At 46.4% G+C, this 288,358-nt stretch overlaps 5 protein-coding genes across 9 annotated transcripts in view; 4 read left to right on the forward strand and 1 right to left on the reverse strand.

Moving 5' to 3' along the window:
• Positions 1-6,156: 6,156 nt before the first annotated feature.
• GYS1 (glycogen synthase 1) lies at positions 6,157-59,608 on the forward strand. The gene is made up of 16 exons (XM_088455850.1): positions 6,157-6,477; positions 29,114-29,295; positions 39,403-39,594; positions 39,947-40,135; positions 42,247-42,391; positions 46,323-46,440; positions 46,820-46,940; positions 47,051-47,157; positions 49,059-49,118; positions 49,505-49,583; positions 49,718-49,831; positions 53,008-53,134; positions 54,511-54,606; positions 54,698-54,861; positions 56,837-56,917; positions 57,676-59,608. Exons 1-16 carry the CDS (start codon positions 6,360-6,362, stop codon positions 57,994-57,996), a joined length of 2,214 nt encoding a protein of 737 aa, XP_088311976.1. The 5' UTR covers positions 6,157-6,359; the 3' UTR covers positions 57,997-59,608.
• A 10,171-nt stretch (positions 59,609-69,779) lies between these two features.
• Positions 69,780-222,218, forward strand: LOC148478169 (circularly permutated Ras protein 1-like). Of its 4 annotated transcripts, XM_088455840.1 has the most exons (28): positions 69,795-69,837; positions 93,329-93,434; positions 105,219-105,328; positions 108,498-108,575; positions 109,072-109,227; positions 110,234-110,386; positions 117,364-117,441; positions 119,318-119,389; positions 122,044-122,115; positions 123,382-123,492; positions 134,710-134,850; positions 138,994-139,134; positions 142,366-142,440; positions 149,411-149,493; positions 154,204-154,389; positions 155,968-156,021; positions 160,480-160,569; positions 162,729-162,880; positions 163,130-163,211; positions 171,213-171,340; positions 172,222-172,306; positions 175,408-175,514; positions 177,048-177,160; positions 179,561-179,672; positions 182,161-182,301; positions 217,455-217,545; positions 218,092-218,148; positions 220,537-222,218. In XM_088455840.1, exons 3-28 carry the CDS (start codon positions 105,229-105,231, stop codon positions 220,627-220,629), a joined length of 2,751 nt encoding a protein of 916 aa, XP_088311966.1. In that variant the 5' UTR covers positions 69,795-69,837; positions 93,329-93,434; positions 105,219-105,228; the 3' UTR covers positions 220,630-222,218. The 4 variants fall into 4 exon arrangements, with proteins under 4 accessions (XP_088311967.1, XP_088311966.1, XP_088311969.1 ...); XM_088455841.1 differs by lacking the exon at positions 93,329-93,434 and having other exon boundaries at positions 69,780-69,837; XM_088455843.1 differs by lacking the exon at positions 123,382-123,492 and having other exon boundaries at positions 220,537-222,217.
• A 13,041-nt stretch (positions 222,219-235,259) lies between these two features.
• Positions 235,260-239,010, reverse strand: LOC148478170 (ferritin light chain, oocyte isoform-like). The gene is made up of 4 exons (XM_088455829.1): positions 238,731-239,010; positions 237,654-237,800; positions 236,742-236,867; positions 235,260-235,534 (listed from the first exon to the last, which is right to left on the reverse strand). Exons 1-4 carry the CDS (start codon positions 238,830-238,832, stop codon positions 235,376-235,378), a joined length of 534 nt encoding a protein of 177 aa, XP_088311955.1. The 5' UTR covers positions 238,833-239,010; the 3' UTR covers positions 235,260-235,375.
• Positions 239,011-268,463: 29,453 nt separating this feature from the next.
• On the forward strand, positions 268,464-273,418 carry LOC148478171 (ferritin heavy chain B-like). 2 transcript variants are annotated; one of them, XM_088455838.1, is made up of 4 exons: positions 268,464-268,729; positions 271,648-271,794; positions 272,435-272,560; positions 273,084-273,418. In XM_088455838.1, exons 1-4 carry the CDS (start codon positions 268,628-268,630, stop codon positions 273,237-273,239), a joined length of 531 nt encoding a protein of 176 aa, XP_088311964.1. In that variant the 5' UTR covers positions 268,464-268,627; the 3' UTR covers positions 273,240-273,418. The 2 variants fall into 2 exon arrangements, with proteins under 2 accessions (XP_088311964.1, XP_088311965.1); XM_088455839.1 differs by having other exon boundaries at positions 268,710-268,793.
• Positions 273,419-287,378: 13,960 nt separating this feature from the next.
• LOC148478172 (ferritin heavy chain B) overlaps positions 287,379-288,358 on the forward strand; it is a 4,642-nt gene continuing 3,662 nt past the window's right edge. The window contains exon 1 of the mRNA XM_088455836.1: positions 287,379-287,639. Coding sequence (XP_088311962.1) covers positions 287,538-287,639 — 102 coding nt within the window. The 5' untranslated portion in view covers positions 287,379-287,537. The remainder of the gene's footprint in view (positions 287,640-288,358) is intronic.

Genomic DNA, 288,358 nt, shown 5'->3' on the forward strand with positions numbered 1-288,358 from the left:
TTAATAACACAATATTAAAATGCTGAACACCACGGATACCACCTATATATATAATATGGAGGTTATTAGAGGCGTCCCTCTTTTCCGATCTGGGAGAGTACATATGGTACTAAATATTTTCCTGATATAGATACAGGTATAGAGTGGTGTACTTATATGCCCAGGATCTGCTGTTGCCTGTCTTAGATATTAGAGGACAGGGAATGAGAGTCCCAGGAACTGGCACCAGAAATTAGACAGCTGCTTCTGCTGTTACAGCCCAGTCTCACCTGTATCCCTGTTGCCGTACAGCAGCGCAGGGAATCCAGGCAGCTGGCTATAATGAGAGAGCAGGAGAAAGTAGAAGGAAGTACCTGCCAATATTGTCTCCCTTCTGTATGATCGTCCGTGGTGCAGGGGTCCAGAGTGCGCACTGTGGAGCCCACCAGCAGGCTGTCTGACACGTGTTTCGCCGGGACTTTATCAAAGGAAGCACAGAGTGTGTCCAGCACGGTGTGTCAGTACAGAGACTGATTAGTGTACAGAAGCTGCATAGATATGGCTGCAAGAAACATGCACACATGAGCTACACCCATGATGGGGTTTATCAAATTGCAAGGTGCAGAAAATTATACAATCTGGAAATTTGCTATGGAAATGTAATTAAAGCGTGAAAGGTTGAAGATTACAGTAGACCCAGGTGCAGATCCAAGCCCAGATTATATAAGGAACCATAAGCTTAAGTATAAAACAACATGTGTACTCTATTATAAGACACAAGCAAATGACATGTGGACAGCACTGCAGACAGTGCACAAAGATGGAGGCCTCATGAGAATTAATTTAAAACATGTATAGTACAACACAAAGTTTTGTGAATGCAGCAGTATGAGTGATTACATTGATAGATTTATGTTTATATCAGCAACTATTGTCTGTCGAAGTGAACGAAGATGATTAAGAGATTGCTACAGCAATGCTACAGAAATTGACACCAGAGTTTGACTTCCTAGTTGTGACATTAGAGGCAAACACAGAAAAGTTAACCACAGACACAGTCATAGCAAAGTTAGACTACAGTTCTAGGAATGTATATCATGTGAGTCAAGCTCTGAGACTATTGCATCACACACAAATAGTGAAAAAAATAAAATAAATTTGGCCGCCAGATTATTGCTTTAAAGTGTCTGCGGCTATAGTGATCCAATACGGCTGTATCCAATTGAAAAAAAAAAAGGTTGCAGTAATTTTTGTAGAATAGCCTATACCCCGAGAAAATAAAAACAAATATCAGGTAACAGTAATAATGTTTATTACTGTCCCAAAGTAAAACATTTTCATATTTTAAAAATGCTGAAAATGGCTGATTTCTGTATTTTTTTTTAAATAAGTTTAAAAAAATTATATAAAAACAAACTTTTTTGTTTATTTACACATGAATAAATTAAAAATGCATACAAAGGTAGAAAAAAAATAATTATAGCCTAATTTACCAAAACAAAAATGTCAACAAATAAGAAAAAAAGCAATTATTTTTCATTTGAATAAATTTTGTAATTAAATTTGGGTTGCAAAAATTTATGAAAAAGTTGATTTTGGGGTAATTTGATGCTATTTTGTTTTTAACAACCAATAATGACGAAATTATTGGACTAATTAAGCTAGATGGAAACTTCCAGTTGCCTAATTAGTCATTAGGGGAGTGGTGTCCATGGGGTTCTGAAGCAATGCCCAACATTTTCAACTTAAAACAGGGAGTTTCCCTGACTGCACCTTCTCTGGGGCTGCGAGAAATAAGACGCAGTAATTCCTATAGAAATTACAGCAACTGATTTTCTTCTTGACAATTGAATACGAAAAACCTTGCGCTTGCGGGAAAACCCCCTGTGCCACAGGTTTTTCAAAATTGCGCTCACAATTGAATTTGCCCATAAGGGTTATAATGGTCACAAGCTAGGTCACAAAGCATTTGACTACAAACAAAATAATCTGAATCCTATGCCAAGCAAGAACTGCAATGGCAAAGATGAGTCAGCCCTGAGTGTTACAGATAACCACAGAAGGGATTGTTGGTACATTGATTCAGGTGCAACAAGGCATTTCAGCTGCAATGAGGAATGGTTCTCCAAGTTAGTCACATGTAACCCTATCACAATCAAATAGATTGTCAATCAGGTGCTTACAGTTTCAAAAGTAGGAATAATTAAGCCCACCTGAAAGTTGGGACAAGAATTAAAGTCACAGAAAACTGAGACATGTTTTATGTACCAAAAATGGGAACACATCATATAGCCATCAGTGTCCTAGAACAGAGAGATCACAGATCTCACTTCGCTAAGGAAAGTGCAATGTGCAAAATAGTAAAGGGACAGTAATAGCTATAGACGCAAGATGTCAGCAATTGTACGTTTTTGATAAATAGCACTGTTACACAATGATGACACTGAGTCACAGTCATTGGAACTCTTGCACAGAATATTTGGTCACCTTGGATAAGGCAGTGTTTAAAAGCAACAGAACGGGATGGTCACAGGAATCTCAGTGACTAATACTTAAGTCAGCAAACAGAGCTAAAGTACCACTTGAGATAGTACATTCAGATGTATGTGGTCCAATAGAAGTAAAGTCAGACTTTTGTGACTCATAAACGACCCCACAAGGATGACATGTATACTTACAGGGAAACCTGCAGTAGCAAAGAAAATTGCAGACTACAAGAAACTTGTAGAAAATCAAACCAGTCACAGACTCAAGATACTGAAATCTGATAATGGTGGAGAATACCTAAACAAAGAGGTGGAGTATTTCCTAAGAAAATATGATATATCATTTGACCATTGCCTATACTTCTGAGCAAAATAGTATGTGAACGAGCAAACCAAACACTAGTGGAGAAAGCAAGATGTATGGTAAAGTAAGTAGGCCAAGGAGTGGAAGCCATATTCACAGTAGTTTATCTCAAAAATTGTTCTCCCACAGTTGCCCTAAAGAACGTAACCCCTTTTGAAGCCTGGTCAAAGAGAAAACCAAGTGTAAGGCATCTCAGAACTTTTGAAAGTACTGCCTGCATACATATAGCAAAAGAGAGAAGACTCCAGCTGGATCCAAGTCAGTAAGGTGCATCATGCTTGGCAATTGCCATAAAAGTAAAGGCTACAGATTATGGAATCTAACTACCCAGAAGCTTGTCAAGTAAAGAAATGTTATATTCAACAAACAGCACAAGTTGGAGAAAAGCTGGAAGCTGATATGCAGAACAGGTATGTATCACTAGATACAAGATCAAATATCGGCAACCACATAGGAGAAATGATGAGGAATTTGCAAATATTGTATTCGGTGACCCTCTAGATAGTCTAAAGCAAAGTCAAAATCCGATTGGTGTGAGTGGAAATGAAAGATAGGAAAAGAGACTTTGCAAGATGAAAAAAACACAAGTGTGAAAGACATCTAGAATCGTGACAGCAACTCTGAGTTTGTGATTCAAGAGACTTTTGTTAGGTACCATGCTGTATTTACCAAAAAGGCCAAACTAAAGTCACATGATATGTTAATAACTTTTTATGTGTTTTTGTTCCGGTTTACCTTTTGGGTTTCTACAGAGAAGCTGAAATTAAGTGTCTGTGTAACATGGAGAAGCTTGTAGCGAGATGGGGGGCATTGATAAGGGAGTGTGCAACTGCGCAGACTCTATTAAGTTCCTCCAGGAAGGCTTCACTCCCTTTTCCAAGATGGCCACTAAGGTTAGTACTGCACATGCGCAGCGCTATCTTGCCACTGTGTAAGAGTGACACAGTGGGTGACAACGTCTCCATCTCGGCTCCAATAAAGACCTGCGACATCCATGGTATTATCGCTGCTCCAGCATTTCCACTCGTTAGAGCTATACACAGTGACTGGCAGATGAGCTGTATCACACCCCACTCCATATCAACCAGTGTATCACAGGGAGTATGGCTGTTCAGGTTGGGTACGGGATGCCGGTGTTCAGGATCCAGGCGGTCACAATCCTGAGGCAGGCATCCCGACTAGGTTAGCATACTGACCGCTTAAGGTAAGTATATCTAACCCTCCCTCCCCGGTGCCTAAACCTAACCCCCCCCCCCTAGTGCCTAACCCTCCCAACCCCGCTACTTACCTTCGTGGTTCCGGCTGTCTGCATGCAGGCGCCAGTATACCGATAAGTGTCGGGATTACGGCGTCGGCATAGTGACCGCCGGATCCCCGCAATCGGGATATTAAATGTATCCCTGGCTGTACATGACATATCTCCAGATAAACCATGCAACGGCTTAAGCAACTGGGCTGTCTGTAGTGATAAGGCTGGTGTGTACATAATTCTGCCATAACACAGCACCTGTACACACATATTTCCAAAACATCCAATAAATCAGACAGTAGCAAAGGATTGCATTGTTGCATGCAAGTTGTTTGCATAGAGGCGATTCATTTTTTTCAGGCGCCCGACAGAGCAATTCAATTGTTGATGCGTCTGAGTGCGTTAACAGCCGGCAACTACATTTCTGCTCGCACCTTCAGGAGGGTGTGAGCAAAAATGTGCAATGCTCGTGCATAGGGCGCCCTAACCAGGACTTTAGATGCGTTTAGCCGTTTTACATAGCTAAATCCGGTCCAATAGGGCATGTAGACGTGATAATTAATGGGCGCTAATAACAATTGAATTGCAACAATGGGTGCACATTAATTATCGCTGCAGTGCTCACACAATTGAATCGCCCCCCCATGGTGTCTGTGGTCCAATTTAGTGGAATTTTTAAATGTGTGTAGACTCTAGGGGACGACTGCACCTCCTCTGGTCCAGTGATCTGGCTCAATGGCTGAACAACCGGATCTGTCAGTGGACCACGGTTATAGCAATCGGATCGGCCAATCAGATTTGTCCACGGATGGTCAGCTTTAAGCTGAGTACACACTTGTTTATACATTGTTTATTTGGTCTATGAGCGCTATATCTGCGGGGGGCCGAGAGCGGCACCCGATTTTCGGGAGGCTCCCGGCAGTCCCGGGAGAGTATGGATATATTGGTACGCCTGGCTGTGTGTACGGGTGACATGCAGTTCACCCACCCGCACAACTGGGCGGGAAAAATTTTAATGTCTGCCCAGTTGAGGTGTCGGGCCAGACATATCGAGCGGCCGATTGGCAAGTGTGTGTGGTTTACAAAATCGTCCGCTCAGTCGGCGCGATGGCCACTGGGTTGCTCAGCTGCTTACCCAGCATTACACTGAGGGTTAGCTTAAAACAGGGGTCAAGGAACTTTTTTACCTTTTACCCCAAAATATATTTAGCTACGCCGACGTTACCCCCTTGATTTAAAAGGAAGGAAATCATATAGTAGTGCCCCCATATAATGCCCCTGTAGTAGTGCCCCATATAATGTCCCTGTAGTAGTGCCCCCACATAATGCCCCTGTAGTAGTGCCCCCACAGGTATGAACCCTGTAGTAGTGCCGCTTGTACAAAAAAAACCCACCTACCTTAATGCCTGCTCCTGCATCCGCCGCCGTCCTGTCCGCCCGGCTGCTCCTCGTAACTATGGGAGAGACGTCATGACGTCTCTCCCATAGTGCGCATGGAGAGAGCCGGAAGCTGGAGTTCAGAAGAGAACTCCAGCCTCCAGCTAACGCAGCGCCGCAGGGAAGGAGCCGGGCGCCCGCTGGTAATAACAGCGGGCGTCCGGCTTAGAGCCTCCCTGCGGCACATCTGGGCATGCATATGAATCATTCTATATTATCGAATGATTCATATGCATGCCCGGCTGTCCGTCCATTACCCCCAGGAATTTCATTTTTACCCAATGTGGGGTAATTTACCCCTGTTCCCTGACCACTGGCTTAAATGATGCAGCCGTCACGGGTAGCCAGGGCAAGTTACACATTTATGCATTATTACACGCCGTCCCCGGGTTGACGTATCTGACATCGGAATTGCGCAATCCCATCCCGGCTGCACGTACACCACGCGCCGCAGCCACCTGCCACTCATAGTGACTGACAGGGAGATCACCCAATCCCTCCTCCCCGCCGCTGTCACTGGCCGAGTTGCCCTACTCCAATCACATGGCGTCTCTTCAACACACGTGTCCGTATTACCCAACCAGTCACTGACCAGAGAAATGTACCCAGCAGGGCGAGTACACCCGGCTCCATTTTAACTAGGGGCAGTGGGGGGGCGTGCCCCCTGAGTGAGGGCGGGTGAGTAGTTACGCTGGAGGTGTTGCTGGCTGTCAGTGTTGCAGGGGGGCAGCAGCAGTTACTGAGACGGTCAATGTGGTTTGTGGTGGATGCAGCAGGAGGTGACAGTTCAAGGACGGACCACCCTTGGCACCACTGACCGACCCTGCTACCAGCCCCCTGCAAGATGCCCCTGGCCCGCAGCCTGTCCGTCACCTCCCTCACTGGGCTAGAGGACTGGGACGATGACCTGGACCTGGACAACACTGTTCTGTTCGAGGTGGCCTGGGAAGTGGCCAACAAAGGTAACATTGCTGTGCCCTGTACATCATTGGGGGGGGCTAATGTCAGTGTGTCTTCTATAGGAAGCCACTATATGCTGCAACCAACAGGAGATTGCACTGCAGTGCCATGGTAAGGGAGACTTCTCTGCCCAGCACAGGGCAGCCCTCTGCAGGCACTATACAGATAGTATACAATATAATGCATACAGGTATAAAACCATATACCTCCATTGTGTCAGTGTATATATGTATACTACTGTGTATGTGTTTTTTTTAATATATATATATATATATATATATATATATATATATATATATATATATATATATATATTATACACCGTATTTGTCTGTATAGCCAGTTACGTATTGCACAGGTAGCTACTTCAGACAGTCCGGTTCTATCACATATATTTTTTAATTACAATAATGTGAGTTGCCTTAAATGAGATATATCCAATACTATATCTTACTGTGTTATATTGGAGCCAACATTCACCAGGTGTCACGGGTTCCCTAATCCCCTCCCTTCTCCCACTCTACACTGACCGGACTCCCACCGTTTCTTCACCCCATATCCCACCCCCAATCCATATGCCAATTGTGGGGTGCGCACTTCTATTACGAGCCAGACATGCTCCACTATATATATATATATAAATATATATATATATATATATATATATATATATATATATATATAATTATATATATATATATATACACACACACACACACCTCAATGTTTCAACAGCAAGAGTGACAAGTGACCGCATAATGGAGGTATGTAGAACCAGTTATCGTGTCCATGGCTGTACATACCTTCATTGGGCTCAGTTCAATTCAGTGCGCTGTTAAGCCTGGCTAAGGATTAATTTTCGCACCCCTCCTGGGGTGTGAGTAGAAATCCGACAAAACTCCTGGCCCGATGCTGTTTTCTGCCCTTAGCGCAGCAGAAACAGAATTGTGCCAAGCAGTTAAGTCGGAGAATTCAGGTTCTCGCGACTAAACACCATGTTTAATGCGTGAGAACGAGCATTCTCCGACGGAACAGTGTGCTCAATTGAATAGCTCCGGAAGCTCCTTCCCGGCGCTATTCAGTTTGCGTTGAATTGAATCGAGCCCATTGACTTCCATGACACCTGCTAGTCACAAGGGAACCCCTTTTCGGCTCTTACACAATATGCTGCCACTCCTACTGTGGGAACATGTAATATGCATTGTACCGTGTATTGTTCTTACAATGCAACATTTGTCTCTGGAATATACATTTTAGCATTTTTCTATATGGTCTCGGATGTGCTGGCTTTTCGATTTGTTTCTAAATGTCAAATGTTTATGAGCCCTGCACTCCCTATTTGCACCCTAATGTGTGTGCTGCCTTGCCAAGGATATATTTTTATTATATACATATTTCTGTTGCATATTCATAATGTACATCAGCCCACAACATAACTAGAAACCAGAAGCAGTCCTTTGTGTGTCTAGGGGAATTCCTGTGGGAAGGTAGAGAGGGGTCGTATTCATCAGAGATTGCAGCCTGCAGTGAGCAGATGGCACAGGTGATTATCTGCCCTCCTATATAGCCCGTGGTAATACATAGTGGTGTAACTACTTTGGGGGCCCATCCGCATATACAGTCACCAGCTTGTGCTCATTGAAGGCCTGTTGGAGGCATCATTTTTACAACCAGAGTTTATTCTAGTTAAAAATGTAGCAAATACTTGCTTGTAACTCTTGTGATAGGCAAATTGTATGAAGGTGTATGCCTATCATACCGACAGACCAATTATCATCAGATATCGTGCCCATAAACTGTCAGATATTTCTTCACATTCAAGCACTTTTTGTATCCAAAAAATCGTCAGGGCTCTGTCATATAATCGTTACTTCACAGGGAAAAAGAGAATTTTTCAGACAGTTGTCGGTCGGCCGTGGCAGCACATACATACAGTGACCGATGCGTCCGATTTATTAACTTACAAATCATCGAATCTTTTGGACATGCTGGACGATTTTGCATGTCCGACAGACCGATAACTACTGGTCTGTCGCGGCAATACACTGTACAATTATCTGGCCGATCCACCGATAATCTATCAGATATTCCTACAGTGTATGCCGGGCATTACGTATGACTTTGTAAACTGGACTTTTACATATGAAATGAAAACATTTGGAAATGTCTGAGATTCACTCCCCAGCACATTTCCGTGTCTCTGCAATGAGGAAACATCGGGAAACCTACCTACAGCCTGTGCTGAGTGCTGATGTCCGTGATGCTTGGGAGTACATGCCTTTCCTTCCTATGGCACCAACAAAGGCTATGATCCAGGTGTGGGCCTGAATACTGGGATTGCACCTTCTTCCTGCCAGGGTTACGCCATACTTTCCAGGGCAGGGTATACTGGTTGTAGCATGTTCTGCTACTACAGTAGTAGATTAGTATATTTGTCTATGCTCCATGCTGGCACATGTGCAAATCATACGTACAGCATCCCTCATCCATGGTTTAAAAGGCTTCAGGGCCTGATTCAGACCCGCTCGCGAGCGCTGAGCGCTCGCAAGCGGGTCGATGTTGCCCAAGTCCGCATGCGCACGACGGAGGCTGCTCCGTCGTGCGCATGCGCGAGACCCGGTTTGCGATGGGGAAGCCGGGGGCGTGGCTGGCCAGACGGAGGTACCGTCTGGGTCCGGCCCCACTGACATCACTAGTGATGTCAGTGGGAGTGTTTTTGGCTCTGATAGAGCCAAAAGCACTCCGGGCTTGCGGCCAACGAGACTCTACCACAAGGGTCTCGTCGCAAGCCCGATGGTCTTGACCATCGCGACCATCATTTTGGCCACTCGCATAAGCTGTTGGTGGTCACACACAGCTATGCGAGCGGCCAGGAGGCCGCTCCAATTTTAGATAGGACGGCCCTGATTCAGAGCGAGCGCTCTTGTCAGAGCGTCCGGCTCTGAATCAGGTCCTCAGTCTATAGGAATGAGCCATCAGCCCTAGGTGCACTCATTTTAAAGAAAATAAAAAGGTCTTTTGCTTTTAAATATAGAGCATATTAAAATTATAGCATTAATGTGTACTTTTCCATATGATTTTTATTGACTGTGTGATCTCTCACGAATATATATATATATATATATATATATATTTTATTATTGTTATTATTTCGTGTTCCCTTTGAGCCTGGTTTATGCTGGCCAGACATTATCGGTTAATTCCTGCCCTCTGAGTGCAGCATAGTGAATAGAGGGCCTGATAGCATACGCGGTTGCAATTGCAATCTGTGATGAGATTGGTCAATGGTGCGTACTGAGTGTGCAATGCAGTGCGTGTGCGCAGGACAGCATTGCGATCACACACGCAGATTGAAAGCCATCGCAGAGTGAGTGATGGGATGTCGGCGTTGGCAGTGGTGACAGGGGGGAGCGGTCGGAGGAACGCAGGCGTGCCTGTCCGTTTGAACGCCATTGCATGAGCGTGCATAAATTAACCACTGCGACAGCATACGCAGCTTGTGTACTCACTGCTTGCGACAAGACTTTTCCTGAGACAGGTCAGAGCTGCTGTAATTCTGCGTGAGGGTCCGATGTATACGCAGGACTGCGAGGTCTTACAGATATGAGAAAGCGGTAGTGGGCGTCTCTATGCTGGCTGAGCGGTTGCAAACATGAGCATATTTTTGCAGCAGAACTGCGACCGTAATAGCGATTCATGCTGAATCAGGCCCGGCGGCAGGGCAACGAGACAGAGAGAGGATTGGCTGCAGCCTCAGGAATAAAACCGTATACCGTATTATAATCCCTTTGCAAAATTGTATCCACATAAAAAAGCTCTGAATTTTGTTTAAGGAACAATAGGAATTGCAGTGTTGATGATCTAGACCTGTATAATGTGCAAAGCGTACAGGCAGCCAGCTACTGCGTAATGGCTGCAAAATCAATGGAGAATGAACAGAGGGATATCACCACTTGAATTGATTGTGCCTCCAGGGTTCAGACGTTTTTCCAAATTCCTTATTGCGGTGAGACACCGACGTGTTCATGATGTGCTGAGCAAGGAGGCAGATGAATGGCCACTAATGTGGAATAATCAGTTACTGATCCTAATATTTTATGCTTATCAAAAGATGAGACTTTCCTTATCTGTATAGGGACAATTGGGAGCTGTAATAGTCTGAGCTCATTGGGCTTACAAATTGGAGACTAGTATAATGTATTTGCTTTGTGATGAATTGTGATTTTAGGGTTGTTGTATTGATTTTTTTTTTTTTTAATTGTCTTATTTTTGATCTTTAATTTATTTTGCCAACAATAAGGTATAAAAGCACCATCAAAAATACTGGACACCTGTAAATAATAATAGGTTATATTGCATTATGTGCTGCTTATGGTAATTAATGGGGATGGTATATTCTAATGCTGGGTACACACTGGCCGACATATTGGCCGTTTAATTAATATATATCATCGGCCACTGTGTACAGACAATATGTCTGTGAATGACATCACTCACAGACATATCGCGTCGGCTGTGCAGCACAGCCGTGGGCAGATATATCTACATATCGTTCTGTGTGAATGGGGGTCACGACGCGACCCGCGGCCAGAGGCAGTGATGGTTGGTCAGTGTATATGAACATCCATCATCTGGTGATATATATCTTTCCTCTGTGTACCCACCTTAAGGAATGATTTTCTTTAGATTTTACCCCACTGTCACTAATTCACCCTCATTCAACTGTCGCTCCTCTTGACCTTGACCTTCTTCCATTGGATTGTAAGCTCTTTGATCAGGTCCCTCGCAGCCCTTTGATTTATCTTTCTGCAGTTCTGTTTATCATGCGTGTCCCTATTCTATGTATGCCCTCCACCGTTCAGTCCTGAATGAAAGGCTCCCACAGATCTAGCCATTCTCTGTTCAGGCTGCAAGACCAGATCACAAGAGTCTCCATCTGGTATCGTCAGACATTGATCACACTCTAGCTAATAGGATTTACCAGTATATCAAAAAAGTGGTGTTTTTATTTCCAGGTGAACTTATTTTGGGCAAATTGATTTGGTATGGCTACTTAATAAAAAACGTGATGTAGTTAGGAAGCAGACGGTCGAAACGTCGACCGCCGGCTTCCCGACTGTCAAATCCCGGCAGGGGTCTAATGATAGGCGTCAAAATCCCGACGCCTATCGTTATTCCTACGCCGGGAGCCCGACAACCGGCATACCGAACGAAGGTAAGCCGGGCGGTGGGCGCGGACTGCCACACGGGGGGGGAGAGGGGAGAGGGGGCGTCGGGGGAGAAGGGTTAGGTAAGGGGCTCCCGGGGGGACTTGGGGTTAGGCACCCCCCTCCCCCGGGAGGGTTAGGGTTAGGCTAGGGGAAGGGAGGGTTAGGGTTAGGCACTTACAGGGGGGGGAGGTTAGGGTTAGGCACTAGAGGAGGGAGTTTAGGCACCCCTAAAGGAGGGTTGGGGGCGGGGGGGAGAGGGTTAGAAATAGTTAATTTACTTACCTTGTCAGGATCTTCACTACCGGTCTTCCTGCGCCGGACTTAAGTAAATCATACTGATCCCTGAAGCAATCAACTTGTCAAACCTGATCACTTTGTCTGTGATAGGGATAAGTGAGCAAATGGATGTAGTAGATCTATATCTGTGCTATATTAAAGTGAAACAATTGTGAAGTCCGATCAGCTTACTTGGAGTTCCAAAGTCCAAAATATTTATTCGCTCAAAGAGTACCGCCCATACAATGCATATGTGCGGTTGGCACCAACACAAGGCTTCAGTTATGAATGCATTCCCTTGCAGGGTCAGTGTGGTACAATTTATACACTGCAAACAATACAGGAGTAACCTTAGAAACACACAGTATAGTTTAGATAAACTGGTCACTACACAAATGGGTTACAGGTAAAAACAATGCAACTGGTCAAGTTCACACCGGAGCCAGGTCTGCAGTGACCCGGGTCTTCCAGTGTTGCAGTGGACGCTTGGAGATGATTCTATCTCCAAGCGCCATTGGCCAGATTCAATCAGGTAGCATGAGGCACGGCCCGGATCATAGTGACCCAGGTTGCGCCGTTTACACTGCAGGGTGAGACGGTGAACGAACAAACCGTGCCCAACCCTGCAAGCTGCCCGTGTTGGATCCCCTGGTCACTGGACCCGGGTTGAGCCATTTCCACTGACAAAAATCCCGGGTGGATGCGCGTTCACATGCAAAAACCCAGGATTTTCATGTCTCCATTACCCATTCTACAAGCTGCATAGTCTAACTAGTGCTTTGCAATCACTCAGGTCAGCTGTTTGGATTTTAAAAAGTATGTTACCCATTCCCATCTAGCAAGCAACATATTGCTCTTACATTTCTGCATAATGGAATTTATTTCTGTTAGCAAAGATTTAGATGTAATGACTTGATTGTATTTTGTATTACCTGGGTGGGGGATGTTGTTCAGTGATGCTTAGTTTATGGTAGGATACTGCTTGTGTTTACACAAACCCAGTGCCAAATTTCTTCATTGATTAGTTAGCATTTGTGGTGAGCTGTAGCATGTCTCAATCAGACTTTCTTTAAGTTTAGAATCAGTATAGAGGCAGCCGTGGATGTCGATGGCAGCCGTGTATTATAAGCACAAAGTGTAATTATATAACAGTTAAAAAAAACAGTTGAACAAACAATGAACAACATCTACAACAAGGTAATTACAATATCATTCCTTACCAGTAGTTTGTGTGTTGTGCATTATTGAATGTATTGCAAAAATGTATCAAAAACTTCTATTAATGATCTCAACCCATGGAATCATCTCTAAGACTACTACATCCTTTACTCTCCCTGCAGCTCATCCTTTTGTACATATTGCTGCCTCAGTACTTTCCTCTTCTCTTACAAACACATATGAGCTTTTAACTTATCTAAACACATTGACAATAACATCCACAACCTCTCGCCACAACAAACATTCTGTCAAATCCCACAAATATATTTATATCTCGCTCCTGTTGCTTCTATTAGCTGGTGACATATCTCCAAATCCAGGCCCAACCCACATGCCACACCCACAACGAACTATAAATCCAGCTAACCTCATAAATATTGCATGCCTCCCTTCACCATCCAAGTCACTAAAATGTGCATTATGGAATGCACGCTCTGTCTGCAACAAACTAACATCCATCCATGACCTCTTTATTTCAGCCAACCTCAACCTTCTGGCAATAACAGAAACATGGCTAACACAATCAGACACTGTCTCCCCTGCTGCACTTTCACATGGTAACCTACACTTCTCACACACCGCCAGGCCTGGCAATTGTAAAGGAGGTGGGGTAGGAATATTACTCTCCCAATCTTTCACATTCACAGTTCTCCCACAGGTACCTTCACTCACATTTACATCATTTGAAGTACATTCTATCAGGACTTTCACCCCTTTCTCTCTGCGAGTTGCTGTTATCTATCGCCCGCCTGGGCCACCGCACCAATTTCTGGAACATTTTTCAGCCTGGCTCCCTCACTTCCTATCCTCAGACATCTCCACCATCATTATGGGTGATTTCAATATCCCCATTGACAGTCCACAATCTCCTCATGCCTCCAAACTATTCTCTCTAACCTCCTCTCTTGGCCTCTCCCAATGGACTGACTCCTCTACTCATAAGGAGGGCCACTGCCTTGATCTTGTATTTACCAGACTATGCTCAGTTTCTGATTTCACTAATGCTCCTTTCCCTCTCTCAGATCACAATCTTATCACCTGCACACTTTCCTCCATTACATCAACCTCAATGTCAGTGAAATCAACCAAACCTCCTAAAACCCGCAGAAATATTAATGTGATTAACTTTCAACAACTATCTACCTCTCTACAACAACAACTCTCACCAATTTCTGCACTCACTTCTCCTGAGACTGCTGCATCACAGCTAAACCAGATTTTAGTAAAAGCCCTCGATGAAGTAGCTCCAGCTACCCATCACACTCCGCGTAGACTCAGACGTCAACCGTGGCATTCTAACTTAACAAGGCATCTACAAAAACTCTCACGTAAAGTAGAACGTCAGTGGCGAAAGTCTCGCACTCCAAGTGACTTCCTCACATATAAGTCTATCTACAACTCTTATCGTACTGCTCTGGACACTGCCAAGCAAATATATTTCCAATCTCTAATCTCTGCTCAAGCCTCTAACCCCAAGCGACTTTTTAATACATTTAAACTGCTTCTTACCCCTCCCTCACCCAAGCCACCTGCTACTATCTGTGCACAAGATCTTGCTTCCTATTTCAAGGACAAGATTGATAATATCCGAAATGAAATGTTATTCTCTTCCTCAGCTAGTGACCTACTCAATTCCCTACCTGAACCCTCTGGCACATTCTCTTCATTTGACCCCACAAATGAAGATGAAGTATCTACACTCTTCTCATCCTCCTACTCTATTACCTCTCCTCTAGATCCTATACCCTCACAAATTAGTAAAGCTCTGTCTCCTGTGCTCATCCCAACCCTAACTAAAATCTGTAATCTCTCTCTTTCTACTGGCATCTTTCCATCACTGTTCAAGCATGCAGTGATTACTCCCATTCTGAAAAAACAAATTTCTGACCCTAACACTCTCTCTAATTACCGTCCTATCTCCCAGCTCCCATGCCCCTCCAAGCTACTGGAGAGAATTGTCTACACCCGCCTCACACACTTTCTTAACACCCACAACTTATTGGACCCACTTCAGTCTGGCTTCCGTTCCCAGCACTCCACAGAGACAGCACTGACTAAGGTAGTAAATGATTTGGTCACTGCCAAGGCTAAAGGCCATTACTCACTTCTAATTCTTCTAGATCTCTCTGCTGCTTTTGACACTGTTGACCACTCTCTTCTCGTACAAACATTACAATCCCTAGGTCTTAAGGACACAGCCCTTTCTTGGTTCTCTTCCTACCTATCTGATCGCTCTTTTTCTGTTCGTTTTTCTGATTCTGCCTCCTCTTCGCTACCTCTATCAGTTGGAGTACCGCAAGGCTCTGTCTTAGGTCCTTTGCTATTCTCAATCTATACCACCTCTCTTGGCAAACTAATCCGCTCTTTTGGATTTCAGTACCATCTGTATGCGGATGATACTCAAATCTACCTATCCTCTCCAGATTTATCACCATCTGTATTGGTCCGTGTCACTGAATGTATTTCTGCCATTTCATCTTGGATGTCATCTCGCTACCTGAAACTTAATATTTCTAAAACAGAATTAATTATATTTCCACCGGCCAATAACAGTTACCAATCTGATCTCTTTATCACTGTTGATAACTCAACAATCCACCCCACCCCACAAGCTCACTGCCTTGGTGTCATCCTTGATTCTGAATTGTCCTTTGTTCCCCACATTCAATCTGTCTCAAAATCATGTTACATACATCTAAAAAACATATACAAAATTCGACCATATCTCACACAAGACACTGCAAAAACTCTAATCCATGCACTCATTATTTCCTGCATTGACTATTGCAATAGTCTCCTTACTGGTCTTCCCAAAAACAGGCTATCGCCATTACAATCCATTATGAATGCAGCTGCGAGGCTTATCTTCCTTGCCAAACGTTCATCGTCTGCTGCCCCGCTCTGTCAGTCCCTCCATTGGTTGCCAGTTTTCTACCGTATTCAATACAAAATACTGTTACTTACACATAAGGCCATTAACCGAATTACACCAACATACATCTCTTCACTCATCTCAAAATATCTCCCAACCCGACCTCTCCGCTCAGCACAAGAACTGCGTCTCTCATCCCCACGCATTACTTGCTCCCATTTACGGTTACAGGACTTTCTTCGGGCTGCACCCACTCTATGGAATGCCTTACCACACACAAAAAGACTTACCTCTACTCTTCAATCCTTCAAGCGTTCCCTGAAAACTCACCTCTTCAGACAAGCTTATCAGATTCCAGAACCGACCACATAACCTTCATAGCTTCCATGTCTTATCACATCCCCTCTCACAGTCCACACATAACCTCACATATTGTCTTTCTTTCACATACTCCTGACATTTTGCCGACATTCCTGTGTGACTGGATCATGCAGCCCACCAAGAAACTCTGCATTCTGGCCAGACCAAATTGCAATATATATAGCACCTATCCTTGTGTATCAATGCCTGTTTCCCTATAGATTGTAAGCTTGCAAGCAGGGCCCTCTTACCTCTATATCTGTCTGTTATTACCCTGTTTTGTTCTATCAATGTTTCCAATTGTAAAGCGCAACGGAATATGCTGCGCTATATAAGAAACTGTTAATAAATAAATAAATAAAATAAATGTCTCTGTAAAAGGGGTATAACTAATGCCGGGCATACATTGCCAGATAAAATGCCTGTCAGCCTGCAGATATCGCGGGCATACACTGTTAGATGTCTCGCAGTGTATTGGCCCCGATATCTGCGCTCCGTCGTTGGAGGGATGAAGAAATTTCCCCATTCCTCCCATGGGAAGGAACAGGGGAACTGTCTGTCGGCCACGTGTGGGCCTACACTGCCCAACCGGCCGACATTTTACCTTACAGATATTGCATCAGACGAGCATGCTGGACAATCCGGCATGCCCAACCGATCGATATTTAACTCTCAGTCGGCCACACACACTACAGTTATCGGGGTGTTCCGCCGATATTGGGAGGATCGGCCCGATAATTGTAGAGTGTATGCCCAGCGTTAGATAGTCGAGTGCATTCCATTACTTGTCATGTTCTGTTTTTGAAAGCTACATTAAATTGCTATATAAATTAACTGTTTTGTTAATGCTATAAAGAGACTTCTGGGAAGGGTGAGTGGAGAGATGGGAAGAGGTGGACAAGGGGTAAAACTGATTCCAGAAGAGACTTTGGGCCTGATTCAGACCCACTCGCAAGCGGCTGTCCGCTCGCAAGTGGATCGATGTTGTGCACTGCGCATGCGCACGACGGCGGGAGCTCCGTCGTGCGCATGCGCCAGACGCGACGAGCGAAGGACTTTCCTTCGCTCTTTGTGTCTGATCAAAGGGGGCGTGCTGTCGATGTTGATTGACAGCACACCCCCTTTGGTGGGCGTGCCTCCCTGACGGGGGCGTTTCCAAGGGAACGCCTACCGCCAGAAGCCGGCCCACTGACATCACTAGTGATGTCAGTGGGAGTGATTTTGGCTCTGATAGAGCCAAAATCACTCCGGGCCTTGCGGTTGAAAAACTCAACCGCAGGCTCCGGCTCGCAGTGGCGATGGTCAAGACCATCGCGGCCATCAAACTGCACGCTCGTATATGCTGTGGGTGGTGACCCACAGCTATACGAGCGTCCCGGAGGACGCTCCATAATTATGGAGGACGGCCCTCATTCAGAGCGTGCGCTCTGCTCAGAGCGTACGGCTCTGAATGAGGGCCTTTGAATGTTCAAGGACAGAGTGATGTGTGGAAAAATGATAGTAAATGCATTAGGAGCTAACATGGAACATACAGGTGACTGGTAATGCAATCAATGGGATATATACGAAAGCGTTCAATACTGTTCCATATATTAGTCTTGTTCATAAGCTGAGTGTACTATGTCTAAGGGAAAAGGTATATGTACATCGGTAGAGAATAGGTTGATTCATAAATGGAACATATTCTGTAGCTATTAGTGGTTTCCTACTAGAGCCAGTACTGGGGTAGGTCCATTTTTCATCATGAGCTTGTAGATGGCCTAGGATGTGATTTGACCGGATACTTACTGATGACACTAAGTATTGTTTCTTCTAGGGGTGCAGGGTGGCTCTCAGTTAGGGGGGAATGGGATTGAAATACCGGCGGTTCTAAACCTCGACAGTGACAGGCCAACAGGTGAAGATCCCGACACCTGGTGGTAAGTATTCTAACCCTCTCCTTCCCTCGCTCCCTCCCCTAACCATCCCTTAGGGGTGCCTAACCCTAACCTTCCCCCCCCAATGGATGCCTAAACCTAACCCCCTCTCCCCGTACCCAAAACCTAACCCTCCTGGGGATTACCCATGCGGCGACCGGTCTCATAACTACGTCCCGTTAGGAGCACTTTGCTGTGTGCTCCCGAAAAAAGGAGCGTGGCCACTAGAAAAGCAGCGTGTCCATGAGACACGCCCCCTTTTCATCACTGTATGGCGTGTGTCCAGCACTCCCGGAGGTGCTGGGCTCTCCCACAGTGTGAATAGAAAGCTATTCACTTACCAGGGGAGCCACGCCATGCAGCTGGGGAGAGCCGACAGCCGGAGTGAGCTGAGACAGCTCTGCAAACTGTCAGCGCGGCTATCCCAGCAGGGCGCAGGGAAAGGGGCGGGGTACAGGTTAATTTTTTAAAAAGGGGGCATGGCGCAGCGCCTCCCGAAAGAAGCCTAGCAACTAAGCTACATAGGTTTACTAACACAGGACACGGTAATAAGTTGCTGCAGAACGGATTTAATGGCTAACTGGGCTGTGCAATGATGAATGAAATATAATGCAGATTAATATAGGGCTGTGCATTCTTACCTATGCTAAACATGTACAGATGTGTCCTCATACATCTATCCTCAATACGCCATGCAGCGCGACTTGCCTGGCGTGAGTGTGCCTCCAGGTCCTGTGCAACTCTGCTAGCGTTGGCTGTCTTTCTGAAAACGCGTCTAAGTTGTAATGCGATGCGACTAGGACACACCAGCAGACTGCGCTGGTTAATGTGATATGTGACACTTGTATACCTGTGAGCACCTGGGTCTGTATATGAGCCACAACGGAACTTGGAATGAAAAACAGCTGCTGCCGCTACATTGTAGCACTTCATATACAGATTTAGACACTCAGGTGCACACAGACACACAAGTGTCACACATCAAAATAATGGGCACAGTCTGCTGGTGTGTCCTAGTTGCACCACATTGCGACTTAGATGCATTTTCGGCAAAAAAAACCGCCCGGCGCTAGCAGAGTCTAACGGGACCTGGCGCGCCCAGAGGGGCTTTTTGGCGCTGTTGCAGCGCCAAATTGAATACATTTGGGGAAAACTAGGATTTAAAAAGGACCTAGGAATACTAGTGGCCAGAAAGCTGAGAGGCTGCACACACACCGTGCCAGCCAGCGCCTGCAAAGGCAAATACAATCCTGGCATGCATGAAAAAGAAATAAATGTATGTGATGCCAACATAGTACTCCCATTGTGTAAGTCATTTGGGACAGGGCAGAAACACCTGGCCCGTGCTCTATTCCTTATGGCGCTGGAAGTTCCACAGTCTACATAGAGTAAGTTAGTCCCATGGCTTACAGTTAGGTGTCCCTGTTGTAAAGATCTGGGGAGAGGGGGGGCGGGGGGCAACAGAGGGTGTGCTCACTAACCCACTTAAGGTGCCCACACAGTAATCGACTCGCAAACGATGCAGTGTCGTTGACTATTTCCTTTGAACTCCCCTGCAGTCCTGGACAAACAATATCGTGCATAAAGTGTTCATTTTGACAAACGATCTACTAATGACCTATCGTTCGTCCTTAACGATTTCCAGTGCATGGTTAAAGAGCATGCCAGATCTTACCTGCAGTAGGTAAGATCTGAAGATACGGTTAACGACTCGTGGAACCGCGCATCGTATCGTTATCGCTCAGTGGAAACTGCACGATCGGCACAAATTTGAACGCTTTAGCGTTACGATGCATCGAAATCGTGCAGATAATCGTCTAGAGTGTGGGCACCTTTATACAGCCCCTAAACCTGTATCATTGTGACGATCCAGAACTAATACAATGAAGTTGAGCTCTCGCAGAAGAGCATGTTCCTTTATCCTATTGCTGTGATTTCCTTGTCCTAGTATAACCATGAGATACTATGGAGAAGATGCATCACGCCTTAGAGAGAGATAAAGCACTGACCGATCAGCTTCTAACTTCATTTACCAATTATACACACTTGCAAATCAGCCGCTCGGTATGTCTGGCCTGACATCACAACTGGGCCGGCATTTAAATTTGCCCACCAGGTTGTGATATCAGTGTCGGCGGTCCCTGCAGCCCATGTACGGGCAGTCGGCTGGTCACCCGTACACACATGCAAATGCACCAATATATACTTGATATATATCGGCATCAGCTGTGCTGCAGGGCCAACCTGATGTGTCTCTGAACAACGTCGTTCACAGACCTATTAGGTGTACACACCCGCCAATCCGCTACCGATTATATTATTCTTCGTTCGATATATCTAAGAGGGTGTACCCAGCTTAAGTCATTGGTTAGAACACAACCTATGGGGCACAGGTTAGGGGACCGCCATGTAAAAAAGGCATAGAAGAATGTGCAACGGTCTAGAGAGGGGCAGCCTCCTTAATAAACTGATCAGAAGGTTACATTTATAATAAAAGGTTAGATTGACGTTAAAAAACAAAACAAAAAAAACAACGCAGTTTATGAAAGGGTGAACTCGATGAACCTCTGTCTATTTAATCCTTCCTAACCATTGTACCGTCCCACACATGGATTTGTTGCATAATAGCAGGGTTGCCTACCCTCCCGATTCGGGCGGGAGCCTCCCGATAAACGGATGCAGCTCCCACCCCCCCGGAAAGGCAGGCAAGCCGCCTGCCTGCCGCCGATCCCCCGTCTCCCCCCCGCCAGTACCTGTTAAACCCCCGCAGTGGGGGGGCCGCTGACGCGATTCGCATCATTTTGGCCCCGCCCCCTGCTTCACAATGCCTGTTTTTTCGCCATTGTCATACCCGCAAACTGCCCTCAGCCCGCCCACGCCCCCTTTTGCCAGCCACGCCCCCTGTGCTGCAGATCTGGCTGCTCCCTCCCGGAAGGAGCAGCCAGATAGTTGGCAAGTATGTAATAGTTGTTGTTTTTGTCTATTCGAGTGCTATTTAATTATTTTATAGTGTGCCTTAGCTAATGGGCCCCACGGGTAGACACATTTCTGCTCGCCGCCTAAAAAGCAGTACTTTAGACAGGTTTGGCCGCTTTGCGCAGCTAAACCCGGTGCTGTCGGGCCCGTACACATGGTACGGGTGCCTGACCGAAGCAACAATTGAATTGCTCCGTCGGGCGCCCGTTAGTTAAGGCGCCCAATAAAAGGATTGAATAGCCTCCTTCATGTCTTTAGTCACCATTTTCAGTGTATATTGCTTCATATTTACACTAGGCTGTATGTGCCGTGATGTGTTCACAAAGGCAACGTGGTCTGATTTAGCCGCAAAATAACTACAATGTGTTATCGCTTTGTGATGATGTGGAAGTGAAAACAACACGATAAAGCAGAAACATTACGAACAATATATGATTTGAATTAAAAAAATAAAAATAAAATCTTGGCGGATCACCGGCTGGGTGTTGCTGGAGAGATTAAAGCTGGGCGTGAATATTACAAATAATTACTTAGAAAACCTGGAATAATCTTTGGAGCATTTGTGTAATTAATTGGTGATCTGGCAACACTGGGGAAGCCTCTACCACGCTGAAAGTGGCTTCTGATTAAAGGGAAATGATTAAGCTTGCTAACTAATTAGAAAGGTGACAGAAGGCAGCTGGGAGTGACGGAGAGATGGGCTGAATATAGCCTATGGGTACTGATGCAGGTAACAGCACCGTGGCTGGGCCTTAATGCCACCAAGTCCTGTATATACAAAAGCAATCGCTAACACCTGAATCATAGTGTAGACCTGTATAAGAAAGATGGAGTCTGGCACACCTGTCCGAAATGCCACCGTGATCCCACCAACTGATGTAGTGCTTTACAGCAAGTGGAGTGGCCGCTTGTCATAGAATTGTATGAAGAGCCGGAGTCTGGGTGAGTGCCCTATACTGCTATAGAACCCCCTAGTGCACAGGTTCTCAAACTCGGTCCTCAGGACTCCAAACAGTGCATGTTTTCCTTGTCTCCACATGGAATCAAGTGAAATAATGAGCTCCACCTGTGGACCTTTTAAAATGTGTCAGTGAGTAATGAATACACCTGTGCACCTGCTGGGTGACCTGCAAAACGTGAACTGCGTGGGGTCCTGAGGACAGAGTTTGAGAACCACTGCCCTAGTGCATTCTTTGCTTACAGAGAGGGTAATGAGCCATATAATGTCTTGTATACAATATGCTTAATATATGGTATGTTTCTTACTGATTGAAGCATGTACCTGATTCATTAAGGATGGCTATCACAAGTCTGCTGCGAATGAATGCTATCGCAATGCCGTGGCACTGCCAGCATAGAGACGCCCACTACCGCAATCTCACATCCGTAATACCTTGCAAACCTCCACAAACATCGGTAACATCGAGTACCATCGGCCCCTCACTCAGAATTACAGCAGCTCCGACCTTACTCAGAAATTGCTAACCTCGTTGCACGCATGAAGTACTCAAGCTGCGTATGCATCCGCAATGGCTAATTTATGCACGCCCACGCAATAGCGTTCAAACGGAGAGGCTAATCTGTGTTTTACCGACCGCCCCCGAATGCTCAGGCTCTGTCAATCACTCCGTGCTTGCTCTGCGTGGTCTGCTTGATCACAGTGGTGCCTTTGCGCACTGCGATGCATGTGCAATACGCAACAATCAGCCGACTGCGAGCGCTGTTGCAGTTGCGATCCTTAATGAATCAGGCCCTATGTGCAAAGTCTACTTGATAGGCCTAAGTGCACATGTACAGCTCATGACTAGTAAGCTGTGCTTACTGAGCCACGGGGTATTCATTTAAATAGATGTGTGTTAATTATAATGTATATTATGCTACCTAAGAGAGACAGTCAGAATACATTTTTGATGTAAAGTCCAATCTGAGTTACCATTAATCATAGTATAGATGATTATCCAGTGAATATTGTAAGAACACTATAGGAACGCTGCTTAGGATAAGGAATAATGTATACCCTATTGTACATTCTGGATATTAGACGTCCCTTCTGGCCTATATTATACCTCCCAACCTGTGACTTTTTTGCATAATACATGATATCAGCAGAGATGGCTATCCTGTGAAACTACAAGTCCCAGCATACCCTCCCACTGATCGTCTTGTAAAGCATGCTGGGACTTGTAGTTTCACAACTTGGGTAGGCCAGGCCTGCTCTTCAACCTGCGTCACCGCCCTGCTCATTACAGTACCCGGATAGTCTCTTCCATGGTTCTAGTGCTGGCCATATACAGTGCAATATTGGGCCATTGGACCTGAAAATGGTCCAATTCTCTACAATGGTCCTATTAAAATTGATAGACTTATTACCAAACAAAATGTGGTAGAAGAACAATGTAATTCTGTCTGCCTGCGTAATTATCCTCCCACAGCGCTAACTGGCCCTAATAAGTCCTGAATGTGTTGCAGAAAATAGAAGCCAATAATTGAATTATATGTACTTGGAATAAAAGGTTATCAGGGTAATATGGGGATGTAATTTCTCTCACCCATAGACAGATCTGTTTGATTTTAAGGAAAGCTCTGCAGAATACACTATTCAATATCATCGCATTAGCTGCAGCCGGATTTCCTGGTGTAACTGAACCACAGGTGGTGCTGGTTCTCATGGGGCAGATCTCATCACGATAACAGCTTTGTTGGAAACGGTGCTGGTTCTCTGGGCTGCGTCCCAACGTCTGAATTGGTCATTGGGGGTAAACAGTTGCACTTAGGCTTAAATTCCATCTATACAGACAGTAAATCAAAAAGCTGGAGCCAGAATGACATTCAGTTTGGTCGGCTATATAAATGCTGCTAAAACTGGGCCAAGGTGATTTGTATAAAAGCTGGCTGATCTCTACTTGATAATGGTCTCTGATCTCTTGGTTTAAATTTGTGCCCTCTTTAGGTTTTTGTCTCTGATAGTAATTTGTTCCACTATACCTAGCAATTTCCCTGTGACGGGATAAAGGGCTCATGGGTATAACCTGTCCCTAAGCGTCACTCCATTCACTTAACAGTCACAAATTGGAAATAACTTAAAATAACTTATTTATGCCGATATGCTGAAGCCTCTGCGTCACAACTGTGCACAGGTCAACACCAGTAGCATTTGCACCCAATCAGTGCCGTAACAGGGCTCTATGCTGCTCTGTGCTGGCCCCGCCCTCTAAACTTGTGACATCACACCCAGAGGGATGGGACCGCTGGCTCCGGTAAGTAGAGCACTCCCCAGTGCAGCAGGAAGAAGCTCCAGGCAGCTCCACAGGCCTCAGGGACACTCTGGGCAGCTCTTTCATGTGGCTGCAGAGTACCCTGCAAGCCACATGTAACTGTGCCTCCTACAAGGCCCTGCGCTGTGTGTGGCTGCACCGCTCGCACACCTCTAGTTATGGCCCTGCACCCAGTTTATACCACAGGCATACGTACATATAGTTATGCTGAAGGGAATCTGTAAGAAAAGCCGGTTGTCGAGATGCCTCCTGTCAAAATACCGACAGCGGCATCCCGATGGTTGGTATCACGACAGGGGTCGGGTAAGTATACATTCCTCCTCCCCATAACCCTCCCTTCTTGTAGCCTAACCCAAACCGCACCCAAACGTTAACCCTCCCCCCTGCGTGCCGAAACCTAACCCTCCCCCCCGCGTGCCGAAACCTAACCCTCCCCCCTGAGTGCCTAAACCTAACCCTCTCCCCTGCGTGCCTAAACCTAACCCCCCTCCCCCAGTGGTACCTAACCCTCCCCACTATGAGTGCCTAACCCTAACCTCCCCCCCAAAACCTAACGCTAACCCTGCTATGCTGCCTAAACCTAACCCCCCGCCTCCCCCTCACGGCTAACACGAAGGGCGCCTTGGACTTACCTCGTTCAGGCTGGCGTCCTTCTGTGTTCCGGTGTCAGGATTAAGATAGGCATCGGTATTTCAATGCCTATCTTAAGTACCTTGTCGGACTTTCAGCATCGGGATTGAGACTGACGGCATCGCGGCCGCTGGTCTCCTAACTAGATCCCATGCTGAAGCCTTTAACCATTTGTTTTGATGGTGAACTATGCATTCCGTATTTGGCAGCAATAGTGCTCTCTCTCTCATTCATCTATGTATCTGTGGGCCTGATGCAGAGGTGGGCGCTAATGCATGCACTGTTGCATATTTTTCCAGAGTCGCAGCGGCAGTATTATGCAAATGCTAGTTTCAGTCTCCCCCTTGTGTACTAGCATACGACGGACTGTGCAAGCTCTGAGACGCCCACTTTCCCTGCTCATGGACAGTGCAGCTCCACAAGCGGTTGTAAACGCTCTACCATCAGCACGCCATCTGGCCGGCGCAGTATCCCCTCCTAAAAAAATTTCCGAAACACTGTCTCTGTGGTTGTGTATCTGCGATTGAGAAGGCTGCCGCGATCGCTGACGCTCCCATAACACAGCCATGAGAAGGCCTTTTTTTTTTTTTTAACCTCCCAGGAACGTACATGACTTTCTGCCACCAGCACAAATGGGAGCGAACCCATACGTAACAGCGGCCTATGCGTACATTGGGTGGTGCGCATGTGTCGTAGGGGTTTCCAGGACCTTCCACACATGCTCAGTAGCAAATAATCGCCCGACATTGCGTCCACCTCTGAGTCCTGTCCTTTGCACCAGTTTTCATCTCTTCGTCCTGCGTGAACATGTCCTTGCTGTTTTCGGGCGCCGGGAGACCGCACCTCCAGAGTCCTGTCTTTCCAGGCACTGCCTATGTAAATGTCAGAATCGCACACCTCTCACTAGGTGGATATCCATACATATACTTCCTGGGCATACGCAGAGCGAGTTCAGTCCAGATACGTTGCACAAACTGGTGCAGAACTCTGTATCGGGCACAGGGCGCTTGCTATAAGAATCATTAGTGCTCACAGGGTTTTATAGGACAAGCAGGATGGATGTATATAGTTACTATTGCGGCACTACTGAATAGTAAATATTGTTTTGTTTCGTGCTACAGTAGCAAAATAAAGCATAACAACATTTCCTTTTATTGAAACCACATGTAGGATGAGCTATGAAAGGTCGACACCAGAATGTCAGAATGGCGGCATGGACTTAAGGTCGACAATCAATATGTTGACATTCATAAAATTTGACACCAGAATGTCTATCTACAGTTTGTTAGGTTTAGAGTTAACCTAAAATAAAAACAAACAAAAAATGGTATGTCGACATTCTAGCCATGTCAACATTTTTGAATTCTGACATATTATTTGTCGACCTAAGGTCCATGACTCCATGCTGCCTGGATGCCGGTGGGTAAGTAAGCTAGACTAGTTTTAAGGGGCCTATCCACTAGGCGTCTAGCGTTCAGCCCTTCAGATAGCCGAGGTGCGGTGCCCACACTGAACGGGGTTCACTGAACGTCATTCAGTGCAGGAGCCCGACCTCCTATCTCTGAACATGCCGAACCTCACGAGCGTCGTCGGGTTGACGGCTATCCATTACCCGACTTTGTGAACAATGCGACCAAAACTTCCTGGTTTAGTAGACTACCAGTGGTTACTTTATACATTATTTAATTTGAAACCGGAATTAAAACCTCTATAATATTCTATACTAGTTACTGTTACGTTATTATATTACGTCATATTATATTGTGATGTAGCACTTCCTGCTCTTTCCTGTCTATGCTGCAAGCAGGCCACATATAGATTCTGCTCTCATTTCTGGTCTTTCTGTTCTCTGCTACGTTACCTGCCGTTTAGGCTGATCTGAAATACGCCTTACACTTCGGTCTACTTCTGCTTCGTGTGGTCCCGCCTCCCTGCTCTGTCTCGCCCCTTCCCAGCAGCCTTTGGCTAGGGTCTGTCCTGTCGCTTGCTGCAGTGGTAACGGTTGGACGTCGGCGCGCACCCAGGATCCCACTGCATATGCACATGCGGGACATGTAGGAGATTAACATATACTGTAGATGAACATTACAGAGCACAGATGGAGGAGCAATGGGAGGAAATAGTTTTTCTCTATGCAGCCCTTCTATGCAGTGTTTAATACTCGTCTCCCTTATCTTTCGTGTCTGTGATCTCACTAGTAGGAATGCTTATTGTACAGTTTTATTTTATCGATGACCTATTACAATATTATGGCGCCGGTGTAGTATTTTATGGCATCTGATGTTGCTTTGTTGCCTTACGTATTGGTCAGGCAGGCAAAGGTCTGTTAGCACGCTATGAATAGTGACGGCAGCTCTCGTTGTGACAGATGCCTGGCATTTCCTCTGGGTCAGTCATATGTTCTTGGCTTAGGGTCCCCTGCAATGTACCGCACATGATACAGGCTAATCAGGGGTAGGAGCTTTATACCTCGTGCTCTGACAACGTGGCTCTCAGGCACCAAACACCCTTCCATAAACCTAGAATATTCCCTACTGATTACTGTTAAGATCATTATGTTCAAATACTTCCTGCGCTTTTCTATGTTGGCTGCAAGAAGGCCGCTTGATAATAATTCAGAATATTTTCGATGACCCATTTGAAAGCCGGTGTCGAGGAATCTGATTGCGCTGCCCATAGAAACCAATCTGGTATCTGTCATTTTAGTCATGCGGTTTAGAAAATGAAAATGCTCCAATTGCTATGAGCTTCCCCAGCTGTCTCCTTCCCACCTGATAATCAATGTGCAGTGAAATGCGTCGTCGTGGCCCCTTACTTCACACAGCGCCACTGTCTACTGCAAAATGCTAAAGCCTCCAATTATAGTGTCCTGTAATAAAGTGCAACATGCATACAGCACCACAGTATTATACTTAAGCCTCTGTATACTACACTATAGTGCTGATCCTTAAGGCACACATCCACTAGCAGACCTAAAACCAACTGCACGATTACTACATTGTAATCGTGCAGGCGTTTGACAGTATGTGCTGTGCCTACAATGACCGAGCAGTCGTTCAGTGCAGGCTCATCAATCATCCCCTAACATGCTCAACCTGACGTTATCGTCAGGTTGTTCAGCATGTTTGCCCGATGATAGATGTCTAACACGACCAAAGGGAGCGCGCATCGCTGGTCGTTTTAGACATTTTAACGAACGATTTGCGAACAATTAATGAACGATTGAATATCGTTAAATCGCTCATTTTAGTCGTGTAGTAGATGTGTGCCTTTAGTCTGATGTACGCGGCTGAGGCAGCTTGCTCACTAGTTTTTGCTAATGTTTGAATCCGATCCTATATGCCACATATCCACGTGTCTGCGTGTGGAAGCCCATTCCGCCTGCTGTTTTTACTTCCGTATTCTTAACCCATAACTAGTATCATGTCGACATGAGCATGCCGACATGGACGAAATGTTGACGTTTAGCACATTGACACGCTGGCCCACCGTTCACTTACCTGGTCCCGACGACCGCAGCGGCTCCGGCACGGCTTCCGGGACCTAAACCTAACTTAAACCTAAGAACTGTAAGTGCCAAATGTTAATTTCCAAAGTCTGTTGTGTCAGCGGTGCAGTTATTAATACTACGGGCCACCTTTAGGTTCAGGTGTCGCTGCTTTGTGGGTGTTAGGATTGCATATGCAGCAGTAGCTATATAGCTTTATATCCCAGGTTATGCAATGTTTTGTACTGTCAATTTTTTGTCCTTGTTTTGTTAGCACTGTTCCTGTGTATGTACTATGTACGGCGCTGCGGAATCCTTGTGGCACCATATTAAGAAAATAAAATAATTATAATAATGTAATGTTGTAATTATTACTGGCTTTATGTTAATAGCGGTTCTTTGTTCCTTATTTCCCCAGTGGGAGGAATTTATACGGTTATCCAGACCAAAGCCAAGATTACCACCGACGAGTGGGGGGAAAACTACTTCCTCATCGGCCCCTACTTTGAGCACAATGTGCGGACTCAGGTTGAGTTGATTGAACCTCCGAATCCCGCTATCAAGCGCGCGCTGGATTCCATGAACTCAAAGGGCTGCAAGGTGAGTAGAAGCCACGATATACATTCAGCCGGGTTCTCCGCAGACATGCATCTAAACGCCTGACTCTCCACTAAGCTAGACGTCTCTTTATGCATCCTGTTTATACAAGGAGCTGATCATAAGTAACCTTCATTTAAATGTTATTTGGCATAAATATTTAATAAACGATATGGACTTAAGACTACACTTATTGCTATAGACGGCTTTTAAATAAATGCATTAAAACCAAAGAATAAACACAGCAGAGATAAAATCCATGTACTGTGTAGATCGCTTGTCACGCTGTGTATTTCTCATAGGGTGTATGAATAAGGTAAGAATGCAGGGGCGTATCTATAATGGGTGCAGGGTGTGCGGGGAACACGGGCCCCTGGGTCCAGGGGGGCCCCGCACCACACACCCTGCACCCATAATATTACTTACCTCTCCGGAGTCCCACGTCGGCGGAGGGGTCCGGCGCTGTAAAACGACTGGAAAATGGCAGCGGCGGCCGTTTTCCCGGTGCCCTGTGCATACACTATAGACTCTGGGCACACTGTAGTGCCCAGAGTCTATAACTCCGGCGCTGGCCGCGCACAGCTCTGCTGGGCGGGGAGGAGGGGGCCCGTGTCGGAGACTGCACACGGGCTCCCTCCTCTCTAGAAACGCCCCTGTAAGAATGAGACAGACATTTTTGTAAATTATGGCAGCTGAGATGAATATTATTCAATGAATAAACGTTCGCTAGGGTGAAGGGGAATTCACAGGGGAAATTAGACCGAGTTGGCGTCATCTGTGTCTGAACCTATGGATTGTAAGCTTGCGAGCAGGGCCCTCTTACCTGTCTGTTATTATCCAGCCTCATTTTCTCACTGTTGTGTTCCCAATTGTAAGGCATAAAGGAATATGTTAGCACTATATAATTAAATCCTAATTAATAAATGATACCAGTTCTTAGAACATTTTCCCCTGGCGAAAAGGTATTAGAGATGATCCAGTCTGTTGCCAAGTGGGGACACTTGGAGATTTCCATTTTAATTTTATTTTTGTAATTATCCTGGAATATCTCATTTAAGAGCGTTTGGAACTGGAAAAAAATGTTGAGAGACAGTAGGGAACATAAGATCTGCTGTCAAACGCCCAGAATTATTAGTAAACCCCACATAAAATTATGCAGGGATACCGTGGCATCTGTTGGCAATATAATTCCTCGGTTATGTGCTGCATGGGTGCTGCCATGTTGGACTAATCAGCTGACTATGGTTTCTCCTAATCACAGAGAGGTTAGCTTCCACCTGACCAGAGTCACCAATGACTGATCAGAACGTCCTGTTTAGACCCCTCAGTTGCATCTGCTCATTGCCAGTACATCTTGTACCTTACAAGTTCCTGGCTCCAATATCATAAGCTCCTCTTCCAATTTCCTGGGTGATTGCTCAATTTGCCGTCTGGTGCACACTCAAGTCCTGAGCTCATCGCTTCCAGCTTCAGCTTCTCCTAGCTTCTTTCAGCTTGCTAAGCCTGTACAGCAGTGATTTTCAACCTTTTCAACTCGAGGCACACTACACAAGATTTGAAAATTGCCAAGGCATGCTATCTGGCTATGTGGTGTGCGTGACCAATGAAAAGACATAAACATTGGCTTCCACATAAAAAAATACACACACATTGGCCTCCACAGGAATAAAATACACTACATTGGCCTCCAAAGGCATAAAACACACTACATTGGGCTCCTCCGGAATTACACCCACTACATTGGCCTCCTCAGGAATAACACTCACTACATTGGTCTCCTCGGGAATAACACCCACTACATTGGTCTCCTCGGGAATAACACCCACTACATTGGTCTCCTCGGGAATAACACCCACTACATTGGTCTCCTCGGGAATAACACCCACTACATTGGTCTCCTCAGGAATAACACCCACTACATTGGTCTCCTCAGGAATAACACCCACTACATTGGTCTCCTCAGGAATAACACCCACTACATTGGTCTCCTCAGGAATAACACCCACTACATTGGTCTCCTCAGGAATAACACCCACTACATTGGTCTCCTGAGGAATAACACCCACTACATTGGTCTCCTGAGGAATAACACCCACTACATTGGTCTCCTGAGGAATAACACCCACTACATTGGTCTCCTGAGGAATAACACCCACTACATTGGTCTCCTGAGGAATAACACCCACTACATTGGTCTCCTGAGGAATAACACCCACTACATTGGTCTCCTGAGGAATAACACCCACTACATTGGTCTCCTGAGGAATAAGTGGAGAGGGGCCCTAGACTGCACACCCTGAAAATATATATATATTATTATATATATTATTATATATTATTATATATATTATTATATACCTGTGGAGACTATTGTTGTAAACACACAAAAAAGAATTACAGATGCAACTCCAACATTGCTCATTATATATAGTAATACATATTGCAATAGAAATTAGCAAATAATAAAATAGAGGTTTTGGCATAATCATGGTTATGGGCCTACCCACTGCGCCCAGGTAACCTCTGAGGGTAGGTCCCTAACATACTGGGGTTGAAATCCAGAGCGCAGGACACCCCCCAATTCTGCCAAGCTGAGCCACCCCAGGGCATCCCTCTAATGAGGAAAGGTGAAGTGTAAAATGGTGTTAGATAGATAAGAGCAGCTGCTGCTGCATATAGTAAGGTGAAAAATAAAGATATATATTAAACAAACAATAAAAGTGCGAGAAAGGAAAAATGTGTTTATAATGCGATGCCCTGAAGCAGCCCAACCAAAGCAATCCAGAGGACCCACGCCCCAAAAATCAACCCATGGCTGCACTACAGTATATAAATATTTGTAGGACTTACCTAGATTGTGCCTCTAACTAAAGTGCAGTCAAAATACCAGATCCCTGCTTTAAAACCAATAAGGGACAGGTGGGAAGGAATAACACACATTACAGTATAAGAGCACTGAGCTGACCACCATGGCACACTAGTGTGCCGTGGCACAGTGGTTGAAAAAACGCTGCTGTACAGTTAACCACTGCTGTCCTGTACATTCTTCACACTGCTAATTATCTCAAGCCTGCTAACCTGTACAGTTATTCACTGCTGCCCTGAGCAGTTCCCAGCCTGCTGACCTGTACAGTCATTCACTGCTCCCCTGAGCAGTTCCCAGCCTGCTAACCTGTACACTCATTCATTGCTGCCCTGAGCAGTTCCCAGCCTGCTAACCTGTACAGTCATTCGCTGCTGCCCTGAGCAGTTCCCAGCCTGCTAACCTGTACAGTCATTCACTGCTCCCCTGAGCAGTTCCCAGCCTGCTAACCTGTACACTCATTCATTGCTGCCCTGAGCAGTTCCCAGCCTGCTAACCTGTACAGTCATTCACTGCTCCCTGAGCAGTTCCCAGCCTGCTAACCTGTACAGTCATTCACTGCTGCCCTGAGCAGTTCCCAGCCTGCTAACCTGTACAGTCATTCACTGCTGCCCTGAGCAGTTCCCAATCTGTACAGTTTTTGAAGGAAAGTATGTGTATATAGCATGTCCCAACATCTATGATAGTGGGTGTGGCAATGAAAGAGGCAGTGGGATTGCTAGCAGGGCACTTACCATGTGTGCTCAGGCAAATTAGGATATACTAGTTAGCAGTTAGCAGCCCGTCAAAATGATGGGACATTGTCACACCCGCGAAAAGTCCTGTTTGAGCGCTCTAATGGGTCACTTCTGCTCGGCAGCTCGGGGGAGAGCCGCTATCAGAAATGTCAAAGCTGGCGGCTGTGTGCGCCTGAACGGAGCAGCAATTTAATTGCGCTGCCCCCTGTATGGTGCTGCCCACCTAATAGACCTTTCCTCTATGTAGTGCTGTTCCTTGTATAGCATTGCCTCCCCGTGTAGTGCCATCCCCTGTATTGTGCTGTCCACCTAATAAACTTGTCTGCGTGCGTCTGAACGGAGCAACAATTGAATTGATCCATCGGGCGCCATCCAGTGGCTGCTGGCATGTAACACACTTGAATTCCCCCATAGAGGTGAGGAGCAGCGTTAGCCTGAACATTGTTGCGGCCACGAAAAGTCCCCTTTGAGCGCTCAAACGGGTCACTTCTGCTATCCAGCTTGGGGGGGTTCCGTGTAAAAATGTCAGCGTCTACGGCTGTGTGCGTCCGAACGGAGCAACAATTGCTCTGTCGGGCGTCATCTAGTGCCCGCTGGCGCACAACACACTTGAATCCCCCCCCCCCTATTCATAGAGGTAAGGAGCAGTGTTAGCCTTTTATTAAAGACAAAACACATCAGGTTCTGCCTTTTAATAACTAGTCACTTATCTCTGAGAAGACCAGTTCCTTCTCTGATCCCAATCTCACTGCTGGTGGTCTTACAGACCGCTAATTGACAGCTGCACCCTTACGTCCATGCCGTACCGGAGCAGTGCTGCATGGCAATATGCTTTATAATACGCTGGTTCCATCCCCTCTTACCTCTGACAATTCCATGTAATTATGTGGACTTGATGCCGATCTTCGGAATATTACAGGTAAAGATCAGGTTTATATTTGTCTACGTGAATGAGATAAGAATCAGTGGCGTGACACGGGGGGGGGGGGGCGCTCCCGGGTGTCACCCGCCGAGGGGAGACACCAAAGTGCCGACTCCTCCTCAGTGACAGGAGCCGGGGCTGTACTGTAACATTACGTGCAGCACTCTGCTCCTGATACTGTGAGGGTTCCGGTACTGCTCACAGGCTTGTCGCCGGGGCACTCCGCACCTCCGGGACCTCTGGAGTGACAAAACGGGGGTTCAGCCGGCGAGGCCCTGCCCCCTTTTTTTGCCCGGCGCACTAACAGTCTCCACGCATCGGGTGTGAAAACAGTTAAGGACGCCACTGATAAGAATGCTCTTTATTTGGTTATCTTGATAGTTTTGTTGACTCTGTCAGTGGGAATATTACTTCAAATATTTGCTTTCGTCTATCTTAGAACACCGATTAATGTTACTGTGAGAATGGGGTCCTCATGGAATAAGCTGTAATGATTCCCATACTATGGAGCAGACTTGTTACTAATAAAATGAGTATCCGCTCTCAGGAAGTGTATCCACTCCGAGGTCAAGGTGTAGTCTGCTTGTGTGATACAATATGGCAGCCACAAGCAATTGCCAAAGTAGGTTTTGTTTTCTTGTGCAGACCTAATTTATCAATGTGTAAATATGCACTGTTCAGAACCTCATGCGCACAGCATCTAATCACCCGGCGGAGATCGGACAATGCAGCCCGCGGGGGGGGGGGGGGAGGCATAGTGTAGTAGGTGTCACCGGTTCAAATCCTGACAGCGGAAGCCCGGCAGGGGTGAAGATCCCGATCACTAATTATGGTAAGTACCGCTAACCTAATTTCCTATCCTAACCTCCCCCCACCCCCTAATCCCCTCCTTCCCCGCAGCCTAAACCTAAGTCTCGCCGGGGGGGGTTGCCTAACCCTGACCACCTCCCGGGGGTGCCTAACTCTAACCCCTTCCCCCTAGCCTAAACCTAACCCTCCTGGCGGGGTGCCTAACCCCAAGTCCCCCCGGGAGCCCTAAAATCTAAATCGCGTCTGTCCGCGCCCGGCTTACCTTCGTTCAGTATGCCGGGTGTCGGGCTCCCGGCGTAGGTCTAATGACAGGCGTCGGGATTTCGACGCCTGTCATTAGTACTTTGTCGGAATTAGACAGTCGGAAAGCTGGCGGTCTGCATTTAGACCGTCGGCTTCCTGACCACATCCCGTGTATTTTGCCCCTTTAAAATTTTGCAGGGAGCAACGCCCCAGCTAAAACAGTCTAGCGGGAACACTATCCCAGATTAGTAATATCCGCAGCCACAGAGGACGGACACTGTCACAGCCGTCTGACAACAAGAGTTCATTTTTTTTAAACCTAAATTCCCTTTTACTATGGAGCACAGCACACTTGTCTGCAGGCCTTAGGTAAGAGTTAAGCAACAAATTTGGTGAACATGCAATAAATATTAAGTAATAATTTAGACACTAAATTACTGGAATGTTGTTTTGCAAAAGAAAGGACTTTGGTTGCAGTGTAAAGGTTAACAAGTTTCTTTTTAAAACTTTTTTTCTTATTATTAATGTGTTACCTGTTGAGTGCATACAGCAAAGGTAGCTATGTTGGGGACTGGCCCAATATTTAGCTTGTGAAAGAATTAGGGACTAGGACATCACTTAGTCATGAAACAGAAAGGGCCTCAGTGGGAAGTAAGAAACTGCATTCTCATGTATATTGTTCCAGCCCGAAAATGTCCGTAATAAAACTCTGCCAGCTCACCCTATGAGCTCATGACATTGCACGGCGGGGGGGCCCAGCACCGGGAAGCACAGCACTGCCCGGACGCTGCAGGGTGCCTCTCCGGCACCCAATTAGCCAGACGCAGGGGCCAGGATGGTGTCGCTCCCAAGCCTCTGCGCCCTAGGCAACAGCATTGCTTGCACCCCCCAGATAGACTTTATGGAGCCAATGCAGAATTGAATATACGTGCATTTGCTTAGTGTATCTAGCATGTTATTGCACTGTGCATGTTCGGGAGCCAAACACAAGCAAGCACCGGCCATGCAGAATTGTACGTCATTCAGTCGTATCTCCACTTGTAGATGAAGGGGCATAACTGGGTGGTCTCACGCAGCCAAGCGTTCACTGAGGGTCTGTCAGCGGACCATGCAGCGTTGGACACAAGCGTAAATACGCCTTTTTTCTTAGTGATCGTTTGTACCTAGTATAGGACTGGTGCAAGTGTGCCCTGATAGTGATAATGATGACCTGTATCCAACCAAGTGTGCCCTGATAGTGATAATGATGACCTGTATCCAACCAAGTGTGCCCTGATAGTGATAATGATGACCTGTATCCAACCAAGTGTGTACGGAGAGGGGCAGCCCAGCCACAGAGACACATAGTATTCTGCGCAAATATACGCATTTAGCTCCGTGTACGCTATACTGGTGCAATTACGTCAAACTTGCATTCAACTCTGCGTTGTCTGCTATATTGCTAACAGTGGTCCTAGCATATCATAGGTGACACACAACTTTACTCCTCCTTGCTTCTTAAAGAATATAGAATTCACTTTAGGGGTCTATTTACTAAGCAGTGTTAGGAGACAGAGTGAAAAGTGATAAGGTGCCAGCCAATCAGCTCCCAAATGTCAGTTTTCAAATACAGCCTGTGAGATGGCAGAGCTAATTGGCTGGCACCTTATCACTTTTCACTCTTCTCTTTTCACTTCACCTAACACTGCTTAGTAAATAGACCCCCTAAGTACTGACGAAATCACTGAGACAATGCTCTGGCCACATATTATACCTAAACACTGCACCTGACTGGGCTTTAGCACAACATGTTGGTGTATACGGAATGGGTATGAAATTCCAGCGGCTGAATAGCCGTCGGTTCATATCCCAACGCCGGCAGCCCGAAGGGAGAAGATCCTGACAGGGTAGGTAAGTACCCTATCCTTACCCCTCCCCCTCCCCCCCCCCCCACCCCTAACCCTCCCTTAGTGGTGCCTAACCCTATCCTCCCCCCGGGGTTGCCTAAGCCTAACCCCCCCTTACTGCACCCTAACCCTCCCGGGGGGGGTGCCTAACCCTCCCCCCTAGGGGTGCCTAACCTCCTCTGCCCCCCCCCCCCCCCCACATCTTAGTGCTAAGACGTCCGGACTTACCTTGATCGGTCCGGTGTCCATCTGTATTCCGGCATCGGGATTAAGATAGGTGTTGATATACCGATGCCTATCTTAAGTCCCCTGTCGGGCTTTCATTGTCGGGATATAGACCGGCGACATGTAGTCCGCCGGTCTGTTAACTACATTCTGTGTATACCGTGGTATGTTTTTTCTTTTAATGATTTTGCTCCAACTGAACAGAAATTATCTTACTTGCGTAAGTAACAACTGCTTTATGGGCTTAACCAATATTCATGAAAGTGCAATATATTCGTATAGTAGGGAGCAGTGATAGATCTTAGACATTAGGCACTTTGTAGCACAGAGTGGTCCCTAGTTCCTGGTAGACTGATAGGATGGATGTTTGTTTATCCCACACATTTGCTGTCTCCACTGTAGCTACCTGTAAGTGATGGTCACACTTTAACGCTGATAGTACCATAGTAGAAATAAGGACTTGGTTAGAGCTTCGCCCATAAATAGCGGCTTGACCTAGGTCACTGCCGTGTCTTACTATATATTGTGTTTTCCTTGCCCTTCAGCGTAAAATATCCCATCTTGTGACATTGCTTAAAATTCTGGCTTGTCTATATTCCTCCCCCTTCTGTCTGTGAGCTCAGGAACACATGTTCATGCACTAAATATAGCGTTCCTCCGCAATGACCTGCTGTTATACAGGGATTCGGTTACTGCCCATCGGAAAAGGTCAAGGCTAAAAATTGTTGACCACGTTTGCGTTAGGCCTCAAGTTCCAGGACGAGATCACCGCGTTCCTTTTGTCTCGATGGCTGTGCCGGTGAGAAGGTGACCCTTTGGAGGTCAGGAAGTCATGATGGTAATAAAATGTCTTTCATAATGGTAACTTTAAATAAAAGCTGAATTACAGGTAGATAAAGTATGACCGTAACATGTGAAATTTATAAACTGTACAGTATTTGGTGCGGAAACATTGACCTACTGGAAAAAGTTTGCACATGTTGTCTTTGTGTGCTCAGTGTGTTAGGTCCATGGGTGCAGGTGGACAGTGTCCTCCATTCCCAGGACTGGCCCATTGTCTATGCTGGCAGTTCAGTGGGTATGAGATTTGTTATCGCAGATCGATGGTAGCGGGTGAGAGCAGAGCCATAGGTCAGTGATCTGCATACGGACACCTCTCTATGGCAGAACATCTCCTGATTGTGGGAGGTAAAAGTAAAAAAATATTAGACATGTTTTTTTTTTTTAGAAATGTTTGTATTGCACATAATAAAACAACCCATGTAAAAGTGCCTGAGAGGTCCACTTTAAGATGGTTTTAAATCACAGGTTTTCAAACTCTGTCCTCATGACCCCAAACAGTGCATGTTTTCCATGTCTCCTCACAGACTCGCAAGTGAAATAATTAGCTCCACCTGTGGATCATGTAAAATGTGTCAGTGAGTAATGAATACACCTGTGCACCTGCTGGGCGTCCTGGAACACGTGACCTGTGGTGGGGTCCTGAGGCATTTTCTCTTCTGGTTTACAATATTGCCGTCACACGTGCAGGCTTGCTGGTCTGGCAGGAATGGTGCATGGTAGAAAAAGGGTTCATTTGTATCACCCCGTTTTTACTTTTAACATTTTTTTTATAAATAAACTTTTTTTTATTTTTATTAAGCTTACTCTTGTCGTTAATTTCTTGTGAGCGGTAGGAAACATTCTATTGTCTTTAATTTTTTATTTATTATCGGTTACTTCTACAGCGCCAGCATACTCCTTTTGCGTTTTACAATTGGGAACCAACAGTAATAAAACAAGACCGGGTTATAACTGGCAGATGTAGAGGTTAGGACGCCCTACTGGTGCACTTCAGTAGAGCAATGTTCTCTGTGACCAATGAGTGAGTATGTAGTTGTACTTTATAAAGTAAAGTTATGAAAACGGCGGACAAGGTCATATTGTCACTACCAGGCTTCTGCATGTTACAACAACACTTTGTCATTCCACCCAATGCTCGGAGAGGAGTATAAATGTAGTAGCCAGTCCTAGCGGTAGCCCCTTTAGTGTATGGGGTTTGCCTATCATTCATTTAAGCTGGGTACACATTTCGATATGTTGAATGTGCCCGATTCCGACAGATCGGAACGATAAACCGTACTAATTGTCTATTGTGTACCCACTATGTCGGCCGTTGCGCGCTCCCGTTTGGTCATCCGCCACATCGTCAGGTCATCCCTACATGCAGCTCAGTCTGACGATGCAATTCATCGGGGAGGAGGGGGGGGGGGGGGCGGGTTTGTCAATTGGATTACTGGGTACACCTATCGTATAATGTGTACCCAGCATTAGTCCACTGACTATAGTCAGTCTGCTTCTGATCCAGCTGTTCTGATAGTTGGAGGGATCAGGCTGTACCCGGGATATATATTATATTTTAATACCCTTTTGTCCTCTGCGCAGGTTTACTTTGGTCGCTGGCTGATAGAAGGGAGCCCGTATGTCATCCTCATTGACATTGCAGCCACAGCCTGGAGCCTTGACCGCTGGAAGACCGAGCTGTGGGATGGCTGTACCATCGGGATCCCGTGGTACGACCGAGAGGCCAATGATGCAGTCTTGTTCGGGTTCTTAACCGCGTGGTTCCTGGGTGAGGTACGTGTGCCAAGCAAATCCTCTTGTCAGATTTGTTCTTTATACTAAGCAGATTTAAGATCTGTTTATGAAAAAAATGGCCCCTACATATATATGTAGCATTTTTTCTTGACAAAGAACTAAACAAGTAATAAGCACATGTAAGTACATATAAGCATACTATGTATGCAGGTGTGTGGAATATTGCTGAATACAGTGCCCAAGGATCCTTACTTACATGTGAGCTTCCACAGTACAAAAGCACATAGCATCCAATAAGCAAGTTGCTTTCATCAGCCTAGTGCTACGGAGATTGTACAGTGTGTGTGATTGGTTGCCATGAGTGTCCCTCCCTGTCCCTTTTCTCCCACAGTTTGCAGCACAGTGCGGGGAGGAGAAGCCCTTTATACTCGCCCACTTCCATGAGTGGCTCGCCGGTGTTGGCTTATGTATGTGCCGAGTTCGCAAGCTACCAGTGGCTACGATCTTCACCACACATGCCACTCTTCTGGGCCGGTACCTGTGCGCTGGAAGCGTGGACTTCTACAACAACCTGCAAACGGTGAGGCTAGCGCCACAAAGTAGCTGTGGTTAGGGGGTCAGAATATAGCTGAATTAGTGAGAGAGTAGATGTAGGTATTACACTTGGCGCTATGTTATATGTCACCTTTTATATGTCACTCATCTGCGTAATATCCAGTTTTATGTGATAGTGCGACTCTATCGCTGATCGTCCTTTCATGCAACTTTTTCCCGTACAGTGCATCTTACTCGTGTGGATATGACACACAAGCAGCTTCTGCTGATTAAAATGACATGCGGCGTGCCTATGTTATGTGTGTGACTGCGGGGGTATCTGCATGCAAAATGCTACGTTACAATGTCAGCGGCTGTTACACTGTAGCGTAGCATTTTGCATGCAGATACAGCCGCAGTCACACACAGAATATATGCACGCCGCATGTCATTTTAATCAGCAGAAGCTGCTTGCGCGTCCTATTCACTTCATTTTTGGCAAAGGACGCACTGTAAGGGAAAGAGTCGCACAAAAAGAGGCTCAGCGCGACTAGAAGGGTTGTTTAATGTGCAAGGAGACTAGATGTATGTGGACACATCTGTACATAGACACACGTTGGAAGCGAAGCCAGAGAGCTCGGTGCTATGAGGCAGCAATACTAACCATTACATCAACCGTGTTGCTCACTAAAAACAGCAACCCATCATTCCACCCTGCCCTCAGAAAGGAGTATAAATGTAGTAATTAGTCCTAGCGGTTCCTACGTATATTCTGACGGTAAAGCTATAGGTTTTTTTTTTTAAGGTTAGAAATAGTATAATTTTTTTTCCCCTTTTAATGTTACAAATCCAGAAGCCTCTGGAAAGACGGCTTGTTCTGTGATTACCGTGTCTGTAAATATGCTACTTAGTAGATCACTGAGGCTCAAAACCGTTTCAGAAATTGTGTTAACGATCAGCTCCTTATGGGGCACTATGGAAACTTGGATGTTTATTTGTATTCCACTATGTCTGCAGTTATCAATATTTTGATATATTTAATACGCCACCATTGTTTTTAAAGTAATGTCTCCAATTGAAATGTAGATTGTTATTTTTTTTTTTCTGCCGCCTTCTGGTTGAAATACAGCACTTACATAGGTGTGTGTTCTTGTGTTCTATAATGTATGCTGGACTGACACAGAATCTGACCAACCGGTATGAAGTGAATTTGCATATGGCCTTAGATTCAGTGGCTATGCGCCCCTTGGTGCATTTCATCCTGGCTGAGCTGTATATTGATTTCTTTAAGTCATTACTCGGTATAAAAGAACGTAGAAAGCTTTGTGATTTGTTGCAGAGTATTCTAAGATTATTTGGCTTAAGGAAATGTTGGAGCTTTCTATAGGGCCAGATAATGTCTGTGATGGGTCTTAGCTCAGCTTGACAGGTGCGTGTCAATGACGAGGCAACAAAATACATGGGAATTATGGTTTACGTGTCATTTTACTCATTTAGGGAGATGCATTTGCAAATAATGGGGTTTTGTATAAAAGATGGACAATGTCTAGATATACAACAGATGTTACAGGCAATAGGTCGACAGGGACAAAAGGTTGACACAAAAATGATTGACACTTTTTTTTTTTTTCTAACTTTCCCCTTGGTACCTAAACCTAACCATTGGGGTAAGTGCCTAAACCTACAAAAAAAAAAAAAGGACCAACCATTTTTGTTACAACCTTTTACCGTTTGTACCTGTCGACATTCATCCATATCAACATTTTCTGTGTCGACCTATTGCCTGTCTAATATCTGACTATTTGGAACCCCAAATAACGTTTGGTAGATTTCCTTTAGCAATGGTAATCTCTACCTACCTTCAAGAAACATAATACCTTTGTACAGTATAAGTTGCCATACATTGCTTTATTTATTGAAGGGTTCTGAGTGTCCCTTCTGCTAAATACTCACACTACAGGTTGATAAAAGATTTTCCAGCTTCTGTAATTACTGCACATTTGCAATGGACGCTATTGCAGTATTTGTAGCCAAGGATTGCCAACTGTCCAACTGCTTGTGTTTGCAGGGGGGGACATAGCAATGGGAAAAGCTGTAAGAGAGCTGCTAGTTTATGTAACCATTAAGTAAACTAACCAAAGTGGATTTGTTTGACAGTTTAACGTAGACAAGGAAGCTGGCGATCGTCAGATCTACCACCGATACTGTATGGAGCGAGCAGCCGTCCAGTGCAGCCATGTCTTCACCACGGTCTCTCAGATCACCGCCATAGAAGCTGAACATCTACTGAAACGCAAACCTGGTAAGCACCACGATCTAGGTATCTGGGGCTTTTGTCCTTGAGAACAGCGCCATCTACTGCGTGTTATCTGTCATGGTTGTTGGGGAGTGTTGCTGATTTGCACTGATTTCTTATTAAAACAAAAGATAATGAACAAGCAGGTTGCATATAATGTGTAACAGTGACCTGGAATATTTATTAATCTTTCTTTTTATTTATATTTCATTTTTTATTCTTTATTTTCTTGAGTTCAATAAAGAAACACGGGGCCTGCTCGGAAAGTAGAGCATATTTTAGCGGCTGCACTGTTAGGAGCACAATCGTGGTGCAATCAAATACAACCTCTGTAACACCAACCACAGACAATACATACATACATGGCGGATGTAACAGAACATGTTTTACTAAGGTTACCCTAAATCACGGGAAGAAAATAAAAGCGTTACAAGGCAGAGACACTTGTGATTCCATGAACCCCTGAGAAAGAAGCCATATAGCCTTTAAAGTGCATTATCTGGTTTGTCCTAAAGCGGTCTCATATAATTGTATTAATAAACTCCTTGTGACGTCTGCCCTCCGGACAAGTGCCAGAGATATGCATAGAAGAGTGGGGCGGGGTAGGACTTGCTACCGGTCTCTACCAGATACGCTGCCACTGGTCATGTACAATGGCAAGTCTCCCTCCATCTAATGTTTGATCTGTAATTGGTCTGGGGGGGGGGGGGCTGATTCCGCCCCGGACGCCGTACCAATTTTGTCACAATCGACCAATGTTTTCAGGACTGCGTATGCGCGATGGCGCTGCTGGTCCGGTCGCAGTGCCCTGTTAGCTGCTGCTGGACTGACAGGCTGCTGGCGTTTCAGGGCGGTGCCAGGGAGCGTTCCAGAAAATGAGGGCGTGTCAGCCCTGTTTTGTAGGTGTACCGAAGCCAGTGGCCAGGCCCAGATTCACTGGCTCCGCAGGGTAGTTTTACTGGATAACCTGAGTAACCTGAGGGTTAAGTAAGAAGACTGGGAAAGAAAGGCAGTATTGTGGTTCACCAATCGAGAAAAAATAATTAAAAAAATTAACCTTTATTAGGTATTCATTAAAATTATATCCCTTTAATAATAAAATAATATAATAGACTTGGCAAAATATTTAAACAAATTGTTGGAAAAAATATATAGAAAATGTTATTTGAATAAGATGCACTTGGGGTCTCACCTGTATTAAATGGACTTTCTACAAATGTCACTTAATGATAAGATTATTAATCAGATTTTTATTCGGTATTTATCTCATATTATTACTTATTGATGATAATAAGCAGGGCTTCTTGTTAAGTTAGTGTTGCACTGAATTGTTACAACTTAATATTTGTTTGTTGACAGATACATAAATCTTCTAATCAAAATAACAAGGGTTTTACCCTCCTTAAGTTGCTTATATAAAGAGTATCTGAGATCAGACTGTATGAAATAAATACATGAGATCCATTAACTGTGCTAATGTATTAAGTGTCTATATTACGCGGCTACCTTTTAATCGTATAAATCCTCGCTGAGAGGCTGGTTAAGTGTTACAGCTACTGCAGTGAGGTTTCACACAATACACACACACATCAGCGTCTGCCCTCCAGCGCTTACGTTATCACTGCCCGGCTAGTAATATATTACATTCGTTACAATCACTGGCAGGGTTTAGCATCGGAGGGAAGCAGGTGAACTCTTAATATAGAGTTTCATGAAATAAATATATAGGCTCCATTTATAATGGCTTTTGGCTGTGTTAATGTGTTTAAATAGAACAGCGAGTAAGTGTCTCCCGGCAGTCATTATAATATAATTCAGCTGTATTGTACAGTAATTTCACATTCACTCTATTAGTTGGTTAAATCCTTCTTATTCTCAGAATAAATTGATGTAATCTGAGATTAAAGGTGACTGCCCATTCACAGATTATGTGACTGTCTTGAATCATGTAGATCCTCGCTGACAGGCTGGTTAGATGTTACAGCTACTGTCGTGAGGTGTCACATAGTACACAGACATTAACGTCTGCCGTCCGGCGCTTTGCTTTGTCACTGCCCGGCTAACGAGGTAATTCAGCCGTTACAATCACTGGCAGAATTTGGCGTCGGAGGGAAGCAGGTGTTTTTCTCCGAATAGTGTGGCCCCCCCCTCATCCCCCCCACACTCCCACCCCCCCGTACACCCTGAGCTATTTCTAGCTCAGTGTGTATGACCATTTGCAGGAGCGTTTTTAAGCCATTTATCGCTGCTGCGTACACACCTATACACTGATGGGGCCAATTAGCCTATATTGTGTGATTGGCCCGATGAGTGTATAGGTGTGTGCCCAGCTTTACTCAGAGGTCTGATGCTGCGACCGACTGAGGCGATGTTCATCCGATCCTGCTTCTTGGGGCGCAGCCAGCGGATCAGAAAAGCCGGCAGTGAGTGTATTTTTATTTTGTTTTGCGGCTCTTGCATATTTTCGCACAGCCGCTGCGTACGAAGACTCAGCCGCGTTAGCATTTGTGTCTATCTCTGAACCAGGTCCTGAATGTGAGAGCCATTCTCTTGCTCCTCTTACTGCAGCGTGAGCCAGGCGATGAGCTAAACATGGCAAAGTAGAGTTTGCAGTGCGGGTATTCTGCGTACTGGGAGTCTGGAGGTGGGAGCCGCTATTGCTTTGGAGGTTACCAATCTCTTAATAAACAAGCAAGAAACAATGACCGTAATTTAGGCATGCGCTCACCTGGTTGAATTGGATGAAATATGCAGGACGTGTTATATTAGCTAATTGTAATAAAATGTGAAAAAAAAAAGGTCCAATTTATTGAAATACTTGTATATTGCTGTGCACAGTATGGATGTTAGGTACGGCGGTGACTGTGATGGGGATAGACAGACATGGGTAACACAAACAATGGTATAGGGGGTGGGAATGGCGTAGGGTAGGGGTATAAAAATCCTGGGGATGGAGTAAAAGAGATTCATTAGGTCAGGGATGGGGAACCTCAGGCCCGAGGGCTGTATAATTCCCTCGGAATCATTTGATGTGGCCCTCTGAGCTTTTTTCTGCTAGCCTCATCTGGCTATCAGCGTGCCTAGAATGGCACCCTGCAGCCAGAATCTATGCAGCAGTGCCACCTGGAGCGTCCTTAGGACGATTCAGACAGTGACACCGCTGCCCTTACAGCTACCCGGAGCTTCCTCAGGATGCTCCAGGCATTGCTGTAATCACCGGTGATTGTGGCCCCGCCCCTGTGACATCACATGGAGGGGGCGTGGCCTGCACCAAGCCTGCGAATAATGTTATATATATCAAAATGGCCCTCAGCAAAAAAAAAAAAGGTTCCCCACCCCTGCCTTAGGTTAAGGTAAAACAAATAAATTAAGTTGTATATACAGGTCTTTAGTATGAAGTGATATGGTTCAATATCACAAATGGTGACAGTGAACTATATAGTTTAAGTTTCTCCTTAGAAATACCGGAGTATGTTAGATGTCCATAAAAGGTAGGACGCTCATTAGCCTTGCAGCAGCTAAGGGTTCCCAACAAGTGCAGTGCTTGCTAACAGGTAAGCATATCAGGATTCCGCTCTTCAGCTGCAGTATTAATGACTGCTTCACAGTGATCCATTCCAGAGGCAGATGCAGGGGGGGGTCAGGCTGTTACCTGGGCAAGCCGTACAGTCCACACGCACAGCGGAAGCGCTGCCGTCAGTGTGTACGATCGGTACACGTGATAAGAACTGACTCTCTTCTATTTATTTTCCAACCTTTATCCAAAGCCACATAGAGAACCAGCGGGATCAACCCAGTGACTGGAAGTTTGCTAATATAGCCGCTTTTGCTGTGGCAAGGAAGAGTCAGTATTGCAAACTCTGCAGTTCTCATGGCACTTGTAGATCTAGGGCTATGCTGGAAGCTGTAACCCTATCGTGCTGCTATTTACTTACAGATGTAGTGACCCCGAACGGTTTGAATGTGAAGAAGTTCTCGGCTATGCACGAGTTTCAGAACCTCCACGCTCAGAGCAAGAATCGCATCCAGGAGTTTATCCGGGGTCATTTCTATGGGTAAGAGATCTGTGCCAGCTAATCTTACCCGCCTGAACGTCCCAGGCCTGCCCAGCAGATGTTCCGACACACGAGTTACCATCAGTCTGTAACATCTCCTGCCATATGTGGTGGAAGTGTTGAGTGTAACTGTATCTGAAATTACAGGCTGATTTGTATTCGCAAGGCCTTGACCTACCCAGACAATTACTTGCTTCTTAACAAGTACAGAACAAGCTCATTTGTAGTCACTTAGCCTATGAAATGTAATACGGGCACCGTGACTGTTTTATGATCTGTTTATCCAAGAGCCTTATAAACACGGACAAGCGAGGTATCAGGAGTTTACATTGCAGCCGTGCGACGATAAATATACCAAACCTCCTCTCCTCTCCCTCAGGCACCTGGACTTTAATTTGGACAAGACCCTGTTTTTCTTCATTGCCGGTCGCTATGAGTTCTCCAACAAAGGAGCTGACATTTTTCTGGAGGCCCTGGCTAGACTCAACTACCTTCTGAGGGTGAGAATAAAGGACCCTTGTAGATGGTGCACAGTAATCATTATACACAGATATTGCAGGTCATTGATCATCATAATCAGCAAGACCTCTCTCCTCCCCCCCCCCCCCAGGTGAATCAGAGCGATACCACCATCGTGGCGTTTTTCATCATGCCCGCACGGACCAATAATTTTAACGTGGAAACCCTGAAGGGTCAGGCGGTACGGAAGCAGCTGTGGTGAGTACACAAGGATTTCGGGTCTGTAGGCTGAAGGTACTTGTTAGACTGCTGTCCCACAGGTGTATCCGAATCCAGCCAGATTTAGGGGGAGTAGCAGTTAGCTGCGGTAATTTGCCGTGGGCTATTCAATTAGCCACACTTAACGAGGATTTCTTTTGGGGTCTCTTGATACCCAAAAGGAAATACTGCTGTTATCGGTTGTTAACAGCAACTTAACGCACAATTCCATAAACTTTTCACGGATCCAGTGTGTTAACGCCCATAACCAGTGTTAACTCCCGTTAACACGTTCATATAACGGGTGATAACACAGGAATCGGGGGGGAAAAGAGAGCCTAATTGAATAGCCTCAGGCGATAAGGCCAGAGGCTACCTCCCTTTTTTACCCCCGATAATTTATTAGGGCTAATTGAATCTCCCCCTTAGTGCGGTGTACCAGATCTTCCATGGTGAGACCTGTTAGTGGATGGGAACAACTGTTGCCCTGCCACATAAATATGGCCTCGGAGAACATTTCTATAGTTTAACAGCTTACCATTCTATATCTGAATATTACTGCGGTTGTGATGTGAATTTCCAGCAGTCCGAAATGACAATTCAACTCATAATATACTTCCAAGAAGGGATCGTGTTTCAATGAGAACCTTACTTCAGGTTCCACTTTGGCATTTTGTATTGTTAATACATAGTTCCTCGTACATCCATGCTGTAAGCCAAAAAGGGGATGAGGTTTCCTCTCTGTTCCCGTTTATGGGTCGTATTCCATTAGAAGCGAGAAGTCAGTTTCGGGGATACTTTTCGCCGATTACGTCATTTTCGCCGGTTTTAACCTATCCCCGTATTCAATTGTAGCGTGTTTTCCCCGGTGCGAAAACGCAATGTAATAGGCGAAAAAGTTTTTCCTATGAATACCTGGCGGAAAAAAGTGCAAAATTGGGGTTTGGGGGTACAAGTAAAAAAAATAAAACAAACACCCAGCACCATGGGACAACCTTCCTAAGGATAACTGCGTCAACAAATTAAAAAAAAAATAAAATACTTCTGGACACCCCAAAAAAGTTCTTTCCTTTTGGGGGCGAAAAATCCAAAGTTGGGGTGCAAAGTTAAAAACTAGTGAAATAGACTCCGGGGGGGTCCCCAAGTATTCCCCAGGTGTTTTTATGATTGCAGGTGCTTGCGGCAGGTGGATTTTTCACGTTTTTAAAATTTGCAACTTCAAAATATGCTAGTACCCATTTTCATGTACCCCAAATTTGATGGGACTAGTTTATTTTCACACAAAAAACCCTCCAAAATACTATTCTTCAACACTTTTTTAAAGATGCAAAATAGCACCTATTGAGACCATTTAAAGTGGCTAAATACCTTCTGTATGGCTATTCAGGGGTACTCATAGTGATCCCCCATGTCAGTGCATCTTTTGGGGGGTGTCGGGCTGATTTTCCCAAAACTGACAGAACTTTTCGCAGAGTTAAGTTTCACCGGGTCATGTTTTCGCTGATTTGGATTCGAATACGGGGATAAGAGCGATGTTTTTTCGCACCTAAAACCAGCAATGATGGTGAAAAGTTCGCTTCTAATCGAATACGGGCCTATGTATGGGCACAGGGCATTATGTAAGTGAATGGTTCTCTTTATGGAAATGATGTTGTAGTGCTGGGATGTGACCACTAGTTGCCAATGTTCAAGTTTTCAGTTGTGGCTACTTTGTAGGAGAGCCTGTATGATGGTAACCAGTTCTGTGGGACGTTCTATATGTTTACAGACAGATTGTGTGTGTGTCATGTAGACTGCCATAAAAAATTTAAATGTATATATACAAATATGATGAAATGTGTTTTCATGCCATATTACACAGTCACGTTGGTTACCCCATTTCTGCTATGGTCTCTCCACAGGGATACGGCTAATGCAGTAAAAGAGAAGTTTGGGAAGAAGCTGTACGAGTCATTACTAGTGTGAGTGGAAACCTGTGTCATGCAGTGAGGCCCTGTCATTGCCCACCCTGCCTCAGATACACAGACCAACTGATACGGGCCAATCCCCTCAGTGATTAGATAATATGGGCGATCGCACAGTGATCAGACTTTTATCATTATGGCTGAGAATGATAATGATGTGATCAGTTATTCGCACCCCCCCCATTCACCCTCTAATGACCTGGTATCTCCAGTTTGGCCATCAGAATTTGTGGTGACATTGCCCACCAATCAGATTGTCTGACAATCAGGCCAAAGTCTAGATAATCAGGTACATGTGCAATGTCGTGTTGAGAAAGGGACATGGAATTGCAGGACTGAAGTCACTGGACAATACACTTTATCCGGACAATTTTATGTTGCAGAGGGAATTTACCTGACATGAATAAGATGCTTGATAAAGAAGATTTCACTATGATGAAGAGGGCAATATTTGCTACACAGGTACTGTATGGGAAGCTGCACTGGTGCATACATGTTATCATGGTACATCCCATAAGGATAGTCCTGGGGACCCCTCTGCAGGTGCTTTGTTGTGTGGCTAAACGATCCGTTGAAATGCGGTTTTCTCTCCACAGAGACAATCATTCCCTCCGGTCTGCACCCATAACATGCTGGATGACTCCACCGACTCCATTTTAAACAGCATTCGAAGGATTGGTCTCTTCAACAGCAGTTCTGACCGAGTGAAGGTGAGATGGGCTGAGCGTGTGTCGCGCACTGATTCTTATATGGCACTGCCAAGCATAGTCCCATTCGTCCCGTTTAGCCGCACAGTTCCTTCTCTGTTACTGTATGTCTGATGACGCACAAGCCTCATTGTCTCCTGTCTTCCGCTGTGTGTGGATCGCTGTACAGTCTGGCACTCGAGCCGGTCGGCTGGGTCACTGCCGGGGGTCACTGTGATGTTCGTGTGATTGGAGGGCCGATAGCAGTATTGCTCCTCTCGCCTCATTCATCAACATGCTCCACTATGGTCCTGTTGGTTTTCATTAGGATCACAGTCCAATGTTGTGTTCTTGGGGCTACGGCCTCTGCGGCTTTGCTGTGTGTGTGGCCCGTACAAGAGTTAAACTACTCAAATGGGAACTGATCTGGTGTCCCTGTTATACAGTGTTTCTCTAGACTGGCCTTGTGATCATCTAATGTAATCTAGAGAGCATGGCTGGCCAGTAAGTCCCATAAGGGGCGTCAATGGGGAAGGGGGAGCGAGAGCTAGTTGCCGCTGTCCGCAGCCCCTTTTCTTACCGCCTCCATGAGCAGCAGCAGCCTCCTCTGCCTGCATGATGTGCGAGGGGCACGGCGCCCCCTATAAGGGGCATGGTCACACCTCCACAATTAGGCCATGCATCCTACAATACTCATGCTTGACGCTGCCCTGTACGGCCTTTAGTCCCATTCGGGTGTATGGGCCATTGGGTGATCAGGAGTTTAGATGATTTGGTGGGTCCTGTCTATTACTGAATGACTACGTCCGTTCATCCTGGCCCTTTTATGGCCAAAAGAGTTGATTGTTCTTCAGCAGGCATAAAAGACCAGGTCTGTCCTTGTGTGGGCACAATTACTAACAAATTAACTCGCCCAATACTGCTTTTCCTATGTCTTTGTGTGCTTTGTCTGCTCTTTTCTGCATTACTGCTCAACATTGGCGGTACCTGGTTACATCTCCTCTGTGCCGAAGAAAAATAAATGGGTGAATTCTGGAAACCGGTTCACAAATAACTGTGTAAAAGCTACTCTAGCCCATGGCGTCCATTGAGATATTTATGTTTGTCTTTTATTTTGTAAAGTTTGTTCAAAGTAAAAAACAAAACAAAATCCAAACAAACCCGATTGGGTCTCAGTCATTTATAGGGCTGCTCAGTAATATGTGAACCAGTTTCCATGTAACTACCCCAGTAACTAAACCATTCACAGAAAATAATTTTTTCCTTCATGATAACTACTAAAATAATATGGCAGGCACCACCAATAGCCACAGATGTGCACATTCAGAACAATTAGGTTCTTTGTAAATAGAAACCTATTTTGGGCGCATATGCTGAGGTGTCCTTTGCCGCAGTCGCGCCAAACAGCCCCTCCTGGCGCACCTGCTAGCGCCGGGTGTCTTTTTTTTTTTTTTTGCAGAAAATGAGTCTGTCATAATACGATGCAACTAGGACGCACCAGGAGATTGCGCTGATTACTTTGATATGTACGTCTTAAACTGTATGACACTGTTTTCTTGTTCTGTTCAACTGTTTATGTACTATGTTTCTGTACTATGTAAGGCGCTGCGGAACCCTTGTGGCGCCATATAAATAAAGGATAATAATAATAATAATAATATGTGACACTTGTATATCTGTGTGCGACTTAGTCTCTCAGTCAGCATGCGAAGTGCTACAATGAATCAGCCGCGGCTTTTTTCCACACCAAGTTCCGGTTACAGATTCAATCTCTCACATATATGTCTATCGCATATCCCATAAATCAGCACAGTCTCCTGGTACATCCTAGCCGGCATTTTCGGCAAAAACAGACTCCTGACGCTAGCAGAGTTACACGGGAGCTAGCGGCTCGCTCACGCCAGGCATATCGCACTGCATGGCGTATTGAGGCTAGATGGGCAAGGTCACATCTGTAGATCAATCCTACGGTTTATTCCATCCGCAGAGTGATGTGTTTGTTTCTAAATCAGGACGGGGGGCTGCTACTGCTGCGGCCCCTTCCCCCATTATCTTCCAGCTGTGATTGCGGACAAGCCCAGTAATTCTGCTATATCCCATTAGTTTCCTGCATATTTGGGGCAACAGAATCTGTGATATTGGGTTTATAATATGAAGTTTGCTAAGTGTTTATAGACTTGTGGGAATGTAAATATCCATTCCAGTGTATGCCCATTAATACTGCTTTTATACCTAAACTCCGTGTCTGACCCGGAGGTTGGAACACTGTTTCAAAACAGATCAGACACGGAATTTAGCCGGCGCCGACCCAGGATATTCCCGAGTAGGCGCCGTTCACACCGGTGCCGGTTCTGCAGTGACCCGGCTCTTCCGGCGTGGAAGTGGACGCTTGGAGATGATGTAATCTCCAAGCTCCACTGCGGCGCGCTACAGGTCATCGTGACCCGGATCGCGCCGTTTACACTGCAGGCTTTCACTGGTCATTCACGTGTTAAACAAGTTACCTGGGTTGAATTGCTGGGTCACCCGACCCAAGAATCCAACCCTGTCCCCTTTTACACCAAGTTGCTACCCGGGTTAACCCTGCAGTAACCCGGGTTTTAGCTCTGGTGTAAAAGGGGTATAATTGGGCTGAACAGGTTTTCAACAACTGGGGAGAACTGGTGTAGCCAGAATCAATTAGCTCTTGTCAAATGAAGTCACAGATACATTATGCCTGCATAGGGGACCTGAAGGTGGGGTGGACGGGCTTAGGGAAAGGATCTTCAAACTTAAGTGACCTTTTTAAAGCCTTTTTTCCAAACATTTAGCTTTTTAAAATTTTTGGGAAATTACATTTATAGCTCATAGTTTAAACTGTAACACACTCACATTTATGTAGAAAAACCATATTAAGATATTTTTTGCAACGCGTAAATTACTTTCATTGATATTACATCGCTAGTACTATATAAAGAAATAAGGAAAAGAAGTCCATTAATCACAAATAGGTGGCGCTGTTGGCTGCAGAGTTTCTGTGGCCACCACTGATCGCGATATTGTTTGTAGTCCCATAAGTGACATAAACCAGGAGACCCCGGTGTGACAACACTTTGCTTCCCCCCTCCCCTTTTGTTTTGTGTAATTATTAACCCTCTCCCACCCGCTCTCTCTTACCCCTACTCTTCTGTTTTCTTTCCTCTCCCTTCTCTCCCTCACAGGTCATTTTCCACCCAGAGTTTCTCTCCTCTACAAGCCCACTTCTACCAGTGGATTATGAGGAGTTTGTACGTGGATGCCACCTGGGGGTCTTCCCTTCTTACTATGAGCCTTGGGGCTACACTCCCGGTAAGCCATGACTGGCCAGCGTTTCACTGGCTGCTTCGTCCCTGGAGCCCAACCAGCGGGCATCTTCGCCCTGCTGTTTTCTGTCATTGACGTAATCATCGGTAATAATGAACCGATTGCAGAGAAACACGGAACCTGACAGCAGAAAAGCACCGATGGGTTAAAGGTCACTTACACACAGTGCAGGCAGCCATTTTGTGCGTTGATTATTCAGGCGATGAATTCACTGAGAACTAGTGACAAGAGACTTACTTATGTTTGTAACAAACAGGCAATGGGGACAGCTACACCTACCACCTAATGTGTGGGGGTTATTGTTCTTTATAAGAGAGCGACTATAATTATAGATAAAAATGTTTAAGGTGCTTATAAGAATAAAACATTGGAGACGGTTGTATAACAAAAATTCAATTATGTACAAAGTCTTAGACAGCGTCAACAATTTTTCACACTTATTAATAAAAAAAATTTAAAAAGTATTTAACACAAATCCTGAGTCGACACAGTACAGCCGGCACCTAGTACACTAGCCCGAGTGTACATACCGATATGTCTGGCGATGTGTGTGACGTGCAGACAGTGAGTGAGGGGTGGTGTCATGTGACGACTCCCAGCATCCTGTTCTCTCCATCTTTATGCTGTGTGGTAATGTTTGTAGGTTTTAGAAACCAAACCACAGCATTCAATAAGATGGATGACTGATCTTTCTCTATCGGTCGGAGCAACCATTCTATTATAGTGTAGGTGGAGTTGAGTTACATTCAGTAAAAAATAAAGCCACTAGTCCACTATATTCAGGCCACAGGACATCTTGAGATCAGGGTGTTGCCTTCTCTACGCCATATTGTACTGAGCGTTTCAGCACCTAGAATGTTTCTCTATATAGGACAATGGCTCGCACACCAGTAGGCAAAGGGCTTACTGCATACAGTGTCAAAGGGTTTTACCCTCAGTAATGGTTGCAAGTCACCTGGAACGCATATATTTTATATTTAGTGGCCGTTTTGAATGAGCATTTGTTCAGTAGATGCTTAAACATAGGTTGTTTCTGATCAGAAGCTATATAGACCCATCAGATGGTCCAGTTGTACATTAATTGCTGTGGAAAGTCTTAGTCATTGGTAAGATCATGTTTTCCTCCTAAACTGCATCCATTTTCCTAAGTGGAGGCAGCCATTTTGTGGGCAGAGCCAGTATTTGACCAATTCATTCACACAGAACAAGTGACATCACTGAGGCATAAAACAATAGATAAGCTGCATCCTCATTGGTTGATCGCACAAATGGCCGCCTCTTGTCTGAGGAGCCGACCGGTTTACTACAATCTTTGTGTCACCTTTATTGTGCCTGGATGCTATTAATCCTTCTCATTGCAGCTGAATGTACTGTAATGGGGATCCCCAGCATTTCCACCAACTTGTCAGGGTTCGGGTGTTTCATGGAGGAGCATATAGCGGATCCATCCGCCTATGGTAAGCAGCTCTGCTCTTCATGGACGCCCCTTGTAATGTATATATGCAAAGGTTCCGTCACCGTATGTACTCGTCGCTGTCCTTCCTGCAGGTATTTACATCTTAGACCGCCGCTTCCGCTCAGTGGACGACTCCTGCACGCAGCTCACCTCCTTCTTGTACAGCTTCTGTCAGCAAACACGACGCCAGCGCATCATACAGAGGAACCGCACAGAGCGCCTGTCTGACCTGCTAGACTGGAAGTACCTGGGCAGGGTGAGGACTTGTACAGTACATAGTACATAACATGAACAGGTCTAACTGACTGGTTATATCTAGCGTTAGATCATACCCTGGGTCCAGTGTGACTATGCGTCATCCGGAATTACTATAGCATGTGTCTCTAAGGGGGTAATGTAATAGCCCATAATATAGATGGGTCCACAAACACCTATCATAAAAACGTGCTAATTACCCGTTTAGTGCGCCACATACTTTGCAGTTTAACTGCGCCAAAACACTAATCCGGAGTCCCTAGTACATTATAAGCGAACTAAAACGCAAAAGTGAAGAGAGAGTGTACAGTCTGTGTAAAAAGACGGGTCCGATACGAGTGACCTGCGCCATGCACTGTTACGCTTTATCTGCGGATTTGTACTGTCTTTTGCAGCCCCCCAAAAAAAGGGATCCTAAATGCTTAGTACACTATAGGCCGTATTCAATTAGCCGCGATAAGCCGTTTTCGGCGAAAAGTTTCCGCCGATGATGTCATTTCGCTAGGCGAGAACTTATCCCCGTATTGAATTCCAAAGACATTTCGCCGGTGCGAAAAGTCTGCGCCTTTGTAACCAGCGGAAAAGATTCGCCTCTAAATGGAAGCGAAATAAAGTGCAGAATTGGGGGTTTGGGGTGCAAAGTTGCGGGAACACACCAGCAGCCTTGGGACAGTCCCCCGAAGGTAAACTGTGTAAAAAAAAAAGTTTAAAAAATACTTTAGATCACCCCAAAAAAGTACTTTCTATTTGGGGGCGAAAAAGTTCAAAGTTGGGGGACAAACTTAAAAACTAGAGAAATAGACTCCAGGGGGTCCCCAAAGTATGCCCCAGGTGTTTTATCGATTGCAGGTGATTGCTGAAGGTGCGTTTTTTAAAACATCACTTTAGCAATTTATAACCATGCTTGCACCCATTTTCATGTACCCCAAATTTGCTGGGACTACTTGCTAAATGCTATTCTTCACCACTTGTGCAAAGACGCTAAATAGCAGCAATTGAGAGCATTTCAGCACCCAAATACCTTCAGCAGGACTATTCGGGGGTATCCATAGTGATCCCCCATGTCCGAGCATCTTTTGGGGGGTGTCGGGCTGATTTCCCCAAACCTGATAGCACTTTTCACCTGTTTGACTTTCGCCGGGACGCGTTTCCGCGTCCTTGGTGTTAAATAGGGCAAAAAGCAGCCGCGCGCACGAAAACTGTTTTCTCCAAAACATGAAATGTAGGCGGAAAGTCCAGCAGGTGAAAAGGACGGGACTATTCGCGGCTAATTGAATATGGCCCTATGAAAGATGCAAAATCAAGGAAAAAGTGCATAGCGCGGGAATCGCGTCAGGCTTCTCGCGCCAAATGGAAAGATGTAGGAAGACACATCTGTACATTGCACAGAGTTATTACTTGCAGCAGACCTGCAGCTTTTTGCCCTCCATATGTAAAATCTAAACTGCAGGCAATGTGCGGTGGGTTCAAAGCTCACAGATTGCCGCAGCTATATAATTATAGCGAAAGCAAACATGACCCCCTCCCTCTCTATATATAATGGGTTATGTGCTGTTCAGCATGGAGTCCGTCCCTCAAAGGATGGAATCCAACAAACTTGCCCCCCAACCCCTTCCCTACCTAGAGATAACCAGCCCTATGCTGAATAGCATTGAGTTTGTCCTGGTGCCCCCCCCCCCCCCCCCTCCCCCTTCCCCTTCCCTGTGCTGTTAGTACCAGGATAATTGAAAAAAATAATAATTATATCGCCTTTTACAAAAACCATAATTGAAGCGATCTCACTTGTCACAGTCGAGCACTATATTATAAAATACTCCCCAATCATCACTTGCCTCTGACGGAGTCATTTCTTAGTAGCTCTCAAGGATTATTGTCATCTTATTATATTTTATTTAATGATCTGCCTATGAGTATTATAAAGGAATTGTGTCTTTTAAACTTTGTATTTTAACTTCTATGTTTTTTCAATCTCTCAGTATTACATGTATGCCCGGCACATGTCCCTGGCCAAAGCGTTCCCAGACCACTTTACATATGAGCCGCATGAACCAACAGCAGTAAGTACATCTGACAGCGCTTCATTTCCTTATATTCTGTCCGTGTCCGTTTTTATAGGGCCTGATTAAGCAGCGATCGCAAATGTAACTACGTACGCCGATCGAGCGATTGTTAGCCATCGCGCATGCGGTATATGATGCACTGCGATTATGTACGCACAAAGGAATGCATCGCAGAGTGAGTGACAGGCTGTGAGTGTTTGGGGGTGGTGACGGGGGAGTGGTCGAAAAAACGTAGGCGTGCCTGTCCGTTTGAACGCCGTTGCTTGGGCGTGCATAAATTGGCCACTGTGATTGCATACGCAGCTTTAGGGCCCACCGTATGCGCACAGAGACTTGCAATGTCTGCTGCAGGTCAGACCTGGTGTCAATGTGCGTCAGTGGTTCCGACGTTTACGCAGGATAGGGACAGTGGGCGTCTTAATGTCGGCTGTTCTTTTGCGAGCACTACAATATTTTTGTAGCTGCGTTCTGCGCGGATTCGCAGCTGCGAACGCAATAGCGATCCGTACTTTACCAGGGTGCAGGACAGATTGCACATTGGGTGATCCCTGTAGAACAATGTATGCTAATGACTGCTGTGAATTCCAGAGCTAGTCAACTATATATATATATATATATATATATATATATATATATATATAGATATATATATAGATATATATATAGATATAATCTATTTTATAGCAATTATTGAGAGCTGGAATTTCACCTATCAGTAATCGTGTACATTCACATTTCTTTCCTCTTGCTCTTAGGCAACTGGTTTCCGTTACCCGCGTCCAGCGTCTGTGCCGCCCTCTCCTTCCCTGTCCCGCCACTCGAGTCCACATCACAGCGAAACCGAGGATGACGAGAGGTATGACGAAGAGGAGGAGGCGGAGAAAGACCGCCAGAACATTAAGCCGCCATCCATGTCCACGGTGGGACCGGTCCCCGAGTGGCGGAAGCGCTCCAAGAAAGGTTCCGTCGACGCCGGCAACTCCAGCAACGCTAGCGACGCCAGCACCCCCACCAACCCCAGCAGCCCTAGTGACCTCAGCAGTCCCACCAACTCGCTCATCGAGGAGAGGAACTAAACGTTTCTCTTACGTCTTGTTTTTTTTTTTTTTAAACCCTGAAGACGGAAGTTGTTGATTGTTGCCAGTAGAAGATGACACAAGCATTGCAAGGGGAACTGATGTGTATTGCATTCATAGGTCTGTAGACTTACCTAGGCCCCACCAGGTCAATAGGACACCAGCGTTTCACTCCTGCTGGATCCCAAACTCACGTGCTGCTGGGTGGGGACTGTGTAGCTGCAAAATAACATGCAAGGGGCTTGGACCACCCTGAGTCATTGGAATACACAACAATTTTTCATGATACTATTCTGAAAAATAGGTAACTTTTTGCTGTGGGGCTTTGTGATTTTTGGTAATAGCGAAGTCTCTTTAGAGAGATGTCGGTAGACGTTTGGTTAGTTGAAGGGACTGTAATGACCAAGGGCAAACCCGTAGAGTTCAGCCGAGCACAGCCAATGTGTTCGGTGATGGCACTTGTACTTCCAGGCTCTCGATGGTCACTCACAGGCCATCAAGCATTTGTCATTTCTTGGGAACACACAACAGTGTAATAAGGCTATACGTAAATACACGAGTCCTGTATTGTGTACACCAAGGGCAGCGAGTTATGACCGTCAGTAATTACATTTTCCATCCATTTAGTCAGTATACTTTACCAACAGTGCAACACTATTTAGATCCAACCGCTCTCTTTCGTCTGGTTCATAGTATTGGCCAATTCTTTCTATTGCAACGTTGGTCTGTGCCTGATGTCTGTGCCATGTACCTGATACATGTGCCCCTGTAGGATGTCTTCCAGCCACATATACCGTTACTGTTAAGCTGCTAAAGGTTGAATGATCTCAGGGTATTGGTTCAATGTCCTGCATTGATAGAACGTTGATTATTAGCACTCGTCTGAGACCATTTATCATCATTGCACTTGGGTGCAAAATTTGCACTCAACCGCAGCAACCAATCGGATGCTTGTTTTCATCGTCTATTGTGCTCTGTGCAGCTAAAAGCTCATTGGCGGCTTCGGTTCAGCGTATATTTTGCACCTGAATGGGGGTATTGATAAATGAGCCCTGTAGGGCCTTATTAAATAACATTGTAACTGTCTGTGCAGAAACCTGCTGCAACCCACAGCCAAGCGGTGTCCGGCTGTCATTTGTGTAGCACAGATTACACAATGAAGCCAGCTGATTGGTTGCAGCCGTTTGCAGCTCAGTGTAATTAAATAAGCTCTAGTTTAAGTCTATGCTGTAAAACGGTTTCAGAGCAGAGTGATTTGAACTATTATGTTAGGAACATACGATGATAAAGCTATGGAGATCTAGGAAGGCTGCACAGGAACCTTCGCCGGCTCCTGTGCTAGATTCCCCCGATGTGCGAGATGTGGCCATTGCCACCTATGGCAGAGATCAGCGGCGCTGCCTTCCTCTTACTCGCAATATGAATCCAGATGAATGTTTCACGCTCGGTGGAAAGTTCTGAACTCTTGGTTTTCTTTTTTACACTTCACCCGTCTCTGGTTTTACAGCCTTACTGTGATCATGCCCTGGTTCCTCCTTTTATATCTGTGACCGATCACTGAGCCTCGGAGACTGAATTCTCACAAACCAATATATAGTATTTAAAAATAAACTTTTAAATCTGATTAAATGATGTCATCCATTATTTTACTGCGCTCCAACTATTTTGCTGGAAGCTATTATGACCCAAGAATTGTTTGTTTTATTTTAAAGAGATTAATGAGGATTTCGGGGAGAGGGACGGTAGACACCAGATTTGACAGACCAGCCTCAATTGTCAAAATGGCCTAATTAGGCATGTAAAGTTTTTGATTTTCATTGGTAAGAGGTTGGCTTCACACCGTACTGTACATGTCTCCTTTATACACATTGATGTAAATAATGAGGGTGCAACAAACAGAGATAGATATATATATATACAGTACCAGTCAAAAATTGGACACACCTTCTCATTCAATGGTTTGTTTGTTTAAATTATTTTCAACATAGTAGATTAATACTGAAGACATCAAAACTATGAAAGAACACACATGGAATTATGTTGTAGACAAAAAAGTGTTAATCAAATCAAAATATGTTTTAAATTTTAGATTCCTCGAAGTAGCCCCCTTTTGCTTTGATGACAGCTTTGCACACTCTTGGCATTCTCTCAGTCAGCTTCATGAGGTAGTCTCCTGGAATGGTTTAGAAGTAACAGGTGTGCCTTGTCAAGAGTCAATCTGTGGAATTACTTGCATTCTTAATGTGTTTGAGACCATCAGTTGTGTTGTGCAGAGGTAGGGTTAGTACACAGTGGACACCACTATTTGACTGTTGTAATCCATATTATGGCACCAACCACTCAACTCAGCTTAGAGAAAGGACAGTCCATCATTACTTTAAAGACATGAAGGTCAGTTGATACGGAAAATTTCAAGAACTTTGAATGTATCCTCAAATGCAGTTGCAAAATCCATCAAACGCTATGATGAAACTGGCTCTCATGAGGACCGCCCCAGGAAAGGAAGACCAAGAGTTACCTCTGCTGCAGAGGATAAATTCATTAGAGCTACCAGCCTCAAGGCCCCCATACATCAGAGATGGATTGCAGCAATCGTGCAATTTGCAATCGATTGTGTATAAAAATCTGCAATGTATGGGCTTCACAGATCGCAGATTGCAACCAAAAAGTGATTGGAATTGTTTAATCAGATTGTCCAACATGTTGGATTTTACAGATCGATTGGGGCTGTAGATTGCTAGTGTATGGACATGATCGGCAGATTTGCAGACCGTTTCTAGCAAAATGATGGGCCTTTCAAGATTGCCAGATCTGTGTTTGCTGCAATCGATCTGCAAATCACTGAAAAAGATCTGTAGTGTATGGGCGCAGATTGCTCGATTGGGACATCCTTAGATCGGGCAATAAATCTTCAAATTGTTCAATTGTGGTTTTCAGATTGCTGATGTATGGGGGCCTTTAGAAACCGCTACTTAACAGCACCCCAGGTTAGAGACCACATAAAGTCTTCACAGAGTTCAAGTAGCAGACAAATCTCAACATCAACTGTTCAGAGGAGACTGCGTGAATCAGGCCTTCATGGTCGTATTGCTGTCACTAATGAGGATGAACAACAAGAAGAAGAGAAATGTTTGGGCCAAGAAACACAAGGAATGGACATTAGACCAGTGGAAATCTGTACTTCGGTCTGATGAGTCCAAATTTGAGATTTTCGGTTCCAACCGCCGTGTCTTTGTGAGACGCAGAGAAGGTGAGCGGATGGTTTCTGCATGTGTGGTTCCCACTGTGAAGCATGGAGGAGGAGGTGTGATGGGGTGGGGGTGCTTTGCTGGTGACACTGTTGGTGATTTATTCAAAATTCAAGGCTCACTTAACCAGCATGGCTACCACAGCATTCTGCAGCGCCATGCCATCCCATTAACACCTAGACAGAGCTAGTTAGCATTATAACCACTGAAGGTTGATGATAAGGAACAGAGCAATGCACGTCTAACTTTCTCGATCAGTACAAACCCAGCCCAGCACTGTGTCAATGTCCCAATATTTATGCACCTGACTGTATATCTTTCTAATTACCATCAATCCACACTCTGGAATTGTTACTAACACCTTGCCTCACATAAAATAAAGTGAGGAACTCAGGTTTATAAAATTAAAGACACCAATACTGGCACACAGTGTATTTTAAAACACTTTCACATATCTGCACCTTTATTTTGTAATAATTACTTTTGTCACATATTTTGCTCTTTTACTATGTCTATTTTAACAGACTTAATAAAAGTTAGATTTTAATTTAGTGCACCCTATACAGATTCTTTTTCCTCTCATTCTAAGGGCGACTTGACCAAGAAGGAAAGCGATGGAGTGCTGCGTCAGATGACCTGGCCTCCACGATCACCCGACCTAAACTCAATTGAGTTGGTTTGGGATGAGCTGGACTGTTGGAAAACCATTCCAGGAGACACCTCATGGTGCTGATTGAGAGAATGCCAAGAGTGTGCAAAGCTGTTATCCAAGCAAAAGGGGGCTACTTTGAGGAATCTAAAATGTAAAACATATTTTGATTTATTTAACCCTTTTTTGTTTACAACATAATTCCATATGTGATCTTTCACAGTTTTGATGTCTTCAGTATTAATCTACTATGTTGGAAAAACTTGAAAATAATTTACATAAACAAAAAACATTGATTGAGAAGGTGTCCAAACTTTTGACTGGTACTGTGTGTGTATGTATGTATGTATGTATGTGTGTGTGTGTGTGTGTGTGTGTGTGTGTGTGTGTATATATATATATGTATATGTACACACACACACACACACACACACAGAGTCAAGTGCATAAATATTTTGACATTGATAGAATTTTCATATTTTGGCCTCTATTCACCACCACAATGGCTTTGAAATGAAACAAACAAGATGTGCTTTAGCTGCAGACTTTCAGATTTAATTTGAGGGTAATTACATCCAAATCAGGTGAACGGTGTAGGAATTATATCGGTTTCTATATGTGCCTCCCACTTTTTAAGGGGCCAAAAGTAATGGGACTATCAACTCAAAAGCTATTTCATGGACAGGTGTGGGCTATTCCCTCATTATTTCATTATCAATTAAGCAGGTAAAAGGTCTGGAGTTGATTCTAGGTGTGACATTTGCATTTGGAATCAGTTGCTGTCGACTCTCAATATGAGATCCAAAGAGCTGTCACTATCAGTGAAGCAAGCCATCATTAGGCTGAAAAATCAAAACAAAACCCATCAGAGAGATAGCAAAAACATTAGGTGTGACCAAATCAACTGTTTGGAACATTCTTAAAAAGAAAGAACGCACCGTTCTTTGAGAGCTCAGCAACACCAAAAGACCCGGAAGACCACGGACAACAACTGTGGTGGATGACAGAAGAATTATTTCCCTGGTGAAGAAAAACCCCTTCACAACAGTTGGCCAAATCAAGAACACTCTCCAGGAGGTAGGTGTATATGTGTCAAAGTCAACAATCAAGAGAAGACTTCTCAAGAGTGAATATAGAGGGTTCACCACAAGATGTAAACCATTGGTGAGCCACAAAAACAGGAAGACCAGATTAGAGTTTGCCAAACAACATCTAAAAAAGCCATTACAGTTCTGGAACAACATCCTATGGACAGATGAGACAAAGATCAACTTGTACCAGAGTGGAGAAGGAAAGGAACTGCTCATGATCCAAAACATACCACCTCATCAGTGAAGCATGGTGGTGGTAGTGTCATGGCGTGGGCATGTATGGCTGCCAATGGAACTGGTCCCCTTGTATTTATTGATGATGTGACTGCTGACAAAAGCAGCAGAATGAATTCTGAAGTGTTTTGGGCAATATATGCTCATATTCAGTCAAATGCTTCAGAACTCATTGGACGGTGCTTCACAGTCCAGATGGACAATGACCCGAAGCATACTGCAAAAGCAACCAAAGAGTTTTTTAAGGCTAAAAAGTGGAATGTTATGCAATGGCCAAGTCAATACCCTGACCTGAATCCGATTGAGCATGTATTTCACTTGATGAAGACAAAACTGAAGGGAAAATGCCCCAAGAACAAGCAGGAACTGAAGACATTTGCAGTAGAGGCCTGGCAGAGCATCACCAGGGATGAAACACAGCGTCTGGTGATGTCTATGCGTTCCAGATTTCAGGCTGTAATTGCCTGCAAAGGTTTTGCAACAAAGTATTAAAAAGTGAAAGTTAGATTTAGGATTGTTTAGTTTGTCCCATTACTTTTGGCCCCTTAAAAAGTGGGAGGCACATATAGAAACCGTTGTAATTCCTACACCGTTCACCTGATTTAGATGTAATTACCCTCAAATTAAATCTGAAAGTCTGCAGCTAAAGCACATCTTGTTTGTTTCATTTCAAAGCCATTGTGGTGGTGAATAGAGGCCAAAATATGAAAATTCTGTCAATGTCCCAATATTTATGGACCTGACTGTGTGTATGTGTATGTATATATATATATATATATATATATATATCCAAGATGATTGACATACAACTGAGTATAATTTATAATGATATACCCCAAACTACTGTATGTATGGTCTGTCCCTTCTCTGTCATGCGCAGTGGGAGCTACGCAGCGTGCTAACCTTCCCCAATAGCTCTCATTGCGCACTCCTGGCCTGATGCCCGCAATATGGATTGTTATGCAGTTGAGCGATTCTGTGCTTGTCGCACTGCGCACGCATCAGGTTTCATTACCGTTGGCGGTCGCAGCACGGATTTGGCTGCAGAGTGACTCGGTCAAGGAGCATTTGGGAGAGGTAACGGGGGACGACACATTTCTATTATCCTGTGCACCCTCTCTGCTCTATGTAGAGCTGCCTCCTGGTTAAAGGTTTCATTACTACCTGCTATCCCGTCTGATGCCCTTTATGGTCTCCACTCTTTCCTACTGTAGCAGGTGCGTCAAGCTGAGGGGCAATGGGTATGGATTACCCGGGCCACTGTATTGCGGGAGAGGCGTAACCATGCACCCTTATGATACCATGTCCACACCCCTTGGCCATGCACCACCACAAAGCAAACAGACACCATGTTGCCCAAAATCCTGGCCCTGCCTATACGTGCCATAATTGTCTGAGGTCCTAGCTGAAGACTTACTTTCTATACGACATACAGCCCTTTACCTGAAATGCTTTAAAATAGCCCTTAGGGGGTCAATCCAATTCCATAATGCAGGTCCATAGCGGGTGTGAGTCAGCACGGCAACAGCCACACTTTACCGCAGCCTGACTTTGCACAAAACTGCTTGCAGGCCCGTAGGTAACAGCAACTTGCACCTTTCATGGCTAATTGAATTGACCCCTAGGAATTCAATCTAGTGTATCAGAATATTTTCCGTAACACCATTTGGATCAGGGGTTCCCAGTGTTTTGAACATGGAGGCTGCAAATCACTGTAATGGGGTAGAGGGGTGCAAACTAGGAATGGACATCTATGCTTTGCATGCAATGATTAATGGGGAATCCATCTCCCCCTCCTCAATTAATGATTGTGTTTTTCTTCAGCTGAATGCAAAATTAGACTTGTCAGCACAGAAAGGCCTCCTGCAAACATCAGCCAAGTCTCAGAAGCTGATGTTTTCTTATTGCATCGATTGTCCTGTATTGATGGTTAGCTGTCGATGATCTATCCATAATGTGAACTTCCAGGCCTTGTGTAAACTTGGAAACAAGTTCAAAAACTGCAGGACCCAATAAAAGGAGTGTGGGCCGTGCAACAATTTAGGTTTGGCTATACTATAGAATATTCCATCAATTCACTGGTGTTCACAAGTAGGAGAACTCATTGCCCCAGTCTGTGGGTCACAGTGAGATCACCCCCTCTATATACAAGGGATGCAGTCAGGAAGCCGACTATAGAAATGCCGACCGCCGGCTTCCCGACTATCTAATCCCGGCAAGGTACTAATGACAGGCGTCAAAATCCGCCTGTCAGACCTACGCCGGGAGCCTGACACCCGGCATACCGAACGAAGGTGCGGCGGGCCCGGACAGCCGTGGAGGGGGAGGGTTAGGTTAGGGGCTCCCGGGGGGGACTTAGGGTTAGGTGTAGGCTAGGGGAAGGGGGGGTTAGGGTTAGGTACCCCTAAGGGAGGGTTAGGGTAGGGAGTAAGGTTAGCGATACTTACCCAAATTAGAGATCGGGATCTTCACCCCTGCCGGGCTGCCGCTGTCAAGTTTAGAACCGCCAGTGGTATTACATACTGATTCCATATACAGCCAGGAAGGCAGCTATATCTGCCAGGAATCCCATGCTGTCTGTCACAGGAGCCGTGGTTTCCTTCCTTCTCATACTGACGTTTCTGCTCAGTCTTGCACTGTGGGCTACTAAGGCACAGTGCAACCCATCTCCGAGTCCAAACCAACGAATACTACCTAACGTGAACACCACACCGACATTTCATTGGTCAGTAGACTGATTGTAGGAAGTACGCTCCACTATACAATTTTCTGTCGGATATCTGTCTAATCTGGCTGGTTGGAATGGAAACCTGGTAATGTATGGGAGCAAGTGACAATCGATCATTTGCTCAGAAACACTGGAAAACAGCCAAAAAAAATTGTTCAAACAAATTGGTTAAAACACACGAATTTAACCAATTTGAAAAAAAAATTTTTGTCCTTTTTTCAGTGTTTAAAACCATATGATTGACTGACATTTGCTCCCATACATTACCAGGTTTTCATTCCAACCAGCCAGATTGGACAGATATCTGACAGATAATTGTATAGTGGACGGCCAGCTTTAGAGTGACCGTACGAGCTGGGCTATAGGAATAGGAATCAAAACTGCACTGGCTGCACTTTCAGCGGCATCAGGGGCGCCGAGAGGGGGGGGGGGGAGCGGGTACAATTTACCCGGGCCCGGTCTTCCAGAGGGGCCCGGCGCCGTCCCTTCCACCCTCCTTCGCAGCAGCCCAGCACACAGCCCCTGAGCGCCCCTTGAATGCAAGCTCTTTGGGACATGGAACTTCCATTTCTTCTTGGTGCAGTGTCATGCGTTTCCCCATTGCTTCTGCACTTTCCCCGCGTGTCATTTGTGTTTATGTAAAGCTCAGCATACTATGCTATATGAACTATCTATATTGGACATACAGGTGTATACATAGATGGTTGATGAGAAGGTCCTGACATGGCTTCTCCCATGTACACGAATCGTCCCTGCTCAGCAAACACTTGCCCCAGCCCAAATCCCTTTGTGGTTGGATTCTCCGTATACCAGTGGTTCCCAAACTTTTTTGAATCACGGCGCCCTAGAGTATCAGCATTATTTTCACGGCACCCCTAAGCCAAAAGTTTGTTATTGAGAAATTCAGAAAAACATGTAGTAAAGTAGATTGTGCTTATATGTCATCTTTAGGCTCAGTAATGTGATGGGGACAGGTTTGTGCTTCTGTTTGTCCACATATTTACATTACATTGACCATAAATAATTTTAGTTTGTGCTAGACCACCAACCTGAGGCACCCCTGCAAGTGTCCCGAGGCACCCAGTATGGGAACCACTGCCCTATACCATACTGTACTAGACAGAACCTGTAATATTTCTGAAGATTTTCCCCTTTGGAGGGAGGGAGTGCACCTAGCCCTAATACCTCCTACCTTACAATTAAGCTCAAAAGCTGGAGAAGGCATAAGGACAGTGGTACAGGATACACCTATACAACCATTTACAGCATTAGACTGCCAAGGAGCTACTGGTAACGCCTGACATTGCTTCCTGAAACCATAAGAAGGACTTACAGTAGATGGTCTTATTTGGCCAAGAGGTTCTGTACACATACAGTATGTACAGTAGACGATGTTCCGTGGAACGGAACTTCAGCAAATGAGGGATCATTTCTACTGTGAACCAGGACTGGTTTACATAGGCATCGAGACATGCTTATAATGTGGGCAAATCTCAAAGACCCAAAACACCATACAGACCCCACCCTGGGGTCCGTTTGTGACTTTACAGATTGATTATTGTATGATTGAGAATATGCTGTGACTTTGTAGTGGAAAATGTTTCTATGTCCGCAGGATGTACTGAGGCCTAGCCATTTGGAAATGCTGATTTTCTATGTGCTACCCATACGTTTCACATAGATTTGATAAACATATGTTCTAACAACCAAATTGTCCAAAACGTGAGCTTACACTAACATGGAACAGATGCCTTACCTGTGGCTCTCATGAGTATAGGATCGCATCACATACGAAAACTGGACAAAGGGCCTGATTCAGACCCACTCGCGAGCGGCTGTCCGCTCGCAAGTGGGTCGATGTTATGGACTGAGCATGCGCACGACGGAGGGAGCTCCGTCGTGCGCATGCGCCAGACGCGACGAGCGAAGGAAAGTCCTTCGCTCGTTGTGTCCGATCAAAGGGGGCGTGCTGTCAATGTTGATTGACAGCACGCCCCCTTTGGTGGGCGTGCCGGGGGCGTGCCTCCCTGACGGGGGCGTTCCCACGGGAACGCCTCCCGTCAGAAGCCGGCCCACTGACATCACTAGTGATGTCAGTGGGAGTGATTTTGGCTCTGATAGAGCCAAAATCACTCCGGAGCTTGTGGTTGAAAACCTCAACCGCAGGCTCCGACTCGCAATTTCGATGGTCGCGATGGTCTCGACCATCGCGACCATCACAATGCACGCTCGTATAGCCTGTGGGTGGTGACCCACAGCTATACGAGCGTCCAGGAGGACGCTCCATGAAAATGGAGCCCGGCCCTCATTCAGAGCGTGCGCTCTGCTCAGAGCGTCCGGCTCTGAATGAGGGCCAAAGTCCACATGAACTGTTATCATTTTTATTGCCAAGTTAAGAGTTCAAACGGCACTTTAAAAGTTTGGTTACAATTCCTTTGGCCAGTAAGAACCACATAAACTGAACAAAGTTCAAGCTATGCTCAATGGGAAATTGTTCAAAGAATCTTTCACACGATAGCAAATGTTTGTTAAGGTCACTATACATCTGTTTATAATGTAAAAGGAATGGAATCATCTGTAACACGTTTTTAAAATTATTTTTCCAAAATTTTAAAATGTTCTGTTTTTGAGTTCTTAAACGTTAATAACGTTCTGCGTGATTCAGGTGTCAGATAATTTTGTAATACTGCATTTCTGCACAGAACTGTATTTACAGTAACTGACTAAATTAAGATGTGGTTTTGTTTTGGGGTAAATCAAGAAGTAACTTAGCGTTCCCGCTAGGCTGTTTCAGCGGGGTGCCGCGCCCTTCCATATTTTTCAAGGGCAGAAAGCACCCTGCCCTCCGGCGTGGCGCCCCGCTGAAACAGCCTGCGGGTTCTGACCCCTCCCGTAGGCCGCAGTGTCCAGTGAGTGGGGAAAACGGCGGTGCAGCCGTCACAGCCAGTGAATGGATTCACAGTGACTGCAGCACTTGGGGGCTGCCCGGCATGTCTGTAATTACCGGGCACGGCCCCAATAGTGACAAAAAGGGGATGCATCATAAAGACACTCCCTCTTTCCATTGGTCACGTCCCCTTTCCATTGGCCATGTCCCCTTTTCGATGTTTACCCCTCTGGCCAGGCTGCAGACCCTGGCCTCGTGCCTCCCAGAAAACAGGGATGACGCCCCCATTTCCAGGGAAGCCACTCAGGAACACCCCTGCTCCGCCTCCCGCCGGCTGCTGCACCTGTTGAGACAATTTCTATACTCCTGGTGATTTCTTCTCGCCGTATAATATAAATAGAATGGTTTGTTAGTCTTACTGAGTTTATAGAGTTGACACAAGTTATTTTTTGGCCAAACCACTGTTATAGGCTACATCTCTTGCCCACTCTCCCGTAACGCCCAGGAGACTCCTGAATTTGCGGAGAGTCTCCCGGCAAAGTGGGCAACCCTCCCGCAACCTTTGATCATTATAAATATCGTTCCTGCAAAGCCCTCCCAAGTTTCTACCTATGGGGGCTGCAGGAATCTGACAGGAGAAAAGATAAAGGCAAAGAAATCTGTGATTTCTCCATGACTTTCACTAGAAGGAATATGTAGAGCTGATATTTTCCTCCAGGAAAAAATGCTGTAGAACAACTTTTTTAATTTTTTTTTTTAAGTTTACTAAATAGTCCCATGACATTTACTGATAGCAATGCTTTCCTGTCCAGGTCTGCCCTCTAGAGGCAATTAGTGTCATTACACACACATGCTGCAGTACTGGAGTTTGTAATGTAGACCTATGCTGTCACCTTATCAGGTCAGGTGCTACCACGCCTCTCCTGTAAGTTTCTTTTACTCCGTAACACACACACACACACACACACTAAGTAATATCTGTGTGTCAGGAGGACAGAAGACAGGTAGGAAAATGGACATAAATATATTAGGCTAGTTTATTGCATCTAATCCGTGAGTTCAGCTTTATGCTTGTCAGATTGTGTAGTTTATGGTAAAAGCATTGTATAGGAGCCGGCTATGTGGGTGCTGGGGGTTCTGCAGTTACCCCTATTATTTATGCTGTCACTATCCAGGTCTATGTACATTGTACAGGTATAGGGAGGAGCATCCCAGACGTTTTGAAAAGTTCCGATGTAAAGGGCTGTTGCTGTTCTAAAGTTTTATTGTTAAAGGAAAATGTACCCAGAAAAGCTTTGGACTAGTTACTTTTTTTCTAGTAGCAGTGTGGGGTATCTGTAAGTTATCTTGCTGTAGGGGGCAGATTTATATATTACAGGAACTGGCAATGGGCATGATTCATTACGGATCGCAACTACGATTTACGCATGCAGTCGGCTGATTGCTGCATTCTGTGCATGTGTATTCATCGCGGTGCGCGAACAGCCACTGCGATCGGGACTGCGGTGACTACTCTGACCCATTGCAGAGTGATTGACAGGCAGTGGCGCTTGTGGGAGGTGACAGGGGTGGTCTGCGAAACACAGGCGTGCCATTGCGTTTGTACGCCATTGCATGGGCGTGAATAAATTATCCACTGTGATGCCGTACGCAGACTGAGGACTCATAGCGTACGATGAGGTTAGCAATTCCTGAGTAAGGTCAGAGCTTGTGCACGTGTGCGTGAGGCTGCGATGGTACCGATGGTTTTGCAGTCTTGCTAAACATTACGGTTGTGTGTAAGGTAATGTGGGCTTATGTTGTGCTGCAATGGCATAGCGATCACAATGGATTAGCATACTATCATCGTGAGACTGCATGTGTAATCACTATTGCAATTGCGATTGGTAGTGAATCAGGCCCTGGGGTCTTTGGAGGGTGTCCCAGCGAGTGTTACCTCCCCCCAAATGACATTTCATAATGCGTAGGTTTGACATACCATCCCTTTAATTCCGGACACGTGAATTACACAGGTTCTGTTCAAGTGTGTGTGAGGCTGGGATGGTACTCGATGTGTGTACGGTAAAGCGGGCGCCCTTATGTTGTGCTGCGACGGCATAGCGATAACAGTTGATTAGCATATCATTGCAGTGAGAATGCGTGCGTAATCGCTATTGCAATCGCAGTTGCGATCCATAGTGTATCAGACCCAATGTCTGGTAGCGGAGGTGGGCAACATGGAGCATTCCGGCTGTTGTGGAGCTACTGCTCCCAGCATGCCCAGCTTCCGGCTGTTCCTGGTAGTTTCACAGCAGCAGACAGCCGCAGATTACTCTAAGCTAGGTACACACTAAAACGCTCCGATCTAAAGAAGCGATTATCGGATCTGTGGGCACCCGTACACGATGAGCAAATTCTTGCTCAGTGTTTAATTTCCTTTGATCTCTTTTAACGGGATTGGGTGTGCAGACCATAAGATGCGACCTCCTGATGCGACTATTTATAGGCTAACGCTCCTGCGCACACACTATACAATCATCGGCTGATCGGCCAGATAACAGCTATATAGTGTGTACCCGGTTTAAGTAAGAACATAAAACTTTTCATAAACCAGTTGTTTGCATGAAGTGACCGTTGTATCGAAGGATATTTTGTACTAATCAAGATATAAACTGTTGAGCATTTTGTGTTCCTATAAAACCCTATTTGTTGTGTTAGAAGCCATAGGAAACCTGGTTAATGGCAGGTCAGACAAGGCTGACGGAAATGGTTTCCCTGGGAAAAAGCATCAGAGTTTACTACTTTGATTTACTATGTTGTGTTTTTTTTTGTGTGTTCATTTTGTGAATGAGAAGTAAACTATAATATAGAACAACATACATACAGCAAGTCCTCAGTGACTTAACTATGTAATCATATTCTCCAGATATTTTCCAGCGTGTAAAGGAGCGTACACACTAGCCGATATGCTCCCTGAGCGATATCGTCTAGTGTGTCCCCGGCAGGGTGTGCTCAATGTCGTTCATGACATTGAGCACAGCCGCTGAACGATATCATTAACGATATCGTTCAGCGCCGGGCTCTCTCCCCCATTCCCCAACATGCAGCAACCTGACGACATCGTCAGGTTGGCCTGCATGTTTGCTCGATGAACGACAATGACTAATGACCCGCGGGAACACGCATCGTCATTATCGTTCATATGTTAAAAGTGGACGACATAACGATATCGTTATCGTTCAGTCGTCCACTTTAATCGCCCAGTGTGTACGCACCTTAAAAGCAAAACCTAACTTCTTTATCACATAACAGCCGGGATGTACTAAATGAAAAATGCGGTAAAAACCCCGTTTTCGGGGGTTTTACCGCATTTCCATATGCACTAAGCCCCAGCCGCTCTTTTTTTGGTGCAGAAGGTAACGCCAGAAAAATCTGGTTACATACTGAGATGACGAATTGGTCAGCAGAACGATCCGCTGATAGAGCGGCCAATTGGTAAGTTATACATACTTTACCAATCGGCCACGCGAGATTTCTGGGCTGACATCCCAAATTTTCCCGCCCGGTTGTGATGTCGGTGTCGGCGGTCCCTGCGACCAGTGGGTGGACGATCGGCGGGTCGCCCGTACACACATGCAGATGCACCAATATATCTTACAGATATATTGGCATGGGCTGTGCTGCAGGGGCGACCTGATATGTCTGTGAACAACGTCATTCACAGACTTATCGTGTAAACACACCCAGCGATGCGCTGTGCGATATATTGCTACAGCCCCTAGGTAAAATTTGCCAATGGCAGTAATACTACGGGTGGACAGTTATTGACCATAAATTCTGCTTATGTCTATGTTAATATAATAAAATGTTCTACATACCTTGGTGGAAACCACTGCTAGATGCAGCCAGAGCCAGATTAGGGCTTGTGGCGGCCCCTTAAAAAAAATAAAAAATTGACACCCCGCCGCCACCTTTCACCAGAGTGCCCCCTCTATATGCCCACAGTGCCTCCCCCTCAAATATACCCCACAGTGGCCCCCTGTTTGCTATACATTGCCATAATAAACACCTCCCCCCACCCTTGTGCCACCAAGTACTCGCCGTCCGTGGTTTGCATTAGGGATGGACATCAGAAGCCGATGGTTAGCAACCATCGATGTTTCCGATTCGATGGAGGCACTTTTTCGAATACCGGAAATTCGATGGTAGCCAGCCATCAGATGCAGCTTTCCGATGCCTATCCGATGGCTGACTGTGGAGGGGTAGCACACACCCCTGCTATTCATAGCAGAGCAGCGGGTGTGCAGCAGGAGAATAGATGCGCACTGCATTTATTCTCAGTGTAGGGTAAGCCTGGGGGCGGCCCAGCATCCCGGTGAGTGCTGGGTACACCCCCACAGTGACGTGGGCAGGGGTGTCACAAGGCTCCGCCCCCACAGGCCCACTAACTTTTCGGTCGGTACTATAACCATCGCGATAGTTATAGTATCAAATTGTTGGGATGCGATGGCTAGTTGCCATCGCATCGCATAATTTGATGTTGGAAGCCTGGCAATTATTTGAGGTCGGGCTTCCGATTTCCATCCCTAGCTTGCATACAGTGCAGCAGAGAGGCTCCGGAGTGAGTCATGGATGTGATGTATCACGTGATGCCGATGAGGGGTCTCGGGAGCCGCTGTGCGTTGTATGTGCGTGACTGTGCATGCTTCAGCAGAACACAGAGCCGCAGCAAACCCCCATCAGGGAACAGATTCTCTGCTATTGCAGGGTCAGACAACCCTCTGTGTATGGGAGCCCCGGGGCTGCCGCCCCCCTCCCCTTAATCCGGCCCTGGCCGCGGAACACCTCAGTCTGTTGATTGGTGATTGCGCACCATTCTGCCAAATATCTCTATGGGTTTGCAGGACCCAGCAAATGCTGTTGTGTAATGTAATGCTTCTCATGGGCCTTAATCATTAACAGTGTTTCTCGAATCTATTTATACCTCAGGATCTGTGTTTTTCATTGTGTGACGTTATATTATCAGTTAATACAATTACAATGCTATGTGGCAACTTCTTACTTATCAGCATTCATCAATGAAGAAGCCAGACACAGACTTTTTCAACTGTGGAAATATCAGGAAAAAACTTTAGCAGCAGACAATGACAAAATATTAGCCTGACACCCAGGGGCGGAAGCTCAGTGCCGTAACTAGGGGGGTGTGGGTAGTGCTCACCCACGGCCTCTGCATCTGGCTATTAGGTCTACCGGAACGGCACCCTGCAACCACAGATCGCTTCTTCAGTGCCTCTGGACGCTCCAGACAGGCACCCTGCAGCTCTTGGCACCTGTTTCCCCCTTCTCCAGAGCATCCTGAGGATGCTTTGGTCACAGCTGTAATTGCCTGAGCTGCCAGCCCCGCCCCCCTCCATATAACGCCATGCTGAAAAGCCCTGTTACGGCCCTGCATAAGCTCATACCAGGCATCATAAAGACGCTCCCTCTTTCCATTGGTCACGTCCACTTTCCATATAACGCCATGGCGTCATGCTCTCGGCTGGGAATGGCCAGCATGGGGCGCTGTAACGGCCCTGCATAAGCTCATACCAGGCACCGGAGGCTAAATAGATGGTGGTGCTCCATCCCCGGCTCCAACTTGTGCATGCACTGGTCTGTTGCATGCACAGCTGAGGGAGCAAAGGTGTAAGTTATGCGCCAGTAATCCTGCCAGTTTGGATAGTCTCCAGCCGCTTACGCCCAGTTCTCTTTAACCTCATCTCCCCTTGTGTCTCTCCAGCCTCATTTCCCTGTGTTTCTGCAGCTCTAGCCCTGCCGTGTCTCTTCAGCAAGCCCCCTTCTGTGTCTCCAGCCCTGCAGTGTCTCTCCAGACTCCTAATGTCACTCCAGCCAGCCCTGCAGTGTCTCTCCAGCTCCAGCCTCTGCATCCCTCTGGCTCTAGAGTCCACAGACACTTACCTTCTTCTGGGTCTTCCAGCTGCTCCTCTTTGCACTTCGGCTCATCTACCTTTCAGCTGTGCGGCATGATGTCATGCACGCCGTTTCAAAATAAAATAAAAAGTTATTGCACCAGCCGCTGGCGGTGCCTGAAGATCAAGAGACAGCAGATCCCCGGACCCCAAAGATAGATCCATCTATAACCGCTGGCTGCCCAGCTGCAGTGATCCGCAACGGAGATAGATGGATTTATCTGTGGACCCCGGTACAACTGTGCCCCCTCACCAAGGCTTCTCTTCAGTACCCCACTGACAGCTAGTGCCCGGAGGCCAATGCTTCCATTGCCTCCTGGAGTTCCACCACTGCTGGCACCAAAGATCTTAAAAATCAACAAACATAAATTATCTTTAAACTCCTGTGTCAACCATTTAAAAAAAATAAAAATATATATATATATATACCACACCAGGTGCCTTCCGCAATAAACATAATAAAGAGCAGTCTGAATGGCGGATTTATACAAGAAGAATGGGTCAAGAGCCCAGTCTTTAGATTCTTTGGGGGTCTATTTACTAAGCAGTGTTAGAAGACAGAGTGAAAAGTGATAAGGTACCAGCCAATCAGCTCCTAACTGGCATCTCAAAGGCTGTGTTTGCACTCTGTCTCCTAACACTGCTTAGTAAATAGACCCCTAGGTTTCAGTTTTTACACTTTTGTCAGGAAATACAGATTCTTTATTCTTTCTTTAGAAAAAACTTGAAAAATAGCTCATCTAAATAGTTAAGCATATCTTAAATGTCTCTTTAAACGCCAACAAACTTGATCATGTAGCCGAAATCACAGGGAAACTATACAGTGCCGCCATAGCTATTTCATCTATCTATGCCCTCAAAACAGTCCTCAATAGAGGGCGGTAAGGATTGCCTCTAATGTACCAAATAAAGTAGCATATTTACCTGGGGTGTTTTATATGTTATATAATTGCCCTTGTAAATGCCGTGGCTAGAATCATCAACAAGAGGAGGCTTTGAAAAGTTTATCAAACATACTCCCTCATACATGCCAGCCCTCCCGCATCTCGCGGGAGGCTCCCGTTTTTTTAACAAGCCCCCCGCTGCCCCGCAAAACTAATGAAATCTCCCGGATCCCCACAGCCCCATCTGAAATACGGACTTCGCATGCGCAAGACCGGATGTGGCAGGAGCGGGACTTGACAGAAGCATGTAATATAGGCTGGCCAAGCACCGCGGGGTTGTGCGTCGGCCGTCTCGCCCAGCAAGCAGCAGTGCAGAGCTTCCTGTGTGAGTGACTTGTCACTAACACTCTGCACAGGCAGAGACGAGAGTTCTCTCCTGCTACAGCGGGGAAAGCAGCAGCTACAGCAGTGGAGTTTACTCCTTCTCCCCCCTGCCTAAGCAAGGTAAGGAAGTAATAGTAAAGCTGCATACACACACAACAATTTTGTTACCAACGATTTTATGAACGATTTTCTGTCAGATTTTTTAAAGTGAACTTCAAACGATTTTTGCATATTAACTTAATGAAAATCGTTGAGTTGACAAGTGTCTGACTGAACTACAAACTACAAACGTGAATGCGCACGAGCGATCATCAATCATCGTTTGACTCAGAAAGTGAACGATTTTTTCAAACGATATAGTTTAACGATAATCGTTAAAAAAAATCGTTGTGTGTGTATGCAGCTTAAGTAGTAGTGCTCAGGGGGGGGGGGTGTGTGTGCCCTGGGTGAGGAATATAGCGATATGGCACATAGGCCCTCATTCAGAGCCGTACGCTCTGAACAGAGCGCACGCTCTGCATGAGGGCCGGGCTCCTTTTTCATGGAGCGTCCTCCTGGACGCTCGTATAGCTGTGGGTCACCACCCACAGGCTATACGAGCGTGCATTTTGATGGCCGCGATGGTCGTGACCATCGCGACCATCGAAACTGCGAGCCGGAGCCTGCGGTTGAGGTTTTCAACCGCAAGCTCCGGAGTGATTTTGGCTCTATCAGAGCCAAAATCACTCCCACTGACATCACTAATGATGTCAGTGGGCCGGCTTCTGACGGGAGGCGTTCCCGTGGGAACGCCCCCGTCAGGGAGGCACGCCCCCGGCACGCCCACCAAAGGGGGCGTGCTGTCAATCAACATTGACAGCACGCCCCCTTTGATCGGACACAACGAGCGAAGGAAAGTCCTTCGCTCGTTGTGTCTGGCGCATGCGCACGACGGAGCTCCCTCCGTCGTGCGCATGCTCAGTGCAGACCATCGACCCACTTGCGAGCGTACAGCCGCTCGCGAGTGGGTCTGAATCAGGCCCATAGTGCGAATTATAGTTTTAATGTCCTTACAGATTGGTAATTAAAAGCCATAGAATAACTGGTTTTCTAACTGTGAGGGCAGAAGAGCGGACTGTCCTTATTAGGTCATGTATCCTGTGAGTCCTGTTAAAGGTTAATGAAAGGCAGGAAAGATAGAAAACTAACCATGTGACATGCAAATAGCACCTAGCTCTGTATGTTCCTGAAAGGGCCTAATTTCACATTTCGGAGCCACAGCTTAATTTTAAGAATTGTTAAATGTCATAGGACTCACATGATAATTATTCTTGGAAGTGTACAAGGCAGGAAGCCTTTTGGTTAGAGTCTTGCCCAGGTAATGAAATTAACAGGTTCCCACTAGCCTGTTAATTAAGTAAGGAAATACTACACAGATTTGTCTAGCTCAGAGCTCATCTGTGTGTCCACTCAGTTATGGTAAAATTGTCACCAGGGGAATTGGTATGAAAAACCGCCGCTTTGATTCCCAGCAGCGGCAGCCAACAGCGCTGGAAATCCCGATCGTCCTCCAGTAAGTAATAACTAACCTAACCACCCTAACCCTCCTTAGGGGTGCCTAACCCTAACCTCCCCCCCAAGTGCCTAACCCTAATCCCCCCTGTAAGTGCCTAACCCTAATCCCCCCTGTAAGTGCCTAACCCTAACCACCCCCCTTTCCCCGCTGCCTAACCCTAAGTCCCCCCGGGGGTGCCTAACCCTAACCCTCCCTCCCCCTAGCCTAACCCTCCTGGGGGGTGCCTAACCCTAAGTCCCCCCCCGGGTGCGCTAAACCTAACCCTCCCCCTCCCGTGGCTGTCCGCTCGCGGCGCCCGGCATCCCTTCGATCGGGATGCCGGGCGCCTGTCTCCTGGCGTCGGGAAAATGACAGGCGTCTAGATATAGACACCTGTCATTTAACCCACGCCGGGAAAAAGCAGTCGGGAAGCCAGCTGTCGGGATCACGTCATCCGGTTTCCCGAAAGCATCCCGTCACCAGGGCCTGTGTATTGCTCAGCCCTTTGTGTTTGCATCTATAGACAATCAGCACCATAGGGGGTAAAGCAAATAGTAACCAGGCTGACATTCAGGTGTGATGAGAGATGGCCAGATCAAACAAAGTCATATTTGGATGGTTTATGTGACAACATTGATGTATCAGTGATAGCTGGAAGCTTGGAAAATTAACAGGACTCCATATCCAGGTTGGGTGCGATTCCCAGATATACAGTTTTGAAGATATGAGAAATCCCAAGAAGGCACCATCACAAACTACTCCTATTTATACTTTTATAACAGATAAAATAAGGACCAGTACGATGAACACCCCATATTGTGGGTAATAAATCCGCAGGGGAAGTTATTAGGCTTATGCTGTGCTAAATTTAAAGGGATTTAAATTTAGCTGGGAGGTTCCTGTCCTCTAATTATCTAATCCCCCAATCAGAGCGGACGGGTATGACATCACCCTAGGTGTGAGGCTCTTCTGATAAAAGGGATTGAAGTCCTGGGTTCTGTGTTCAGCCTGAGTGGTCAATGCTACATTGAGGTTTTAACCTGCAGTCCTTGCATTTCTTCCTGTCCCTTCCAGGCAAATTAACTGAGTGTTTATTTGTAAGTATTCCGTTTTTATTTAATATTGCTTGCTATACATGTATGTACCTTTGTAACCATTCTTTTCTTTGTAGCATTCTTTTTAAGCATTGTACTCCTTTTTCTGTAAATAAACTATTCTTTATTAGATTATGTCATATATGCTCCAAAACCTCGTCTTTGAAGAGATTATTAGTCCGCTAGGGTGACGCTACACCTATTAAGTACAGGAATCAGAGGGCTGGTCTCACTGAACTGTGTGGTCGTCTGGGACGCCGAGTCTGCACAGTGGTGAAGAGGTTAAGCAAAAGATTAACTGTGTGGGAATTTTGTTGCTGAGCCTGTGCAATTATTGGGACAATAGAGGACCGGTGATCTCTTTTAAGTCGTTTCCATCGGTGGTGGCAGTTTTGTAAGTAAGGTATTTGTATTACGGCACTCTGTCTATAGCAGAGGTGCATCCCCCAACGTCAGGGATACTGGGTACGGCATACATGCCTACCCTCCCGGTTTTCGCGGGAGGCTCCCGATTTTTCGGGTAACCCCCGCACCCCCGGAAGGGTAGGCATTTCTCCCGAATGAGGAGAATACCTGCGGCGATCGCGGGTCTCCGTGAAGGGGGCGGGGCTTAAGATGTGATTCTGCATGAATCACAGCATTTGGCCCCGCCCCCTATGTAAATTTTATCCAATCGCGGCAGTTTTGATGTGAGGGGGCGGGGCTTAATGACGCGACTCGTTAGGCTTCGCCCCCATCGGCCCCCTGCTGCTTCTCTTACCCGGGCTTCTCCCGGGAAGAGATTATTAAAGGTAGGTAAGTAGGTAAGTATGGGGTATGGGTCCCTGACACCCTGTGATGGAGCTGTGCTGCGGGCAGAGGGATAACCGGGCGGGGTAGGGATGGGCAGGAGAGCAGCCGGATTAAGGAGGTGGTAAGTGCCCCAGGCCACCCGCTATCGGGCCCCCCACTCCCCAGCCTTTGATTTTACAGTTTAGAAGCTAAACAGTGACGAGAGGGAGAACTCCGAGCAGAGGGCGGGGCTACATGGCAGGGGGCGGGGCTACATGGCACCGTACAATCAGCATGAGGGACTGTGGAGAGGATCTCTGCAGACTGTACACTGTAAAGTAGTAACAGGGAGGGGGGACACTGTGTATAACAGACCCTCCAACTTGACCCGTTCCATTAGGTACAAAATGCTCTGCTCCTGGACTTCCCTCGTAATGTATGATTGCAGTCACCAGTGGTGAAACATCTGTCTCATCAATTACCTAGTTCAACACAGGTGACTGCAATCATACATTAGGTGGGAAGTCCAGGAGCAGAGTGTTTTGTACCTAATGGAACGGGTCATGTTGGAGGGTAGGGTATAAGTGTGATTATATGTGAATATGGGTGACAGTATGTATATATATGTATATATGTGTGTGACTGTACAGTACATATGTATGTATAAAAGTGTAACAGTATGTAGTATGTGTGTGACTGTGTGTATAGGTGTGTGACTGCCTCTCCTCCCCCCTAATGCCAGGGATCACCTCACCCAGCAGGAGGCAGTGTTGGCAGCGACTATTATCCTGCTTGTGCCCATGTTACACTTTTACAGCAAAATATACTGGGAACAGCTGCCAGCTCCCTCCTGCAACCCCTATGCCCCCCTTCCCACCAATGCTAGGGGTCACCTTACCTTGCAGAAGGCATTGCTGGTACTGTAATCACCCTACTGGTGCCCCCTTTTACACTCTTACACCAAAATACTACTAAGATCAGCTATCAGCATTCTACTGCCCCTTCCTGTACCTTGCCCATGCTGCTCTTAGTAATACTCATACTTGCCAACTCTAACTGATTGTCAGGGAGATTCCCTGAAATAGTAGAAGTCTCCCTGTCTCCCTGAAGAGGCTAGTAATCTCCCTGATTGCACCTTACCCCCATTATTTGGGGCCCGTTTACATTTCGATGTAAACCAATTTTATGACACGCCCCTCAGATGTAGCAGGACACGCCCACTTTACCTCCGCGCTTATAGGTGTTACTTTCACAATCTCCCTGAAATACTTTTTCAAAAGTAGGCAAGTATGCCTTAGATTTATGCTGCAACAGGAGATGCTGACTGATCCTGGTTTCTGACTCCTGACCCCCTGCCATATTCCAGTCGCTAAAGTGCGTGTATGTGTGTAGCAGGGAATATACGTCTAAAAAGTTTGTGAATGGTCTGATATATCTGTATTCAACGCTTGCAACAAGGTCGCTCATGCGCGCTGACATGTCTGGACCTGCCCCCAGTCGGGGTTTGCCCGAGGCCGCCCCCGCACTGCCATTGCATTCATTTTAACAGAGTGTCCCGAGCAGTGTGCGTCGAACAGCAATGGTGCTCGTCTTCCACCGATTCCTTGCCACTGCGAAAGCGTGCAAACCAATCGTACACACATTTTCTACTCACAGTATCCTGCCCGTACACTTTCACCAACATTTCGTGAATCTCCATCGCCGATTTACCCAATTTGAAGCAGAACTCAGGGGTCAATTTACTAAGCAGTGTTAGGAGAAGTGAAGAGTGAAAAGTGATAAGGTGCCAGCCAATCAGATCCCAACTGTCATTTTTCAAACACAGCCTGTGAGATGGCAGTTAGGAGCTGATTGGCTGGCACCTTATCACTTTTCACTCTTCACTTTTCACTTCTCCTAACACTGCTTAGTAAATAGACCCCTTAATGTTGTGTCGGTGCTCCATTGCTGTTGGACGCACACTGCACGGGACACTCTGTTGAAATGAATGTAATGGCAGTGCGGTGGCGGCCTCGGGCAAACCCAGACTGGGGGCAGGTCCAGACATGTCTATGCATGTCAGCGCGCATGAGCGACCTTGTTGCAAGCGTTGCATAAAGATATATCAAACCATTCACCAAACTTTTTATAGCTTGTCAGCTCCTCTGAGGCAGGGACTGATGTGAATGATTATTCTCTGTAAAGTGCTAGGATATATGGTTCTGATTCAGAGGAGGGCCTGTCAGGCAGTAATGCTAACCATTACACTATCTGTGCTGCACAAATACATACAGTCAGGTGCATAAATATTGGGACATTGACAGAATTTTCAGATTTTGGCCTCTATTAACCACCACAATGGTTTTGAAATGAAACAAATAAGATGTGCTTTACCTGCAGACTTTCAGATTTAATTTGAGGGTAATTACATCCAAATCGGGTGAACGGTGTAGGAATTACAACGGTTTCTATATGTGACTCCCACTTTTTAAGGGGCCAAAAGTAATGGGACTATCAACTCAAAAGCTATTTCATGGACGGGTGTGGGCTATTCCCCCGTTATTTCATTATCAATTAAGCAGGTAAAAGGTCTGGAGTTGATTCTAGGTGTGACATTTGCATTTGGAATCAGTTGCGGTTGACTCTCAATGTGAGATCCAAAGAGCTGTCACTATCAGTGAAGCAAGCCATCATTAGGCTGAAAAATCAAAACAAACCCATCAGAGAGATAGCAAAAACATTAGGTGTGGCCAAATCAACTGTTTGGAATATTCTTAAAAAGAAAGAACGCACCGGAGAGCTCAGCAACACCAAAAGACCCGGAAGACCACGGAAAACAACTGTGGTGGATGACAAAAGAGTTATTTCCCTGGTGAAGAAAAACCCCTTCACAACAGTTGGCCAAATCAAGAACACTCTCCAGGAGGTAGATGTATATGTGTCAAAGTCAACAATCAAGAGAAGAATTCACAAGAGTGAATATAGAGGGTTCACCACAAGATGCAAACCATTGGTGAGCCACAAAAACAGGAAGACCAGATTAGAGTTTGCCAAACAACATCTAAAAAAGCCATTACAATTCTGGAACAACATCCTATTGACAGATGAGACAAAGATCAATTTGTACCAGAGTGATGGAAAGAGAAGAGAAGGAAATGAACTGCTCATGATCCAAAACATACCACCTCATCAGTGAAGCATGGTGGTGTAGTGTCATGGCATGTATGGCTGCCAATGGAACTGGTTCCCTTGTATTTATTGATGATGTGACTGCTGACAAAAGCAGCAGAATGAATTCAGAAGTGTTTCGGGCAATATTATATGCTCATATTCAGTCAAATGCTTCAGAACTCATTGAACAGCGCTTCACAGTGCAGATGGACAATGACCCGAAGCATACTGCAAAAGCAACCAAAGAGTTTTTTAAGGCTAAAAAGTGGAATGTTATGCAATGGCCAAGTCAATCCCCTGACCTGTATCCGATTGAACATGCATTTCACTTGATGAAGACAAAACTGAAGGAAAAATACCCCAAGAACAAGCAGGAACTGAAGACATTTGCAATAGAGGCCTGGCAGAGCATCACCAGGGATGAATCCCAGCGTCTGGTGATGTCTATGCATTCCAGACTTCAGGCTGTAATTGCCTGCAAAGGATTTGCAACAAAGTATTAAAAAGTGAAAGTTAGATTTAGAATTGTTTAGTTTGTCCCATTACTTTTGGCCCCTTAAAAAGTGGGAGGCACATATAGAAACCGTTGTAATTCCTACACCGTTCACCTGATTTGGATGTAATTACCCTCAAATTAAATCTGAAAGTCTGCAGTTAAATCACATCTTGTTGGTTTCATTTCAAATCCATTGTGGTGGTGAATAGAGGACAAAATATGAAAATTCTGTCAATGTCCCAATATTTATGCACCTGACTGTATATACACAGATATATATATATTCAAATTAGATCATTAGTATAATTCCCCTGCATTGGTTATAAGGCACAATGATCCATATGGCTACATGTATTTTCTGAAAAGATTTAGAGGTCTATATACTAAGCCTTGGATGAAAATAAAGGCAACAGAGATAAGGTACCAGCCAATCAGCTCCTAACTGCCATGTCACAGGCTGTGTTTGAAAAAATGACAGTTAGGAGCTGGTTGGCTGGCACTTTATCTCCGTCGACTCTATCTCCATCCAAGGCTTAGTAAATAGACCCCTCAGTGTGTTTCCATCACCAAGTAGATCTTACTAACTGCTTTGGGACCCACTTACATTTGGATGTAAATCAATTTTATGACACGCCTCTCAGATGTAGCAGCACACGTCCAGTTCATCACCGCTCTCATAGGTGTTACTTTCACAATCTCCCTGAAAACCTTTTTCAAAAGTAGGCAAGTATGACCTGGTCCAGCCGGCCTTGACGTACGTCCCCCTGGGTAGCTTTGGGGTAAACCTCCTTGGGAGGGATCTTCTGGTGTGCTTGCTGTGTCTCCTTCTAAGGAATTGGTATGAAATACCGCTGGGCGCATGGCCGGCGGTTCGATTCCTGGCAGCGGCAGCCCGGCAGCGGAAGTCCGACAGCGCTGGAAATCCCGATCGTGGATAGGTAAGTATTGTCTAACCTAACCCCCCTAACCCTCCTTAGGGGTGCCTAACCCTAACCACCCCCCCAAGTGCCTAACCCTAACCACCCCCTTCCCCGCTGCCTAACCCTAAGTCCCCCGGGGGGGTGCCTAACCCTAAGTCCCCCCCCTCCCCCCGGGGTGCCTAACCCTCCCTCCCCCTAGCCTAGCCCTAACCCTCCCGGGGCGGTGCCTAACCCTAAGAGCCCCCCGGGAGCCCTAAACCTAACCCCCCCACCCCCCGCGGCTGTCCGCTACATCTAGACGCCCGGCATTTCACCCTTGCCGGGATATGACAGTCGGGAAGCCGGCTGCCGGTATTTAGGCAGTCGGCTTCCCGATTGCATACCCCTTCTAAATAGTGCCAACTACATGATCCCCCATTCAGACAGTAAGCATAGGAGAAGTCTGACAGTACAAATACTGTATAGAAAAAGAAGTCATATTAAGAATCACAACAAACAACACTGAGCATATGACTTAGTACTATACAAAAGGTTACTATGTACAAAGACGCATTAATCATCATTCATTCATCATTTTAATCAAGAGTCCATAAACCAATGTTGTAAAGTGCACACCAGCAAATTTGATCTTTATAGAGAACCTGTCTCTCTTAGGTAATAAGATAATTGTGCCCTGTGCAGAGCGGTGTTCTGTGCACGTCAAGGTCTAACACGCGTGCGACACTTGTACACAACATTATGTGTGTAACCCTCTGTTACATGCTATATAACAGTGCCTCCACCCAGGTTATATTGTATATATTTTATAGACTCACCTGGGAAAGCTTAATGATATTATGAACTATATGAATATTCTATTGGATAGTGTGTGTGGTGATGGTGCTTTACATTAAACAATACTTCACATTTATGGCCTCATGGGGAAGGACCAGGGAAGAGATAGGGGAGGCCAGGAGATGCTGGGGATAAAAGAAGAGGAAGCTACAAGTGAGAATGATAATAAACAGGAAAATTCACATGCCCAAACAGCGCCCCCTGCCCTACGGTGCCCTGTGCGATGGCACTGGTCGCACTACCCTAGTTACGGCTCTGTATATATATATATATATATATATATATATATGTTTCAAAGTCTAGTACTGTAGGAGTCCTTAGTGTCCAGTAAAGTTTGTGCCACTTTCAGTAGTTCTGATAGGGAAAGATTACTGCTAAGCCTTTGGCTGCAGTGTTACTCATGCTGGCACAGTTCCAAGTATATAAATAAAACTGATATAGGCCCTGATTCAGAGCCGGACGCTCTGACCAGAGCGCTCGCTCTGAATCAGGGCCCACCTCCATTAATATGGAGCGTCCTAGTGATGTCAGTGGGGCCGGCTTTAGACGGTAGGCGTTCCCTTGGGAACGCCTCCGTCTGGCAGGCACGCCCCTGGCACGCCCGCCAAAGGGGGGCGTGCTGTCAGTCAACATCGACAGCACGCCCCCTTTGATGAGACACTCCGAGCGAAGGAAAGCCCTTCGCTCGTCGTGTCTCGCGCATGCGCACCATCGACCCACTTGCGAGCGGACAGCCGCTCGCGAGTGGGTCTGAATGAGGGCCATAGTCTCCAAGTAAGATGCTTAGAGTTGATACATCGATAATATTACAGTAGATGGCAGATGTTAGTACAGAAGTTTGTGTCCTGTATTATAGCTTTAACTATTCCAAATTACAACAGTAACTATAGTTAGTTACAATTGTTTCCCTAACCCTTGAATTAAATTTATCTCTTACAAATTGAAACTCAGTAATAATACTGTGTCAGCTTAAGGGGGGTATCCACTAGGCGATTTTAGCAAGCGATTGCACAATAACGACGTCGGTATTGTGCAATCGCTTGCAAATCGCGCATGCATCTGGCATGTTTTGGTCGGGAGCAACCAGCGATGCGCGTGCACGCTGGTCGCTTCCGACATCTATCATCGCCCGTACATGCTGGTCAACCTGACGATCCAGCATGTGCGGAGATGAGGGATGTGCCTGGACTGAACTAGTGAACGTTCAGTGTAGGCACATCACTAGATATACAAACGAGAGCACGACAGCAATGTCGTCATCGTGCTCTCCTTTGTATATCTAGTAGTGGATACCCGCCTTTACAGTGGGTACATACCTGACAGATATATCTGCAGATGATGGTCGTTCATACACACTGAACGGCCATCATCTGCTTGTGCCCTCGGGTCCCGGCGGCCGGGGGGGCGGGTCGGGGGCGTGTCCCGCCCCCCCCTCCTCGAGGCTGCCGCTGTGTGTGTATGGGCGGTCTGCAGACATATCTGTCCATCGGCTGTGCAGCACAGCCAATGCGATATGTCGGTGAACGCCGCCGTTCACCGACATATCGCGGGGACACACTGGCCGACGGGCAGCAGATACATTGGCCGATCAGTCAGTGTGTACCCAGCTTAGAGTCTCATGACAGCTTGTTATCTTCGCAGCAAAACGGAGATAACCTGTAGCTTACTCTTTGCTCCTGCTCTCCTCCTCCTCAGCATTACTATACATGCTTGGAATGATAATTCCCTCTACCCTATAGGTTAATGTTCCAGACTTCTTAGCTGCTGCCTAACTCTTATAACTTTGAAGCATAGCAGCAATGACAGCATATGGATGGAAACTTTCAGTACTGTAGCTGCGATATAGGAGGCCTAATGGTGCATACACACGGTCAGATTTTCTGTCAGATCTGAACGATAACGATTTTAAAAATCGTTCGTATCTGAAAGAAAAATCTGACATGTGAGCCTGCAGCGATGAAAGATGGACGTTCCCGATGGTCAGATAACGATATCTGACATCTGATGTGTTTGTGGTCAGATTTGGTCGATTTCTTTAATTTTAATACTGTCTGAAATCATTCAAATCGTATGTAAAATCGTTCAAACCGTTGGTAAATAATCGTTCATCTGACAGATCTGGCCATGTGTATGCATAATTAAGCACAGTCAATAAGCCTCGTCTCTACTAAATATGGATCCGGCAATCTTGTCCCTGAATGACTGGCTAGGAAGCATCTAAGTGAGTGTGGTATGGTGAATGGGTTTTACTCACTTATAACAGCTGAGGCTCTGCCTCCCCTCGTGCTGCACAGACACTGCACTGTCAGGCTGAAAGCTGGCCTCCCACAGGGGTATCAGGAAGGGATACTGGCAGCTATTGCATATCTGTTCTGCTGCTGCTGGTGACTTACTCAGCTAACAACAGCTAGCAGTTCCCGGCTTCCTCTGCTTGCGGTCTTTCTCACCACCACCATTGTCCTCGATCGCTGCTAAACACCAATCACCATGGGCTGCCCCACACTGGCCTCTGCCTCTCAGACTCCCGGACGCCGCTAATACTATAGCTCTTTAAGCAGCTCCGGTAAGTCTGAGGGACAAGCACTGGAGGGGGCACCGGCAGACCGACGTTAGTGCCGCAGCTCTCCCTTTTTATACCCCCCTGCCAGCTGCGCAGTCTACTCCCTTCCCGCCTGGGTCTCGAGCTCCCTCAGAGCCATCTCGTGCCACTTCTGGCACTTTCCTCAGCCCCTCGAGACCTTTCCCATACTAAAAAAAACACCCGCCCCTACCCTGGATGCTTGGCCTCCTGCACTAACTTCCTCACAATTTACACATTAATCATACAAATACAATAATACTTTATATAATATATTTGTTAATCAATAAGGTTTATACAGTACATATATACATATCATGGAAACCTAATTATTTATACATTCTTTATGTACAATTACTGCCCTAATAGGGGGTGAGGATGGGTACTATATCATCCGTAACTATTTATTTTTAAAGGAGCTAATACTCTAATGTCCTTAGTAACTGGTGGGCAGGGCTGTCTTAACAGCAGTGTGGGCCCTGGGCAAAGCAATGCACTGGGGCCCCTACCCACCCATTCACGGGAACAAAATGTAAATGGTCATATATGCTGCCCAGAACAATGATATGACACAGCCACCATATAATACACAAGAGAGCCTGCTGCCCGTATTGGGGATCAGTATGAATGACCGCCGGCCCTATGGCCGGTGATTCAAATCCTGACATCGGAAGACCGTCACCGCTGGGTCCCTTATTATCAATGTGGATGATGGAGTCCACCTGAGCAGTGTCCTATCCCCCTGGGCCCCACTCCCAATATATAGTATCTCCCCCTTTCCACCAAAGCAGTGTCATAAACACCCTGAGCCCCCACTCCCCATGTGTTTCTGCCTTCTGCCCTCCCCCAATAGCAGTGTCCTCAGCCGTGAGTTCCCACACACCCTTGTCTCTGCATCCCCCCATAACAGGTCATCAGCCCCCACATATATCTGCCTCCAACTCCCCCCATAGCAGTATCATCAGCTTCCTGAGTCCCTACTTCCCATGTCTTTGTCTCACTCTCCCATAGCAGTGCCATCAGCCCCCACTTCCCATATGTATCTGCCTCCCCCTCCCCTATAGCAGTATCTTCAGCTCCCTGAGACCCTACTCCCCATATGTCTTTGTCTCACCCTCCCACAGCAGTGCCATCAGCCCCCACTCCCCAAATGTATCTGCCTCCCCTCATCCAGCTCTTACCTTTATCCTGTGTGGTGGAGCCGGGTCTGTCAGCAGCTCCGCAAGTGTTGCCTGGCTTCTCCTCTGCACTCTGCAGTAGCTCGCGTCAGCCTCGGAAAAGACTAGTTCCCCTTCAGATACTGTACCTGGAAGTGACGTGACCTGAGGGCGGAAGTGCAGTTTCCTGCCCACACAATCCAGCAAAAAAAGACAGTTGTCCCCTCGTGGGCTCGCTTCGCTCGCCACGCTTCAGGCTTGGTGGCTCACTGCGCTCGCCACATGATTATATGGCCCCCTCTATGCCCACTTAGGTGGTAGGGAATGACGTTTGCCTTTAATACCTATGCCTAGGGCCGGCCCTGTTGGCGGGCCCCTTGAAGCTTGGGGCCCTTGGGCAACTGCCCAACAAACCCAATGGAAGAGACGGCCCTGCTGGTGGGTTAATTAGGCCTTCATGTGCATATATTATGGACCATACATTCAGGATATATCTGTGCAAAGTATAGTTCGTTTTTCTCTACCCATTAGTGGAAATAACTGCTGGTCACAGTACACCTCAGGTAAATCTTCCTTCCAAATATCTAAGGGTTTGCAGAACCCAGCAATTACTGTTGCGTAATGTAGTGCTTGTCTGACTTAATTAATTATTAACAGTATTTCTCAGCTAAATGTTTACTTCAGATTCTGCATTGCATGATGTTATATATTACAGGGTGATAGTTTTACTATCCTATTTGGCCATTCTTTATCCTTAAATCAATAATATGAAAAAAATGAGGTGTGTTCTCCTTACCATAAATTACTGTGGCAGGCTATAACAAGACTCCTGGACTTTTCCAATTTTCATATGTTCTGCACATTCTCACGGACTACCATGGCAACCACAGTCACATAGCATATGATGTAAGTAGCTGAGAGGTTTTAGGGATTTTAGCACACATGCAGTAGCAAAACATTGCTCAACTCTGTAAGCATCAGAATAAGGCCCGGTGTGTGTGTGTGTTACTGGCGGCCATTTTGTTTTGAAACCTCCACAGAGATTTTGAAAAGGAAATAATGATTTCTAGAAGCACAGCTAATAAAATGATCTGATCAGACAAATCATATACATGGCTAAGCCTCGCTTGCTATTTAATAAAACAAATAATACACACAAAACCTATGTGGGATAGCCTCCTCTGCATCATTCAGCCTTTTGTTCACCAATGGAAAAGCCACACACTGACTTTTTGAACTTTGGAAATGTCAGGCAAACAAGATAACAATATTATTAGCCTAACACCCCTGAGTGTTATTTGAAGGCTACAAAGATAAACTATCTTTTAGTCTCCAGCGTCACCCATTTATGTCCTCATTCTTCCTACACCAGGGATTTACCTCACGTGAGATCGTATTCTCACTAGCTGACTGTGAAGACTCACCATTATAAGTAATGGTATGTTGCCAGGCAGGTAGCGCGGCATACGATGATTGCCACCGTTATTGAAGGTCATCCTCGTCATATTATCATTAATGTTGACTGTAATCCAAGTCGTGTAGTGAAAGTTTTGTATTTGTGAACTGGTATTAATAGCTCAAAGGTCGCCGTGAAAATTGTGCAATCTCTCTCTCTCTCTCTCTCTCTCTCTCTCTCTCTCTCTCTCTCTCTCTCTCTCTCTCTCGGGCCTATTCATCAACACTAAAATAACAGTTTTAAGGACATTTTCCTTAATTACTCTTTTTTTAGTATTCATTAACACAGGAGATATCACTGATATCTCCTGGTTGAGTCCGCCTGCGTTAATTTCCACACTCCCCATACATTAGTACATTAGTATTCGGACACTGATTACAGCTGAAGGTAATGGCGCATGCGCAGCACTGATTACAGCTGCGGTAAGTTAGTGTATAGAGGGAAAAGTATCTATTTCCTGAAGAGCTGTTATGGCAAAATGACAGCTTTTTGTAATAGAAAATGTAATGACTGGCACTAAGGGCTAATTGATAATACAATTAATACAATATATAGTAGAATGAGTAGGAAGCGGATGTCTAAAATAACAATATTATGCACATTTATTGACAGTTAATACATATAAATACCAATGAAAATATAAGAATAAAAATAAAATCACTGATTAGGAGTATCGATGGTGAGTCAGATAGTTAATCTCTATCTATGGACATCCTGGGTGGGAATGTTAGAGTTAATGTCCAGATGAAAAGTCAATGAAGACAATATTAAGGTTCGATTACAGTAGATAGTTACCAGTTTGAGATCCTTTGAGATGGCAGTCCAATTAGCAGATAACTGCAAAAGTGATATCGGTGGTAAATTAAATTGAAGAAATCCCAATGTCCATAGAGAGACTGTAGAAATGGCTTAACGCGTTTCGCTGGATATTAGAACTCCAGCTTCTGATGAAGCTGGAGTTCTAATATCAAGCGAAACGCGTTAAGCCATTTCTAGTCTCTCTATGGACATTGGGATTTCTTCAATTTGTGGATCCAGTGAGCCCTGCAGTATTTCCTATTTATAAGGTTCAATCCTTTTTGACAGCTATCCAACACCTCTACTAATGACTAATATTGCAGTGATCTGCCAAACGGACCTAAATCCTGAGGGACCATCCCTGAAGATTCAATACCAGTCATTTACCACCGATATCACTTTTGCAGTTATCTGCTAATTGGACTGCCATCTCAAAGGATCTCAAACTGGTAGCTACCTGCTGTAATCGAACCTTAATATTGTCTTATCAATTAGCCCTTAGCGCCAGTCATTACATTTTCTATATATATTGGGTTAGAGGCTGACTACCTCTGTCTGGCTGCTTAAGTGACAGCGCACCTAAATACTTTTCTATTAGCTTTTCGTAATAGATAGTTATGGAGAGGAGGAATGATGAATTCCTCCGGTAATTAGGTAGAACACCATGCGAGTTCTTTTAGTTATGATGAATAGGCCCCTCTCTCATAAATTATACAGTGAAGTTTAATAATGTTTATAGACTGGGGAATATGAATTTTGAAAAAGAATATTCCCCAAAACCCTTTCATAATTCATATCGATTTGAGCGCTGTTGCACAAGGGGTTTGTTTAAGGGTCTGGCAAGCATAAAAGTAAGCATGATTAGATTATACAGGTACAATATAAGGGACTTAGGCACCCATTTACCTTATTACCAGCGAAATATTTTTTTAGTAACGCAGTGATACTAACGAATATGCCACTGGCATTTAGTATTACTTACCCCTCCAGCGAGGACCAGCGACTATCCCCTTCCTATCGCTGAGAGTTCTTTCACCTGGCGGGAACCCGGCAGTGCCTGGAAGGCTTCGCTAAAGCCAGAAAGACTGTTGCCGAGTTCCCATTGCCGGCAAATGGGGACCATATCGCTCTGTTGGTTAATTATTGAAAGATGGACATAACCCCTTTGACAAAAGGGGCCCTTATGCTGGGTACACACTAGACAATTACTCGGATGCAGTGACGTGCGGTGAGGTCAATGGCTGGGGAGGCACACATGGAGATAAGTCTGAGTGCTGGGAGTCTGTCTCTCCCCCTACTTACTGTAACTCTCCCCTTGCTACACTAAGCATCAGTGTCCATTGATTCTCCTACCTGCATCACTGTGTCGTCTCTTGCTGCTGCTGACTGAGCTCTGATCTCTAAACACTGCATTGCACTTCCTGGTCACATGACACATTCAAGGTGTCCATCAGTGCTCAAGGCACGAACCCCCTACTCAGAGGCATGTCTCTATTAGCTCTCTTTCTGTGCAGCTTACTGCCCGTGGTGTGGCCCTGCCCTAGCTCTGCAAGCAGTGTCTGACTATGCAGAAGTGAGACTGAGCTGTTCCTGCCTCACTTCTCGTCTCCCTGCAGTCCGCACGACAGATGGAGTGACCCAGCTGCAGACGCCGGGAAGGTAAATGGTGCAAGTGAACAATGTATCGGGCGGCCGGACACAGGATCGTACAGTGGGCCTGATTCAGAGGCGCTCGCAAAAAGCGAGCGCTTGCTCTGAATCAGGGCGGCCGCTTTTTTTTTTTGTCCCAGCCTCCTGGCTGCTCGCTAAGCTGTGGATGACGACCCACAGCTTCTGCGAGTGGCCAGGTGATGGTCACGATGGTCGCGACCATCGGGCTTGCAACGAGACCCTTGCGGTAGGGTCTCGTTCCCACAAGCCCCAGTGAGCTTCCTGCTCTAATAGATGTCAGTAGGGCCGCCCACAAACGGCAGGCGTTCCTTCAGGAACGCCTCCATTTGTCCAGCCACCTCCCCCTCCCCGCCTACAAAATGGGGCAAGCTGTCGATCAACATCGACAGCCGCCCCGTTTGTAGCGAGCCCCAGAGCGAGTGAATTTCTCACTCGCTCCGGGGCTCGGGCATGCGCCACGCCCAACCATCGACCCGCTTGTGAGCGCATAGCGTTTGCGAGCGGGTCTGAATCAGGCCCTGTGTGTGCCACCCGCTCTATATATCTTTCCATCGGATGGTCAGGCGTCGGTTTGGCAGATCAGGTAATGTGTACACAGCTTTTGAGTATATTGGACGGAATGCGACAGTAACGCCCAAATGATGCCAAATTCTTAACCGAGTCTGACACAAGATTACTGACTCATTACTTGATGAGGAAGTAAAGAAAATCGTCACTACACAAATATTTAGGGATGGCAATAACAGATAAAAAGGATTTCAACTTTTTTTTTAATTGAATCTATTTTAAAATGTTATTTTTTGTTTGTTTTCCACTTTAGTGAAAACCCCAATCTAAGGAATAAATCCTACCAATCACTGGGAGCAGGAAACGATTGATGAATTAACCCCTAAAAATCAGAACTGTAGGAGGACAAGACCACGTAGGTAAGAGGCAGAGATGTATTACAGGCTGGGGGCCATGTGCACCAACCTCACCCCACTCCTCTATACCGTCTGCTGGCGGCCATCTTTAGAGCCATATTTTCATAAAGATGGCGCAGTGCAAGAGTCTTTGGGTCTGATTCTGGGTCGGGCGAATCTCTGTTCACAGACAGAAACTGCGAGTTTTGGTATACAGCGCATGTGGAGACGCACATTTATGCCGTGTCGCGTATGTCTACCCTACTCAGAGGCCAACAGAACTTGGCCGGATCTGTCTCTCTGTGAAATTGGGCGTATCGGGCCGGCGATAATATGGTAACCATGCCGAGTCGACATCATAACTGTCGACATTCTGGTGTCAACATTATGAATGTCCACTTCCTGACTGCATAACAGTCAGGAAGAGTGTATAACAGTGGCCAGGTCACCTCACTCTGCCAGCCCGCTGCTGGCTCGCTCTGCCCCCACCCTCGCTATATAGTGCAGTAACCCAGCCTATGCATAGGCCGGGTCACCGCTGAATGCCCGTTCCACCCACGGCCGACTTGTTCTGCTCCCCCCCCGCCAAGACCGACCCCATCGCCGCAACCCGTAAGGCAAACTGGCGCATGCACAGAAAGGACCTGCTTTCCACTTGCCGGTTACACAGGACCGCAGGAGAACACCGGATCGCCGGAGCCCTCGTTTTTGGATTGCTTCGCTGTAAAGATAATTTTGCATGAATTGCTATTTAACAAAGCTGTATATCTCATCGAACGGGTGTGATATATATAGTAAAAAGTAACAATTCTCTTATCGCTTTCTTAATAGATCCCAGTATCACATTGATAAAGGTACTTACCATGGGTTGGGGACGGGATGCCAGTGGTCAGAATCCTGACAGGGCGTCCCGACATGGTTGTGATACCAACACCTGTCATTCGGTATCCTCGCCCCCTAACCCTCTGTCCCCAGTCCCTGTGCTGGGACATGGAGGATAGCTTCGCCCCCCACCCCTGCCAACACGAGCTGCGATGCCCCGCCTCCACTCCCTAATTGGTTTCTGCCCAGAAAGTATCAAAGCAGGAATAACCATCAGTGAATGAAACTATCGATAGTTCACAGCTGAGGTTAACCACCAATGGCACTACCGATGGAACACAAACCGATGGAATACCCACCAATGGCCATCCCTAATCTATAATGGGTGCAGGGTGTGGTGCACACGGGCTCCTGGGTCCAGGAGGACCCACACCCTACACCCATTGAATGACATTGCCTTGCAGCCGCTACTGAAGAAATCTCTGGGAAAATGGCAGATATGCGCATGAGTCCCTTCCGCTTAGAAGATGCCACTGAGCACTGGGATCCCTACACCCCCCAGCTGCAGCCCAGGTATCAGAGGGAGAGTACCATGGCCTCTTCTATTTCTGTTACAGCATTCAAGGGGGAGGGGAAATGGGGTGACACAAACAGGGTCACACCATGTGACTGGGAGGACCAATCACCAGCTGCAATCTGTTGATACCTTACAACACCACCGTTTACTACATGGTCGTGCAGACTTAAACCAAAGCTAATAAACAGGCAATAGTGAATTTTGTAAGTGTTCTATATAACAAAATACATGTATTTTGCTGGAGCCGTTAAACACAGGCCCTCATTCAGAGCCGCTCGTTAGCCGCCGTTCGCTCGTTCCGAGCGATGTTCGCACATCTGCGCATGCGTACGGTTTGTAATACACATGCGCGAACCAGTCAGTGCGGCCGAAAATCGTTTCTTCGCTATATAGCGAATGCCTGCAGTTTTGAGTGACAGAATGAGGCGCATGTGGGTGGTAACGGGAAGGTGCTTGAAAACGGGGAGTGGAGATCAGAACGCAGGCGTGCTTAAAGGTCAAAACGGGCGTTTTAAGGGTGTGCATAATTAATACAGCAGCGTCATTGACCACGTCACTTGGTTATTTTATAGTCAGAACTGCTCGCAAGATTGCGGTAGGAAAAACCAACCACAAGAATAGCGAGCAGTTCATGCGCTGTTCGATGTACTCGATTAATCTATTAAATAGCGGACATGACGTATGGTGCGAGCGGCCAGGGGGCGTCTTTTTCAAAATTACGACCGCAAGTTTTGTTCACTCGTTCAGACTTAAAGGCGTGAACAGACCGCAAAGAGCGAACGGTTCATTTGAATAGCCAGCCCTTTTTTGAGAACCAACGACCGCAAATAGCGTCCGGCTCTGAATCAGGGCCACAGTCCTTAAGTAGAAATTGTTTTCTGAAAATTTGCTGAAGTACAAAAATAGAGATAGTTATCTCTAATATTTACTTATCACTCTCATAGATTGTACTCTTCTCCTTTCCTACCCTTATCTTCCCCAATGTCCCCCCCCTCCTGTCTTGTCTTGTCAAACATTCTTTACTACTAATTTATTTTATTTTTGTTAATTGATTTATTTTATACGAATAAATGAGTGGTGGTTTGTTTAATGTCTTCTTGTGACTCTGAGAAGTTGTGATATTAATATTGTGTTGTTCACGTGTTTCATACAAGATCGGTTCTATAACCCCTCATTGTAATTTATGCAGTTTTCTCACTGCTCGTATTGTCAATATGTAAATTCTTTTATTCAGTGAACATGCTATGTTTATTTTTGTAATTTTCTTTAATTGTTTTGAAAAACCAATAAAATACAGTTTCAAAAAAACACAGGGCCTGATTCAGAGCCGCTCGTAAGCGGCCGCTCGTTCGCACTGAGCGATGTTCGCACAACTGCGCATGCGTACGGATTGTAATACGCATGCGCGAACCAGTCAGTGCGGCCGAAAATCGTTTGTTCGCTATATAGCGAATGCCTGCTACTTTGAGTGACAGGAGGAGGCGTATGTGGGTGGTAACAGGGGAAGGTGCTTGAAAACGGGGAGTGGAATTCAGAACACAGGCGTGCTTAAAGGTCAAAACGGGCGTTTTATGGGTGTGCATAATTAATACAGCAGCGTCAGCGACCATGTCACTTGGTTGTTTTATAGTCAGAACTGCTCGCAAAATAGCGGTTGAAAAAACCAACCACAAGAATAGCGAGCAGTTCATACGCTGTTCGATGTACTCGATTAATCAAATAAATAGCGGACATGACGTATGGTGCGAGCGGCAAGGGGCGTATTTTTCAAAATTTCGACCGCAAGTTTTGCTCGCTCGTTCAGACTTAGAGGCGTGAACAGACCGCAAAGTGCGAACGGTTCATTTGAATAGCCACCCCTTTTTTTTAAACGAACGACCGCAAATAGTGAGCGGCTCTGAATGAGGTCCACAGTCCTTAAGTCTTTAAAATTGCAGCTTACAGAATATGTTTCGAAAATGATTTGTTTTTCGTATGTATTGAAAATAAACTTGCGCAGCACATCATAAACCTTATCTATATAATAAGCGAGAAAGCATGTCTGTCTGTCTTTCCGTCTTTTTGTCCTTTATGCACGGCCAGAGTTTTGCACCTAGCTCCAATTTGGCATGGTGATGTAGTTTGACCAGGTTTAGGTTTTTGCCTAGGTTTGAACTTTGTCAGGGCCACACACTGTCACACAATCGCTAAAAATAGGGACACTCTTAAATTGCATAGGTTCCAGGGCTGGCTCCAGTGGAAATTGAGCAAACTTGATGACTCATGCAAGTTCATATTAAATCCATAGCCTCTGTGTTTGCATGCAAGGGCTTAACTATAACTTTGTGGGCCACATAGCAAGATCTTAAAAAGGTCCCCCCAGAGGTAAAAAAACCCCCACATACATTTGCCCACACACAGAGCCCATTCATGTTATGCCACACAGAGCCCATTCAAGCTATGCCACACAGTGGTACCCCTTATACACATTATGCCATGCAGTAGTAGTGCCCCTATTACATAATGCCACACAGTAATGTCCCTTACTCTATACAGTAATACCCCATATACATTATACCACACAGTAATGCCCTTTACAGATTATGCCACATAGTAGTAGTGCTCCATATAACACATTAGCCCACACAATAGTAGTGCCCCACCCCCCAGCACCTCCCCTCCCCATGTCCCTCCAGCAGCCTCTTGCCTCCCCCTGTATGTCAGCTGGTGGGGATTTGGGGCCGAGCCGCCAGCTAATTACAGTTGGCGCACCGGCAGACATGCAGAGACAGCACCGGCGCAATTTGAATTTGGTGCCGGTTACGAGCCAATCAGAGCTCACCGGCAGTCAATCAGGAGCCGCCACTGCTGATTGGCTGCCAGTTCGCAAGCTCTGATTTCTTAACGACCGTGGGCTCCATGACTGCCTGCCAGTGTACCAGCTGTAATCAGCTGGTGGGCACACACCAAATCAACATTGCTGACACCCGGGCCCCCTCTACGGTCCTAACTGGACTGATCCACTTTGTGTGCGTAACTGGGTGCAGGGGAAGCGGCGTGCCACAGAGGCAGCTCAGGCACCATAGCAGCCGCACCCCTTACACTCACGGTAGGTACGCCACTGTTTGCATGCATGTTAGCAAACAGTGGGTTCCTTTTCAGGATCAATGGAATGGGGTTATAGGCGAGGACAATGTAAATATAAAGGCTGCAGGTGTAATTCAGGGTCATTCTTCAACCCGGGCAATGCCGGGTATCCCAGCTAGTATTCCAATAACGAGACACTTGTTATTTATTACACAGCCAGCTAATGCATTTTATACTGTAAACACTCAACAGCACCTTGTCTCAAGGCACTCCATTAGAAATTATAGCAAGTAGGTTAAAGTCATTTGATCTGTTTTAAAGAGACAAGCTTTTCCATTCTTCCTAATGAATAAAAGTATAAACTTCTTATTAACCCTTTCAGCTTTGATATTTCCCACCTTTCCTAGAACATGATATGTGCTGGCTAGTGCTGGCCCCCATATGCTAGGATTAGTACTGGCCCCCATATGCTAGGGCTAGTGCTGGCCCCATATGCTAGGGCTAGTGCTGGCCCCATATGCTAGGGCTAGTGCTGGCCCCATATGCTAGGGCTAGTGCTGGCCCCATATGCTAGGGCTAGTGCTGGCCCCCATATGCTAGGGCTAGTGCTGGCCCCATATGCTAGGGCTAGTGCTGGCCCCATATGCTAGGGCTAGTGCTGGCCTCCATATGCTAGGGCTAGTGCTGGCCTCCATATGCTAGGGCTAGTGCTGGCCTCCATATGCTAGGGCTAGTACTGGCCTCCACATGCTAGGGCTAGTGCTGGCCTCCATATGCTAGGACTAGTACTGGCCTCCATATGCTAGGGCTAGTGCTGGCCTCCATATGCTAGGGCTAGTGCTGGCCTCCACATGCTAGGGCTAGTGCTGGCCTCCATATGCTAGGGCTAGTACTGGCCTCCATATGCTAGGGCTAGTGCTGGCCTCCATATGCTAGGGCTGGCCTCCATATGCTAGGGCTAGTGCTGGCCTCCATATGCTAGGGCTAGTGCTGGCCTCCATACTCCAGGGCTAATGCTGGCCCCCATATGCCAGGTCTAATGCTGGCCCCTGTATGCCAGGGCTAGTGCTGGCCCCCATATGCTAGCACCCCCTAGGAAACAAAAGAGCTTCAGTAGCTCCTTAATGACATTGAAGTCACCAGCACTGTTGTTAAATATTACCTGCAGTTAGTTTCTTAAAGGCAAAGTGTAAATTGGTCGTACAACCCTTCTTGCACCACTGGATATTTTTCTCACCCCGATCTCTGTAGCTCAGCTCTGCACACTTGTGTCTTCCTGCACCTTCCTCCTATTTCCTACTGGGTGAGTTTGGGCCACTGTGATTTCACAGAGTTTTCCTGGTGGGTTTTCCTTGCATGCTCCTCTGTCTCTCTGCTGTCTCTCCTCTGTCTCTCAGTTTTGTTAGGATTAGGTGAGCACGGACTCTGCTTCACCATACATGTATGTACTTTTTTGGTGAGTTTGAGCTTGACCTGAGCTTCTGCCAACTGCTTTGCTGATACCATTCACAAATACAGGAAATATTGGCCCTCATTCAGACCCACTCGCGAGCGGCTGTCCGCTCGCAAGTGGGTCGATGGTCTGCACTGCACATGCGCACGACGGAGAGAGCTGCGTCGTGCGCATGCGCGAGATGCGACGAGCGAAGGACTTTCCTTCGCTCGTAGTGTCTCATCAAAGGGGGCGTGCTGTCGATGTTGACTGACAGCACGCCCCCTTTGGTGGGCGTGCCGGGGGCATGCCTGCCAGACGGAGGCGTTCCCAAGGGGAAGCCTACCGTCAGAAGCTGGCCCCACTGACATCACTAGTGATGTCAGTGGGAGTGATTTTGGCTTCTGCTCGCAGTGGCGATGGTCGCGATGGTCAAGACCATCGCGACCATCATCCTGCACGCTCGTATATGCTGTGGGTGGTGACCCACAGCTATACGAGCGTCCAGGAGGACGCTCCATATTTATGGAGGTGGGCCCTGATTCAGAGCAAGTGCTCTGGTCAGAGCGTCCGGCTCTGAATCAGGGCCATTATTCATCTTGTCCAGACATCAGGCTTCTTTCTGGGTTCCACTTCCATCCCACACTCCTATGAGAGCAGTTCTTTTACCAGCACCAGGAAGAAAGCACTGCCAGGAGCATCCTGGGCAGCTCTACAGTGTGCCTGCAGGTGGCGTAGGGGAGCACTGCTCACACACCCCTAGTTACACCCCAGCCTACCTACACACACACTCTGCTGCCAATAAAAGTCCTTGATAGGTGGTCTCCCTTTCAGCTGTCAACAATGGATGCCATTTTGTAACTCAAAGTTTTTGCTTAGATGCTTTGTTGGGACATTGCTCCTGCATGAGAACTTTGGAAGAGATGCGCGTCCACAGATGGTCAGACATGGTGCCCCATAGCTGTTTGCATGAGGTGACTAAAGTTCCATGCTTTTGTGTTTTTGAGCCAGTAAACCCACCTTAGAGAGCTCATAGTCCCGCGAAATAGAGTATGATAGGAGAGGGAGTAGTGCCTACCCTGACAGCACATCCCTGGGTTACACTTTATATTCTCACCCACTGACTGTAGTTGCTCTACTCATTCGAGCATTCCATTTATATGATTATGAAAGTCCTTTCCTATGTCATGTCTTATATAATATAGTTTCCTCAGCAGAACCTACTTACTATTTAAATTGGATCATTCTTGTAGCTTCTGTAATGCATCCCACATGGCTTTTGCAGTAATCTCGCAACCTATGTGTATTTGCTGGTCATCCTAAACTAGTAAGCTTATGGTTGATTGTACCTGTCTTTCTTAACTTATTATTAGTTATTAACCTCTAGTTTGTCTGTAGTAATAAACTTCCACAATTCAACTGTATATAGCAATATCTCAACCTTAAATTTCCACAGCTTCTAATTGTCAATATTCAGTTTAGCCACTGATAGAATAAGAACTAATCTGGCCAACATTTTTTCTTCTTCTTTATTTCCCTTTGAAATGCAGTTTTTAATTACTCACATACAATTAGCAAATTTGAAAGTTTGCTTGTAATTTTTTTATTGTATCAAGATTGGGCCTGTAAACCCTTGTAGTACATGCTTCTTTGTTCAAGCATCAACAAACAGAAAAATTGCATTCCAAACTTTACTGTGCCAGTTCATGTCAGAGATGGTGCTGCAAATTTGGGATCCTTGTCCTAACAGCAGGGGATCGAGAGTCTCCCTACCATTTGGGCCAGTGCGTGATCAGTGAAGTATGAACTGGGGGCCTGATTCACTAACGATCACAACTGCAATTACGCATGCAATTGGCCGATTGTTGTGTTCTGCATCTGCGTATGCATCGCAGTGCACAAACTGGCCACTGCGATCGGGAATGTGATGGCAGTTGCTATGCAGAACCATTGCAGAGTGATTGAAAGGTAGTGCCATTTGTGGGTAGTGATGAGGGGTGGTCAGCGAAACGCAGGCGTTCCAGCGCGTTTGAACGCCATTGCAGAGTTGTGCATAAATTAGCCACTACGTTGCCATACGCAGCCTGAGGACTCATAGTTAGCAATTTCTGAGTAAGGTCAGAGCTTGTACAAGTGTGCGTGAGGCTGCGATGGTACCGATGGTTTCGCAGTCTTGCTAAACATTACGGATGTGTGTAAGGTAAAGCGGGCGTCCTTATGTTGTGTTGCAATGGCATAGCGATCGCAATGGATTAGCATATTATCACAGTGAGACTGCATGTGTAATCGCTACTGCAATCGCAGTTACGATCAGTGGTGAATCAGGCCCTGGGGTCTTTGGAGTGTGTCCGAGCGAGTGTTACCCCCCGCCCCAAATTACATTTCATAATGCACAGATTTGACATACATCCCTTTAATTCTGGACACATGTGAATTACACAGTTTCTGTGGCTGAAAACCAGGTGAAATGGAGATTTGAAGTCAGCCAGCTGCAAAATCTGTTTAATTCATATGTGTCCTGAATTAAAGAAAGCTATAGCAAGCCTAATAATGCATAGAATGGTAACTGGACTTTATCCAACCATTGTATCTGCTTTACATGAGGCTCTATAGTATACACGTTGTGGTTATGCTCTGTGCCAAGAATTTACAGCTAATTATATTTGTGAGTAAAGGTGGGTACACACCTGACAGATATATCTGCAGCTGATGGTCGTTCATACACACTGAACGACCATCACCTGCATGCTGCAGCGGGTCCCAGTGGCCGGAGGGCCGGGTAGGGGGTGTGGCCTAATCGCGGCAGACATGGCAACGCCCCCTTCGAGAAAAAAAACATTTGCTGTGCTGGGGATGGGGGCATTTTGGCATAGGAAGCTGCTCGGGCTGCTGTTTTAGCAGCCTTGGACAGTCTCTCAGTGCAGCCCAGCACACAGCAGCATGTGCTGGGCTGCTGTGGATGGGGAGCTGTGCCGGACCCGGGTAAGTAGTACCCGCTCGCGGCTCCCCCCCCTCTCTCTGCACCCCTGTGTACGGGCGATCAGCTGATCGCCTGTACACACTTGCCGATGGAAAGATATGTCTGCAGACATATCTGTTCATTGGCTGTGCAGCACAGCCAATGCGATATGTCTGTGAACGACGTTGTTCACAGACATATCGTCTGCACACACTGGCCGACGGGGGCACGATATATTGGCCGATCAATTGATCGGCCAATATATTGGCCAGTGTGTACACAGCATAACAAGAGCTTACCACACACTGTGGGATCCGGCAGTGTTCCCGTTATTCTAAATACAATCACGTCGCTGCTAGGAAACACAGCAAACTGTGTACAGTTGTGCGTTTTGTGCCTTGTGACTTCCTGGGCAGGTCAGCGTGGGGCTTATCAGCTGTACGGGCTATTTCACACACAACGTTTTTTGTCCGTCTGGCAAAAAAACCAGATGGATTTTTACCGTTGTTTAACTTCAGTGGATGTTAAAATTATATTAGGGCTTCCACACTGCACGAACACGGCACGGTCGCCGTGTTACAGCCGTGATAACCACTGACTAGGACGGCTGCCGTCCATAGTTTCAGTGTTAAAGAAAAAAAGAGACTTTTTACACACGGCAAAAACATCACACACGGCACAAAACCGTTGTGTGTGAATGGGACTGATCCACAGGAAAAAAAACGACAGTTTTTTTTCTGTCTGGGTAAAAACATTGTGTGTGAAATAGCCCTAATAGGTAAATAGGGGCTTCTCCTAGCAACTCTGGGCCTGATTCAGACCCGCTCGCAAGCGGGTCGATGGCCGGGCAGTGCGCACGCGCCTCGTGCGCAAGCCCCGGAGCGAGCAAGAAATCACTCGCTCCGGGCTCGCAACAAAACGGGGAGGCTGTCGATGTTGATCGACAGCTCGCCCCATTTTGTAGGCGGGGAGGGGGGGTGGCTGGCCAAACGGAGGCGTTACCGAATTGAACGCCTGCTGTTTGAAGGCGGCCCTACTGACATCACACGTGATGTCAGTAGTGAGCTTCCTGCTCTATTAGAGCAGGAAGCTCACTGGGGCTTGCGGCAACGAGACCCTACTTAAAGGGTCTTGTTGCAAGCCCGATGATCGTGACCATCACCTGGCCGCTCACAAAAGCTGTGGATGGTCACCAACAGCTTAGCGAGCAGCCAGGAGGCCGTGTTTTTTTTTTAAAAAGCGGCCGCCCTGATTCAGACCGAGCGTTCGCATTTTGCGAGCGGCTCTGAATCAGGGCCTCTGTTGGTGAGGGTGCTAATGTAATGTGACCCTCAGGAGGATGACACCTATGTATGTATGTTTTTCAAGAATTATTACTCCAGAAAAGCAGCCTGTTAGACTGGTTTGGGGAGGCATTGTATGAAACATTTGGAGCAGATAGCAATGCAGCAGTGTTTGTATGTCTGCATTCCTCTTGTGCTGTAGCATGTCACATTTCTGCTATGAGTTGGGAGATCTTACTGTTTTTTAAAGTCTCTGGGATATATTTACTAAGGTGCGGGTTTTTAGAAGTGGTTTTGTTGCCCATAGCAACCAATCAGATTCTACTTAACATTTACCTAGCACCTTCTAGAAGGTAATAGCTAGAATCTGATTGGTTGCTATGGGCAACAAAACCACTTCTAAAAACCCGCACCTTAGTAAATATACCCCTTTGTATATGTTTCTTTTGCTCATTCCTTTTATTATTATCTTTTATTTATATGGCACCACGAGGTTTCCGCAGCACTGGGACATATTAAGAGAGGAGGGGGGCCGGTGCAGTTTCCGCGCCGGACCCCTCCTCTCTAGCCGGCGACGCAGGAAAAATCGCTGGGAAAATGGCCACCATACAATTTTCCCGGTGATTTGTGCAGCGCCAACGTGGGACTCTGGAGAGGTATTAAACATGGGTGCAGGGTGCACACGAGGAAAGAGGGTCCAACTCGTGTGAGCTTAAGCTGGGCATCCACTATACAAGTATCTGTCAGATATCTGTCCAGGAATGAAAACCTGGTAATGTATGGGAGCAAATGACAGTCGATCATTTGCTCACAAACATTGGAAAACAGACAAAAATGGTTGTTCAGACAAATTGGTTAAACTTAAAAGTTAAAACACACAAATGTAACCAATTTGAATAATTTTTTTTTGTAAGAGACCACTTAAATATCATACTGGGGCAAAGTGACTGTTTTTGCGGGAAGCCACAAAAGCCAAATATACTACCTTATACAAATGCAAGTTTCCATATTATTATCCTTTATTTATATGGCGCCACAAGGGTTCTGCAGCGCCTTACAAAGTGCATAAACAAATGAGCAAACTCATAAAACAGCGACTTACAGTACAAGACAATACAGAATAAGAACATGGTTTATAAACTTTGCTACAGCGATAATAACACTCAAAAAAGCAGCAGGGCGTCAGCTACCAAGTGTTAAGTGCCCTTGTGGAGAGTTTTGAGTAAATGATCGTATGAGTGAGGGAAGGAAAAGCACATAAGGGAAGAGGGCCCTGCTCGTGAGAGCTTACATTCTATAGGGCTAATATGAGGATCTATATGGCTTCAAGCTGATCTGCCCACTGTTTTTTACTGACTCGTAATCCACTGGAAACTACAGGTCATTTATCCTATTTTCACCATAAAATGCCTTGTTGAGTCAACCTCTTGCCATATTTGCATACATTGCCGCTGGCATTTGACCGCATACCAGGAACAAAGTCTATAGCTAAGCTGGGATATAGTATAACTGAACGGTATGACCAGCACAACATATATGACATGTGGGAGTGGTGTCATATTTTTTTTCATCTGCCTGAATCCTTATTCTGCCATAGAATGTAACGTGCAGTAGCTGCTGGTATGATATTACTCCATTCAGCCTCCTCTGAAGCTCTGCTTGCTTTCAGGTGGACTATCATGGAGTTTGGCTGCAGATACATTTATGTAGATCAGTCCAGTGATAGCGCTGAACTAAGCAGCCATCTGAAGCCGGTGAAGGCCATTGAGTCCCAGATTGGTAAGTAGTGAATACACAGAATGTACATTAATACTACTCACTGACTTGTTTTGTGAAGTATGTACTGTATGTGCCCCTTGATGGCTTGTGGTCATTAGTAGTGACTATTCCCAGGGCCGTAACTAGGGTAGTGCGCCCTGTGCCATGGCACAGGGCACCGCAGGGCCGGGGGCACTATTTGGGCCTGTCAATGTTCTGTTTATCATCATTCTCACTTGTAGCCAGTGTCGGACTGGAGCATGAAGGGCCCACCGGAGGAATGCAATGGTAGGGGCCCAATGCATTAGGGTGTGGTCAGTTATCACAGGGATGAGGCCAGCCCCCACAGAGCTTGGACAGAAATTAGAGACCATGTAACTGACCCTCAAAAAGAGTAACAATGTATAATTCAAGTGCACAGCCTGGAACCTGACATTAGAGCAAGTGGTGGGGCCCTCAGGCAGTGGGGCCCACCGCAATTTTCCCCTGTACCCCTGTGGGCTAGTCCAATCCTGCTTGTAGCTTCCTCTTCTTTTACCCCAACCATGTCCTGGCCTCCCCTATCTCTTCCCTGGCTCTTCCCCATGAGGCCATGGCCCTTTTTTTGAGTGTTTCGTCTTATGTCCCTATTTGAAAAATAGAGGTGGGGGCACCAATGCTCTTCCTGGCACAGGGCACCAAAAAGTCTAGTTATGGCTCTGACTATTCCTGCTCATGTCTATATGCATAGGACCTACCCGTATATAAAAATGTCACACGGGGTACAGGTGCTTTTATTCAAGTGAGCCCATGCTCTGACAATAGGGAACAATTATAACTTATCCTACTTGGCAGTCAGTGCACATTGATCCTGTTGTTGCTGTAACACAAGAAGAGAATGTGCACTGATGAAATCAGCAAACACATGAAGTGTTTACAGCAGAGAGGAATATGATTGTCTTATCCCTAGTGACCGTGAGTCCTGGCCATGCCTGACACGTGACCAGACTAGCTGATCTCTGGTCTTACTCTATAGTTAGGTCCGGAAGATAGTAGGCCTATGGGCCTGTATCAGAGCTGGGCGCTATTGCTACCGTAGTTGCAAATTTGTACGCAGCGGATAATATGCACATGTCACAGCCGGGATTTGTATTGAGACGCACCCACAGGCGACTTCGCAAATCCAGGCAACTGCGTACAGAGGCGCAGCATCGGTGCAGATCAGTCGATTATCGGACTTACTTATAGTCGCGCAGAATGGGCCCGTGAACTCAAACGCCAGAGCCGTATTTACTGCTTATGGTATTATCGATTATCGCTCAAAATAGCGTCCAACTCTGACTGTGGGTGTTTGAGCAGCCCAATATTTGCGCTGCCACTAATTGCTAAACGTGTCTATTTTTTAGTCATGTGTGGGATGGGGTAGCGTGATCACCCCAAGTCATTTAAAGAGCTAGGTAAGGTCATACTCGCCGACATTCTGGCTGCCTCCCTCCAGGGGGGGGCAGGCAGGTCGGCACAGCGGGGGGGTCGTGGCAGGGTAGTGGGGACTTGAGAGAGTATCTTCAGATCCCACCACGGCAGCTGGACAGTGCACATGTGCAGTAGCTTCTCCAGGGCATCTAGGAAGTGAAGACTTCACAATGTACAATGGGGAAAGTGTCCCGGCAAACTGGTATGATAAATAGCTCTGATGTGCTCTGAGCTGTGAGTTCAGTTGTTACTTATTGATTGTACAACCCAATAAAATAAATAATAAATCTGTAGAGAAGCTGTAGTGCAGAACTGGCCGACCAAGTCCCAGAATGCTTTACCAGCTGATCTTTGGGAGGGCATGCTGGGGCTTGTAGTTTCACAACAGCTGGAGAGCCACGGGTTGGCCAGGCCTGATGTACAGCGTCCTTGACAATGAAATTGCTCTGTTTATTTGCCAGACATGGACGGGACAGAACTTTCTGGATGTAATTCTGGGCAGACAAAATAGTTTTATGCACAAATGAGATTTAATTTAGCGGGCACGTTTGTGATGAACTTAAAGGGTGGAGACCAGGTACTTCTGGAGGCCTACCGGAGATAAAGGAGCACAAAATGGGCAGATAATTTATACCTCCTCAGAGCTGGCAGTAAGTGGCACTCGGGTCATACATTTTATGGTGCACTGTTGGCGAAGTCTAGGTGCGAAGGGAGCACTGTAAGGGCCAGATTCGGAGTCTGGCGCAAATCCGAAAATCCAATTGCGGACGCGTCTCACGGATGTATGCGAACCACGCATGGACCTCAGTGAGCAGTCGCCAACTGCGCATGCTGTTGGAGTTGGAGAGCGCTACTGCGCTTACTCCGTACTTAGGTTCCTGCAGCTCTGCTTCAAATCCCTAACCAAGATGTCCGCCGACCCCATTACTGCGCATGCACTGCGCCATGGTGTCACTGAGTTAGAGCACCACAGTGGAAGACTCCAGAGAGACCTGCAACTACCACCATTTCACACCGCCAGAGAGCTGCTACCAACGTTAGAGAGCCTGGTACCGCTTGCGTCCTGTACCGCTACCCATGTTCAAATGGAAATGTGCGCTATGGGTGATTCAGAGTTGTACGCAAACCTGATGGTTTGCTACAACTACAATGGTGGGTGGACTGTGCATGAGTATGACCCGTTCTGCGCATATACAGAACGAGTCCTGCGAGACTGCACGCAATGTACCCAAACCTCAGCATAATTGACATGCTAAGGCCTTTTCGGGGGCGGGGACAGGGCAGCGCCTCCTCCGTTTCCAGAAAAAGGGGGCATGTCTTCCCTGTTTTCTGGGTGTGCTGAGGCCAGTATCTGTGTCTTCAGATGCCAAGGCCAGTATCTGGCCTTTGCTAGCAGACAGGAAGCTTAGGCTTACTCAGAAGGTCGATGCTGGCATCGGATCTGAGATGCAGGCAGGAGGCATCTTTTCTAAAGACCCAGCTGATGTGCATAAGCGTACAACCCTGTGTGGGTCAGCAGAGCACAGGCTACTGTATATACACGTCTTGCCAATATTTTTTTCTGCTTAGAAATGACCTGTCAGCAAACTGTTACATGGATTCTCTCCCTTTGTGATGACCGGGTACAGCAAGCCCATTGCTGATAGGTCAGATTAAGTGGGGTACTATTTTCATGCTTTATATTTGGTTAGTTTGTTATGGGAATAAATGTATTTGCACTTTTTCAATGTGACTCCAGGTGCTGTTGAGAATGACCCAGCTTTCTATGACCATGTCAGCTCTGAAGAGGGACCCAAAACAGAAGCCCGAGTTCATGGTGAGTTAGAGACTAAGATGAAAACATTGCTGTTTGTCTATATTTTTCTGGGGGGAAGGGGTGTTTAGCAGTCTAGAGACAAAAAGTGCTTCCTGGAACTTTAAGGGGAGGGGATGTACCATGCATGGTGTGTGTCGTATTTACATACTGTATATATCATTTTAGCATACCTCCCAACATGACCCTCTCCAGGAGGGACACGATGCTCTGGTCCTGGACTTCCCTGGTAATGTATGATTGGTGGAGGCTCCAGAGGCGGGGCTGCAGTACAGTCCAAAATTCAAATAGGGGAGTCACACCAACTGCCAGTGAGTCCCAGCCAGTGATGTTTGGCAGTGTGTGAAATGACAGTTGGTGTGACTCCCCTATTTGAATTTTGAACTGCGCTGCAGCCCCACCTCTTACCAGGGAAGTCCAGGACCGGAGCATTGTGTCCCTCCTGGAGAGGGTCATGTTGGGAGGTATGATCTAGTAATTAGACTAATACTTCTTTCAGAGCTGCCTCAGAAGTCAGTGGCTAACAGACTGTCTCCAGGTCCTCCTAATCTATACCACGTACAGTCAGTAGCCTCCACCAACTTGGACCAGAGCATACCACCTCCCATTCCAGATCGCAAGAAGAAGCCCTTACTATGTGGTCGACCTGGAGTTGGTATGAAGCTTTCCTTATATATACATAGTTACATACACTTCAGTTTTGAAATTGTGAACAATTTAATAATCCTCTTTATATACATAGCTGTTTTGCGTGTAGTAGTGAGTAGTGTTACTGTTATCAAAGCACCTGGGGGTAAATTTGCTAAGGGTTGATTTTCAGTTCCTTTCTATTTTGTGGTGATTTTGAGGTGACCTGAGGTCACGCATGTGCAAAGCCGCCGGGGAGTCAGTGAGGAGGCGGCGGTGGGATGCTGTGATCCCTCTTCACTTCCCCGGAACTCCTTCCCATTGGAAAGAGCGGGGTTACGAGAACAAGCGGACACCTGATGATGAATGGCCTGGTAGCTTAAATATGCCGAAATGAGCGTTTCCACGTGGTTAACGTTTCAGCCCGAGAACTGGATGGTGACAGTGCGATCACTCTGACTTGTGGGAATGTCATGGGAGTGTGGCATACAGGGAAGGGAAGCCTGTCTTTGGCAGATCTATTGCACCTAGCGTGGGTCTGGTGCACATGTGGATACTAATGATGACGGGGCATATTAACGGCTGAGGGGGCCTGTGTGCAGTGGGCCCCCTCCTCAGAGCAGCGAGTCTAACCCCCCAGCCACCCAAGCTTGGCATCTTACTTCCTCCGCAGAGCCATTTTTCTAGTGATGTTCTGGAAGCTGGTACATGTGCACAAGAGAACAAGCACAGTGCCAGAAACTTTGCTTTTACTGCACAGCGCCACGACCTGAAGACGTCACTGGGAAGATGGAGCAGCAGAGGACGGACCTACCTGCCAGCACAAGATAGGTATACTATGGGTGCAGGGTGTGCGGTGCAGGGTTCTTCCCTGGACTCAGGGGCTCATGTGCTGGGGGGGGGCACTGGGTGCTCATATCTATGGTGCGCGTATAGTGAAGGCATTACCGTTCAACTTCCCTTCATCTGTTACCGTATTATGATAATACCCCTATTGTTGCATAACTAGCTTACTAACTCTGTTGTCCTTTCAGTGCTCCCTCAGGGACTGATACATAGCAGGATATTTCCAGAATCCAAAGCACATCAGGATTTGTCGCTAGCATGTTCAACTAACTTAGAGCAGCAGCAGATGCGACCTCCCATTCCAGACCGCAAGAAGAAACCTTCAGTGCTCCGACAGTCTAGTACGGTGATTCTATTCTAGGTTCTGCTTGCCGCTGGTATTCCTACAGTCCCTCGCTTACCCCTGATATTCCTACAGTCCCCTGCTTACCCCCGATCTTCCTACAGTCTCCTTCTTACCCCTGATGTTCCTACAGGCTCCTGCTTACCACTGATATTCCATCTAGTGTTCTCCTCACCACTGATATTCCATCTAGTGTTCCCCTCACCACTGATATTCCATCTAGTGTTCTCCTCACCACTGATATTCCATCTAGTGTTCTCCTCACCACTGATATTCCATCTGGTGTTCCCCTCACCACTGATATTCCATCTGGTGTTCCCCTCACCACTGATATTCCATCTAGTGTTCTCCTCACCACTGATATTCCATCTGGTGTTCTCCTCACCACTGATATTCCATCTGGTGTTCCCCTCACCACTGATATTCCATCTAGTGTTCCCCTCACCACTGATATTCCATCTAGTGTTCTCCTCACCACTGATATTCCATCTGGTGTTCCCCTCACCACTGATATTCCATCTAGTGTTCCCCTCACCACTGATATTCCATCTAGTGTTCACCTCACCACTGATATTCCATCTGGTGTTCCCCTCACCACTGATATTCCATCTAGTGTTCCCCTCACCACTGATATTCCATCTAGTGTTCTCCTCACCACTTATATTCCATCTGGTGTTCCACTCACCACTGAAATTCCATCTAGTGCTCTCCTCATCACTGATATTCCATCTGGTGTTCCCCTCACCACTTATATTCCATCTGGTGTTCCCCTCACCACTGATATTCCATCTAATGTTCTCCTGACCACTGATATTCCATTGAATTTTCCACTCACCACTGATATTCCATCTAGTGTTCCCTTCACCACTGATATTCCAGCTAGTGTTCTCCTCACTACTGATGTTCCATCTAGTGTTCTACTCACCACTGATATTCCATCTAGTGTTCCCCCCACCACTGATATTCCATCTAGTGTTCCCCTCACCAGTGATATTCCATCTGGTGTTCCCCTCACCACTGATATTCCATATAGTGTTCTCCTCACCACTGATATTCTATCTAGTGTTTTCCTCACCACTGATATTCCATCTGGTGTTCCCCCCACCACTAATATGCCATCTAGTGTTCCCCTCACCACTGTTATTCCATCTAGTGTTCCCCTCACCACTGATATTCCATCTAGTGTTCTCTTCACCACTGATATTCCATCTGGTGTTCCCCTTACCACTTATATTCCATCTGGTGTTCCCCTCACCAATGATATTCCATCTAATCAATGTGCCTTGAAGAAGACCCTTTGCGGGTCGAAAAGCGTTGGCACCAGAACCATTATCCCATTTAAACCCACAAGCGAGGACTGGAGAGAAACAGTATATTCACAGTGTCAATTGACACGAACCGCCAGGACTCGTTACAAGGGAAACCAGACCAGAGAAGAGGACCTCAGAGATCATCGAGCCAGCAGGGGTAAGAGCGGAGTCCTGTCGAGGCAGGAGGAGGTGAGTTCCCCAGCGGGTCTGGAGAGCGGGGACTGTTCACAGTAGAGCCGTCTCCGATTCTCCGTCTCTGCTACACCACACAGTCCCGCCCGACGAGACACGCCGGTGGTCGCGGGGTCTACGCGGTGCTCTCCGGCGAAGTCCACGGGCCAGACTCGGTGCAGTGTCTCACGCCTCCCACTGACATCCAGGTTTTCACCCGTACTGCTTACCCCAGAAAATCACCCCGGGCATCTATACTCTACATACACGCCGCTGTTCACTGACTTTACTGTGCGGGACGCCGCACCAACTAATTCCCCCTTCACTCATTAACTCTTTCCAGCTCAGTTATCTCCAGATTCCTACAGTGTGTTATTTTGATATATCTATATCCCACTCTCTCATAGTGGGAGACTGATTCTCTTACAGAGAGGCACGCACCTCGAGACTTGCCCCACACAGCTGTACACTGCATATCACCTGCATGTGTACATTCCGGTGATTCATGTACCTATTACCACAATAATTTGCTTAATATTGTTTTCTCATGTTTATATATGCTTTTCTTTCAGTAAATATATATTTTTAGTTAATTGGGTTATTTTTGGATGCAGTACATTCATTCCCATATACTCATACATCTGTAAGGGGTATAGAGCACAATTCCTCAAATTTGATTGTCTGTATGTTAGAAAGGACTAGACACCCTTTTTTCTAGTGCAGCCATACCTATTATTTTTGCATTAGTCTAGTGCGCAATAGATCTCCATTTACATTATATTCCATCTAATGTTCTCCTCACCACTGATATTTCATCTGGTGTTCCCCTCACCACTGATGTTTCATCTGCTGTTCCCCTCACCACTGATATTCCATCTAGTGTACCTCTCACCACTGATATTCCATCTAGTGTTTCCCTCACCACTGATATTCCATCTAGTGTTCTCTTCACCACTGATATTCCATCTGGTGTCCCCTCACCACTGATATTCCATCTAGTGTTCCCCTCACCACTGATATTCCATCTAGTGTTCTCCTGCCCACTTATATTCCATCTGGTGTTCCCCTCACCACTGATATTCCATCTAGTGTTCTCTTCACCACTGATATTCCATCTGGTGTTCCCCTCACCACTTGTATTCCATCTAGTGTTCCCCTCACCACTGATATTCCATCTAGTGTTCTCTTCACCACTGATATTCCATCTAGTGTTCTCCTTGCCACTTATATTCCATCTGGTGTTCCCCTCACCACTGATATTCCATCTAGTGTTCTCTTCACCACTGATATTCCATCTGGTGTTCCCCTTACCACTTATATTTCATCTGGTGTTCCCCTCACCAATGATATTCCATCTAATGTTCTCCTCACCACTGATATTTCATCTGGTGTTCCCCTCACCACTGATGTTTCATCTGCTGTTCCCCTCACCACTGATGTTCCATCTAGTGTACCTCTCACCACTGATATTCCATCTAGTGTTTCCCTCACCACTGATATTCCATCTAGCGTTCTCTTCACCACTGATATTCCATCTGGTGTTCCCCTCACCACTTATATTCCTTCTATTGTACCTCTCACCACTGATGTTCCATATAGTGTTCCCCTCAACACTGATATTCCTTCTAATGTCCCCCTCTCCACTGATATTCCTGCTTGTGATACACTCAGCACTTATATCCTCATCATTGATATTCCATCTTGTGATCTATTCACCACTGATATTGCACTTAATGTTCCGCTCACCATATATATACATTCTAGTGTTCCTTTCCCCACTAATATTCTGTTCTGTGATCCACTCACCACCGATATTCCTTATAGTGTTCCTGCTCCACTGATATTCCTGCTGGTGTTCCCCTCACCACTGATATTCCGTCTAGTGTTTCCCTCACCACTGATATTCCTTCTAGTGTTCCACTCACCACTGATATTCCATCTAGTGTTCTCCTCACCACTGATATTCCTTCCAGTGAGTGTTCCACTCCACACTCATATTCTGTTTTGTGATCCACTCACCACTGATATTCCATCACGTGATCCACTCTCCAACGATATTCCTTCTAGTGTTCTCCTCACCACTGATATTCCTTCTAGTGTTCCCCTCACCACTGATATTCCTTCTAGTGTTCCCCTCACCACTGATATTCCATCTAGTGTTCCCCTCACCACTGACATTTGCCTAATGTTCTGCACACTATTAAAACTAAATACCATCTAGTATTCCCCTCACCACTGATATTCCTACTAGTGTTCCACTCACCACTGATATTCCATCTAGTGTTCTCCTCACCACTGCTATTCCTTCCAGTGTTCCACTCCACACTGATATTCTGTTTTGTGATCCACTCACCACCGATATTCCATCACGTGATCCACTCACCAACGATATTCCTTCTAGTGTTCCCCTCACCACTGATATTCTATCTAGTGTTCCCCTCACCACTGATATTCTTTCTAGTGTTCCCCTCACCACTGATATTCCTTCTATTTTTCCCCTCACCACTAATATTCCATCTTGTGCTCTCCTCACCACTGATATTCCATCTAGTGTTCCCCTCACCACTGATATTCCATCTAGTGTTCCCCTCACCACTGATATTCCAGCTAGTGTTCCCCTCACCACTGATATTCCATCTAGTGTTCCCCTCACCACTGATATTCCATCTAGTGTTCCCCTCACCACTGATATTCCTTCTAGTGTTCCCCTCACCACTGATATTCCATCTAGTGTTCCCCTCACCACTGACATTTGCCTAGTGTTCTGCTCACTATTAAAACTAAATACCGCTAGTGTTCTATGCATATATTACTATAATGTTTTCGTTGCCACTTATATTTAATCTTCTGCTCAACTCGCAACTGATAGTCCATCTGGTAGTCCACTCACCACTGATATTCCTTCTAGTGTTCACTTCACCACAGATATTCCTCAGTGTTCCCCTCACCACTAATATTCCATCTAGTGTTCCCCTCACCACTGATATTCCATCTAGTGTTCTCCTCACCACTGATATTCCTTCTAGTGTTCCCCTCACCACTGATATTCCTCCAGTGTTCCCCTCACCACTGATATTCCTTCTAGTGTTCCCCTCGCCACTGATATTCCTTCTAGTGTTCTCCTCACCACTGATATTGCTTCTAGTGTTCCCCTTGCCACTGATATTCCTTCTAGTGTTCCCCTCACCACTGATATTCCTCCAGTGTTCCCCTCACCACTGATATTCCTCCAGTGTTCCCCTCACCACTGATATTCCATCTAGTGTTCCCCTCACCACTGATATTCCATCTAGTGTTCCCCTCACCACTGATATTCCTTCTAGTGTTCCCCTCTCCACTGATATTCCTTCTAGTGTTCCCCTCACCACTGATATTCCTTCTAGTGTTCCCCTCACCACTGAAATTCCATCTAGTGTTCTCCTCACCACTGATGTTCCATCTTGTGTTCTCCTCACCACTGACATTTTCCTAGTGTTCTGCTCACTATTAAAACTAAATACCTGTAGTGTTCTGTGCATATATTACTATAATGTTTTCCTTGCCACTTATATTTAATCTTCTGCTCAACTCTCAACTGATAGTCCATCTGGTACTCCACTCACCACTGATATTCCTTCTAGTGTTCACTTCACCACAGATATTCCTCAGTGTTCCCCTCACCACTAATATTCCATCTAGTGTTCCCCTCACCACTGATATTCCTTCTAGTGTTCCCCTCACCACTGATATTCCTCCAGTGTTCCCCTCACCACTGATATTCCTTCTAGTGTTCCCCTCACCACTGATATTCCTTCTAGTGTTCTCCTCACCACTGATATTCTTTCTAGTGTTCCCCTCACCACTGATATTCCTTCTAGTGTTCCCCTCACCACTGATATTCCTTCTAGTGTTTCCCTCACCACTGATATTCCTTCTAGTGTTCCCCTCACCACTGATATTCCTTCTAGTGTTCCCCTCACCACTGATATTCCATCTAGTGTTCCCCTCACCACTGCTATTCCTTCTAGTATTCCCCTCACCACTGATATTCCTTCTAGTGTTCCCCTCACCACTGATATTCCTTCTAGTGTTCCCCTCACCACTGATATTCCATCTAGTGTTCCCTTCACCACTGATATTCCTTCTAGTGTTCCCCTCACCACTGATATTCCTTCTAGTGTTCCCCTCACCACTGATGTTCCTTCTAGTGTTCCCCTCACCACTGATATTCCTTCTAGTGTTCCCCTCACCACTGATATTCCATCTAGTGTTCTCCTCACCACTGATGTTCCATCTTGTGTTCTCCTCACCACTGACATTTTCCTAGTGTTCTGCTCACTATTAAAACTAAATACCGGTAGTGTTCTGTGCATGTATTACTATAATGTTTTCCTTGCCACTTATATTTAATCTTCTGCTCAACTCGCAACTGATAGTCCATCTGGTAGTCCACTCACCACTGATATTCCTTCTAGTGTTCCCCTCACCACTGATATTCCTCCAGTGTTCCCCACACCACTGATATTCCTTCTAGTGTTCCCCTCACCACTGATATTCCATCTAGTGTTCTCTTCACCACTGATATTCCATCTGGTGTTCCCCTTACCACTTATATTTCATCTGTTGTTCCCCTCACCAATGATATTCCATCTAATGTTCTCCTCAACACTGATATTTCATCTGGTGTTCCCCTCACCACTGATGTTCCATCTAGTGTACCTCTCACCACTGATATTCCATCTAGTGTTTCCCTCACCACTGATATTCCATCTAGTGTTCTCTTCACCACTGATATTCCATCTGATGGTCCCCTTACCACTTATATTTCATCTGGTGTTCCCCTCACCAATGATATTCCATCTAATGTTCTCCTCAACACTGATATTTCATCTGCTGTTCCCCTCACCACTGATATTCCATCTAGTGTACCTCTCACCACTGATATTCCATCTAGTGTTTCCCTCACCACTGATATTCCATCTAGCGTTCTCTTCACCACTGATATTCCATCTGGTGTTCCCCTCACCACTTATATTCCTTCTATTGTACCTCTCACCACTGATGTTCCATATAGTGTTCCCCTCACCACGGATATTCCATATAGTGTTCGACTCACCATTGATGTTACATCTGTGGTTTCCCTTACCACTGATATTCCATCTAACCCCTTTCTTTCTTTCCTTTTTTTCACATTAGCATATACATTGTGTGTAATTTTGAGAAAATACTGTGTACTTTATTTGACTTACTATTCTAAGTAATGTTATACTTGAATACAGATGTTCCCAAGCCTGACACACTTATTGGCACTATGCAATCTATTGTAATATACTTACTACTTCACCATTGTTATCCAAATTAAGGTTCAGCTCATCATATTTCTTCAAATGTACTCTTGTTAAATTAGAAAATCCATACTTTTAATCTGTTAATTATTTTTCTTGCTTAGTATATACAAGATGTTCAATTTGGGAAAAATAATCATACTTAAATATAACGTTCTACTTGAATACAGGTTCAACTAGAACTAACAAACTTATATATGACTACGTCACCTCTGAAGATATTTCTGCACCAAATTTAAAACCTTTCAGTAAGTAGAAGAACATTCTAGTCATGTACAGGTGGCAGCAGTTCCAATGGTCTCAACTTTATTCTTACTTCTCCCGCCAATGTTCTACTTGACACTGTTACTTTGCTCTACTCACTGCTGATTCATCTAGTGTTCTGCTCACCACTGATTTTCTATTTAGCGTTTAACTTACCATCTGGTGTTACGCTTACCACTGATATTCCATATGTCATTCATGGTATTTCATCTAATGGTTCACTCCGTACTGATATACTGTATGCTTGTGTACTACTCCCCACTAATATTTCATCTAGTAGTCTTCTCACTACTGTTAGTACTATAGTGTTCCACTCACCACTGATATTCCTTCTAATGTCCCCGTCTCCACTGATATTCCCGCTTGTGATACACTCAGCACTTATATCCTCATCATTGATATTCCATCTTGTGATCTATTCACCTCTGATATTGCACTTAATGTTCCGCTCACCATATATATATACATTCTAGTGTTCCTTTCCCCACTAATATTCTGTTCTGTGATCCACTCACCACCGATATTCCTTATAGTGTTCCTGCTCCACTGATATTCCTGCTGGTGTTCCCCTCACCACTGATATTCCGTCTAGTGTTTCCCTCACCACTGATATTCCTTCTAGTGTTCCACTCACCACTGATATTCCATCTAGTGTTCTCCTCACCACTGATATTCCTTCCAGTGAGTGTTCCACTCCACACTCATATTCTGTTTTGTGATCCACTCACCACTGATATTCCATCACGTGATCCACTCTCCAACGATATTCCTTCTAGTGTTCTCCTCACCACTGATATTCCTTCTAGTGTTCCCCTCACCACTGATATTCCATCTAGTGTTCCCCTCACCACTGACATTTGCCTAGTGTTCTGCAGACTATTAAAACTAAATACCATCTAGTATTCCCCTCACCACTGATATTCCTACTAGTGTTCCACTCACCACTGATATTCCATCTAGTGTTCTCCTCACCACTGCTATTCCTTCCAGTGTTCCACTCCACACTGATATTCTGTTTTGTGATCCACTCACCACCGATATTCCATCACGTGATCCACTCACCAACGATATTCCTTCTAGTGTTCCCCTCACCACTGACATTCTATCTAGTGTTCCCCTCACCACTGATATTCTTTCTAGTGTTCCCCTCACCACTGATATTCCTTCTATTTTTCCCCTCACCACTAATATTCCATCTTGTGCTCTCCTCACCACTGATATTCCATCTAGTGTTCCCCTCACCACTGATATTCCATCTAGTGTTCCCCTCACCACTGATACTCCAGCTAGTGTTCCCCTCACCACTGATATTCCATCTAGTGTTCCCCTCACCACTGATATTCCATCTAGTGTTCCCCTCACCACTGATATTCCTTCTAGTGTTCCCCTCACCACTGATATTCCATCTAGTGTTCCCCTCACCACTGACATTTGCCTAGTGTTCTGCTCACTATTAAAACTAAATACCGCTAGTATTCTATGCATATATTACTATAATGTTTTCGTTGCCACTTATATTTAATCTTCTGCTCAACTCGCAACTGATAGTCCATCTGGTAGTCCACTCACCACTGATATTCCTTCTAGTGTTCACTTCACCACTGATATTCCTCAGTGTTCCCCTCACCACTGATATTCCTCCAGTGTTCCCCTCACCACTGATATTCCTTCTAGTATTCCCCTCACCACTGATGTTCCTCCAGTGTTCCCCTCACCACTGATATTCCTTTGGTATTTCATTCTGCACTATTATTTTTAAATGACAAAATCTATAGTCTAAGCTTTTTCTTGTTAGCATAGACAAGATGTTGAATTTTGGGACAGTACATGTCACTTATGTAAACCTTTCTACTTACATAGGTGCTACTGCCACACCGGTATATAACGATGGTACTTATGAAGAATTACCCCAATTCAATTTAGAACCTTGTGGTAAGTACAAGACTACAGATGCCCGCATCAGGTCTAAAACTTAAAATACTTTATTGTCTATTTTTTTTACTTCTTTTTGTGGTCTATTTGTCCCTGATATTCCTCTCTACTTACCAATTTTATTTAATCTAATTCAATACTTTATCCCCCAACCCTCCACCATGTATCATTCCCAGTTCATCATCCAACTGTTCTTCCCTTCCCTTTAGTATGTGAGATCTTAATGGCAGGGCCCTCCTCCCTCTTTTTCTTCCTTAACACACTACAAACATGTCCTCTTGCATTTTTTCCACTTGTGCGGCAAATCGTGCCACGCATGGCGCAAATCGGGCACCCGCAAAAGTGTATGTACGCTGTGTTCACTCCACACTGATATTCTGTTTTGTGATCCACTCACCACCGATATTCCATCACGTTATCCACTCTCCAACGATATTCCTTCTTGTGTTCCCCTCACTACTGACATTCCATCTAGTGTTCTCCTCACCACTGATATTCCTTCTAGTGTTCCCCTCACCACTGATATTCCTTCTAGTGTTCCCCTCACCACTGATATTCCTTCTAGTGTTCCCCTCACCACTGATATTCCATCTAGTGTTCCCCTCACCACTGATATTCCTTCTAGTATTCCCCTCACCACTGATATTCCTTCTAGTGTTCCCCTCACCACTGATATTCCTTCTACTGTTCCCCTCACCACTGATATTCCATCTAGTGTTCCCCTCACCACTGATATTCCATCTAGTGTTCCCCTCACCACTGATATTCCTTCTAGTGTTCCCCTCACCACTGATGTCCCATCTTGTGTTCTCCTCACCACTGACATTTTCCTAGTGTTCTGCTCACTATTAAAACTAAATACCGCTAGTTTTCTATGCATATATTACTATAATGTTTTCCTTGCCACTTATATTTAATCTTCTGCTCAACTCTCAACTGATAGTCCATCTGGTAGTCCACTCACCACTGATATTCCTTCTAGTGTTCACTTCACCACAGATATTCCTCAGTGTTCTCCTCACCACTGATATTCCTTCTAGTGTTCTCCTCACCACTGATATTGCTTCTAGTGTTCCCCTCACCACTGATATTCCTTCTAGTGTTCCCCTCACCACTGATATTCCTCCAGTGTTCCCCTCACCACTGATATTCCTCCAGTGTTCCCCTCAACACTGATATTCCATCTAGTGTTCCCCTCACCACTGATATTCCATCTAGTGTTCCCCTCACCACTGATATTCCTTCTAGTGTTCCCCTCTCCACTGATATTCCTTCTAGTGTTCCCCTCACCACTGATATTCCTTCTAGTGTTCCCCTCACCACTGATATTCCATCTAGTGTTCTCCTCACCACTGATGTTCCATCTTGTGTTCTCCTCACCACTGACATTTTCCTAGTGTTCTGCTCACTATTAAAACTAAATACTGGTAGTGTTCTGTGCATATATTACTATAATGTTTTCCTTGCCACTTATATTTAATCTTCTGCTCAACTCTCAACTGATAGTCCATCTGGTAGTCCACTCACCACTGATATTCCTTCTAGTGTTCACTTCACCACAGATATTCCTCAGTGTTCCCTTCACCACTAATATTCTATCTAGTGTTCCCCTCACCACTGATATTCCTTCTAGTGTTCCCCTCACCACTGATATTCCTCCAGTGTTCCCCTCACCACTGATATTCCTTCTTGTGTTCCCCTCACCACTGATATTCCTTCAAGTGTTCTCCTCACCACTGATATTCCTTCTAGTGTTCCCCTCACCACTGATATTCCTTCTAGTGTTCCCCTCACCACTGATATTCCTTCTAGTGTTCCCCTCACCACTGATATTCCATCTAGTGTTCCCCTCACCACTGATATTCTTTCTAGTATTCCCCTCACCACTGATATTCCTTCTAGTGTTCCCCTCACCACTGATATTCCTTCTAGTGTTCCCCTCACCACTGATATTCCATCTAGTGTTCCCCTCACCACTGATATTCCTTCTAGTGTTCCCCTCACCACTGATATTCCTTCTAGTGTTCCCCTCACCACTGATATTCCTTCTAGTGTTCCCCTCACCACTGATATTCCTTCTAGTGTTCCCCTCACCACTGATATTCCTTCTAGTGTTCCCCTCACCACTGATGTTCCATCTTGTGTTCTCCTCACCACTGACATTTTCCTAGTGTTCTGCTCACTATTAAAACTAAATACCGGTAGTGTTCTGTGCATGTATTACTATAATGTTTTCCTTGCCACTTATATTTAATCTTCTGCTCAACTCGCAACTGATAGTCCATCTGGTAGTCCACTCACCACTGATATTCCTTCTAGTGTTCACTTCACCACAGATATCCCTCAGTGTTCCCCTCACAACTAATATTCCATCTAGTGTTCCCCTCACCACTGATATTCCTTCTAGTGTTCCCCTCACCACTGATATTCCTTCTAGTGTTCCCCTCACCACTGATATTCCTTCTAGTGTTCCCCTCACCACTGATATTCCTTCTAGTGTTCCCCTCACCACTGATATTCCTTTGGTATTTCATTCTGCACTATTATTTTTAAATTACAAAATCTATAGTCTAAGCTTTTTCTTGTTAGCATAGACAAGATGTTGAATTTTGGGACAGTACATGTCACTTATGTAAACCTTTCTACTTATATAGGTGCTACTGCCACACCGGTATATAACGATGGCACTTATGAAGGATTACCCAAGTTCAATTTAGAACCTGGTGGTAAGTAGTAGACTACAGATGCCCGCATCAGGTCTAAAACTTCAAATACTTTATTGCCTGTTTTTTTTACTTCTTTCCGTGGTCTATGTGTCCCTGATATTCCTCTCTACTTACCAATTTTATTTAATATAAGTCAATACTTTATCCCCCAACCCTCCTCCATGTATCTTTCCCAGTTCATCATCCAACTGTTTATCCCTTCCCTTTAGTATGTGAGATCTTAATGGCAGGGCCCTCCTCCCTCTTGTTCTTCCCTAACACACTACAGATATATCCTCTTGCATCTTTTCCACTTGTGCGGCAAATCGTGCCACGCATGGTGCAAATCGGGCACCCGCGAACGTGTATGTGCACTGTGTTCACACCAGCAGCTCCGAAGGATTACATGGTGAAAACGCAGCCCGTGGCATGGCGTACCGTGGCGCACGCGGCCGTGGCTAATCGCATGGCGAGATGCGTGCGCATGTTTTGCAAGAGGTCACATCTGTACATGTCACCAGTGCTCCATTATCTTCTCTCCTTCCCTTTGCCCATACATTAGGCACAGGATCACGGAGTACTGAATTGTTTCCCACCCACGACTCCCACTAGCTTCAGTGAGCTGACAAACCTATGCCCCTGTTGTATGTCCTACCCAGTCTGTGATGTGATATTTACATTTGGTACTTAAGCCGTGTATGCTTTTGGATATTATACTTGTTAAAAAGAGAATGCGCTGTAATAAAGCTTAGAGGACAAAGGTGGGCGGAAATTGGAAATAAACAGTTTATATCCTGTACATGGTATTTGCAATTTACTTGTGTCAGTAGGATGAGGTATTTTCTTTTTGATGTGTAAAACCTTAATTACGATAATGATTACATTTGCTAAGAGTTGGCATTAATACAAATGTGTCTTCATCGTCTGGTACAGCATGTGATAACCTGCATAAACTTGGTGACGCGTTTCACAAAATTGCTGCCCCCTTCTGCAGACAGGTTATGCCTATTTTTTTTTCTGATAGACCTATTGCTGGAATCAGAATAAACCGGCTTTTTATCCTTGTATAGAGCCGGCGTCTAGCTGGTACTCAGCAGGGTTGCAAAATGTGTTTATTCTGTTCAAAAATACTAATATAAACCAGGCAGGAGCTAACAGCAGACACCTTAAATAGACACCAGGTGCGCACATTTGTATGTTAAAGAAATCAAGGCAAGGAATTTATTAAGTAAGCTTCTGAACCAGTATTTACTTGTTGAGTGTTCAGACTGAGTCCTCCCTTTCCAGAAATACTTCAAGATGATCCTTTATACATGGATTTCCCACCTGCAGAACTCTCGGGCTTAGAACAGTCTGTCCCTCATTGTAGGGTGAATCCTGCTGTAAGCCAGGCGCCAGGTACAGTGATTCCATCTAGTGTTCTTGACAGTGGTACGATTTTAGTTTTATTGACCATTCAGCACTTCTCTTCTCGTGTAATGCTGAACTCTGTCATGCATCTGGGGCTGTGGTCTGACATTTTCAAAAGCAGCCCTCATTCCTGGTAAACTGTCAAACTGAGCAAGCCTCAGGTTTCGGTAGCTAATGCAATATCAAAGTAGTTAGAAAAACACGTTAATGCTGCAGCAAAACATTAAGTGAATACAAGCTAAAATAAATCGATGATACGCTATGAAAAGTAACCTGAGAGGGAGTGAAACCTATACAAATCTGGAAGGCTATTAGTTGGACTATTATCGAAAAGTATTGATTGCCTGGTGTAGAGTTGTATGCATCAGGAACGTCATTTATGTAGAAATAGCGCACCTACTCATGGGAAATTTTCAATACAAATTACTATAATAAAATAAGTATATATAAATAAATTATAATAATAATATCGTACCTACTCATATGAGCCTAGTGCTACTTCTACTAATATAGATCATATAAGCATTTAGGGCAGTGGCGTAACTAGGGTATTTGGAGCCCAGGGCAAATGTTAAAATGGAGTCGTCGCCCCCCCCCCTGTATGCGCACGCCAAAAATGGGCATGGTCACAAGGGGCGGGGTCACTTAACAATGGGGCGTGTTGACAGGACACATATACCCCTTTCTTGTCACTCTTAACATTCCTTTCCATATGCACCTTAACCCCTGTAATGCTCCTTATACAGTCCGCCCGATGCAGTGCCCCCAGTAGTGGTCCCTCTTATGCAGGCCCACAGTAGTGCCCCTTGTACAGTGCCCCCAGTAGTGGTGGCTCTTATGCAGGCCCCCAGTAGTGCCCCTTGTACAGTACCCCCAGTAGTGGTCCCCCTTGTGCAGCTCCCCATTAGTTCCCCTTATACAGTGCCCCCAGTAGTTGTCCCCATTATACAGGCCCCCAGTTGTGCCCCTTATTCATTGCCCCCAGTAGTAATCCCCTTTATGCAGCCCCCCTGTAGTGGTCCCCACTATCCAGTGCCCCTTGTAGTGGTCCTCCCTATTTAGTGCCCCCAGTGCAGTGTCCCTTGTGTCTCCAGTAGTAAGCCCTTTATACAGTGCCCCCAGTAGTAGACCCCCCTTATACAGTGCTCCTTATATAGTGCCCCCAGTAGTAGTCCCCCCAATAATTGCCCCCAGTAGAGGTTGCCCCGTAGTAGTAGTCCCCCCGATAATTGCCCCCAGTAGTAGTCCCCCCAATAATTGCCCCCAGTAGTAGTCCCCCCGATAATTGCCCCCAGTAAAGGTTGCCCCCAGTAGTAGTCCCCCAGATAAATGCCCCCAGTAGAGGTTGGCCCCAGTAGTAGTCCCCCCGATAATTGCCCCCAGTAGAGGTTGCCCCCAGTAGTAGTCCCCCCGATAATTGCCCCCAGTAGTAGTCCCCCCGATAATTGCCCCCAGTAGAGGTTTCCCCCAGTAGTAGTCCTCCCGATAATTGCCCCCAGTAGAGGTTGCCCCCAGTAGTAGTCCCCCTGATAATTGCCCCCAGTAGAGGTTGCCCCCACTAGTAGTCCCCCCGATTATTGCCCCCAGTAGAGGTTGCCCCCAGTAGTAGTCCCCCCAATAATTGCCCCCAGTAGTAGTCCCCCCGATTATTGCCCCCAGTAAAGGTTGCCCCCAGTAGTAGTCCCCACGATAATTGCCCCCAATAGAGGTTGCCCTCAGTAGTAGTCCCCCCGATAATTGCCCCCAGTAAAAGTTGTCCCCAGTAGTAGTCCCCCCGATTATTGCCCCCAGTAGAGGTTGTCCCCAGTAGCAATCCCCCCAATTAATGCCCCCAGTAGAGGTTGCCCCCAGTAGTAGTCCCCCCGATTATTGCCCCCAGTAAAGGTGCCCCCCCAAATACATAGCAAAAAAATAAAATAAAAATAAAACTTACCTGCATCCACGCTCCGGCTCTTGCTACGTCTCTGGCTCCCGCCGCAGCAACGTCCGCCCTCCCGGGCGCGCGCGCTCTGCATTATGGGATAGACGTCATGACGTATCTCCCATTACCCACTGCAGGAGCCGGAAGGGAGCCGGCTCTTGCAGTGGGCGCTGCAGCAACCAATGAGAGTCTGTCTGACTCTCATTGGCTGCTGATTAACACACACATCGCTGCCGCTCGGCGGCGAAGTGTGTGTTAGCACAGCCTGAGCCCGCCCGCCTGCCACCCTCATCCTGGCGCTATTGGGCAAGCGCTCAGGGGGAGGGAAGGGGCTCGGCTGTGCAGCACAGGACCGGTGCTGGGAAGCCTAGCGCCGGTCCTGTGTAAATGTGTAGTGCTGACCGCACTCACTGCGGTCGGCGCTACACTGCCTAACTAGGGCGGGCCGGACCGTGGCCGGCGGCGCCCCTCCCCCCCGCGCGCCGCTGGTCCTACGGCGCCCTGGGCACACGCCCTGCTCGACCCCCTTAGTTACGCCACTGATTTAGGGGTATATGTAATAGACTGCAGGCATCGGAGACTCCATTGCGAGACTGCTCAATGTTTTAGAGCAGCAGTCATTTAAAAGGCAAAATCAACCTGGCTTTGCCTTTTAAATGGCTGTCCAGGGGCGTATTTATAATGGGTACAGGGTGTGCGGCGCACACGGGCCCCAGGGTCCAGGGGGGCCCCGCACCGCACACCCTGCACCCATATTATACTTACCTCTGCGGAGTCCCACATCGGCGCCGGTCTCTGCGCTGTAAAAACGTCTGGAAAATAGCCACCGCGCCCATTTTCCCTTCGTTTGCGCATGCGCAGTAAAGGGAAAATGGTCATCACGGCCATTTTCCCGGAGACCTGCACATGTGCTATAGATGAAAAAAGAAGAAGGAAAGAAACTCTGTTTGGTGAGCACTCAATGGAATATGAATATATTAAAACATAACTTTTATTAGTTCACACTAATATATCTACGACAAAAAACGAGAATTGACATACAACATAGAACATATAAGTACCTAAATTCACAAAAGGTTGGTGGGGGGTCTATAGATATAGACGAACATCCTATCTTAAAGAAGACCCCTAGGTCAATGATAAATGCAAAGGGTAATCAAATAGAAAACATTTTCATATATGTCAAATAATTACATTGAACAAACGGCGAACATATGAAGCAACATAATATACATAATACTTCAATAGTATAAATAAAATCACACCAGTATGTGTAATATATTACCTAAAGAGATAAAGTAACAGGACGGTCAGGATCAAGATACATCCACCTGTGATTCTACTTCCCCTCACTTAGCAGAGGCTATCAATGAGGGGTGAGGGATCATCTGGTGGCAATGTAACCCCTGGAAACAACAGCGTAACCGTAACGTTACTCACTATTTCGCTTCTGCTGTCAAGGGTCTTACATAATGCATAGGACCCTTAATGAGAGAGTTACTTTGAATAAGATAGTCATCAGTTAATAGAGTGGATAGTTAGAAGAGTGAGTGACTAATCATGAACAAATATTCTTAAAATAAAGTTTTAATTGTTGTACCAAGAATGACATGAGTTCTTGTCCTGTATTCATTAGTACCATCTGTTCTAAATAGTTTGTGGGGTAATAAATTAATCTATATAGAATTCTTACTGATAATCTCTACAAATAGGAAATAAATACCAGAGAAAATACTGACATGAGATATATAGTAAGTTGATCGTTCATAGTGCACCTGGATAGTAATAATAACACAAAAAATATATCTAGTCATATGTGGATGTCAATTTGTGTAGTATTCCCACATTAAGTGTTACTATAAATCAGCATTGAAAGCCTTCCAATTGAAGACTAGATTTAGTAACAGGACCATCATAGGAACCAATTTAATAGCAATATCAGATGACATGCAAAATCATGAAAAAAATGCTTAAAAGTAGAGCATGCAAGGCCTGCAAATACATGGGTATTACTTATCCTTTACAGGATAAGTATGGCAAAAATATCTTAATACGTGAGTTCTTTAATTGCAATACGTCAGGGGTTATCTATTGTTTAATCTGCACCTGTGGATTCAAATATGTGGGTATGACCACAAGAGCTCTTAAGGTGAGGGTCTTAGAGCATATTAACAACATCAAAAACGCAAGGTCAGACGTTGCCAGAATGAAAAAACTAACCTCAGTGTCCAGACATTACTTACTCACACACAATTGTATCCCGGATGAATTACGAGTAATCTGCCTAGAAAGAGTTAAAATGGGCATTAGAGGAGGGGATTTGAGCTTAGCCCTACTTAAAAAAGAAACTGAATGGATCTTTAATCTGGATACTCTAACTCCAAGGGGCTTGAATGAGTATAATAGTTACAGTCCTTTTTTGTAGATTTTTTGTGGCTTCGGAAGATATGTTCAGTCCCCATATATATATGGTAAAATATACAGTGACTTATCAAGCAATTTGGTCCTATCACTTTTATTTATTTTTTATTATTTTTTTCTCACTAACATCAATTAGTATCACTTTTTTGGGTATATTAGGTACCTTTCATAGATATCCAGAATATCAACTACTTATACTTAGTACATACTCACACATCACTTAATATTTATGATATACATTTATAGCACGGCACTTACTAGCGACTCATTCACCTTAGTGTGTTATTTCTTTTCAGTTAGTTCATAATACGTGTGCACGTGTATGTGCATGTGATAATTATGCATGCACATATATGTGTACACGTGTATATGCATGTCTTTGTGTTTGTAATATCTGCACTTTCTTTCACCTTTCTTCATCTTATAATTTTCGATATTCACTTTTTACACTATTCATTATAACAGCATACTTTTCACCACACTATTAACATCAGGTCAACTTTATCCTATGATCAGTTACTGACATATATTATAATTGTCACCTTTTATTATATATTTATATATTTTTATACTTTACCATGTTCATATATACAATATACTTAATAATCTGAATTTTTTAATATTTAATTATTTATAATACTTTCTAACACGGCATCTTCCACTTTTTACCTTTTGAATATGCCTTTTGTATTATTAGTATGCACTAGTGAAAATACAGGCTGTATTGTATTACATACTAATATCCTCTATAGATATGTTTACTTATTAGTGAATGATTAACAATAACCTTGACATTAATATACTATAGGTTAGTTTTATTTTATAAATAAGAAAGGTATATTCTCAATTCACTGGTTGCTGTTTTGGAGATTTACCATTTATGCTCACCCCTCTAACACAGCATAAACGAAGGCTTTTCATCCATTGGTCAGCTATTCTGACAATCAAATAATATGATGGTACTATTGGCCATTAGCTGATTGGCTTGATGCCTCGTCAATCACGAGGCCCAGGAACGCGATTGGCCAGTAGAGAGCTTAAATATGCTTACTTACCTGAGACTACCATGCTGCTTCCTCCGTGAACAAGCCTCAGGCGAAACGCGCGTCGGCGGTAGGCGGGAGGGTGTCCGCGCTGGCGCCAAGCAGGACACCTCATCCACCAGTAATGGAGCGTACACACGGTCAGATTTGTCAGACTTGTCAGATTTGTCAGATGAACGACTGAACGATTAAACGATTTGGACGATTTGGACGATTTGACCAAAGTTTTGAAAGTTTTGAACGATTTGAACGATTTGAACTATTGAACGATTTGAACGATTGAACGATTTGAACGATTTGAACGATTGAACGATTTTTGACTGCATTAAAATGAATGGAATCGTCCAAGTCTGACTGCAAACCCATCAGATGTCAGATATCGTTATCTGACAAACGGGAACGCGCATCGTTGATCGTCCATCGTTCAGGCATGTCAGATATGAACGATTTTCCTTCAGATATGAACGACTGAACGATTTTTAAATCGTTATCGTCCATATCTGAAGAAAAAATCTGATCGTGTGTATGCACCATTAGTATACTTTGCCCAATGTTTGCTGTTGCTCCCCCTGGTTTGCTGGCTCCCCGTGTATCCGGACATGGTGAGTCGCTGTGCGGCGATCGCTCCGTTTAGATATGGGGGATGTTAATATACATCACAGGTGGAGTAAATACTGTTAATCATTTGGACTACAGATATACCAGCTGTTATTATTTCCTATGCATAGCTCTGAGGGTGACACAATGAGGATTGGGATATTACTCTACACATTTCTCTACTACTTCTTATGGATGGGATCTGTGTCACATTGTTAATTTGTACACATGTACACTGGAATAATTATCTCGCTGACATTTACTGCTAGTAGTGATGTGATATAAATATAGTGCATTGGACACACTATTCAGTCAGTTATTGTGTGTTAGGGCATACAATCATTGGGAAATTGCTCTACTTTTAAGCATTTTTTTCATGATTTTGCATGTCATCTGATATTGCTATTAAATTGGTTCCTATGATGGTCCAACGCTGTTACTAAATCTAGTCTTCAATTGGAAGGCTTTCAATGCTGATTTATAGTAACATTTAATGTGGGAATACTACACAAATTGACATCCACATATGACTAGATATATTTTTTGTGTTATTATTACTATCCAGGTGCACTATGAACGATCAACTTACTATATATCTCATGTCAGTATTTTCTCTGGTATTTATTTCCTATTTGTAGAGATTATCAGTAAGAATTCTATATAGATTAATTTATTACCCCACAAACTATTTAGAACAGATGGTACTAATGAATACAGGACAAGAACTCATGTCATTCTTGGTACAACAATTAAAACTTTATTTTAAGAATATTTGTTCATGATTAGTCACTCACTCTTCTAACTATCCACTCTATTAACTGATGACTATCTCATTCAAAGTAACTCTCTCATTAAGGGTCCTATGCATTATGTAAGACCCTTGACAGCAGAAGCGAAATAGTGAGTAACGTTACGGTTACGCTGTTGTTTCCAGGGGTTACATTGCCACCAGATGATCCCTCACCCCTCATTGATAGCCTCTGCTAAGTGAGGGGAAGTAGAATCACAGGTGGATGTATCTTGATCCTGACCGTCCTGTTACTTTATCTCTTTAGGTAATATATTACACATACTGGTGTGATTTTATTTATACTATTGAAGTATTATGTATATTATGTTGCTTCATATGTTCGCCGTTTGTTCAATGTAATTATTTGACATATATGAAAATGTTTTCTATTTGATTACCCTTTGCATTTATCATTGACCTAGGGGTCTTCTTTAAGATAGGATATTCGTCTATATCTATAGACCCCCCACCAACCTTTTGTGAATTTAGGTACTTATATGTTCTATGTTGTATGTCAATTCTCGTTTTTTGTCGTAGATATATTAGTGTGAACTAATAAAAGTTATGTTTTAATATATTCATATTCCATTGAGTGCTCACCAAACAGAGTTTCTTTCCTTCTTCTTTTTTCAACTTAGTCTATTTACTCTAGTGAGCACCTCCACTACCCTGTACATTATACTCTTCATACGAATAGGAAACAGTGGTTACAAGTTTGATTAATTATACCCATACTATTATAGGTCAGTGCGTCGATTTTCCCTTCTCCCTTCCCTTTCCATTTGACATGTGCTATAGACTCTGGGTACACTCCAGTGCCTAGAGTGTATAAGTGTGGCGCTTGCCGCGCACCTCTCAGTGCGCTGCCGGCCGCCGGACGGAGAGGAGGGCGCTCGTGACGGAGACTGCACACGGGCCCCCTCCTCTAGAAACGCCCCTGTAGCTGTCACTTTAAAACATGAGGCAGTCTCGCACGGGAGTCGCTGATGCCTGCAGTCTGCAGGCTTTTACATATACCCCAAAGTCTTTTTAAGGGCCCACTTAAAAGGGTTTGATGAACTCTCTTGATACAACAGATCTTTCGAGCATTAAGGGAAATATAATGATAATAATATCGGGTAGAATTTTCACCAAAAAAATTTAAAAATAGCCAACAAACATCACACATACCACTCGCAGAGGTAATAAAGGTTCAGACCATACCAATATTTTACTAGTAACGTTCTGGCTACTGCTCGTACTAGAACTCCCAGTGCAAACACGAGTGCTCGCCAAAGTCAGGTATCTTCTGTAACTTCTCGTGCATCACCTTGTAGCTGTCAGTATAAGTCTGTCACTCCCGGAGCAGGCACATCCAGGAGTCAGGAGAAAAACACTGTGGCTGAAGATGAACCAGTTAGCCCTTTACCTAATCCTAAAAAGTGTGTAATAGTGTCACTGTTATACTGGGTGATAATTCTGGAGTACTGAGGATGATGAGGATGAAGAGCAAATTGAGGAAGATGCCGGGTCTGAGCCTGAACTTAATCCATGTTTCCAAATCAATAAGATTTGATTTTGTAGAGAGACAAATACACCAAGCTCTTCATCCACAAATGTGGCATTCACTATGGCTTTTTAATTAGACTAAGCAAATGTCCTGTTTAGTCTACAACATAAGAATGGGTGGTTTGGGCAATGACAGTGTTATCATCTTGTGCTGTTATCACTATTATTATAAATAATAATAATAATAATAGTAATAAAAAGAAATGTTGGCTTTTGCTTGCCAGTGAATTTTATTCAACTGCGATCTGTCACTCTGTTTCATTTGCATGCAATGCTATCCTCTACGGTTATTAACAATTACTGTGCTTTGATCTCAGGGGTGTATCTAGGGATCCAAGCACCCCTGGCAATGTAATGTATTGGTGCCCCCTACCCCCCTTATGCAGTGCCCCCAGTAGTAATCCCCCCTATGCTGCATTGCCCCAGTAGTAGCCCCCCTATACAGTGCCCGCAGTAGTAATCCCCCCTATGCTGCATTGCCCCCAGTAGTAGCCCCCCTATACAGTGCCCCCAGTAGTAATCCCCCCCCTATACTGCATTGCCCCCAGTAGTAGTCCCCCCTATACAGTGCCAACAGTAGTAGACCCCAGTAGTAGTCCCCTATACAGTGACCCCAGTAGTAGTCCCCTATACAGTGCCCCCAGTAATAGTACCCAGTAGTAGTCCCCCCTATACAGTGTCCCCAGTAATAGTACCCAGTAGTCCACCCTATACAGTGTCCCCAGTAATAGTACCCAGTAGTAGTCCACCCTATACAGTGTCCCCAGTAATAGTACCCAGTAGTAGTCCCCCCTATACAGTGCCCCCAGTAGTAGTCCCCCCTATACATTGCCCCCAGTAGTAGCCCCCCCTAAACAGTGCCCCCAGTAGTAGTCCCCTATACAGTGCCCCCAGTTGTAGACCCCCTATACAGTGCCCCCCGTAGTGGCCACCCCTATACAGTGCTCCCAGTAGTGGCCAAATTGCCCCAAGTAGTGGCCACCCCCCATAAATTGCCCCCTGTATTGGCCACCCCAATACAGTAGCGGGCACCCTGCCATAAAGTGCCCCAGTAGCGGACACCCCCTATTTCAGTGACCCCCCCCCCCCACCCCCGTAGTACCAGTCTTACACACACAAATAACAAAATAAAAAATTCATCTTACCTGGTCCCCGCTCCTGACGCGACCGCTGCTGTCCGAGTCCCGGCCCGCTCTTCTCCTGCATGGGAGAGACGTCATACGTCACATGCTGCGGGGGGAGCTGGAACACGGAGCTCATGAGTGATCTCCAACCGGCTCCCTCCGTGGACGACGCAGCAGCTAATGAGAGTCAGGCAGACTCTCATTAGCTGGCTGCTATTACAAACACACAGCCGCCGCTGGCGGCTGTCTGTTTGTAAACGGTGTAGGGCAGATCGCTATCACTGCGGTCTGCCCTACACTTGTGGGGCCGAGGGACTTGTCCACCCCTTGGCTACTGGTGGCACTGCCGGGCTGCGCCCCCCCTTTGGTCGGGGCCCCTGGCGAGTGCCATCCTGGCCAATGGGTAGATACGCCCGTTTGATCTGTAACTTCTATTGAATTGCCATCCCATCTGCTGTTATGAAACTCTATTTAATTTTCATCCATAGCCATCGTTTTATACTATTGTGTTAAGAATTTAGGGGTCTATTCACTAAGCAGTGTTAGGAGACAGAGTGAGAAGTGATAAGGTACCAGCCAATCAGCTCCTAACTGTCATTTTTCAAACACAGCCTGTGAAATGGCAGTTGGGAGCTGATTGGCTGGCACCTTATCACTTTTCACTCTGTCTCCTAACACTGCTTAGTAAATAGACCCCTATGGCTTTTCCCCTCACGTACCTTTTATGAAATTATTATCCAACTATCTAAGGCTGTTTTTTCCAACTGTTCTGTTTTCAATGCCAACTTCATGTGTAATTACAATTAAGAAATGGGGGGCATTGCCCACATGTAGCTTTTATGAAACTGCTGTCCTACCAAGCGCTGTATTATTTGAGCCTGCCATCTAGCTATAGCTTTTAATATTGCTTTTTTGAAGGAGTCATTAAAAATATAGAATGTAAATGAATGTAATTTATATATATATATAAAAAAAAAACATGGTGAAGATTTTGTAAATAAGACGAAAATAAAGACACTGGTTGGTTCCCTCTTCTCTAGTTCGCAGCACGAGTAAGTGCCACATCTACAGTACCTCTGGACTCGCAAAATGTTCGCAGCCCCGTTAGGCCATGAGGGGGGCGACTTGCTGTACCGTTGCAACGGAAACTCGCCCCCTTTGCGGCTAACAGGATTGAGCTCTTAGAGTTGGGAAGGAGCATGTTCACATTCAATTCTAAATTGCATTGTTGAAATAAAGCTGCCCAGTATTTGTGTGCTATATGCTGAAGCAGCCAGTATATTCTCTGCATGAAAATAATAATTAGATTTATACCCCTTACATTGCAGCATGGTTTGTCTAGTTTCAAAATGGCTCCTCTTTTTGCTTAGCTTCTAACTGTGAATCAGGCCATACTTACTTACTCCTGATTTTTCAGGTAGTCCTCCGAGCTCCTGGAAGAGTGGGTACTCCTCCCAGATCCTGCCCACTACCTAGTAAAGTGGGCAGGATGAGGAAAATAATACAGAGTGGGGCTGGATCTGGTGATGCAATTCTATGCTAATCGTGTCAGTTTGGCCCTGTCCTCTATTCATATTCATATAAGTGCGATTTGCAGCATTTTGCCCTGAGGGTGGCGGTGCCTAATGTACAGCCCAGCCCCCGTCGTCGGCCACCTGTATCTCCTCTTAGAGCTTCTCCTGGAGATGAGATTTTGAATGTAAGTAAGTTTGTATCAGCTCCATAGTGTGTTCAGCTATTCAACCTTCTTCTTACTTGTAGATGTACTCAAGGGTCACCCGGTTGTTACCATGTTACCTATCGAGCATGATTACGTGGAAGTGATACCATCACAACCCACAGAGCTGGAAATGCAGAGCGTTCCACCAAGTCTCCCAAATCGTCCAATTACGCCTTCATTGGGTAATTTCAGCCAACCAACTCTTCCTGATGTTCTTCAGTTGTTTTGCACTTACAGAGGATCCCTCTCATATCAATTTATCTATCTATCTATCTCATATCTATCTATTTATCTATCTACCTGTCTGTCTATCTATCTATCCCATATCTATCTATCTCATATCTATCTATCTATCTATCTATCTATCTATCTCATATCTATCTATTTATCTATCTACCTGTCTGTCTATCTATCTATCCCATATCTATCTATCTCATATCTATCTATCTATCTATCTATCTATCTATCTCATATCTATCTATCTCATATCTATCTATCTATCTATCTGTCTGTCTATCTCATATCTATATATCTATCTATCTCATATCTATCTATCTATCTATCTATCTATCTCATATTTATCTATCTACAGTATCTATCTATCTATCTCATATCTATCTATCTATCTCATATCTATCTATCTATCTCATATCTATCTATCTATCTATCTATCTATCCTTCATTTGGTAATTTCAGCCCATCAACTCTTCCTGATGTTCTTCAGTTGTTTTGCACTTATTGAGGATCCCTATTATATCAATTTATCTATCTAAATATCTCATATCTATCTCAGATCTATCTATCTACTGTATCTATCTATCTACTCTATCTATCTATCTATCTATCTAATATTTATCTATCTATCTCATATCTATCCATCTGTCTATCTCATATCTATCTATCTATCTACTGTATCTATCTATCTATCTATCTATCTCATATCTGTCCATCTGTCTATCTCATATCTATCTAGATATCTATCTCTATCGATCTCATTTCTATCCATCTGTCTATCTCATACCTATCTATCTATCTATCTATCTATCTATCTATCTATCTATCTATCCCATATCCATGACCTTTTCATCTCCAACTCCCTGAATCTCCTAGCCATTACTGAAACCTGGATCTCACCCTCTCACACCACCTCTCCTGCTGCTCTATCCTCTGGGGGCCTTGCCTTCTTCCACACACCCCAGCCTGGGGGTCGCCATGGTGGTGGTGTTGGGGTCCTTCTATCCACCAGTTATTCCTACCAACTAATACCCTCTGAACCATCCCTTACATTCCCCACATTTGAGGTTCAAGCTATACGCCTCTTCCAACCAGTAAACCTCAGAGTAGCTATCATTTACCGTCCCCCTGGCTCTCCCTCCAAATTCCTTGACAACTTCGCTTCCTGGCTCCCTCACTTTCTCTCCTCAGATCTTCCCTCCATTATCCTAGGTGATTTTAATATTCCTATTGACATTCCCACAGAATCCTCTGCAGCTAAACTCCTTACCCTCACCTTTTCATTTGGTCTTGCCCAATGGACTTCATCACCCTCCCATGTGAGTGGGCACTCACTTGACCTGGTCTTTACTCACCGTTGTGATATCTCTCATTACTCCAATTCCCCCTTCCCCCTCTCTGACCATCACCTTCTCTCTTTTAACCTATCCCTCTCTCCTTCCCCTCCTTTACCTCCTAAGGCTACCATTACAAAGCGTAATATTGAGGCTACTGACACTGTTGCCTTTTCCTCCCTGCTGGGCTCTCTTCTCTCCCCTATCCTTTCTCTCTCCTGCCCTGAACAAGCTACTTCCCTGTACAATTCCTCCCTTACTTCTGCTCTTGACTCACCCTCGCAGATCCACACCACAACCCTGGCATTCCAAATGCACCAGATACCTGCAAAAATGTTCAAGAATTGCCAAGCGTCAGTGGAGAAAATCGCGCTCTAAGGCTGACTTCCTCCATTTCAAATTTATTCTCTCTTCCTACAGTGCTGCCCTGTCTCTCTCCAAACAAACATATTTCAAGAACCTCATCTCCTCCCAGTCCTCAAACCCCCGGCGTCTCTTTGCCACTTTCAACTCCCTCCTATGCCCTTCCCCTACTTGCCTCCCCTCCTCACTCTCTGCCCTTGACTTTGCTACCTACTTTACATCTAAAATTGACTCCATACGTGAGGACATCATATCCCATCAGACCCTCGGCACTCCTCCCCCTCCTTGCCCTGACCACCCCTCCCCTTCTGTCTCACCAACTCTGACATCCTTCTCCTCTGCTTCTGGAGAGGAAGTCATGGCCCTCATCCGGTCCTCCCCTCCTTCCACCTCCCCTCTTGACCCTATCCCTTCCCGTCTCCTCTCCTACTTGTCTCCTTCTGCCTGCTCCCATCTGGCTCACCTCCTTAATCTCTCCCTATCATCTGGCACTGTCCCTTCTGCATTCAAACATGCCCTTGTCTCTCCCATTCTTAAAAAACCTACCCTTGATCCTAACATACTTTCCAGCTATCGACCCATCTCTCTTCTCCCATTTGCTTCCAAACTCCTTGAGCGTATTGTCTACAATCGCCTTACCAGCTTTCTTTCCTCCCACTCCCTCCTTGACTCATTTCAATCTGGCTTCCGTTCTCTCCACTCCACTGAAACTGCCCTCACGAAAGTCAGCAATGACCTCCTTGCTGCCAAATCCAAGGGCCACTACTCTCTGCTCATTCTCCTTGACCTTTCTGCTGCATTTGACACTGTAGACCATCCTCTCCTCCTGCAAATCCTTTACTCTCTCGGTTTACATGGCACTGCCCTCTCTTGGCTTCCCTCCTACCTCTCTGATCGTTCCTTCTCTGTGTCCTCTCATGACTCCGCCTCCCCCCACTTCCACTAACAGTACGAGTTCCCCAAGGTTCTGTTCTTGGACCTCTCTTTTTCTCCCTATATACATCCTCTTTAGGTGAACTCATTAACTCCTTTGACCTCCAATGTCTATGCTGATGACACTCAAATTTACCTTTCCACCCCTGAGCTCTCCCCCTCGCTCCTTACCCGTATCTCCAACTGTCTCTCTGCTGTCTCTTCATGGATGTCCTAGCACTTTCTTAAACTTAACATGTCTAAGACTGAGCTGATCATCTTCCCACCCTCTTCCACTACATCACTTCCCACAATTTCATTATCCATTGATGGCACAACTATCTCCTCTAGCCCCAAAGTGCGCTGTCTTGGAGTTATCCTAGACTCCTCCCTCTCCTTTAAACCACACATTCAGCACCTCTCGCATTCCTGCCGTTTCCACCTAAAAAATATCTCCAGGATTAGACCTTTCCTCACCCAGGATGCCACTAAAACCCTCATCCACTCACTGGTCATCTCCAGATTGGACTACTGTAACCTTCTCCTAGCTGGCCTCCCAGTCTCTCACCTCTCTCCACTACAATCTGTTCTCAATGCTGCTGCTCGGCTCATCTTCCTCTCCAGACGTTCTACATCTGCTTCCCTTCTCCTTCAAGCCCTACACTGGCTCCCCTTCCCCTTCAGATGCCAATTCAAGGTTCTTACACTTGCCTACAAAGCCCTCACCAAATCCTCTCCCGCATACATTTCTGACCTTCTCTCCCTTCACACTCCCACCCGTCCACTTCGCTCAACAAATGCATGCCGCCTCTTTTGCCAACTGATTACTTCCTCCCACTCCTGCATCCAAGATTTTGCCCGTGCTGCTCCCTACCTTTGGAATGCTCTCCCTCTCGTCATCAGACTCTCCACCTCTCTACAAATCTTCAAACGGGCTCTCAAGACCCACTACTTCATCAAGGCCTTCCAGCACTCATCCTAACCCACCTCATGCTCTTTCCTCCCTATCTTCCCCTTCTGTGTCACGCCCGTCTGTCTGCCCCTCCCCTTTAGAATGTAAGCTCTCACTAGCAGGGACCTCTTCCCTCATGTGCTCCTCTTTACATTTTCTTCTACTCTTTACTCCCCATAAGGGCACCTAACACGTGACTGCCAACTCTCGGCTGCTTATTGTGAGTGCTTTAATCGCTATTGCAGCAATGTATATAAATCGTGTCCTTGTCCTGTACTGTATTGTACTGTAAGTTACTTGTTTCTTGTTCACCTATTAGTTCTATGTACTATGTAAGGAGCTGCAGAACTAAATAAAGGATAATAATAATAATAATAATAATAATAATATCTATATATCTAATATCTATCTCATGTCTGTCTGTCTGTCTGTCTGTCTGTCTGTCTGTCTCTTTTTTTTTGAGATTTTGAAAGTAAGTTTCTATCAGCTCCATAGTGTGTTCAGCTATTCAACCTTCTCCTTACTTGTAGATGTACTCAAGGGCCACCCAGTTGTTACCATGTTACCTGTCGAGCATGATTACGTAGAAGTGATACCATCACAACCCACAGAGCTGGAAATGCAGAGCATTCCACCAAGTCTCCCAGACCGTCCAATTACACCTTCATTTGGTAATTTCAGCCCATCAACTCTTCCTGATGTTCTTCAGTTGTTTTGCACTTATTGAGGATCCCTATTATATCAATTTATCTATCTAAATATCTCATATCTATCTATCTACTCTATCTATCTATCTAATATTTATCTATCTATCTCATATCTATCCATCTGTCTATCTCATATCTATCTATCTATCTATCTACTGTATATATCTATCTATCTATCTCATATCTGTCCATCTATCTATCTATCTAGATATCTATCTCTCTATCGATCTCATTTCTATCCATCTGTCTACCTCATATCTATCTATCTATCTATCTATCTATCTATCTATCTATCTATCTCATATTTATCTATATATATCTATCTACTGTATCTATCTCATATTTATCTATCTCATATTTATCTATCTCATATTTATCTATCTAGATATCTATCTATCTAGATATCTATCTATCTCATATCTATCTATCTAGATATCTATCTATCTCATATCTATCTAGATATCTATCTATATCATATCTATCTCATATCTATCTATCTGTCTCATATCTATCTGTCTATCTATCTCATATCTATCTCATATTTATCTATATATCTATCTATCTATCTACTGAATCTATCTATCTCATATCTATCTATCTCATATCTATCTATCTATCTCATATCTATCTATCTCATATTTATCTATATATCTATCTGTCTACTGTATCTATCTATCTATCTATCTACTGAATCTATCTATCTCATATCTATCTATCTGTATATCTCATATCTATCTAGATATCTAGATATCTCATATATATCTAGATATCTAGATATCTATCTGTATATCTCATATCTATCTATCTAGATATCTATCTATCTCATATCTATCTATCTATCTATCTATCTATCTCATATCTATCTATCTAACTATCTATCTATCTGTCTATCTCATATATATCTATCTATCTCATATCTATCTAGATATCTATCTATCTCATATCTATCTAGATATCTATCTATCTCATATCTATCTATCTCATATCTATCCATCTGTCTGTCTGTCTGTCTATCTCATATCTATCTGTCTGTCTGTCTATCTCATATCTATCCATCTGTCTGTCTGTCTATCTCACAGGTTCTCAAACTCGGTCCTCAGGACCCCAAATAGTGCATGTTTTGCAGATCTCTTCACATAATTACAAGTTAAATAGTTAGCTGCACCTGTTGCTCTTTTAAATTGTGTCAGTGAGTAACAAATACACCTGTGCACCTGCTAGGCTACCTGGAAAAAGTGAACTGTGTGGGGTCCTGAGGACCGAGTTTGAGAACCACTGGTCTATCTCATATCTATCCATCTGTCTGTCTGTCTATCTCATATCTATCTATCTATCTATCTATCTAATATATATCTATCTATCTACTGTATTTATCTATCTATCTATCTATCTCATATCTATCCATCTGTCTGTCGTCTATCTACAGCCAGGTGCATAAATATTGGGACATTGACAGAATTTTCAGATTTTGGCCTCTATTCACCACCACAATGGTTTTGAAATGAAACAAACAAGATGTGCTTTAACTGCAGACTTTCAGATTTAATTTGAGGGTAATTACATCCAAATCAGGTGAACGGTGTAGGAATTACAACGGTTTCTATATGTGCCTCCCACTTTTTAAGGGGCCAAAAGTAATGGGACTATCAACTCAAAAGCTATTTCATGGACAGGTGTGGGCTATTCCCTCGTTATTTCATTATCAATTAAGCAGGTAAAAGGTCTGGAGTTGATTCTAGGTGTGACATTTGCATTTGGAATCAGTTGCTGTCGACTCTCAATATGAGATCCAAAGAGCTGTCACTATCAGTGAAGCAAGCCATCATTAGGCTGAAAAATCAAAACAAACCCATCAGAGAGATAGCAAAAACATTAGGTGTGGCCAAATCAACTGTTTGGAACATTCTTAAAAAGAAAGAATGCATCGGAGAGCTCAGCAATACCTAAAGACCCGGAAGACCACGGAAAACAACTGTGGTAGATGACAGAAGAATTATTTCCCTGGTAAAGAAAAACCCCTTCACAACAGTTGGCCAAATCAAGAACACTCTCCAGGAGGTAGGTGTATATGTGTCAAAGTCAAGAATCAAGAGAAGACTTCACAAGAGTGAATATAGAGGGTTCACCACAAGATGTAAACCATTGGTGAGCCACAAAAACAGGAAGACCAGATTAGAGTTTGCCAAACAACATCTAAAAAAGCCATTACAGTTCTGGAACAACATCCTATGGACAGATGAGACAAAGATCATCTTGTACCAGAGTGATGGAAAGAGAAGAGTGTGGAAAAGGAAAGGAACTGCTCATGATCCAAAACATACCACCTCATCAGTGAAGCATGGTGGTGGTAGTGTCATGGCGTGGGCATGTATGGCTGCCAATGGAACTGGTTACCTTGTATTTATTGATGATGTGACTGCTAACAAAAGCAGCAGAATGATTTCTGAAGTGTTTCGGGCAATATTATATGCTCATATTCAGTCAAACGCTTCAGAACTCATTGGACGGCGCTTCACAGTGCAGATGGACAATGACCCGAAGCATACTGCAAAAGCAACCAAAGAGTTTTTTAAGGCTAAAAAGTGGAATGTTATGTAATGGCCAAGTCAATCCCCCTGACCTGAATCCGATTGAGCATGCATTTCACTTGATGAAGACAAAACTGAAGGGAAAATGCCCCAAGAACAAGCAGGAACTGAAGACATTTGCAGTAGAGGCCTGACAGAGCATCACCAGGGATGAAACCCAGCGTCTGGTGATGTCTATGTGTTCCAGACTTCAGGCTGTAATTGCCTGCAAAGGATTTGCAGCAAAGTATTAAAAAGTGAAAGTTAGATTTAGGATTGTTTAGTTTGTCCCATTACTTTTGGCCCCTTAAAAAGTGGGAGGCACATATAGAAACCGTTGTAATTCCTACACCGTTCACCTGATTTGGATGTAATTACCCTCAAATTAAATCTGAAAGTTTGCAGTTAAAGCACATCTTCTTTGTTTCATTACAAAGCCATTGTGGTGGTGAATAGAGGCCAAAATATGAAAATTCAGTCAATGTCCCAATATTTATGCACCTGGCTGTATCTATCCGTCTGTCTGTCTATCTATCTATCTATCTATCTCTTTTTTTTTGTTTTGAAGTTTGTTTTAAGGATATGTAATAGCAGTTGTATTATTATTACTTTATTCTGTTATCCGTAGCCTCTTCTGCAGATCGGCTGCCAGCCAACTGCAATATTCTGCTTCTGAACATAGGGAGGATGGTGGACATCACTGGTAAGAGATGTTACGAAACACTGGAAACCAGATGTATTGTGTCAAAAATGTTAGAAAATATTATTACATGTATTTTATAATTGAATAATTAGGGATTACATATATATATATTAATGTTCTGATTTGCCTCACACTTCCTTTGATGTGTAGTTCTTCTGTATACATACAGTGGTTATAAAATAATCATTTACCCCATTACACATTTTGGACACTTTATTTTATTTTGGTATTATTATAAACATGTTTTTTTTTCTTTATCTTAACTACAAATAAAAGACAGGTAATAACTGATTACATACTGTAATTAATAATCCCTTTAGCTAAAATATACCTAAATAATCCCTTTTATAATAGCTGTTTTCTGAGGTCACATAACAAAATATTTGAAGCCCACTTGTGTACAATGAAAGTGTTCCAATGGATTACAGAATAAATACAGCTGTCTATGTAGTATGTATTGTACAGTCCAATAGATTACAGCATAAATACAGCTGTCTATGTAGTATGTATTGTACAGTCCAATAGATTACAGCATAAATACAGCTGTCTATGTAGTATGTATTGTACAGTCCAATTGATTACAGAATAAATACAGCTGTCTATGTAGTATGTATTGTACAGTCCAATTGATTACAGCATAAATACAGCTGTCTATGTAGTATGTATTGTACAGTCCAATGGATTACAGAATAAATACAGCTGTCTATGTAGTATGTATTGTACAGTCCAATGGATTACAGAATAAATACAGCTGTCTATGTAGTATGTATTGTACAGTCCAATGGATTACAGAATAAATACAGCTGTCTATGTAGTATGTATTGTACAGTCCAATTGATTACAGCATAAATACAGCTGTCTATGTAGTATGTATTGTACAGTCCAATTGATTACAGAATAAATACAGCTGTCTATGTAGTATGTATTGTACAGTCCAATTGATTACAGCATAAATACAGCTGTCTATGTAGTATGTATTGTACAGTCCAATGGATTACAGAATAAATACAGCTGTCTATGTAGTATGTATTGTACAGTCCAATTGATTACAGAATAAATACAGCTGTCTATGTAGAATGTATTGTACAGTCCAATGGTTGCTTGGTACTTTTTCAAACAAAAGCTTCATCATGAAGCTTAAATCATATCTGGGAGTTATACAAAATTAAAACAAACCAGGTGAAGGATAAAGAAATATATGAAAGACTTTTAATGTCCACTGGATTCATCATGGAGAGAAAATGTCAAAATAGCTTTTTTCTAGAATAGATTTTACCAGAAAACTGAGAATCCGTGCAGGAGGCTGCAGAGAGGCCTACGGTAACTCCTCTGCCAGAGTATTACTTTCATTGCTAATGGAGGAAAATGTCCAGATTTAAGGGTCTATTTACTAAGCAGTGTTAGGAGACAAAGTGAAATGAGATAAGGTACCAGCCAATCAGCTTCTAACTTCCATGTCACAGGCTGTGTTTGAAAAATGACAGTTGGGAGCTGATTGGCTGGTACCTTATCACCGTTCACTTTGTCTCCTAACACGGCTTAGTAACTAGACCCCACAGTATGATGAGACCAAGGCTAACTTTCTTGGCTTCAAAGCAAGGATAACACTCTGCATTATCCCAACAACACTGGGCCTGATTCACTGCCGATCGCAATAGCGGTTACGCACACAGGGCCTGATTCAGGTTGGTTCGCAAGGCTGCGTCCGCCCGCAGCCAGCCAGTGTTTGCATTCTGCGCATGCGTATAAGACGCAGGGTGAGTGCGCGAACCGGCCACAGCGATTGGGAAGCGATCGCAGTGAGCACGCAGAGTCTTCACACAGTGATTGACATGAAGTGACCGTTTGAGGGTGGTGACGGGGGGGTGGTCAGAGAAACGCAGGAGTGCCTGGGCGTTTAAACGCCGTTACAGGGGCATGCATAATTAAGCCCCTGCGATAGCTTACACTGGCAGAGGTCTAGATGGTGACAGGAAGTTTAGCAGTTTCTGCGGTAGGGTCAGGTCAACCACAACTGGTTCCGATGTTACTCGATGGTACCGATGTTTTTGCTGACTTGCGGATGCATGTCATGGGAAGTGGGTGGCTTTATACAGTGATGGGCGTCTTGCTATAGAGCTGCGGTTGCCTGTGCGATTACAGTCTCACTGCAATAGCATGCTAATCCATTGCGGTCGCTATGCCGCCGTAGCACAACATAAGGACGCCCACTTTACCTTACACACATCCGTAATACTTAGTAAGACTGCGAAACCACCTGTAACATTGAATACCATCGCAGCCTCACGCACACTTGCACAAGCTCTGACCTTACTCAGGAATTGCTAACCTCATCACACGCTATGAGTACTCGGGCTGCGTAAGGCATCTCAGTGACTAATTTATGCACACCCCTGCAACGGCGTTAAAACGCTCTGGCACGCCTGCGTATCGCCGACTACCCCCCCGTTACCACCCACAAACGGTCACTTCCGGTCAATCACTCTGCAATGGGTCTGCGTAGTCACTGCGATCGCAGTCCCGATCACAGTGGCCGGTTCGCGCACGCGCACTCCGGTGCATGTGCAGTACGCAACAATCGCCCGATTGCGCGCGTAATCGCAGTTGCGATCGGTGAAGAAGTGGGGAGAGAGAAAAGAGAGGGAGAAGAAGAGAATGAGAGAGACAGAAAGGAAGGGGAGGACCAAAGATGGAATGAGAAAAATAGAATGAAGAGAGATTGAGAAGTAGATATGGGGAGAGAGAGAGAGATGGGGGGGAGAGAGGGGGAGAAATTGGAAGAGAGAGAGGGAGAGATTGGAGGAGAGAGAGAAATTGGAAGAGAGAGGGAGGGAGTGAGAGTGAGAGAGCGCGGGAGAGGGGGAGGGAGAGTGAGAGAGAGAACGGGAGGGAGAGAGAGAGGGAGAGGGAGAGAGAGAGGGAGGGAGGGGGAGGGAGAGGGGGAGGGATAGAGAGCGGGAGAGAGAGCGGGAGGGAGAGAGAGAGCGGGAGAGAGAGAGGGAGGGAGAGAGAGAGCGGGAGGGAGAGAGAGAGCGAGAGAGAGAGAGCGGGAGGGAGGGAGAGAGAGCGAGAGAGAGAGAGCGGGAGGGAGAGAGAGAGCGAGAGAGAGAGAGAGCGGGAGAGAGAGAGAGAGAGCGGGAGAGATTGGAGGAGAGAGAGAAATTGGAAGAGAGGGAGGGAGTGAGAGAGAGCGGGAGAGGGGGAGGGAGAGTGAGAGAGAGAGAGAACGGGAGGGAGAGAGAGAGCGGGAGGGAGAGAGAGAGCGGGAGGGAGAGCGGGAGGGAGAGAGAGAGCGGGAGGGAGAGAGAGAGCGGGAGGGAGAGGGAGGGAGAGAGAGAGAGGGAGGGAGAGAGAGAGCGGGAGGGAGAGAGAGAGAGGGAGAGGGGGAGGGAGGGAGAGGGGGAGGGAGAGAGAGAGCGGGAGAGAGAGAGGGAGAGATTGGAGGAGAGAGAGAAATTGGAAGAGAGAGGGAGGGAGTGAGAGAGAGCGGGAGAGGGGGAGGGAGAGTGAGAGAGAGAGAGAACGGGAGGGAGAGAGAGCGAGAGAGGGAGGGAGGAGAGACAGAGATGGGGGAGAGAGGGGGACAGAGATGGTAAGGTGCTATTGGTATGGTGGGAACAACAAAAAAATAAACATCAGACACCTAGCGATCCAGCAAAAGACAAGTCCATAATACTAGTACTGTTGTTATCTGATTTATTATTAATATTATTACTATGGTAGAGCTTGTTCATTTTTTCAGAACAAATAAGAGAACAAAATGGATGAAGCAAAATATAGACAAATCTTATTCTACAAGAGACAAAAGGTGGGAATCCGCACTGACCTGATCCAATGAGGATCAAAGTAGATTTGTGTGTATAGCGTTAAAGAACCAACATATAGGGCATCATTTAGTATGGTATAATCCTACTAAATCATCAGGTTGGTGGTGCTCCCTACAGTCAGGTATATCATGTATAAAACAAAGCAGAAAGGAAGAAGACGCTCTTTGTTTGGGCTCTTTTGATTTAAATTTTATTATTTATTAAAACTTTCATTTTTATATTTTTTTCTCTCTTCTCTCACTAAACATGCTTTTGAAATGCACTCATTAAACACAGCCATTATATCCAGTGATTAACAGGAGAGCATCCTAACCAGATATTGTACATCACTCTACAACTGGCTGATACATTTATTGCTTTACACATGTATCTGTATTTGCAGCTTTTGCACTCTTATGGAAATGCCGCTTCACCTGTATGTATTGTGAGCAATGCCCCCCCCCTCCCCTTTTTGTTATCACTGTATTGTGTCCTTTTTAATATATGTACCTTTACTGGAAAAAGACTCCTGAGTAGAGAAAGTAAATGCTAACTTCTTCCCATCTTGTTTTTTAATGCATATCAATAAAAAATTATGTTTTAATGAAACAATAACATTTCAATCAAAAGAGAGTCCCAGCAAAGCGAGTCTTCTTTCTCTCTTTGTCCTGGTTTATATATTCTACAAGAGACCTAAGGTTTGGGATAATTTTTTTATCCTAGCAGGACAAAGACGCAAACTAGGGAGCAACAGCCACATTTTAGTGGCTCCTTATACGGGAACAGTCAGTGGCCTGGACTGGCCCAGCCAAAGACCAGAATTCGCATTTGGCTGCAAAGTTTTATACATTCTGCTAATCAGGACCATAACTTGGGCTATGTTAGAGGGGAGCCGTCCCGGGCACAAATCTAAGGCGGGGCAGGGAATGGATATCTTAGGTAACTTTGGTCACTTAAGAGGACTTTGCATGGGGCGTTAATCTTCCTTTTTGTCCCAGAGACTTTCCCAGGCAGACGCACATCCAGGATGGTACTGAGGGCAGTTCTGCCATCCAGCTTGCTAGGGTGAGGGGGTGGTTGCTCCCCAGGCGTCACCTGTGTCCATCCTGTGAGGTGCCTTGAAGGGCTCCTTGCGTTTCCTAACAACCAGCTTCCTGCTGCCGGCCTCCTCTTTGTAGCAGGGCCCTGAATTGTCCCGGTATGGCACTGGTAATTGCATGTAAAAGGGTTACTACCATGGGCAGGGGAGTGAATGAATTATTGTCTGTTGTTTTTTTTTTTTCTTCTCTTTTTAATTGGCACAAAATGCGAGAGACGGCGGAAGGATAAGTACTTCTTATAACCAAAAGATCTGTGGCCTAATAAATCGGAGCTACACACAAATCAAAATAATGTCATATTTTGTGATACGTGGGTAGATGTACTAAACCTTGGTGAGAGAAAAAAGTACCAACCAATCAGCTCCTAACTGTCATATTTCAAACACATTGTCTGTAACATGGCAGTTAGGAGCTGATTGGTTTGTACTTTATCTCCCTCCGCTTTATCTCTCTCCAAGGCTCAGTGCATCTCACCCACAGTGTCAATCAATAGTATTTAAAGTTACAATGGTTTGTAAAAAGACAAAATCCTACCAAAAGTCACTGATTTAAACAAATAAATGACCTTTTAGCGGCAGTGTATAATGCAGGAAACCGTTATACTTTTTAACCTTTTAACTGGTAATATATTTGAAATAAAATGGATAATTATACGGCGATGGAATTATCATGGAATCTTGTGTTACTGAGCCTTGAGCACAGGACTGACCACCGGGAAGGGAGAGTTGAGATTGAGATGATGTACTAAGCTCTGGAAAGTGATAAAGTGGAGAGTGATACACTACCAGCCACTCAGCTCCTAACGGTCATCTTACAGGCTGTGTTTGAAAAATGACAGTTAGGTGCTGATTGGTCTGCAGTTTATTACTTTCCAATTTATCACTTTTCAGAGCTTAGGGCCTGATTCAGCAAGGATCACTGATGCGATCGCACACGCAGTTCTGCTGCGAAAGTATGCTAATAATTGCAATCGCAAAGCACTCGCACGGACAACATGCAGATGCCCACTTCCCCTCTCGCACATCCGTAATACCGTGCAATCCAGCCAAAACATCGGTAACATCGAAGTACATCGGAGCCGCTCGCACAATTAAGGCAGGTCTGACCCTACCACTAAATTGCTGACTTTCCTGCACGCAGTGAGAGCTCAGGCTGGGTATGTCATCATAGTGGCTAATTTATGCACGCCCCTGCAACGGCGTTCACACGCACTGACACGCCTGCGACCACCCCCCCATCACCACCCCCAAACGTTACTTCCTATCAATCACTCTGTGATGGTTCTGCATATTCACTGTGATCGCAGTTCCGATTGCGGTGAGGTATTTTCGCATGCGCAGTACGCTGCAATCGACTGTCTGCGTATGCTTTAGCATTTGCGATCCTTGCAGAATCATGCCCTTAGTACAGTATGTTTTATCCATCACGTGCCAGCCATGTATCATTATCAGAAGGTGTAGGATACACATCTATTACAATCTGTTTTATTATGTACGGTTTATTTCATTTTGTGCTTATCTGCTCCGCTTGTCTGCCCATATGGGATGGAATAATTATGTCGACCCTCACAATGTCGCCAGTTAGAAGGTTGACACCATAATGCTGAATGTCAATGTCGACATGGTTAAAAAGTCGACACACAACATATTGGCATACAGACATGAGATGTCGATACAGACAAAATGTTGACAATAGAAATTTTTGTTTTAACTTGGTTACTGTTAGCCAAAATATGGACCCCCAATTTAAACCCTATCGACATTCTGAGCAGGTCAACAAACTGACTACATGCTGTAACTCTCTACATTATGGTGTCTATATTATGACTTTCAACTTAATGATTGTCGACAAAACATACCGACACCGTCCATGTATATTTGTTATAGAGGTCATGCAGACTTAAAGTTAAAGTAGAAAAGAATCCGGGATTTCCTGTACCAGTAATCAGAATTGTGCTGGGAAAGCCTGTGCCTATCACCAGCTTGTTGTTGTGACCAGTTCTTCTATGTAATTGTACATTTGCATTTCCCTCTAATGTACTGATGATCACATCGTCTTCCTCAGATTCCCAGACCCTGGGATCCCCATTACTCTGCATCAGATGCTCGGCCGCCTTCTCAGAGCTCAACAATGTACAGGAGAACAAGGTGAATAAAAGACACATGCAAAAATGAAGGTAGAAAAAGGAGAGGGGGACCGCACTAGGGGCCTGATTCAGAGCCGGACGCTCTTTCAGAGCGCTCGCTCTGAATCAGGGTGTTTTTTTTTTGTTTTGTTTGTTTTTTCGGCCTCCTGGACGCTCGCATAGCTGTGGGTGACCACCCACAGCTTTTGTGAGCGGCCAGGTGATGGTCGCGACCATCGTGGCTTGCGACGAGACCCTTGTGGTAGGGTCTCGTTCCTGCAAGCCCCATCGAGCTTCCGGCTCTAAATAGAGCCGGAAGCTCACCACTGACATCACTGGTGATGTCAGTGGTGCCTCCCACAAACGTCAGGCGTTCCTTCGGGAACGCCTCTGTTTGTGTAGCCACCCCCCCTGCCTGGCTCCAAAACGGGGCGAGCTGTCAATCACAATCGACAGCTACCCCGGTTTGGTGTCGAGACCTTTAGCGACGGAGCGCCCGTCGCTGGTCCGGGTCTCGTGCATGTGCACGCCGGAGGTGGCGCATGCGCATGGGGAAAACATCAACCAGCTTGCGAGCGGGTCTGAATCAGCCCCTAGGGCTGATGTGTAGAAGCTACACTACTAGGACGTGATGGTCCGATCACACACAGGCAACAGTTAATTGTGGGCCTATAGACTATGCAGAGCTGGACGTAAGTGAAAATACAGATGGGCCCACATACACCTATCATCAAATTGCGCCAGTTAGCCCTGTTTGCTGCACCACAGACTTTGCAAAAGGCAGAAGACAGAGGGCCTGATTCAGAGCCGGACGCTATTTGCGGACGGTCGTTCTAAAAAGGGGGCCGGCTATTTAAATTGAGCACTCGCTCTTTGCGGTTTGTTAACGCCTCTATATCTGAGCGAGCGTCCGAAAAATGTGCTCGCTATTTTGTAAAGACGCCCCTTTGCCGTTCGCATCATACGTCATCTCCGGTATTTATTAGATTAATCGGAAACATCGAAAGGCATCTGAACTGCTCGCAGTGCTTGTGGTAGGTTTTTCCTACTGCTATCACTGCGAGCAGTTCAGGCTAAAAGACAGCCAAGTGACGTGGTCGATGACGCTCCTTTACTAATTATGCACTCCCATTAAACGCCCTTTTGACCGTTAGGCACGCCTGCGTTCGGATCTCCACTCCCCCGTTTTCAAGCACCTTCCCCTGTTACCACCCACAAACGGTACGTTCTGCCAATCAAATTAGCAGCTCCTCGCTGTTTTCCGAGCGCACGATTTCCGATCGCAATGACTGTTTTGCGCATGCACATTACAACCCATATGCATGCGCAGTTGTGCGAACATCGCTCAGAGCGAACGAGCGGCCGCTTACGAGCGGCTCTGAATCAGGCACAGAGGTCCAAGTTCCTAGGACACTATAAGCGAATGTGTGTGTGTGGGTACAATACGAGTAAGACGTAAAATTCAGGAAAAAGTATGAACATAGGCCCTCATTCAGAGCCGTTCGCTATTTGCGGTCGTTCGTTTAAAAACAAGGGGTGGCTATTCAAATGATCCGTACGCACATTGTAGTCTGTTCACACCTCTAAGTCTGAACGAGCGAGCAAAACATACGCTCGTTTATTTGTTAAAAACGCCCCCTGGCCGCTCGCATCCTACGTCATGTCCGCTATTTATTAGATTAATCGAGTACATCGACCAGCGTATGAACTGCTCGCTATTCTTGTGGTTGGTGTTTGCTACCACAAATTTGCGAGCAGTTCTGGCTATAAAATAACCCAGTGACGTGAACAATGACGCTGCTGTTTTAAATATACACACCCATAAAACGCCCGTTTTGACCTTTAAGCACGCCTGCGTTCGGATCTCCACTCCCCGTTTTCAAGCACCTTCCCCTGTTACCACCCACATACGCCTCATTCTGTCATTCAAAATAGCAGGCACTCGCTATATTGCGTACCAACGATTTTTGGCCGCACTGACTGGTTCGCGCATGCGTACTAAAAACCGTACGCATGCGCAGATGTGCAAACATCGCTCGGAACGAGCGTACTGCCGCTAACGAGCGGCTCTGAATGAGGGCCATACAGTACATGAATCGCTAGTTGTGCTATATGTTGGTGCCAAAATGCTATGTGCACAGATATACAAGTGTCACATATCACAAGAATCAGCCCAGTCTCCTGGTGCGTCCTAGCCGCATCGCATTGTGACTTAGACACATTTTCAGCAAAAAAGATTAAAAAAAGACGCCAACCGCTAGTAGAGTCTCACGGGACCAGGTGCACCAAGAGGGTCTGTTTGGCGCGACTGCAGCAAAGACGTGTGAGGACACATCTGTATCAGCCCAGACAACGCGTTTTGTGACTTAGAGAGTCACTGTGTCAGGCAGTATGGCTCTGCTAGAATGCGCAACTTGATGAGGCAGAACAACAAATTAATATACAGTATTTAGTAAAAGTTTCAAGTGAACATGTATAAAGGAATAAATACACATCATCTTATCTCTAAAGACGCATATCCACTACACGATAAATTGGACGATTTGAATGATAACGATAGCGTCAGGTTGCATAGGTTCGGGGATGAGGGAGGGTGTTGGCACTGAATGATATATATCGTTCAGTGTGGGCTCAGGGTCTAATTCAGACCCGCTCGCAAGCGGGTCGATGTAGAGTCCCTGCGCACGCGCAGCGGCCGCACTGCGCATGCGCAAGCTCTGGAGCGAGAGAAATTCTCTCGCTCCGGGGCTTACTACAAAAGGGGCGGCTGTCGATGGTGATCGACAGCTCGCACCGTTTTGTAGGCGGGGCGGGGGGGTGGCTTGCCAAACGGAGGTGTTCCCGACGGAACGCTTGTCGTTTGGGGGCGGCCCCACTGACATCACTCGTGATGTCAGTGGTGAGCTTCCGGCTGTAATAGAGGCCACGTGTCACATCCACGTTCTCGTCACTCTGGGGGAAGCACCTAGCCTCTCCGAGCACAGTGCATGCACGCCTCATACCAGGATTCGGGACTAGCGGCGGTGCAGCCGGTGCCTTGCACCGGGGCCCGCTGTGGTGCAGGGGCCCATGGCCGCCTGCATCCGACAGCGCCACTGCCCGCCGACCTGGTTCCAATTACCTAAATGTTTGGAGTTGAAGCGAGCCCGCTTTGGCTGCTCCGGCTCCAACATGAGAGCTACCCACCGCGGCCCTGCCCCTTGCTCCAGCAGCCCGGCCCCTTGTTATGACACGGCGCACGTGACATCATGATGTCACATGCACCGTGTCATAATAAGGGGCCGGGCTGCTGGAGTAAGAAGATCGAGTGGAGCCGCGGATCAAGAGGAGCAGAAGAGGAAGAAGTAAGGTAAGTGGCGGTGGTATGGAGGGGGGGAGGGTGAAAGAGGCTGACACACACTGGGGCTGGGGGGGGGGTTGAAGAGGCTGACACACGCTGGCGCTGGGGGGAAAGAGGCTGACACACAAGGGGGCTGGGGGGGGAAAGGCTGACACACACACTGGGGCTGGGGGGGGAAGAGGCTGACACACACACTGGGGCTGGGGGGAAAAGGCTGACACACATGCTGGGGCTGGGGGAAAGAGGCTGACACGCTGGGGCTGGGGGGGAAAGAGGCTGACACACTCTGGGGCTGGGGGAAAGAGGCTGACACACGCTGGGGCTGGGGGGTAAAGAGGCTGACACACGCTGGGGCTGGGGGGGAAAGAGGCTGACACACACTGGGGCTGGGGGGGAAAAGGCTGACACACTGGCACTGGGGGGGAGAAAGAGGCTGACACACACTAGGGCTGGGGGGAAAAAGGCTGACACACACGCTGGGGTTGGGGGGGGAAGAGGCTGACACACACACTGGGGCTGGGGGGGAAAAGGCTGAGACACATGCTGGGGCTGGGGGAAAGAGGCTGACACACACTGGGGCTGGGGGGGAAAGAGGATGACACACACTGGGGCTGGGGGGGGAAAGGCTGACACGCTGGTGCTGGGGGGGAAAGAGGCTGACACGCTGGGGCTGGGGGGAAAGAGGCTGACACACTCTGGGGCTGGGGGGGAAAGAGGCTGACACACACTGGGGCTGGGGGGTAAAGAGGCTGACACGCTGGGGCTGGGGGGGAAAGAGGCTGACACACACGCTTGGGGGGGAAAGAGGCTGACACATGCTGGGGCTGGGGGGAAAGAGGCTGACACACACACTGGGGATGGGGGGAAAAGAGGCTGACGCTGGGGGGGAAAGAGGCTGACACGCTGGGGTTGGGACACGCTGGCGGGAAGAACGAGGCAGAGACATGCTGGGGATGGAGGGAGAATGAGGCTGACACGCTGGGGCTTGGGGGGAGAACGAGGCTGACACACTCGGGCTGGACAGACTGAATTTACTGACTGGGGGGGCAGTGAGGGGTGGTGAGAAAACAAGGCTGGGCAGCAGGACAGACACTGTATTTAATTAATGGGGAGGGGTGAGGGGTGGTGAAAAAATGTTGGGGTGCCAGGAATGGGTGGGGTGGGATGGGGGGGGGCCCAAGCATATTCTTGCACCTGGGCCCACCACTCTCTAGTTCCGCCACTGCCTCATACATCACCAATGCAGTGCTGCTCGGTGGCACCATCCGAGGGGGTGACACCAAAATAGCAGAGCAGCTCCTTCTCGGATGATGTCACCCGGTGCGGGCCGCACCCCCCTAGTGACACTGCATTATCTTATGTAACTTTCCTGTTCTTCTATTCCTCCCTCAGACATGGACTTGTGTCTTCTGTGCAACTGAGAACCCCATGACAGAGGGTCACAGATCTGAGAGCACTGAAGGAGGAGACCAGCTGTACATCCGGGATTCCCAGCCTGGAAACGAGTATATCGCCACTGACGACACCATGCTGGTATTCTGCATTGACATATCGGGAAGCATGAGTGTGACCACCGAGGTGAGGGCATAGTACTGGCAGGAGGGGCTTAGCATTTAACAACATTGCAGTTAATGACTAAACCCATTGATTAAAAAAAAAATAACACCATAGTGATCAGTAGCTATAGGGAACATATATCAAACCTTGTAAAGAGAAGGGAAATGGAGAAGTTACCCATAGCAACCAATCATATTATAGAATGTACTTGATAAATGCTAGCTAGAAGCTGAATGGTTGGTATGGGTAAGGTTTGATACATCTCCTCCTTATAACCACAGGAACACTGGAGAAAGGACCTTGGCAGTTTTACAAATTTAGGAAACATATTTTGAAAGTAAGAGAATGGTAAGAGACTGAGGGCCTGATTCAGCAAGGAGCGCACAGGAGAGAACGCACGCACTTGGCCAATGTTTTTGCTCTGCGCATGCATCACAATGCAGAGCGATTAGATTATGGTACGCAGACTACACGCAGTGTGTACACAGACCCTTCCGAAAATTAGTGACAGAAAATGCAGTTTGTGGGTGGTGACAGGGGGTGGTCAGATGAACGCAGGCGTTATAGCACCGATATAGGGGCGTGCATAATTAAGGCAGTGCGGTGGCATACGCAGCCATAATGTAAGCTGTACACAGGAAGCGGCCAAAATCCTGCGGCAGGTCGGGTCAACCACTATTCTGCTAATGGGTCCGATGATTCTCGATGTTACCGATGTTTTCGCTATCTTGCGTACTGGTCAGGCTGTGAGTAATGGGAGATGGGTGGCTTGTGCTGTGGTCTCCGTGCGTATGTATTGATTAGCATATTCTCGCAGCGGACGGGTGCGTGTGTCTGCTTACGTGCGTTCCTTGCTGAATCAGGCCCTGAGACCTAAGTTTTCTACCTCCAGACATTTTTTTTATTTATTACCCTATACATGCCCTTTGGTTAGCTTAATTATGTTTTGATTCTTTCTCTTTGTTGTTTTCAAATGCCCTTGGGTACAACACAGATTAGCTCTGAACTGTATACTGGCTACATATGTAATTGCTTAATGCAATGGTAATAAAATAAATTCTTTACTTGGATTTAGGCCCTGATTCAGAGCCGGACGCTATGACAGAACGCTCGCTCTGAATCAGGGCCGTCCTTCCTAATTTTAATCAACATACCAGGTGAGCATGTGCAGATGTCTAAAGGCGGAAACTCCCTTTTGCAGAACTGCACCGCTGAAATGTTCCCCCATCTAGAACAGCAGCTGGGCTCCAAGGGGCCTCATTTATCAACGAGTTTTATCATACGCAACATGTGTTAAAACACGTTGCGTATGATAAATGGTGCTCCGGCCAATCAGCTCCCGACTGTCATTTTTAAAACAGATGACAGTTGGGAGCTGATTGGCTGGGGCACCATCATCATATGTAACGAATTTTAAAACTTGTTGCGTATGATAAAACTTATTGATAAATGAGGTCCCTAAGTTTGTTATTTTGCACTTCCCGGCTTTCTCAGTATGTTTGCACTGATAGGGAACTGCCGGGGTCCCAGACACAGGATAACTATTAATGCTCTTTATTGTGCTAGAAACATGTTTAATTTCAGATATTACTATTACAGGTGACGGAAGACCAGAGCCATGAATGTCAGAGAGTCTATACATCAAGAATGGAGGTAAAAGTAATCGTAAAATCTTGCACGAAACGCTGCCGAAATTCTGCGCGCAAGCCGCAATCGTTAGTCTAGTGCGAGCATCCACCCGAGTCAGATGTACATCTGCGACTGCTCCGCCCAGAGGCCTCCGTCCGCTAGAGCAGCCGTAATCACTATTATCACCTCCGAGATCCGACTGAAAGTGGCGCCCACTTCCCATACGCACAATGTACAATTCTGGCATCGCGCCCATGAGATGGTTCTCTTCCGTGCGTGCGCCCAATAATGCCTATTTGATGGACAGAGAGAAGTGGAGTTGTTGCCCATAGCAACCAATCAGATTCTACTTATCATTTCTCTAGCACCGTCTAGAAGATAATAGCTAGAATCTGATTGGTTGCTATGGGCAACATCTCCACTTCTAAACACCCGCACTTTAGTAAATATAACCTTTAGAGTCAGGCCCTTAGTCTAATGTTTTATTTATTTTAAGGAATTGCAGTAACAGTACGTGGTTTGCTTAATATTAGGTACTATGCAGTATTAGTTCTGAAATGCAGATACTGCCTTAAATGTACCTGTTATCTACACACTTTACACTGACACTAAGAGGTCTACCAAAAGATATCACTATATATCGCATCACATCGATGCGATATATAGTGAAGTTTAGTAGCCATTCATGTAGACCGGTGTCTTCGGGCACTATCCAGCCCCTCCGCGGTCCCTGGACGCAGATATGCCTGCGCCTCACTGCGCATGCCCTGGCGTCCGAGAGCAGCAGGTCACGTCAGACCTACTGCAAAGGACGCTGGGAAAAAGGGGCGGAGCCAGTGCTGTGCAGACAGCAGGTGAGCATGTAACTTCCCTGCTCTATTCGGCTTGCGGTACAGATTATGACATCCTCAGATGGCGAGTCTGTACCGCAGGAGGGGAATGGAAATCTGAGCTATCCGTTCCTTCATGAATCACTCTCACCATCAGTGGCGGGCTGGGCCGAGGGGCAGGGTGCCATGTGCCCCCCGGGCCGCAGCGTCATGCGGGCCGCCGGCCGGTGCAGTCTGTGTCACTGTGACACAGACTGCACCGCATGTGTAGCGCTGACCGGACTCCGTCCGGTCAGCGCTACCCAGCACAAACACACAGCCGCCGGAGCCGGCAGCTGTGTGTTTGCTGTAATCAGCAGCCGCTGAGAGTCTGTCAGACTCTCATCGGCTGCCGCTGCTCCCAGTGCGGGAGCCATCTTCTCATCTTCTGGCTCCCGCAGAGGGTAATGGGAGAGCCGTCGTCATGACGACGTCTCTCCCATCATGCAAAGCGGCCAGAGGAGCCGGTGGAAGCGTCAGGAGCAGGAGTTTCAGGTAAGTGTTTTTTTTATTTTTTATTAAGTCTCTCTCTACTGGGGGGGGGCTGCTGGGGGCACTACCAAGGGGGGGATTACTATGGGGGCACTACCAGGGGGGGGATTTCTATGGTGGCACTACCAGGGGGGGATTACTACAGGGGGCAATACCAGGGGGGTGGATTACTACTGGGGGCACTACAAGGGGGGGGACTACTACTACTGGGGGCACTACAAGGGGAGGAACTACTACTACTGGGGGAACTATAAGGAGGGACTACTACTACTACTGGGGGAACTATAAGGAGGAACTACTACTACTACTGGGGGCACTACAAGGGGGGGCTACTACTGGGGGCACTACAAGTGGAGGGGACTACTACTAGGGGCACTGCATAAGGGGGAGGGGACTACTACTAGGGGCACTACATAGGGGGAGGGGACTACCACTGGGGGCACTGCAAGGGACCACTGCTGGGGGCTCTATATAAAGGGCAATACTGGGGGTACTGCATAGGGGGGGGACTACACCTGGGGCCACTATTTAAGGGACATTGCATAAGGGTTACCACTATTGGGGGCACTGCATGGGGGGGTGGACTGCTACTGGGGCACTGCATAGGGGGTACCACTATTGGGGGCACTATATAAGGGGCTTACTACTGGGGGCACAAGGGGCACTGAACAGGGGGGACCACTACTGGGGGCATAAGGGGCACTGCATAGGGGGGGATCACTACTGGGGGCACTACTGGAGGCCTGCATAAGGGTGTTATCTCCTGTGGCACACGGGGGCACTGCATATGGGCACTACGACAGGGGGCTGCCCCTAATCTTTATTTTTACCTTACATTAATCCCATATGGACCCGCCTCCTCCCTGAAACACTTGAGGGGGGGCGGCGCCGTAGCACGCACGTTCTTCGGGCACCCTGGCTACACGCTACTCCTCTGCCAGGGCCGTCTGCATGCATTTGCCCCCCAGGCTAAAAGTTGCCAGCCAGCCCCTGCTCACCATACACTAGTATGGTGATGCGAGGCAGGCATGGAGCTGGGGGGTGCTGCTGGGGAAGTAATACACTTCTCCACGGTAAACTAGCTCCATGAATTGCACAAAGCAGAGAAGAGCCCTGATTTCAGCTAAACAGGGCTCTTCTCTGCTTCATGAATAGACCCCTAAATGAGGAGTGAGGACTTGCACACTCTCCCTGAAGTGTGGGGGGACTCCTAACAGCAAAATGTCACAGGACAGGGACATAGTGACACGATTCACAGTGCCACTTCCCCCACCTGGACCTCCTCCTTCACACTCACAGATCTCCCAGAGCGGGGCTTGCTGAAGTCAGTATGAGAACAAAGGCTTGCAGATATCACCGCTGTCATCAGAAATGATGGATCCCAGTAACAATGAAACATGCAGGGCCCCCCTAACCCTCTCCCATGTCACAAACAAGTCACCAGCAAACATCGGATACAGACAAACACACTAAGGGCTGTATGTACGAAGCAGCGGCTTTTGTTAGTGCAGCTTTAAATTTTTAGCTCCTTCCCGCCGACAACAGGCTTGAAAATTACACTCTTAAGGGAGAGATGTACTAAGCTCTGGAAAGTGATAAATTGGTGAGTGATAAATTACCAGCTACTTAGCTCCTAAATGTCATGTTAAGTCTGTGTTTGAAAAATAACAGTTAGGAGCTGATTGGTTGGTAGTTTGTCACTCTCTAATTTATCACTTTCCAGAGCTTAGTTATCTGCCCTATAGAGCGGAGACTGAGCATTGCATCCAGTATGCTATAAGTTGAGTCAAAAGTTTAGGGAAACTTCAGACTTAGGACTTGGGCTAATGTTCTGGCTATTGATGGGCAATGTATGATTTAAGATTCAGTCTATTACTTTAAAGGAGAACTACAGTATATGGTGAACTTCACACCGTTCCTCAGGACCTTCCCTGGGCAGTAGAAAGATGATAGTCTCTACTTTAGGACAACCCCCAATTTCCCTGATACTGCCCCTTTATAGCCTCCATACAGTTGCTCCTTCACATGGATCATACAGACAGGGCCTTAGAGAGCTGCGCCTGGCCTCAAAACTTTCTGAGGGGCATGGCCTAATCACGTGAGGCATTGCCACGTCCCCTAAGAAAGAAGATAGGTCTGGATAATTAGTACCCACTCCCCCCACCCCATTTCGACGGCCTTGCATACAGAACACATAACCGTATTACATATGCAGGGCCGACGAGAGCCACGCCGGGCCCAGGTGACAGGGGGCGTGGCCTGATCGTGGGAGGCGTGGCCACTCACCCTTAGAAATAATACTTTTTTCAGCGCCGTGTGATCGCTCCCCCCATAGGCATAGGAGACTGCTCTGGCTGCTGCTTTAGCAGCCACGAGCAGTCTTCCAGTGCTGCCCAGCACATAGCAGGTGTGTGCTGGGCTGCTGTGACTTAAGAGGGAGGGGTAGCGGTGCCGGACCTGGGCCCCCACCATGCTCCTGCAGCAAGCCCGGGTCCGGGTAATTTGTACCCGCTTCCTCCCCCTCTCGCCACCCCTGTACATATCTGTCCGATTAATATTTATACGCAGGCAGGAGGTTAGTTTGTGGAAATTGGATCTTAAGGTCACATGTGTCTAGTATTCCACATTAAAGAAGAAACAATTGGTTTCTCGTCTGTCTAGCACAAGGGTGGGGAACCTTTTCTCTGCCGAGGGCCATTTTGATATACAGTATATAACATTATTCGTGGGCCTGGTGCAGGCCACTGCCCCCTCCATATGACGTCACACGGAGTGGGACCACAATCGCCGGTGATTACAGCAATGCCTGGAGCATCCCGAGGATGCTCCGGGGAGCTGTAAGGGCAGTGGTGTGGCCGTTTGAAGTGTCCTAAGGACGATCCAGGCGACACTGCTGCATAGATTCTGGCTGCAGGGGGCCATTCTAGGATGAGGCCAGCAGAAAAAAGCTCAGAGGGCCAGACCAAATGATTCCACGGACCTTATACGGCCCCCAGGCCTGAGGTTCCCCATTCCAGGTCTAGCAGCTCTTGTAGATCATTCCCATACAGGTAAAATACTATGGAGATCATGAAGTCTGGACAATATATGTAATCTGCTTTTTACTTTTTTTTTCTTCCAGGCTATGAAATCTGGATTGAGTCAGACCCTGAATTTCCTTTATAACCAGCACCCAAAGAGGAGAGTAGCACTTGTAACATTCAGTGACCAGGTACGGTGTAGTTAGTATATCAGGTGTGTAACAGTCAGTGACCAGGTACGGTGTAGTTAGTATATCAGGTGTGTAACAGTCAGTGACCAGGTACGGTGAAGTTATTAAATCAGGTGTAACAGTCAGTGACCAGGTACAGTGAAGTTCCTATATCAGGTGTGTAACAGTCAGTGACCAGATACGGTGAAGTTACTATATCAGGTGTGTAACATTCAGTGACCAGGTACGGTGTAGTTACTATATCAGGTGTGTAACAGTCAGTGACCAGGTATGGTGTAGTTAGTATATCAGGTGTGTAACATTCAGTGACCAGGTACAGTGAAGTTACTATATCAGGTGTATCACTCAGTGACCAGGGGCCTGATTCAGAGCCGGACGCTCTGACCAGAGCGCTCGCTCTGAATCAGGCCCGGCCTACCTAAAATTGGAGAAGCCTCTTGGACGCTCGCATAGCTGGGGTTACCACCCACAGCTTATGCGAGCGTCCATGATGATGGTCGCGATGGTCAAGACCATCGCGACCATCGGGCTTGCGACGAGACCCTGTGGTAGGGTCTCGTTGCCGCAAGCCCTGGAGTGATTTTGGCTCTATCAGAGCCAAAATCACTCCCACTGACATCACTAGTGATGTCAGTGGGGCCGGCCCCAGACGGTAGGCGTTCCAATGCCTCCGTCTGGCAACCACGCCCCCGGCACACCCACCAAAGGGGGCGTGCTGTCACTCACCATCGACAGCACGCCCCGCGCATGCACACGACGGAGCTCCCTCCGTTGTGCGCATGCGCACTTGGGCACCATCGACCCGCTTGCGAGTGTACAGCGATCGCGAGCGGGTCAGAATCAGGCCCCAGGTACGGTGAAGTTACTATGGGCCTCATTTATCAACTAGTTTTCTAATTCACGATTAACGAGTGATAAAACTTGTTGCGTATGTTAAATGGTGCTCCAGCCAATAAGCTCCCAACTGTCATTTTTCAAATAGATGACATTTGGGAGCTGATTGGCTGGAGCACCATTATCATACACAACGAGTTTCATGACTCATGTGAGTGATAAAACTCATTGATAAATGAGGCCCTATATCAGGTGTGTAACAGTCAGTGACCAGGTACGGTGTAGTTACTATATAAGATGTGTAACAGTCAGTGACCAGGTACGGTGTAGTTACTATATCAGGTGTGTAACAGTCACTGACCAGGTACGGTGTAGTTACTATATCAGGTGTGTAACAGTCACTGACCAGGTACGGTGTAGGTACTATATCAGATGTATAACAGTACGTGACCAAGTACGGTGAAGTTACTATATCAGGAGTGTAACAGTCAGTGACCAGGTACGGTGTAGTTACTATATCAGATGTGTAACCGACAGTGACCAGGTATGGTGTAGTTACTATATCAGATGTGTAACAGTCAGTGACCAGGTACGGTGTAGTTACTATATCAGGTGTGTAACAGTCAGTGACCAGGTACGGTGTAGGTACTATATCAGATGTATAACAGTCAGTGACCAAGTACGGTGAAGTTACTATATCAGATGTATAACAGTACGTGACCAAGTACGGTGAAGTTACTATATCAGGAGTGTAACAGTCAGTGACCAGGTACGGTGTAAGTACTATATCAGATGTATAACAATACGTGACCAAGTACGGTGAAGTTACTATATCAGGAGTGTAACAGTCAGTGACCAGATACGGTGTAGTTACTATATCAGGAGTGTAACAGTCAGTGACCAGGTACGGTGTAGTTACTATATCAGGTGTGTAACAGTCAGTGACCAGGTACGGTGTAGGTACTATATCAGATGTATAACAGTACGTGACCAAGTACGGTGAAGTTACTATATCAGGAGTGTAACAGTCAGTGACCAGGTATGGTGTAGTTACTATATCAGATGTGTAACAGTCAGTGACAAGGTACGGTGTAGTTCCCATATCAGATGTGTAACTGTAAGTGTGATATTTGTTTTCTATTAAATAATATATTTTATTAAGAGAAGCCTTGATCTATTATTTTATTTTCAGTCAAGTGATACCATTAATGTATATACAGTGTGTATATATATGTATGTATGTATATATATATATATATGTATCTTACAACGATAGCACAGTTCAACCTTTGTAATCATCGTATATCACGATGATTTATTTCCAGGTGAAAATATATGGTGATGGAACTATACAGCCACAGGTATTGGAGGATTCAGAGCTGCTAGACCCCGATTATCTGAAATTACAAGGTGAAAACCAGCCAGTGCCGCACACGCTAGAGGAGACTCTACATGTCCTGGGAGCAAGGATTGAAGGGTAATCTAGACTCTCTCTTCTACTTGTTTCTCCTGTCCATGCTGCGCATAACTCGGCCCAGCTGCCGGCTTCCTGGCTCTCGCCATTGCGGCAAAGCTTCATGGTCCCCAGCCTTTACCATGTCCCAAATATATGTTCTACAATTAATTGAAATTATTCTTTTATAACTTGTAACGAGCTGCACAGAGACTACAAAGCTGCATTTTCACTGTAGAACCATTTTACTCTCTGTATTATTTTTCATGACAGTCTGCAGGAAAGTGGAGTTACAGCATTGGGGCCTGCAGCGTTGGTTTCTATAGCAATGGCTGCCAAGAGACCAGGATCCAAGGTGAGTTGTCGTAGGCAAACACATGACTCGTCTTTTGCTATGAGAGATCCTGAGCCTGTGATAATGCTTAGACTGTTGTTATTAGCTGTTATAATATTGGTTGCTATAATATCTAGGTGGGAATTCAATCAGCCGCAGGACTTATCACAAGGTTTTAGCTCCCAGGTTAAGAGCTCGGATCTATTCAATTACTGCCTGCGGTTAGCCAGCGATTAGCCCCGAGGGTGCACTTAACGCAGATTTCTGCTCGCACCCTCCTGAGGCGTGATCAGAAATCCATGTTACCTACTGCTTTAGGGTCTCGTCGCTGGCTTACAGCGGGCAATAATTGCATAGCTATGGGGACTGAAGCAGGAGCTATGGTTTACCGAACCTAAGTTGCTGGTTTACAGTGACAAATAAGTGAATAGCTCCTGGCACTTAGGGGCCTATTCATCATTGGAGGCCATATGGCCTACAATGTTTAAGTATTGAACTCGCTGCGAGGGATAGATTACACCGGAGCAATTTATCATTACTCCGGTGAGAGGATAGCTGTTCCGAAAAGCAGCTGTCCCCTCAGTATCACAGCTACAGATGTAGCTGCGTTACTTACCTCCTCCCCGTCGTCCCGGTTACGCATGCCTGACCTCGGGTCACGCATGTGCAAAAGCCGCCGGGGAGGGAGTGAGGAGGAGGTGAAGGAATCCGCTCGGATCCCTCTTCCCATCCCCGGAAATCCTTCCCATAGGGAAATCTTGCAGTTTTCGGAGTTAGCTGAATATCAGGGGGTCTATTTGGGACCCCTGATGATGAATAACCCGGTAACTTAAATATACAGAAACCAGCATTTCCGCATGGTTACCGTGACATTTATTGGTTGATGAATGGGCCCCTTTACTCGGGAGCTAAAGTCCTGTGGTAATTCCCGCGGCTATTTGAATTCCCCCCTTAGAGGGTAATTCCTTCACCTTGAACCTTGATTACATCAATTCTAAAGGTTTATGGATGTTAGCTACCCAGGGTTTATGCTGATGTCTAGTATAATGCAGGTTTCTATGCATGTCAACTAGTTTCTCAAAAAGTACTTATTTAATCTTATGATCAGCTGCAACCAAGAGGGTGAATTCCAAAGCAGTAACCTACTGTGAATGATACCGATGAGTGATAGTTAAATGAAATTTGTTTCTACTTCAGGGTCCATAGGGGTCCACAGGGTGACCTTGGGGTATAGCTGGATCCTGGATCCTCGGGCACCACGGAGTTAAAGCTTTTAGCTGCTCCCAGGATGCACTTGGGTCCAACCTCCCCTATACCCCGCCCCCGAGCCACAGGCACCTCAGTTTTAGATGGTGCCCGGCCGGAGTCGGGTCACCCTGCGGGGTGGGCTGCAGGAGCAGCCCCCTAAAGCTTTTAATTTTTTATTTAACTTAGTTAAATTTATTTATTTTTTACTATAAGTTTTTTTCTCTAGAGCAGCAGCGCTGGGCTGTCTGTACAGACGCCCACGCTGCCGCTCCTTCTCCCTGCTGGCGCCGCGATGCCAGCACTGAACTGGGGATCGCGGCGGGGGAAGCCAGAGTCTGTACTAGCCGGACTCTGGTTTCCCCCGGGACTGCTGCCGGAAGACGCCGGGGAGATCAGGTAAGCCGCGCACCGCTGATTAGCGGCGGTGCGCGGGTTCCTTTCAAATGCAGTCCCATGCCCCCGGTCTAGGGGACAGACCCAGGGCGCTAGCGGTGGCGGCGGGCCCCCCCTCCATCGGAGGCATACCCCGCCAGACCACTAGACCACCAGGGTAATTAAGCGGCAAGTGGGATGCCGCACCCTTGGGGGTTAAATATGCTAGCCAGGGGAGGAAGCCTTCCCTGTCAGCGGCTCCTCCCCTCAGCTCAGCGCGCCTTTCAGCTCGGAGTCTGGCGTCGCTGAGCTGCAGCTACTCGGGCCACTCCTCCTCTGAGGTCTCCAGCGGCCATTTTCTTACTGGCAGCGTGGATACTCTCAGGGAGCACGCGGACCGGTCCCCCTGTGTACCTCTCCCCTGCAGAAGGACAGTGTGGATGCGCTTTCCCACACTGTCCAAGATTTGGCGGCAGCATCTTCGGCTTTTCAGTCGATGTTGCGCAGTGACGTGCCCTCCAGGGCGTCTAAACGCTCAGTCATGGCACAGGCTGCGCATCTTTCGGATTCTGAGGGGTTCTCGGATGATGGTGAGGTACAGGATGACTCAGCCTCAGATGCCTCAGTCCAGGAGGTAGACACTAAGTCTTCCATCAATGTGCGGGCTCTGGTTAAGGCGGTGCGGGCTATTCTTCTGATTGAGGATGAGGCACCCGCTCCCAAGTCAAGGTATCCTAGTTTTAAAAAAGCTAAGGTTACTTCTACAGCGTTCCCCTTGTCTGATCAGTTGACTGATCACATGGCGGTGGCCTGGCAGACGCCCAGTAAGCGTTTCCTGCCACAGAAACGCTTGGCGTCCAATTATCCATTCCCGGAAGCGCATTGTAAGAAATGGGAAACTCCGCCTGCAGTCGATTCCCATGTAACACGCCTCATCAGGAGTGCTACTTTGCCATTGCCGTCTATATCCTCGCTGAAGGATCCTACGGACAGGAAGGTGGAGACTTGTCTAAAGTCTATTTATTCTCTCTCAGGGGCTGTAGCCCGGCCGTCCATGGCCATCTCCTGGGTGGGCCAACGCCTTGGAGGACACGTTTACGGATGAATCTCCGGACGTCCAGAGGGCGTTGTTAGGACAGATGAGAGATGCCGCCTCCTACATTGGAGAAGCATCTTTGGATGCTAGCCTGTTGACCTCTAGGGTTTCGGCGGCAGCAGTGTCTGCTCGTAGATCCTTGTGGTTGCGGTCTTGGAGAGCAGACGCGGATTCAAAGAAAGGCTTGGAGGCCTTACCTTTTAATGGGGAATTACTATTTGGTCCGGACCTGGACAAAATAGTAGATACCCTGGCAAAATCCAAGTCAGCCTTCCTCCCTTCAGCTACTACACCTGCTAAGGTCCGGAGCTCGGCGTTTCGTTCCTTTCGGGTTCAGGGCAAGGCAAAGGGTCAGTCCTTCCCGAGGCAGTCCGCACCCAAGACCGCCTCAAAGCCAAAGAAGCAAGCCTGGAGTGCTAGGCGCCCTTCTTCCAAGCCAGAAGATAAGCCTTCTGCGTGATGGGACGGGCCTCCCTCTGGGGGACCCCAGAGTGGGAGGCCGACTTCTTCAATTCGCCCAGTGCTGGCACAATACAACCACGGATGCCTGGGTGCGAGAAGTGGTCTCCCAGGGGTACGCCCTGTCTTTTCGGCACAGGCCGCCTTGCCAGTTTTTTTGCACAAGTCCTTCTCAGGACAAAACCAAGGCCTTGCAGGTTCAGGAAGCCATAGAGGCCTTGCTGACGGCGGGGGTCATTATACCCGTACCACAGTCTCAACGTGGGATGGGGTATTACTCTACGCTGTTTCTGGTGCAGAAACCCAATGGCTCTCATCGCCCCATCCTCAATTTGAAGTCCCTGAACAGGTTTCTCAGGGTTCCCAAATTCAGGATGGAAACTTTGCGTTCCATCATACTGGCGATGGAACCGGGGGATTATATGGTCTCCCTGGATATCCAGGACGCCTACCTCCATGTGCCTATAGCAACATCGCACCAACGGTTTCTGCGGTTTGCTATTCTCCACAACCACTACCAATTCAGGGCTCTACCCTTTGGTCTCTCCACGGTACCAAGGGTATTTACCAAGGTGATGGCGGTCATGGCGGCTCACCTTCGGAGCCAGGGGATACGGTTGCTACCGTATCTAGACGACCTCCTCTTGCTGGCAAGCTCCCCGGAGGTACTGATCCAGCATCTCCACCTGACGGTCGCTTGTCTACAGGCGCACGGCTGGTTGATCAACTGGAAGAAATCCTCCCTCATCCCATCACAACGGATGGTTCATTTGGGGGCCCTGCTGGACTCTCGTCAGTAACGGATTTTTCTGACTCCGGAGAAGGTCTCCTCCTTACAGCTGCGGATTCACAGTTGTCTGAGCAGTGGCAGAGTGTCGGTGCACTCAGCGATGAGAGTTTTGGGGTCCATGGTGTCGGCATTCGACATGGTGGAGTTTGCCCAGTTCCATTCCAGGCCCCTGCAGGGGCTGATTCTTTCAGAATGGAACGGATTGCCACACAGGATCCGCTCTCAGATGCTGGTGTTGTCCTCGGAGGTGCGTCTGTCCCTAGCCTGGTGGCTGCAGACAGCGCATCTCCTGGAGGGGCGCCCCTTTTGGATCCCGGAATGGGTTCTGCTCACGACAGATGCCAGTCTCCGGGGTTGGGGGGCGGTGACAGGCTCCTTGTCACTTTAGGGTCGTTGGTCGGCGGAGGAAGCGATTCTTCCCATCAACATCCTGGAACTGCGGGCAGTATACAGAGCCCTGCAGTCGTCCGGCACCGCTCTTCACGGAAGGGCCGTTCAGGTGCAGTCAGACAACGCCACCACGGTGGCGTACATCAATCACCAGGGAGGGACTCGCAGTCGAGCTGCGATGTCGGAGGTGTCCCGCGTCCTGGCTTGGGCGGAGCGCTATCTTCCAGCTCTCTCGGCAGTTTTCATCCCAGGAGTCCTCAATTGGGAGGCAGACTTCCTCAGCCGTTACGATGTGCATCCCGGGGAATGGTCGCTTCATCCAGAGGTATTCCAACTACTCGTGGACAAGTGGGGGCTGCCAGAGCTGGACCTGATGGCGTCCCGTTACAATCACAAGCTGCCTGTGTACGGGTCAAGGACAAGGGACGCAGGCGCAAGTCTGATAGACGCGCTGTCGGTGAAATGGCTGTTTCAACTGGCTTACTTGTTCCCTCCGATATCTCTGCTGCCTCGGGTCCTGCGCAAGTTCAAACAGGACGGAGGCACACTGATCCTGGTGGCCCCAGCGTGGCCCAGAAGGCCGTGGTACTCCGATCTGCGGAGCCTGTCCATCGACGCTCCGTACCTCCTACCTCAACGGCGGGACCTGTTGTCTCAGGGGCCCTGTCTTCACCCGGATCTGGGTCGACTATCTTTGACGGCGTGGCTCTTGAGACAGCCGTCCTGAGGTCTCGGGGCTTTTCTAGCTCCGTTATTACCACCATGCTGAGGGCGCGCAAGCCTGCTTCCGCGAGGATCTATCTCAGAGTGTGGCACACTTACTTTCAGTGGTGTGAGGCCAGAAACTATGATCCCCAGGTGTTCCGAGTTTCGCGTATTCTGGCTTTCCTTCAGTCCGGTTTGGACTTAGGATTACGTCTTTCTTCACTGAAGGTACACGTGTCTGGTCTGTCGGTGTGGTTCCAGCGCAGGATCGCTGCTATGCCGGACGTACACACCTTTTTCCAGGGTGTTTTGAGAATCCAGCCTCCCTTTGTGCCACCTGTGGCCCCGTGGGATTTGGCGGTGGTTCTTAGGGCCTTACAGGGTCCTCCTTTTGAGCCCTTGGAGTCAGTGGAGCTCAAGTGGCTAACTTTTAAAACTGTTTTCCTCTTGGCAATTGCTTCTGCCAGGAGGGTTTCAGATTTGGGGGCGCTTTCTTGTCGTCCCCCTTTTCTGATTTTTCATCAGGACAGAGCGGTGCTTCGCACTCGTCCTGATTTCCTGCCTAAGGTGGTTTCCAGGTTCCACATTAATCAGGAAATTGTTGTACCAGCCTTTCAGTCACCTGATCTTTCGGCTGGGGAGACTTCCTTAGACGTTGTAAGGGCACTCCAGGTTTATGTGGACCGGACTAGTTCTGCGAGGAAGTCGGATTCTTTGTTTATCCTCTTTGGTTTTCACAAGAGGGGTTGGCCTGCCAACAAACAGACTCTAGCCCGTTGGCTTCGTTCTGTTATTATTGAGGCTTATATGCAGGAGGGTTTACCTGTTCCAGCCTCTGTTAAGGCTCATTCCACTCGGTCCGTGGGCCCTTCTTGGGCTGCTAGCCGTGGCGCCTCTGCTGTTCAGCTCTGTAAGGCGGCCACCTGGTCTTCCATTCAGACCTTTTTGAGGTTCTATGCGTTTGACACCTTTGCCTCTCAGGATGCATCCTTTGGGCGCCGGGTTCTCCTATCAGCACAGGAGCGTCCCCGCCCTTAGTTGGACTGCTTTGGGACATCCCCAAGGTCACCCTGTGGACCCCTATGGACCCTGAAGTAGAAAACAAGAGATATGGTAAGAACTTACCTTTGTTATCTCTGTTTCTACGAAGTCCATAGGGTCCACAGGGCACCCGCCCTGACGCACCTGGCTTCATATGGGCTCTGTGACTGGTCACCGGTTTTCCGTCTCCCATTTCTGTGAGTATGGTTCTTGTGTGTTCCAGTCTTCCTTCTCTCTGTTTCGTCTCCTCCTCCGGCCTGGGCTGCTTACCAACTGAGGTGCCTGTGGCTCGGGGGCGGGGTATAGGGGAGGTTGGACCCAAGTGCATCCTGGGAGCAGCTAAAAGCTTTAACTCCATGGTGCCCGAGGATCCAGGATCCAGCTATACCCCAAGGTCACCCTGTGGACCCTATGGACTTCGTAGAAACAGAGATAACAAAGGTAAGTTCTTACCATATCTCTTGTTTTTTCTCATTTATTCAAAGTGCACAATACAGTCAATATCCCAGTCCTAAATTGATATGAAATCCTTAATAAATCATCCATAACAGACCAGATTTGCCCCATAAGTTGAGCCCAGATGTGTCTAAAAAAAAAAAAAAAACAACCACATACAAATGAGAAAAGTCAGAGAGTAAGGTGATGCCCACGGCTGTCCCATGCTCCTGTAAATTATATAGGTGATTAAACGGAAAATAACTGTGATTTCATATAAATTGAATTAAACTAACATAATTTACAGCAGTTATGTTTTCATGTTTATCAAGTCAATATCTGATAGCGATCTATTCATTTAATCAGCTTATTTTACAGTATTTGTAGTTACACTTGTATACTATCTAATAGAGGAATTTGTATGTAATGTCGGCTGTCGGGATACCTCCTGTCAGAATACCGACAGCGGCATCCCGATTGATGTTATCCTGACAGGGGTCAGGTAAGTATACTTACCCTGCCCCCCTAACCCTCCCTTCTTGTAGCCTAACCATAACCCTCCCCACCCTGCACCCTAACCCTCCCCGTTAGTGCCTAAACCTAAGTCTCCCCCTTCGTGCCTAAACCTAACCCTCCTCCCTTAGTACCTAACCTTAACCCCCCCCCCAGTGGTGCCTAACCCCCCCCCCCAAAAAAAACCCAACCCCGCTACGCATCGTGGCCGCCGGTCTCATAACTACATCCCGTAATAATCACTAAGTTATTATTACATGCATGTCATGCACAGAGGAGCCAAGAAAGAAGGGGGCTGCTCATTACCCAGGCCCTGGTTTCTCAGGTGGGCCCGGCAGTGGCCTGAGTTATCGATAGAGGCGGAGCAACACCTCCCAATGGCAAGCACAACACCTTCACATATAGGGGGAGATTTATCAAAGCTTGGAGAGAGATAAAGTACTAAGAAATCAGCTCCTAACTATCATTTTTCAAACACAGCCTGTAAAAGAAGATGATTGGTTGGTACTTATTCTCTCTCCAAGCTTTGATACACCTCCCCCATAATCTTTTTCAGAGCAGCTGTGGCCACGCCCCCATGCAAGAACATGCCCCGTTCTCCAGCTCTAAGACCCGTGACTTGTCTTGGAGGCCCTGGTCATGCAGTAATATACTCTCTACCAGTCCCAGTTTTGGCAGAACCATTTTCTCACTGTCAAAGCCGCGTAGCTTACTACATTTGGGGTCACCTGTTGGTGCGGCTGCTGGATCAACATCATTTATAATTGTGTCCTCATTTGTTAAGCTGCAGGTTTATGGCATACTGAGTCTGGGAGTGTTTATTTGGATAAATGATTACAGTATTGGCAATGAGCATCTGTCATTCATTTATTTATCAAATGTTTTATCCAGGGGAAAATAAAACCTTGCTGTTATTATTTCCCATGTAATGTATTCCCTGTATTCCCTAATATGTGCCTGATCTCTTCCCCAGGTGATTATCTGCACAGACGGCAAAGCCAACACTGACCTGGGGAATCTAGAGAGCATTGCAGAGGAGTACACCTACCAGTCCTCCAGGCTTTACTACAGCAATCTGGCCGACGTAGCCCTACAGCACAGGTTAGATAGCATGGCGGCGATCCCACATCACCCTGGCATACAGGAATCACAGTCAGGGCTCCAGGGCTCTTGGGACCATGGCAGTTGTGCCAACCCTGTCTGCATTATTATCATACTCAAATGAAATGTCAACAATGAGGTGATTGCACCCTGAATCACAGGGCAAACATGGCATTGTGAAGGTCACATACATGGATTCTGGCTAGCTGGGTGCCATTGTCACTGTTGCAGCACCGCCGAAGCGTCCTTTATACACTTCAGACGGGCACTCTGCAGCCTGTACAGCCAATCGGAGCGTTCTCAGGACGCTCCAATCAGCGCTGCACTTGCCAGTGCTGGTGACCCTGACCCAGCTGCGCTGCGTAATGACGCCATGTGCCGCAACATCATGACAACGGGTGCTATGGGGACGGGCCGGCACAGGGCGCATTTGAGCCAGATTACGGCGCTGAAAATAACTATAAAACTGTATTAGTGGTTATATTAGAAGTATATAAATTACCAAAGGGGACTGTAAGACAGGAAGGCCTCTAGCAGCATTTATTTCCTCTAATGTCAATAAGACCAAATCCCTAAATAGGTTTAACATAGTTTTTCCATAAATTAATGTCAGGAAATGTATTAAGTCAGTATTACAAAATAAGAAAGATGTTTTAGCTCAGTTACAGTATGAATCACTCTTATAGTAAATATTCCTGCTAAGTTTAACCAGAAACTCATAAAGTAAGTAGTGCCCACTGACAAACTTCACCCATTTGTGGGGCATCATTTAGATATTGCACCAACTATGTTTTCAACAGTTGCACCTAAATGACCCAAGGTCGCCATCTTGTGGCCAAAGAAGATATTGTAATAAATAATCAGATTGCCTGTTTTTGCAGTGTGGTGGTCTCAGTGGTGACAATTGAAGGGACTGACTGCCGGCTGCCTGAGCTTGGACAACTAGCGGATAAAACTGGGGGCAAGGTACAGTATCCACTGCTGTATAACCTTATATTACAAGTCAGGCAGCCAGTATGTAGACAATTCACTGCAGAGTTATTTGACAATTATTAAGAGGCACCAAATTAAAGATTTGTCCAAATTATTTTACAGTAATGATGTCACAACTGTCCAATTATAACTGATCATTTTTTGATGACATTTACCACGCAGTTGATTTTAAATAAAACATATCTTTCACATAAGTCTATATGCTTTATTCAGCAAGGTGAGCTATACATGATAAACATTACAGTTGTAAGGAAAATCTAGCAGCTAGTAGGTGGTCTCCTATTAGGGAATTAGATACCTTATAACGGAGATGAAGAAAATATTAATCAATAATTAATTGAAAGCGTTCCACGATCGTGGTACGCATCATACCCTGAAGTCCGGGGAGAGACGGGCAAGTGCCGCACCACGTGATCCCTAAGGACCAACCATCGCGAGTCGCATTCGTGACTCGAAGCGAGACATAACAGGCATCCCCTCTTCAGACATGCACACCAAAGGCACGCTCAGAGTCCAGAATTGTAACTTAAGAATATCGGGAGGTATGCACAAAACACTAAAGCTGCATACACACGTAACGATTTTGTAGCCAACAATTTCCGTTCAGATTTTCTGTCAGACTTTCCCTTGAAAAAGTGAATGATTTTTGAAGTGTAATGAACGATTTTTACAACGATGAACGAAAAATGTTCCTTCCCTTATTGAAAATCTTTATGTTGGACAGTCTGAAATGGATGATGAACGCTAACTACAAATGGGAGCGCGCTTGAACGATTATCGTTCATTGTTATAACTCAGAAACTGAATGATTTTTTGAACAATAACGACGTCGTTAACGACAAATCGTTCGAAAAAATCGTTACGTGTGTATGCACCTTAAGGGTGCATTTATATACGAGTTGTATCATACCCAGCGAGTTTTAAAACTCATTGTGTATGATAATGGTGCTCCAGCCAATCAGCTCCCAACTGTCATCTGTTTGAAAAATGACAGCTGGGAGCTGACACTCGTTGATAAATGAGGCCCTAAAACTTTATTGGTTCATAGTATTGTACATATCCTTCTTCTTCTAAGTGCATTGCTCTGCCTTGTGGGATTTTTAACTGTGCTTTTCAGCAAATAGATATTCTCTGGATATGATACATAAGGGTCTATGTACTAAGCCTGGGGGAGAGATAAAGTGAATGGAGATAAAGTGCCAACCCATCAGCACCTGTCATTTTTCAAAACACAGCCTGTAAAGTGACAGTTAAGCCCCGTACACACTAGATCAGTGGTTCTCAAACTCTGGGCCGATTCAGACCCGGTCGAAAGCGCTGAGCGCTCGCAACCGGGTCGATGGTGGCCCACAGCGCTTGCGCACGATGGAGCCGGCACTCCGTCGCTCCGGGTCTCGCAACAAAGGGGGCGAGCTGTCGATGTTGAGTGACAGCTCGCCCCCTTTGGTGGGCGGGCCGGGGGGGTGGCTGCCCAAACGGAGGCGTTCCCATGGAACGGAGGCGTTCACGAGTGATGTCAGTGGTAAGAGATATCGGCTCTGTTAGAGCCGAAATCTCTCTGGGGCTTGTGGCCACGAGACCCTACCACAAGGGTCTCGTCGCAGGCCCGATGGTCGCGATGGTCTTGACCATCACGACCATCATCATGGCCGCTCGCAATAGCTGTGGGTGGTCACCCACAGCTATGCGAGCGGCCAGGAGGCCGTTCTAAAAAAACAAAAGCCCAGCCCTGATTCAGAGCGAGCGCACTGTCAGAGCGTCCGGCTCTGAATCAGGGCCTCTGTCCTCAGGACCCCACACAGTTCACGTTTTGCAGGTCACCCAACATGTGCACAGGTGTAGTCATTACTCACTGACAGATTTTAAAAGATCCACAGGTGGAGATAATTATTTCATCTGTGATTTTGTCAGGAGACCTGGAAAACATGCACTGTTTGGGGTCCTGAGGACCAAGTTTGAGAACCTGTGCACCAGATGATATTTTGAACGATTTGGCCAATTCCAACAAAAAAAACGTTCAAATCGTCAAGTGTGTACGCAGCATGTACGCTCCCTGCGGCATTGTTCGTCGCATCACTATGTTTTCCCTACATGCAGCTGACAATCTCGTTAACGATTCCCCGCAAATCGTGCAGTGTGTACGAACTACCGGACAACCAGGCGATATGTTAACATAATATAGTTAACGATCTAACCACCAAATGATGCACAATATACCATTTGGTCGTTTGGTAGATTGCACAGTGTGTATGCACTAGATCGTTTGTCTGAGAGTTCAAGGGAAATCTAGACGGCCATCGCATCGTTTCCAAGTCGTCTAGTGTGTACCCAGCATTAGGAGCTGATTGGTTGGTGCTTTATCTCCATCCACTTTATCTCTCTCCAAGGCTTAATACATAGACCCTAGACCGCAAAGTCACTCTTTGGAGGCAGGTGTATCCAGTGTACAGAAAATAGCAAATTTGTGTCGCATCCTAGGGCAACAAAAAAAAACCCATGACTCGATGATATAAAGTCCCAACTAAACAACAAAACATTGGAATCATATGTCATTTACAATTTTGTAGATAACTACATCTAGAATGTCTGAAAGTGAAGAAAACATTTAAGAATAATAATGTATAATAAACAAATAAGATAAATATTTTCAGCCATAATTCAACTGATAAAGCAAACACCCAATAACATAAACCAACATTTTACAACATACTCTAACTGCAGAATGTCTGACATGCATAAGTTCCAGTTGTTATCCTAGTTCCCATTGAAACAATTTGCAATTTGCCATGTTAAACAAGACTTTGCAGGTGGGGCAGATGTGAAATGCGCAGAGAGATTTTGAATTTGGAGCATCTGTGGGCTACATGCAAAAGCAGCCAGTATTAACCCCACATGCAAAAATAATAAATGTAGAGTATATGCACCCCTTGCATTGCAACAAGGTGTTCCAGGCACAAAGTTACTTGCTTTTATTGCTTTGCTCCCACCTCAGAATCCAGTCTCTTGTGTCTATTTTTAAGCACTTTCTATACTTATGATGTGAATAAATTATTCTCACTTGGTTTCCATGCTAGGTGAATATTGTACATCCGTTAAAGTTAGCCAGTGAGTTCCAGTCTATCCTAGAGGAAGAAATTAATGCTACTGATGTGAAATTGAAGGTTTTTCTTCCTCACTCCATGTAAGTAACAAATCTTTACATACGTGCATAAAAAAAATGGGCCAGCTGTCATCCCCATGGTGGTACCTAATTTTTGTAAAATGTTTTAAGTTGTAAAATTACTGTGCAATCATGGGACAAACATGTTTTGTGATATGAGGTTATAGTCTGGTTTGTATGCTAGTTAATATTTGTAGAAATGGTACTTCCCTCAATATCCCTCGAGTGAGGAATATTGGTGTATCAAAGGCATATTAACAAGGAGTCTAGTGAGCAAGTTTTTCCGACCGTAACATCCCCACGCCCCGTACAAAAAAAAAAAGCCAGCCAGGGACAGATCTGGGAGGAGGGGCAATCAGTGTGATCACTTCCCTCGCACATCATGCAGACAGGGAGAGACTGCAAAGTGTTATGGGGAGGGAGGGGGTTGGGGTGCATCCGGACCTCTGCAGTGCCACTTTAACAAGCCCAGGTAATTAGTACCCATCTCTTCCCCCCATAATTCTGATATCTTCTCCAAAATGGTACATGTGCAAAATATCGCAAAACTCTGGCACAGTATTAGAATATTTGCTATATTGTGTGATGGCTCCATATTTCCAAAGACATTGCCAGAAATATTGTTCTGCCGGCAGATAGGCAACCTGATAAGAGTCTATTCTGGATTAAGCTTGTGCAGCGAGTGGCCTCCCTTGACTCAAGTGGCCAGGTGGACAGCACACCCTGCACCAATTATATAGATATGCCACTTTTGGTACATAGCTGTGACATCACTAGCCAGAGCCAGCCTTCCATGGCAATTTTTACAATATTTGCAGAATTTCTATGTATGATGAAAGGGAGCTAGGGCCCAGATGGTGCATTGAGAAGATAGCTATGTATACTACAGATGTGTCCTCATACACTTAGTGTCCCTACGCCATATGGCACAAGATGTCCGATACAACTGAGCCTTTCCGATCTTATTCGCATCGCAGAGAAACTCTATTCCCAGTGTACTACAGATGCTGGGCTTTGACTTCAACTGCACAGGAATTAGTTTTAAACACGTACAAATGTCGCAGATGAAGCACAACAAAACTTGGTTTGAAGAAAAGCCGCGACCGTTGCCTCATAGCGGCACCACTGCCTCACAGATTCAGACTCAGTCGCACACAAATGTACAAATGTCGCACATCAAATCGATCAGTGCAAGCCAGCAATGTAGTTTTGTCGCTCCCAGTTATTATATTTATGAGAATAAGATGCACATTTTGAGCGACAAAAGGCGCTCGGCCGTGGCCGAGTCGTCTGGCAGCTGGCGCACAGAAAGGGGTTATATGCCGTGATTTGAGCCACAGTGTCAGGGGACACATCTGTAAGACTAACTTTAGTAATAATGTTACAATTTTTTTTAAATCTAAATAAGAACATTTCAATGCACATTACAGTCTCCCACAGGCATCTCCAATCTATATATTGTGATGTCACTCTGGAATATCTTAAGCAATTGGCTTCATGTACATGTGGATATTCCTTCATTTTCATTGCTCGTTTTCTCTTGTCTTACATCAGGCACTTCCTGTACGAGGGGCACGCTGAGCCGGTCTTGGAAAGGACATTTGGGAGCACAACTCTGGACACTGTTCTATCCACAGAATTTGATATCCATTCAGACAAGATTAAAGGTTTGTTAAACCAATGACTCCTGGCTGTGTGACATTTGGGGAAATAAGAACCAAGTTAAAAACAACCTAATTTCATGAAGCTTCATCCAGTGTGACTGAGGATCCCAAACTCCACTATTACAGTCTGAGGTACTAATTATGTCACCTGTGCTCAAGCATGGATATCCCTAAAACGTGGCCTGTAATGGCGAAGTTTGTGAACATCTGCCCTATGGCACTCAGTGTGTGGCTCCCTAATTCCCTTCCTCCATTCTGGACCAGGGGTTTATCTATAATGGGTGCAGGGTCTGCGGTGCATGCGGTCCCCTCGGTCAGGTGACCCCAGACAGCATACCCTGCACCCATTTATTCAGTACTTACCGCTCCAGAGTCCTGTGTCGGTGGTAGCAACGCTGTACAAATCACCAGCAAAATGGCTCAGTGCCCATTTTCCTGGTGTTGTGCGCATGGACAGTAGGGAAATCGCTGGAAAATGGCTGCCGCGCCATTTCCCTGATGACCTGCACATTCGCAGTAGACTCTGGCACAGCGCTAGAGTCTACTAGTGCCCAGAGTCTAATGCCCGGCTCAGTGCGCTGCCAGGAGAGAGAAGGGGGTCCCGGACGGAGATAGCACACGGGCTCCCTCCTCTCTTAATAAGCCCCTGTTCAGGACAGTGACCCTGTTGCCTAACCTACCTCTCACCACTGCGAACATTCCAATGACCTGATTGGCTCCAGCACTATCCTCACCCGTTACAAAATTAAGGCATCCCCCAGAGGTTCAAGAGTAGAAGATTTATCAATATAAGGTGCTATGGGGAAAATGTATTAAACCTTCTACAGAGTGAAGAAATTGCCTATAGCAACCAACCAGCTTTGAGGTACAGTAGCATTTATCAAGTACATTCTATAAAATGATAGGAAGAAGCTGATTGGTTGTTATGGACAACGTCTCCATTTGCCCACTTCTCCACCTCGGTCAGTGTCAGCGGTGTCAGACACCTCCTGCTGCATTTGCGTTTTAGCAAGGACAGAATGACAGAGCTGCTTGTGTGCGGTTTTGCAATTTCCGTCCTCTGCTGAATCAGGCCTCAGGGTCTCATTCAGACCCGCTCGCGAGCGCAGGATGCTCGCAAGTGGGTCGATGGTGCCCTAGTGCGCATGCGCACGACGGAGGGAGCTCCGTCATGTGCATGCGCGAGACCCGGTGAGCGACGGGGAATCCGTCGCTCAGGGTCTCGCACCAAGGGGGGCGTGCTGTCGATGGTGAGTGACAGCACGCCCCCTTTGGTGGGCGTGCCGGGGGCATGGCTGCCAGAAGGAGGCGTTCCCATGGGAACACCTACCGTCTGGGTCCGGCCCCACTGACATCACTAGTGATGTCAGTGGGAGTGATTTTGGCTCTGATAGAGCCAAAATCACTCCAGGGTTTGCGGCAGCGAAACCCTACCGCAGTGTCTCATTGCAAGCCCGATGGTCGCGATGGTCTTGACCATCACGACCATCATCATGGACGATCGCATAAGCTGTGGGTGGTAACCCACAGCTATGCGAGCGTCCAAGAGGCCGCTCCAATAAGAGGTAGGAGGGCCCTGATTCAGAGCGAGCGCTCTGGTCAGAACGTCCGGCTCTGAATCAGGCCCTCAGGCCCATGTACCTGTGTTTTGTCTTCTTGTACCTCAGGATTACAGGATCATTCTCTATTTTGGACCACAGGGTCCTTAAAAGCTTACCATTTAGAAAAGTATCACATTCATATTACTGGAGTATATAAGCACTAATGGCCTGATTCAGTGTGAACGCAACTCTAACGCAGTGCCGATGTAGTTGAGCGATTATTTGCAACTGCGCATGTGCGGAAAGTACAGGAAACCCCATACAGCGTACATGTTACACTGAGTGTATGCTCAGCGATTCTATTGCGGTCGGGAGAGACGGTATCAGAAATGGGGGCGGCAAAGTGACGGGCGTTCGCGGGCGGTGACTGGGTGGTGGTCTGAAGTTAACGCGAACAAAATACGTCTCATGGACGCGTTATGGGAGTGTCGCAGGCATGTCAGTAAAAGCAGCTGCGTCTTAGACGCACGGCCACAGTCACAGAGGCCGTAGTCAGACAGAAAAACTGCCGTAGCGCTAGTGCAAGTGTGGATGGTGCAACAGTGGTGGCGTGTCCCTGATCACTGGCGCTGATAGTGGATGTCTCAGTGTTTGCACAATCAGACACTGGCTGCTACACCAGGGGAGGACTGATACTGGCATTTGCATATTATCGCAGAACCAACTCCAGCAACAAATGCAGGAGCAGCAGCGTCCTCCTCTCAAACACGCCCTACGTGTGCTTTCTCTTCTCTTATACTGGATCACCCAGATCATTCTATATTTACATTTAAAAATTCCCTTATTGTTTTAATTGCAACAGAAGTCCTCCGGTTCTCCCAGCTCCCGATACAAGTGCATTTATCTTTCACACTTCCGGACGGAAGAGGACGATGCCGGATAATCAGCCAGAAGAGACCAGTGACTAATGATGGGTAAGTGAAATCATCAGAGGCTTCAAGGGGGTTTCTGCTTTAAATGTACATTTTAATACACCCCTCCCCAATGACACTTCCACTGAGGCCAGCAGCGTAGCAGGATGGCAGGATAGCTGGTGGGCAGTGGAGATGATGAAACCACCGCACACTTGAGCGGAGAAACGCGTAAGGACATATTACCTATCAGACTGAACCCCTGTTTGGTTACCTGGAGGTCTTTTTAAAGAATGTTTCCACTGCCCAGCTATCCTGCCGCCTTGGCCGGGGCCACCGGCCACTACGGGTCACTCAGTGCTAAGCTGCTCCGCTTGTATCCAGTACTTCCCTTCAGACCAGCCGAGTGAATAAGAATAGCTGCAGCTGTTAACACCACACTGGCAGTGTCAGGGAGCATCGGCTCTGGAGGGTAATATCTGTACGCACCCTGGGAGCAGATCTACCCCCATTTGCGGTAATTACACTGTCTCTTTATAAGAACAGGAGATTGAAGCTGTTTATAACGATATCTGCATAAATTACTGGGCAGCAATGTGCCGTATGTAGTGCTTCCATATGCCTACGGCACATTATTTGAACATATTATCGGCCACCTGAGCATGGGCTATTTTATTGTCGATATATATAAAGTTACTACTGACCTAACAAGAGATAATTTAATTACTATTCCCTCCGGGGAATTGGATTCATCACTTACTGTTTTTTCATGTTTTTATTTACAAATTCTGGTTAGAGTTATAAATACCTAATAATCCTTATACCTAAATGTCGCTATTTAGCGTTGCAAGTCGCACAAGAAATAATCGCTTTCCAGACTTTGTGTGGTTCCAAAGCACAAAAAGTTATTATTCACATAAAATAATTCAGTTACACGCCTTGATCTAAATACAATTAGCACAAAAGATTATACATTCACAAGGTACAGTCGATACATACGCAAGCGCTCTGGATCCAGATTTCCCGGCATCAAAGGTGAAGCCTCCGTCAAAAGAAAGAATATGATGACTTACCCCTGGAGCGCTTGAATATATACCGTAGAGAGAGTGGGCAATACAATTGAAACGAGTTGGCATAGTCCCATTGGTTCTTCCTCTTGGTTCTTCTGTTACGATACAGTTCATAGGTCAATTTGTATAGTAGTGGTTCAGCCCGCCAACGGCTCTTTGTGTGTGTTTTCCCGCTGAATAACTAATCAATAGACACTACATACAAAGTACATTCTATCACCTAATTCTCTATAATTCATGACTTGCAGACGCATGTTGCGATCTCCTTGCCGATGGAACCGGAGATCTTCAAATAAACAGTGGTTTAGAATGGCACCAAACATGGTCTGCTTATCATGTACTAAACCTTAGATATCAAATACATTCATTTCACAACATAATTGATAACGAATAAAACCTCTAATATTAACTTTAATGCTAGGGAACCTTTCAGTGTAAGTGTGTAAGTGTGGGGATATTAAGTAAAGACGCTAGTATGTGTTGTGCGTCTACGTGTTTGTGGAGTACACCATGGTACGTGCTTTGCGGGGTTGTTCATATATGTGTATTAATAAATGTACGTATTGTATTGTGAGGACTTTTAATGTAGGGAAGTGGCAGACGCACGACGCTAATAATCATAATATAGCACCGTACACGGAGGTATCGTGTAGGCGCCGCAAGATGGCGTCGTGCAGATATTATTTTTACAATTTAGGACTCAGCCAACCATCCGGCTTCGACAGAGTCCAGTAGTATGTATCATTTATCATATAGACTGATTACTGAATGGTAAATGACTCTATAGAGGTATACCTATGGCAGAGGTACCCCTGAAAATTTTAGTCATCACTATAATAGATGTTAAAACCAGATGCACAAAAATCACCATCAAAATGGGAAATGTTAAATTTCATAGTTCTAGATAGAGCTGTATTTTCCATACAGACCTAGACAGACACCTGCCTGGGGTAGCAATGTGTAGTACAATAATGTCTTTGAGTTTATTTTATTTAGTTTTATGTATTTATTTGTTGCTGGCTGGTCGGGTTATAAGGTTTTGCATCAATGATTGAACATTAAAAATTCTAAATTATTTACAGTTTATGGGGTTTGTTTCCTGGCAATAACTTCTCTAACCCCCTTTTTAAATGTTTTCACTGTAGAAGAGACTGAAACTTGCAAGGGAACCTAGCGTGGATGAATGCGCCTAGTTTTTAGCCTTGTAGGGCAGAGTTTCCCAAGCTCCACCAGTGCAGTCCAGGTTTTAAGGCTTGAGTCCAGATTAGTTAAATCAAATTGACTGAGTTATTAATTAAGTCACCTGTGCTCAAGCATGGCTACCCTTAAAACCTGGACTCCGATGGCGGAGTTTGAGAACCTCTGGTATATGGTAAAAACAGTTTTGTTCTGGATACTTACCAGACTTTGCCAGCACTTTTTGCATGTTATTCATTTTTGCTTTTTCATTGCTCCGATTTCATATCCTCCTCCTGCACTAGAACTGCTGCTCTCGAGTCCATTAACCTGATTGTCCTGCAGAACCACAGTGTTCAGTTCAGCGCCCGCCTCGCTATGGAAGGACATGTGAATGAAGCCAGGAAAGTGGCTCTAGAGCTGAAAGAACTGGTAGACCAAGTGATGTAAGTATGAGAACCTGCCGGGTTCATTTCATCGCTGATGCTGTGCGGCCACTGTGCTGTTCTGTTTGGCAGCCTTATGCTAATACAAGTATCCACCTGTCTATGCCGATTATCCGCCCGTCTTCATTCGGATGGCTGGGCCACTGTTTTCCCGTCTGCAGCCGTATTGACGTGCACCACCCCAAGCTAGGTACAAAGGATCTGTCTGACACAGGAGCCCCTCCTCTGTCTGTTCCCTGCAAACATGGAAGCTGGTATAAACGCCCATGACACCCCAACAAGACAGATGTTTTCTATGCGTCCGCGCGGTAATGGGACATTTCAGGCAAGGAGAGATCCCTCAACAGATGGGTCAAGCACTTTTATTCTGCCTCCATGTGCATATATATGGCGCAGGGGATGCAAATTTCTTTGTACTGCGCATGTGCAGAATGCAGGTATCGGCGAGATTTGTCCGCGTTTGCAGTTGCCTCCGAATCAGAATCAGGCCCATCATTTACCACTCACATGTCATCAAAATAAGATTCACTATTAAAAGCAAATGAGCATTTGGGGATTGATGGTAAGGTGCTTACAAGCCTGGTGCCTCTGCAGGATGCGGGTCCCCCCAACAGGCGGGAAGAGGGGGGGAGCAGCAGGATTCGGGTCCTTCCAACAGGCGGCGGGCGGGAAGCTGCTGGACGTGAATTGTTTACTGATGGATTACAATATGGCATTTAGGGGAGTAACCTAGGGTCCATGATGACTGTAAGGGGCTACGTCCCTTATACATTTAAACCCCATGCGGAATTTGCCACCCAAAATTTTGCTGCTTATTGTAAAACAATTTAGGCCTTGGGTTCTCTCAATATATAAAACCAGTTTTTTATGCTGTTATGGAATTGAATATTAAATTGACAGTTTTTCAGGGGGTGATCTGTCAGACACATTCGGTGCCTACAGAAATGTTATTTTACAACTGCATCCAATTATAAACCATACAAACCATACAAACCATACAAACCATATAAACTATACAAAACTAACATTGTCCAACACGACTGCGGAAATTTCTCAAGAATTTGGTTAGCAATGTGATAACGTTTCCAATCATTTAAAACGTGAAACAAATTTAAGAAAACCAAATATTCAGAAAGAAACAATTCTATGAGATGACCAAATCAATATATATGTCCAGCGTTACACATCCGGTACAGAGTCCCCTTCCCTGCCAATGTGTTCTATTGTTGGGGACAGAGAGTTGCGGCGAGGTTAGTATTGACCAGGAAATGTAGCGGCCGGGGTAATGCTGGGAGGGGGAGTGGAGAGACCCCTCCCCAGGACCAGTATGCTAACGACTAGATGCAGCTAATGAATAGACCAGGTCACCAGTAGGCACAGTGGAACTCGTGTAGGTTTGGAGGCAATTTACGCCAAAAACATAGGTGGAAATTGCGTCCATTAAAAATACGAAACTTGTGCAATTTGCAGAACCGCCGGTATATTAAGACGCTGTACATATTCCGTTTAATGACAGTTTTCCGTAAGTTACGCTAATATAGTTTGATCTACTCGTAGTGCAGGTTACGTTAATGGTTAGATATGCATATGAAACGCTAGCATCGTATGACTTGTGTGACCACAGACCTTGGGAAATCCCTACTGCATTAATAGAGGTGACACCCCCCCAGAGAAGGGATAGGGGGGACATGATAGAAATGTTCAAATATATAAAGGGTTTTAACAAGGAAGGAGACATTCTTCAAAGAAAGAGAAGTATTAGAACAAGAGGACATGTTCTAAAACTGGAGGGTGGTAGGTTCAGGGGAAATCTGAGGAAAAATGACATCACAGAAAGGGTAGTGGACAAGTGGAATAGCCTCCCATCAGAGGTGGTAGAGGCTAAGACAGTAGAGCAATTTAAACATGCATGGGATAGACATAAGGATATCCTTCAGAAGAAGTAAGGATCAATAAGGGTTGAGGTAATAATATGTTTAAAAATGGGCAAACTAGATGGGCCAAGCGGTTCTTATCTGCCGTCAAATTCTATGTTTCTATGTTTCTAGCTCATTCACATCACAAATCCTTAAGGAGCAAATCATGCGTTATTTGTCAAGGGGCTTTTATTTTAACCCATAAACGTCTAGTGAAGCGGAGAAGCCCCCGGACCCAAGAAATTGGGTGACCAATAAATGGGTGAATGGGGATTGTCTGTCGGAGATGGATTTCACATAAAATGCATTGTAACTCGATGTGGGGTTTTGGTTTTATGAATTTTTGCAAGTTGCACTATAGGGCCCCCATACGGCCCTGGATATCAGGGCATGCTGGCACTTGTGGTTGTACATCTGCCTGCATGCTTTGGCAATAATGGGTATGCTGGCACTTGCCTTAGTAGTGCGACATATAAAAAGGTTACCGTCACTGACATTTTTGTTATTAATCCACCCTCCACTACTCCAGTCCCTGGGGAGTTGCCCTATTGCAGGGGCTGCTTTATCTCGAGTGGTCTACACTTTTTTTTTTTTTTGCCGGTCCGATTCCTACAAGCAGGAATACAGACCTGGGCTGTCTGGCACTGTGCCAATAAGCCCCCCTTGTTGTGGGTGTCTTTGTTATAGACCCGCTAGCCCTGGCTGGCATTGCCTAGTCCTGGCAATGGTATTTTTGGTGTGCCCCATGCTTTATGGCCCCTGATTTTGCCATTACCAGCCTTTTCTCAGGGTGTGACACTTATACTGTATGTGCTTCTTATTTATTTGTCACCATCATTACCCTCCACTAGGGGGATGCAGCCACTACAGGTACGTCTCCTAAGAGACCTAAATGCGGCTGCTTCTACCCCTACATGGTACGTACATTTCCTAAACACACCCTTACTATACTGGAGCTATACAAACCCGCCACTCCCTCTCCCGTTACACCTCCCATAGCATAGAGAGGCACAAGAACCAGACGGGTACATCTAGGTCTGTAAGCAGACTTATACCCTCGTAATGAAAAGCGCATTTTGCACTTAAAACTTGTACTTGTGTCCAACTCTACATGATCTCCGGTGTTTTCAACAGACAGGTCACATGTGGCTTTAGTTATTCATTATAGCGACAAACCACAAGGCTCTCGCTACATCCCAGTCTCTGGCGCTGGGCCTTGTTTGGATGTGTCATTTATAAGAGCGGTCAAAGTTACCCAGAGCTTTCTGCAAAATATAATTGCAGGGTCTATGGCCCTCATTCAGAGCCGCTCGCAAAAAGCGAGCGCTCGCTCTGAATGAGGGCGGCCGCTTTTGCTTTGAAAGGCGGCCTCCTGGCCGCTCGCTAAGCTATAGTGTTACCTTACCACCCACAGCTTTAGCGAGTGACCAGATGATGGTCGTGATGGTCGAGCCCATCGCAACCATCAGGGCTTGCGACGAGACCCTTGGGGTAGGGTCTCGTCTACCGCAAGCCCCAGGTAGCTTCCTGCTCGAACAGAGCAGGAAGCTCCCTACTGACATCACTGGTGATGTCAGTAGGGCCGCCTACAAACGGCCGGCGTTCCTTCAGGAACGCCTCCGTTTGTCCGGCCACCCCCCCCACCCCGCCTACAAAACGGGGCAAGCTGTCGATCAACATTGACAGCCGCCCCATTTGTAGCGAGCCCCGGAGCGAGTGAACTTGACACTCGCTCCGGGGCTTGCGCACGCGCAATGCGAGCGCTGCGCGTGCGCAGACCCTCACCATCGACTTGTTATAGACTATATAGGAGTAATTTCTTCTGGCCTCTGACGCGTTATATTCTGACTATGCCATGACACATTATATGCCGATTATGCCATGATGCGTTATATTCTGACTATGCCATGACGCGTTATATGCCGATTATGCCATGACGCGCTATATTTTGATTATGCCATGACGCGTTATATTCTGACTATGCCATGATGCTTTATATTCTGACTCTGCCATGACGAAATATATTCTGACTCTGCCATGAAGCATTATTTCTACTTCAGGGTCCATAGGGGGTCCACAGGGTTGACCTTGGGGTTATAGCTGGAACAGGATCCATGGGCACCACACAGTTAAGCTTTTAGCTCCCAGGATGCACTTGGGTCCTCCTCTATACCCCGCCCCCGAGCCACAGGCACCTCAGTGTAAGCTGGTGCCCGGCCCGGAGTCGGTCACCGCGCAGGGGGGCTGCAGGAGCAGCCCCCAGAAGCTTTTTTATTTTAAGTTAGATTTTATTTATTTTAATCTTTTTACTACAGACGGCAGCGAAGGGCTGTCTGTACAGACGCCCACGCTGCCGCTCTGATCCCCGACTGGCGCCGCGACGCCAGTACTGATCTGGGGATCGCGGCGGGAGGGCAGAGTCCGTACTAGCCGGACTCTGTCTACCTCCCAGGACTGCTGCCGGAGTCGCCGGGGATTCAGGTAAGCCGCGCGTCGCTGGCTAGCGGCGGCGCGCGGAATGCCTTAAATGCAGTCCTTTAGCCTCCGGTCCTGGGGACAGACCGGAGGCTGCTGGCAGTGGCGGCGGGCCCCCCCCATAACCCGTGGGACCACTAGACCACCAGGGATAAAGGGGCAAGCGGGAAGCCAGCATCCCTGGGGTTATGGCCAGCCAGGGGAGGAAGCCTTCCCTGTCAGCGGCTCCTCCCCTCAGCTCAGCGCGCCTTTCAGCACGCAGTCTGGCGTCGCTGAGCTGCAGTTACACGGCCACTCCTCCTCTGAGGTCTCCAGCGGCCATTTTCCCAGTGGCAGCGCAGATCTCAGGGAGCACGCGGACCGGTCCCCCTGTGTACCTCTCCCCTGGTTAAGGACAGCGTACACAGCACTATAGCCCTCCCAGACACTGAATCTGGGCAGGTTGATTGTAGTGTAAAGGTGCAGTGAGTATACTTCCTGCATGGTATGTGACTTTTGCTAGTGCTGCCGTCTGTGCTTATTTTCTACTCACTGTCAGCTTATACCTATCCCTTTACTTCTCCTACAAGCCCTACAGGTGTGTGGGGGAGGGGCGTTTCTACTGACCTCACTTATATAGATCACGTATTTGTGAGGTCCGTCACATACAGTTGTGTGCTACTCAGTGCCATATTGTGGGCTGTTGTTCAGCACACCGGTGAGTGCGTTTTACTTCTACCCTGGTGCCAGATATATAATATATTCTGTCATGTCAGACGAGGAGGTTGAGCGCTCAGTGGCTCCGGTGTTGGCCTCCTGCGGACGCTGTTCTGCAGGAGTAGATAGGGAGGATTTGTCACAGGATGGCCTGTGTAGTCGATGCCAGGTGGCTCCTGGCCCATCCAGACCTTCTCTGGCGCAGGAACCACCGTGGGCGATGTTTTCTCAAGTGCTGGTGTCTATTGCGGACCGTCTGTCGGTCCCGACTGCTCTCCCTACTAGGGCGGTGCCCCAGCCGACCATCCCCCATTCCCCGGGTGTCCCGCAGTTATTGCGGAGTCCTCCTGGGTCTCAATCAGTAGGTCCCTATGCGGGGTTGCCTATGTATATACAGGCTTCCCCTGTGCCGCAGCAGCCTGTGGTACCTTTTCAGGCCCCTATGGCGACTCCTCCACCATGGGTGGATGTGCTCTCCAACTCCGTGCAAAATTTGGCGGCCGCTTCCTCGGTTTTTCAGTCAATGTGGCAGACTGACATGCCTTCTAGGATTTCAAAACGCCCACTCATGACACGGGCTGCTCAGGTATCGGACTCAGAGGGTTCCTCAGATGATGGGGAGGTCCCTGATGACACTGACTCGCACGCCTCGGTCCAGGAAATGGATACCAAGTCGTCCATTAATGTGCGAGCACTAGTTAGGGCGGTGCGAGCTATTCTTCTTATAGAGGATGAGGTACCGGTTCCTAAGTCGAAGTTTCCTAGTTTCAAAAAAACTAAGGTGGCTTCTGCGGTGTTTCCCCTGTCGGATCAGTTGACGGATCATATGGCGGTAGCTTGGCAGGCGCCCAGTAAGAGATTCCTTCCTCAGAAGCGGTTGGCTTCTAATTACCCCTTCCCTGAGGCACATTGTAAAAAATGGGAAACTCCACCGGCGGTGGATTCCCATGTCACCCGTTTAACTCGGGGCGCCACCTTACCATTACCGTCGATATCCTCGCTGAAGGATCCCACGGACAGGAAAGTTGAGACTTGCTTAAAGTCTATTTACTCCCTCTCCGGGGCGGTGGCCCGACCGTCCATGGCCATCTCCTGGGTGGCCAAGGCCATTGAGGGGTGGGCCAATGCATTGGAAGATACCTTCCCAGACGACGCTCCGGATGTCCAGCGGGCGTTGTTGGGACAAATGAGGGACGCTGCTTCTTACATTGGTGAAGCTTCTTTAGATGCTAGTCTGCTGACCTCGCGGGTATCGGCTGCAGCGGTGTCTGGCCGCCGATCCTTGTGGTTGCGGTCCTGGAGAGCGGACTCTGATTCAAAGAAGGGTCTGGAGGCCTTACCTTTCAATGGGGAATTACTATTTGGTCCGGACTTGGACAAAATAGTGGACACCCTGGCTAAATCCAAGTCGGCCTTCCTCCCTTCGGCGGCACTGCCTGCTAAGGTTCGGAGTTCGGCTTTTCGTTCCTTTCGGGTTCAGGGTAAGGCGAAAGGTCAGTCCTTCCCGAGACAGTCTGCGAGTAAGACTGCCTCTAAACCCAAGAAGCAAGCCTGGAGTGCTCGGCGCCCTTCTTCCAAGCAGGAAGATAAACCTGCGGCCTGATGGGACGGGCCTCCCTCTGGGGGACCTCAGAGTGGGAGGCCGACTTCTTCTATTTGCCCAGTGCTGGCACAATACCACCACGGATGCCTGGGTTCGAGAAGTGGTCTCCCAGGGGTACGCCCTGTCTTTTCGGCACAGACCACCCCACCAGTTTTTCTGCACAAGTCCTTCTCAGGACAAGACCAAGGCGTTACAGGTTCAGGAGGCTATAGAGTCCTTGCTGAAAGCAGGGGTCATTGTTCCCGTTCCTCTATCACAACGAGGGACGGGGTATTATTCGTCTCTGTTTCTGGTGCAGAAACCCAATGGTTCTCATCGCCCTATCCTCAACTTGAAGTCTCTGAACAAATTCCTCAGAGTTCCCAAGTTCAGGATGGAAACGTTACGTTCCATCATTCTGGCGATGGAACCGGGGGATTACATGGTGTCCCTGGACATCCAGGACGCCTACCTCCATGTTCCGATAGCATCTTCACACCAGCGGTATCTGAGGTTCGCTATCCTTCAACACCACTATCAGTTCCGGGCGCTACCCTTTGGTCTCTCCACGGCACCGAGGGTGTTCACGAAGATTATGGCGGTCATGGCCGCACATCTTCGGAACCAGAATGTACGGCTGCTGCCGTACCTGGACGACCTCCTGTTGCTGGCGAGCTCCCCGGAGGTACTGCTTCAACATCTCCACCTGACGATCGCTTGCCTGCAAGCACACGGGTGGTTGATAAATTGGAAAAAGTCCTCCCTGATTCCATCACAGCGGATGGTTCATTTGGGAGCCCTGCTGGATTCGCGTCAGCAAAGGATCTTCCTGACTCCGGAGAATGTCGCCTCCCTACAGCTGCGGATACGCAGTTGCCTGAGCCGTTGCCGCCTGTCGGTCCATTCGGCTATGAGAGTTCTGGGGTCCATGGTGTCGACATTCGACATGGTGGAATTTGCCCAGTTCCATTCCCGGCCCCTGCAGGGGCTGATTCTATCAGAATGGAACGGGTTACCTCACCGGATCCGCTCTCAGGTGCTGGTGTTGTCTCCGGACGTTCGGCTATCTTTGGCTTGGTGGCTTCAGACAGCTCATCTGGTCGAGGGGCGCCCATTTTGGATCCCGGACTGGGTCCTGCTCACGACGGATGCCAGTCTCCGGGGTTGGGGGGCAGTGACCGGCTCTTTGTCGCTTCAGGGTCGTTGGTCAGCGGAAGAAGCACTTCTCCCCATCAACATCCTGGAACTGCGGGCAGTATACAGGGCCCTGCAGTCGTCCGGCCCCGCTCTTCACGGAAGGGCGGTACAGGTGCAGTCCGACAACGCCACCACGGTGGCGTATATCAACCACCAAGGCGGAACTCGCAGTCAGGCAGCGATGTCGGAGGTGTCTCGTATCCTGACTTGGGCGGAGGGTCACATTCCGGCGATCTCAGCGGTCTTCATCCCCGGAGTCCTCAATTGGGAGGCGGACTTCCTCAGCCGTCACGACGTGCACCCCGGGGAATGGTCGCTTCACCCAGAGGTGTTTCAGCTACTCGTGGACAGGTGGGGACTGCCGGAGCTGGACTTGATGGCCTCCCGTCACAATCACAAGTTGCCCGTTTACGGGTCAAGGACAAGAGACGCAGGCGCAAGTCTGGTGGACGCGCGGCCGGTGAAATGGACGTTTCACATGGCGTATCTGTTTCCTCCGCTATCCCTGCTTCCTCGGGTTCTGCGGAAATTCAAGCAGGACGGCGGCATGCTCATGCTGGTAGCTCCGGCGTGGCCCAGACGTCCTTGGTACTCCGATCTCAGGAGCCTCTCCATCGACGCTCCGTACCTTCTTCCTCAGCGTCGGGACCTGTTGTCTCAGGGGCCCTGCCTTTACCCGGATCTGGGTCGGCTGTCTTTGACGGCGTGGCTCTTGAGACAGCCGTCTTGAGGTCTCGGGGCTTCTCCAGTTCGGTTATTGGTACCATGCTCAGGGCACGCAAGCCTGCTTCAGCACGGATTTATCACAGAGTGTGGCACACTTACTTTCAGTGGTGTGAGTCCAGACATTATGATCCTCAGGTGTTCAGAGTTTCCAGGATCTTGGAATTTCTTCAGTCAGGATTGGATCTCGGCTTACGCCTTGCATCTCTGAAGGTTCATGTGTCCGCCTTGTCCGTGTGGTTTCAACGGCGGATTGCAATACTACCAGACGTTCACACCTTTTTCCAGGGTGTTCTCAGGATCCAGCCTCCCTTTGTGCCTCCTGTGGCTCCTTGGGACTTGGCGGTGGTGCTACGGGTCCTGCAGGGTCCTCCGTTTGAGCCTCTTGAGGCGGTGGAGCTCAAGTGGCTGACATTTAAGACGGTTTTTCTCCTGGCAATTGCTTCGGCCAGGAGGGTGTCTGAATTGGGGGCGCTTTCCTGTCGCCCTCCTTTCCTGATTTTTCACCAGGACAGAGCGGTGCTCCGCACTCGTCCTGAGTTTTTGCCCAAAGTGGTCTCGAAGTTCCACATTAATCAGGAACTTGTTGTGCCAGCTTTTCAGTCCCCTGATCTTTCAGCTGGTGAGACTTCCTTAGATGTGGTCCGGGCGCTTAGAATTTATGTAGACCGGACGGCTTCGGTTAGGAAGTCTGATTCCTTGTTTATCCTCTTTGGTTTTCACAAGAGGGGTTGGCCTGCCAACAAACAAACGTTAGCCCGTTGGCTTCGTTCCGTTATTTGTGAGGCTTATGCACAAGAGGGTTTACCTGTGCCAGCCTCTGTTACGGCTCATTCCACCCGTTCTGTGGGTCCCTCTTGGGCTGCTAGAAGTGGCGCTTCTGCTGTTCAGCTGTGTAAGGCGGCCACTTGGTCTTCTATTCAAACGTTTTTGAGGTTCTATGCGTTTGACACCTTCGCCTCTCAGGATGCTTCCTTTGGGCGCCGGGTGCTCCTTTCAGCACAGGAGCGTCCCCGCCCTTAGTTGAACTGCTTTGGGACATCCCCAAGGTCAACCCTGTGGACCCCCTATGGACCCTGAAGTAGAAAACAGGAGATATGGTAAGAACTTACCTTTGTTATCTCTGTTTCTACGAAGTCCATAGGGTCCACAGGGCGCCCGCCCTGACGCACCTGGCTTCAAATGGGCTGTGTGGCTGGTCACCGGTTTTCCGTCTCCTATTGCTGTGAGTATGGTTTCTTGTGTGTTCCAGTCTTCCTTCTCTCTGTTCCATATTCTCCTCCGGCCTAGGCTGCTTACCAACTGAGGTGCCTGTGGCTCGGGGGCGGGGTATAGAGGAGGACCCAAGTGCATCCTGGGAGCTAAAAGCTTAACTGTGTGGTGCCCATGGATCCTGTTCCAGCTATAACCCCAAGGTCAACCCTGTGGACCCTATGGACTTCGTAGAAACAGAGATAACAAAGGTAAGTTCTTACCATATCTCCTGTTATTCTGACTATGCCATGACGCATTATATTCTGACTATGCCATGATGCGTTATATGCCGATTATGCCATGATGCGTTATATTCTGACTATGCCATGACGCATTATATTCTGACTCTGCCATGATGCATTATATTCTGACTCTGCCATGATGCATTATATTCTGACTATGCCATGACGCTTTATATTCTGACTATGCCATGACGCGTTATATTCTGACTCTGTCATGGTGCGTCATATTCTGACTCTGCCATGACGCATTATATTCTGACTCTGCCATGACGCGTTATATTCTGACTCTGCCATGACGCGTTATATTCTGACTCTGCCATGACGCGTTATATTTTGATTATGTCATGATGCGTTGTATTCCCACTATATCATGACGCTTTATATTCTGATTATGCCATGACGCGTTATATTCTGCCTCTGCCATGACGCATTATATTCTGACTCTGCCATGACGCTTTATATTCTGACTCTGCCATGACGCTTTATATTCTGACTCTGCCATGACGCGTTATATTCTGACTCTGCCATGACGCTTTATATTTTGATTATGCCATGATACGTTGTATTCCCACTATGCCATGACGCTTTATATTCTGAGACTGCCATGACGCTTTATATTCAGATTATGCCATGACTCTTTATATTCTGACTCTGCCATGACGCGTTATATTCTGACTCTGCCATGATGCGTTATATTTTGATTATGTCATGATGCGTTGTATTCCCACTATGCCATGACGCGTTATATTCTGAGACTGCCATGACGCTTTATATTCTGACTCTGCCATGACGCTTTATATTCTGACTCTGCCATGACGCTTTATATTCTGACTCTGCCATGACGCGTTATATTCTGACTCTGCCATGACGCTTTATATTTTGATTATGCCATGATACGTTGTATTCCCACTATGCCATGACGCTTTATATTCTGAGACTGCCATGACGCTTTATATTCAGATTATGCCATGACGCTTTATATTCTGACTCTGCCATGACGCGTTATATTCTGACTCTGCCATGATGCGTTATATTTTGATTATGTCATGATGCGTTGTATTCCCACTATGCCATGACGCGTTATATTCTGACTCTGCCATGACGCGTTATATTCTGACTCTGCCATGATGCATTATATTCTGACTATGCCATGACGCGTTATATTTTGATTATGTCATGATGCGTTGTATTCCCACTATGCCATGATGCATTATATTCTGACTATGCCATGACGCTTTATATTCTGATTATGCCATGACGCGTTATATTCTGACTCTGTCATGGTGCGTCATATTCTGACTCTGCCATGACGCTTTATATTCTGACTCTGCCATGAAGCTTTATATTCTGACTCTGCCATGACGCTTTATATTCTGACTCTGCCATGACGCGTTATATTCTGACTCTGCCATGACGCTTTATATTTTGATTATGTCATGATACGTTGTATTCCCACTATGCCATGACGCTTTATATTCTGAGTCTGCCATGACGCTTTATATTCAGATTATGCCATGACGCTTTAAATTGTGACTCTGCCATGACGCGTTATATTCTGACTCTGCCATGACGCGTTATATTTTGATTATGTCATGATGCGTTGTATTCCCACTATGCCATGACGCGTTATATTGTGACTCTGCCATGACGCGTTATATTCTGACTCTGCCATGACGCGTTATATTTTGATTATGTCATGATGCGTTGTATTCCCACTATGCCATGATGCATTATATTCTGACTATGCGATGACGCTTTATATTCTGATTATGCCATGACGCGTCATATTCTGACTCTGCCATGACGCGTCATATTCTGACTCTGCCATGACGTGTTATATTCTGACTCTGCCATGACGCGTTATATTCTGACTCTGCCATGATGCGTTATATTTTGATTATGTCATGATGCGTTGTATTCCCACTATACCATGACTCTTTATACTCTGACTCTGCCATGACGCTTTATATTCTGATTATGCCATGACGCGTTATATTCTGACTCTGCCATGACGCATTATATTCTGACTCTGCCATGACGCTTTATATTCTGACTCTGCCATGACGCGTTATATTCTGACACTGCCATGACGCGTTATATTTTGATTATGTCATGATACGTTGTATTCCCACTATGCCATGACGCTTTATATTCTGACTCTGACATGACGCTTTATATTCAGTTTATGCCATGACGCTTTATATTCTGACTCTGCCATGACGCGTTATATTCTGACTCTGCCATGACGCGTTATATTTTGATTATGTCATGATGCGTTGTATTCCCACTATGCCATGACGCGTTATATTCTGACTCTGCCATGACGCGTTATATTCTGACTCTGCCATGATGCGTTATATTTTGATTATGTCATGATGCGTTGTATTCCCACTATGCCATGACGCGTTATATTCTGACTCTGCCATGACGCGTTATATTCTGACTCTGCCATGACGCGTTATATTCTGACTCTGCCATGACGCGTTATATTCTGACTATGCCATGACGCATTATATTCTGACTCTGCCATGATGCGTTATATTCTGACTATGCCATGACGCGTTATATTTTGATTATGTCATGATGCGTTGTATTCCCACTATGCCATGATGCGTAATATTCTGACTATGCCATGACACATTATATTCTGACTCTGCCATGACGCGTTATATTCTGACTATGCCATGACACATTATATTCTGACTCTGCCATGATGCATTATATTCTGACTATGCCATGACGCGTTATATTCTGACTCTGTCATGGTGCGTCATATTCTGACTCTGCCATGACGCTTTATATTCTGACTCTGCCATGACGCTTTATATTCTGACTCTGCCATGACGCGTTATATTCTGACTCTGCCATGACGCGTTATATTCTGACTCTGCCATGACGCTTTATATTTTGATTATGTCATGATACGTTGTATTCCCACTATGCCATGACGCTTTATATTCTGACTCTGCCATGACGCTTTATATTCAGATTATGCCATGACGCTTTATATTGTGACTCTGCCATGACGCGTTATATTCTGACTGCCATGACGCGTTATATTTTGATTATGTCATGATGCGTTGTATTCCCACTATGCCATGACGCGTTATATTCTGACTCTGCCATGACGCGTTATATTCTGACTCTGCCATGACGCGTTATATTCTGACTCTGCCATGACGCGTTATATTCTGATTATGCCATGTTGCGTTATATTCTGACTATGCCATGACGCGTTATATTCTGACTATGCCATGACGCCTTATATTCTGATTATGCCATGACGCGTTATATTGTGACTCTGCCATGACGCGTTATATTGTGACTCTGCCATGATGCTTTATATTCTTATTATGTCATGACACGTTATATTCTGACTCTGCCATGACGCGTTATATTCTGACTATGCCATGACGCGTTATATTCTGACTCTGCCATGATGCTTTATATTCTGACTCTGCCATGATGCATTATATTCTGACTATGCCATGACGCATTATATTTTGATTATGTCATGATGCGTTATATTTTGATTATGTCATGATGTGTTGTATTCCCACTATACCATGACGCTTTATACTCTGACTCTGCCATGACGCTTTATATTCTGATTATGCCATAACGCGTTATATTCTGACTCTGCCATGACGCATTATATTCTGACTCTGCCATGACGCTTTATATTCTGACTCTGCCATGACGCGTTATATTCTGACACTGCCATGACGCGTTATTTTTTGATTATGTCATGACACGTTGTATTCCCACTATGCCATGACGCTTTATATTCTGACTCTGACATGACGCTTTATATTCAGATTATGCCATGACGCTTTATATTCTGACTCTGCCATGACGCTTTATATTCTGACTCTGCCATGACGCGTTATATTCTGACTCTGCCATGACGCGTTATATTTTGATTATGTCATGATGCGTTGTATTCCCACTATGCCATGACGCGTTATATTCTGACTCTGCCATGACGCGTTATATTCTGACTCTGCCATGATGCGTTATATTTTGATTATGTCATGATGCGTTGTATTCCCACTATGCCATGACGCGTTATATTCTGACTCTGCCATGACGCGTTATATTCTGACTCTGCCATGACGCGTTATATTCTGACTCTGCCATGACGCGTTATATTCTGACTATGCCATGACGCATTATATTCTGACTCTGCCATGATGCATTATATTCTGACTATGCCATGACGCGTTATATTTTGATTATGTCATGATGCGTTGTATTCCCACTATGCCATGATGCGTAATATTCTGACTATGCCTTGACGCATTATATTCTGACTCTGCCATGACGCGTTATATTCTGACTATGCCATGACGCATTATATTCTGACTCTGCCATGATGCATTATATTCTGACTATGCCATGACACGTTATATTCTGACTCTGTCATGGTGCGTCATATTCTGACTCTGCCATGACGCTTTATATCCTGACTCTGCCATGACGCTTTATATTCTGACTCTGCCATGACGCGTTATATTCTGACTCTGCCATGACGCGTTATATTCTGACTCTGCCATGACGCTTTATATTTTGATTATGTCATGATACGTTGTATTCCCACTATGCCATGACGCTTTATATTCTGACTCTGCCATGACGCTTTATATTCAGATTATGCCATGACGCTTTATATTGTGACCCTGCCATGACGCGTTATATTCTGACTCTGCCATGACGCTTTATATTCAGATTATGCCATGACGCTTTATATTGTGACCCTGCCATGACGCGTTATATTCTGACTCTGCCATGACGCGTATATTTTGATTATGTCATGATGTGTTGTATTCCCACTATGCCATGACGCGTTATATTCTGACTCTGCCATGACGCGTTATATTCTGACTCTGCCATGACGCTTTATATTCTGACTCTGCCATGACGCGTTATATTCTGACACTGCCATGACGCGTTATATTTTGATTATGTCATGATACATTGTATTCCCACTATGCCATGACGCTTTATATTCTGACTCTGACATGACGCTTTATATTCAGATTATGCCATGACGCTTTATATTCTGACTCTGCCATGACGCGTTATATTCTGACTCTGCCATGACGCGTTATATTTTAATTATGTCATGATGCGTTGTATTCCCACTATGCCATGACGCGTTATATTCTGACTCTGCCATGACGCGTTATATTCTGACTCTGCCATGATGCGTTATATTTTGATTATGTCATGATGCGTTGTATTCCCACTATGCCATGACGCGTTATATTCTGACTCTGCCATGACGCGTTATATTCTGACTCTGCCATGACGCGTTATATTCTGACTATGCCATGACGCATTATATTCTGACTCTGCCATGATGCATTATATTCTGACTATGCCATGACGCGTTATATTTTGATTATCTCATGATGCGTTGTATTCCCACTATGCCATGATGCGTAATATTCTGACTATGCCATGACGCATTATATTCTGACTCTGCCATGACGCGTTATATTCTGACTATGCCATGACGCATTATATTCTGACTCTGCCATGATGCATTATATTCTGACTATGCCATGACGCGTTATATTCTGACTCTGTCATGGTGCGTCATATTCTGACTCTGCCATGACGATTTATATTCTGACTCTGCCATGACGCTTTATATTCTGACTCTGCCATGACGCGTTATATTCTGACTCTGCCATGACGCGTTATATTCTGACTCTGCCATGACGCTTTATATTTTGATTATGTCATGATACGTTGTATTCCCACTATGCCGTGACGCTTTATATTCTGACTCTGCCATGACGCTTTATATTCAGATTATGCCATGACGCTTTATATTGTGACTCTGCCATGACGCGTTATATTCTGACTCTGCCATGACGCGTTATATTTTGATTATGTCATGATGCGTTGTATTCCCACTATGCCATGACGCGTTATATTCTGACTCTGCCATGACGCGTTATATTCTGACTCTGCCATGACGCGTTATATTCTGACTCTGCCATGACGGGTTATATTCTGCTTATGCCATGATGCGTTATATTCTGACTCTGCCATGGCGCGTTATATTGTGACTCTGCCATGACGCTTTATATTCTTATTATGTCATGACGCGTTATATTCTGACTCTGCCATGACGCGTTATATTCTGATTATGCCATGTTTACTTATATTCTGACTATGCCATGACGCGTTATATTCTGACTATGCCATGACGCCTTATATTCTGATTATGCCATGACGCGTTATATTGTGACTCTGCCATGACGCGTTATATTGTGACTCTGCCATGACGCTTTATATTCTTATTATGTCATGACACGTTATATTCTGACTCTGCCATGACGCGTTATATTCTGACTATGCCATGACGCGTTATATTCTGACTCTGCCATGATGCTTTATATTCTGACTCTGCCATGATGCATTATATTCTGACTATGCCATGACGCGTTATATTTTGATTATGTCATGATGCGTTATATTTTGATTATGTCATGATGTGTTGTATTCCCACTATACCATGACGCTTTATACTCTGACTCTGCCATGACGCTTTATATTCTGATTATGCCATAACGCGATATATTCTGACTCTGCCATGACGCATTATATTCTGACTCTGCCATGACGCTTTATATTCTGACTCTGCCATGACGCGTTATATTCTGACACTGCCATGACGCGTTATATTTTGATTATGTCATGATACGTTGTATTCCCACTATGCCATGACGCTTTATATTCAGATTATGCCATGACGCTTTATATTCTGACTCTGCCATGACGCGTTATATTCTGACTCTGCCATGACGCGTTATATTTTGATTATGTCATGATGCGTTGTATTCCCACTATGCCATGACGCGTTATATTCTGACTCTGCCATGACGCGTTATATTCTGACTCTGCCATGATGCGTTATATTTTGATTATTTCATGATGCGTTGTATTCCCACTATGCCATGACGCGTTATATTCTGACTCTGCCATGACGCGTTATATTCTGACTCTGCCATGACGCGTTATATTCTGACTCTGCCATGACGCGTTATATTCTGACTATGCCATGACGCATTATATTCTGACTCTGCCATGATGCATTATATTCTGACTATGCCATGACGCGTTATATTTTGATTATGTCATGATGCGTTGTATTCCCACTATGCCATGATGCGTAATATTCTGACTATGCCTTGACGCATTATATTCTGACTCTGCCATGACGCGTTATATTCTGACTATGCCATGACGCATTATATTCTGACTCTGCCATGATGCATTATATTCTGACTATGCCATGACGCGTTATATTCTGACTCTGTCATGGTGCGTCATATTCTGACTCTGCCATGACGTTTTATATTCTGACTCTGCCATGACGCTTTATATTCTGACTCTGCCATGACGCGTTATATTCTGACTCTGCCATGACGCTTTATATTCAGATTATGCCATGACGCTTTATATTGTGACTCTGCCATGACGCGTTATATTCTGACTCTGCCATGACGCGTTATATTTTGATTATGTCATGATGTGTTGTATTCCCACTATGCCATGACGCGTTATATTCTGACTCTGCCATGACGCGTTATATTCTGACTCTGCCATGATGCGTTATATTCTGACTCTGCCATGACGGGTTATATTCTGCTTATGCCATGACGCGTTATATTCTGACTCTGCCATGGCGCGTTATATTGTGACTCTGCCATGACGCTTTATATTCTTATTATGTCATGACGCGTTATATTCTGACTCTGCCATGACGCGTTATATTCTGATTATGCCATGACGCGTTATATTCTGACTCTGCCATGACGCATTATATTCTGACTCTGCCATGACGCTTTATATTCTGACTCTGCCATGACGCGTTATATTCTGACACTGCCATGACGCGTTATATTTTGATTATGTCATGATACGTTGTATTCCCACTATGCCATGACGCGTTATATTCTGACTCTGCCATGACGCGTTATATTCTGACTCTGCCATGACGACTTATATTCTGACTATGCCATGACGCATTATATTCTGACTCTGCCATGATGCATTATATTCTGACTATGCCATGACGCGTTATATTTTGATTATGTCATGATGCGTTGTATTCCCACTATGCCATGATGCGTAATATTCTGACTATGCCATGACGCATTATATTCTGACTCTGCCATGACGCGTTATATTCTGACTATGCCATGACGCATTATATTCTGACTCTGCCATGATGCATTATATTCTGACTATGCCATGACGCGTTATATTCTGACTCTGTCATGGTGCGTCATATTCTGACTCTGCCATGACGCTTTATATTCTGACTCTGCCATGACGCTTTATATTCTGACTCTGCCATGACGCTTTATATTCTGACTCTGCCATGACGCGTGATATTCTGACTCTGCCATGACGCGTTATATTCTGACTCTGCCATGACGCGTTATATTCTGACTCTGCCATGACGCTTTATATTTTGATTATGTCATAATACGTTGTATTCCCACTATGCCATGACGCTTTATATTCTGAGTCTGCCATGACGCTTTATATTCAGATTATGCCATGACGCTTTATATTGTGACTCTGCCATGACGCGTTATATTCTGACTCTGCCATGACGCGTTATATTCTGACTCTGCCATGACGGGTTATATTCTGCTTATGCCATGACGCGTTATATTCTGAGTCTGCCATGACGCTTTATATTCAGATTATGCCATGACGCGTTATATTTTGATTATGTCATGATGCGTTGTATTCCCACTATGCCATGACGCTTTATATTCTGAGTCTGCCATGACGCTTTATATTCAGATTATGCCATGACGCTTTATATTGTGACTCTGCCATGACGCGTTATATTCTGACTCTGCCATGATGCGTTATATTTTGATTATGTCATGATGCGTTGTATCCCCACTATGCCATGACGCGTTATATTCTGACTCTGCCATGATGCGTTATATTCTGACTCTGCCATGACGCGTTATATTCTGACTATACCATGACGCATTATATTCTGACTCTGCCATGATGCATTATATTCTGACTATGCCATGACGCGTTATATTTTGATTATGTCATGATGCGTTGTATTCCCACTATGCCATGATGCATTATATTCTGACTATGCCATGACGCTTTATATTCTGATTATGCCATGACGCGTTATATTCTGACTCTGTCATGGTGCGTCATATTCTGACTCTGCCATGACGCTTAATATTCTGACTCTGCCATGAAGCTTTATATTCTGACTCTGCCATGACGCGTTATATTCTGACTCTGCCATGACGCTTTATATTTTGATTATGTCATGATACGTTGTATTCCCACTATGCCATGACGCTTTATATTCGGAGTCTGCCATGACGCTTTATATTCAGATTATGCCATGACGCTTTATATTGTGACTCTGCCATGACGCGTTATATTCTGACTCTGCCATGACGCGTTATATTTTGATTATGTCATGATGCGTTGTATTCCCACTATGCCATGACGCGTTATATTCTGACTCTGCCATGACGCTTTATATTCTGACTCTGCCATGACGCGTTATATTCTGACTCTGCCATGACGCGTTATATTCTGCTTATGCCATGACGCGTTATATTCTGACTTTTCCATGGCGCGTTATATTGTGACTCTGCCATGACGCTTTATATTCTTATTATGTCATGACGCGTTATATTCTGACTCTGCCATGACGCGTTATATTCTTACTATGCCATGACGCGTTATATTCTTACTATGTCATGACGCGTTATATTCTGATTATGCCATGTTGCGTTATATTCTGACTATGCCATGACGCGTTATATTCTGACTATGCCATGACGCCTTATATTCTGATAATGCCATGACGCGTTATATTGTGACTCTGCCATGACGCTTTATATTCTTATTATGTCATGACACGTTATATTCTGACTCTGCCATGACGCGTTATATTCTGACTATGCCATGACGCGTTATATTCTGACTCTGCCATGACGCTTTATATTCTGACTCTGCCATGACGCAATATATTCTGACTCTGCCATGAAGCATTATATTCTGACTATGCCATGACGCATTATATTCTGACTATGCCATGACGCGTTATATTCTGACTCTGCCATGACGCGTTATATTTTGATTATGTCATGATGCGTTGTATTCCCACTATGCCATGATGCATTATATTCTGACCATGCCATGACGCTTTATATTCTGATTATGCCATGACGCGTTATGTTCTGACTCTGCCATGACGTGTCATATTCTGACTCTGCCATGACGTGTTATATTCTGACTCTGCCATGACGCGTTATATTCTGACTCTGCCATGATGCGTTATATTTTGATTATGTCATGATGTGTTGTATTCCCTCTATACCATGACGCTTTATACTCTGACTCTGCCATGACGCTTTATATTCTGACTCTGCCATGACGCGTTATATTCTGACTCTGCCATGACGCATTATATTCTGACTCTGCCATGATGCTTTATATTCTGACTCTGCCATGACGCGTTATATTCTGACACTGCCATGACGCGTTATATTTTGATTATGTCATGATACGTTGTATTCCCACTATGCCATGACGCTTTATATTCTGACTCTGACATGACGCTTTATATTCAGATTATGCCATGACGCTTTATATTCTGACTCTGCCATGATGCGTTATATTCTGAGTCTGCCATGACGCGTTATATTTTGATTATGTCATGATGCGTTGTATTCCCACTATGCCATGACGCGTTATATTCTGACTCTGCCATGACGCGTTATATTCTGCCTCTGCCATGATGCGTTATATTTTGATTATGTCATGATGCGTTGTATTCCCACTATGCCATGACGCGTTATATTCTGACTCTGCCATGACGCGTTATATTCTGACTCTGCCATGACGCATTATATTCTGACTCTGCCATGACGCGTTATATTCTGACTATGCCATGACGCATTATATTCTGACTCTGCCATGATGCATTATATTCTGACTATGCCATGACGCTTTATATTTTGATTATGTCATGATGCGTTGTATTCCCACTATGCCATGATGCGTAATATTCTGACTATGCCATGACGCATTATATTCTGACTCTGCCATGACGCGTTATATTCTGACTATGCCATGACGCATTATATTCTGACTCTGCCATGATGCATTATATTCTGACTATGCCATGACGCGTTATATTCTGACTCTGTCATGGTGCGTCATATTCTGACTCTGCCATGACGCTTTATATTCTGACTCTGCCATGACGCTTTATATTCTGACTCTGCCATGACGCTTTATATTCTGACTCTGCCATGACGCGTGATATTCTGACTCTGCCATGACGCGTTATATTCTGACTCTGCTATGACGCGTTATATTCTGACTCTGCCATGACGCTTTATATTTTGATTATGTCATAATACGTTGTATTCCCACTATGCCATGACGCTTTATATTCTGAGTCTGCCATGACGCTTTATATTCAGATTATGCCATGACGCTTTATATTGTGACTCTGCCATGACGCGTTATATTCTGACTCTGCCATGACGCGTTATATTCTGACTCTGCCATGACGGGTTATATTCTGCTTATGCCATGACGCGTTATATTCTGAGTCTGCCATGACGCTTTATATTCAGATTATGCCATGACGCGTTATATTTTGATTATGTCATGATGCGTTGTATTCCCACTATGCCATGACGCTTTATATTCTGAGTCTGCCATGACGCTTTATATTCAGATTATGCCATGACGCTTTATATTGTGACTCTGCCATGACGCGTTATATTCTGACTCTGCCATGATGCGTTATATTTTGATTATGTCATGATGCGTTGTATTCCCACTATGCCATGACGCGTTATATTCTGACTCTGCCATGACGCGTTATATTCTGACTCTGCCATGACGCGTTATATTCTGACTATACCATGACGCATTATATTCTGACTCTGCCATGATGCATTATATTCTGACTATGCCATGACGCGTTATATTTTGATTATGTCATGATGCGTTGTATTCCCACTATGCCATGATGCATTATATTCTGACTATGCCATGACGCTTTATATTCTGATTATGCCATGACGCGTTATATTCTGACTCTGTCATGGTGCGTCATATTCTGACTCTGCCATGACGCTTTATATTCTGACTCTGCCATGAAGCTTTATATTCTGACTCTGCCATGACGCGTTATATTCTGACTCTGCCATGACGCTTTATATTTTGATTATGTCATGATACGTTGTATTCCCACTATGCCATGACGCTTTATATTCTGAGTCTGCCATGACGCTTTATATTCAGATTATGCCATGACGCTTTATATTGTGACTCTGCCATGACGCGTTATATTCTGACTCTGCCATGACACATTATATTTTGATTATGTCATGATGCGTTGTATTCCCACTATGCCATGATGCGTTATATTCTGACTCTGCCATGACGCGTTATATTCTGACTCTGCCATGACGCGTTATATTCTGACTCTGCCATGACGCGTTATATTCTGCTTATGCCATGACGCGTTATATTCTGACTTTTCCATGGCGCGTTATATTGTGACTCTGCCATGACGCTTTATATTCTTATTATGTCATGACGCGTTATATTCTGACTCTGCCATGACGCGTTATATTCTTACTATGCCATGACGCGTTATATTCTTACTATGTCATGACGCGTTATATTCTGATTATGCCATGTTGCGTTATATTCTGACTATGTCATGACGCGTTATATTCTGACTATGCCATGATGCCTTATATTCTGATAATGCCATGACGCGTTATATTGTGACTCTGCCATGACGCTTTATATTCTTATTATGTCATGACACGTTATATTCTGACTCTGCCATGACGCGTTATATTCTGACTATGCCATGACGCGTTATATTCTGACTCTGCCATGACGCTTTATATTCTGACTCTGCCATGACGCAATATATTCTGACTCTGCCATGAAGCATTATATTCTGACTATGCCATGACGCATTATATTCTGACTATGCCATGACGCGTTATATTCTGACTCTGCCATGACGCGTTATATTTTGATTATGTCATGATGCGTTGTATTCCCACTATGCCATGATGCATTATATTCTGACTATGCCATGACGCTTTATATTCTGATTATGCCATGACGCGTTATGTTCTGACTCTGCCATGACGTGTCATATTCTGACTCTGCCATGACGTGTTATATTCTGACTCTGCCATGACGCGTTATATTCTGACTCTGCCATGATGCGTTATATTTTGATTATGTCATGATGTGTTGTATTCCCTCTATACCATGACGCTTTATATTCTGACTCTGCCATGATGCGTTATATTCTGAGTCTGCCATGACGCGTTATATTTTGATTATGTCATGATGCGTTGTATTCCCACTATGCCATGACGCGTTATATTCTGACTCTGCCATGACGCGTTATATTCTGCCTCTGCCATGATGCGTTATATTTTGATTATGTCATGATGCGTTGTATTCCCACTATGCCATGACGCGTTATATTCTGACTCTGCCATGACGCGTTATATTCTGACTCTGCCATGACGCATTATATTCTGACTCTGCCATGACGCGTTATATTCTGACTATGCCATGACGCATTATATTCTGACTCTGCCATGATGCATTATATTCTGACTATGCCATGACGCTTTATATTTTGATTATGTCATGATGCGTTGTATTCCCACTATGCCATATTCTGACTATGCCATGACGCATTATATTCTGACTCTGCCATGATGCATTATATTCCGACTATGCCATGACGCGTTATATTTTGATTATGTCATGATGCGTTGTATTCCCACTATGCCATGATGCGTAATACTCTGACTATGCCATGACGCATTATATTCTGACTATGCCATGACTCGTTATATTCTGACTCTGTCATGGTGCATCATATTCTGACTCTGCCATGACGCTTTATATTCTGACTCTGCCATGACGCTTTATATTCTGACTCTGACATGACGCTTTATTTTCTGACTCTGCCATGACGCGTTATATTCTGACTCTGCCATGACGCTTTATATTTTGATTATGTCATGATACGTTGTATTCCCACTATGCCATGACGCTTTATATTCAGATTATGCCATGACGCTTTATATTGTGACTCTGCCATGACGCTTTATATTCAGATTATGCCATGACGCTTTATATTGTGACTCTGCCATGACTCGTTATATTCTGACTCTGCCATGACGCGTTATATTTTGATTATGTCATGACGCGTTGTATTCCCACTATGCCATGACGCGTTATATTCTGACTCTGCCATGACGCGTTATATTCTGACTCTGCTATGACGCGTTATATTCTGACTCTGCCATGACGCGTTATATTCTGCTTATGCCATGACGCGTTATATTCTGACTCTTCCATGGCGTGTTATATTGTGACTCTGCCATGACGCTTTATATTCTTATTATGTCATGACGCGTTATATTCTGACTCTGCCATGACGCGTTATATTCTTACTATGCCATGACGCGTTATATTCTGATTATGCCATGTTGCATTATATTCTGACTATGCCATGACGCGTTATATTCTGACTATGCCATGACGCCTTATATTCTGATTATGCCATGACGCGTTATATTCTGACTCTGCCATGACGCGTTATATTTTGATTATGTCATGATGCGTTGTATTCCCACTATGCCATGACGCGTTATATTCTGACTCTGCCATGACGCGTTATATTCTGACTCTGCCATGATGCGTTATATTTTGATTATGTCATGATGCGTTGTATTTCCACTATGCCATGACGCGTTATATTCTGACTCTGCCATGACGCGTTATATTCTGACTCTGCCATGACGCGTTATATTCTGACTCTGCCATGACGCGTTATATTCTGACTATGCCATGACGCATTATATTCTGACTCTGCCATGATGCATTATATTCTGACTATGCCATGACGCGTTATATTTTGATTATGTCATGATGCGTTGTATTCCCACTATGCCATGATGTTTAATATTCTGACTATGCCATGACGCATTATATTCTGACTCTGCCATGACGCGTTATATTCTGACTATGCCATGACGCATTATATTCTGACTCTGCCATGATGCATTATATTCTGACTATGCCATGACACGTTATATTCTGACTCTGTCATAGTGCATCATATTCTGACTCTGCCATGACGCTTTATATTCTGACTCTGCCATGACGCTTTATATTCTGACTCTGCCATGACGCTTTATTTTCTGACTCTGCCATGACGCGTTATATTCTGACTCTGCCATGACGCTTTATATTTTGATTATGTCATGATACGTTGTATTCCCACTATGCCATGACGCTTTATATTCTGAGTCTGCCATGACGCTTTATATTCTGAGTCTGCCATGACGCTTTATATTCAGATTATGCCATGACGCTTTATATTGTGACTCTGCCATGACGTGTTATATTCTGACTCTGCCATGACGCGTTATATTTTGATTATGTCATGATGCGTTGTATTCCCACTATGCCATGACGCGTTATATTCTGACTCTGCCATGACGCGTTATATTCTGACTCTGCCATGACGCGTTATAGTCTGATTATGCCATGTTGCGTTATATTCTGATTATGCCATGTTGCGTTATATTCTGACTATGCCATGACGCGTTATATTCTGACTATGCCATGACGCCTTATATTCTGACAATGCCATGACGCGTTATATTGTGACTCTGCCATGACGCGTTATATTGTGACTCTGCCATGACGCTTTATATTGTGACTCTGCCATGACGCTTTATATTCTTATTATGTCATGACACGTTATATTCTGACTCTGCCATGACGCGTTATATTCTGACTATGCCATGACGCGTTATATTCTGACTCTGCCATGACGCTTTATATTCTGACTCTGCCATGACGCAATATATTCTGACTCGGCCATGAAGCATTATATTCTGACTATGCCATGACGCATTATATTCTGACTATGCCATGACGCGTTATATTCTGACTCTGCCATGACGCGTTATATTTTGATTATGTCATGATGCGTTGTATTCCCACTATGCCATGATGCATTATATTCTGACTATGCCATGACGCTTTATATTCTGATTATGCCATGACGCGTTATGTTCTGACTCTGCCATGACGCGTCATATTCTGACTCTGCCATGACGTGTTATATTCTGACTCTGCCATGACGTGTTATATTCTGACTCTGCCATGACGCGTTATATTCTGACTCTGCCATGATGCGTTATATTTTGATTATGTCATGATGCGTTGTATTCCCACTATACCATGACGCTTTATACTCTGACTCTGCCATGACTCTTTATATTCTGATTATGCCATGACGCGTTATATTCTGACTCTGCCATGACGCATTATATTCTGACTCTGCCATGATGCTTTATATTCTGACTCTGCCATGACGCTTTATATTCTTATTATGTCATGACACGTTATATTCTGACTCTGCCATGACGCGTTATATTCTGACTATGCCATGACGCGTTATATTCTGACTCTGCCATGACGCTTTATATTCTGACTCTGCCATGACGCAATATATTCTGACTCGGCCATGAAGCATTATATTCTGACTATGCCATGACGCATTATATTCTGACTATGCCATGACGCGTTATATTCTGACTCTGCCATGACGCGTTATATTTTGATTATGTCATGATGCGTTGTATTCCCACTATGCCATGATGCATTATATTCTGACTATGCCATGACGCTTTATATTCTGATTATGCCATGACGCGTTATGTTCTGACTCTGCCATGACGCGTCATATTCTGACTCTGCCATGACGTGTTATATTCTGACTCTGCCATGACGTGTTATATTCTGACTCTGCCATGACGCGTTATATTCTGACTCTGCCATGATGCGTTATATTTTGATTATGTCATGATGCGTTGTATTCCCACTATACCATGACGCTTTATACTCTGACTCTGCCATGACTCTTTATATTCTGATTATGCCATGACGCGTTATATTCTGACTCTGCCATGACGCATTATATTCTGACTCTGCCATGATGCTTTATATTCTGACTCTGCCATGACGCGTTATATTCTGACACTGCCTTGACGCGTTTTATTTTGATTATGTCATGATACGTTGTATTCCCACTATGCCATGACGCTTTATATTCTGACTCTGACATGACGCTTTATATTCAGATTATGCCATGACGCTTTATATTCTGACTCTGCCATGACGCGTTATATTCTGAGTCTGCCATGACGCGTTATATTTTGATTATGTCATGATGCGTTGTATTCCCACTATGCCATGACGCGTTATATTCTGACTCTGCCATGACGCGTTATATTCTGACTCTGCCATGATGCGTTATATTTTGATTATGTCATGATGCGTTGTATTCCCACTATGCCATGACGCATTATATTCTGACTCTGCCATGATGCATTATATTCTGACTATGCCATGACGCGTTATATTTTGATTATGTCATGATGCGTTGTATTCCCACTATGCCATATTCTGACTATGCCATGACGCATTATATTCTGACTATGCCATGATGCATTATATTCTGACTATGCCATGTCGCGTTATATTTTGATTATGTCATGATGCGTTGTATTCCCACTATGCCATGATGCGTAATATTCTGACTATGCCATGACGCATTATATTCTGACTATGCCATGACGCGTTATATTCTGACTCTGTCATGGTGCAGCATATTCTGACTCTGCCATGACGCTTTATATTCTGACTCTGCCATGACGCTTTATTTTCTGACTCTGCCATGACGCGTTATATTCTGACTCTGCCATGACGCTTTATATTTTGATTATGTCATGATACGTTGTATTCCCACTATGCCATGACGCTTTATATTCTGAGTCTGCCATGACGCTTTATATTGTGACTCTGCCATGACGCTTTATATTGTGACTCTGCCATGACGCGTTATATTCTGACTCTGCCATGAGGCGTTATATTTTGATTATGTCATGATGCGTTGTATTCCCACTATGCCATGACGCGTTATATTCTGACTCTGCCATGGCGCGTTATATTCTGACTCTGCCATGACGCGTTATATTCTGATTATGCCATGTTGCGTTATATTCTGACTATGCCATGACGCGTTATATTCTGACTATGCCATGACGCCTTATATTCTGATTATGCCATGACGCGTTATATTCTGACTCTGCCATGACGCGTTATATTTTGATTATGTCATGATGCGTTGTATTCCCACTATGCCATGACGCGTTATATACTGACTCTGCCATGACGCGTTATATTCTGACTCTGCCATGATGCGTTATATTTTGATTATGTCATGATGCGTTGTATTCCCGCTATGCCATGACGCGTTATATTCTGACTCTGCCATGACGCGTTATATTCTGACTATGCCATGACGCGTTATATTCTGACTCTGCCATGACGCGTTATATTCTGACTCTGCCATGACGCATTATATTCTGACTCTGCCATGATGCATTATATTCTGACTATGCCATGACGCGTTATATTCTGACTCTGTCATGGTGCATCATATTCTGACTCTGCCATGACGCTTTATATTCTGACTCTGCCATGACGCTTTATATTCTGACTCTGCCATGACGCTTTATTTTCTGATCTGCCATGACGCGTTATATTCTGACTCTGCCATGACGCTTTATATTTTGATTATGTCATGATACGTTGTATTCCCACTAAGCCATGACGCTTTATATTCTGAGTCTTCCATGACGCTTTATATTCTGAGTCTGCCATGACGCTTTATATTCAGATTATGCCATGACGCTTTATATTGTGACTCTGCCATGACGCGTTATATTCTGACTCTGCCATGACGCGTTATATTTTGATTATGTCATGATGCGTTGTATTCCCACTATGCCATGACGCGTTATATTTTGATTATGTCATGATGCGTTGTATTCCCACTATGCCATGACGCGTTATATTCTGACTCTGCCATGACGCGTTATATTCTGACTCTGCCATGACGCGTTATATTCTGCTTATGCCATGACGCGTTATATTCTGACTCTGCCATGGCGCGTTATATTGTGACTCTGCCATGACGCTTTATAATCTTATTATGTCATGACGCGTTATATTCTGACTCTGCCATGACGCGTTATATTCTTACTATGCCATGACGCGTTATATTCTGATTATGCCATGTTGCGTTATATTCTGACTATGCCATGACGCGTTATATTCTGACTATGCCATGACGCCTTATATTCTGATTATGCCATGACGCGTTATTTTGTGACTCTGCCATGACGCGTTATATTGTGACTCTGCCATGACACTTTATATTCTTATTATGTCATGACACGTTATATTCTGACTCTGCCATGACGCGTTATATTCTGACTATGCCATGACGCGTTATATTCTGACTCTGCCATGATGCTTTATATTCTGACTCTGCCATGATGCATTATATTCTGACTATGCCATGATGCGTTATATTTTGATTATGTCATGATGCGTTGTATTCCCACTATGCCATGATGCATTATATTCTGACTATGCCATGACGCTTTATATTCTGATTATGCCATGACGCGTTATATTCTGACTCTGTCATGGTGCGTCATATTCTGACTCTGCCATGACGCGTTATATTCTGACTCTGCCATTACGCGTTATATTCTGACTCTGCCATGACGCGTTATATTCTGACTCTGCCATGACGCGTTATATTTTGATTATGTCATGATGCGTTGTATTCCAACTATATCATGACGCTTTATATTCTGATTATGCCATGACGCGTTATATTCTGATTATGCCATGACGCGTTATATTCTGACTCTGCCATGACGCATTGTATTCTGACTCTGCCATGACGCGTTATATTCTGACTATGCCATGATGCGTTATATTTTGATTATGTCATGATGCGTTGTATTCCCACTATACCATGATGCATTATATTCTGACTATGCCATGACGCTTTATATTCTGACTATGCCATGACGCGTTATATTCTGATTATGCCATGTTGCGTTATATTCTGACTATGCCATGACGCGTTATAGTCTGACTATGCCATGACGCCTTATATTCTGATTATGCCATGACGCGTTATATTGTGACTCTGCCATGACGCGCTATATTGTGACTCTGCCATGACGCTTTATATTCTTATTATGTCATGACACGTTATATTCTGACTATGCCATGACGCGTTATATTCTGACTATGCCATGACGCGTTATATTCTGACTCTGCCATGACGCGTTATATTTGATTATGTCATGATGCGTTGTATTCCCACTATGCCATGATGCATTATATTCTGACTATGCCATGACGCTTTATATTCTGATTATGCCATGACGCGTTATGTTCTGACTCTGCCATGACGCGTCATATTCTGACTCTGCCATGACGTGTTATATTCTGACTCTGCCATGACGCGTTATATTCTGACTCTGCCATGATGCGTTATATTTTGATTATGTCATGATGCGTTGTATTCCCACTATACCATGACGCTTTATACTCTGACTCTGCCATGACGCTTTATATTCTGATTATGCCATGACGCGTTATATTCTGACTCTGCCATGACGCATTATATTCTGACTCTGCCATGACGCGTCATATTCTGACTCTGCCATGACGCGTCATATTCTGACTCTGCCATGACGCTTTATATTCTGACACTGCCATGACGCATTATATTTTGATTATGTCATGATACGTTGTATTCCCACTTTGCCATGACGTTTTATATTCTGACTCTGACATGACGCTTTATATTCAGATTATGCCATGACGCTTTATATTCTGACTGTGCCATGACGCGTTATATTCTGACTCTGCCATGACGCATTATATTTTGATTATGTCATGATGCGTTGTATTCCCACTATGCCATGACGCTTTATATTCTGACTCTGCCATGATGCTTTATATTCTGATTATGCCATGACGCGTTATATTCTGATTATGCCATGACGCTTTATATTCTGACTCTGCCATGACGCGTTATATTCTGACTCTGCCATGACGCATTATATTCTGATTATGCCATGACGCGTTATATTCGGACTCTGCCATGACGCGTTATATTGTGACTCTGACATGACGCTTTATATTCTTATTATGTCATGACGCGTTATATTCTGACTCTGCCATGACGCGTTATATTCTGACTATGCCATGACGCGTTATTTTCTGATTATGCCATGTTGCGTTATATTCTGACTATGCTATGACGCGTTATATTGTGACTAAGCCATGACGCGTTATATTCTGATTATGCCATGACGTGTTATATTGTGACTCTGCCATGACGCGTTATATTGTGACTCTGCCATGACGCGTTATATTCTGACTATGCCATGACGCGTTATATTCTGACTCTGCCATGACGCTTTATATTCTGACTCTGCCATGACGCTTTATATTCTGACTCTGCCATGACGCATTATATTTTGATTATGTCATGATGCTTTGTATTCCCACTATGCCATGACGCTTTATATTCTGACTATGCCATGACGCTTTATATTCTGATTATGCCATGACGCGTTATGTTCTGACTCTGCCATGACGCGTCATATTCTGACTCTGCCATGACGTGTTATATTCTGACTCTGCCATGACGCGTTATATTCTGACTCTGCCATGATGCGTTATATTTTGATTATGTCATGATGCGTTGTATTCCCACTATACCATGACGCTTTATACTCTGACTCTGCCATGACGCTTTATATTCTGATTATGCCATGACGCGTTATATTCTGACTCTGCCATGACGCATTATATTCTGACTATGCCATGACGCGTTATATTCTGACTCTGCCATGACGCTTTATATTCTGACTCTGCCATGACGCTTTATATTCTGACTCTGCCATGACGCATTATATTTTGATTATGTCATGATGCTTTGTATTCCCACTATGCCATGACGCTTTATATTCTGACTCTGCCATGACGCTTTATATTTTGATTATGCCATGACGCGTTATATTCTGATTATGCCATGACGCGTTATATTCTGATTATGCCTTGACGCTTTATATTCTGACTCTGCCATGACGCGTTATATTCTGATCATGCCATGACGCTTTATATTCTGACTCTGCCATGACGCATTATATTCTGACTATGCCATGACGCGTTATATTCTGACTATGCCATGACGCGTTATATTCTGACTATGCCATGACGCGTTATATTCTGATTATGCCATGTTGCGTTATATTCTGACTATGCCATGACGCGTTATATTGTGACTATGCCATGACGCATTATATTCTGATTATGCCACGACGCGTTATATTCTGACTCTGCCATGACGCGTTATATTCTGACTCTGCCATGACGCGTTATATTCTGATTATGCCATGACGCGTTATATTCTGACTCTGCCATGACTCGTTATATTGTGACTCTGCCATGACGCTTTATATTCTTATTATGTCATGACACGTTATATTCTGACTATGCCATGACGCGTTGTATTCCCACTATGCCATGACGCTTTATATTCTGACTCTGCCATGATGCTTTATATTCTGATTATGCCATGACGCGTTATATTCTGATTATGCCATGACGCGTTATATTCTGATTATGCCATGACGCTTTATATTCTGACTCTGCCATGACGCTTTATATTCTGACTCTGCCATGACGCATTATATTCTGACTCTGCCATGACGCGTTATATTCTGACTCTGCCATGACGCGTTATATTCTGACTATGCCATGACGCGTTATATTCTGACTATGTCATGACGCATTATATTCTGATTATGTCATGATGTGTTATTTTCCCACTATGCCATGACGCTTTATATTCTGACTCTGACATGACGCTTTGTATTCAGATTATGCCATGACGCTTTATATTCTGACTGTGCCATGACGCGTTATATTCTGACTCTGCCATGACGCATTATATTTTGATTATGTCATGATGCTTTGTATTCCCACTATGCCATGACGCTTTATATTCTGACTCTGCCATGATGCTTTATATTCTGATTATGCCATGACGCGTTATATTCTGATTATGCCATGACGCTTTATATTCTGACTCTGCCATGACGCGTTATATTCTGACTCTGCCATGACGCGTTATATTCTGATTATGCCATGACGCGTTATATTCTGACTCTGCCATGACGCGTTATATTGTGACTCTGCCATGACGCTTTATATTCTTATTATGTCATGACGCGTTATATTCTGACTCTGCCATGACGCGTTATATTCTGACTATGCCATGACGCGTTATTTTCTGATTATGCCATGTTGCGTTATATTCTGACTATGCTATGACGCGTTATATTGTGACTAAGCCATGACGCGTTATATTCTGATTATGCCATGACGTGTTATATTCTGACTCTGCCATGACGCGTTATATTGTGACTCTGCCATGACGCGTTATATTCTGACTATGCCATGACGTGTTATATTCTGACTCTGCCATGACGCTTTATATTCTGATTCTGCCATGACGCATTATATTTTGATTATGTCATGATGCGTTGTATTCCCACTATGCCATGACGCTTTATATTCTGACTCTGCCATGATGCTTTATATTTTGATTATGCCATGACGCGTTATATTCTGATTATGCCATGACGCGTTATATTCTGATTATGCCTTGACGCTTTTTATTCTGACTCTGCCATGACGCGTTATATTCTGATTATGCCATGACGCTTTATATTCTGACTCTGCCATGACGCTTTATATTCTGACTATGCCATGACGCGTTATATTCTGACTATGCCATGACGCGTTATATTCTGATTATGCCATGTTGCGTTATATTCTGACTATGCCATGACGCGTTATATTCTGATTATGCCATGTTGCGTTATATTCTGACTATGCCATGACGCGTTATATTGTGACTATGCCATGACGCGTTATATTCTGATTATGCCATGACGCGTTATATTCTGTCTCTGCCATGACGCGTTATATTCTGACTCTGCCATGACGCGTTATATTCTGACTCTGCCATGACGCGTTATATTCTGACTCTGCCATGACGCGTTATATTCTGATTATGCCATGACGCGTTATATTCTGACTCTGCCATGACGCGTTATATTGTGACTCTGCCATGACGCTTTATATTCTTATTATGTCATGACACGTTATATTCTGACTCTGCCATGACGCGTTATATTCTGACTATGCCATGACGCGTTGTATTCCCACTATGCCATGACGCTTTATATTCTGACTCTGCCATGACGCTTTATATTCTGATTATGCCATGACGCGTTATATTCTGATTATGCCATGACGCGTTATATTCTGATTATGCCATGACGCTTTATATTCTGACTCTGCCATGACGCTTTATATTCTGACTCTGCCATGACGCATTATATTCTGACTCTGCCATGACGCGTTATATTCTGACTCTGCCATGACGCGTTATATTCTGACTATGCCATGACGCGTTATATTCTGACTATGTCATGACGCATTATATTCTAATTATGTCATGATGTGTTATTTTCCCACTATGCCATGACGCTTTATATTCTGATTATGCCATGACACATTATATTCTGACTATGCCATGATGCGTTATATGCTGATTATTCCATGGCGCGTTATATTCTGACTATGCCATGATGCTTTATATTCTGACTATGCCATGACGCTTTATATTCTGACTATGCCATGACGCATTATATTCTGACTATGCCATGACTCTTTATATTCTGACTATGCCATAGCGCTTTATATTCCGACTATGCCATGACACTTTATATTCTGATTATGCCATGATGCGTTCTATTCTGACTATGCCATGATGCGTTATATTCTGACAATGCCATGACGCTTTATATTCTGATTATGCCATGACGCGTTATATGCTGATTATGTCATGACGCGTTATATGCTGATTATGCCATGACGTGTTATATGCTGATTATGCCATGATGCGTTATATGCTGATTATGCCATGACATGTTTGTTGTTTCTCAGGAGACATGAGAAGTATGACCAAGGAGTTGTCTATGAGGACTGGGAGTGCACTATGGCGCCTGTCTATGAAGACCTGCAGGTGTATGAACAGGTTCGTACAGTAATTATAGTCATATTTATTAGCAGAGTATAGCAGGGGGTCCCCTGGGAACGTGACCTATTGGCAGAGTATATCGGGGTGTTCCTGGGAACGTGACCGATGCTCCTCATCCATTAATAATAAATGCAGTAGACAAACTAACTACTCACACAGGTGATAGCAGTATTATCCATTGACAACATAGCGCTGAATACGTGTATAGGGGAGATGTGGCTAATAGATGCCGAATGAGTAAATAATGAAGATGTTCAGAGAAATTGGTAACAGCTGTACTGTAGGTCTCCACTGACAGAGTTACAGTAACAGTATGGGCTGTATAGCTGCATAAGTACCAGCAAGGGACGTTCAATGACCAGGAAGGATCAGAGATGGTCAGTGACACAAGAAGTAGTGAGTGATGATTAGTGAGACAGTATGTAGGAGAGATATTAGTTCATATACGTTTTATTACCTTCATGATTTCACATTTACGGTGCTATTTAATTTGTAGGTTATAGTATTTTCTTGTATATTATTTTGTATGTTATTTATTATCAGAACAAATCATCAAAGGGGAATGGAGAGCAGAGCTATACAGACGTTCCTGTTGTAAAAGTAAGTTTCAGCCTTATTACCATATTGTCACTATACCCGTGTAGTGATACCAACACTGAGCCGAAGATAGGATCATACACCTACTGTGTGTACAGAATAAACACGTATACTGTATGTACTATGCTACATCATGACTCTGGCCCTGATTCAGAGCCGGACGCTCTGAAAGAGCGCTCGCTCTGAATCAGGGCGTTTTTGGTTTTTTTTAGTGCGGCCTCCTGGCCGCTCGCATAGCTGTGGGTGACCACCCACAGCTATTGCGAGCGGCCAGGATGATGGTCGCGATGGTCAAGGCCATCGCAACCATCGGGGCTTGCGACGAGACCCTTGTGGTAGGGTCTCGTGGTGCCGGAGAGAACAGTTAGTTAGTCACTAGGGCAGTGTTGGCTAACCTTGACACTCCAGCTGTTGTGGAACTACATAACCCAGCATGCACTGCTACAGTTTTGCTATTAGGGCATGCTAAAACTGTGGCAGGGCATGCTGGGATATATAGTTCCACAACAGCTGGAGTGTCAAGGTTAGCCAACACTGCACTAAGGGGAGGGTTAGGGTGCCGGAGGGATGGTTAGGGTTAGGCACTAGGAGGAGGGTTAGAGTGCTGGAGTGGACAGTTAGGGTTAGGCACTAGGGGGAGGGTTAGAGTGCCAGGGGAGATGGTCAGGGTTACGCATTAGGGGGAGGGTTGGGGCGCTGGAGGGATGGTTAGGGTTAGGCACTAGGAGGAGGGTTAGGGTGCTGGAGTGGATGGTTAGGGTTAGGCACTAGGGGGAGGGTTAGAGTGCCGGGGAAGATGGCTAGGGTTAGGCACTAGGGGGAGGGTTGGGGCGCTGGAGGGATGGTTAGGGTTAGGCACTAGGGGGAGGGTTAGGGTGCTGGAGGGATGGTTAGGGTTAGGCACTAGGAGGAGGGTTAGGGTGCTGGAGGGATGGTTAGGGTTAGACACTAGGAGGAGGGTTAGGGTGCTGGAGTGGATGGTTAGGGTTAGGCACTAGGGGGAGGGTTAGAGTGCCGGGGAAGATGGTCAGGGCTAGGCACTAGGGGGAGGGTTGGGGTGCTGGAGGGATGGTTAGGGTTAGGCACTAGGAGGAGGGTTAGGGTGCTGGAGGGATGGTTAGGGTTAGGCATTAGGGGGAGGGTTGGGGCGCTGGAGGGATGGTTAGGGTTAGGCACTAGGAGGAGGGTTAGGGTGCTGGAGTGGATGGTTAGGGTTAGGCACTAGGGGGAGGGTTAGAGTGCCGGGGAAGATGGTTAGGGTTAGGCACTAGGGGGAGGGTTGGGGCGCTGGAGGGATGGTTAGGGTTAGGCACTAGGAGGAGGGTTAGGGTGCTGGAGGGATGGTTAGGGTTAGGCACTAGGAGGAGGGTTAGGGTGCTGGAGGGATGCTTAGGGTTAGACACTAGGAGGAGGGTTAGGGTGCTGGAGTGGATGGTTAGGGTTAGGCACTAGGGGGAGGGTTAGAGTGCCGGGGAAGATGGTCAGGGCTAGGCACTAGGGGGAGGGTTGGGGTGCTGGAGGGATGGTTAGGGTTAGGCACTAGGAGGAGGGTTAGGGTGCTGGAGGGATGGTTAGGGTTAGACACTAGGAGGAGGGTTAGGGTGCTGGAGTGGATGGTTAGGGTTAGGCACTAGGGGGAGGGTTAGAGTGCTGGGGGGGGATGGTAAGGGTTAGGCACTAGGAGGAGAGTTAGGGTGCTGGAGTGGATGGTCAGGGGGAGGGTTAGGGTTAGGCACTAGGAGGAGGGTTAGGGTGCTGGAGCGGATGGTTAGGTTTAGGATAGGGTTAGGTTTAGGCACTTCAGGGAGGGTTAATGTTAGGCAACAGGGAGAGGGTTACATAGAAACATAGAATTTGACGGCAGATAAGAAGCGCTCGGCCCATCTACTCTGCCCCTTTTCATTTATCCTTTTGGCAACCTCAACCCTATTTGCTTAAATTACCAAAAAAAAAAAATAATGTGTCGACAAGTTCAAATGACTGACACAAAAATGGCTGAAGCTTTTTTTTGTAATTTAACCCTCTCCCCATTGCCTAACCATAACCCTCCCCCAAGTGCCTAAGCCTATTCTAACCCTAACCATCCCCCTAGTGCCTAACCCTAACTATGCCCACCCGCACCCTAAACCTCCCCCTAGTATCTAACCTTAACCAAGTGCCTAATCCCAACGTTAAAAATATAGAAAAACCATAAAAATGTGTCGACCATTTTTTGTGTCAACCATTTTTTTTTTGTGTTGACCTTTTAACCCTGTCAACCTTTTGCACTGTCGATCTTTTGTACCTGGATACCATTTAATTTGAAGGTTGCAGTTAATGGTCCGACCGAGCAAACACAAAAAACACAACACGTTGCCGATTGTCATACCTTGTTTTTCTCTTTTATTCCAGACATTTTCAGATGAAATGGCAAAAATGATTTTTCACATGAAACGCGCCAAGAGCAGAGTACTGCACAAACTGAAGTACCAGGCCGAGCAGTAAACGGGAGAAAGACATTTCAATATTTATGGAACGCCTCCGACACTTTATAATATGGGTCAGCGGCTTCAGTGGTGTTTCAGACGCAGCAGAGAGAGAGATTGCTGGCCACAAGAAGCCTTATACACACTGCTTAGCTCTCCCCTGTGTGAGGAATGGGAGTGATGCTAAGGTCTATATGACATGATCAGCGTTGTAGTGCGGTTTCTAACTGGTGGCCAATGCCACTACAGATAACGCTCAATGGAGTTAGCGAACCCCTCATGTAACCAATCAGCTTCCATTGTACAGTATCACTTCATATATTTCATAGGATGTACCACACCTTCCCACCAACATGACCCTTAACCTGTAAAACGTGGTCAGATTAATATTTATGGCCCAATACAACCTGATTTAGCCAGAAGCCAACTATCTGAATAACATGGTGGTACTCCTGCCATTGTGAGTTTCACCAGCCTTAAGGAACGTCATTATTCAGCCTGATTTTCCATTTCTGTAAAGAGTGATATTCCCCTTTATAACAACGAACAGAGGGCCTGATTCAGACCCGGACGCTATTTGCGGACGCTCGTTCTTAAAAAGGGGCCGGATATTTAAATTGAGCGCTCGCTCTTTGCGGTGTGTTGACGCCTCTATGTCTGAGCGAGCATCTGAAAAATGCGCTCGCTATTTTGTAGACGCCCCTTTGCCGTTCGCATCACACGTCATCTCCAGTATTTATTAGATTAATCGGGAACATCGAAAGGCGTCTGAACTGCTCACAGTGCTTGTGGTAGGATTTACTTCCCGCAATCACTGCGAGCAGTTCAGGCTAAAAGACAACCAAGTGACGTGGTCGATGACGCTGCTTTGTTAATTATGCACTCCCATAAAACGGCATTTTGACCGCTTGGCACGCCTGCGTTCGGACCTCCACTCACCGTTTTCAAGCACCTTCCCCTGTTACCACCCACAAACGGTACATTCTGTCACTCACATTTGCAGCCCCTCACTGTTTTACGAGCGCACGATTTCCGACCGCAATGACTGGTTTGCACATGCGCATTGCGAACCTTACGCATGCGCAGTTGTGCGAACATCGCTCAGAGCGAACGAGCGGCTCTGAATCAGGCCCAGAGTATTATGCTTCTCTCTCTCGTCAGTGTGTTACATAGGTGGTAGGTGCTGGATTCATATTATGTTCTGTATATAGAAGTCATTTCAAGCGTCACAAACGTTAAGAGGATGTAAATGCAATAAACTTTCATAATAAAATAGAAGTCTCTTACACGACTCCTTCCTAATGTGACCTGACCCCATTGTATACATAGAAAAAAGAGAAGAGCAGATGCACCTTACAGCCTTTTAATAGTTATACATCATATACAAGGTTTTTGTCATAAATTTGTCCAAAGTTATGAGCTTACCCACCAACGTCGAGGTAACCTCATCGGGTTAGTCCCTAACATTATAGGGATTCATGTCTGGGGCACCCCCAAACCACCCCGGTGCACCACACAAATGAAAAATAGCAGCAAAGTGTTGTAGTGTTATGTAAGTGAAAGTAGCTGCTTAGTGTTAGAAGTGTTAAGTGAAAATGTAACAAATAAACAACTAACTGAGTGATATTTTTAACTTTTTAACTTTATAAGTGTTAAGTGGTGATTCTCTGGTCCAGCCAGAGCAGCTCAATGGGCCCTACACCCCAAAGGTCACCCCACAACAGACTTGCTATATAGTTAGAAATGCATAAAGGTTTTACCTGTGGCTTTGCTATACAGACTGTGCAGTCAGTAAATGATGGGTCCCTATTTAAAAACATCAAAGGCAGGTGGGCGGGGTGCTAGTCCAGACTGAAGGAGTCTCAGCCTTCAGGTGTGTATACATACAGGCCCAGTGACCGGGGTACAAAGGGGACACTTGTACCAGGCCCTGAGATTCCAAGAGGCCCCAACCCCTCCGGAATTTCCGGAGCCCAGTTCATGTATCTCCCTTGCCTCTGCCATCTGGTGTGTAAGGCAACAGTAGCAAGGCGCCCGGCACGGCTGCGGGAAGCTCCACCGGGGCCGACACAGGCAGAGTCAGGGAGGATAGCAGCCGGAGCAGCGTGCGTGACGCATACCTCCCAACATTTTAAAAATGGAAGGAGGGACAGGGCGCGCGCCGGAAAAGTTAGTGAAGCTTGTGAAAAAGGGGCGTGGTCTATGGAAAACGGGGTGGAGCCTCGCTGCTTCCCCCATTTTCGGCACTTTGGGGGCATGCCCAGCACTCTCCAGATGCTGGGCAGCCCCAGGCAGTCTGTACACAAGAGAACAGATGCCGTGCGCTTGCGCATCTGCTACCCTCCTGCACACCTGTGCTCTCCCCAACTTCCCCCCCCCCCACCGCGGGACACTGCAGCCCGCGGGTGGGACATCGGGACAGTCCCAGAAAAACGGGACTGTCCCACTGGACGCTGGATAGTTAGGAGGTATGGTGACGTGATGACATCGCGACCGCTGAATCAGGGAGGAGCCACTAGCCAGGCCGGGTCTGATCCACCAGGGAGGAGTAATACAGGCAGCTCAGCAGGTAAGTGTGGGGCGGGGACAGGCCGGGCTAGAGAATCATGGAGCAGGCCGCAGGTGGTGAGGAGCTGCAGATGAAGGAGGGGGGTGTAAATGACAAAGGGGCTGGGGGAGAGGGGGGTGTGCCGCGTTCTGGGGTGTGTGTGACAGACATGGGACTGTGGAAGAGGGAGGTGTGTGTGACAGACATGGGGCTGCGGAAGAGGGAGGTGTGTTTGACAGACACTGGGCTAGGGAAAGGGGTGTGTGACAGGCAGCGGAAGAGGGAGGTTTGTGAAAAGCACGGGCTGTGGAAGAGGCAGGGGTGAAAGACGGTCTGGGGAGAGGGGTGTGTGAAAGACACAGGCTGTGGAAGAGGAGGAGGTGTGACAGACACAGCAGCTGGAGAAGAAGGGTGTGTGTTGGACAGACATGGGCTGATGAAGAGGAGGGGGACACAGGGCTGGGGGAAATCAACCTGAGAGAGACGGGGGCTGGGAAATTGAAGCTGAGAGACACAGGGGCTCGGGAATAAAGATAAGACACGGGGGTTCGGGAATAAAGATGAGAGACACGGGCTTGGAAATTAATCAGAGACAGAGTGAAGCTGAGAGACATGGGTGGGGGGATAATGATGCTGAGAGATACAGGAGATATGAGTGGATGGCTGCAGATGGAGAGGCACAGGGGAGGAGGCTAGAGACAGATGTTACTGGAGTGATGACGGTTGAGGTTGGTACAACACAGAGGAGGATAAGGCTGAGAGACACAGTTGAGAATGAGGCTCTAGAGACACGGGATGAGCCAAATGCCGACCTTCATGTACCTACTGGGAGGGGATAGGGGGCCCCAAGATATCTGTCGCCTTGCCCTGTATACATACACATAATATATTGAATATTATAGGGTGAGGGGGCCTGGACTGCACACCCTTGCTATTTCTAATGGGATGTGCTACCTAGCTGAGACTTAGTACTACAACATAGAAAAAAGGGGAGAGCATATGCACCATACAACCACTTATTAAATATACATCATATACAAGGTTTTCGGCATAAATTTGGGCAAAGTTTTGAGCTTACCCACCAACGTCAACCATTGTATACATACATACACACACTACACCCCCCACATGACCTGACAACAGTGTATACAGACATAGGGCACTACACCCCCAACATATCCTGACCACTGGACATGATTGTGACCGGACGCCTTTTGTCTAGGCCGGCCCTGGTCACGTGTTAGTGCTTTCGGACTCCCACTCACCGTCAGTGACCGCCTGTCGCTGACTCCGCCCACTGCACCGTGGGCGTAACGATGCTGCACCCACCAAACTCTACCATCGGCGTTTGGAACCGCTTATTAGGTAAACTCAGGCTCCTACCTCAGCACTTGGAACCGCTTCTGCTGCGTATGCGTTTGACTAGCTGCGGCCACACCCCCTGATTGGTGTCGGCTGAGTCCTCCTGATCCCTCGCAATTGACCAGGTCTGCACGGTAGCTGGCAGAGGGCTTGAACTTGGAGATGCTGAGCTCTTACCCAGAACAGCCGGAGAACGGAATAGCGTTTGGTGCAATTCTATTGGTCGCAGGATTGAGGCAATTGAAGTAAAGGCAAACAGTGTTTTATTGCTCAAAGTCTTAAGGAAGACCTTCCCTTCCGCCTGAAGGGGAATATCACACAGAAATCAAACAGCAATTCATCTCCACAAAGGATTTTCAAAGATGTACAATATTACCAGGCATGAAACCATCTTTTATGCCACTCCAATACACATTCCTACAGGGGGTAAGTCCGCCCTGTGGTTTCCAACCAATCACCTTAAGTGCATGACCTGTGAATGTGCTGGCCACATGCACATTTAACATTGTCCCCTATGGACAGGGGGGAGTGGTCACTCCCCTGACCCTGAGACTACCTGGTGTTTTGGTCGCCACCCAGGAGTCAGCTCGTCTAGGGCCGGGGGAGGTTTCCCTCCAAAACCCTACTTCCAGGAATCTACCAAGGGCCCAAGCCTGCCATCTCTGCCTGAATCTGAGCTCCAGAGGAGGGCAAGCAGGGTCCCCGGGTATGGATTCCTGGCCACGGAAGGGAAGCTCATTTGAAGCTCCCTGCCACAGTTAGCTGGCTGCCTTAGCCAGCTCCCTATGCACCTCCTCATACCACTTCCAGGCATGAGGCTGCATAGGAGAACATTTTATTCCCCTAGGGATCCCCCTGGGCCTTCACAGACCACAGGTAAATGCACTTTTTACTTTAAATTATACATTTAACATACATGCAGTTCATATATACATTTTAGTTAACATTATGTACCTGGGTGTATTTTTATACTGTGCTCAGCGCTGGGCTTTACCAAACCAGCCCTGCCATGCTGTCACACTGGGAGCCAGGCTCTCAGTCCCCAACATAGGGCTTTTAGCTCTGCAGCCTATCGATTCCTGCCTGTCTATACCTTCTAACAATCGATTCCTGCCTATACCTTCTAATATTGTTGCTATTCAGCGTAATGAGTCGCACCAGAAATAAATGCTTTCAGACTTTGAGTGTGTTCCAAAGCACAAAAAGATATTATTCAATATAAAAACAGATGGTTACATGCTGTGATCTAAATACAAATAGCGCAAGTAAATCATACAGACCCAAGGTACAGTTGTTATATACGCACACGCTCTGGTCCCAGATACCGGTATCAGCAATAGAAACCTCCGTCAACAGCACAGCAAGAAGACTCTCGATTGAGGTCAGAGAGCGCAAATATATACTCTTACAGGGATAGGCAATACAATAGGACAGACTGGCATGATTCCATTGGTTCTCCGTCACGATGCTTCTGTTACAGGACAGTTAACAGGTCAATTCAAATGGACACAGGTCAGCCTCCAACAGTCTTTTGTCTCCTTTTTCCCGCTGCATGCAAATCTAAGCTGCTAACATTACAGAGTACATTTTAATGTTTTAACTCTCTATAGCCCATAATTTGCAGACACATGTTGCGATCTTCTCACCGTTGATACCGGAAATCTGTTGAGACAGAGTAGATCAGTACAACACCAAACACGGTCTGTTTATCATGTACTAAACCTTAGTTGCAGAAAACAGTCATTTCTTTACGGCCTGGCATTGTGAATGAATCACATAATAATAACCCTTTTGCGCTACGGAACCATTGCTTTAAGTGTATGAAAACAATGCTAAATAGCGTTGTGTGTCTGGGAGTCTGTGGGGTACTTAGCGAGCAGCGCTAGGCTGAAAAGGTATCTTTGAGTGTGTGGGACTAGGGCAGTATTGGTTGTGTAGGGATTGTATACGCACAGCGCAGTTTAACTATATTACACTCTGCGCTATGAGATTTGTGTTAACCTCGCGGCTAGGTGTTTTACTGAGAGTGCAGGGGGAACAGCGCTAACTAGCGTTGTGTAAGTGTTCCAGTGTGCTGGAATGTTATCCTTAGGTGTTTTGACTACTGGCAGTATGATTTTGAGAAGGATTAATAAAAGTGTACTAATGCTAACGATTAGCTATTTTGCGTTGTGCACTGTTTAACATCGCGTGTATGTGTTAATGTGAATGCAGGGAAAACACCACTGATTTGCTACTATTTTGCGCTGTTCATATTTAAGTCTGTGGTGATTTTAATGTGTTGGAAAGTCATTTTTATGTATGTTAAACACTGTCGGTATGTGTTTGGGGAAGATTGTTAAAAGTCTTGAATTGCTATTAATTAGCAATTTAGCGTTGTATTTTCTGTACTATGTGGATTTGACAAAATGGCGCTGTGTGACCTATTTCTAAGATGGAGTCTTGTCGCCATTCGCAAGATGGCGTCGCTCCGATCTAATTTTAAACAGATCCTGTCTCAGCCAATTATCAGGTTTCAACAAGCCTGGGACCATGCCCTGGCTGCAGCAGCTGTACTTTTCACCCAGCAGCTCTCAGCTGCTGTCCCCCTTTCCACGCTGAGGGTACAGGGAGCTGACTGTCCCTGCCCCTAGCGGGCAGCTAATCTGCCTGGGAGTGCTGTTGTATGAAGGGGGGTTGGCTTGCCCATTCCCCCCGTGTGCAGTGCTCAGCCCTGCAGCCAGGCTCCCGGTCCCCAGCGCCGGACCCTCCTGTCGCACTGCCGCAGTTGCCGGAGACAGTTCGGGGCTGCGGCACAGCAACATAGTGTTCAACACCTAAAACACTCGGCGCCCAGCGCTGGCAAAACATTTCAAAGATGGCGCCTAGCGCCATAACATATTCAGATACAGGGCGCCTACTGTTACATTTAAAAATGGCGCAGCAGCACTGGGGTTAACCCCTTCAGTGCCGCAGCCGCCATTGCAAATGTGGGGCCGGCCTCCGACCACACTTCTCCCCCCCCTCTCAAGCTGGCCACCAGAGGGCCATGTCCCAACGATATGGCTCCTGGTCCCGTAGTCTCTTGGGAGGTTCAGGGAAGCTACCTGGGGGGCAGTTCATCCATATTGCAGTGGGCCTTTCCTTGTGGGTGCACAATGTCCAAATAGTCACACTGAAGTCCAAGGCTCCACCACAACAGTCTGTCAGTTTCCCTTTTGGGGGACCAGTCGCACACATAGTGCTAAAGGTGGTCCAATGCCCAAACAATTGGCAAACACTGAGTTCCAATTGTGGCATACCCCACTTCCCACCGTAGCAGTATCCTGCTCAAACAAGCCAAAGGGTGCTCCTGCCCATCTGGCTCCGTACTGCTCCCAGTCCGTGCAATGACACATTAGTTCGTACCACAATGTCCTGGTCCTGAATTTGCGCCATCTGCACTGGAGCTAGTACCAGAGTCACCTTGAATGGCTGGAATGCCAACTCACGAGCGGGTATACAGTCCACTGACTTGGGAAGTCCCTCCCTAGTCCAATCTGTAAGGGTTGTCACTACAGTACTAAAGTCAGGGACAACTCGTCCGTAGGGCCTTACAGTTTCTAAGGTCAGTACCTGCCTTGGGGTTGTGGGCCGGGGATAGTTTCTGGTTGGCTCTACCTCCACTGATCTGGGCCTACCACTGTCTCCCCCCACACTATACCCCAGGCACTACACCTCTGTCATCTCCACCTGGCATCTGTCTGCACTAACTGTCAGACCTGGCCTACCATCCTCCTCCAACGACATATGACTAGGGGAACCTACCCTGTCACCTAGGCCTTCTCTCACCACCTTGTCCGCTACCTGTTCCACAGTGATGGCGGACAGATCATCAGCCTCTGAACCCCATGTGGCATCCACCACGGGTAGGCTGCGTGTCTTCCCCGATCTACTTGGCACAAGCAGGGGACCTTACTCCCTAACGGGCCTATCCCCTTCTACCTTACTGGCTACCCTGTATCTTAACCCTTCCCGCCAGGTCACACTCACTGCCGCCATCCCTGAAAGGCCGCTGCCAACTGGGCACGATATGCCTTCCAGAGATGGGTCAGAAAGCTGAGCTTCCATGAACTTCTGTCTGTGGCCCTCACTTTCTTCTAAGTAGGGACATTCTACAGGGGAATATGGGTTGGGATCGCTAGGGTCAGTCTGGTTGAGGTCAGTCAAAGGGAATTCAGTGTGGTCACTCATACTCACCGCCGGAGTTGGCAAACCACTAGGGACAGGAGCATCACTGGGCACCCCCACAGGATCCAACGAGCCGGAACCAACATCCTCTGCATTTCTAGGGAACATAGGCATACCAGTGGCAAATGGCATGCTGGGTAGTCGTGCTGATCTAGCCACTGTAATATTTTCCTCTGGGCTGGTTGATGCTGTGGTAGGCTGCGCTGGCAGTTGTCTAGCCGCTGTGGTCTTTTCCTCTGGGCTGGGCTGCTGTGGTACAGATGTTGTAGACTGTGATCTGGAAACTTGACTCCAGGCGATGGTGTCAGCAAAAGTGGTAACGATTCCACCACCAAGGTCATTCCCCAGGACCACATCGGTTGGAAGGCCATTCATGACGGCAACATCCCTCATCTCTGGGCCAGCTCCCTAGCCCAGGTAGACTCTTGCCACAGGTACCTCTTGCTCCATTCCGCCTGCCACAGTCACTTTGGCAATGCGACCTGGCAGTACTGCTGCAGGATCAATTAGGCAGGGGCTCACAACAGTGATTGAGGCCTCAGAGTCTCTTAATCCTGGTCCATGCAGGGGCTCACAACAGTGATTTAGGCCTCAGAGTCTCTTAATCCTTGTCCATGCAGGGGACCCACTTGTACCGTCTGCAGGTGCCGCCACATATTTTGGGGTGGCCCCTTGGCCATGCAGGTGACTCTCTCCGTAGAGTTCACCTGATTCTCCCCACACTCCATTGAACTGGCTGGAGTAGGAACAGTCTATTTGGGCTCACCTCCCCGGGTCAGGCAAGCAAGCCGGGCTCCAGCACTCAGATTTGGGGCACGAGTCTGGGGTGCTTGGGGTGTGGGACAGTTCATCCTCAGATGTCCGATTTTCCCACAGCTGTAGCACTTCTTGTCCAGTCTGGGCCCCGGTGGTGATGATTTGCAGGGACAGGGCGGGGCGGTTGCTGGCCAAAAGCACCCGGGTTGGAGGATGCCTGCTTTGGTGGGTGATGAGCAGAAGAGGGGTGTTCCCCTGGTTGTACAGTCCATTGGGGTAGGCTGCTAGTCAGGAGCTTCTGCCCTTGTGGCCGAATTGCCACATACTTGTCTGCTAACTGGGCCGCCATCTTCAAGTTGGGTGGCTCCCGGTCTAGCACCCACTCCTTCACCTCTAGGGCGCACCTGCAGTAGAACTGCTCTTGACACAGCAGATCAATCAGTGCGTCCCAGGTAGTGGCACCAGATCCCTTCACCGACTTCACCACGTACTGCCTCAGCTGGCTGGCGATCTGCTCATGGGTGCTGGTAGGGTTCTTGGGCAAGTCCCAGAACTTTTTCCTGTAGGACTCAGGAGTGACAAAGTATCGTTGTAGGAGGGCCCTTACAACTTTGTCATAGTCACCGAAGTCATCGGTGGCCACTCCTTGATAGGCCTCCAGGGCCTCTCCGTGCAGTGTGGGCACTAGGTGTCTGACCCACTACTGCTTGGGTAAATTGTGTAGTTTACAAGTCCTTTCAAGTACTTGCAAATGTCCATCAATGTCCCCATCACTGTCTGCAAACTTGGCAAACTGTATACGTCCTGATCTGGGTACAGCAGTCTGCAACGGTGCTCGGGGTACCACGGCCGGTGGTGCCCGCTCGTCATGCCACATCCAAATGATGAGCATACGTTCCTGCTCTGTTGCCCATTCTCCCAATTCCGCTAGCCGATCCGCTAGGATATCCATTCGTTGGGATCCCTGTCCTGCTGGGGAATGCTGGGAAACATAATGCTGCGAGAGGGGGCAGGACTTGTTGCTCTCACCACGTTCTGAGGGGCATCCGTTGTTATGCCAGCCGCACTTTCCACCTCCGTCTGATGCAACTCCATTCCGCTGTAATCAGTCATCCTGCGTGTTCTCCTGAACTGCAGTTACTCCTCTCCTGAGCAACTCGGCTTCTCTCGTCGGGTGACCGAAAAGCCGCCTGGGATTATCCCACCGCTATGCCACCAAATGTGACCGGACGCCTTTCGTCTAGGCTGGCCCTGGTCATAGGTTAGCGCTTTCGGACTCCCACTCACCGTCAGTGACTCTGCCCACTGCGCCGTGGGCGTAACGATGCTGCACCCACCAAACTCTACCATCGGCATTTGGAGCCGCTTATTAGGTACACTCAGGCTCCTACCTTGGCACCTGGAACTGATTCTGCTGCGTATGCATTTGACTAGCTGCGGCCACACCCCCTGATTGGTGTCGGCTGATTCCTCCTGATCCCTCGCAATGGACCAGGTTCTGCACGGTAGCTGGCAGAGGGCTTGAACTTGGAGATGCTGAGCTCTTACCCAGAACAGCCGGAGAACGGAATAGCGTTTGGCGCAATTCTGTTGTTCGCAGGATTGAGGCAATTGAAGTAAAGGCAAACAGTGTTTTATTGCTCAAAGAAGACCCTCCCTTCCGCCTGAAGGGGAATATCACACAGAAATCAAACAGCAATTCATCTCCACAAAGGATTTTCAAAGATGTACAATATTACCAGGCACGAAGCCATCTTTTATACCACTCCAATACACATTCCTACAGGGGGTAAGTCCGCCCTGTGGTTTCCAACCAATCACCTTAAGTACATGTACTGGCCACAGGTACATTTAACATTGTCCCCTATGGACAGGGGGGAGTGGTCACTCCCCTGACCCTGAGACTACCTGGTGTTTTGGTCGCCACCCAGGAGTCAGCTCGTCTAGGGCCGAGGGAGGTTTCCCTCCAAAACCCTACTTCCAGGAATCTACCAAGGGCCCAAGCCTGCCATCTCTGCCTTAATCTGAGCTCCAGAGGAGGGCAAGCAGGGTCCCCGGGCACGGATTCCTGGCCACGGAAGGAAAGCTCATTTGGAGCTCCCTGCCACAGTTAGCTGGCTGCCTTAGCCAGCTCCCTATGTCCCCAACATTGGGCTTTTAGCTCTATGGCCTGGGACCATGCCCTGGCTGCAGCAGCTGTACTTTTCACCCAGCAGCTATCAGCCGCTGTCCCCCTTTCCACGCTGGGGGTACAGGGAGCTGAATGTCCCTGCCCCCAGCGGGCAGCTAATCTGCCTGGGAGTGCTGTTGTATGGAGGGGACCGTCCCGGCTGCAGTGGCTTCTGTCTGACCTGGAGCGCCGGCAGTCAGCTACAGCTCCGTAGCCCGCTGGGGCACCAGGAGCTAAGCTTCCGCCCCCAGCGTGGAGCACTCAGCTGCTCCCTGCACTGTCCTGTGGAGCTGGGGTACCAGGCTCCCGGTCCCCGGCATCGGACCCTCCTGTCCCACTGCCCCAGCTGCCGGAGACAGTTCGGGGCTGCGGCACAGCAACATGGTGTTCAACACCTAAAACACTCGGCGCCCAGCGCCGGCAAAACATTTCAAAGATGGCGCTTAGCACCAGTAACATTCAAATACAGGGCGCCTACTATTACATTTAAAAATGGCGCCACAGCACTGGGGTTAACCCCTTCAGTGCCGCGGCTGCCATTGTACATGTGGGGCCAGCCTCCGGCCACAATGCTCATAATACAATTCTATTACACACTATACAGACATAGGACACTACACCCCCAACTTGACCTGACCACTATACATTTGTGTGTTTTTAACATTAAGGGGTCTATGTACTAAGCCTTGGAAAGAGATAAAGCACCAATCAGCTCCTGACATTTTTCAAACACAGCCTGTAACGATGTTATTTCTTTTCTCTTATGTATATTTCAAACTATTTTGAGGATTTACACAAGATCCAGGATTGAACTGAAAATTCAATCCAAGAGAATCATGCAAGGAATGTGTATTTCATTTTCTTTACTAGTTTGTAATTAACGCCCTTGGCGCCTCCTCCATGTTTTTGTTTTGTGGTTATGTATGTATGTATATGGATGCTGTGTTAGGTGACACTGTTAAGAGTGAGGCTTCTAATACCCCTTTCACACTTGCTGCAATAACCCAGGTTACTGTGCAGTGTGAAAGAACAAGGTTGAAATAAGCCTGGTTCAACCCAGCTCGTGATGCAGTGTGAATGGGTAACCAGGGTGGATGTGACCCCAGGTCCCATTCACCGCATAGGTGGAGCCACCGCTTGGAGATTCTCTCATCTCCAAACGCCATCTCAGCGCATGATGGCAGTGACATCATCGACCTGGCAATAAGCCGGGCCGTCAGTCTGACAGGGTCTCAGCCGGGATGGATTAGTGTAAAAATCCTGGGTGCGACCCGGCATTGCAGTCTGAAAGGGGTATAAGGCAGCTTTCATTTACGCACACTTCGGATAAACACAGTTGTTCAATTGTACCATCAAGTGCGCTCTGCTAGTGCTTAATTCTCCACTACCCTACATCCTGGCGCACTCTGCAGCTGACCACCATCAACATTCAGCTTTTCTAAGAGCACTGTTATTAACTCTGTATCAGTGTAATGTACTCAGTGTGTGCTGCATCGTACCAGTCTGCCTGTATTGTCAGTATCTTCTTTACACTTCATTCCACCAACAGGGCTGCCCTACATTTGCTGCACCTACTGTATATCAGCTGGCATCCTACCTGCATCTGGAGGTATACAGTAGCCTATGCCCCTACACCATCTACAGGCTGCCACATCATCTCAGGCCTAACCTTACTGCACCACTATGAAACCTGCACAAATTGAAGATTGTATTCATCATGCTTCCATTCGGTACACCCACAGACTATACCTGTTGAGCGTCTCAACCCTGGGTGGCAGGATATCCTTCTCTGTTCATGTGCTATATTCCATACCTACTATTGTAGTTTTGGTCCTTATGCAAAAAGGACTAATTCAAGGCCTCAATCTTTGTATATTCTCCTGCCAAAAACGTTAGCTTCATTTACCCCAATCAGAGCCTACAAAACCCATCTAAATTTGCATTTAACACATTCCAGGAAACAGGCATAACTGGCCAATTTCGAAGGCTGTTTGGGTAGACTATTTTCAATTCATTAGATCACATTAAATCATAGGCTGGTTTTGCTACAAAAAAAATCTCCCTACTAAGAGCTTGTGGGAGCCCTTGTGACTATCTAAAGCAGATAAGATTTAAATGTCTACCCATAGTTCGCATTGCATCCGAATGTATACTAAAGGGTTGGACGTTGAGGTCAGGTAGCCCATGGCCACCATCCGTAATATGCAGTTAGGTCCTCATCCCCATATGTGGTTGCCTCCAGCCTATATGAATCTCTTGTGGGTGGAGTGGGCTTGAAGTAAGTGTAGAAGCCAAGAGATGGCTCACCTGTACCTCAGGTATTGTTGCCAACACAGCTGCCTGCACCTTTACTCAAAATCTTGCCAGTTTACCATCACCAGATTCACTAATTGACCACAGTCTCTGCGTGGCCACCATAACCATATTAAGTCAATAAGAAAGCCTTTATAGTATATAGTGCACTCCTTTGTCAGACTTCCTTCTTGTCCAATATATAGGACCTGATAAAGTTAGATAATTGGGCATATACTGGCATAGAAAGTGTGCAGTGTTCTATGCAACAAGTAGTGCACCCATCTTCTATTCACACACAGTGCAACTAATCAGCACACATGTGCACCCACTCTGTAGTCATGTCTTTTACACCAGTATATTTACATCCAGCCCTACATAGCCTGCAGTTCCATTGACATGCCTTCAATGATCTTTGCCTAGATAATGCCTTGTTATGCATTTTGCATCTACGACTAGAGTGTATGACTAATACCCCTTTTATACCAAAATCCCGGGTCCGACCCTGGAATTTGAACACTGGTCAATCCCGGGTCGAACTCTGCTTCAGACCCCGTTTACACTGCAACTCAACCCGGGTTATTCCCAGGTTTGCCCCATTTACACTGAACCCGGGTAATCCCTGCTTTTCTCTATAGAAGTCATTAAAAATGGTCTGTTTTAAGGTCTGACAATGATGATCACAAAAGGCAACAAAAAAGAGGGGTGGTTGCTGTTCTGGCTGCGTTTCAGCCTGCGTTTGTGGCTGCTGGTCAGGCTGCAGTTCTGGCTGTGGCAGGCGGTGTATCAGCCTGCGTTTGTAGCTGCTGGTTAGGCTGTGGTGCGTCTCTCTGCAGGGCACTGACAAATTACATCACCTGCCTGTGCCCCAGAAGCTCCAATCAGCATCTTTCAGAGCTAGCCGGGTCAAATAAGCAGGGTAGCACCCGTTTACACTGCCTCATGACCCAGGAACAACCCGTTTTCAACCAGAGTAAGATTGCCTGGTAAATAGACCCGGGTTATTTTTTTGGGAGCCATTCACACAGAGCCTCAACCCGGGTCGACCTGGCAATAACCCGGGTTGTTTGGTGTAAAAGGGGTATAAATTGCCTGTATGTGCACCAACAGGTCTGTGTTCAACTCAAACCCATAATCCTAAACACATATGCCCTAGAATATCAATTACATTTGTCACTTCCTTTGGACTATGCAAGCTTGCTGTACGTAGAGCCTATTAAACGGCTTCATTTCAAAATTTACAAAATAGAGTTAAAAAAAAAAAAAAAAAACACGACCTTTTAGTTTCATGATGACACAAAGACGTCCAACGTGTTGCTAGTAATTAAATTTTATTTTCAGAGAAAGCAAGTCACCCACACCAGAGACCCCATCCCTTTGATTTCAGCATTTGCTGCATTCACGATTCAGCGCCATAAGGGAACAGATTCAATCACTGTCCTCCCCCAGGGTCAGCTTGTCAAACAGGTATTCACCCAAGCCGACCTCCGCTGCCTGCACGCGTTTCAGGTTAGTGAGGTGGTCTCCCAGTTTCTTGAGAAGCTTCACCTCCTTCTCCAGATATTCAGACTCCAGGAAGTCACACATCTGTGAAGATAAAAATCAAACTAGTGTTAATCACAGCCCCACATTACCTCAAAAGCCATATTAACAGGATATTAAACTATTTTGACCTGTTTTCTATATGTGAACAGGTTATGCCAGAAAGAAACCCCCCCCCCCCTTTTTTTTTTTTAAAAATAGCATGTATTTCATGCAGTTAAAACAGTGGCCTCTTCAGCCATATCCTCACAGCACCACTGATCTATACATACACATTCCTGTTACCTAGGAACACACGTTATGTCTAAGGCAGGGGATCCCAACCAGTCCTCAAGGCATGCTAAGGGCGCACATCCACTAGCAGACCAAGAAACAACTGCACAATTACAACATTGTAATCGTGCAGTCGTTTCAGTCTGTGTTGTGCCTACACTGACCGATCAGTCATTCGGTGCAGGCTCATCATTCATCCCCTAACATGCTCAACCTGACGTTATAGTCAGGTTAACCAGCATGTTCAGGCGATGATTGATGTCGGAAATGCTGGTCGTTTCCGATGTTAATGTGCTCGATTCATGAGCGATTGAATAATAATGTTAAAAATCGCTCGTAGAAAACAACAAGTGGATGTGCACCTTGACAGTCCAGGTTAGGGATAGCCATACTTTAGCACAGGTGACTTAATTAGTGCCTCAGTTATTTTGATTTAACCATCTGTGCTCAAGAAGGACTAAAACCAGGACTGTTATGTGCCTTGACCCGAAGTTGGGAATCACTGGTCTAAGGTATAAGGAAGCATGCTGGGCAGTCTTCATTACAGGGTAATTCCAGCCAGGATGCATTCATAATCCCGACCGCTGGGATTCTGGCACTCAGTATGCTGGCGCCTGTCAGAATTCTGATGCCGGATGCCCAAAGGTAAGTAGCGGGGGTTAGGCACTAAGGGGGGAGGGTTATGCTACCTACTGACAGGTGCCAGTATCCTAACCCTGTCCGAATGTCGGTACTGGGATTCTGACCGCTGGGATCCTGTACCCAACCCTTCCAGCCAGCTGCCTAGTTTTGTTTAGTGTGCGGAATTGGCGCATGGATCTCCTAACCCATTGTCACATTCCATTGTGCATAGCGCAACCACCATGTCCCTCCTCTATGGCAGGGTTTCAATTACAAGGAGTGTTCAGACATCTGCCATAATGAGACATTGACTTTTTTTCTTTTAACACCAGAGTTTATACTTAAAGAATGAACTTACATGAGGGTCAGCATGGTCTGTAGCAATCTTGTGGAGGTCCAGTAGGGCCTGGTTGATGCTCTTTTCCAGCTTTAAGGCATACTCCATAGCCCTGGTTCCATTTCCCCACTCATCAGCTTCTGGTTTCTAACATAAGAAAACAAAATAAGTCACAGAGTAGCCACTTCTGCAATGGAGCCAGAGTTTTGCACTACACCATTGATCAGTTAAAGCCCCTCAAACATGCCACTAATCAGGGCCGGATTAAGGGGAGGGTGACCGGGACGGTCATCCCAGGGCCCCCACCACTAGAGCAATTGCCCCCTTCTAATGTTGCCGAGATGGGGGCGAAGCCAACACGACAAGCTCTGCCCCCATATGACTTACAATTGGCTGCATTATGGCACGAGGCCTAAGTGATCCACAGCTGAATATAATGCAAGTGTATATGTACTGTTTTATTATTTATATGTGTATGTTATTGTATATACAGTATGTGTACATGTGTTAGTGTGTAGGTTATATAAAATATATCTGTTTGCTACATATATATTGTGTGCGCGCTTGTTTAATGTGTAGCAGGGGAGGGGGTAGGCTCCATGTGGCTTGGCGGGGGCCCCCACAAGCCTTAATCTGGCCAAGCCACTAATGTAAGCCTAGACAACATCTCTCCAGGGGTTGTGAAACTACAAGACCCAGCATACCCCGAGTGCTTGCAGCTGCCAGCTATATAACAGGGCATGCTGGGTTTTGTGGTTTCACAGTACATGGAGATCCACAGGCCACCCATGCCTGTTGGCATTAATAGACTCAGCCTGGCCCAAGATACCAGCTCACACAGTGCGAGGACTTGTGTCCTTCATGGACATTTCCCCTTCAATTTCAGTGATTTCATTAAACCCAGTACACTGGGCACCCAGGCCAGGGCGCTACCTTAATATCCTGAAGCACTACACGTCCTCCACGCTTGTTCTGGAACTTCATGAAGTGCTCCGCCTGCTCTTGCTTCTTCCCAGACTGCTCCCGGAAGAATTTGGAGAACTTGGCCAAAGCCACATCGTCACGGTCAAAGTAGAACCCCTGAAGCAAAGAACAAAAACTAGGTCAGTGGAGGAATGTTAGACAAGAAGGACTAAGGAAACAACTATATCAGCATAGGAGGATATTTTAAGCATTTTGAGGTGCAAGTCATGCTACGCCAAACTAGGAGCAGACTTTGATAGTTAACAGTATAACCTCACTCAGAAGTCCCCCATGTTGCCTTATTAAGAGGTGCAGAATTCAGACCAGACACAGGAACATTTGCCAATATACCACTATTTAAATCCACTGCTGAGCGGTTAGTATGATGACCGATTCCTCTTGAATGGAATTAAGCCGAGTGCGCAGATCATAATGTTGCATACAAGATGCTTTGTGCAAAGGGAAATATTTTAGTGCGCAATAAAAAAGGAGTTTCAGTATATTGTTGACAGTTCTGGCTGCAGAGCAGGAGATACACAGGACAAGGAATCATGACAACAATACATTGAACAGCTATTTTCCCCATAGTCACACAATATAACAAACTTTTAACCAATTTTAAAAGTTGCCTACTCAACCACTTTGCTACACAAGCTTAGATCCAGGGCTGGGAGAGAAAGAAGAACTCCCAGGAAAGACAGCTGCCTATAGCAGCCCCCAGAACTCTGGCTAAGGGCAAAGGGGGGCAGCACATAGGATTTCTGAACTAGGTGGAACTGCAACTTGCAGAGGGGAGGACCCTTACTAAGCCTGGCACACTGACAATTTAATTGCAGAAGTCTCAGCTGTAGAAATGAAGCCACTGATATATACACACCACAAGATGGATGCGTCAGAAGCTCATGAGCAGATGGCAACCTTAGAGGAACTACAAGTCTAAGCATGTGCAACCTGCCTTTAGGAGGGATTACACAGGGTAGACCCCCCACCAGAGATGATCAGAGACTGCAATAAAGGCCACATTGAGTAAGGGGTACTAGTACTCACCAATGACTGGTAGACGTAGAATGCCTGGAGCTCTAAGTTAACGATGCGGTTGACACCAGCCTCGCTGTCCTGATGATAATTCTGGCGGATCTGGGAGCTCATGGTGGCAGCGTCAGGTGATGCAGCACAGGGATGAGAGTGAGGATTGCTGGTCTGTATGGTCAGTGTAGCACAAAGAAGGATCCCTGTTCCGTTCAAGCACTGTTGAAGCAAGAGCCAGGCATTCCCTCAGCTGTGTCTATCTTCTGCTCTGAGCTGCTGTAGTAATCTGGTAGGGACCCTGCTGCCTGGCTTTTATACAGTCAGTGGGCGGAGTCTCACACTGCGCCCCGCCCACATTACATCATTGTTGAATTGATACAAAATATCACTGTGTACAGCACAGTTCATCCAATCAGCTTTGCCATCACAATGAGAACACTTGATAGTAGTATTTTTATACATAATATATTGAAAAAATATATATACTTCGTTTTGCTCCTTTGATTTACCTGTTGGTGATAAATCTAATTCTGTAACAAATAAGCACACTGCGGCAATGTCTATATTGTTTTGTTATACAGCTCATGGGCTGATAGAGAAACGGAAAAAAAGCTTGTGAATAAAATAAGTTGCTATCATAACATTTACCTTTGTTGTGTTTGTTTATTTTACAAGGTTGGATACATTTTAGTCATCCTTAGTAAATTATTTTTCTACCTGCTGAATTATCCATCCCAGTGGATTTGGGAAAATAAGTGCAGTATATGCAGGAATTAGCCAGGGGGTGCTGTTGTGCTTTCCTATACATAGGGATGGACATCACATTAAATAGATCACCAACAATGGGCACATTATACCCCTTTTCCACCTAAATTCCGGGTCTGACCCGGAGTTGGAACAAAGGGCCTGATTCAGAGCTGAACGCTCTGAGCAGAACGCTCGCTCTGAATCAGGGCCCTCCTCCATGAAAATGGAGCGGCCTCCTGGCCGCTCGTATAGCTGTGAGTGACCACCCACAGCATATGCGAGCGGCCAAAAAGGTGGTCGCGATGGTCTTGACCATCGCGACCATCGGACTTGCGACGGAGACCCTGCGGTAGGGTCTCCCTGCCACAAGCCCTGGAGTGATTTTGGCTCTATCAGAGCCAAAATCACTCCCACTGACATCACTAGTGATGTCAGTGGGGCCGGCTTCAGACGGTAGGCGTTCCCATGGGAACGCCTCCGTCTGGCAGGCACGCCCACCAAAGGGGGCGTGCTGTCAATCAACATCGACAGCACGCCCCCTTTGGTGCGAGACATGGAGCGATGGAAAGCCCGTCGCTCGCCGGGTCTCGCGCATGCGCACGACGGAGCTCCCTCCGTCGTGCGCATGCGCAGTGGGGAACATCGACCCGCTTGCGAGCGTACTGACGCTCACGAGCGGGTCTGAATGACCCCCAAAGTTCCTATCCGGATCAGACCCGGAATTTTGCCGGCGCCGACTCGGGATATTCCCGAGTCAGCGCCGTTCACACCGCAGTCAGGTCTGCATAGACCCAGCTTTTGCGGAGTGAAAGTGGTCGCTTGGAGATGACGTCATCTCCAAGCGCCACTGAAGCAGGACCAATCGGCCGGCTAGCAGCACACTCCAGGTCATCATGACCAGGAGTGCGCTGTTCTCATAGCAGGGTTTCACGGGCTACGCCCGTGTTAAACCCTGCTAGTGACCTGGGTTGGATTGCTGGGTCACTCAACCCACAGATCCAACTCTCTCCCCTTTAACACCAGGGAGCTGCCCGGGTTAACCCTTCAAAAACCCGGGTTTTAGCTCCAGTGTAAAAGGGGTATTAGTGAACATCAGGGGCGCCGAGACAGGGGGAGGGGGAGCGGGTACAATTTGCCTGGGCTTCCAGAGGGGCCCGGCGGGGACCTGGGTCCGGCGCTGCCCCCCCCCTCGCTGTGTGCTGGGATGCAGTGGGAGATCGCACAGCAATCTCCTGTGCCTGAGGGGGGGAGCGATCACACTGATCACGCCCCCCCTGGCTTTGCGCCAGGCTTTTTTTTTTTTCAATGGGGCGTGGCCACGTCACCCGCGATTAGGGCACACCCCCTCTTTACCGGGGCCCGGCGGCGCTCTCTATGCCCCTGGTGATCAGTGTGTATCAGGGGTGTGATAGTGTGACCTGTGTATAGTGATCAGTGTTTATTAGGGGTGTGATATCAGTGTGACCTGTGTATAGTGATCAGTGTCTATCAGGGGTGTGATATAGGTGTGACCTGTGTGTAGTGATCAGTGTGTATCAGGGGTGTGATATCAGTGTGACCTGTGTATAGTGATCAGTGTGTATCAGGGGTGTGATAGTGTGACCTGTATATAGTGATCAGTGTTTATTAGGGGTGTGATATCGGTGTGACCTGTGTATAGTGATCAGTGTGTATCAGGTGTGTGATATCGGTGTGACCTGTGTATAGTGATCAGTGTGTATCAGGGGTGTGATATCAGTGTGACCTGTGTATAGTGATCAGTGTGCATCAGGTGTGTGATATCGGTGTGACCTGTGTGTAGTGATCAGTGTGTATCAGGTGTGTGATATCAGTGTGATCTGTGTATAGTGATCAATGTGTATTAGTTGTGTGATATCAGTGCGACCTGTGTATAGTGGTAGGTGTGTGATATCACTGTGACCTGTGTATAGTGATGAGTATGTATCAGGGGTGTGATATCGAAATGGGTATGAAGTCACGGCGGCTGAATAGCCACCGGTTCATAGCCCGATGCCGGCAGGGAGAAGATCCTGACAGGGCAGGTAAGTACCCTATCTCTCCTCCCCCCCCTCCCCCCGGGGGTGCCTAACCCTAACCACCCCCTTACCCAGTGGTCAGAACTAGCAGTGGCTCAGCCGGTGCCTTGCACCGGGTCCCGCTGTGGTGCAGGGGCCCATAGCCGCCTGCATCCAACAGCGCCGCTGCACCCGCCGCCAGTGTCGCCCGGGCCCCACAGTATTTAAGTGTAGTGCGGACCGCTGTGAGAGCAATCTGCACTACACAGTAACTCATAGGCAAATGCAGGGGGGGTTTCCATCTGCCTGGAAACCTCCCTCCCCAGCCCACACCATGAACACAATAGAAATAACAATATAATAGAATTTTACTAGTGCAGTATCACAAATGAAATAATTAGCACCACCTGTGGATCTTTTAACACATATCAACCAGTAATAAATAACCTGTGCACCAACTAGGACATCTGGAAAACATGCACTGTTAGAGATGCACTGCTATAGATCCCAATATGTACATATATGTCCAGGGCAGTGCTAGGTTCTTCTGCTGCTCCCCTAGTCCCCCGGACTTGCTCCAATGCTCTGGAATGATGCCCACATCTAAAATAAAAACATTGATCTCGGGCAGAATGGCCTACTGCTGCATATAATGGCTTACTGTGATCACTGGTCCTGTATATGCTGGAATTATGACACACAATACACTTTGTATGACGCATATTAAAGATGGTTAAGTACTAATTCTGCCCTCTTCATGGACTGGCCACACTCACTCAAAAATCAAGCATTTGGAAACCCCCCTCTAGAAATTCTGCATTTGCCACTGTAACTAACAAACAAACCGCCGCCAGTGGCGGCTGTGTGTTTGTTATAGCAGCCAATGAGAGTCAGACAGACTCTCATTGGCTGCTGCGTCCACGGAGTGAGCCAGGCTGGAGCTCACTCATGAGCTCTGCCTTCCGGTTCCTGCAGTGGGCGATGGGATAGATGTCATGACAACTCTCCCATCGTGCAGAGCGGGAGGACAGAGGAGCTGATGGCGTCGGGCGCAGGAGCGGGGATTCAGGTAAGTGTGGGGTTTTTTTTGTCTTATATATGTAGGGGGGGCCACTACTGGGGGCACTGTCTAAGGGGCACTACTGGGAGCACTGCATAGGGGGGACCACTACTGGGGGCACTGTATAAGGGGCACTACTGGGGGCACTACTGGGGCACTGTATAAGGGGCACTACAGAGGGCACTGTATAAGGTGCACTACTGGGGGCACTGCATAGGGGGACCACTACTGAGGGCACTGTATAAGGGGCACTACTGGGGGCACTGCATAGGGGGACCACTACTGAGGGAACTGCATGGGGGGCCCAAAGCATATTCTTGCACCTGGGCCCACCACTCTCTAATTCCGCCACTGCCCTTACCGCTCCCATAAACATAGCCCCTCGGGGGTTGCCTAACCGTAACCTCCCCCTGTTGATGCTTAACCCTCTCCCGTAGGGGTACCTAACCCCGCTACGCTAGCTTAGAAGTTGGGACACCTAGTCAATCCTTTTTATCTCTGTGTCCCTCTGTCTGGCCACCATAACACAGTCCTGAGCCACTTAGGCAAACGCTAATCCCGTCGGCCTCACCCCTGATGCATTCTGGGCGCTCTCTCATTTACCCTGAGGGTGTTGCAGTCATTGTCACTACTTGAGTAACATCGTGGTTTGCATTTTCATGTTCTGCGTTCACCATAACAGTGTTCTGGAGCCTGGAAAGTGAAACATCAAACAGCACCGAGTAATCAGGCCGAGGGCTGTATATTTCTGCTGTCTGACAACCTGAGGCCACATACACTAGAAAAGCAATGACTGCTCCCATTTTTTATTGCTGTAATTTCAACTTTCCATCTCAGACAACCTTGAATCATTGAACTGTTGGTTAATTATTAGTGATGGCTTAATGCTACTATTCCAGTGTGTGGAAAGTTCATGGGGCTAGTGTGCGATTTTACCTCTTCAGTTCAGGACCGTGTGCACAGATAAAACATAACCCAGGCACGTCATGCATAAAGCCCCACCCACTATTTTGCATAACCACGCCCACTTTAAAAGATTGGCGCTGAAGCAGAGTTAATGCGAGTCCATTTGTGAAGCACATCTTGGGTCTAAATTCAGAGGCGCATGCAAACCACTCGCTAATGTTCACGTAGTTCAGCGATTCAGAGGTGGAAACTGCTGCATTCGCTGTAGCGTCTATTTGCGGAGTTACGGCTGCGATAATATGCAAACGCTAGTATCAGCCCTCCTCTGGTGCAGTAGCCTGCGTCTGATTGGGCAAGCACTGACATGCCTATTTTTGGCGTCTATGCACGCTGTTATACCAACAGTGATTCTATAGACGCCACCATCGCGCGCAATATTGACACTTTTGCGCCAGACCTATGGCAGGTGGTGTTTCTCCATGGGACTAAGGACCTCATTCAGAGACGGTCGTAAGCGGCCGCTTGCAGTTTAGCGAACATCGCTGGGTACGACCGAGCGGCCGCTTACAACCGACTTTGAATGAGGTCCTATGGCCTCTGTGGCTGTGATTCCGAGAAAGCAGACTGACACACCCATTACACGCCCATGAGACAGATTTCCCAGTCACCGCCCCCCAGCAAGGCCCATCACTTTTGCCGCCCCATTTCTGATACCGTCTGTCCCGAACGCAGCAGCATTATTGTGCACATACCCTGTAACGCTTGTGGCGTAGGAGGTTTCTGCATTTCTTGCGCATGCGCCGTTGCAAATCATCGCTCAGCTACTTGAGCATCTGCATTGCGTGTGACTCTAAGGGGCCTATTCATCATCACTTCATTTTTACAAAAGCAGGTGATAATACACATATTCACCTGCAATTGTAAAAATTAAGGACCTCATTCAGACCTGCTCGCAAGCACCTATGCACTCGCACGCGGGTCAATGGTGGGGCACGGCGCGTTGTCAAGTCCCGGAGCGAGAGAGAAATTCTCTCACTCCGGGTCTCATTACAAAAAGGGCGACTGTCGATGTTGATCAACAGCTCACCCCGTTTTGTAGGCGTGGTGGGGGGGTGTCCAGACAAACGGAGGTGTTACTGAAGGAACTCCTGCCATTTGTAGGCGACCCTACTGACATCACCAGTGATGTCAGTAGGGAGCTTCCTGCTCTGTTAGAGCAGGAAGCTGCCTGGGGCTTGCGGTAGACGAGACCTGACCCCAAGGGTCTCGTCTCAAGCCCCGACCATCACCTAGTCACTCGCTAAAGCTGTCCTCATTCAGTGCGAGCGCTCGCATTTTGCGAGCGCCTCTGTATGAGGTCCTAAGTGTTTGGGCCATTCATCACGAAGGTAAAGCTGGAAATATCACAGATATCTCCTGCTTACCTTCCTCTCCCGGAATGGCCCGCTGTCCCCATACACTAGTATCATATATGTCTCCTGCTTACCTTCCTCTCCCGGAATGGCCCGCTGTCCCCATACACTAGTATCATATATGTCTCCTGCTTACCTTCCTCTCCCGGAATGTCCCGCTGTCCCCATAAACTAGTATCACAGATATCTCCTGCTTACCTTCCTCTCCCGGAATGGCCTGCTGTCCCGATACACTAGTATCACAGATATCTCCTGCTTACCTTCCTCTCCCGGAATGGCCCGCTGTCCCCATACACTAGTATCACAGATATCTACTGCTTACCTTCCTCTCCCGGAATGTCCCGCTGTCCCCATACACTAGTATCACAGATATCTCCTACTTACCTTCCTCTCCCGGAATGTCCCGCTGTCCCCATACACTAGTATCACAGATATCTCCTGCTTACCTTCCTCTCCCGGAATGTCCCGCTGTCCCGATACACTAGTATCACAGATATCTCCTACTTACCTTCCTCTCCCGGAATGTCCCGCTGTCCCCATATACTAGTATCACAGATATCTCCTACTTACCTTCCTCTCCCGGAATGTGCCGCTGTCCCCATACACTAGTATCACAGATATCTCCTGCTTACCTTCCTCTCCCGGAATGTCCCGCTGTCCCCATACACTAGTATCACAGATATCTCCTACTTACCTTCCTCTCCCGGAATGTCCCGCTGTCCCCATACACTAGTATCACAGATATCTCCTGCTTACCTTCCTCTCCCGGAATGGCCCGCTGTCCCCATACACTAGTATCACAGATATCTCCTGCTTACCTTCCTCTCCCGGGAATGTCCCGCTGTCCACATACACTAGTATCACAGATATCTCCTGCTTACCTTCCTCTCCCGGAATGGCCTGCTGTCCCCATACACTAGTATCACAGATATCTCCTGCTTACCTTCCTCTGCCGGAATGTCCCGCTGTCCCCATACACTAGTATCACAGATATCTCCTGCTTACCTTTCTCTCCCAGAATGCCCCGCTGTCCCCATACACTAATATCACAGATATCTCCTGCTTACCTTCCTCTCCCGGGAATGTCCCGCTGTCCCCATACACTAGTATCACAGATATCTCCTGCTTACCTTACTCTCCCGATGTGACCTGCTGTCCCCATACACTAGTATCACAGATATCTCCTGCTTACCTTCCTCTGGCGTAATGGCCCGCTGTCCCCATACACTAGTGTTTATTGTATTCTAAAGAGGGGTCCATTATTATCACTTAATCTCTACAAAAGCAAGTGAATATTTAAATTTTCACCTACTTTTCGGTAAAGTAAGTGTCAGGGCCACTCATTCCCGATGCGGCCTGCTTTACACTAGTATTGGGGACCTAAATTCATCAAGCTCCGAAAATAATATATTTTCGGAGTTTGATTGCGGGAACTTACGCCATCTTCAGATAGGGTTTGTCAGATAGCTGCTCCGTCCTATGTGAAGAAGTCCTGGGTTGCAAAGAGGGATCCATTAGGATCCCTCCGCCCCCGTCTGGCTCCTTGAACCGACGTTCACGCATGTGCAGTAGCACTGAGGAGTGAGACTCGCCAGTGCTAAGTTTCACTGCTGCGGGAATGACATGGTGGAGACAGATTATTTTTCGGATCGGCTGTCTCCGCAGCGGAGCCATGTTGTATTGTTCCGGTAGCTTTGTATCCACCGCTGCTGCCCGCAGTGAGTTTGATACCTAATTATTGGGGGTCACCCAGACCCCGATAATTAGAATAATGAATGGACAGCTAAAAGTAATTCCTGCTTTTTATGATGTACTATTGAAAGTTTTAGTGGACTTTCTGAATGTATTTCTAGGAGCAGCATACAAGAGGTGTGGACTGTGGACGTGATACATGGTTGTATAATTTTGTTAAGTAATTAGATAAGAAATTGTGCTTAGTCACTGGAGAGTAGATGGACACGGGTCATGAGATCACTCGTCAGCAACTCCCTTCTTGTATAACAAATGCACAAACTGTACAGACTGTTTAAATAGTCTCAGTTCCACTATATTGTTTCCGCCTGTTAAGCTGGGTACGCATTAGATGATATGTCATCCGATATGGTGGGCCGACGTATCGGGCACATTGTCTATTGTGTCATCCGATATGGTGGGCCGACGTATCGGGCACATTGTCTATTGTGTACGGACTATCACTCGCTCTAACGGGTTGTTCATCGCATCTTCTGATCGGCCTGCAGTGCATTGGACAGCTATGGCCCGATGTTTAGTTCTGCACATGCTCAATAGTCGACCATCGATGGTTCAGCCATGAATTGTTCCTGCTGATGGTTAAAAATCCATCCCTGATAAATGGTAGAGCCGTCCATGGCCATCACTACTTCTCCAGTGAATTGGGAGCAAGGGTTTGACAACTCGGTATGGTTTTGTCAGCGCAACCCAACCCCTGCTACATATTCCATTGAGTAACTGCATTTGGCAGGGTCGGACTGCCCATATGGCACTTCTGGCACATGCCAGAAGTGCCGATGGCTAGATGGGCTGGTCCGGCATCAAATCCCGGCCGAGAAGCTCCGCCTCCCTGTGTTTTGCTCTGCCGCAAATACTGAAAGACATCGCGTGCCACGGTGCCAAACCCTCATGACTTGTGGCACACCCCCTGTGAGGAGAGGCCACACAGGACGACTGCCAGGGCTGCTCAGCAGCCCCAGTCCGTTCCTGGTATTTGGTCACAGGGGGCCAGAAGCAATGACCTGCGCTGTAACAGGGCTTTATTGCGGCAGCATATTTGTGTGTACCCTCTGTGTAACGCATGCACCGTAGGGGTTTTCTGAATTTCTCATGCACAGTTGCAATTAATTGTTCTACTACGTGAACTTTTGGCAATGTGTGTGAATTGTGAAGCTCTCAGGATCAGGACTTTAGTATTTTCTCAATAACATGAAAAAATATATGTAAAATTAACAAGGTAGAGTAGGTTAATACAGTTTTTTTACACCCTTAACCTTCCCATATCCAGTCCTTTTTCCCTTCTCCATAGTGATGTCCAGCCATTGATGGTCTATGGTGGATGGCAAGTGTTTTTTCCTTGTCGATGGTGGTTCGCCAATGTTGCACCATCGATGGGTGTGGTCACATGCCACGAGGGAGTGGCCACTTAAAAATGAGGAGTGTCAACATGACACAAACTTGTTTCTCGTCACTCTGGGAACATTCTTTTCCATTACATATGCACCTTAATGCCCCAAGTAGTAGTGCCCCTCTTACAATGCCCACTGTAGCAGTGCCCCATGTAGTAGTGCCCTTTATACAGTGCCCCCTTATACAGTCCCCCCCATGCAGTGGCCCCAGTAGTGGTCCCCCTTATGCAGGCCCCCAGTAGTGCCCCTAATACAGTACCCCAAGTAGTGGTCCCCCTTATGCATGCCCCCAGTAGTGCCCCTTATACAGTACCCTAAGTAGTGGTCCCCCTTATACAGTGCCCCCAGTAGTGATCCCCCCTATGCTTTGCCCTTTATACAGTGCCTTCCGTAGTGCCCCCGGCCAGTAGTGCATAACAGACAGACAGAAAGACACAAAACATTCACTAACTTACTTGAATCCCCACTTCTGCCATACCCACCACTGTCTGCTCCTCAGTCCTGCTCGGTACTATGGGAGAGACATCATGACGTCTCTCCCATCACCCACTGCAGGAGCACGCAATGTGTACTACCCAGCACCGGCGGCGATGCGTGTGTAGTGCGGACCACACTCACTGCGGTCTGCAGTACACTAGTGACTAGGGCGGGCCTGTACCATGGCTGGCGGCGGGGACCCCCCAGCGACGCTGGTCTCATGGCACCCTGCCCTAGTTACGCCACTGCCTAGCTCCACCAAATTTGGCATGGTGGTGTAGTTTGACCAGGATTAGGTTTTTGCCTAAGTTTGAACTTTGTCAGGGCTACACACTGTCACACAATTCGCTAAAAGTGGGGACACTCTTAAGGCCCCTACGATATTGCTAATGATCCGACGCATCGGACCGACCAATTGTCAGTATTGTTCCATGTGTATGACCTACATCGTGCATTGCGTGCTTTCCTGGGGTCGTCACTCACATCACCTGATCTTTTGAACATGCAGAAAGATCAGGCGATGCGGCTGACGATCCCATGCAGCGCTATGCGGCGGGCGCCAGCATATAGGGCGGTCGGGCACCGGAACACCCTGTGTGTGCGAACTGCCCGCTATGTTGGCCTGGGATTGTGGGTTGCATCGGCAGGTACACAATCGTACCATGTGTACCCACCTTATGATTATACAGGTTCCAGGGCTAGATCCAATGGAAATTGCCAGTCTGCCAAAAACCTGTGTGAAACTGCACCAGTTGTGTCAAACTTGGGCCATCCAGCTGCAGTGGAACTAAACATCCCAGCATGCTCTGACACAGTTTAGCAAGCCCTAAGAGCAAAACTGTAGCAGTGCATGCTGGGATGTGTAGTTCCACTGCAGCTGGTTAACCCGCGTTTGACACCACTGCACTACACGATATCTTTAACGATTTGGCCGAATCCCACACATCGGAATGACCAATCATTAAAATATGTGTAGTGTGTATGCAGTACATCGTGTAGTGCGCGTTCCAGTGGGGTCGTCAACCCCATCGCCTGATTTTATGCGCAGCATGTAAGATCAGGCGATGCGACTGACAGTCTCATGCAGCACTATGCGGGGGGGCTGGCATATCAGGTGGTAGGGCACTGGATCGCCCAATGTGTACCGACCGCCCAATATGTCAGCCCTTCGGCAGCCAGGTCGTGTGTTGCATCGCTGGGTACACACATCGTTTAGTATGTACCCAGCTTTAGTCTGAGCAAGAGTCAAACTTTATGACTCCAGCAAGTTCATATTACAGTAAATCCAGAATTAGTCCTTTTTAAAGTGACCATATATATTAGTCAGTCCTCTGTGTTTGCATGCAAGGGCCTAACTAGAACTTTGTGGGCCACGTAGCAAGATCTTAAAAGTTCCCCCCCATGTAAAAAAAAAAACACATTTGCCCCCACACAGAGCCCAATCAGGTTATGCCACATAGTAGTACTCCTTATACACATTATGCCATATAGCATTAGGGGCATAGTATGTATTACCGCCGGCGGTTCAAAACCTGACAGCAGAACCCCGGCAGAGGTGAAGATCCCGAAGCTACAAAGTAAGTACTAGCTAACCTATTTTTACCCCCTAACCCTAACCCTCCTTTAGGGGTGCCTAACCCTAACCTTACCCCCAAGTGCCTAACCCCAACCCCCCTCTAAGTGCCTAACCCTAACCCCCCCTTCCCCTAGCCTAAAACCTAACCCTCCCAGGGGGGTGCCTAACCCTAAGTCCCCCTGGGAGCCCTAAAACCTAATCCATCCCCCCTGCGGCTGTCCACGCCCGGCTTACCATCGTTCGGTATGCCAGGCGTCGGGCTCCTGGCATAGGTCTAATGACAGTAGCCGCCACTGCTGATTGGCCATTGGTCCTGCGAGCTCTGACTGCCTCGCAACCGGCAGCGCTGTCTTTCCATGTCTGCCTGCTGGTGCGCCAGCTGTAATCAGCTGGAAGGCTGGCACCAAATCAACAACGCTGCCACCCAGGCTCCCCTCGGCAGCCCTGGCTGAAATGGCCCACCTTGTGTGCATGACTGGGTGCAGAGGGAGCGGAGGGCCACAGAGGCAGCTTGGGCACTACAGCAGCTGCACCACTTGCACCCTTGGTAGTTATGCCACTGTTTGCATGCATGTTAGCAAATAGTGGGGTCCTTTTCAGGATCAATGGCATGGGGTTATAGGCGAGGACAATGTAAAAGGCTGCAAGTGTACTTCAGGGTCCAGTCTTCAACCTGGGCAACGGGTATCCCAGCCAGTAACTAATATGCATCCCAATAAATACTTTTTGGTGAGAAAATTGGACCATAATGTTCTTCTTATGCAGCTTTAATGTTTTTCCTAGGATGACACCACAATCAGGTTGAAATGGCCTGAGTAGTCGGCAGGGACGGCTTCAGGGGTAGCCGTGCCCTGTACTGCCTGTGTAGTCATTGCCTGAGACCAAAAATGGGGGCGTGGTCTAATTACTATAAGCCACGCCCCCATGGCCGTACTGGTCGAACATGCCTCGAGCTGACCCTGGTAGTCGGCACCCTGGTCCCCAGAGCTTGTTTGAATCAAGCAAATTGTGAGAAAATGTAGGAAAAGGGCAGGTACAGTACTGATTATAGGGCCTGATTCAGGCCCGCTCGCAAGCGCTGAGCACTCGCAAGCGGGTCCATGTTGGCCCAGTGCGCATGCGCACGAGGGAGCCGGCTCCCTCGTGCGCATGTGCGAGACCCAGATAGCGACGGGTCTCGCTACAAAGGGGGCGTGCTGTCGATGGTGAGTGACAGCACGCCCCCTTTGGTGGGCGTGCCGGGGGCGTGGCTGCCCAGACGGAGGCGTTCCCATGGGAATGCCTACCATCTGGGGCGGCCCCACTGACATCACAAGTGATGTCAGTGGGAGTGCTCTCGGCTCTGATAGAGCCGAAAGAACTCCAGGGCTTGCGGCAACGAGACCCTACCACAAGGGTCTCATCGCAAGCCCGATGGTCGCAATGGTCTTGACCATCGCGACCATCTTTTTGTCTGCTCGCTATGGCTGTGGGTGGTCACCGACAGCTATGCGTGCGGCCAGGAGGCCGCTCAAAAAAAACAGAGGGACGGCCCTGATTCAGAGCGAGCGCTCTGTCAGAGCGTCCGGCTCTGAATCAGGGCCATAATCCATTACAATCTATTTACTAGGAGAATATGATGAAATACACAGCAAAAACAAATGTTTTATGAGTGTACAGAGAGCAGTAATGTGACTTCCCTGCTGCAGTCAGACTGGGATAAAGATCACCACAATCTGCTGAGTCATGTTAGGCACATTTGTGCTGAGTCACGGGGAAGACAATATACACAACAAGTCACTAGATGGCTCATGTGAAGGCACCGCTGCTGGTCAGCCACATCGGGGGGAGGGAGAGGGGACTGTGCGATAGTGCTGAACTCATTTTACATAACACAAAGGCACTTACATTAAGTTGCTTTGTTTTATTAAAGTACCTGTATTTACTGTAGCAACTGTAGAATGAAGACATGCTACCACAGTGTTTCCCAAATCCAGTCCTCCGAGCAGTACATGTTTTCCAGGTCTCCTCACAGACTCCCAAGTGAAATAATCAGCACCACCTGTGTATATTATAAAATGTATCAGTCACAGCTGCTGAAACAGTGTATGCTGAAGCCGGGTTATTGCCGGATCCTCCTTTCAGACCGCATCCGTGTCTCATGCTGACAGATCTTCACGTGCTTGGAGATGACATCATCACCAAGCGCAGCTGATCCCCCTCTCCTTTTAGCGTGACCCTGGTCGGATAACCCTGGTCTTCACACTGCAGCACCCGGGACAGACTCGGGACGCACAACCCGGGTTGACCCTTACACACTGAGCCAGGACCCTGGTTGCACCAGCTTGCCCCGACCCCGGATGAGTATAGAAAACATGTGCTGGATTTGGGAAACACTGTAGTACAGAAACAAATAATGAAAACAGTAAAAGAACATTTCTAGACCAAAATAAAGGCCAACCGCTGGAGACCAATGTGCATGTACACACGTTACAATACAGCTGCATGTCATAGCTTGTGATGAGGAGGGCTCAGTCAGCGCTACATATGTTTATGGCTGAGAGATGGTGGGCACTTGGACCTGCCGCGGCTCTTTCCTGAAGGTCTGACCTCCAATAATCTCAATTATTGAGGATACATACACAGAGGATTTAGGGCCTGATTCAGACCCGCTCACGAGCACATATCGCTCGCAAATGGGTCGATGGTCAGGCAGTGCGCACGCGCGGCGTGCACCCTGCATGTGCGCGAGCTCCGTAGCGAGTGAATTTTCACTCGCTGTGGGACTCACTACAAGACGGGGCAGCTGTCGATTGTGATTGACAGCTTGCCATGTTTTGTAGGCGTGCGGGGGGGTGGCTGGACAAACGGAGGCGTTCCTGAAGGAACACCTGCTGTTTGTGGGTGGCCCTACTGACATCACCAGTGATGTCAGTAGTGAACTTCCTGCTCTATTAGAGCAAGAAGTTCACTGGGGCTTGCGGTGGACGAGATCATACCACAAGGGTCTTGTTGCAAGCCCAATGGTCGCAATAATCGCGACCATCGCCAGGCCGCCCGCTAAAGCTGTGGGTGGTCACCCACAGCTTAGCGAGCGGCCTAGAGGCCGCTGAAAGAAAAACCCGGCCCGCCCTGATTCAGAGCGAGCGCCTCTGAATCAGGCCCATAAAACGATCAATCCTGTCCGTTATATACTATAGAAGCCTGCATTGTGAGATTGAAATATGATAGTTTACACCTGTTATTGGGGATACTAGATACAATTCACAAAATAAATTATATTTGCATAAAGGGATTTATACTAATGGTGGAATAAATGGAACACACACTGGACCTCATTCTGAGTCTGTCGTTAGTTGCAAGCGGTCGCATTGAATCAGGGCGGCCGCTTGCATCCTGATCGACCGCCTCCTTGTCGATCGCTAAGCTGTGGGTTAACACCCACAGCTCTAGCGACCGACATGGGTGATGGTTGCGATGGTCAAGACCATCGCGACCATCGGGGCTTCTGACCAGACCCTAAGGTTGTATATTATCCATGCCCTGTAATGTACTGTATTGTATTGTATTGTACTGTAAGTCACTGTAAATCATTCTATTTATGTACTTTGTAAGGCGCTGCAGAACACTTGTGGCGCCATATAAATAAACGATAATAATAATAATAATAAAGGTTGGGTCTGGGCACTCGCAAGCCCCAGGGAGCTTCCTGCTCTGATCGAGCAGGCAGCTGCCCACTGACATCAGCAATGATGTCAGTGGGGCCGCCCTCAAACGGCAAGCGTTCTGGCGGAAACACCTCCGTTTGGGCAGGCACGCCCCCTGCCCGCCTCACAAACGGGGCGAACTGTCACTCACCATCGACAGCTCGCCCCGTCTGTTGCGAGACCCCTAGCGACGGAACGTCCGTCGCTAGCTGGGTTTCGCGCATGCGCACAACGGAGCCGGCTCCGTCGTGCGCATGCCCAGTGGGGTAACATCGAGTTGGTTGCGAGCGCTCAGCGCTTGCGACCGACTCTGAATGACCTCCACTGTCCTACTTAAAACAGAGCTAGCTATATGACTGGGAACAAGCTGAGACATATTGTTACATGAACCAGTACTAAGTAGCAACATTTATAACAAGCACTGACTGATACTTCTGTAACAAATATAAGGCCAGTACATTGAGAGAGTGCACACAGTTATAAACATGTTAATGATTAGCACAGTCCGTGTATACTAACAGTCGTATAATATATGCCCATGGAATATGGACAGAATATGATTTGTGCGGAATATTAACAGGCGCATAGCAGTTTTTATAACACATTTCATTACTTTATCACCATTTTCTTATTGTCTTTTCTTTTTATATATTTCGCTAGTTTAATGTACTTATATATATTTACATGCAGATTAATAAAGGTTATATTTTATTTACATGTAGTGTGCCATATGCAGATCCTTTTCCTTTCTATAAATTGACCTATAACTTGCGCTACTGCGAATGCACGCCTTTACCGCGCATCCCTCTCCATTAGCGTCCATGCTGTATGGATCTGACCCTTAAACTCTCCAGTCGACAGAGCCATAGAAAGCCCTACATTGTGCCCCAATACCCTGTGCCACCACCACTTACCATAGGAAGCATACCGCTACACACCACCAGGGCATATGCGCTAATACTAACCAGAACACTACAATGCCCAGCATGCCCTATAAGCTGCAGGCTGTCCCTGGCATCATATCTGCAACCTGTACCTGTGACAAACCCTGTGCCTAATACCACCTGTTTCTACAAGGTTATTAATCTTTCCACCTGGTTAAGTTACTTGTTGTGTGAACTAACCACCATTCGCACATCCACTGTGCATCCAGCCCAGGACCCCAGCAGCCCGCTAATAGGTCCTGAGCCCCAGGTCACTGGTGGTATCACTCTGCTCATAACAGCAACTATATGGAATTAAGACTTTGGGGTTTATATATCAAGCAGTGCAAAACGTGGAAAAGTGGACAAATGGAGAAGTTGCCCATAGCAACCAATCAGCTTTGAAGTAGCATTTATCAAGTACAGTCTTTAAAATAATAGGTAGGAGCTGATTGGTTGCTATAGGCATCTTCTTTACTGGTCCTCTTCTCCATGCTTTTCATTGCTTGATACATAAAACCCTTAGGGCCTGATTCAGAGCCGTTCGCTATTTGTGGTCGTTCGTTCAAAAACAAGGGGTGGCTATTCAAATGATCCATTCGCAAATTGCAGTCTGTTCCCACCTCTAAGTCTGAACGAGCGAGCAAAACATACGCTCGTTTTTTTGATAAAAACGCCCCCTGGCCGCACGCACCATACGTCATGTCCGCTATTTATTAGATTAATCGAGTACATCGTACAGCGTATGAACTGCTCGCTATTCTAGTGGTTGGTGTTTTCAACCGCTATTTTGCGAGCAGTTCTGAGTTAAAAAAAACCAAGTGACGTGGTCAATGACGCTGCTGTATTAATTATGCACACCCTTAAAACACCCGTTTTGACCTTTAAGCACGCCTGCGTTCGGATCTCCACTCCCCGTTTTCAAGCACCTTCCCCTGTTACCACCCACATACGCCTCATTCTGTCACTCAAAATAGCAGGCCCTCGCTATATTGCGTACCAACGATTTTCGGCCGCACTGACTGGTTCGCGCATGCGTACTAAAAACCGTACGCATGCGCAGATGTGCGAACATCACTCGGAACAAGCGTACTGCCGCTAGCGAGTGGCTCTGAATGAGGGCCTTAGTTAGCAAGGAAGTGAGCACCGCTATGACCAGATAGAAAAGGGAATACATTAAAATTAATAACATACTGTAAACGACATATACTGTACAAACAGACACATGCCAGAACTAATTTAAAGATATAAAACAGAAAGCAACACTCAAGGGAGCCCAAAATGCCTGCAGCTATACGGGGCAATTGCTTAAGTTAACTACCCATTAGGCCAACCACAGTGTGGATCTAGGCTTTTATCTCAAAGCCCAGTTGTCATGATTTGTGCACAGAAATTAGGATTTGTTCTACCAGCTAAGATGTGCACTACCAATATTAGTGCACAGAGTATAATGTACTAATGGTTTTCACCAGGGCCCCCGCAAGGTGGTTCAAAGAACACAGGATTGTCTGGCCGTCTAGACGCCATTTCGTGTGTGTGCACAAATTAGCCATTGCGTTCTCCTGCGCAGCATAAAAACTCTCTGCATGTCAAGAGAGCTGTAGTATTTGAGGCAGGTCAGACTTGACTTACACGCTGCGTGATTACCCATTGTGCATCAATGTTACCAATGTTTACCCTGCTGTACCTCGATGGATGGTTATGAGAAGGCAGCAGTGGGCGTCCATATGCTCGACTGTGTATTGGAAGGCGTTAGCATATTTTAGCAACTGTGATCCGTGATAGTATGCCGTTGCGATTATGTTAGAGTAAATCTGTGAATCAGTCCCTTAGTTTGCAATATCCTGTATTTGAAATGTTATTTTCACACAAGAAGATCTGTTAACCTAAGCGCTAATTTTGACAGGAGGGCGAATCTTGGTGTAGCTTCCATGCAGTCATACCAAACACCTATGTTCATCCTTGGTCCTGCTCCACCAGGTGACCTAAAAGAGGAGGTGGGACCCTCAGGCAGTGGGGTCTCCTGTGGGCCAGTCTGACCTTAGCTGATAGAGCGTACACTTACAATATGATCACTTCTGAGACACAATTCATGCTTCCTCTGACAGTGCACTTAGGCATCATTATAGCTTTATTGCAGTGTTGACTTAAAATTAAGCTAAAAAAAAGTGTAAAATAGAGACATACTGTAAATTAGAGACATACTGTAAAATAGAGACATACTGTAAATTAGAGACATACTGTAAAATAGAGACATACAGTAAAATAGAGACATACAGTAAAGTAGAGACATATCGTAAAATAGAGACATATCGTAAAATAGAGACATACTGTAAAAAAGAGATATACGGTAACAGAGTCATACATTAAAAAGAGACCTACTGTAAAATAGAAACACGGTAAAGTAGAGACATATCGTAAAATAGAGACATACAGATAAATACATACATATATATGGTAAAAAAAGAAACAGACAGTAAAATAGAGACATACGGTAAGATAGAGACATATGGTAAAATAGAGGCATACAGCAGTGGCGTCACAAGGGAGGTGCAGGGGGGGTACGGGTCGCACCCGGGTGTCACCCGCCAAGGGGTGACACCAAAGTGCCGACTCCTCCTGCTGCACTGTAGCATTATGTGACACAGTGAGGGAGCCGGCACTGCATACAGTGGTCCACGGAGGTAGTCCGGTACCCCGGGGCTACTAGAACGGGGTCCAGGGCCCCGGACACGCCTCTGCCCACGAGACCACACACCCTTTTTGTCAGTGCCTACCCGCACCAGGTGTCACTGCGGGGAGGGACGCCACTGACATACAGTAAAATAAGACATATGGTAAAATAAAGACATACAGTAAAATAGAGACATCTGATAAAATAGAGACATAAGGTAAAATAGAGACATATGGTACAATAGAGACATACAGTAAGGTAAAATAGAGACATATGGTACAATAGAGACATACAGTAAGGTAAAATAGAGACATAATGGTACAATAGAGACATACAGTAAGGTAAAATAGAGACATATGGTACAATAGAGACATACAGTAAGGTAAAATAGAGACATATGGTACAATAGACATACAGTAAGGTAAAATAGAGACATAATGGTACAATAGAGACATACAGTAAGGTAAAATAGAGACATATGGTACAATAGAGACATACAGTAAGGTAAAATAGAGACATAATGGTAAAACTGTTTCTGTAACACATGAGAAAACTGCTGAGGCTGCGGAGATGTCATGAGACCAGCGATAGGGAAGTGAAGTCACAGGACATAGAATCAGCTTTACTGTAAGAAGGGAAATATAATCTGCTGTGTCCAGTCAATGTGGTCACGTAGTAAGGCTTATACATTTCAAGTTTTAATTAGTTGGCATTTAAACTATTAAGTTAGCCCTGTAACACACCTTACTGTTTGGGTTGTGTGCAATGGTAATACTATCCCGCAGCTTCCTCAGACACTTTAGTTACTATGGCCATTGTAATGTATCAGGGTGTGGAACAAGAGCAAGGCGATCAATCACCAATATATTACCAGATTACCATTACACTTACTTCTGATGATACCCAGTCTTCAGTGCGATAGTAGTAGATCATGGTACAACTTTGGGGCTGATGTTAATTCGCACAGATCTCTGTTCATGGGTGCACATTGAGAGTTTTTGGATACAGCGTGTAGATAGATACTTAGTTGTTTGTGCACCTTTGCGCATGGAGAAGGGAAGGCTGTTTCTGATGGATATCTGGCACCTAGCATGGGGCTGTGGCAGGTGCCAATACTAATGATGGCGGTTACGGTTGCCATTGTAAAATCAGTGGACACTGGGGAGGGATCCGATTGGATGCCTCTCAGAAGATACCCAATAAGAAGCCCATAGGCTTCTACTGGGTAATGTCATCTAAAGATGGCATTACCAACCGGGTCCAAGCTCCGGAATGTATCACATTCAGGAGCTTGGTACATATGGAAATACAGACAAGACTTTGAAAACGAAATACTCAAGAGTTTTGGCCGCATTGTCAGGCTTAGTACATCCTGCCCATATTGAGAACATTACTACTGTCATATAGATATAAGTTGTACTGTGAACAACCAGAAAAGATAAAAAACCTCACCGACAAAACAAGAGATGTGATATTGTACATAAATAGTTAATGTTGGCGCACACAACTTATCTACAATGTGCGTCAGTGCTTGTGTAAAACAATTCTTTATTGATAACAAGTATGTGAAGTTTTAAAACATTATAATACAATTATGTTTTAGCAGTGGCGTAAGTTCATCCCAGATGCCCGGAGGTAAGTTATAATTTTGTGGCCCCCCCCATCACAGCCGCTAACACTGTAATGTAGCACTTTGCATGAGGACAGGCTATAGATAGACAAAGGCAGCAGCTGACGGTCTGACATGGAGCTCTCCACTAGTGTATGGCGGCTTCTCAGGTGCCAGGAAGAGGTGCCATGTATTGTGCAGCCGTGACGGTACACTCCGAGTACATAGTTACAACCCTAAGTGGGTTGAATATATTGTGGACAATGGAGGAGGTGCCCCTTCAATGCTGGAGACTGGCGGCAGGCGCCTCCATTGTCTCCCATAGTTCTGCCCCTGTGTTTTAGCCTTTGCCTTATATGTTATTGGCTTGGAGTCATTTGTCCACCTTATCAGTCTCTACACCGGATTTGACTGTAGTTTCTAATTTCTCAGTTCAGAACCAATTTGATTATATGGCAGTTTCTGGCTGAATGTGCTCTGCCCACGTCACTGCAGACTCTGCGAGGAGTGGAGAGCTCGGAGGTCTGACACCTCTTCCGCACGGGTGTCGCTGCCAGTGGACAGCAAGTTGGGAGAATGCGACCTCCTTGTAGGGACCTGAAGAGGGACCTGCAGAGGGAGGGTGAGTCATTGCTGGGGTGCAGGATGTCTGCAGATCTCTTCTGACCAAGGTGAATCCCTGGATCAAGGCGAGTGGTGGCCACAAAGGGCCAGTCACTGGGCATCTCTCGGTGGGTAAATGAACCAGCAGAGCCACCGTGAGATCGGGGTAGATGGGCTGTTTGCTGGATTGCGGCCTGGGTCACCCCTAGGTGGGGTGTAATTGGGGTATAATAGTGCCACTTGTCTGCTTCCTCTCTGAAATGTACGACCTCTGTGCCCCTATTCCTGTCTGGGGTACTGTGCCTGCTAGCACCAGGCCCAGATCTGGGGTATTGCTCGCTGTCACCCATACTGTACTTCAGCTCCAGCACTGGGTTTGCCTCTCATTATGGATCTGAGGGCCTGATTCAGACCCGCTCGCGAGCACTATTCGCTCAGAAGCGGGTCGATGGTGGCCCAGTGCGCATGCGCACGACGGAGCCGGCTCCATCGCGCGCATGCGCGAGACCCGGATAGCGACGGGGAAGCCGTCGCTCCGGGTCTCGCTACAAAGGGGGTGTGCTGTCGATGTTGAGTGACAGCACGCCCCCTTTGGTGGGCGGGCCAGGGGCGTGTCTGCCCAGAGGCGTTTCCATGGGAACGCCTACCGTCTGGGGCCGGCCCCACTGACATCACAAGTGATGTCAGTGGGAGTGCTTTTGGCTCTGATAGAGCCAAAAGCACTCTTGGGCTTGCGGCAACGAGACCCAGGAGGCATCATACTGGACTTTGAGAAGAACTGATCCCACACCAACGGACCTGGGCAGCTACCGGTAGGTCAGCACCCGTTCTCCTCACCAGTGCGGGACGCCGCAAAGTGGGAGCACCCCTGATCACCTCCAACAGGGCATCCCAGTTCAGAAGTCTGTCGACCATAGGTCCAGCAGGGAAGCAAGCAGTAGTCAGGACCGCATGTCAAGGAGCCCCCTGAAAGGGTTGACCCTACTCCCCACACTGTGGATATGCCCTGTCACCCCAAATCACCAACAACTGGGCAGTGTGTGCTGCCACGAACCATCTAAGAGACATCTATCTTCCAGGAGCACTGTGCCTCCTACTGAGCAACTCTCACCCCCTATGTGCACACACAGATACAAATAAACGTTTTTGTTTCTTCCACCATCCATCCAGCCTCCAGTATTTCTGTTCTACAACAACACATCCACCACAACACACAGCCATCTGCTCCCCCCATTTTTTTCCCTCCTCCCTCTCCCCACCAATACACACACACAACCAAGGAGCGCACGTACCCTCCAATCTTACCATATCTATCCAATAGTAGGATCAGGTACCCCTACTGTACGGTGCAGCACCATCCACACCTGGACACACACACACACACACACACACACACACACACTCCCTCTCCCTCTCCCTCTTCTGTCCTCACACCTTCCCCCCTCCATCATCCAACCCCCTATATCCCACAACACCACCAACATCCCGAGGCGCATCCCAAACCCAGTATTACCAGCATTAATTAGGTTGCCTAACGCACCCTGATGAGATTGCAGTCCGGCCTAGTGGGTGGAAGTTCAGATGATTGCATGTGTCCCTCCTGCAACGCAGGAATTTCAGAACATTCACAGTCCAATGTTCCACTGACCCCACCCACCCAGACTTTCCCATGCAGACATGCAGCGTGGGTTCTCCTGCCCTAGGTATGAGCGGCTCTCTGCACCCACGGCACACGATCTGCATTGTGAGTTCAATCCAAAAGCATACTGGTGGGCTAATTGGATTCTGATAATAAAATTAGCCCTAGTATGTGTCCATATTGTAGGGAATATATCAGGCTTGCCTACCCTCCTGATTTTGCCGGGAGCCTCCCGAAAATCAGGTGCAGCTCCCGGCCCCCCGGAAAGGCAGGCAAGCCTCCCAGCAGCTGCCGATCCCCCCGACACCCTTCCCTCGCGATTAATAGTTAAACCCCCCTGAATCGCGTCATTTTGGCGCCGCCCCTTGCTCCACAATGCCTGTATTATCGGCACTGTGCAGCTGGGGCCAAAATGACGCGATCCTGTGGCCCCGCCCCCTCCATACCCACAAATGCCCGTCACCCGCCTGGTCACTCCCTCTTGTCCCGGCCACGCCCCCCCGTCCTGCCGATCTGGCTGCTCCCTCCCGGAAGGAGCAGCCAGACAGTCGGCAAGTATGGAATATACTGTATAATATGGACTGATGTAACTAACAAAGACTCTTTTTAATATTAGTAATACGGCTTTGGTCTTGGGCCATACTTGCCGACATTCAGCTCCCTCCTTCCGGGAGGGAGCTGAATGCCTGCATTCTGCGGGTGGCGTGGCCGGACTATGATGCCGTTTTGGGGGTGGGGCCAGGGATGTGACCGCACGATCGCGTCATCGTGGCCCCGCCCCCTCTTCACAATGCCAGAAAAAAGGCATTATGAAGCAGGAGGCGGAGCCACGATGACGCGATTCAGTGCGAATCGCGTCATCGGGCATCCCCGCTGCGGGGTTTTTTAGTAGTAGTCCAGCGGGGAGGGTAGGCAAGCCTGTCTTGGGCAATTATTGTCTTTATGTCTGATGACTAAGCACACCCCCTCAATCAGCTGGCCACACCTCTTTAGCTATGCACCGCCTCCCTTCAGTGGGCCCTAACATTGCATTCCCCCTCTGGGTCCTTCATTCCTCAGTCCGACACCGACACATAAATATGCTCTAGAGGAACTGTATGCTACATTACTGGTTTTACTGAAAAACCTGACTGGGCTCTTACAGTGATCTTACTTACGGCTCATTGTTTACCTGCTACCACAGTCACCCAGCACCAGCAAACGTCACTGTCACACCCCTGTGCTCCTCACTTCTGCCGAGTCATGCTGGCTGAGCTCTCATAGCGTTTCCCAACAGTCAGTGTGCTGTACAACTTCTGCAGAGTCATGTGTACTGACCCCTGCCCTGGGAAATGTGAAATGATGAGTGATAAACAGTGTTTTTTTTAAATTTAGTGTTATGCACATAGATTTATATTTATCAACAGTTATTTAGGGTTCACATGAGGGGAGATGTACTAAGCCTTTGAGAGAGACAAAGTACCAACCAATCAGCTCCTAATTGTCACATTACAGACTGTGTTTGAAAAATGACAGTTAGGAGCTGATTGTCTGGTACTTTATTTCTCCTCACTTTATAACTCTCCAAAGCTCAGTACATCTCCTCCATATTCCGCAGCCATTTGGAGAAAATATGTCCGTCATTCACATAAGTCCAGGGCCATCCTAAAGTATAGACACACTGGGCAGCTGCCCAGGGCTCCATGATTCTAGGGGCCTTTGAGCAGAGGTGGGCTGGGTCCTGGGGGTATGTACATGAAGTGTGCGACCGCTCGTTCCATACATAGGGAGGCAGAGAAAGAAGCTCAGCAGTCACTGTGATTACAGGGGTGCACAGCCCCCCTCTCTCAGGAGGACCCAGGGGCATCGGAGTGATTTATTTTGGGGGCAATATAGTTTAATTATGGCGGGTCCCCTCTCCCTTCCTCCCCCTCTTCCTCTATCCCTCCCACCCTCCATTGCAGCAGGAGGCAGGGACTGTGTATTTTAGCAATAGTAGGCTGCAGAGCCTCTGCACTCCGGGAGGAGGTGTAATGTGCAATCTTCTCTGTACATTGCAGGGGCTGTGCAGCCTTTTGCTAAAGTGCACAGTCCCTGACCGTCCAAGGCCGCTGCTGTTCCGTCCGTGGCTGCCGCTCTCTCTAATGTTTTTTTAAACATTGATTTTGTCGAAAGTACCAATTATCTAAAGGTTTAATTTTATTGACCGCTTACAATTTTTGTTCCGTGATTGGGTGGGTAAGGGGCCAGGGCTACAATGCTGTTAAGACGGCCCTGCATAACTCCCTGTTACAATCTTTAATCCCTATCACGTGGATACACACACATTCATTTTTTTGGCAGAAATTTATAGATCTAACAGTGTGTTTTTGGAGTATGGGAGGAAGCTGGAGCATCCGGAGGAAGCCCACGCCAACACGAAGAACATACAAACTCTGCTACGTGTTTAGGGGGGCTGACAGGGAGGGGGGAGGTGAAGGGTTATGGATCACTCAGGATTCTGTAGGGGCCTGGGAGGGAGAAGGGAGTGGGAGGGGAGGGGGGATAGGAGAGGGGGGGGAGAGGAGATTGAACTGATTTTGATATTACCAAACTGGTAAACACCTTTACTAGGCCGAGGGCAGCCATATTGACATTGTGGGTTTTTACTATTACTACTCTTTATTTATATAGCCCCACATACAGGGAAATTACAATAAAGCACACAAATAATACAATAAGTTTAAAAGGACAGTACATGGTGGGAGAAAATAAACTGTGAGACTCCTGTACAACTGAGTGACAAGTAATAACCACAGCAGTCAGAGATCCAGTGCCCTGGAAGGACAGACAGACAGGACCAGTGCTGCAGAGTGCATGTGGGATGGGGTCCTATACTTGTGAGGGCCTATAGTATTGCTTGGTGATGCTATTAGTAAGTTACCTGATAAGGTGCAATCTCGTGAACATTTATGACACGTAGGAACGTATTGTGGAGACAATGGGCGATGGTAACATCGGTATGCATAACGCTCTCTCGGTAAAAACGGCTCTTTGCGATGGAGGGACTTCCGGGTCTATGACCCAGAAGCCCCTCCGGCGTCCTTCTGCGCATGCACAGAAGGAAGCGCCTGCCGCACGGGATGCTGGGAGGGATATGATTGGCTCCCTCTCTCAGCACTCTGTGGAAAGAAGCCCATAGGCATCTATGGGTAACACCATCAGGAAGATAGCATTACCCACCGGAACCAAGCCACGGAGTGCATCGCATTCTGGGGCTTGGTGCATATGAGAAATGCGGTCAAACCCGTATTTTCAGGGTTTGACCGCATTTCTTACCTTGCTGCATCCCGCCCAATGTGATGTTGCTTTTAGTAACCATTCAGATGTTTGCTTTCATATTTTAAAGCTATAGTAAAAATTGACAGCTGGGATATGATTGGTTGCAGTTGGCAGCGCATTCCTTGTTGGAACAATTCTCATAAATTTACCCCGATCTGTGCAGACTGGTAACACAGCGTACAGTACGTACACTGCATTAAAGCTAATCCCCACATCGGTACAATGTATTAATACAAAACATTACAGGAAAACCAAGAACAAGGAGAGACGGGTACAGAGTGGGTGGAAGGGTGGCTAGCTGTAGCTAGTGGTTGCAGGCAGCGCTGAGTCTCAGGAAGGGGGAGACAATAGCTGTCAATGATCCTGTACCCAATGTATGGACCAACAAACAGAATGGGAGAGGGGAAGGAGATAGAAGACAAGGAGCACTGGTGGCTGGATAGTGCTACAGGGAGAGCACGAGGGCTCCTTCTGGGAGCATAAATGGAGTGATCTGTTGGGTGGTGTCCAGGGAAGGAGTCAAGGTGGAACGTTGGACGGAGTGAGCAATGAGATGAGAGGGGGGGTGGTAGGCTGTAGTAAAAAGTTATGTTTTAAGGGTACGTTTAAAGCTGGGGAGACTGGTAGTGAGTCTGACTAGGAGAGGGAGTGAGTTCCAGAGAAAGGGGCAGCTGAGGGAAAACTATTGGAGGAAGCGTGAGAGGAAGTGACTCGACATGAGGTGGCATTGATCAGACAGTATGGGAGCCTGGACAAAGATGAGGTTGGAGACGCAGGAGCGATTAAGGGCTTTAAATGTGAGGATGAGATGCAGAGTTTAAACAGGACTCTATTGCCTTGCGAGCCAGTGGAGCAGGCAGCAGAGGAGGGAGATAGGTGTCTCTTTCCTGGATTAAATGTATTGTTTAGAAAGGAGGGGGATTTAACCCCCTATTGTACCTCAGCACACTGAATAATACCTGCAACAATATATGAAGACTATATGGTCATAGAAATTCAGAGATATTAGTTGCATGCATTTGCAAACACATGGGAGGCTGCTGGGCCACGTCACGGCTTCTCTGTTACCAGCAGTCCCTAACACTAAGGGGTTCACGTCCGGGGCGCAGTGCACCCCAAAAAACGTCCAGCCCAGGACCCCCCCAGGGCATCACACGAAAATGGAAAAAGAGTGACAGTGCAGTGCAAAGTATAGCTGTGTGTGAGTAATCATTAAGTGTGGAATGAGAGGTTAAAATATATGTGAAAAAATACATGAATAATAAACAAACATAAAAGGTGATGTGAAAAGCAACTATGTGTATTAAGTGGTGATGCCCTGAGGAGGCCCAGCCAGACCAGTCCCAGGGGCCCTACGCCCAAACGTTCAACCCAAATGTAAAATACTGCTAGATTGATTGAGCAGCTGCCATTTTTGTTTGTTTGTTATGAGTTGCATGAAGGAGCCAGCATTAGTAGGGCATGCTGGTTCTAGTAGTGCTAGTTGGAGTTCCCAGGGGTGACTCCCAGGTAAGCTGGCTCTCAATTTGGATGCATTTATGTATGTGCCTTTATCATGAGGCCTTACATTTGACAAAATTATATATGTGCCTTTATCATGAGGCCTTATAATTGGGATATTTTACATTTGGGGTGAGCGTTTGGGCGTAGGGCCCCCAGGACTGGTCTGGCTGGGCCTCCTCAGGGCATCACCACTTAATACACATAGTTGCTTTTCACATCACCTTTTATGTTTGTTTATTATTCATGTATTTTTTCACATATATTTTAACCTCTCATTCCACACTTAATGATTACTCACACACAGCTATACTTTGCACTGCACTGTCACTCTTTTTCCATTTTCGTGTGATGCCCTGGGGGGGTCCTGGGCTGGACGTTTTTTGGGGTGCACTGCGCCCCGGACGTGAACCCCTTAGTGTTAGGGACTGCTGGTAACAGAGAAGCCGTGACGTGGCCCAGCAGCCTCCCATGTGTTTGCAAATGCATGCAACTAATATCTCTGAATTTCTATGACCATATAGTCTTCATATATTGTTAAAGGTATTATTCAGTGTGCTGAGGTACAATAGGGGGTTAAATCCCCCTCCTTTCTCTACTTAGTATGACCCCTCCCTTTCATGCACCTGATTAGTACTGCTAGATTGATTGAGCAGCTGCCATTTTTGTTTGTTTTAAATGCATTGTTTCAAGTTATTACTAAAAGTAAAGGGGCCCATTCATCTGCGACGGTTTGCCGCAATTCCCCAATCTCATGACGCCTGGGTTGGGGGATCGGGGAAGTCCAACGGATTTGCTGCTCCGGACCAAAAAATGAGTCGAGTATTTTTAACATGCAGAATTTCCCCGATGGATCACCGATCATTGATGCCCATTTATCGGCGGATCAGGGAATTGCGGCACTAATGTATGACCGCATGAGGGTAATGTGTGGCCCATGCAGCCCCTGAAGTGTATCAGTTTAATTCAAGGATGTAGGCAACGAGTTCTCTTCGTTGTATACAGAAGATTATAATAAACTCACTCAACGTTAGTGAGATCTACCGGATATTACAGCACTGTGACATAGACATATTGCTTACCCCCACAAAGTGTCAGTGAAGTAAAGGTTGGAGAGCCATATTGGAGTATATTGAGGCATGCGGGGTCTTGAGGTCTATTGGCTTAATTTAATAATGAGTTTAAGGGTAACGCTGACCTTTCTGAATGTTAGAAGACCACCGATGCAGCCCGTGAAGTGTATCAAGCAGCCCCTCACTGGTCTATGCACTTTAATATTCTGAACACAAACCAATAACACAGTTTAGGGGTCAATCCTATTCCATGCGATGTTCTCACGAGTGTGAGTCATCGCGAATGCGGCCAGGCTTGACGGCAGCCCGGATTCGCTTAAAAGTGCTCGCAGCCCCGTAGGGCTCTGAGCAAAATGAAGCGAATTCAGGATCAGAGCGGGCCGCGAAGGGATGCAAGGTGCCGGTCCATTGCCGGCGTTTTAATGCCGTTGCAACGGCAACCCGCACCCTTTGCATGGAATAGGATGGACCCCTTAATCTGCATATATCACAGATGGGAAAGCCTCACATTGGGCCTGATTCAGCGTAGTATGCAAACCCAATGGTTTGCGTAATACTCCGATATTAGAGCGGCGCATGTGCAGCATCTGTACAGCGCGTGCGCCAGTCTTCTACTGCGAGATCTCTCGCAGTTCCCCATTTGAATGCGGGGAGTGCGCAGAGACGGCCTGCGTTTCGGAAAATGGGGACGCGACACCCCCCATTTTCTGGAAGTGCCTAGGCCATTGGTTCCAAACTTTTTCGAATCACGGCGCCCTAGAGTATCAGCATTTTTTCCATGGCACCCCTGAAGTAAAAGTTTCTTATTGAGAAATTTAGCAAAACTGAAATGAAGTAAATTGTGCTTATATGTCCCCCTTAGGGTCAGTCACATGGTGGGTGACAGGGCTGCGCTTCTTTTTGTCCACAAATGTTTTGATTGGCAGCAGCCAGCACTGGTTTTTCCTGTCACACCGACTAAAAATTATTTTATTTGTACTGGACCACCACCAACCCGAGGCACCCCTGCAAGTGCCGTCCTGTGAATCAGGCCCATAAATAAACACAGGATCTTCCATTAGCTGTGATGCTGAATCTTTACTTCCACTTCTGTCAGAGTGCACTGTTACAGCAATTCATTTTTTTTGCATATAACTTATCGTTGCCCATCTCCAATTCTAAGCTCCCAGTATATAGTTATATAGCTATAGCCATACACTTGTGTGTGTTCTTTTTAAGTGTGTTACATCTCTACCATTGTAATTACACAGTGCCCGAATGTGTGAGTCAGCAGATTATCCCCATAGGAGAACAGTAAAGGGAGCCTTCACCATGTGTCTGGCTGTGGTGATGGGTGTATACTGGTGTATACTGGTGGATGATGTCAGTGTGGGAGGAGATTCCTAGGCTGGCTATAAATACTGAGCTCCTTGCTCCTGCTGTAGTCACACATCTCTAGCTCTGAGCTGAGTTCTTGCTTCAACAGTGATTGAACGGAACCCTCTCAGAGTCTCCTCTCTGTACTAAGGAAATCTCTCCTATTCACTTACTACTTTCTTTGTGACTTGTACGCCACGAAAACCACCAAACACCGCAATGGAGTCCCAGGTGCGCCAGAACTTCCACCGCGACTGCGAAGCTGCCATCAACCGTATGGTGAACCTGGAGCTGTATGCATCCTACACCTACCTGTCCATGGTGAGTACCCCATATATAACCTGTCATGGTGAGTAACCCATATATATACACCTACCTGTCCATGGTGAGTACCCCTTATATTATATATACACCTAGTTGTCCATGGTGACTACACCATACACATACGTAACTCTACCTGGTGAATACCCCATATACATACACCTTCCTCTCCATGGTAAGTACCCCGTACACTTACACCTTCCTCTTCCTGATGAGTACTACATAGATATACACCTACCTCTCCCTGGTGAGTGCCCCATGCACGTACACCTACCTCTACATGGTGATTGCTCCATATACACGTAACTCTACATGGTGAGTACCCCATATACATACATCTACCTCGGCCTGGTGAGTGCCCCATACACATACACCTTCCTCTCCTTGGTGAGTACGCCATACACATACACGCACCTACCTCTCCATGGTGAGTACCCTATATACATACACTTGCCTCTCCATGGTGAGTACCCTATATACATACACCTGACTCTCCTATACACACACTACAGATATCATATGGTGACTTTTACTATCACCCCCTCCCCTCCTTTTTTTTATTTTGGGTCACTTTGAGGTTAGAAGTAGGCAACATGTGTTTTTATAGCTGTTGTGGAACTGCAAGTCTCAGCATGCGCCTGTATTTCCATAGCCGAGGACTCTATACACGCCCTGTTGCATAGTGCAGTGTACACATGTTATCTCTATTCCCTGGGAGGAGAGAAAGCTGTTTTCCACTAAATGTTCCCGCACCGGGACATAGAGGGGGAGGGAAGGGAAAGCCTCACCCCCATAGTGTCACCTGTTCCTGCTGTGGGGATAGGATGGACTGGTCTCCCATTTAATATATGATGAAATATATTGTATCTTCTATTTGTACAATACTAGGCCAGGCATCTGCAATCTTTTACATGTAATTTCCTGAAGTTATTCACATTTATGCTCTTTATGCCCCCTGACATGGCCTCCAATTCTAGCACCTGTGCAGCACTGACCTTATTAATGGCCTCCAATTCTAGCACCTGTGCAGCACTGACCTTATTAATGGCCTCCAATTCTAGCACCTGTGCAGCACTGACCTTATTAATGGCCTCCAATTCTAGCACCTGTGCAGCACTGACCTTATTAATGGCCTCCAATTCTAGCACCTGTGCAGCACTGACCTTATTAATGGCCTCCAATTCTAGCACCTGTGCAGCACTGACCTTATTGTTACTCTGCCGGTATTAGAAGTAAATCCAAAACGTGCTCATCCAGACGAGTAAGTTCTTGTGATACAGTGAGAACCTGACACGGAGTAACCCTTGCAGTATACATGTATGGTACAGTAGTGTCACTTAGGGGCACATTCAAGTAGCCATGTGGGTAAAGCTCCAGGTGTAATGCCAGTTATTCAAATATTATGCATTTTCCAATGTGGTAAACCTGCGGCTAACGTGAGTTAACCCATAGATTCCGCTTTAATTGCCCAGAATGTATGGGTTACCCAGTACATTTAAGTAGGGTCTGCGTGGAAAAAAATCCATGTTAAGTGCACCCTCTGGGGCTTAACATATGCAGCAGACTCCCGATTTTTCAGGTAACCCCCCCCCCCCCCCCGCACCCCTGGAATGACCTAATGACGGGATTCTATGAGAATCGCGTCATTTTGGCCCCACCCTTTTAAATATGTGCCGTTCGCATCAAATTGCCGCGAGGGGGCGGGCTTAATGATGCAACTCGTCCGTCCCCACCCCCAACACCTCCCACCTGCTTCTCCTCCCCGGGCTTCTCCTGGGGAGGAAAACTCCAATGTCGGCAAGTATGATATGCAGGGTATCGGCACTCAATTTAATACCTCAGGGCAGAGCAATTAACCTTGCTGCTAACTGAATCTGCCCCTTAGTGTAGCAATGTGGGTAGCAGGGGCTGCATTAATATACTTAGGGGGCAAATAGTGATGCTTCAAGTGCAAAGAGAATCCCAAACTCGGCCCTCAAGGCACCTTAACAGTCCATGTTTTAAGGATATCCATGCTTGAGCACATGTAACTTATTGCCTGATTCAGCAAGGAACGGAGTTACTAATACGCACACAATCGGTTGATTGTTGCATACTGTGCAATGGTATGCATCGCAGTGCACGAACTAGCAATTGCGATCAGAACTGCGATTGCAGAGGCTAAGCAGACCCAGAGCAAAGGGATTGACAGGAAGTGCCGTTTGTGGGCGGTGAGGGGGGAGTGGTCGGGCGAACGCAGGTGTGCCAGTGCGTTGCAACGCCGTTGCAGGGACGTGCATAAATTATCCACTGTGTGGCCATAAGCAGCCATAGCACTGATAGCGTGGCTGGTGGCAATTTCTGAGTAAGGTCAGAGCTTGTGCAAGTGTGCGTATGGGTCCGATGTTACTCAATGTTACTTATTGTCTCGCTATATTGCCCTAGTATACGGATGTGAGTAAGGGGAAGAGGGTGTCTTTATGTCTGCCTGCGATCACAATGTAAATGCAAACATTTACATATCCCCGCTGATATTAGCAGCTGCGTGCGTATAAGCAGAATTGCGATCCGTAGTGAATCAAGCCCTTAATTCAATGTAACCATCTGCGCTCAACCATGGATATCCTTAAAACCTGGACTGTTAGGGTGCCTTGAGGACCAGTTTGGGAGCCACTGTCCTAGTGAACTGATAGGCTGAGTAACCCCGCACATTATCTGCGCCTACTGTGTGCATGGCTTGTGCAGCCCGAGACTTTGAAATGTAATTGTACGATAAAACCTCCCTAGTTTGGGCAGCTGTTGCAGAACACTAAACGGGGACACTGAATAACTCAAAATACATTATTTATTACTCTGTAACATGACATTTTATCTTAACAAAGCCATCAGCTTCTGCCTACAAACGTTACATTTTAAATCCATCTTCTCTCCCCATTCAGTCCTTCTACTTTGACCGAGATGACGTGGCCCTTCATCATGTAGCCGAGTCCTTTAAGGAGCGGAGCCACGAGGAGAGAGAACACGCTGAGAAGTTTCTCAAATATCAGAACAAGCGCGGAGGGCGTATTGTGCTGCAGGACGTCAAGGTGAGCACAGCCAGCTTCCTGGCCTTCAGATCTGGTTTGAGCGATGAGAACACTGTGCAGATGGTCATTAGAGTAACACTGTGTCCTGGCCTAAGTGGGGCTTTGTTTGTAATAAATGAAGACTAATTACTATTTAAATACACTGAACTGCAACTCTGGTACTTGATGTCCACCTGACACCCTCCCACCGTGGAACATCACTTTACATGAGTGGCCCAATCTGCAGAACTGACCGGCCAGTCTGTGGTGACGGTAGATTCTGTTCCCAACCTGCTGCTGATCCATCTTCTGTTTCCACTAGTCTTACAGCAAACACAAGAGGGCACTTACCTAGTTATATCTTTCCCAACTAATAATATAGGTCCAAATTTTCTCTATTCCTCTTCTAAATTTGTTCTGTTGAAGGTCTTCATGGTAGTCTGGATCATACTAAAATGTTAATTCTAGGTTTGTTCTTGAAAAACCAGAGATACATTTTATACTGCACTACTTTCCATACACTAATATAATGATCTTCAGCTGAATGACACAATGGCCAATGCCCATCCTATAGGTGCCCTACCACCACACCCAATTCTGCACTTCGTAGCCGCCCCGGTACAGGATCACTTCTAACGCCTCCTGATCTTTCTCTGTCTAGAAACCAGAACGTGACGAGTGGGCCAACACCCTGGAGGCCATGCAGGCTGCTCTGCAGCTGGAGAAGACTGTGAACCAGGCCCTCCTGGATCTGCACAAGGTGGCGTCCGACAAGGTTGACCCTCATGTAAGTATCTACTAGGTGACCTTTAACTTACATAGCATGCATACATACTAGCAACTGCTCCGATCTGACTTCATAAATGCTACATTATACACTGTTAGGGTTTGTACCACTGCTGGGGTTACCTGCTGATATAGAAGCACATCAACTACAAATAGTTCCAGTACATGGACCTGTTCTTTATCGTTGTTGTGATACAAAACTTTGTCCATAGCTCACAAAATAACACTCCTAGGGGCAGATTTACTAAAGCTTCTAAAACAGACACGTGGAGGCGTTCCCCATAGCAACCAATTAGATTCTGCCTATCATTTTCTAGAATGCAATAGAGAAATGAGAGCTAAGATCTGATTGGTTTCTATGGACAACACCACCACTTTTAATTTTTAGAAACTTTAGTAAATCTACCCTCCGAGAATTTTGTATTTGCACTGTAGGACCTGCCCTCTTTATAGTGGGATGTGATGGGTGGTAGCTTGTGTGGGGATCTGTAGCACGTATATAATGGATACGTCTCCTTTTCTAGCTCTGTGACTTCTTGGAGTCGGAGTACCTGGAGGAACAGGTGAAGGATATAAAGAAGCTTGGAGACTACATCACCAACCTGAAGCGCCTTGGGGTGCCCCAGAACGGCATGGGCGAGTACCTGTTTGACAAGCACACCTTGGGAGAGAGCAGCTAAGATGTCTCCCTCCTGAGGGAACGCAACCAGTCTACTCTGCATCTATAATTCATGATTCCCCACCTCACCCTCGGGGCCTATTCCTCAGGGGTAATATGTTCTAAACCTTGTGTGACCTTACTAGTAAAGCAGCAGTGACTGTGCTTGTCAGCAAGCTTCCAATAAAGTTTGTTTCTGTATGTGACGTCTCTTGCCTTAATGTTACAGCTCATGGGTCTGATGCAGGGAGAGCTGCAAATGTGGCTGCACTACTGCCCAGTATTAGTCTCTACAATGCAAAGCTAACGACAAGGTGCCTGTCACAGTAACATCAGTCAAGGGGAGTGGTCTTGGCTGCTTTAAGGAAATGACAAGGAAGATCCTTTGCTTTCTAATGTCTAGAGAACTATATTTTTTTAATATGAAGGGTGATCTAAATGAATAAAGGCAATTTTATTTATTAATAGTATCTTATATAGCGCAGCAAATTCCGTCGCGCTTTACAATTTGAATCAACATTAGCATTATACTGAGTTCTAAAAGACATACATACATAAGGGTAAGAGGGCCCTGCTCGCAAGCTTACAATCTATATGGAAATAGGTGTTGATACACAAGGAGAGGTGCTACATATTGCAAATTGGTCCAGCCCGATTGCAGATGTTCTTGGTGGGCTGTATAATCCAATCAGACTGGAAAGTTGGCCTAGGGTTAGAAGGATGTTAAATTGAAGAAAGAGAAGATGTGATAGGTGTTTACTATAAGAAGAGAGTTAGATAGGGAGCTAAAAAAAGGTTAGGTGGGCGGTTCTGGAATCTGATAGGCTTGTCTGAAGAGGTGAGTTTTCAGAGAACGCTTGAATGTTTGGAAACTAGTGGAAAGTCTTATTGTGCATGGGAGGGCATTCCACAGGGTGGGTGCAGCCCGAAAAAAGTCCTGTAACCGTGCATGGAAACAAGTAATGCGCGGGGATGAGAGACGCAGAGCAGAGATGGAATATATTTTGAGATAAGTGAAGAGATGTATCTTGGTTTGGTTAATAGCTTTATGTGTGAGTAAGTATTTTAAATTGAATACGGTAGAAGACCGGCAGCCAATGGAGGGACTGACAGAGTGGATCAGCAGACACTGAACGTTAGCGAGAAAGATCAACCTCGCAGCTGCATTAAAAATGGATTGTAGTGGGGAGAGCCTGTTTTTGGGAAGACCAATAAGGAGACTATTGCAATAGTCAATGCGGGAAATAATGAGTGCATGGATTAGAGTTTTGCAGTGTCTTGCGTAAAATATGGTCGAATTTTGGCTATGTTTTTTTTAGATGTATGTAACAGGATTTAGAGACAGATTGAATGTGGGGAATAAAAGACAGTTCAGAGTCAAGGATGACACCTAGGCAGCGAGCTTGTGAGGTGGGGTTGATTGTTGAGTTGTCAACAGTAATAGAGATATCAGGTTGGTAACTACTATTGGCCGGTGGAAATCCAATTAATTCTGTTTTTGATATATTAAGTCTGAGGTGGCAAGATGACATCCAAGATGAGATGGCAGAGAGACATTCAGTGACACGGACCAATACAGATGGTGATAAATCTGTGGAGGATGGGTAAATTTGAGTATCGTCCACGTACAGATGATACTGAAAACCAAAAGAGCTGATTAGTTTGCCAAGAGAGGTGGTATAGATTGAGAAAAGCAGAGGACCTAATACTGAACCTTGTGGTACTCCAACTGATAGAGGTAGCGAAGTGGAGGTAGAATCAGAAAAGCGAACAGTGAAAGAGCGATTAGATAGGTAGGATGAGATCCAAGAAAGGGCTGTGTCTTGAAGACCTAGGGATTGCAGTGTTTGTATGAGAAGAGAGTGGTCAAGTGTCAAAGGCAGCAGAGAGATCTAGAAGAATTAGAAGTGAATAATGGCCTTTAGCCTTGGCAGTGACCAGATCATTTACTACCTTAGTCAGTGCCTCCTTTCTGATCTTACGGTTACCATCAAGTACACTAGACTCTAGAGCGCTTTCAATAGCTTTGATAATGTCTGCATGATTAAAGTATATCTATTTACTAAGCCTTGGAGTTAAAGTGAACGGAGATAAGGTATCAGCCAATCAGCTCCTAACTGCCATGTCACAGGCTGTTTCAAAAATGACAGTTAGGAGCTGGTTGGCTGGAACCTTATCTCCGACCACTTTATCTCCATCCAAGGCTTAGTAAATAGACTTCTTAATCACGGTCTAAAGGTGCGTACACACGTAATTATTTTTTTGGACAATTTGTCCTTAACGACGTCGTTATCGTTAAGTCGTTCAAAAAAATCGTCCAGTTTCAGGGGCAAAACGACGAACGATAACTGCCAATGCGCGCTCCCGTTTGTAGTTGGTAGTTATCGTTCATCGCCCATTCTGACTGTCCTACATGACGATTTCAGCTAAGCACAGCCATCATCGTTGATGAAATCGTTGTGCAAATCGTTCATTTCATTAAATAAATTCGTTCAAATTTTCAAGGGAAAATCTGAAGGGAAATCGTTAACTACACAAATCGTTACGTGTGTACGCACCCTAAGAGAGAGAGTAAAGGCAGTCTCCCCTGCTCAACAGAATTCGGATTGTGAAAGCATGTTGCTGTCTAGTGAGGCTGCTTCAGTAAGATGAGCAGTGGGACAGCACTACTTATTCTCCCTGGATATCTCCTGTCAATTTAGGCAGTGACGGACATCACATCAGCTGAATCAGCAGCGTTATGAGGGGTGGATCAAGCCTCCCACCTCCAGCTCTGCCTGAGTGCCTCATGGAGACCTCTCTCTCTGTTTCACTTGATAGTTGCCGGCTGTTCCAGATCTCCACCTAGTCCGAGGCGCCTCACTCCCCGGCCAGGTCCTCACTGGTCTCTGCGCTGCCCCACCAATCGCTGCACCCACTGCTCCAGCAGTCAGTTCAATGTCCATACATTAAGGGGTCTATGTACTATTCATACACATACTTCGTAGTTAAAGCACTAGCAGGCGAAGCAGGAGGCGGCTACCGCAATGTGTACTTAGACAGCCGCTGCCGAAGAGGGTGAACGTTAAGTTCACCCCTCAGCAGTGTCTTCACTGTAACTTTCCACCTCCTGTAGGATGTCTGCGCATGCTCCCCGCTAGCCATTAGCTGCGTGACCTGTCAGCCTCACAGCCACCTGGGAGCGGTGACGTTGGGCGGACTCCCTAAGCCGCAAATCCTCTCCCTGGTCGTGTGACTGAGGAGGAAGATAACGGCAGCAAGGGGACATGATGCTAGCGCAGGAGAAGACTCTAGTCTGTAACCTACAGGTTAGCAACATATGAAACACACAGGGGTCTATTTACTAAGCAGTGTTAGGAGACAGAGTGAAATGAGATAAGGTACTAGCCAATCAGCTCCTAACTGCCCTCTCACAGGCTGTGTTTGAAAAATGACAGTTGGGAGCTGATTGGCTGGTACCTTATCACTTTTCACTCTGTCTCCTAACACTGCTTAGTAAATAGATCCCTTAGCGCTGCCAAAGGAGCCTATGGCAGTGCGCTAATCACACATCTAGCTAATGCAAGCAGCTCAACAGCAGAGACAATCCAATAGTACATATTGAGAGGCGGTTGAAATTGTGGATGATTAAAAACACAGGCTAAACCAGGGTCTTTAAGGCACTCTAACAGCCCAGGTTTTGTGCACAGATGGTACAAACCAATTCTTCTCAAACTCGGTCCTCAGAACACACTAATACCCCTTTCACATTGCAAAGCCTGGTTGCACCCGGGATTTTATGCATGAGCCCATCCGGGGTGCAACCCGGCTGAGACCCTTTTCAGACTGTCCGCCCGACCCGGCTGACCCATAGTTGTTAAACTCAATGGGGTCATTGACCCTGCAAACTTTTATAATCACTCGGACAGGAAATGAGCAGAAGGAAACAAACAGGATGGACAATAGAACAGTAAGATAATAGGAAGAAGTGAATACAAGGAAAAAAAAGAGAAAAACATCTGGAATAACCTCTCTCTCTAAAGAACTAAATATACTGTATACTAGTCATACCAGTTTATAAGAATAACACTATTTTAAACTAATTTTTAAATAGGACATTTATCCCTTCAAATTAATATGATATTCTATAACTTTATCTGGATTTACTAAATATTTGTAATGGGTTATTAACACTAGGATTCACCTGGTCTACTAATTTATCTTTATAGAAGATTTTTCACGCTAATTCACTAATAAATGCTTCTCATCCCATTGAGTATTAAGATTCAATATTAAGGGGTCTATTCATCAACACTAAAATAACGTTTTTAAGGACATTTTCCTTAAATAACGTTATTTTGGTATTCATGTAGCCACTTAGCACAGGAGATATCACAGATATTTCCTTGCTAAGTTCCCCTGCGTTAATTTCCACACTCCCCATACATTAGTATGGGGATCTGGAAATTATGGTATTCATCAAATTCCGAAAATTATCAATTTTTGGAATTTGATGCAGTTACTATTCGCCACTGCGAGGTGGCGAATAGCAGGTGAAACTTACCTGTATCAGCGTGTGCAAGTCCCCCGACGAGTCCCTCCGGCGCTCTTATCCGTCCTCAGGCTCCGGAGGCTGGTCGGACATGTGTGCTCCCCAGCAGAGCACAAGAAAGTTTAGTCAAAAAAAAAAAAAAGTTTTTTTTTCTCTAATCTGTCATGTGGTCTGCTGGGAAACCACATGACAGACCAGCAGGACGGAGCCGGAGGCTGCTGCGCAGACAGGTAAGTCGGGGGGGGTACGAAACTTAACGCATCTGTAGGCAGTGCTGCGCATGCGCTGGTTTTACAGATGTAACAGCGCATGCGCAGCACTGTTTCCAGATGCGATAAGTTAGTGTAGGCAGGGAAAGTATCTATTTCCCGAAAAGCTGTCATCGCAAAAATGACAGCTTTTCGTAATAGATACTTATGGAGAGGTGGAATGATGAATTCCACCTATAATTAGCTAGAACTCCATGAGAGTTCTAAAGCTAATTATCTCCAGAGATTTTTTACATTTAATAAATAGGCCCCTAAGACTGTATTATTCAGCGTCTTTTTCCTAAATGCAAAATGTGGAGTCTGTAACCCCTTATGTCACTGACAAGACAACTCTGGAACAAACTGCAAAGCTAGAGTTCAAATAAGACTTAGACCAGGGGTAGCCAACCCTGGTCCTCGAGAGCTACCAACAGTGCATGTTTTCCATGTCTCCTCACAGAATCACAAGAGAAATAATTAGCTCTACCTGTGGATTTTTTCAAATGTGTTAGTGAGTAATGAATACACCTGTGCACCAGCTAGGTGGTCTGGAAAAAGTGAACTGTTAGTAGCTCTTGAGGACCGAGGTTGGCTACCCCTGACTTAGATGGTCTGACCAATAGAGAACTTTTACAGCCTTTAAAAGACACACACCAACAAGATTCACAGTCTGTGACGAAGCATGAACGTAACTGACTTGCGAAACGTGTTGGAAAAAACCACTCCCTTACATCCTCCCATACGACCAGGAAGCGTGTGTGACGTGTACCGGACCTCCTAGAGTTTGGACCGTGCGGACTTTGGAGAAGGAGAGATGCCACTGATTACAGGTATTCTTCACAACAGTTACCGGCCGCCTGTCCGACTTACCGGTAAGATCGCACTACTCTCTCCACATGTCTAACCCAGGATTTACAGAAGGAGCATACCATTCTGAGTTAAAGTCTAACCTCTCACAATAAGCTACAATATATAATTTAATATTGGAGCTGCGCAGCAGTTGGAAACTTGTTACTTAGGGCTCTATTTACTACAATCCGTATTTGGAATGCAGATTGTAGTGTGATATTACCGGCTGAATTCGCATTGCGAATTCAGGCAATATCACAGGGATTTACTAAAACAGAGCTCTGTCCCTGCGAATCCCCTCCGCACACTTATCACGGTATTTTTGCAAAAAATACAGTGACAAGTGCCGACGCATGCGCTGACCGACTGTCGCTAAGCCCCACCCCCTTCGCAAAGCACCGCCCCCCCACGATCGCAGACCCCCCCACCCCGCGACCCCCCCTCCCTAAATTACACTTACCTGCAGTGATCGGTGCTCCTGTGATGTCCTCCATGGTTCCGGTCAGCTGACATCCCATCCTGCACTGGGACCCAGTCAGGTGACGACCAGGCTCCAGTGCAGGCTGGGAGACTAACAGACCGGAGGGGAGACATCACCGGAGCCCCGATCACCGGTCCCTGGACTCAGGTAAGTTATTTTTTCACAAATTTTTTTTTTTTTACAGTGAATCAGCTTGCGTTCTGTTTAGACCACACTTCTGATCACTGGGGCCGACTCCGGGCTCTGCTCTACCCGTTAGAGCAGAACAGGAGTCCGGTAACCGGGGAAGACCCTGGATAACGCCACCTCCACAGCTTAGCGATCGACCAAGAGGCGGCACTACAAGATGCAAGTGGCCGCCCCTCATTCAGAGCGACCGCTTGCATCTAACGACCGCCTCTGAATGAGGTCCTGAGTTTAGGAAACCCTGTTTTAACATAATGACATGACAATAATAAAAAATGGTGGCTGCTCAAATCAATTAAATGGCCTTCACAGGTGCATGAAAAGTAAGGGGTTAATCTAGACAAGTAAAAGGACCAGCAGGGCGACTTGAACACTACATAATAATAGAAATACTCTCAGTTTGCATATATTTGCAAAGATATATTTAAGGCACCAGGCCACGTCAAGGCATCTCTGTTCTAACGCTACATGATCATAGCACCCACTTTGGGTTATATAATTGCATACTGTTCGGCTACATGACAATAGCACATACATTAACTTATCTAAATTGAGTGCCATCTCACCTGGTGGAACCCCAAAATTCTCCAAATGGCACTACAGGAACCAGCACACCCTCCAAATGCTGGTCCCATCCATGCCTCTCAGAACAGTAATATAAAATTGTGGTTGCTCAAATCAACTTGATGGCCCTTCACAGCAGGGCCGGCTCTAGGGGTGTTCGACTAGTGCGGTTGCACAGGGGCGCCACCCGTAGAGGGGCGGCACCTCTCCCCAGCATCCCGATTTCAGCGGGACAGTGCTGTCCCGCTGTTCCACCTGCAGGCCGAAGTGGCCCGCGGGTGGTTAAATCGGGAGGTTGGGAATCCCCACAGCTGCAGCTGTATGGCGGTGCCGGACCCCCGGAGTGTGAATGGATGCCGTGGGGGAAGCCCAGCCAGTGACGGAGTGCTGGGCTTTACCCCCAGCCTGACGTTATTTGGAGGCGTGACCCAAATAATGTCACACAGGGGGAGTGGCCTATGGTAATTAGGCCACACCCCAAAGCCGCACGCGATGTTAAAGCGCCTTCTCGAGGGCCGGCACAGGGTGCTCCGAACCCTGGAGCCGGCCCTGCTTCACAGGTGCATGAAAAGGAAGGGGTTAATATAGACAGGAAAAAGGTAAAACTGTTCCACCAGCACACTGCAAAGGACCAACAGTGAGACTTGAATTCTACATGATAATAGAAGTATAGAGATCTCAGGGCCTGATTCAGAGACGGACGCAAAGGTGATTACGCATGCAATCGAGCGATTGTTTGCCACCACGCATGCGTATAAGTCGCACTGCGATCACGGGCAGACATAGGAATCCATCGCAGAGTGAATGACCGGTTGTCAGCGTTTGGGGGTGGAGAAACGCGGGCGTCTGTCCATTTAAACTCCGTTACACAGGTGTGAATAAATTAGCCATTGCGAGTGCATACGCAGCGCTGCGTGTCTGGAGAGCCACCTAGGCTGCAGCAGGTCAAACCTTCCGCAAGGGTAAGATGGCCGCCGATGTGCGGCGGTGTTACCGATACTTACGCAGGTATGCGTCGTTGTACACAGGTAAGAAAGCAGCAGTGGGCGTCCTTGTGATCAGGTGATCTTTGCAGACATTAGCATATTTGTGCTGCTGTGCTGCTGCGTTGCGTGCGAACTCGCAATTGTGATCACATTTGCGTCCATCTCTGAATCAGGCTCTCAGTTCACATAAATTTGCAAAGATATGTTTAAGCCGCCAGGTCGCATCAAGGCGTCTCTGTTCTGGTGGTCTCTACGTGATAATAGCACTCACTTTGGGTCATATAATTGCATGCTGTTCGGCTAAATGACAATAGCACTTACATTGCTAATGCTGGCCATAGACATAGCAATGTGCTCAAGATTAGCCGATGTGTACGATTTCCCTTGAAACTCTCCCCGGCAGCTCAGCACACGATCTCCACACGATCTGCACACGATTTGGTGTCCAATCTTCAAACGATCTCTCCTGCATCCGGACTTTCACAGTGCATCGGGTCAGATCTGCCCTACTGCACAGCAGAACTGAAGATGCGATGTGCGACCAGTGGGGACGCGCATCGCATCATGAGTGGGGACTCACGATCTACTCTCAATTTGGCCATATTTTACACAATCTGTCGTTCCAATGTGTTGGAATCGGCCAGATCGGGTAAAATATCGCTATGTGTGTGGCCAGCTTGAATCTAAATTGAGCGCCATCTCACCTGGAAAGAGTGGCTTAAACATATCTTTGCAAATATATGCGAACTGAGGAGCTGATTCAGAACTGCTCGCTAGATGCGATCGCTCTCACGATGTGTATGCAAATTGCGTAGGCAGTGCTACCACACAGCAATGCATTAGCACCAGTGGCGTAACTAGGGCAGGGCGAGCGGGGTTCGTGCCCTCGGCGCCGTTGGACCGGCGGCGCGGGGGGGCGCCGCCGGCCACGGTACCGGCCCGCCCGCCCTAGAAAGCCTGTGTAGCGCCGACCGCAATGAGTGCGGTCAGCGCTACACATTTGTACAGGACCGGCTCTAGGCTTCCAGCGCCGGTCCTGTGCTGCACGACTGAGCCCGTTCCCTCCCCCTGAGCGCTTGCCCAATAGCGCTAGGAGGCGGGCTCAGGCTGTGCATAACACACGCATCGCCGCCAGCGCTGGCGGCGATGCGTGTGTTAAACAGCAGCCAATGAGAGTCAGATAGACTCTCATTGACTGCTGCAGCACCCACTGCAAGAGCCGGACTTTCGTCCGGCTCCTGCAGTGGGTAATGGGACTGACGTCATGACGTCAGTCCCATAATGCTGAGCGCGCCAGCCCTGGCGGCCTGGCGGGCGGGAGTGGCATCGCGGACAGTAGCAGGAGCAGCGTGGAATCAGGTAAGTATATTTTTATATATATTTATTTATTTTTTAACCTATCTGCACAACGGGGAGGGGTTGGCTACTACTGGGGGGACCTCTACTGGGGGAGGTGTGGCTACTACTGGGGGTGCCATTGGGAGGACCTCTACTGGGGGGGGCTACTCTACTGGGGACTACTACTTGGGGGGGGGGACTACCACTGGGGGCATTCTAAAAGGGGCCTATTACTAGAGGCACTGCACTCGGGGGACCACTACTGGGGGCAATAATAGGAAGGGCCACTACAGGGACCACTGGATAGGGGGGGGTCACTACTGGGAGCCTGCCTCAGGGAGACCACTACTGGGGGCACTGCATGGGAGGGGGGGACACTACTGCTGGGGGCACTATATAAGGGGCTTACTGCTAGGGGCACTGCGGGGACCACTACAGGGGGCACTAGATAGGGGGGATCACTACAGGGTGCCTGCATAAGGGGACCACTACTGGGAAAACTGCATGGGGGGGGACTACTGCTGGGGGCACTATATAAAAGGGCACTGCCTAGGGGGGGGACTACTACTGGGGGCACCATATAAAGGGCACTGCATAAGGGGATACCGCTACTGGGCGCACTGCATTGTGGGGACTGCTACTGGGGGCACTGCATAAGGGGGAACACTACGTGGGGCACTGCATTTGGGGGGGGCCACTACTGGGGGTACTGAGTAAGGGGAACTAATTGGGGGCTGTATAAGAGGGACCACTACTGGGGATACTGTATAAGGGGCACTACTATGGGCCTGCATGAGAGGGACCACAACTGCATACTGGGGGTACTGTATAAGGGGTACTACTGGGGTTAAGGTGCATATGGATAGGAATGTTCAGTTTGAAAATAAAGGGGTGTGTCATGTTGACACGCCCCATTTTTAAGTGACCACACCCATTTTTTTGACGCGCGCGCCTTCGGCGCGCGCACATGGGGTGGGTGGTCTCCCTTTTCAAATTTGCCCTGGGCTCCAAATACCCTAGTTACACCACTGATTAGCACACACAGTATTTCTTAGAGCGCGATCACATAGTGTATGCAGACACCCACCAGCCTGTTTTAAGATGCCCACTTGTGCACGTCATGTCCAGGAACTGTATGCAACTATCGGTACATCAGGTAACATCGGATGCTATCGCAGCGCTTGAGGTTGACCATTCCCTGCTGCAAGCACTGCGATCACTTCAGTGTAAAAACCAGCCAGGTGACGTGTACTATGATGCTGTCTTATAATTATGCACACCTCTAACACGCCGCTGAGATGCCCAGGCACGCCTGCGTTTGCACCTCCACTCCCCCGCTTTTAATGGCCAACCCCTGTTACCACCTACAGACGGCTTCTCCTGTCACTCACCCTGCTGGGCTGTCTATGTGCAGCGAGCGAATGCATTGTGAACTTTCGCTAAGGTATGTGCATGCCCACAATGCATACCATCGGCAACAGCGAGAGTATGCATCTTAGCGACTGGGTCTGAATGAGCTCCTGAGATCTTTGTATTTCTATTAACATGTATATTTTTTAAAACATACTATAATAATACAATAGCAGTTTTGAACACTAAAACCAGTGTGACATGTTCCTTGATGCATGCAATATTACTGGTTTTAGGCACATGGCTGTGCCTCCTATAGAAACAATTCCTCTGGTTCATTGTATACGCTTCTCCCATTCACCTCCTTACACGGTCTCCCAGCAACCAGCCTACGTCACTGTCATACCCCTATTTCCTCCATTGTGTCTCCCATTTCTGCCAAGTCATGCTGGCTAAGCTCTCCAAACAGGGCTTTGTCCAATACTGAGCATTCCATTAATTTTTGGCTTAGACATGAGGCAATATAGCAGCAAGTGTAATCACTATTATTCTTAGTCACCTTTATATAATTCTCACATCGGGTTACACTCAGGGGTATATTTACTAAAGTGAGAGTTTTTAGAAGTGGAGATGTTGCCCCTAGCAACCAATCAGATTCTAACTATTATCTTCTAGAAGGTGCTAGTTAAATGTTAAGTAGAATCTGATTGGGTACTATGGGCAACATCTCCACTTCTAAAAAATGCTCACATTAGTAAATGTACCCCCAGAGGGGTATAATTACTAAAGATCAGTTTTTCAAAAACGCAGATTTGCTGGATCCAAAGTGGGCAATAGTAATACATTCAAAATCCAGTTTCTATTGCGCATATTACTATTGTCCTTTTAAACATAGGGCCCGAATCAGGGCGGACTTTTTTTTTTTTTTTCTCGGCCTCCAGGCCACTTGCTAAGCTGTGGGTGACCACCCACAGCTTTAGTGGGCGGCCAGGTGATGGTCGCGACCATCCGGCTTGCGACGAGACCCTTGTGGTAGGGTCTCATTCCCGCAAGCCCCAGTGAGCTTCCTGCTCTAATAGAGCAGTAAGCTCATTACTGACATCACGAGTGATGTCAGTAGGGCCGCCCACAAACGGCAGGCGTTCCTTCAGGAACGCCTCCGTTTATCCAGCCACCCCCCCTCCCCGCCTACAAAACGGGGCGAGCTGTCGATCAACATCGACAGCCACCCCGTTTGTAGCGAGTCCCCGAGCAAGTGAATTTCTCACTCGCTACGTGGTTTGTGCACACGCGCGGCGTGTGCGCAGTGCCTCACCATCGACCTGCTTGCGCAACCCCAGGCAGAGAGGTATCTTCCTGGTCTTCTTTGCATATTTTTTGCTATGCGAAAGCGTAGTTGGGTCCAAACCCAGCAGCTGTGCTGCTAAAACACCTTGATGTGAGTTATATTTGTATTAATTGTTATTATTTGTGGGGGGGCTTTATGAGTGGTAATACTCTGTTTACAGACAGTTAATCTACTTATATAGACTCTGGGCACTAGAGTGTGCCCAGAGTCTATAGCACATGTGCAGGTCACCAGGAAAATGGCCACGGCGGCCATTTCCCTGCACTGCGCATGCACAAATGACGAGAAAAGGCCGCAGTGGCCATTTTTCAGCCGTTCTTTACAGGCGCAGACACTGGAGCTGACGTGGGACTCCGGAGAGGTAAGTGTTATGGGAGCAGGGTGTGCGGTGCGGGCCCCCCCTGGGCACCCTGCACCCATTATAAATACGCCCCTGTACCAGACACATATCCAGCAGGTCAGTGCAGCGTTCTTTAGCTTTAGCAGAAGACCCACCAGAGGGCCCCTGTTAACACTATGACACTGTGACCGGACACAGCACCTCACCTGGGCTTGTGACATCACTAATTGAACCCTGGAGGACTGGTAACATGTGGCGTGGTCCGATGAGTAACGGTTCCAGTTGTTTCGAGCTGATGGTAGGGTTTGTGGCGCAGACCCCATGACGCCGGAATCAGTATGAAATACCGGCGGCCCTGTGGCCGACAGTTCGAATCCCGTCAACGCCTGGCCAACAAAAGCAGAGATCCCGGCAGCGGAAGCCCGACAGCGCTGGAAATCCCGATCGTGGATAGGTAAGTATCTACTAACCTAACCCCCTAACCCTCCTTAGGGGTGCCTAACCCTAACCTCCCCCTCAAGTGCCTAACCCTAATCCCCCCTCTAAGTGCCTAACCCTAACCTCCCCTTTCCCCGCTGCCTAAACCTAAGTCCCCCCTGGGGGTTCCTAACCCTAACCCTCCCTCCCCCTAGCCTATACCTAACCCTCCCGGGGGGGTGCCTAACCCTAAGTCCCCCCCGGGTGCCCTAAACCTAACCCTCCCCCCCCGCGGTTGTCCGCTGGCGGCGCCCGGCATCCCTTGGATCGGGATGCCGGGCGCGGGTCTCCCGGTGTCGGGTAAATGACAGGCGTCTAGATATAGACGCCAGTCATTTATCCCACGCCGGGATAAAGCAATCGGGAAGCCGGCTGTCGGGATTAAGACAGTCGGTTTTCCGATTGCATCCCCATGACGCCATGGATCCCGGTTCTCAACAAGGCACCATGCATGCTGGTCGTGGTTCCATAATGGTTTGAGTGTGTTCACATGGCACAGGTTGGGTCTGCCTGAACACATCACTGACCAGTTGCATTGCTTACTGACCATCTGCAGTCCTTCATGGACTTCATGTACCCACACCATGATGGAATATTCCAGCAAATGAACGCACCGTGTTATGTCATCGGTCCCAAGTTGTCTAGAAATGGTTCGAGGAGCATTCTGGAAATTTCCGACAAATGGTGTGGCCACCACGTTCGCTCAACATGAACCCAATTGAGCATTTATGGGACAGGGTGGAGATGTCCATTTGCACCCAAGATCCTGCACCTACAAATATCAGGGAGCTGGGAAGCGATCCAGGCGGCATGGGTCACCATCGCTCCAGAGGTTTTCCGTCCACTTGTGGAAATGATGCCATGTCGAGTTGCTGCACTTTGCCAGGCTAGAGGGGGTCCTACACGATACTAGGCACCTATCCCATGACTTTTGCCACTTCAGTGTATATAACTGTGTAAAACTGATTACAAAACATGAGCATAGGACGACCACTGGTGCTAAAGAGCATGTTTTCAACTAAGGGTTATTAATGCCGGTAAAAGCATACGAACAGGTACAGGTATGAAACCTATATGTGGAATGACCCAATACCCACTTCCACTTGAGTCTGTGTTAGGAGTTAGTGAATGAGTGTGGTGTAATTGATATGACACAAGTAACTATAATTCTCAGCAACAAAAGCACAGGAAAAAAAAAATGTGATTACTTTGAAAATTATGCACCATTACTGTAATATGTAAAAATTCATGTATGCAAACTACAACTGTGTTATTATAAAATTACATTTCTGACAATGGAATTTCCACTTACAGAATGAATATGTGACTCAGCAAATGATCCCCATAGGATCCCCAACTGTATCTGTAGTGATGGGTGTATACTGGTGTATACTGGTTACTGGTGGATGATGTCAGTGTGGGAGGAGTTTCCTGGGCTGACTATAAATACTGAGCTCCTTGCTCCTGTGATCACACATCTCTAGCTCTGAGCTGAGTTCTTGCTTCAACAGTGATTGAACGGAACCCTCTCAGAGTCTCCTCTCTGTACTAAGGAAATCTCTCCTATTCACTTACTACTTTCTTTGTGACTTGTACGCCACCGAAAACCACCGAACACCGCAATGGAGTCCCAGGTGCGCCAGAACTTCCACCGCGACTGCGAAGCTGCCATCAACCGTATGGTGAACCTGGAGCTGTATGCGTCCTACACCTACCTGTCCATGGTGAGTACCCCATATATATACACACACCTACTTACCCCATATATTATATATACACCTGCCTGTCCCTGGTAAGTGCTCCATATACACCTACCCCCTCCTCGATAAATGATACATACATCATGGACATTGTGTTCTGCAGCTAATTATGGAACTACAAGTCTCAGCATGCTCCTGTAGTTACATATGGGAATGCACAGAGGGGAGTCGTATCCTAGCTAGTAATTAGTGCGTAGAGAAGTAGCCCAAGATTCTATACCTCTATCCCAGAGTGTGCTGCTGTGCAAGGTTCATGTCCTGTATTATACCCGCAGTAGTAGTTGTGTGTGTACATAGAAGGACCCTGTCCCGGGCTCCCTCTGATTCTGCATTACCAGTTACTATGTTTCTCCTGCTGCAAATCAGCATCTCCATTGTGCTCCTTCCTCCCCCACTTCCTCTACAGTGCTACCCCCCCCATAGTGCTCCCTCCCCCTCCGCTGTACTAGTCAGTGATAATACATGCTGTGTTCTGTATGCATACTGTCACTGTGCCATACTATTCCTTCCTCCTCTGTACTAGTCAGTGATACATGCTGTTCTGTATGCACACACATTGTGCCATAGTGCACTGTGCACATCTTATCTCTGTCTGTGTCCTGGGGATAAGAGCTGTTTTTCATTAACTGCTCCAGTCCAGCCCCACAACAGGTCAGGGGAACATGGGGAGGGGCACAGCAAAG

The sequence above is a fragment of the Taudactylus pleione genome, unplaced genomic scaffold, assembly GCF_031769625.1.
Source record: "Taudactylus pleione unplaced genomic scaffold, aTauple2 ptg000672l, whole genome shotgun sequence".
Taxonomy (NCBI): Eukaryota; Metazoa; Chordata; class Amphibia; order Anura; family Myobatrachidae; genus Taudactylus; species Taudactylus pleione.

What these genes read in the sequence shown, in the direction of transcription:
- GYS1 (XM_088455850.1), top strand. Translation starts at nt 6,360, where the DNA reads ATGCCCCTGGCCCGCAGCCTGTCCGTCACCTCCCTCACTGGGCTAGAG. An exon ending in CCGCGTGGTTCCTGGGTGAG is followed by an intron (nt 39,595 to 39,946) that starts GTACGTGTGCCA and finishes TTTCTCCCACAG; the next exon opens with TTTGCAGCACAGTGCGGGGA. An exon ending in AGCGGATCCATCCGCCTATG is followed by an intron (nt 54,607 to 54,697) that starts GTAAGCAGCTCT and finishes TCCTTCCTGCAG; the next exon opens with GTATTTACATCTTAGACCGC.
- LOC148478169 (XM_088455841.1), top strand. Translation starts at nt 105,229, where the DNA reads ATGGAGTTTGGCTGCAGATACATTTATGTAGATCAGTCCAGTGATAGC. An exon ending in ATTCAATTTAGAACCTTGTG is followed by an intron (nt 119,390 to 122,043) that starts GTAAGTACAAGA and finishes CTACTTATATAG; the next exon opens with GTGCTACTGCCACACCGGTA. An exon ending in ACCTGCAGGTGTATGAACAG is followed by an intron (nt 217,546 to 218,091) that starts GTTCGTACAGTA and finishes ATTTATTATCAG; the next exon opens with AACAAATCATCAAAGGGGAA.
- LOC148478170 (XM_088455829.1), bottom strand. Translation starts at nt 238,832, where the DNA reads ATGAGCTCCCAGATCCGCCAGAATTATCATCAGGACAGCGAGGCTGGT. An exon ending in TAGTGCTTCAGGATATTAAG is followed by an intron (nt 236,868 to 237,653) that starts GTAGCGCCCTGG and finishes TTCTTATGTTAG; the next exon opens with AAACCAGAAGCTGATGAGTG. An exon ending in CAGACCATGCTGACCCTCAT is followed by an intron (nt 235,535 to 236,741) that starts GTAAGTTCATTC and finishes TTATCTTCACAG; the next exon opens with ATGTGTGACTTCCTGGAGTC.
- LOC148478171 (XM_088455838.1), top strand. Translation starts at nt 268,628, where the DNA reads ATGGAGTCCCAGGTGCGCCAGAACTTCCACCGCGACTGCGAAGCTGCC. An exon ending in CCTACACCTACCTGTCCATG is followed by an intron (nt 268,730 to 271,647) that starts GTGAGTACCCCA and finishes CTCCCCATTCAG; the next exon opens with TCCTTCTACTTTGACCGAGA. An exon ending in TTGTGCTGCAGGACGTCAAG is followed by an intron (nt 271,795 to 272,434) that starts GTGAGCACAGCC and finishes TTCTCTGTCTAG; the next exon opens with AAACCAGAACGTGACGAGTG.